A 288,358-nucleotide genomic window follows, 5' to 3' on the forward strand; every position below is an offset into this window, starting at 1 on the left:
GATAATTTGGGTACATTGAGCCATTTCACATTGTTTCCTATGGGAAATCGTGGTCATCGCGGGTAAATTGAGGCATTTAACATTGTTCTCTATGGGGAAATCGCGGGCATCGCGTCTGGCCCATCGCAGCCGATTTTTTTGCGCATGCGATGGCCCCGATTTTACCCCCGATGACCGCGATTATGATCGTTGTGGCCGTGCTAGGAAACAAGTACCATTTATTTATTTATTTAATTTTTTTTTACACCTTGCAGCCTGCACGGATCTGACTGATCCGTGCAGACTGCCTACAAATAATTCGTATTAGCAGCCGTATATACGGCTGCTAATACGAATTCCTACGACATCGGAGGGTTACAAAGCAGTTGTATATGACTGCTTTGTAAATCCCCCTCCGGAACACGACTTTGCATACGACTGAAACAGTCGTATGCAGTCGTAGGGAAAATACTAATACGAAAAACTAGGTTTTTCATATTAGTAAATTTCCCCCGAAATGTATATGTGAATGTAAATCTGTACTGTGCACTTGTTTGGTATGTAGTACAACTAACAATACCCATTCCATATGTAAATCCAGTCCACCACTTAGGCACAAGTAATCAGTGCTAGCATCCAAATCACATGTGAAAGCTCTCCAAATTCAGCCTTGATGCTAGCTACTTTTCATTCCACCTCTCTAGTATGGCCCAGTAGAAGGTAAGTGTACACAGGACAGCATGGCCTAATTTTGGGAAAAGGTCTGGCACTATTTGCTATGTTTCAGCTGCATAGCTTTCACTATAAAAAAGCTGTTTAGTACCTTGTAGAGTTATGTGTAAGTGGCTAGTGATGCAGACTATTTCACCTGTTGCTTATACCCATGTTTGGTGAATGTAATAGATTATATATAATGGGTTACCATCTTATTGTACAGTGTCTGTTTAGGAGATAGTAAGTAATGGCATGGTCTGCCAAACTATGCACAGGTACAGCGATGCAATGGGATAGCCGTCTGTCCTGGCGCATACACGCTGTTACTGACAAAATGAACAATAAAGTTAATACCAAATATCACTCTGATCAACCAATGACAGGACATGATTGTTTGGATTGTGCCATTGCTAAGATGGCGTCCTATGGTAGAGCAGCACCCTTCTCTGCCGCGGAGCTGAGGGCACTGGTCTCCGTTATGGAGACCAGGCTGGGGCGTGCGGGGCCCTTCATAACAAATAGGCAGAAGCGCCTGGCGTATGCGGCTGCCCGCAGGCGCATATTCGCGCGCACGCAGGTGCGCAGGACCATCGCCCAGCTGGAGCGGCGATGGTCTGATCTGAGGTGCCGGGAGCCCGAAAAGCTCCAGCAAATAAGGGCCAGCATTGCACGATGTAAGTGTTTACACATTAAATGGCCAATTGTACATTAATGCTTACATGACCTTTTTTGTCCCAATAAGGTAACCTGGTTCATCATGAGTTAACCATGACATACTCTATCTGTGTGGTACCTCATGTTAGACATGCTGTAATGTTTGTGTAATATGTCATTTTTTGGGATGCAGGATGAATGAACAATTCATGTGACTTATTTAACACTCTGCATTTTGATTTCCCTTACAGCACGTGACCGTGCAAGACGGGCCCGTGAAGAGGCCCAGGAGGAGGAGGCCCCCCCTGAAGAAGTGGCCGAGGAGGAGGCCACAGAAGTGGGAGAGGAGGAGGCCACAGAAGTGGGAGAGGAGGAGGCCGCAGAAGTGGCCGAGGAGGAGGCCACAGAAGTAGGAGAGGAGGAGGCCACAGAAGTGGGAGAGGAGGAGGCCGCAGAAGTGGCCGAGGAGGAGGCCGCAGAAGTGGCCGAGGAGGAGGCCATAGAAATGGCAGAGGCGGAGGCCACAGAAGTGGGCGAGGAGGAGGCCACAGAAGTGCCAGAGGAGGAGGTGGCCGAGGAGTTGGTGGAAGAGGAGGAGCCATGCGAGGTGGTGGAGGAAGAAGTAATTGGTAGGTAAACATAAGGCATCATTAATAATTGGTGGTAGTACTATTTGTTAGGTACCACTGGTGAATCTAGTGTGTTTTACTCTATTATTAATTAATAAACTAAAGTGGGTTACAACAGACACACTTAGGGGTTAGAGGCCCAAGCTGCAAAGGTGGAATCTAGAGCCTCAGGTAGGTGATGCGTTTTGGTTTATGGAGGGCCTTTCTATTTGTTTGGTGTAAGGAAGCGGCTTAGTGCAGCAGCTTCACCTATCTGGCAATGTGACTATGAATCCGGAAGTAAGGGGTAGAGGGACTAGGCTAGCCTTTAAATGTGGTATCCATCCATCCATGTATCCATCCATCCATCCATCCATCCATGTTTCTATCTATCATGCAGTTTAGCTATTAAGCAGTGACATGCAGGTATATATGTATGGCAAAATGTGGCATGTTGTATTGGATGTAGCTTTGTAGTAGATTGGTGAGTGTTAAGGTGAGTGTTAAGGCAGGAGATTTTTCAGTCACATATTCATTAGTGTAAGCCAGTGTGTGTGTGTGTGTGTGTGTGTGTGTGTGTGTGTGTGTGTGTGTGTGTGTGTGCCTATTTTTATTTTTACCAATACAAACAGTATTGGCTATGTAATTGTTTTTATGTATGAATTCTCATGCTGTAGGTACTTAAGATTTACGGTACAAGGTCAACCTGAATAGCATAATTAATGTTGTTCCCCCTTTAACATGCCCACAGATCCACAGAGGCAAGCCGACAGATTAAGAGGGGCCCTACTCAGGCTGCGGCAGCTCCTTATTGTGATGGAGGCTGTGTGTGACCTGCTTGTTTAATTTTTTTTTGTTTTTTACTATGTTGTAAATTTGTAATAAATATTTGTGTTGACAGTTCGAAGTGGTATGTGTGTTATTATTTTATTTTACAGTATAAATATAACTATAAATATATATCTTTAAATAATGGTGTTTAGTTGGGATGCGGTCATTCGTCAGACTGCATTTAGGTCTACAGTCATTAGGTCGACCCCACTAGGTCGACTGGCAGGAAGGTCGACCTGACTTAAGGTCGACATGGGCCAAGGTCGACATGACTTAAGGTCTAATTTGCATAAAGGTTGACATGAGGAAGGTCGACTGGTCATAAGGTCGACATGGGTTTTTCACTGTTTTTTGAGCCGACATGTGCCGACAGGCGGTATTTCATGCCCTACCATCCACTAGGGCGTGGTGGGAGAATAAAATAGTGTGCCGAGCGCAGCGAGGCACCGTGCCCGAAGCATTGCGAGCGAAGCGAGCGATGCGAGGGTCCGATTCTCATTGCCAACTGTGTCCATGTCGACTGTGTCGACATTCGGATCAAAAAACAGTGAAAAACCCATGTCGACCTTATGACCAGTCGACCTTCCTCATGTCGACCTTTGTGCAAATTCGACCTCAAGTCATGTCGACCTTGGCCCATGTCGACCTTAAGTCAGGTCGACCTTCCTGCCAGTCGACCTAGTGGGGTCGACCTAATGACTGTAGACCTAAATGCAGTCTGACGAATGATCCCATTCCGTTTAGTTATATAAGGTGCAAAATGTATATACATATTCATAGATAACACATGGGCGTAAAGGGGCATGAAAAAACGTTGTGCACTTAGCATGATGAAAGGGTTAATGTAAAGTGGTAGTAAAGTGTTTAATGATCAATTAGAGAAATAATAGATGACCATTAAAAACAATCCCTTTTGAATGAGGTTGGCTAATTGCATAAGCGGGTAATGGCACAGATTTGGGTCTTATGAGAATAGTGTTGTTTTGTGCGTAAATACTCCGCATCGGTGCGTACGGGCTGCTTCCCGTACGTTCTGACGCGGTAAGACCGTGCTTACGCGGTAAGGCCGTGCAGAATCTGTACATGTCCTCCGCACACGCAGGGTTTATATGTCGTCCGTACACACGCCCTCTTCTTAAAGAGTGAGTCCGTCCGAATGCGGGGGCTCAATGGGCGTTTCTACGGACGATGTCCGCATAGCGTGGCGTGCGGACCGCTCCGTAAGAAGTCGGGAAAGTACGCACCGATCAGAATAAGGGCCATTGTTAGGCACATAAATGCCACTTACCTCCAATATCATTGCCAGGGGTTCCATGCTTATTGCCAGGGGGATTACATGCTTGTTGCCATGGGGGATTGCATGCTCATTGCCATAGTCAGTTCCATGCTCTTTGCCTAGGGATATTACATGCTTGTTGCTAAGGGGGATTGAATGCCCATTGCAATAGGGGGTTCCATGCTCATTGCCAGGGGTTCCATGCTCATTGCCTGGGTATTACATGCTTGTTGCCAAGGGGGATTACATACTCCTTGCCATAGGGGGTTCCATGTTTGTCTTCAGGGGTTCCATGCTCATTGCCCAGGGGATTACATGCTTGTTGCCATGGGGGAGTTAAATATTTTTATTGCAGGGGGAATTGGTGCCGCGGAGGCGTGTCTTCTCTATGACGGTGGCCATTTTTGAAGGGGCGCAGGGTCTCTCTAATGCTGTCAAAGACTCTGCACCTCTGTGACTCCGCTTGCCACCAACACCGCGCAATCTGCATTAATGGCGCTAATCGTTGTTAAAGTGCTGCCGCATTAACGCAATATTAACGTGTTAATGTGCCCAGCACAATTTTAAACACATTTTGCAATGTGAACATAAAAGTGAACAGAAAGGAAACAATTAACATTTTTCAACCTCCTCATGGGTGTGATGGAAGAACTGCCAAATATTTTTCAAATGTTGACAATTTCATCTAACTCATTGATAACTTAAATACTTGAAGATTTAAACCAAGGCACCGCTGGTTACTTCAGCTAGTATGCAATATCATAAAAGGCTACTGCCTCTCACCTCTATTATGGGAAATCAAGTGTTTTGCATGCCCCAATCAGGAGCCGACTTTCTTGGCCCCTGATTGGCCGCTAGGCGGCCAATAGAAATCATCCTGAGAAGATTCGAAAACAGGGATGGGGTACGGGAGGAGGTCAGTCGCACTGGATCTATACAAAAAAATGTTTTAAATAATGGTGTAGATGGACCCTCAGTACAGTTAGGTGGGTGTTTCCACCTTATTATTTTCAGGAGGGTGTGCTACCACTGGACATGGAGAAGAGCATATTTCAAAAAGAAAGAAGAGAAATGTCTCTGTGTGGTGCACCTCAAATCGCAGAGTTTATTAAAATATAGCCTTTATTGAATATTTTTTAAAAGACAAGGAGGTGAAATATTGACAAACACGTGAAAACATATAACACAGACAGTGTAATGATAAAAAAGGGGAAAAAGGAGGATAAGGATTTATCCTTGCTCAGTGTGGCCCAATTCCCTGGATGTCCCCTATGGATGTCAGTGATTTGTGCTACTGTGGCATTACTGGCAGGAAATTCAAACTTTAAATATCTGAGTGCTCAGCACTTCATTCAATTCCTGTCAGCTATTGATAAGTGTCCAAATGGTTAGACATAGGGCTGTTTCACACAGTACGGTTCCTGCCGCACGGTGAAATCCCGTACGGCCAGGGAGCCGTGCCGCACTCAGCAGTTGTGAATGGACACTATTGTGTCCATTCACACGGGACGGCCACGGCCCGGCCGCACGGCTGCAGCCGGATCCCCCCACTGGAAGGGACGGCTGCCGGGCTGTGGCCATCCCTGCCATTATAAAATTCTGAGTGCGGCGCGGCTCCCTGACCGTACGGGATTTCACCGTGCGGCAGGAACCGTACTGTGTGAAACAGCCCTTAGCCTGCTACTTTTCTAGTATGTTTTAACTTAGCAAAAATTTAATTTAAATAGTGCTGCTGAATTCCCACCGGGTATATGGTAAAACAAAATATAATTTAACTCCTCAACCCTGCTGGGGGAAGCGCAGTACAAATCATGGATAATTGGCAAGGTTTAATACGTATGTATAAAGTAGGACTCTGCTATAATAATACCGTTGCCAATCCTGTTTATTGTACCTGTGGGGCTAAATACCTTCCCAGCGGGTGAGAGCTGACGAGAACTGCCACTCCTTGTCAGTCTCACACCGCTGTGGGGAGGCAAATGTGGTAGCGGCTATCACAGAGCTATGCGGGCGGCGGCGTGTAAGTGACAGCGCCGTCCGTCTCCCGTCTGCTCTGTGCGGCGGTGCAGACGTCACACACCGCGGCTTAGAACAGGCGTGTGATCCCAGTGAAAACTGGCGTACGCTCGTCCTGTCAATTACAGCTAGACACAGATCAATACAAAGTATACATGGGGAGGGGAAAAGGGAGTTAAACACACTGAGCTATTAGGTCAGTGTACACTTCGCCAAACGGAGCTTCATCAGGACCAGCCTGGCAAGCCTCCGGAAGCTCCTTATGTACCTGCTGTCTAATGATTATTCAGAACAGGTGTGTGCAGGTAGGTGTGTCCAGATACCTGTTCCCTGTCATTCACCCTCTGTGTGTGGGCGTGGTAAATCGGACTTAGTGCAAATTCTGGCTTTTCCCAGCCTGATATGTATTTTGTATTCATGTGTATTTCCATCAAAATGGAAATATCGAGATTCAGCATTTTCTAGACACATGTAACCATTTGCGAATAAATGTACCAAAGAGAAAGAAGAGGAAAAAAGAGGAAAAAACAAGGGGAAGAAAAAGGGGGAACAAGGAGAACACGTAACCAGACACAGTTTGTATAAGTGTCTAATCTGACATCGGGTCACATGACCGCCCTGAGGATCATAGGACTGGTGATGTTTATTTATTAATGAACATAGTAACAACATGGTTCTTAAATATATGTTTTGTAGGATATCCTCAGTATGCACACATGCGTCTACTGTAGGAACTGGTGTACAATAAACACCTTGATCGGTCTCTGTTGCGTCCCGTCCTTATTCAATACAGTGTCAATTATCTGAGATGGATGTACTGTCTATCGTGATGTACCCAACCGTGAACTATGTGCACATCTATGGATACTTGTTGCAATAATTATATCTGGGAATATCGCCAGATAGTGTGATGGTGATTATATGGTGCTTGTAAGTAAACCCTGATGTCGGGTTAATAGAGGGGGAGTGAATGGTATTAAAACAAAAGTGAGTGTGAAAAATAAAATAAATAACTAAAATAAAAAATTAGCATAAGTGAAAAAAACATGGTGGTGCCTCAGGTAAGTATTCTTTCGTATGTGAAAGAAGTATTATCAAGTGCTATAGTGCAGATTGCACAAGTTAAGTGAATATTCTGTGACTCCAGAGATACCCCATCCAGGAGAATCCAAGGTGCAGAAAAAGAGAATGCATGTGTATCAATGTGATCATATATTGGCTGTATATGCCCATGTATGAAGTGCCACAAATGCTGTGAGATTCAATGTCAAGAATTTGACAGTTATCAGTCCAAATTTTTTTTTTATTAATCTAGGATGTCACAGTCTGAATAAGGTAAGTAGAAGATGCTGTGAATGTGCCAAGGTTCATGGTCACGGATCTTGTCCTGTGTGGGTGGGTCATATATATGTCACCCCCGGGCTCTTAGGGTGACAGAAAGAAGGGGAGAGAAACAAGGGGGAGTAAAAAGGGGTGGAGTAACGAGGGATAGGAGGAGACCAGTAAAATCGGGAATTGGATGAGGGGATTTCACAGGAGAGTGATTCATAGAAAAACCGTAAAATTGTTCTCTTCATTGAGTCCCCTCGGGGTCATGGTATTCATTAAGAAAATTAATCGGGTTTCTTGTTTCAAAAGCTCTCTATCCCAATCCCCTCTCCTTATCCCCATAGCAATTTTCATCATCCCAAAGGCTTTGAGACCGTTGGGGTTGCTCCCATGATATTTCAAGAAATGCCTGGCAACTGGTGTCAGGGTTTTGAATAGAGATCGATCTCTGGGGGGCATTTCTGATGCTGAGATGGTGCTCTGAGAGTCTTTTCTTCAGTTGACGACGGGTTTTGCCAATATAATGTTTGCCGCAGGGGCACTACAAATTGTAGATGACCCCTGGGGTGTCACACGTAATATATTGACCTATTTTCCATACCTTCCCATATCTGTCAGTATAGGAGTTACATGGAGTCATCAGAGGACATGTCTTGCAGGTACCACATTTGAAAGAACCCTTTTTGGAGATTGTATTTCGTGTTTCTTTCTCAAGGTGGCTGTGGACCAGTATGTCCCTGAGGTTGTTACTGCGTCTCCAGCTGACATCAACCCTATCCCCCAAAACCTTCTCCAAATCTTTATCGGTTTTGAGGATGTGGAGATGTTTGTTTAGGACACCCTGGACTTCTCGCCATTCACGGCAGAATGTCCCAATGAACCTGATCTTCTCTGGTTGGTTATCCTTCTTATTGCCTGGTACAAGGAGTCGTTCTCTGTTGTACCCACAGACTTCTTTCCTGGCCTTACGAATGGCCCTCTTGCTGTAACCTCTGTGGGTAAGTCTGCTGTCCAACTGGTCAGCCCTCTTCTCGTATGTAACTTGCTCCGAGCAGTTGCGCTTAGTTCGCAAAAATTCCCCTTTGGGGAGTCCCTTGATGACAGGGGGAAAATGCGCGCTGCTGCTGTGCAGTAGAGAATTTGTGGCCGTGCTTTTTCGAAAAATGTCAGTTGTTATAGACCCATGAATTCAGTGAAGAGACCAATGTCACCTTCCCACACAATCAACAGATCGTCGATATAACGTAACCACAGTAACACGTGTTCGGTGTAGGTCTCATGGTCCTCAATAAAAACACACTCCCGTTCCCACCACCCCAGGTACAGGTTTGCATACGTGGGGGCACATGTGCTCCCCATAGCAGTCCCCTGTACCTGGAGGTAGAATCTGTCCTCACACACAAAATAATTTTTAGAGAGAACAAACCACAGCAATTTGATAAGAAAGTCATTGATTGGAGTATCTCGATCCATGCTCAAAAAGTACTTAGCAGCCTGTATACCATATGTATGAATAATACTGGTGTACAGGCTTTCTATGTCGCATGTGATCAGCCAGGCATCGGTATTCAGGGTGATTCCCTGTATCTTGTTCAGGACATCCATTGTGTCCTGTACGTAAGAGGGCAGTGTGGTAGCATACTTTCTCAGATGATAATCCACAAATTGTAATGCCTTCTCAGTGAGGCTCCCCATCCCTGACACGATGGGTCTGCCAGGTGGGTTTTTCTCACATTTGTGGATTTTAGGCAGAAGATACAGGGTGGGGATCTTGACATTCTTCACCTGTAGGAATTCATACTGTGTCTTAACCAGTGTTCCTTCTCTGTATGCCTGTTCTATTAGCCTCTGATAGCCTTGCAGGAAATCGTCAGTGGGGTTAAAGGTGAGCTTCTTATAACAAGAGGTGTCTCCCAGTTGGCGTGCCAGTTCTGTGGTGTACTTGTCTCTGGCCCATAACACCACATTGCCCCCTTTATCAGAAGGCTTGACTATCGTATCTTTCCACCCTCTGATCTTCTTTAGTGCCTCTCTTTCGGTGGTGCTGAGGTTGTCCTCAAAATAACGCGAGTGTTTGTGGGTCTCTAGATGGTCGAGATCCCGACTCACCACTTCTAAAAAGACTTTTGGCTGTGGACATATGGAGAAGTCTGGTGTGAATGTGGATCTCTTTTTGAGTGTCTTAATGCCGGTGTCGGTTGGAGATAAGTTAGGGGTATCTGACTCTTCATTCTCATTTAATTCCTCCAGGATTTGTATCATCCTGACATCCTGACTATCAAACACTTGGTCAATAGACGGTTGTAGTGGATCATTGTTCAAAAGGTCATGTACCAGGGTCGCCTGGGAACCGGATAGATTCTCTGTTTTTTTCTGGAAGAATTTTTTAAGAAGTATCTTTCTTATGTAGAGATGAAGGTCTTTTTCATACTCAAAACGGTTCAAGTTCTTGGACGGGGAAAAACTGAGGCCTTTATTAAGAATGGAGATTTGTGCCTCACTGAGAACATGGTCTGTGAGATTGATAATTTTGAGGGAGTCATCAGTTATCTCCTGTACCTCCTCACCTCTCTGGGATCCTCCCTCCACTCCCTGTGTCCTCTCTTTCCTCTTCTTCTTTCCCCGCCTGGTCCTCCTAAATCGCGTCCCAGGTTCTCTCTCAGATCCCTGGGACTGACCCCTAAAAAATCTCGCCTAGTCCTTACGGTCTGAGATAGGTCAGGTTGGTCACTCTCTGAGGAATCCACGTCAGAGGTGGTATATCCCGTGTGATTACTGTCAGTGGGTTTTTTTCGGTTGTTGGGCCCCCATCTGTACACCCTATTCATTTTAAAATCATTTTGATCTCTCAGCATTTTATTATTTTTCCTGCTGACTGTCTCCTTTTCAATATTATCCAATTCCTGTTTAATTCGATGGTACATTTTTTTAAATTTCTCTAGAGATTCAAACTTTTTTAGTTTCTCACTGAGCATGACGATTTCTTGTGTGTGTCTGGTCAACATTATCTCATCATGCTTTATCAGAATATTCATCAGGTGGAGGGAACAGGTTGTAAGTGTTCTCTCCCACTCTGTTTTTAAAGACTCGTCAGCTAGCTCAAATGAAGGAAATACCCTGGGCCTTAGACCTCTAGGGGTAATTTGTTGTTTAATGTAGTTTTCAAATGTCGCTTTATTCCAGAATGTTCTGGTTTGCTTGGCCGGTTGTTGGGCCCCCATCTGTACACCCTATTCATTTTAAAATCATTTTGATCTCTCAGCATTTTATTATTTTTCCTGCTGACTGTCTCCTTTTCAATATTATCCAATTCCTGTTTAATTTGATGGTACATTTTTTTAAATTTCTCTAGAGATTCAAACTTTTTTAGTTTCTCACTGAGCATGACGATTTCTTGTGTGTGTCTGGTCAACATTATCTCATCATGCTTTATCAGAATATTCATCAGGTGGAGGGAACAGGTTGTAAGTGTTCTCTCCCACTCTGTTTTTAAAGACTCGTCAGCTAGCTCAAATGAAGGAAATACCCTGGGCCTTAGACCTCTAGGGGTAATTTGTTGTTTAATGTAGTTTTCAAATGTCGCTTTATTCCAGAATGTTCTGGTTTGCTTGGCCATTGCTGATTTAAGAGTGTGAATGTCGTTTTGCCAGTCTTCCTGTGTGATGCAGAGAAGAAAAGTCCTGCGCACCACCAAATTGACCATATATCGATAATATTATTTATATTATTAATATTCTAAGTCGGCCAGAATTATCTCACAGTTGGGTACTGCTGCTCTATTTGGGATTGCTCATAGTCCCAAAAGGAAAGAGGAAACCATAGAAAAATATATAGAGCTGCGCACCCGACTTATGTGAAAATATAACAATTTATTAAAATTACATACATATAATACAGAATTAAGAATAAAAAGAATTAATAATAAAAATTATAAAATAAAAACACACACAAAATAAGAAAAAATAGGGGGAAATGGATTATATAACCGGTTATATTAACTGTAATCCAGTCCTGGTATTGTTAAGTATAGTCAGGTTAGTACTGTTAAAAATTGCAGTGTTAGTGACAGTCACTATGCATTCCGGGGTTTTGCATATTAATGTTAGATTTTTGTTAGACTGCAGTATGCTAGTAATTAGATGGAGTTTTACTCGCTTAGTATGTCTGGCCAGACAGTATGGGTACCTTACAGGCGACCTGGTGCTGCTTTCTCCTGTTCTCCCAGTTGATGGCGCTGATTAGCCAGAGTTACAACTTTATCCGGAGTCAGATTGGTTTCAGGTAAGCTGGTCACAATGTATTCAATGGTATCCCGTCTCTTAAGTGTATTGCCAGTATCCTTGTGCTCTAACGCGTTTCCCCGCCTTGCCACTTGCAGACTCTCTGAGGAAGCCGCTGAGAATTTAAAGGCGGGGAAACGCGTTAGAGCACAAGGATACTGGCAATACACTTAAGAGACGGGATACCATTGAATACATTGTGACCAGCTTACCTGAAACCAATCTGACTCCGGATAAAGTTGTAACTCTGGCTAATCAGCGCCATCAACTGGGAGAACAGGAGAAAGCAGCACCAGGTCGCCTGTAAGGTACCCATACTGTCTGGCCAGACATACTAAGCGAGTAAAACTCCATCTAATTACTAGCATACTGCAGTCTAACAAAAATCTAACATTAATATGCAAAACCCCGGAATGCATAGTGACTGTCACTAACACTGCAATTTTTAACAGTACTAACCTGACTATACTTAACAATACCAGGACTGGATTACAGTTAATATAACCGGTTATATAATCCATTTCCCCCTATTTTTTCTTATTTTGTGTGTGTTTTTATTTTATAATTTTTATTATTAATTCTTTTTATTCTTAATTCTGTATTATATGTATGTAATTTTAATAAATTGTTATATTTTCACATAAGTCGGGTGCGCAGCTCTATATTTTTCTATGGTTTCCTGTGTGATGTCCTTATCAAACATATTCTCCAGACATTTCTGAAAATCAGTTTGCCTATTGGACAGTTCTTGACTGAGACTGAAAGAAACTGGTGTCGACATGTTAGGTGGGAGGGACATGGTACCTATGTCCGGAGCTAACCGGAGGTGTGCTAGGATTTCTCAAATCGGAAAAAATGATGGGATAAGTCTCTGAATAATATCACAAATGTGCCGTGCTGACTGACCCTAGAAGGTGACAATGTGTCACCAAAAATTTAGATTCGAAAACAGGGATGGGGGTACGGGAGGAGGTCAGTCGCACTGGATCTATACAAAGAATTTTTTTTTTTAAAATAATGGTGTAGATGGACCCTCAGTACAGTTAGGTGGGTGTTTCCACTTTATTATTTTCAGGAGGGTGTGCTACCACTGGACATGGAGAAGAGCATATTTCAAAAAGAAAGAAGAGAAATGTCTCTGTGTGGTGCACCTCAAATCGCAGAGTTTATTAAAATATAGCCTTTATTGAATATTTTTTAAAAGACAAGGAGGCGAAATATTGACAAACACGTGAAAACATATAACACAGACAGTGTAATGATAAAAAAGGGGAAAAAGGAGGATAAGGATTTATCCTTGCTCAGTGTGGCCCAATTCCCTGGATGTCCCCTATGGATGTCAGTGATTGGTGCTACTGTGGCATTACTGGCAGGAAATTCAAACTTTAAATATCTGAGTGCTCAGCACTTCATTCAATTCCTGTCAGCTATTGATAAGTGTCCAAATGGTTAGACTTAGCCTGCTACTTTTCTAGTATGTTTTAACTTAGCAAAAATGGGTACTCTTTACTTAGAAGGGCGCCCACGATTTTGATCGTGGGCATCGTTAGTAAAAAATCTCGGGCATCTCGGGCATTGAATGCACTAAAAAATCGGGTGCGATCAACCGACGAGATGCCCGAGATTTCCCATAGGGAACAATGTTAAATGTCTCAATTGACCCAATTTTCCTGTTCAATGCCTCAATTGACCCGATTTTTCCATAGGAAACAATGTTAAATGGGCCACAGAGGCCAAATAGGCACCCTGAAGTGTATAATGGCCACCCGAATTGTTAACGCCACCCCACGATCAACGTCAACCCGATGCGTGGCGAGCGCAGCGAGCCTGCGAGGGGCGGCGGTACGCGTCCTACGACCTTTTCATACCCCCACTATCCACGTCGGCGTGGAGTTGAGAATAGAAAGTGTGGCGAGCGCAGCGAGCCACCGAGCCCGAAGCGTGGCGAGCGCAGCGAGCTCCGCGAGGGTACGCGGACAGCTGTGAAGCCCGCGAGGGGACGCGGATACCTGTGAAGGTATCCGCGTCCCCTCGCGGGGCACGCTGCGCTCGCCACGCTTCGGGCTCGGTGGCTCGCTGCGCTCGCCACACTTTCTATTCTCAACTCCACGCCGACGTGGATAGTGGGGGTATGAAAAGGTCGTAGGACGCGTACCGCCGCCCCTCGCGGGCTCGCTGCGCTCGCCACGCTTCGGGTTGACGTTGATCGTGGGGTGGCGTTAACAATTCGGGTGGCCATTATTCACTTCAGGGTGCCTATTTGGCCTCTGTGGCCCATTTAACATTGTTTCCTATGGAAAAATTGGGTCAATTGAGGCATTGAACAGGAAAATCGGGTCAATTGAGACATTTAACATTGTTCCCTATGGGAAATCTCGGGCATCTCGTCTGTCGCATCGCACCTGATTTTTTAGTGCATTCAATGCCCAAGATGGCCGAGATGGGCGCCCTTCTAAGTAAAGAGTACCCAAAAATTTTATTTAAATAGTGCTGCTGAATTCCCACCGGGTATATGGTAAAACAAAATATAATTTAACTCCTCAACCCTGCTGGGGGAAGGGCAGTACAAATCACGGATAATTGGCAAGGTTTAATACGTATGTATAAAGTAGGACTCTACTATAATAATACCGTTGCCAATCCTGTTTAATGTACCTGTGGGGCTAAATACCTTCCCAGCGGGTGAGAGCTGACAAGAACTGCCACTCCTTGTCAGTCTCACACCGCTGTGGGGAGGCAAATCTGGTAGCGGCTATGACAGAGCTATGCGGGCGGCGGCGTGTAAGTGACAGCGCCGTCCGTCTCCCGTCTGCTCTGTGAGCAGTAAGCGGCGGTGCAGACATCCTGAGAAGAGGCGCAGAGTATGAAACATCTCTGCGTGTCTTCTCAGTCCGATGCGGAGAGTGCGAGGAGCGCCGGCAGCTTGAAGAATACCTGGACTACGGCAGATCAAGATAAGACATCTTCGCCACAGGACCAGGTGAGTAGGATTTCCTTCCACAGCTCCACCATGGATTACTTCGGACCCGGACACCACCATGGACCTGGAGGATGGCACGGACCGCCGACATGGACATGAAGGACGACACAGGACACCAGACACCAGGACCGAGGACTACCTACGGGCTCAAGAAAGATAAGTATCAGTATGTATGTAATTAATGTATTAAAGTTTTATTTTCATTGTGTCAGTGTGTATTTTTTGTACTATTTGGTACTTGTGTAGTATCACGGCTCCCATCACATGCCATCGCATGCCATATGTTGTGGTATGAGATGGCATGCGATGCGATGCGATTTTTCCCGTTTTTTGATGCATTTTTGAAAAAAATTGCATGCGATCGCATCACATGCAATTTTGATAACAAATGCATCCAAATGCATTTAAATTAGTAGGAAACATGTTAAATGCACCCCAAATGGCATTTTTCACACTGTACCACCCCCACTATCAATGCCAACCCGAAGTGTGGCGAGCACAGCGAGCCCGCGAGTGGCGGCGGTACGCGTCCTACGTCCTTTTCATACCCCCACTGTCCACGTCGGTGTGGAGTTGAGAATAGAAAGTGTGGCGAGCACAGCGAGCCACCGAGCCCGAAACGTGGCGAGCGCAGCGGATACCTTCCCAGGTATTCGTATCCCCTCGCGTGCTTCAAAGGTGTCCGCGTCCCCTCGCGGGGCTCGCTGCGCTCTCCACGCTTTGGGTTCGGTGGCTCGCTGTGCTCGCCACACTTTCTATTCTCGACTCCACGCCAACGTGGATAGTGGGGGTATGAAAAGGTCGTAGGACGCGTACCACCGCCCCACGCGGGCTCGCTGCGCTCGCCACGCTTCAGGCTGGCGTTGATAGTGGGGGTGGTACAGTGTGAAAAATGGCATTTGGGGTGCATTTAACATGTTTCCTACTAAATTAAATGTATTTGGATGCATTTGTGATCAAAATCGCATGTGATCGCATCGCATCGCATGCAATCGCATCGCATGCAATCGCATCGATTTTTTACTATGGGATGCCCATCGTGGGAGCCGTGATACTACACAAGTACCTACTATTTTTATTACTGTGGAACTACAAGTGCCAGCGGGCCCTTTAATGCCCCGCAGGCTGGGACTTGTGGTTCTCCAAGTCCCAGCTTGCGGGGGAGGCTTGCTGGGACTCATAGGGCCTTATTTTGGTTCACTCTTTCTGACAAAATCCTTCTTAGATGGACAAAACCATGTGCACTGCAGGGGAGCATATGCAAAATGTGCAGAGAGAGTTAGATTTGGGTGGGGTTTTACTTCAAAGTGAGATCTATATTGAAGTGTAAAAATAAAGCAGCCAGTATTTTCCCTGCACAGAAACAAAATTACTCACCCAAATCTAATTCTCTCTGCACATGTTACATCTGCCCCCCTGCAGTGCACATGGTTTTGTCCATCTAAGAAGTATTTTGTCAGAAAGAGTGAACCAAAATAAGGCCCATAGTTCCACAGTTTTAAACAATAGTTTTTCATCAATTTTTTTACACTGAAATCAGCCCGGTGGCCACCGCACAGGGCCACCGGGGACAGCACCAGGCTTCAGCCTGGTCAGGTAAGTCCTGGAGGGGGGGACCCCTTTATTGGGGGGGGTCCCCACTCCCCCAGGGACCCTGGCCAGGCTGACTGGTTAGAGGGTTAATGCTTTGGCCGGGGGGACTTGTATAAAAAGTCTCCCCCCGGCTGTGACATTACCCTGCTGGCTGGTTCTTAAAATACGGGGGACCCCTAGTCATTTTGTCCCCCGTATTTTGGGAACCAGCCCCGGACCTGGAGCCTGGGGCTGGTTGTAAAAAATCGGGGAACCCCTATTTGTCGGGTTCCCTGATTTTTTATTACCGGCCCCGGCTCCTTCAGCCTGGTGCTGGTTACAGCTGTGGGGGGGACCCCACACTGATTTTTTATTTATTTATTTTTTCTATTTTTTTTACACCTTGCAGTCTGCACGGATCTGACGGATCCGTGCAGACTGCCTGAAAAATTTGTATTAGCGGCCGTATATACTGTATGGCCAGCTAATACGAATTCCTACGACATCGGAGGGTTACAAAGCAGTCGTATTTGACTGCTTTGTAAATTCCCCTCCGGAACACGACTGTGCATACGGCTGAAACAGTCGTATGCAGTCGTAGGGAAAATACTAATACGAAAAACTAGGTTTTTCATATTAGTAAATTTCCCCCTATTTGACTGCTGAGACCCCTATTGTTACCCGTTCAATTAGTAAAGTATACATTCAGCAGCTACTGTACACAGGCATTCTAAAAGTTGCCATTTATGAACATCACTAATGACTTTCCCATGACTACATTTCAATATAAACACATTTCTGAAACCTGCTCCACATATTATTCAGTAGAAAAGGCGACGTTGCCTGTAGTGACCTATCACATATTTGTTTCAGGGTTGCCTACTTTTAGGCTGTCTTCTCCGCAAGAGGGCAGCAGGGGGCGGGGCCAGTAGAATCAGGGGGCGGGGCCAGTGGGTGTGTTGCAAAAGGAGAGGGGCCAGAGGCGGAGCTCAAAAACTGAGCCTTGTGTGGGGACGTGGCCATTGCGATCACATCATCGTGGCCACACACCCCGCTGTGAAATGCCGGTATAACAGGTATTGCAATGCGGGGGCCCGGGGACCCACTGCTGAGGGGGGATTGGAGGAGGCTGGGGGGATTGCGGGGGGAATTTCCCGCCTTCCCGGGGGCCGGGAGGCGGAACCGATTTTCGGGAGCATCTTGGCCATTTTGAAATTGCACAATAGAAAACACAGTGGGGGAGATTCTCTAAGAATCTCCGCCCCCCATCGCCGCGCATCGCATATTTAATTATCGCATATGCTGTAACATATGTGATAATTAAGGCAAAGGACAGCTCTTGCGTTAAGAGCTGTCCTTTGCGGTGAGAGTTGCCGGGTCCCAGCAGGTCCCGGCGGCTCTCCCCTCCCTCCCACACCCTGCGCTGCTGCTGCTGCTGCGCCGGGCTCTCCTCCTCCCTGCACCCGGAAGAGGATCAGTGCAGGGAGGAGGTCAAAGGTCCGGGCAGCACTGCGCTGTGCTGCCCGGACACAGGTGAGGGGGGAGGGGGCGATGCGGGGCGGCGGGGGGTCGGCGCGGGGCGGCGGAGGGTTGCGATAGAAGCCCATTGGCTTCTATGGGGCATCGCCAGATTTTTCTGGCGATGCCCCCCGCCGCGGTAACCCGGCGGGGGATGCTTACAGCATCCCAAAATGCGGTAAAAACCCCGATAACGGGGTTTTTACCGCATTTTTAGCTTAGAGAATCCCGCCCAGTATCTGATTTGTTGCTGTGTACAACACCTCCTTTTATACACAGTCACACGTGGAACACTTTCCATACACATCACCGGTATCCAGAGTATCTTTTACGTGAAGAATGCAGGTAATGATGTTTTAATGTAATGCATTGGAAATCACACTAATTACTGCACATATGTTAATTTCAATGCCAAATGCCCATCTTTTTCAGCTGAATTATATACCTGTCACACTGCACAAATGTAAATAAAAATGATTCCTTTCCAAGTCACTTTGACATTGAACACTGGGATGATTTTAAATCTTTTAAAAAGAGATCTCAGACCTTTTGTGAGAGGATCTTTTGTTCCATGTTTAAAGCATACAGTAGTTGAAGCACACTGATATGAATAGCCTAGATTGGTCGCCTAGCAACCACTCCCTCTCTACCATATCTATAGTCTCACTATAAAACCTGTATAAGGGTAGAAAGTAAATGTTCCGCTATCTTTTTCATCCTGAAGGGAAAGCATTTGTAGCCTTTGAAATGTGGCACTTATTTGGTGCAGCACGTTTCACAATGACTACTACACAATTTAAAATGAATAGAAAAAAGTCAGGAAAATACATCTAAAATTGATGTTGGTTTTGTTTTCTATTGTAAAATTACATGACTATTTCATTTTCTTTCAATTATACCTGTGTTATGTTTTCTGGTTGCTTACAGGCACAATAAAAAACATGTTTGTAAGCTGAAATAGTGACAGATACAGTATAATGAGTATGTTGTGGGATACTGGCACAAAAAGGAAATGCATACATTTATTTATTTTTTACTTTTATTTTTATAGCACTAGCATTCCTCCCTTCTTATCGCTGGAACGTCCTGTTTTTTTGGGACGTTCCCGCGTCCCTCCTGGGGCCAGCAGTGTCCCTCGTCGGGGGGGGGGGGTTGGGAGTCCCCCTGTCATCCATGAATAGATGCTGTGCGCATGCGGGGCGTGGCCTCGTGGCAGCATCACAAGTACAGGCCACGCCCCCTTTCCCATGCCCTCAAAAATTTGTTGCGCAAAGTCCTTCACACAAATGTTGGGAGGTATGGCACTAGCATGTTCCATAGACATTTACAATTGGGAAACAAAACAGCAATAAAACAAGACTGGGTAATAACAGACACCGAGGTATGTGGGATAAACCTTAGATTAAATTATATAATACAGTATTTAGGGTGCAAAAGTACTAAAATGGGAGTTGCCCATAGCAACCATTCAGATTCTACTTATTTATCTAGCACCTTCTAAAAGATAATAGATCAAATCTGATTGGTTGCTATGGGCAACTTCCCATCTTTACTAGAACTCCCCTCTTAGTAAATTTACCCCTTAGTGTTTTATAGAGATGTGAGCAGTCCCTCTGTGCTTTGGGTTTTTGATCTGGATTTTTGGTCTAGTGATACTGCTGCCTAATTCCAGTTCAGTGATACTGCTGTATACAGGTAAGTCCAGTTGTGTGGTACTGCTGCTAAAGTCCAGTCTAGTGATACTGCTGCTTAATTCCAGTTCAGTGATACTGCTGCATAAGTCCAGTCCAGTGATACTGCTGTATACAGGTAAGTCCAGTTGTGTGGTACTGCTGCTAAAGTCCAGTCTAGTGATACTGCTGCCTAATTCTAGTTCAGTGATACTGCTGCATAAGTCCAGTCAAGTGATACTGCTGTATACAGGTAAGTCCAGTTGTGTGGTACTGCTGCTAAAGTCCAGTCTAGTGATACTGCTGCCTAATTCCAGTTCAGTGATACTGCTGCATACAGTAGGTCCAGTCCAGTGATACACCAGAAAGATAATGGAGAACAAAAATTTGAAAAGATAAAATAGTGAAAGCACAAGAACCACTTACTCCTAGTGCTAAAGCTGCTGCCACTAGTCATGACATACTGTAGACGATGAAATGCCATCAACGTCGTCTGCCAAGGCCGATGCCCAATGTCATCATAGAGGGCATATAAAATCCAAAATGCCAAATTTCAGTAACAAGAAGAAGAAAAATAAATGTAAATCGTTTGAGGAGAAACGTAAGCTTGCCAATATGCCATTTAGTTGCAAGCAATGGCTATGTTCATGACTAGTGGTTCAGCTTCACATGATGATCTAAGCCCTCCTCCTCCCCGCTAGAAATTAAGAGTAAAGCTGTCAAAAGCACAATTATTATGGAATTATTTTTATCTAGAACCAGACAACATTGTCTTGCCATATGTAGGTTATGTAAAGCTCTTTTTTGTATACTTGCTTTTTCTTTGTGGGTATTTTAGCTCTGTGCAGGCAGTCCATGGCACCCGGAGGAGGACATGATGGACTGGGTGCTCTGTATAGGCAGTCTACGGCACTCGGAGGAGGGCGTGATGGGCTCAGTGCAATGTGCAGGCAGTCCACGGCACCTGGAGGAAGACATGATGAAGCCGGAGGCAGAACTGATGGACCGTCAGACTCCGCAGTGACTGGAGCAGTACTGCTGCCAGAGCGGGACTCACCGAGGATGCCCCCTCACTAGCTTGTTCTTTCAGTTTGGCGGCACTCAAAACCAGAAAGCGAAGAATAAAGCCTAGCCTCTCCAGCCGATTTTACTATGCTCTTTTCAGCTTCTATTTGATACTGGATATTATTTTTCCTCTCTTTTCTGTTGTATTTTTAAAGCTTGTATTTTATCTTTTATGCTGTCATTTTATATATTGCATTGTGTATTTTATTTTATGTGATAATCAATTAGATAATCCAAGAAGGAGGATACATTATTCTGTACCTTGACTATTTCGAACATTTTTACATTTCTAAATTTGGGATGGAAGAGTTATGATTCAAGAATAATCTTAAGTGACCAAGTTAGAAATCCATATAAGCCTAAGGGGGTCTTCCCCCGAAGGTCACACAGATATTTCTACACTATTTGGGCGAGGGGTGGATGAAGGAAGCAGGGCCGCCAACAGGGGGTTGCTGTGTTTACAGCTGTCCTGGGCCCCGGCCTTTGGAGGGGCCCGGGCAGCTGCCCACAGCGACACCCCCGCACACCGCCTCCCCCACCGGGCAACCCCCAGCCAGGCACGCACGATACACAGTGCAGCCTGCAGAGTGCCTAGGACACAGAGGGGCTCGGCGCTCTGCAGGCTGCACTGTGCACTGCAGTGTGTGCTCCTGAGGAGACGTGGGATGCCGCAGCCAGGTAAGTAAGTGTGAATAAAGGTGAGTTCCGGGAAAGGGGGGTGCGGGATGGGAGAGGGGTGCGGGTGCAGGGGGGAGGGGGGGCGGACTGAAGGTCAGTCCCGGGCCCCAAAGTTACTAGTGGCGGCCCTGGAAGGAAGCATAAGGCAACATACAAGAAGATACTTGTTAATTTGGATTTACACCATTACTTTATTTTTTACCCTTTTCCTTCACGAAATGTTCCAGAATTGTTGAGGGAGGAAATTGTGGTCGCTTTCTTTCCTGGACATTATTTTTTATAATTTTACATGTATACTTTATGGGAGAGCACCAAGTGTATGCTTACCATCCTTTCTGCTAATTTATAGTCTAAAATAAGATTCCTCATTGTTTGCTTAGTAGGGACACAGACAACCCAAGTTCTTCAATCACAAAAGTGACTTACCCAGTGGCTAAAGTGCCTGCGTTGTTAAACGATGTGCATGTCCTATATAATTTACAGCAAAAGGATTGGTCAATGCCATCAAGAACTGATGTATTTTATATGAACTACATATTATGCAGCTTTTACAGAGAATTTTTAATCATTCACATTAGTCTCTACCTCACCGGATCTTACATCTTACATTACGAGGTACTGAAGCTAAGGTTGGTTTTGCCTTGTAAAGAATTGCTGCTTTAAAAAAAATGAAAAAATGAACAGGCTTGAACAAATGTCCTGCACCTCTGGAACTCTGTGGCTATTACATTTAACCCATAACCTCAAAGTCATGCTCATCTACCCTTCCTCTAGGGGGACACCAGTACCGGGCCTCAAGCTTGTGAGAGGCCCAAAGGTTCTGAGGGGCTGTAAGCATGCTGCAGCAGTGCAGTGCCTAGCAATGGTTTATAAAGGCACCCGCCTGGATTCCTGTAAGGGTACTTGCCTGGAACCCCCCCTCCAGTATTAGTGATTATTAATGATGTTTTGTCACACCAGGGGGCTTAGTCGACAAGACTGAGACCTCTGGTGGGGACCTGGACCGGTACCTGTACCGGGGAGGTTGGAGAGGACCCTTGCGCATGAACTGCGCGACAGTGCACCCAGAGCCAATAAACAGTCAGAGGTAAAAGTACAACCAGATTTATTATGCAGAAGGTTGTAACGGTACAGGCAGTAAAGTATGCAGGAGTAATGACAGTTCATGCAGATTGCAATACTTTACAGATGTAATGAATGGTATCGATGGTGGAACATCGGATCCGGATATCGGATATGGAAGCTGTGGGTCCGGAGTGACGGACGGAAAGCTGGAGCTTGACTGTGGGTCCGGAATGACGGACGGAAGCTGGACTGGAGATCCGGAATATCGGACTAACGATGATGATGTGGGAACATCGATGGTGGATGATGCTGGAGCATCGGAGGACCAGAGTCCCGGAGCTAGGCTTGGTCGCTGGGCTGTAGAGGCAGGATCACAGGCGATGGAATAACCTGGACTTCACAGGAGATGGAATAACCTGGAATACACTGCAACATGGAAGACAACACCAGCAGAGAAATACACTTGCACGGAGACAAGGACAGCTGACCATACACTGGAGACATCTGAAGCACTAGCAATGGTTCTGAGAGCTCCCTGCATACTTATACCCACTGGGTGGCCAGGATTGGCCGGGCAGGTATGACAGGGAGATCAGAACCAACGGGATTGGACAGTACAGACATGTGACTGGGAAGAACATGGCAGCCCCCATGTCTGCTATGGTGGGAAAGTGTGTTTGTGCACGCCATGCTGGATACTGGGAGCAATGGCGGCGGACAGGTGAATTGCCGTGCACTGGGTACTGTCACTGGGAGACAGGAGAGCGGTGCGCCGCGCAGCCGCGGACTCAGCAGCGCTGAGAGGACTGGAGGATGGCAGCGGTGATGGCGCACGGCAGACAGGACGCCGGCAGAGATGACGTCTGGACCGCAAGCTGAACCTGCGGAGGCACTTAGCCGGTAAGAAAGTCTGTCTGACAGCTCGGATCGTGACAGCACCCCCCCCTTTAAGGGTGGCCCCAGGACACCTTTTAGGCTTGCGGGGAAACTTGGAGTGGAACGCCCGGATGAGTCTGGGAGCATGGACATCGATGGCATTGGTCCATGATCGCTCTTCGGGGCCGTAGCCCTTCCAATCGATCAAATATTGCAGACGACCATATCGGATGCGAGAGTCCAAGATCTTACTGACCTCATATTCTGTTCCACGCTGGGTGCAAACCTTAGGAGCCTTGGGGAGCTTGGAATGAAAGCGATTCAGGACCAGCGGCTTGAGCAGCGAAATGTGGAATGTAGCTGGCACTTTCAAATAGGGCGGCAACTTGAGCTTGTAAGCTACTGGATTGACGACTCGCTCAACTGGGAAAGGACCAATATATCGGGGAGCGAACTTCATCGGTTGACAACCAGACACGATCTCCTGGACGGAGGGCTGGCACAGCTCTGCGTTTCCTGTCGGCAAATTTTTTGTACCTGCTTGAAGCCTTCAGAAGTGAAGAACGAATGAGCTTCCAGGATTTGACGAATTGCCGGATGGTCGTGTCGACCGCTGGAACAGAGGACACAGGTTGCAGAGTGAAGTCAGGAACTCGAGGATGAAACCCATAATTGGCAAGGAATGGAGTGACATTTGATGAAGAATGATATTGGTTATTATGGCAGAACTCTGCCCATGGAAGAAGTTGAGCCCAGTCATCTTGGGAAGAAGAGACATATGTGCGGAGGAATGCTTCAAGGTCCTGATTCACCCTCTCCGTTTGGCCATTGGTTTGAGGGTGGTAGGCTGTGGAAAACTTTAGTTTGATTTGAAGCAGGGAGCACAGGCTTCGCCAGAATTTGGCTACGAATTGGACTCCTCTATCGGAGATGATTTCAAGAGGCAGCCCATGAAGCTTAAATATCTCTTTGATGAAGAGCTGGGACAGCTTGGAAGCTGACGGAAGACCGGTGAGGGGAACGAAGTGAGCCATCTTGGTGAACCGGTCAACAATCACCCAGATGGTGGTGAACTTGTCAGACTCTGGAAGATCAGTTACAAAGTCCATAGAGATATGCGTCCAAGGACGATGTGGCACTGACAGTGGCATCAATTGCCCAGGAGGAGACTGACGACTGGTCTTGTGCTGAGCACATTTAGCACAAGAGGAAGCAAAGTCCTGTACATCCTGTTTGAAGGACGGCCACCAGTAGGACCTGGTGATAAACTCGTAAGTTTTCTGAATGCCTGCATGGCCAGCGAATTTTGAAGAATGCGCCCAACAGAGCAACTTCTTTCTTAGAGCTGGCTTTACATATCTTTTCCCTGTAGGGGGCGTGAGATTTGAAACTCTCGTTGCGGAGAATGCCACTGGATCAATAATAAAGTGTTGATGTGTGGACCTGGACTCACTTTCTTGCTCCCATGAGCGGGAAAGGGCATCAGCTTTTCGGTTTTGTGTCCCTGGACAGAACGACAGCTTGAAACGGAACCTGGAAAAGAAAAGTGTCCATCTGGCTTGACGGGGATTTAAACATTGAGCAGACTTGAGATACAGAAGATTCTTGTGGTCTGTGATAATTGTGATCTCATGAACAGCGCCCTCTAGAAGATATCTCCATTCTTCTAATGCCAACTTGATGGCGAGGAGCTCTTGATCGCCGATGGCATAGTTACGCTCTGCAGGCAGGAACTTACGGGAGTAGAACCCACAGGGATGAAGACGACCATCGGGCGCTTTCTGCGAGAGGACTGCCCCGACACCCACGGAGGAGGCATCAACCTCGAGAATAAAGGGCAAGGTGGTATCAGGTTGTCTTAAAACAGGAGCGGAAGTGAACCTCTGTTTCAACAGATGGAAGGCTTCGATGGCTTCTGCCGGCCACTTCGCTGGATTAGACCCCTTTTTAGTCAAGGCAGTGATGGGAGCCACAATAGAAGAGAAGTTACGAATGAATTTTCTGTAATAATTGGCAAAACCCAGGAAACGTTGAATACCTTTCAGCGAAGAGGGAATTGGCCAATCTTGGATGGCCTGCAGTTTTCCTGGATCCATTTGAAGACCGGAACCGGAGACAATGTACCCTAGGAAGGGTATAGACTTCACCTCGAAGACACACTTCTCCAGTTTACAGTAGAGATGATTAGCTCGCAGCCGGGACAGAACCTCTTTGACCCAATAACGATGTTCTGTGATGTTATTGGCGTAGATTAAAATGTCATCGAGATATACAACTACATGACGATACAGAATGTCCCGAAAAATCTCATTGACATAGTGCTGGAACACGGCTGGGGCATTGCTGAGCCCAAAAGGCATGACGAGGTACTCATAGTGGCCGTCTCTGGTATTAAACGCCGTCTTCCACTCGTCGCCCTCTCGTATGCGGATGAGATTGTATGCACCCCTCAGATCGAGTTTCGTAAAGATGGTTGCACCGCTGACACGGTCAAACAGCTCGGTGATGAGGGGTAACGGATATCGGTTCTTTACTGTAATGTCATTGAGGCCGCGATAATCAATGCAGGGACGTAGGCCTCCATCCTTCTTCTTGACGAAGAAGAATCCTGCGCCAGCAGGAGAAGTCGAAGGATGGATGAATCCCTTTGCCAGATTTTCCTTGATGTAATTGGTCATGGCTTGAGTCTCTGGAAGAGAGAGAGGATAGGTTCTACCTCTGGGTGGTTCTTTGCCTGGGATAAGTTCGATAGGGCAATCCCACGGTCTGTGAGGAGGTAGGACATCAGCGCCAGACTTGCTGAATACATCTGAGTACTCTTGGTAGGGAAGAGGCGGAAGGTCTGCTGCATCGGCTGAAGAATGACGAGCTGGGAGTACCTTTTGGAGACAGGTACCGGAGCAGGAAGGATCCCAGGAAAGGATTTCCGATGTCTTCTAATCAAGACGAGGATTGTGAAGACGGAGCCAGGGTAAACCCAGAACCAGAGCATGAGTGGCTCGGGGTAAAACCAGGAAGGACAAAAGTTCAGTGTGCAGGACTCCCACTTTGACTGTAAGTGGCAAAGTTCTGCGGGAGACTGTCGCATCAGGAATCCTACTGCCATCCACAGCAGTAAGGAAGACAGTCTTGGAAAGACTTTCAGTGGGTAACCCCCACTTGCGGACCAGTTCTGCAGTAACGAAGTTGCCAACGGCACCGGAATCAAGAAGTGCGGAGACAGTCTTGAAATGCTGACCAACTTGTAGGGAAACTGGAAGGACACAATCAGTTGCTGATGGAGAGGACTTAATCACTCCTAGCCTACCCTCTCCTTGACGGGCTAGGAGGAGGAGTTTTCCTGACGCTTTGGGCATGCAGAAATTTGATGTGCAGGATCGGCACAATACAGGCAGAGCTGTGCCAACCGTCGACGTCGACATTCTCCTGGAGACAAACGGAAACGGTTTATCTCCATTGGTTCTTCTTTGGAATGGACCGCAGGAGCAGTGGGTAAAGAAGGCGGAGGAGTTGGCACTCTAACTGGAGCGCTCTTGTGACGTTCTACAGCCCTTTCTCTGAAGCGTAGGTCTACTTTGATACACAATGAAATAAGGTCACTTAGACCTGAGGGTAAGTCTCTGGTAGCGAGTTCATCCTTAATACGATCGGATAGGCCATGCCAGAAAGCTGCGTATAAGGCCCCATCACACCAGGAGAGTTCAGACGCCAGAATCTGGAACTGGACCAGATATTGCCCGACGGAGCGGGATCCCTGTCTGAGATGGAGGAGTTCAGTGGAGGCAGATGCTGATCGCCCAGGCTCATCGAAGATACGCCGGAATGTTGACACGAAGTCCTTGTAATTGGACAGGATGGCATCAGATCTTTCCCATAAGGGAGACGCCCATTCTAACGCTGCTCCACACAGGAGGGAGATGATGTAGGCGATCTTGACCCTTTCAGTAGGGAAGTTGCTGGGTTGCAGCTCGAAGTGAATCTCACACTGATTGAGAAAACCTCGACAGGTCTTGGGGTTCCCATCATACTTGGTGGGGACAGACAGATGAAGGCGAGGTGCAGCAGCCATTACAGGAGGATGAACTGGACTTGGAAGTTCTCTGACAGGCTCAGGGCCACTGAGAGTGGTCTGTAGCTTATCCAGCCGGGAAGACAGATCTTGCAGACAATGAATCACTTGGCTCTGCGCAGCCTCTTGCTGATCCAAGCGAACAGCCAGTTGCTGTACAGGGCTGGGTGGAGATGCTTGGTTTGCGGCTGGATCCATTTGGCTAGTGCTTACTGTCACACCAGGGGGCTAAGTCGACAAGACTGAGACCTCTGGTGGGGACCTGGACCGGTACCTGAACCGGGGAGGTTGGAGAGGACCCTTGCGCATGAACTGCGCGACAGTGCACCCAGAGCCAATAAACAGTCAGAGGTAAAAGTACAACCAGATTTATTATGCAGAAGGTTGTAACGGTAAAGGCAGTAAAGTTTGCAGGAGTAATGACAGTTCATGCAGATTGCAATACTTAACAGATGTGATGAATGGTATCGATGGTGGAACATCGGATCCGGATATCGGATATGGAAGCTGTGGGTCCGGAGTGACGGACGGAAAGCTGGAGCTTGACTGTGGGTCCGAAATGATGGACGGAAGCTGGACTGGAGATCCGGAATATCGGACTAACGATGATGATGTGGGAACATCGATGGTGGATGATGCTGGAGCATCGGAGGACCAGAGTCCCGGAGCTAGGCTTGGTCGCTGGGCTGTAGAGGCAGGATCACAGGCGATGGAATAACCTGGACTTCACAGGAGATGGAATAACCTGGAATACACTGCAGCATGGAAGACAACACCAGCAGAGAAATACACTTGCACGGAGACAAGGACAGCTGACCATACACTGGAGACAACTGAAGCACTAGCAATGGTTCTGAGAGCTCCCTGCATACTTATACCCACTGGGTGGCCAGGATTGGCCGGGCAGGTATGACAGGGAGATCAGAACCAACGGGATTGGACAGTACAGACATGTGACTGGGAAGAACATGGCAGCCCCCATGTCTGCTATGGCGGGAAAGTGTGTTTGTGCGCGCCATGCTGGATACTGGGAGCAATGGCGGCGGACAGGTGAATTGCCGTGCACTGGGTACTGTCACTGTAAGACAGGAGAGCGGTGCGCCGCGCAGCCGCGGACTCAGCAGCGCTGAGAGGACTGGAGGATGGCAGCGGTGATGGCGCACGGCAGACAGGACGCCGGCAGAGATGACGTCTGGACCGCAAGCTGAACCTGCGGAGGCACTTAGCCGGTAAGAAAGTCTGTCTGACAGCTCGGATCGTGACATGTTTCTTTTGTAACAATAAATAAACACGTTCCATATGCAGTGTACTAAAAATGTTCTGCTCAATGGGGCGGGGTTAGGGGGGCCCGCCAATAATATCAGTGTACTGGGCCCCAAGATTTCTGTTGCCAGCCCTGCCGGTGACATCACCAGCGCGCCAGCACACCAGCGCAATGCACTCCTGGGACCACTGAAGATGCAGAAGAAGATCCTGAAGGCCATGGACATGGGGGGACTTTGTAAGTATGAAAAAAAGGGTCAGGGGAAAAAAATCCGAAATACTGTAGTCTTAAAAAAACACATGTTTTGGAATATTTCGGATAAGAGATCTCCGGATACAGGAGACTCGACCTGTATTGAGGTCAAGAAAAGGGTATGAGCAGATCCAAAACACAAAACACGGCCGGAGATACAGACCCAAAAGTCAAAACACGGAAAATGCATGGTGACATTCAGACCATGTCAAAAGTATGGTGTCGACATTAAGCATTTCGACATTTTGTACCACACCCTATTCTGTATACTGTAGCTTACTTTTGTAAGGGCAATGTTTGAAATGGTTACGGAGCAATTACCAAGTAAATTAATACTTAAATAAATGCTAAAACTCTATCGTACCAAGGACAACATAGCAGAGTTAGGGGTGCAGCCCAATTTAGGGCATTTTTAAGTTGTAAAGGTGCCCATACACGTACCAATTACATGGTACTTTTTGTGCTAAAATAGCGTTGCATCGCATGCACAATGCATGCACAACGATGCTATTTTAGCACAAAAAGTACCGGGTAATTGGTACGTGTATGGGCACCTTCAGAGATAAATTGCACTGTTTATTTAAAAAAAAAGCCATTTAATACTCACTTTTATTTAGCGGCAGCTCCAACCTTTGTGGATGAGAGGAACTGCAACTAGTCATGCTGCCTGGTCCGAAGGAGACACTAATTCAAGCCACCAACTGGGTCACAGCACCTGCACAATTAATCTGAGAGGCGCCAGGACCAGCACATATGCAAAAGTAATGGCGGGACTACTGCAGGCCATCGAAGCAGGTTAGGGCTGACTATAAGGCAGGAAGTGGCTTCTAACAGGAAGCCAGCACTCTGCTAATCGAATCCCAGTCTGCCAATCTGAGAGGGAGAATACACCTCCCCCTGATGCTGCCTGCAGTGTCTGTAATTGACAGGTAGAATTTTAAATCCCTGATAGTCACAGTGATGCCAGTGTAGTCATAGGGCAGTATTCAATGTAAAATATTGCCGAGTGCAGCGAATCCTGTTTAGGATTCGCTGCACTCTGGCTGTATTCCGGAGGGCTGGCTGCCACTCTCTCTCCCTGTATTCAATGTTGGAGGGGCTAATCTTAACCCCTGCAGTGGACGCTCGTCCGCTGCAGGGAGCCGTTGGATGGTGGCAGGCAGGGAGATGGAAGTCTCCCTGCCTGCCCCAGAACGTATGTGGGGGGGAGGTGGGCTCCCCGGGACCCAGGCAGGGGACCGGGTATATTCACTGCTCCCGATCATGCATATGTAATGATCGGGTGCAGTGAATATATGAATATCTAATGAGCGGCTCGGCTCCCGGCCCCCTGCTGGCTGCTCTGTGTAAAAAAAAAAATATATTTTTAAATTAAATACATATTCATGTGCTATAAGCACATGAATAAAAATAGCATGCCCCTTCACAGAATAAAATTCCTGATATTTTGACACCAAAATGAAAACAAAAAAAACTTTTATTTTAATAGTTCACATTCCACTTCTCCATGAAAAGATGGAGAATTGCTACACGGAGAAACACCGCGAAAATCACTCAGAAAGACGGCGAGAAGTGCACATTGAATAGGGTTGCTCGCTTTTTGAGAGCAAAAGTCTCGTCCAACGCGAGAAAAGCAAAAAATTGGCCATAAAACACGGCAAATTTTTCTCATTGAATACTGCCCATAGACTGCAACTGGCTCACTGGGAGTGGTGGATATTACTGGGGGAACTGCAGTCCTGCAGCCCATAGGTAATATCCGTCACTGGATTATTATATAAATTACAGATATTAAATGCTTCATATTTACTATATATATATATATATATATATATATATATATATATATATATATATATATATATATATATATATATATATATATACTATATATTACCTTTAATGAAATTGATGAGAAGTGAGACCCACAGGATAATTGCAAATAGGAATAAAATCAGAGCTTTTGTCTTACAAATTTCCCATAGTAGTAGTGATATAAATACAAGTGAAGAGAGCAAATGTAAAGTAATAAAAAAAAAAAAATGATTTGTCAGTATTCATAGCAAGGGACATAAATTAGGTTCTAGCTCTAAAATCTATATTGCATTCAAAGACAACATCATTTGGCTTTCAGTATTACAGCAGCTGTTACACCAGCGTGAACGCTTAATAGAAGCTAGAAAACAAACAGTATTGAAGAATGGAAAAGGTCCTTAGTCATCTTATGTTTTGCTTTAAATATCTTTCAAAAATGTAATTTTAGTGCTTAATGCATCATTAAAGAAAATAGATCTAATAGGAAATTAATGCATAGATGACAAACTCTTTAGCAGAACATTCTGTTTTGTTTCTATTATAACTTTTGGATTATTATTCATAAGGCGCCTAGTGAATAATGTTGTTGTTGTTTATCTATACCATACCTTAACTCTTATGCCTAGAAATAACTGACACAAACACCTTATCTGAAATAAGACACGGACACCAACTGCGTAAGGTTAAAAGGTCATAAATATTTATTGAAATGGTATGACCCCTATTTGTATAAGGGATGGCAAAGGAAGCACTTGAGACCAGCACCAGTTCCGGGTGTTGCCATGGTAGCGACCGTAGCGCCCCAATCTAGCAACACCCCTTCACATGGGGTACAGCCTGCGCTGTGACGGACATACCGCCCCCTTCTATTGCATGACGCTGACCTTCCAGGAAGTGTCCGACGCCCCCAGCCGGAGCATGGGGACTCGCCCGCCTTCTTGGCAAAGGGGGGGCAATACCGCACAGAGACCACCTGACACCCCACCTGACTGCTGGTCGAGAGCGCCTTCTCGCCGATTGATTAAACTAAAGCTGTGGCATAATTGCAGAATTTTGGTGAAATGGCGTCAGGCCAGGTAGAACAGAGGAAAAAAGGGGGTAGGGAGGGTGGGAATCCAGACTCAAAGAGGCTTACTTCCTGGCTGCAATCCCTGATATACCCCTCTCCAAGCTGACGCCCCCTTGCACCCTGATTGGCAGGTATACCTGCCACTCTCTGCTATTGCCTACGGCTATGCACTGCTGTTGCTGCTACAATGCTTATGGACAACAAATTCCCAGGCTCTTAAATTCCCTCTGACCTATGCGGCCCTCGCTCTATCTTAACCTCCATAAAACAATGCACTATAAGTACTGTAAGCAATTGATAACTACGTACATCCTCAGAGTAACCTTAGATGTGCGTGTGCCTTCCACATCATTCGATTGTTGGCGACCATCGAATGATGTAAGGAGTGCAAACCATTACAGTAGCAGCAAATAAGTCATACCAGTAGGAGGGGGTGAGTTGATTTTGGGCTAGTGAGCAGGGTTGCTCCAGAAGCAACCTGGGTAGACACTCGCAGGCTTCAGCTCTATAATGGACCATAGTCAATGCAGTCAGCGAGGGGGTTAACCAGCGAGGTTCACAGAAAACAAGCCACCCTCGCTGTTTAACCCCCGCGTTGGCCTCCTATTTAACTTTCCTGTGGAACCCTTGCTGGCGAGGATTACCCCAAATAGCGAGGTTCTGGTCTAATGCAGGGAGCCCGCTGCATATAACCGTGAGCCTCGCTGTTTTGGCAGCTGTACACGCCGTTTCCCCCTCACGGTAAAAACCCAGCGAGGTGGAAACGGCAGGTGCAGAGGGGACAGTTTAATACTCTCTCAAGAAGCTGTGAGGCCAAGCTAATTGAGAGATGTGATATTAATAAGAGAGCGTTTGGGTCAAAATGTTGTTTTCTTTCAAAATCAGAACAATAAAGGCAGCAGATAGAGGGATATCGATTTCAAATGAGGCTGTGATGCATACTGTAGATAGTAATGAAGTGATATTTGAGATTTTACCATTAGGTGAACTTGAGAGGTTGTAGAGTGGAAGGAGAAGAGGGGTGTAGATACTTGCAGAACAGGTCCAGAGGCTCCAGGACAGGAATTGATCAGGGTGTCAATCTTGGGCATTAATGGTAGTCAGAACAATTGGTTTGAAAACAGAATTATATATATATTAAATAGAGTTTAGGGGTTACAAATTTGAGTGGAGATGTTTGTTGGCAGTGTCCAAAATAATTTTGATTAGAGCGGTGGATAGCAATATATTTGATATCATAAGGAATAAGAGATTTTAATGACTTTGTTTACTTTATGCAAATTAATGACATCACATTTCTTTATTGTGCCACGTCTGAGATTTTAAGTCTAAGCGAATGGTATAGTGCAGTGTCAGCCATTTAGCCTCACCTCCATTCAGCGGATGTGTATCTTTGAATTAATCCCAATATTTTGCTGCATGATGTACAAAGCCTTGGGGTGAGATTTAATAGGATTATTTGCAGTGTAAATGATTGCCGCTTTAAAAAAACTTTAGATTTCTTACCACATCTCTCACTTTCTGAATCTCTCATCCTATTAAATATCACCATTGGTGTTACAGAGGGGTTTAGTTACTAAGAGTTCTATTCAAGATGGGATGTTGCAATTGGCATCCAATCTTCGAGAAGGTGCTAAATAAATAATAATTAGGTTCTGATTGGATACCCATAGAAACATCCCGTCTTGAATAGAACTCCCATCTTAGTGAATATACCCCAGAGTGTCTCTATGGGGCCCAGTTACTAACATTATTTTTACTAAAATAATGTGAAATGGGGGTTTTCACATGCAGGAGACGATCCCGGGGGTTGGTTACTATAAGTCAGTGGCAGTGCATGTCCAATACAGCACAGGGGTAATTTTCATGAAAAATATCCCAATGGTGCAGGGACAGAGCTTTATCGCTAACTCTGTCCATGCATCCAATAATTGATACATCCATGCAATGTATTCAATTATCCCATTGTGAGTTTGGCCAATATTATCACATCACATCCGCATCCTCAAATGCAGATAATATATTATCCTTAATAGTTTGATTAAGAGCATAAATGATACTGAATGATAAAGCCACATTGCCTCTTGCTTCTTTCACTGTTTTGATGCTGGATCTGTGGAAGTGGAAGCTTTCAACTATGTTAGGATTTCATCACCTCCACAAATCCTTTCAGCAGTCTCAGGAACAACCTACTGTATTCACCAGTGCTAATGCTCTCTCAGTGCCACAAGGTATTTAAACATGCAAGTGTCTGATCCTAGCACTCTGGGACAGGTGAATGTCATGAGAAATATAACATCTTTCCTTGCTATGTGAAACATTATATAATGCTGCGTACGTCATGGTCGGCGCTGAAATTAATCTTTTAGGAGTACAGATGGAGCCGGTCTTGTTCAGCCGGGGGGCTGGCGATCGAATCGCCAGCAGCCAGCCTCTGCCATCCGCTGGAAGGGGGCACGCGCGCACGAGACGCTCACGCTCCCCGTTCCGACCGAGCTCACCGTCGCCTCCCCGCTGATCCCCGCCGCCTCCCCGCACCCCCCCCCCCAACCCTGCCTGTCTCCCTGAAGTGGAGACGGTACAAGGTTTCCGCTCCCCACCACCAAGTGACTGGGACACGCATCCGGCCATTGCCAGCGGGGGCATTCTCTATTAACCGATTGGTGGATCATTTGGGTGGTTTCTAGAAGGGATTCTAGAAGGGATTGGAGAAGAGAAACAGCTGCCTAATAGTGTATTATTAATAGATACCTTTAGATATTATATAAAAAAAAGGTGTTATGTATACCAAAACAGTGTGGAAATTCCTATTATAGTGCTGCTTATTGGATCTAAAACATTTGGAATATGTGTTTAAAGGATAAAAAATATTTATTGACATATATACGAGCTCAAAAAAAATACATAAAAAAATACATAAAATAGCCAAAAATGTATTAAAAAAAAATAATGAAATTTAAAATGGACACAAAAAAAATTAAAATCTAAGCAGCAGTATGCTGACACTGAGTCTTTAAGTAAAAAGTTCAAACAGTTCAGTCAAATGGGATAGAGCAAAGTCCTTGAACAATGCTGTATAGCCTTCTGGGTGCAATACATGGATAACTAAGATACCATGATTAATACAGTTTTTATGGACCAAGAGGAAGGACAGAACATATACTTTCATGAAGCTTCCTCTGCTTAACTTCAAAAGAAGCCTGTTTACTTTGACACACAGCAGAGCTCATGTGGGCAAGGGTACACAGACCACGTGCCGGATTCAGTACACCGACATCGGAATCCATACGGTTTAAATGCCTGTCTGTCGGGATCCAAACTAACAGGGGATATTCTCCCTTGTGTGGGTCCATGACCACCATAGAGGGAGAATAGAACCTGTGGTGAGCAAACCGAATCACGAGCTCGCAAGGGGCTTCTTTGCGCTCGCACTGGCAGTTCGGATTCCAATGTCGGGATACTGACCGCTGCTATCCCAATCGTCGGACCGCCATACCACACCTACACAGACCTTGGAATGACTTGTCACAAAGGATTTATACATACCAATAGAAAGGGGCAAATCATTTGCATTTACGCCCATTGTGATGTGAGATGGGCTGGATCGATACAAGTGTACAGTATTTGTGTAGGAAATTCTTCCTTTCTCATACTAACTTGATAGTGTAATGCAGGGTGGATTTGCCACAGGTCTTATAGATAAAATTCCTGGTAGGCAGATGCACCTGTGAGTAGGGTGGCCAATCCCGGGATCAGGATTGGCGCGATCCCGGGATTTGGCCTAAAACAACGGGGATTTGAATCCCGGGATTTCGGGATTAGACTGCGCATGCGCAGTCTAATGCCGGGCAGCATCTGAGCGAGTGCTCAGACTCTGCTCGGCTACTCTTGTCCCGGCAGTGCAGCTCTGCGCAGCGTGACAAGGTCACAGGTCACGCTACGCAGGCCGCACAGCATGCTGCCTGCCCTCCCACCCTGATGGCACCCGTCTTCAACGTGCCCGCCCGCCCACTTGCTCCGCCCGCCCACCGGCTCCTGCTTCGCCCGCCCAGCTTCACCGCCCACTCTCCCGGCCGCAACGTAAATTAATATGCGGGGTGGCCACGGAGTGGTTTTCTACTAGGGAAGCCAATCCTGGGATCCCGGGAATCCCGGGATTGGGCATTTTTCAATCCCGATTTCCGGGATTGAAAAAATGCCCTGGGATTGGCTTCCCTACCTGTGAGGCAGCTTTTTAAAAATATGGCCTTGCCCAGAGTAATGGCCCCTTCCCCTCCTGTCTCTCACACAAGCAATCGTTGCTGGTTCAAATACTGCAAATACTCATCTAAGTCAGGGGCCCATCTATATCCGTGACAGGAGTGGTGGTTTGCCACAACAGCTTAAAGGTCTGGGGACCACTAGACTGCCAAGCATATTGAAACCAATGGCTTTCACACAGATGTAGTGATGTACTAACCCTGTCTATTTTGGTGTGGGTTCTGCTAACATTTGATTTGATTCTGCCCAAGTGATGCCACTAGAAATTTTTCCAGGGCCACTATCAGTGTCCAATCCACCACTAGTGTAATTGTTTTATAAATCTAACAAAATGATCAACAAGTATACACTTTGTAGGTGGACACTCTAAGGGCCAGATGTTCTAAGCTTGAAAAGTGATCAAATAGAGAGTACTAAACCACCAGCCAATCCTAAGTTTCATGTTACAGGCTGTGTTTGACAAATGACAGTTACAAGCTTATTGGTTAGTGGTTTATCACTCTCCATTTTATCACTTTTTAAGGCTTTGTGCATCTCCCCGGAGTACTAAACACTGCTAATCATACTAATTGGAATATACTGCTTTACAACATAGAGTAAATTTATGGTGCTTAGCATAATTTTGGACAAAATATGGGTCCGCCAGCTACTACCAATGACCTCCTCTAATGGATCCATAACACTAAAGTTCAAGTCCAGTACATGGGATCTCCCAGGCTAGCACTCTAAAGAGACCTACACACAGGGATATGAGGGGAGATGTGCACTCTAAGTGATGCTAGAATGCTCAGATCGCCCAGCACACAGTGCTGTACAGTGATGTGACGCTAAGTGATCTGTCAGGGCCAGTCTGTCTCTGTGAGAAAACTGTCCCTGACCCCGGCGACCCCAGTCATTAACTAGATTTATCCGTGCTTGATATTAGTCACCGGGGCAATAGCGACACGCTGGGCCGCACATCGCTATCCCTATGCCGCTACACACACACACAGTGATGTAGGGGCATTTTCTAAGCGATCTGTTGAGTTAGCTTACAAAATGCCCTTTTCATATAATAATTACTAGTCTAACTATTCTGCATATTAAGATAAAAATGTTTTGATTGTTTGTTTTTGTTTCTTTCAAAATTTCCAGTTAGTCCCTGATCACGGCAGGTATCAGCACGCCACATTAACACCACCCATTATGGGAGTGTGCTCTGAAAGTGAGTCACTCCTTCTGTAAAGAAGATGTAAACAGAAATGTTTCTCCCATGGCTGTGAGAACTGAGATTGTTGTCAATATATAGTGGCAAAAGTGTGTTGAATAGGGATTAGGGATCAGTATTGAAAATGCTCAATCACGGGATTCCCAGGATCCCGGGACTGGCCTCCCTAATATTAAAAAGGAAGCCACAGAGGGTCCGAGAGCAGCGAGGGGGTCCAGGAATCGGTGGTGCGGGGAGTATAGAGCAGTGGTGCTGGGGCGTGGCAGACGGGCTGCGCAGCATGACATGCAGTGTGACCTCTGACCGGGTCACGCTGAGTAGAGCCGTACAGCAAGGATGGGAGCAGCCGGGCAGCTTCTGACAGAGTGCTTAGATGCTGCCCGGCAATAAACTGTGCATGCGCAATCTAATTCCAAAATCCTGGATTGGAAACTCCAATCCTGGGATTCAAATGCTAGCAATTTTGGGGACAAATCCCACTATCCCAGCAATCACGATCCGGGGATTGGCCACCCTAGTGTTGATCCATTCAATAATTAATATTGACCAGTTTTATCAATACATATATACCACTGCTCTCATTGGTAAATAAATAACAGTTTCCCCAATGGAAAAATAATAGTAATCTATTACTAAATAGATTAGTAAATTAATAAATAAATCAATAAATAACATTGCCCCATTGCTAAAGTAAAAAGTACATGTCTATGTCTGGGTAGAGTAAAAGGGAGCCCTTGATTGGCTGCCTCGCTCTTAAGAAGCATAACTCTTAGTGGACGTGGACCCTCATTCTGGTTGACTCGGAAAGCTGTGAAGCTCAAATTTAACCCCTTCCCGACATTTGACGTACATTTACGTCATGGTCGGGATGTACTTCCCGACACATGGCATAAATGTACGTCATGTTTTTAAACTGTCACCGCGTCTATAGACGCGGTGACAGAGGGACGATGTCTGCTGTCCCTGACAGCAGACATCTTCCCTCATTGCCCAGGGGGGGCAGCGATGCCCCCCGCCATCGGCGATCGCTGCGATTGGCTGTTCAAACGTGAACAGCCAAAAGCAGCGTTTACTGTGTTATGTGTAAAATTTTGACTCTGCTGCCCCCTAGTGTCCAAAAAAATTAAAGGAGGTTGAAATAATGATGTAATAATAAAGTATACATATGGTCTATGTTAGTTATTAACTATTTTGAGTGGTATGATTATTTGTCTCACAAGCAGAAAATTGAACATTTTGCAAATTGCAAAATGTTCAATTTTTTTACGACATTTTGGTATTTTTCACAAAAAAAAAAAAAACTGTATCGACCAAAATTTACCACTAACTTAAAGTACAATGTGTCACGAGAAAACAATCTCAAAATCACTGGGATAAGTAAAAGCAATAAAAAGTTATCCCCACATAAAGTGATACATGTCAGATTTGAAAAAAAAAGGGCTCTGTCAGGAAGGCAAAAACAGGCTGCGTCGGTAAGGGGTTAACGAGTCCCAGTGAGCAACCATACAAGGGAATGTATTATGAAGACCCATCTCCTCACATGTCCCAGAGCAGGAGAAATCCTTCTGTGGTCACCGACCATCTAATGATTTCTCCTGGACTCGCAAATATAAGTCAGCGGAGACTAATTTATATTTCCGTGTGCCTGGACAAAGACAGAGCAGGCGGCTGACATCATGTGATGTCAGCCACTCATCCCTGCGTCACGGCTGCATTTACATGGGAATGTCCATGAAACGTTGGGCATTCCCGTGGCCCACCATCACTACCGGCCCCGCCTGCCCCATCACACACACATCCCCGTGCGAGTGCCACGCCGATTGTGCAGGTCGGTGAAGGCTCCCGCACAGAATCCCTGCACATGCACATATGAGAATAGGAGAATATGCGAATGCGCAGGAAAGAACCATCGGCGGACATGCCAGGGACCGAATGGATCAGAATCTGCCCCTTGATTTAGGGCCACCTGCAATGCAAACCTAAATGTAGTTGAGAGATTTATTGTTATTGCACATTCGCAAATAGCAAAAGCTCTTACAGCCCATGAGTTACAGTATTATACACATACAGTTAATGTGCTGTCGTGAAGGAGATATGCGGTATTAGAAGCTGTCTTGGTAAAGTGCAGGTTGTTCCTGGGCAGTGACTGGAATAAAGTATTATTATTTATTTATAAGTGTTGTACTCCTTATACAGTAGTGCACAATTCTTTGGCATACAAGCGCAAGTATGCATTTGAGCCAATGTGTACGCTGGCACTTGAGCGGTGGTGGGAGCGGACGTGCGGGTGGGTGGTGGCACCAGATGGTGCACCACTGGAGGCACCACTGGTACACACCTGGATTTCAGTGGCATGCATGGAAATTTTCTGGAGGAGCCTGTTCTGGCAGCGCATCTCGGCTCAGAAAATATCCAGACAGGTACCACTGAAGAGGTCAAGGAAAATGTTCTTACAGTATATGTCATCCATGAGGTCAGTTACTTTGTGGTGTAGCGTGAATAAGGAGCAATGTTTTATACTGGATTCTGACCCGATGTGCGATCCAGTGTGCACCAGACCGGAGATTGTCATGGCTGCCACAAGGGTTTGGCAGATTCCGCAGCCATAACTGGGCTTGCATATGATACATGGTATGCAGTATGATTTATCATATGCGATCCAGCGCCAAGGAGCTCCTGGCTGGTACTTGGCTAGGTCTCGCAAGCGAAGCTGCGTGCGATACCTCGCACAAGTGGATGGGGGCCTTTAAGACAAAAACAAATAGTGCTAATGATGTGTTAGTGCAGAATATAATTTATACTAAACAATACAAGAAATAAAAATTAATATATTACTTGACCAAACTTCAAAGTGAAACATAAATTTGCCATAAACTAAATAGAGGACAATAATCATTTCTGTTTATGAGACTTTCCGTATAATCGGTTGCTAGATAAAATAACCTGCGATCAAGTCCTGCAACTTTTTTTGTTCGCTGGCCAAAAGCAAGGTGATTGACTTGCAGTGGGCGTGATATCAATAGAGTGGGGTGGCAGCTTAACTGAACACTGGCCTCTGTGAATTTGCGTCCGTGCGAACAGTCCTGAATTGGGCCCATAGTTTCACCAAATTTTTCCGGCATGTACTGTAGGCATTCAGTACACAATGTTCTATTGATACTGTAGTTTCCCAAAAGAAACATCAGTATAATTAGTATCATGCAAGCACATGACTTTTGTAAATACTGTATATTGCCACAATCCATACATTTTCACTTGACATAAATCTATATTTTCAGCTGTCCTTAGTATGCTTTTTGTGTATAGGACCAGACTGTATGCACTGTATGTCAGCCACACATTATTGGAGACTACAGTTTTGGAACCAGCACATTAATACTGACAGATATTGTGTAGTTACAGTATGCTCACAAAGATCAAAGCATCTTAATAACTACCATTACACAAGCATTGTAGTGAATCATAAGGAGATCCTGTAAGTTTTGCCTGGTGTTTATCCTCCGTGCACCTTAGATGTAATCCCTAGATAAGAGAGCTACTGAGTGAGATGCATAGTCTGGGCAAGAGGTGGGGAGGAATAGGAGGGGGAGTAAGCAGGAGGAGGCTGCCATCAGATCACTCCTGCAAAGACAGAACATTTGCAAATTATCCATTTTATGGGTAACGGGAACAAGAACATCCTTACTACCATCCACTGTTATCGTCACACTGAAAAAAACACTAGGGTAAGATTGCTTAAACCTATTTTTCACCATGTGATGTCAGTTTAAATGCCTGAAGAACAGTATTTTGTTTCACCGATCCTGAGATCTCTAAGATCATGAAACCAGCAAAGATAATCTATAAACATAAACACATCTTGTAGCATGAGGCATGGAGGCATAGAGATGCACAGGTTGTAAAGGACGTCATCTAGTATTTTATACGGAAAGCAATGCACAACATGACATCGGTTTTGTTCTGTAAACTTGTGCCTGTCATTTACACAACATCGTAGACAGAGATTTAGTACCACATTTTCTGTTTGGAAACCTCCTGGCGTAGTAACATAGGTAAACACAAAATAGATCAAATATAAAGGCATACAGAAGTAGGTGATAAACAAAAGAAAAAACTAGTAGCACAATCAAACAAGTCACTAGATTTCATTCATCGGTATATAGACAAAATTGACTTTATATCGGATTGTTATAGAAATAAATGCAAGGTGTAGACTAACATTTCGGAGAATATTTTGGCACCCTGCTCTGAGTATATCTATCTTTGGCAGGTTGAGAAAGAATCATGACAGCTGAAAAGACAATCCCTGTAATTAATGGCAAACCTGAGGATGCTCTGGATGCTGAAGCCTCAAGTTCCAACCTGGTACACATCAATGACAAGAAAGTAAAGGAAAGAGGACACTGGAACAACAAGGTGGAATTTGTGCTGTCTGTGGCTGGGGAAATTATTGGTCTTGGGAATGTGTGGAGATTTCCTTATCTTTGCTACAAGAATGGTGGAGGTAAGAAGGAATCATTATTGTCAAGGTTTTAATTGCACCAAAGTACTGGACGGTTCCTCTGTTATATGCCATGCTACAAGCTACACCTGCTAAAAAAAAATTTGAAGATAATTTTACAAATGTATTTCCTTATCTACGCAATACACATTTTAAATTGAAGATTTCCAATTCTATTATTTCATAAAGTATCACTGTTTGATCTAATGATACAAAGCTCTGATGTTGGAATCCAACGGCAGTCAGGGCTGCAGGAGTTACTGTATTTGAAGCACTGAAAGGGGTTTTTACAGTAACAGCTGTGGGATTCTTTACCATGGAAGTAAAATTTTGATGGATATATATTGACAAAAATAAAAATAAATAGAAATACACTTGTGGTTGGTGAATAGGGGAACATTTTAACAAAAAATGTTTGGCACGACTCATTAGCAGAATATGGATAATTTACTCCACTGTAAGCAAGTTGCTTTGGGGACAAGGATATTTGGTAAAGACAATCAAGCTTTCTACTATTCTAACATTATTTTGCCCTGCCTGCTCCTAAATTTGCAGGAATTCTGGTCTACTTGTAAATGTATATCATGGAAAGCGTAAAATTGTAACTGCAATGTTCTAGCCTACTGTCACTTCTGGATCCCTCCCACCCCTTTAACTATTAGGACTGTAGCTCAAGTTTTCTCATAGTATATTGATCAATCAAGTCTTTAACCATTATGAGGACATAATGGGGACAGAAGAAGTTTTCTGTGTAACTTTTAGGTGTTTTAATATTTGGAGTTATTTGTAGACTTATAAAGGTGTGCACAATCATTAAACCCACCTGATTAAAAAAGCAATCAATTCCAATGAACTCATGAAGCGACTCCAGGACTTCCTGAGCTCCCCCAAAACAAATTTGGGGAAGAGAGAGGTTCATTGACACCGTAGAAATGGAGAGCCTCCAAATAAACCTGTCCTCCACTAATTTGATTTGTCTGTTAAATATTTTGTCTTGCACAACTAAACCTCAAGTTTGTGTGTTGGAGCATTTTAAGGCACATATCAAATGCACCAATCTACCCAGGATTAACATTCTGAAAAACAATTTCACCCTGACATGACAACATGAAAATAGCAGCATTTTTGCAACAAGTAGTCCATGACAATCACAGAATGTGTCAAAGGAAAGATTTTTTTTTTACATTTCCAACAATTATCTTTTCAATTGCATCAGAGACCAATAACAACAAAAACGCACTAGCAAAAAAGTGACACTTGTCATATGGAGAAACACATAAAGGGATATTCAATCCGGGATTCTTACTGTCGGAACGTACCGACAGATGGAAACCCGGGACGTTTTCATTTCTCTCAACTGTAACTCGACAGCCGGAAATCAATGTTCCAGCTGTCGAGTGTCAGCGGATTGTCGAAAACGGTCATGGATTGTTGAAAAACGTTAGTGAATTTGACAATCCAACAAAACAGATTCAACTTTTTAAAAAGTCGGATCTGACACCCTTCAATGCTGTCGTTAATGGCAGGATTGAAAAGGCGAGTGCCGATATTTCCCCTGTTGGGTAATATTGGCTCAGATTGAATACCCCCATTGTATTAAAAAATAAAAACACTTTAATAACTGTTTTCTAAGAAGACCTTAGAAGCATCGATAAACACTTCATATGAATTTCTTTTGGTTGCCAGAATGATTTACTTGGATGGGAAACAATATCTTCATACACTTGGCATACAAGCCATCTCTCAGGGTGCTGTAGAGGATTGAGTAGTAACAGTACCCCCGACATATGTGCTGCCACTGGCACTAACCATTTTGATGCATACAATATGTGAGTTACATTGGGAAGAGTAACAGAAGCACCCCAATATGCTTTACAAGGCAGCTCCTATGATCTATATAGTAAAAAAATCTATTTATACAGCATTACTGTAGAAGACAGTTAATTCGGCTATACAGGAAACAGCATTCAGATGTAGCCACAGTCATTGTTGCCCTGACAATCACCACATGAGACATAGGTAGCAATTGGCATGGTCCCACTGACACGCAGGTGCGTATAATACGCTCCCATGGTTCATTGAGTGGTGATGGCATGTCATAGCGATTCCGCACTGTGGTTGTGACATTGGCAGTCCAAACAGTCATGAGCAGCAACGATGAGTGCGACTTTATTTGTATACAGCACATTTTAGGATTGTCAAACATATACTGTAGTGCAGCATGTTTCCTTTTGCCACATTAACAGATTAATAAATATTTAACTGTGATTCAGTGATAATGCATCTGATATTGATCTCAGCTTATCAAATTCCTAACTGTTCTTCATAATGCCTTGTGTTAGCTACTGTAAATTGTGTACTATTATACAGTATGTTTGGCAATAGCTGATAGTGTGTATCTGTGTATGTGTACAGTATCTTTAAAGCTGGATTCCATGGTTGTAGTCAGGCTCTATGAAAATGATGTCTTTAATCTTAGAATAGAACACATAAAATATAGTTATTTATTTATATTCAGCTGAATATTAAATGTTGTTATTTTTGGGACCAAGTAATTATGTAATTGCCAAGGAAGGTATTAAAAAAGTAATTAAAATATAACTAAAATAAGTTATTTCTTGCTTTTCACTAAAAACTTTGAAAATAAGGTGAATTATCTTAATTTTATTTATTTTATATTTTTATTTAAATCTCCCATTTGGTCATCAAAAGAGCTGTGATAACACTTGTATATTATATACCACTATTTAAACTGAATATTTTCGAAACATGGAGCATGATGTAGCCATATTCTTGACCAACTTTCATCCAACTAGTTCGTTGGTTGGACTGAAAATCTGGTACTGGACGGTAGCATACGACAATCAGCAATTTGCTCAGAAACCCAGGAAAATGGATAAAAACATTCAGTCAGATTGTTTAAATCAAACAAATTCAACTACAGTATATTGTCTGACTGACCGTTTTTTTCAGACTCCAAATAGTGGGACCAAATTTCGGATTTAGAAATTTAATTTCCTCCCATTCCGTACCAAATTATTATTTCATCCAACCAACTAGTTGGATGAAAGCTGATCTGATATATGGTCAACAGGAAAGCCTTAGACAATGATGAACCACTTTCATTGGAAAACACCTTTATGTTGTACCCAATTTAAAAAAAAATATTTATTTGCACTTACTTTCACTTTTATTTCAACAAAGTGTGTTACCCACCAGGCCATAACACCAAGCTTGGTTGTCTGTCACATCCATAGCCTGTATGACAAAATGATTACAAAGGATATTACACTAGGGCCAATTAAAAATGGCTATTTTGAGCTATAAAGTCTAACACCTTTACAAAGAAAGTTCCAGCCTGACAAATAGTCATTACCTTGGTTTATACAATGTAATAGCAGTGCAACGCTTTCAAGTTTAGTGGAGGATTACAGTGGCAAGCACAGGATTTTTAGAGGGGGGTTTCCAAATGTAATCCAAAATCTCCCACTCTGCATTGGAGTAAGTACGAGAGTCTGGAGGAATGGTAAAAGCTCTAAATATTGGTCTTTTTTAAACAAGATACTGTATGGAATACAGTATTAATATTTAACAGTACAGATGGTATAGTATAGGCTGCCTTAAACATTTAAATAAAATAAGTGGTCAGGAAAAGGTTAAACATATCATAATACATAAATACACAAACATTATAGAACCAGTACTGCTGTTTCAAAGCTCACAATCTCCCACTTCATGGTAAGGCTCCTGTCTTTTCCTCCTGGCAGCTGCTCTCCATTGCAATGTTTGAGGGCTTAGATCCACACATCTAGTAAATGTGGTAGAAAAAGCTGGTACATTGGGCATGTGCAGCAACTCTGCTCTGTCCCTTAAACTGCATGATGTGGTGATAGCTATAGTGATCATATTATATACCAGTGCTATTGTTGTCATATTTTAAGGCACTTGCCAAGAGGAGGGGGGTTTCTCGGCAACCAGAACTCCCCCCCACCTGTGTTTGCCTATGGATTATGGGTCCATATGGAAACGACAGTAACTGTGATTCAGAGCACTAGGGGGAGCCTATGATGCCATAATAATAATCACCTTAGGGTGTCAGATCCAACTTTTTTCAAGTCAGATCTGTATTGATAGTAACGGCCGCCAATTGTCAAATTCACAACCTTTTTTTGTCAATCTGTGCCCGTTTTTGCCTATCCACGGACTTTCTGACACTCCACAGCCAGAACATTGAATTCCAGCTGTCGAGTTACGGTCAGATCAGATGAAAACGCTCCAAGGATTCCAACTGTTGGGATGTTCTGTCAGAATTCAAGATTGAATAACCCCCTAAGTGTGATACTTATCTACTGTTGGGAGTGCCATTCCAAAGGTAATACCCCAAATCAATGTACAGATGGGTCTGTTCCCATCTTTGCAGGGGATGGCGCTGGCGTCGCCAGCCGCCATCCCCCGCCAGCGCCATGGCGATCGTGAGAAGGGGACGTCGCTTCCAAACGTTTCCCCGGGTCCCCGCCGGCTTGCCGGCGGTAACCCGGGGTCCCCGCCGCCTGCCCGCATCCCCCCTAACCCCCCCCTAACCCCGTCCGTCTCCCTGAGGCGGAGACGGACAGGGTTTCCGCCACGCTAGCGACGGAGACTGAGACGCGCGTGCGCGTGAGACGCACGCGCGTCTCAGTCTCCTCGCTGGCGAGGCTGCTGGCGGGTCGCCAGCGCGTACGTTCTGGCGACCCGCCAGCAAGGATGTGCATAGGCACATACTGTAGTTCTTGTTCTCATGGGACTGCAAAGGAAACATTTACTAAGATGGGAGTTTTATTGAAAATGGGATATTGCCTGTAACAACCAATCAGATTCTACTTCTTATTTATTATTTATTAAGCACCTTCTAGAAGATAATAGATAGAATCAGAATGTTTGCTATGCGATACAATCCATTTTCGATAGAACTCCTTCTTTTTCAAGAAGGAAATGCTCCTTCCAGGTTTATATAAACCATATTTGCCTACCTGACCCTCTCCATGCGGGAGAAAATGCTCTGTTCCTGGACTTCCCTGTATGATTGCCATCACCTGTGGTGAAACATTGTTCTTATCAATGAACTATCACCACAGGAAAAGAGCATTTTCTCCCTGAAGGAGAGGGTCAGGTAGGCAACCCTGATTTAAACCCTTATGGTTCAGGTCTGAGAGATACTGTAGCTATACTTGAGCACATGTGACTTATTAGTACCTAAGATATTTTGATGTAACAATCTGAGCTCAAACATAAATATCACTAAACCGGGACTTTAAAGGGGCATATTTACTAAAGTGCAGGTTAATAGATGTAGAGATGTCGCCAATAGTAATACTAATACCAATCATATGTTAGCTATTATTTTCTTAAAAGTTCTAAAGTAAAATCTGATTGGTTGCTATGGTAAACAGCTAAACTTCTATAAAACCACACATCAATAAATATACCCCATAGTGTGCCTTGAGGACAGAGGTTGGGAATCACTGGTCTAGACAGAACAGTAACTATCCATTAACACTGACAGTCTATATTTGTGTCACCAGTGTAATCTATGATTTGGTTTTAGTTGATTTGGTGTGGATTGGAAAATGTCTCATTACAATATATGTACATAGTATGATACTATTCATTTCAGATACATATCTTCAGGGCAGGTCTATTTCAGGTGCAGGCTTCAGTATGAACTGTGACAAATTCAGTACACTGCCACCTATTGGCCTGGTGCCTTTTAAAACATGTCATCATCTGGTACTGTATGTATTTGTAGTGGGAGGAAACTGGAGGACCCAGAGAAAACCCATATAAACTCCACCACACAGATGGGCCATGACCAGGGTCAGACTGACCCACAGGAGTAAAGGGGAAACCCCCGGTGGGCTCCACTGCCAGGGGGCCCATCTCCTCTTGGGACTATGCTATATTGTATTTCCTGAAGTGCATTGCTGTTATTAATCTGGTACATTATCATGCATGCACTAGCAGTATTTACTATATATACTTATCAAGGGGCCCAGCCCATATGCTCTCTAATGGTTAGCTAAACCTTTGCAAAAGATGGCCACACCCATTCTGGAGACTGGCCACACCCCTCAAAAAGGTCTCTTATATCTGCTTTCCCATTGTGACTTTCATGCCCCAGGTCGACTCTAGCCATGACTGTTAATTGAACTCATGACCTAAGTTCTTTGCGGCCACACTGCTAAAAAAGAGATGTGTGCAGATACCTGTGTTTTGGTTTTTGTCCTCATTTGGTTTTGGTTCAGATTCATTCTCGTGCTTTGTGTTTAGCAAAACCACCCTCAAGTGTTTTGGTTCGGATTTCGTTTTTTGGTTTTATTAAAACTCTATAAAAAAAATCAAATACCAATAATAAAAATCAATAAAATACAAAACCTAATATGATGGATTTTTTGCAATACAAAACTTTTTTTAAATAAAAACTCAGATTTAAAATTTGAACCTCAAAATATCAATATCTGGACTGGGTTTTGGTTTGGAACCACGGGATTCGGGTGGATTAGGACATCTGGAGAACCAAACCACACATTTCTTATGTAAGCCAATACATCATATGTTTAATATATTTAATATTTTAACTGCTATTATATAGTTCTTATATTTACTTATAAGACACTTTATAGCACCTCAACAGTTGTGAACCTCAAATATTTATCACATTTTTCAACTATTGTCTGCACCATTTAGAAACATTGGCCCTTATTCTGGTTGACTCCCTCTTGCACGAATTTGCTAGGGGGACCGATGTTTCTGCGCATGTGCAAAATCTGTTTGCCGAGTGCACGCTCCCTGCCTTTTGAGGGGCGTGGGGTACCTGTTATCATATGTTATCATTATCATATGTGAACACCCAGCGTTTTTTAGAAGTTCCCATGAAAATGCTCGGCGCACACATGCTAATGCGTCCCGCCCAATTCCCTGGATTTCTACACGCATATGTACGAGTGGTCTGGACCACCCTTACATATGCGTGCACCTCTAAACAGAATTTGATCGTTGGCGACCATCGAAAGATGAGGGAGGTTCCCAATGGTATGCGAATGGATTTATTTGCATGCCAGGCGAACGAACCCGACTTGCGAAGGGGGGGGGCGGGCGTACCACCATTCGCAGGGCGGATTCTGGTTGACTCGCAAGGGTGCGAATTCGCACTCGAGCAAGACAGCTAGAATAAGAGCCATTATACAGGGTTAGCAACAAATAAATTACCCACTTCAGATGGCTCTGGAGTGCATTCTACAGCTAAAAATGAGACAAAACTAAACTACAGATAATGCAAATAATGCGTTAGTCATTTGTTAAATGCTAGAGGGGGGCCCAGGGGCACTGACCCCTTGCGCCTCCATTATAATCCGGCCCTATGTTGCACATCATGCTGGGAACTGGAGTTACCCAACACCTGGAGCCACATAACTACCACACCACTAATGTCGGATATCTCATTGGATGTACTGTTATGTCAATTATTCAAGGGGTGAGGCATGGCCACATTCCAAAAAACCACCAAGGGGAGCCTTGTTCCTGGAGAAGGACAGGACACACCTCATGGTCGCCCTGCAGTGATATGTTGCAACTAATGTTGATGTTGGATACACATATGTGGTTGTTGTGATTGTTTATGTGTAGAAATGTGTAGGTCAACATTAGACACATTATTTACTTACGGCTACTTGAGCCATCCTGGTTGCCGCTGGTTGGCTGTGCAGTGGTTGGGGGGGTCAGGAGCAAGGGGGATGGTCCTGGAGTTTGGACCGAGGTAGTGGGTGTGAGTGGGGAGTGGAAAGGTTTGGGGGTGGGTGGTGGAGAGGTGTAGGGGGGTAGGAAATGGGGTGGGGAGGGGGGGGGGGGGGGTTGGGGAGGGGGGGGGGGGGTTGTGGAGGGGGTGGGGGTTGTGGAGGGGGTGGGGGTTGTGGAGGTGGTGGGGGTTGTGGAGGGGGAAGGGGATGGGGAAATTGTGTGGGTCCAAGCTGCACCCAGTGTCTCCAGTGTTGGGGAGGGGGAGGGGGTGTGGGTTGGGGAGGGGGTTGTGGAGGGGGAAGGGGATGGGGAAATTGTGTGGGTCCAAACTGCACCCAGTGTCTCCTCTTCTTCCTCCTCCTCTTCTTCCTCCTCCTCCTCTTCTTCCTCCTCCTCCTCTTCCTCCTCCTCTTTCTTCTCCTCCTCCTCCTCCTCTTCCTCCTCCTCTTCTTCCTCCTCCTCTTCTTCCTCCTCCTCCTCTTCCTCCTCCTCTTTCTTCTCCTCCTCCTCCTCCTCTTCCTCCTCCTCTTCTTCCTCCTTCTCCTCTTCCTCCTCCTCTTCTTCCTCCTCCTCCTCTTCCTCCTCCAGGGCTGCCTGGTCCCGGGCTGCCTGGTCCCGGGCTGCCTGCTCCCGGGCTTCCATGCGTGCCCTTGCCCGTGCTGAAATGTTCATGTTGATGGCATAGAAATCGAAGATTGGGTTTCATAAAAAAGGGGGAAAGAAAAATTCACATTAGTCATGCTCATAACCTTCAAAATTATCATTGCTGTGATATTTCAGACATTTATCATGCAAACTATTTGATATCCTACACCCAAAAACTGATCAACTACTTAAACGCCCCCCTATACACCCCCTATACACCCATATACACCCATATACCCCCCATATACACCCATATACACCCCCATATACACCCATATACACCCATATACACCCCCATATACACCCATATACCCCCCATATACACCCCCATATACCCCCCCATATACACCCATATACACCCATATACCCCCCATATACACCCATATACCCCCCATATACACCCCCATATACCCCCCCCATATACACCCATATACCCCCCATATACACCCATATACACCCATATACCCCCCATATACACCCATATACCCCCCCATATACACCCATATACACCCATATACCCCCCATATACACCCATATACACCCATATACCCCCCATATACACCCATATACACCCCCATATACACCCATATACACCCATATACACCCCCATATACACCCATATACACCCCCATACTCAGGAACATATTTATAAAAAATACACAAAACATTGCTAAAAAACGCTGACATACTAGTAATCAAAACTTACATCGGGCAATATGGCGGCGAAGGCTGCTGAGGAACACTGGCTGCCGCCTGCGCAGGTTTGACCAGCGCCGCTCAACCTGCCCCAGGCTTCTGCGGACGCCGGTCGTCGAGAAGATCAGGCGGCGGGCAGCAGTATACGCCCGCCGCTTGTCCGCATTACTGACATATGGGCCCCTGGGCCCCAGGTGACGGTCCATAACTTCGACCAGGGCCAAAAGCTCTGAGGTGGAAAAGGGCCTAGCTCGAGGACAAGTCATAGTGGCAATGGCGCAGTTATTAATTGCAGGTACATATATCACTTTTGGTGCTTGCTGATTGGTCGAAAAAATTGTTTGTTTGGTATTAACTTTATTAATCCCTCTTACATTAACAAACTGGATGCGAATAGAAACTTACGCGGACCGTTCCGATATACACACACCACAACCAACAGCATGCATTCAATGAAGAGAGAAGTACTGTATTTACAGTGTGCGGAAAATAATACACGTAACCCTCTACTTATAACTACGCTGCTTAAAGGGGGCACGATACACCGATATCCATAGAGAGAAGTACTGTATTTACAGTGTGCGGAAAATAATACACGCAACCCTCTAGTCATAACTACGCTGCTTAAAGGGCCACAATGCGACATGTTGCTGTATGACAATTTCCTATACATTACATATGTAAGGAAAGCATTGTAACGTGATGTTTTGAAATGTGACTCACAAGGCATACACGAACTCCAACAGATACCAGCTGACAACACTCATCATTGGAATGACAGGTGCACACATTTCACGATGTAGCCCACAATACTCCACAACCTGTGTATGTGCATATACAGGTGATTGATCAGGTGCGTTGAGACCTGCGTAATTTAAGCGGGAATTATCGGCGGGAAATATCGGCGTAAATTTGCATCTACATTGCGGGAAAAAATATACGCCCCCTTGTTCATGGCGGGAGATTAACATATAAATATTCAGTCAGATGCAGCCCACAATTGCTGCAAACATGTCTGACTCAGACGATTCTGCAGCTGAGGACGCTCTGCAGAGAGCTACAGCACAATCCCTGCTTGATGCACTGAACAAGAGGGAACAGGAGCGGAGAAGGAGGGCCCAAGAGAGGAGTCGCCTGCAAGATCAAGCGGGCCCCTCAGTAACAGGCCCTGGTGAACCTCCACCAGCTCCACAAGGGCCAAGCAACCAGCCAGAACAAGAGGTTGCATCTCTCCAAACAGGTGTGACCCAGCAGGTGCATGGTGAGAGAACTGGGGCCACCAGAAAACGTGCTGCAACATCTAGGGTGATGACTGAGCAGGATACCACCACCAGAAAGAGAAATCCTGCATTTGTAGAGGCCGAAATGCGAATTCTAGTGCCCAGGGCACGCAAATGGATTGAATTGGCAACCAGGAAGCCGGGTGCCAGTGCAAGGAGAAACCTTTGGGACAAGATCACAGAGGAAGTGAACCAGGTGGCACCAGTGGTCAGAACTTGGGACGCGGTGAAGAAAAGGTTAGTGTGTTTGTCAGGGCAATGTAACATATGTACACACATATGACATCAGGGGGACAAAGATCAGGGCAATTTTTCAGCAGTCTCCAGCAGGAACTGAGGCCCTTATTCTAGTTCACTCTTTCTGCCCAAATATTTCTTTGATGGACAAAACCATGTGCACTGCAGGTGAGGCAGGTGTTACTTGTGCAGAGATAATCAGATTTGGGTGGGGTTTTACACCTGCCTCACCTGCAGTGCACATGGTTTTGTCCATCAAAGAAATATTTGGGCAGAAAGAGTGAACTAGAATAAGGGCCTCAGTTCCTGCTGGAGACTGCTGAAAAATTGCCCTGGTCTTTGTCCCCCTGATGTCATATGTGTGTACATATGTTACATGTATGTTTTGAGACTAATAGAAAGGTGTGTTTGTAGATAGTGCTACACTTCAATGTCACATGTGAACACAACCATGTCTAATAACCCACATTGATATATGAAACATGCACCATTGGTGTGATGTGAGGTTATGGGCACAGTTCTGCTCATGTGAAGTATGTGATGGGACAAGAGAAAGTGTGTTTTTGAAAGAGTTGTTGTAACATGTTCCATATGATGCTACTGAAACAAGATTTAGCAAACTGTGCACATGTAGCTGGTGAGAAACTACACATCCCAGTATGCCATTCCATAGTTAAATTACTCCATAATAACCACATTGTCAAGCTATGGTGGAATGTGTAGTTTCACACCAGGTGGAGGTGCCTAATTTGGCCATGGATGATGTCATTTCTGCATAGTGATGTATGTATGTGCATTTAGTGGCCTAATGAATGAGATGAGACACTGAAATGCCTCCTAATTGAGACATGAATGTGTGTGTGGGACACATATGGCAAAAAAACATAAGATCACCCACACTAGGAAATGTCACGTAGCTAGGGGTACCACATAGTCCCTTTAATTCCGGACACATATTAATTACACAGGTTCTGTGGCTGGCTGACTTCAAGACTCCACTTCACCTAATTTTAAACTGCCACAGAACCTGTGTAAGTAACATGTGTCCGGAATTAAAGGGACTAGGTGGTAACCCTACACGTAGCACAGTGGTGCACATATCTCATGGTGATATTTGTATTTTTAAACTTGTAGGTGGACTGACTTCAAAAGTACACTGAAGAGGAAGATGACTGACCGGTACAACCACAGCATGTCCACCGGGAGAGGTCCTATGCCGGACCATTTGGAGTATACCCCCCTGGAGCTGGACTCCTGTGACGTGATTGATGTGGGGGAGATCAGGGGGATCTCCAATATGGACAGTGAGCTCCCGGCGGAGGTCTTTGCTGCTGCTTTTGATGGTAAGTCACAGTAATGCATTGTATTTAGAAAGATATTTTTTATTGCGTATGTGATGGTGACATTGTTTTCAATTCTTATCCTAGCAGAAGCAGAAAGCCAGGATGTACCGGCAGCATCTTCCTCTGCAGAGCCACAGGTGGAGCAAGTGGTCCAGCCTCCACCAAGACGTCGCCCCCAGCCCCAGCCACAGGAGACATGGAATGAGAGCCTGTTGGTGACGCTGGACAGGATCGAGCAGCAAGGGGTGGATGCTGCGATCCGTCAGCAGCAGGTGGCGGATTTTCTGGCGGAGTGGAAGGCCACAAACCAGCTGCAGGTTGAGGCCTTGAACCGCATTAATGAAACTCTGGCGGCTGGCATAGTAAGCATTGGCCAACACCTCAGCCGCCAGAATGAACTTCTTGCGGAGCAGCTGTCCACCGCCAGGTCCCTAAGGGACAATCCCCCATCTGCTGCCCCACCCCAAGCTGCTCCCCAACCTTCCACCTCGGCTGACCCTCCTGTGTCGACTAGGGGAAGACGCCGAAAGCCAGCTGAGCCAAAGGCCCCTGTCCCCAAGGCCCCATCTAAAAGGGGCAAAAAAGGGCCCAAATGAGACCTGGTTCACTTCCTCTGTGGTTGGAGGCCAAAGGTTTAAATTGCACTGGACATCCGCTTCCTGAGTTGGCCATCGATCCATTTGCGTGCCATGGGCATGAAAGTTCGTATTTTGACCTCTACAAATGCAGGATATTTTTTTTTGGTGGTGTGTATCTTGCTTAGTATTCACCCTGGTTGTTGCAGTACGTATTCTGGTGTCCCCATTTCTTTCACCATTGCATTTGCAGGGTAACACATGTTTGGAGATATGCAACCTCTTGTTCTGGCTGTTTTATTATTTGTGTGTCTATTTTATTTGTTTATTTGATTTCTCACATTAAAGTGTCAAGCTGTGATGCTGAACAGCAAATAAATTTATTTTACAAATTAAATCTAAATTGTGGTATGTGTCATTTCTTGTGTGAAACAAATACTAGATTTATGTGTACTTACTGACCAGGGTATTTTTGAACATTTGTTGAAGTGTGGTCGAAGTTTCCCATGTGTAACCCTCTCCATGGCCATTCCCATGTTCCTATCCAACTTTTCCCTGCTAATTAGTTTGTGTCAGCACATGTGCAGAGCAACTTAATAGGTGAGAAAGCAGTTTGTGTGCAGGTGAGGTAGCTCCTACAGTAGTAGGTAAAAGCAGGTCCAGAACAATGCTTTCCTCATGGAGTGGGTGAGGCAGACAAACAAGGGTGAAAAGGTACATTTGTGTAGGAATGCATATGTGTCCTCCCTAAAAAAAGATGTGTGAATGGGCCAAACATGATAAATTAGCTTGTGAACAAACATGCATAACTTTTTAAATATATATGATTTGACAGTGTCATAAGCAGATGTAGGAATCCTTTGTTAGAGAGATGAGAGTGCAATAATGTGATTGGTGGCATCTTACATCCAGAGTGTAGTCAAATCCAAATCATAGCAGATGAGATAGTGGTACAGGTCATTATTTTGGGTACTATACAAAGATTGTGTGGAAAATAGTGGTCATGGGCTTCAAACATTGCTGAAACATCCTTTGTAGGTGTTAGATGTGGTTTATGTTATTGTATCCTAAATACAAAACCTATGTTAGTATTAGAGTGAACACGTTGACACATGTCGACTTGTGTAGATTGAGTGTGCTACTGCGTAAAGTCTATGAAAGCACGTAGTGAATGTGTCTAACTGTTTAGCAAATACCTACCTTAGCGTATAAAAAGATTCTTACCTTAAATTAAACAAACCTTTAAATGTGGAGAAGTATAGAAACATAAGCTTCCAATGTGTTTGCGTGCTGTATGTGTGGCTTGCAGGCAGTGAAATCATGGTTTGGACTTAATAGACTGCAGCATTGCTTATTACATTCAGGTGTATGTGTTTGAGTAGTAATCAGCGTTAATTAGCCAACTCAGGCGCACGCTGGCATGCGGTATCTGTAGGGGTGGTTTGAGCTGGCGGTTGGCGGCCGCCTGTTTGGTGTCCGAAATGAACGGTGCCTTAGTCGATCGTGCGGTAGTAGCACCGCTCATTTTTGGTGCACACCCCCGTGTACGCCCATATTTACGCCCATTTTCCCTCATTATTTCGGCCGCTCCCATCAACACGCCCCTATGCCGCCCCATTACCCGTACACTCGCGTACAGGTTTTTTCGCACGTTGAGAGCCCGGCCGTAAGCGTTGTGGAGTGTTCGCGCCGGCGCATTAGCGTATCTGCACATGCGCAGATCATGAAAAACCCCGGGACGTACGCGTACGGCCCGGCCGCTCCAACCAGAATAAGGCCCTATATCTTATCCTAGGTATCAATAATCAATGTTGATATTATATAACTAATATTTAGATTTTTTTGTGGATATTTTTATATTATTTAGTGATTTTTATTTTTATAATTCTTACATTTATAAAAATAAAGGGGAAATACCAGGACACATTTGCACACATACTGAAAGAACACCTAGATAATCAAATTACAGTCATAAATATAGCCCGGAACTATACAAACTCATGTGTGTTTCTCTGCAAAACATGTTATGTAGCAACCAAATGGCCTATTGACTGTCTAGAGCACATGCTATATATCACTGCTGAATCAAAAATAAAAAAATAAAAAAATAAGTATCATGAAAAATTAAATACAGTACAATTGAAAAATGTTTTGTAAAAATATGAAAAAATTAAGAAAAATCTTTTTTTTGAAAAAAAAAAATCTTTTCAGATTCGCCATTCAGGTATAGGACTTTACAGTTCACAAAAGTCAGAGCCATAGAATAATGCAAAAAAGGGAAGAAATATCAGCACACTGGCTCTCAGAGATCCTGTGCTACAATACATGGTTTCCCACTGAGAAAGCTTTTTTATGATACTGTAGGAAAGATTCATAGTCTACCATCGTCTCCCTGAGTATTCTATAATCGTTTGTTAAATAGGTGGTCCAACTACGACCTTTATTATTGCACTAATAATTGCTGCAAAGGACATACCATCTTCACTTGATCACTATAAAGGACATATCATCTCCTCTTGTTCTAGAGCAGGCATGTTGGCCCTCCAGATGTTTTGAAACTACACATCCCAGCATGCTTTGCAATAGTTTTAGCATTCTCTAATAGCAAAACTGTGACAAAGCATGCTGGGATGTGTAGTTTCACAACATCTGGAGGGCCAACGTTGGACATGCCTGTTCTAGAGGATGTACTACCTCTAGAAATTCATTCATTTGCCCCCGATGAAGTCCTGAGGGACGAAACGCTTTGGACTGCGAATTGATCTTATATGTGACACCTTGAAAATGTGGTTGACGTTACAATTGCTGGAAAACCCTTAATAAATGTTCATTTGTTTTTATCAATTATAGTTTTTTATTGAATATATTGAATATGAGCGTCACTTGTTTGGGTATAGGTGATATAGCGCACCTCTTTTCAGTTATTCCAATTCAAACAATCACAAATTAGGCATGTTTACGACAATGTTTCATTACCATTTATTAGCGTGGCAATTTCATCAGGTCAACATAATGGATCAGCACCCACAGCCTACTAAAATCATCAGCATGGGTGCTCCTTTAAGGTAACAGTTCATGTTCCAAATTTATAAAGCTATAGGGCCTAAACAGGTCCAGCAAGGGCACTCACCAATAAACGATAACTTAGCACCAATTACGATAATCATGCAAATGCATTTATCTAGCACATCGGTAAGATTAAGAGACAGACTAAAAATAGAAGTTAATTTTTAACCATTTGAGTGCCAACATCTCTGTGAGAGATGTGCAAAATATCCGCTAAAATTGCCAGCTGTCACTCACATTTGTTATATAAATTAAAATAAAAATGTGTAAAAAAAGATTATATTTCCTATGTAAGGTAAACATTACAGGTCATTATGATGAATAAAAATGTTTGCTTGGTGATTTTCACACCTACTGTATATTGAAAAATTCGCTTGGCACTCAATTTCTGTGAATGCCATCTTAATCGGTGCTAATTTATCCGGTATTGAGACAGATACTGTATATATCATAAAAGCATGAGTCACCTTTGAAAGTTGCAAGCAGATGCAGCGAAACACTTTAGTTATTTATCTCCCCCCACATACAGGGTCTCACAAGTGCCTGGACCGGTATCTGGACTTTTGTTTATGAAGCTCCAATATGGATTGTTCGTGGCCCGTGGCAACTGCAAATCGCTGGGACCCAGGACACTGTTGAGTTTATTTCTAAGATGTGAGTCCTGTTAAATACGGGATGTTGCTATAGGCAACCAATCAGATTCTTTCTTTTATCTTCTAGGAGGTGCTTGATAAATAAGAAGTACAGTAGATTCTGATTGGTTGCCCATATAAACATTCCCTCTTTAATATAACTCCCATCTTAGTAAATAAACCTCTGTGTATCTAGTGAAGACTCTCTGCTACAGAATTCTGCAGGACTTTTCCTCCATCGGTGATTATTGTCCTTACTACCATACATGATGAACTTTGCCTATTCAGTTTAGGCCTCCACTATCAGCATTACCATTTGGGACTTGGTCCATTTACAATAATAGGAATAAGCACTGTCTATCCACTGGATGTATGAAGGTGCCCATACATGGTGCGTTTTTGTGGGTGCGGTGCATGCTCCTGCACACATCCCATCGCACAGTTCAAAAATAATATGCGGCACATACTTTTTAAACTAGATTTTGATTGCATCACATGCAAATGGCCTGCAAATTGCATGCAATGCGATGCAATCGTGTTCAAAACGCATGCAATGATCACACCATTGTGTATGGGCACCTTAACATTATGTTTGTATGACTTTTGTGGGTTCAATTATTTGAATGCTTTTATTAATAGTGATATATTTATCTTGCTAAACACATGAATTTTCACTTAGAGTGTTCTGCATAAAAAAGGTTATTAATTTGCACATTAAGGACCTTATTCTGGTCCGTTCGCATGGGAGACTGATGTTGTGCATATGCATTTATGCGCATGTGCAGAGTGTTTGCTGGGTGCAAGCACCCAAGACTGCTGGCGGGGCGCTTGGGGCGGTGGGCCGAGGGAATCGGCCATGGGAACGCCCAGCCGACCAATGAATTATGTCTCCCCGGCTGCAAATGGATGATTATGCAAATCATCCTTTCACAGCCGTGCAGGGATTCGCAGGGGATCATGGCATGCAAGGTGGGGTGGCCTGCACTGCGGGTGGCGTGCGGCGTCTGGTGGACTTGTAAGGCTGCAAAATTCGTAGTAAGTCTATGCTTACTTTTCAGATGGCCACTATCCGCAAGATTGGGTGCGGGCACTGATGTCATGTGACGTCTTCCCCTGAGGTTGCATGGGCATGCCTGCATTTGCAGGATTACACCCAGCGTGTCTATGGGCACACCCACCATTTTTGTTGGCACCCCCATAAAACGCTTGGTCGACCCCAGTGACCTCCCCCTGCCCTCCCATCAGTGACCTTTTGCCCCACGAGTGTGAAACTCACCGTAGGCGTTTGCACCAGGGGTTTGCCCATGCACATATTCGCGCACCCACAAACCCCCTCCATCAGGACTATTCCGGACCTGATTAATTAGGTCTGAATCGGCCCCTATGGTATGTGTATTTATGATAATCAAATTTTCTACGTCCAGTCAGGGGGCCAGATGCACTAAGCTTCAAAAGTAATAAAATGGAGAGTGATAAACAACCAACCAATCAGCTCCTGCCTGACATTCTTCAAACACAGTCTGTGACATGACAACTAGCAGCTGATTGGCTGGCTGTTTATCACTCTCCATTTTATCACTTTTGAAGCTTAGTGCATCAGGCACATGGTGGAATGCATGTTTTCCTTGTATTATTTACATCTTTATATTCTTACATACCTTGTTTTCTTTCTTGCTCTATTCTTGTATTTTCTTTGCACCGTCTCACAGTGTTTTCTTTATCTGATACATGACAATTGTGAAAACAAATTATGCTGTCAGCCTCAGGAATATAACCAGTGATTGTGTTCGGTGGCACTGATAGGCTTATTGCTGCTAACATAGTGGTTTAACATGATACGAGAACAGAGAATTTGAAAAGGAGGAGGAGGAGGTGGGCTGTGAATTACAGACAATGATTGCTAACCGCCCAGTGATGGACACTTACTCTATTGTAACCTGCTGCTATTAAATAAAAGGATCTAAAAATAACTTAGACTGTACACTTTGAAATAGAGAGTTTACAGACACAGTATTTCTAATGCAAGACAGTTTTAAAACTATGTTACAGTTTCACTTTCCTCCTAGGGGCACCCGAGTAATCTTTTTTATGTTACTTTAATTGTTTGGGTAATTGCTATATGTTTTGCCGACATTTGGTCTTTTTTTGGATATGAGTTGATCATAGAGATGTGATGGTCATTAATGGACACAGACAGGATGGAAGCAATGTGTGAAATCATTATGTATTAGGAGGGTCATCTGATGCCCACCTTATTGTGCATGTTTGTCAAATACACATCTTATGCTACCCATACACTTATGCGATCGGATTCGATGCGACCATAGAAGTGCGATGTCCATCGAATCTGATCGCATTTTGTGGTGCAAGAAGTGCCCCCTTTCACCACCCGATGTCAACGCCATGTTGAGGTGGTGCTGGAAGAGGATGGCAGAGGGCAGTAGCATAGCGCTAAAAGTATCGCTAGTGGGCAGTGGAGGTCAGCGTGGTGGCAGAATTGTTTAAAACACTGGGCAGCCCTCTGATTGGCTGAGAGAGCTCAGCCAATCAGAGGGCTGTCCAGTGTTTTAAACCATTCTTCCGCCACTGCTGAACTCCACTGTCCATTAGCACTACTGTGGTGGCATAATTGTTTAAACACTGGGAAGCCCTCTGATTGGCTGAGCTCTTCTCATGGGAATGCCCATGTAATCATCTTCTCATGGGAATGTCCATTAAACGCTGGGCGTTCCCATATGGGCATCACAGATGGTGTAATGGTTAATATTACTGCCTCACAGCGCTGAGGTCATGGGTTTGATTCTCACCATGGTCCTAACCGTGCGGAGTTTGTATATTCTCCCCGTGTTTGCGTGGGATTACTCAGGGTACTCCAGTTTCCTCCCACAATCCAAAAATATACTGGTAGGTCAATTGGCTTCCAACAAAATTAAACCTAGAATGTCTGTGTGTGGGAATATAGATTGTAAGCTCCACTGGGGCAGGGACTGATGTGAATGTTCAACTATACTCTGTACAGCGCTGTGGAATCTGTATGCGCTATATGAGAAACTGTTAATAAATAAATAAATATGCTAATGGACCGCCCCCTGCCCCCCGGCCTCCGTTCACAAGGATCAGTTTGATCGATGTGGGCGTACACACCCAATGCATGCAAAAACAATGGCCCCTGTGCGAACGCACACAGGCCTGCGAACGTACCTGAATAAGGTCCTAAAAAGCAGTATATCATATATCCCACACAATTTTCCATGGTAAAAATACATCAGTTATGAAGTACTAGTAAGCCCGCTCAAAGCAAATGCTTTGAAAGCTAGTCTGCTACCTTGTGATTGCCTCTGTGTTTGTGCATGTGTGGGAGATGTCATTTCACTCGCTGCCCACAGATGGCAGTATTTCGGAGACACACAAATGGACACTAGACATATATATAAATGATAATGTTCCTGCTTCATTGACAAGTTGACCCTGTGTGGTCTGATGTGGAAAGTCCCATAGTTTGGTACCTTGCACATGTTCAGGACCCATTCCCCATGTGCACAAATGGATCCTGTGACACAAGATGCAGGGACTGCATCAAACTGTCAGTGATTGTCTAATTCCATGTGGGAAGGGGCAGCTACAGCCTCTGTTTATAAAAATGGAAGCACTTTCCTCAATTTAGGTGGAGGGAAAAAGCCAGGGTTCTCCACTGTTGCATTGAGATTTCCAGGCCTCTGTTTTGGACGACTTGTGCATCCCCATTGGTTCCACAAGCCGCCCAATTGTGCGTCTTAGGACACAGGTCAGATCACTACAATAGAAGGAGGCATCTACCTGTAATAGACACCTCCTATACTTTACCTGTCTACAGAGCTATCATAGTTGCTCTCAAGGAAGCAGCAGCGTTAGTAACTCTGTCCACATCTGAAAGACCCTCACTATTTTCTGGTAGCTGAGCAATAGACTTGGCTAGATTTAGTTTAGCTATACTGTATTTCTGCCTGACCTTCTGTTACTGACATAGCTTCTTCTTGACCTCAGCTGTTTGCTTGTTCTCCTGCAGCCATCTCCATCCTTGGCCTGTATACATACAGCGTTCCCTGTCTCACCCTCTTATACCGTCACTGCCTGATGAGAGTATTTCTTGGGCCAGCGATCTTGGTTTTCCAGTTCACTATTTCTTTACATGTGTCCCTGCTGAAAACCAAGCTTCCTATTAAGACTCATCGCCTCAGATCTAGCCAGCAGCAATCACTAGCAGAACTGTGGGTTCACATATAGGACAATTATACTGTACTTTTCTTAGGCTATGTACTCCACTGATATTTCACTACAGGCAACAAATCTGTGTATTCTAACGTAAGTGAGTGAGGAGTGAAAAAGAAAAACAAACTGGCCTTAATAATACATTTCTTGTAAAGCTTTTCTAGTTGTATGGATGAGGACAAAGAACATATTTACTTTACACGGAGTACACATTTATATCTAATTGCTGTTATTGTGAGCAGTGGCGTAAGTTTGACCAAGGCACCCGGAGGCAAGATTTTTATTTGTGCCCCCCATCACCACCACCACTTTATTAAATATGATGTACAGAGCCGGCCCTAAGCAATTTGTTGCCCTACACTCACAGATATACCCCCCTGCAATAACATCACAGCCCACTACATAATAAAAAAAAAGAAAAAAGGAATCATGCCAGACAGACAGCTTGCCTGGCTCCTTGCTCTCTGCTGCCTTAGCGGCAGGGGGATAACTGGGACTTTGTGGGCCCCATACAAAATTTTGAAAGGCCCCTACCCCATCCTTTGTCAGTACAATTCCCCTTAGAAGAATTGGACACAGATGGGAGTTAGAGACAAAGAGGGTTTCATGGAAAAAAAAGGTAAGGAAGGGAAAGAGAGGGGGGTTTGGGGGAGAAAAGCTGCAAATGGGAGTGAGAGAGTGGCAGGGAGGATAGGACAGAGAAAGAGGAGAGAAAGAGGAAGAGACGGTTTTAGTGATATGAGAGAGAGAGTATAAAGGAAGAGAAGGTTTCAGGGGCAAAGGTGGATGGGGGTAAGGGGGGATGGGTGGAGATAAAGGGGGCACAGGTGGAGAGGAAGGAGGTGGACGGGTGGAAGGGAAGGGGGCACAGGCAGACGGTTGGAGCGGAAGGGGGCACAGATGGATGGGTTGAGGGGAAGAGGCACAGGTGGACAGGTGGAGGGGAAGGGGGCACAGACGGATAGGGGGAGGAGTAGGGAGCACAGGTGGATGGGTGGAGGAGAAGGGAGCACAGGCAAACAGGTGGAGGAGTAGGGGGCACAGGCGGATGGGAGGAGGAGTAGGGAGCACAGGCGGATGGGTGGAGGAGAAGGGAGCACTGGCAGACAGGTGGAGGAGTAGGGGGCACAAGTGGAAGGGTGGAGAAGTGGGGAGCACAGGCGGACGTGTGGAGGAGAAGGGAGCACACACAGATAGGTAAAGGAGTAGGGGGCACAGGCAGATGGGAGGAGGAGTAGAGAGCACAGGCGGATGGGTGGAGGCTTCCAACAAACTAACCCTAAAATGTCTGTGTGTGAGTGTACAATGTGGTATGGAATATAGATTGTAAGATCCACTGGGGCAAGGACTGATGTGAATGTTCAAATATTCTCTTTAAAGCGCTGCGGAATATGTGTGCGCTATATAAAAAACTAATAATAAATAATAACTATATTCCCTCTATATCACCTATAGAAATGCTGTTTATTGTTATTATTCTAAGTTATTTATACATATTATATATGTACATGAGACCACATCTTGCGGTTGTGTCACCAACTTCTCTACCAAGGCAGGATTGCATACTTTATCCAACCCTGAACCCAAGGCTATGTCAGAAGAAATTATAGAACTCACAGACAAACGTTGCAGCTGAAAATCTATCTTGCCATTGCAGGCACCAACTTTGTTAGAAAATGAGACCCTAAGGCCTTGCACTGACTTTCAAGGCCTTATCAAAGTCATTATACAATAAAAATCTATCCTTATTAATATCTGAGCTTTTTCATAGTATTTTCAGTGTTTGAAAAAATAAAATACACGGGGTGCTTATAAATCATCGAAAGGAAGGCAATAAGAGGAAATCAGATTCCAGTAGATGAGTTGGGCCCTATGAACACTCTGCTGGCTGTCTTTTTACCTATTTGGCCCCATCTCCTCTGTCTACTCTTGTGACCCCTCCCACCCCACACAAACACATCCACTACCTACAGTACAGATGTCTTCCAAGGTTCTGCTCTTGGACCTCTCCTTTGTCCTCTTTAGGTGAGCTCAATTACTCTTTAAACTTCCAATATAATCTCTATATTGATGATACTCAAATATACCTTTCTTCCCCTGACCGTTCTCCTCACTTTCCCAGCACTTTATTAAACTTACTGTAGCTTGTTTAAAATTGTAATATGTCCACCTCTCCCTTCTTACAAGCCCCTCTTACAAGCCATTCTCCTTCTGAACCCAATGCAAGCTTCTCACACTCACATACAAAGGATTGACCCATTGCTCTCCCAACTGATTATATGTCCTAATCTACCTTCACACTGGCCTTCTTCACTTCACAAATACATGTCACCTCTCTTGCCAACTAGTTACTTCCTCCCACTCCTGCCTCCAAGATTTTGACCATTGTACTTCCTATCTCTGGATTTCTCTACCTCTCCCTATCAGACTCTCCACCTCTCTAAAAAAAATATTTAAAGGGCTATCAAAAACCACTTCTTCATCATACAGTACATGTACCTAGCAAACTCTCATACTAACCCACTGTTACATGCTCACTTCTAGCCTATATGTGTCACTACTTTAGGTCTGTCCCTCCCGTTGAGATTGTAAGCTCTCACGCATACTCTCCCCTCATGTGTTTTTCCATCTCAGACTATTTTCTACTCCATACTTCCTTCTATGGCATCTAACCCTCAGTTTACGGCCACCCATATGATGAGTTCGGTGTCTTGTCCCCTGATGCATATACCATGTGCATTTCCTAAATTTTATTGTACTGTATGTTGTTGCTTTCTTGTTTTCCCCATTTGTTTTTGTATTTTGTTAGGCAATGCAGAACCCTTGTGACGCAATATAAATAAACAATGATAATAATAATAGGTACTTATGTAGTAGACGGGCGCCCAATTTGCATACGTACGGTAACCTAAGAAAATCGCATGGGCCATTTTAAGGGCCATGCAATGCAATTTTCCTATGTAATATATTCACTGCTCTCTTAGCCCCGGGGGATCGCATTGCGCCTCCCGCACGATCGCATAGGGAGTAAGATGCCATTACATTAGCTATACAATGATATCATTGTATGACATACAACGACGTTTTAGACACCCCCCCCCCCACCCGAAGTGTGGCAAGCGCAGTGAGCAGCGGAATGCGTCCTCCGACCTTTTCATCCCCCACTATCCACATCGGCGTGGAGTTAATTTTATATAGTGTGGTGAGCGCAGCGGGCCCAGCGAGGGGACGCAGATTACTTTACATGTATTCCACCACCCCTGCGGGGCTCACTGCGCTCGCCACGCTTCAGGGTGGCAAGGATAATGGGGGGGGGGTGTAATGCCATCGTACAATCGCATGCGATTTTGCGGGAGATGCGATGCGATCCCCCGGGGCTAAGAGAACAGTGAATAAATTACATAGGAAAATCGCATCGCATCGCACGGCCCTTAAAATGACCAATGCGATGCGATTTTCCTACGCAGAATAGCCCACTAAGCAAATTGCTTAGTGAGCGCCTGTCTATTACATAAGTACCTAATAATATTAATACTTATAACATCATCATGGAAAGATCCATTTTTCCAAGATATACTTTTATGCTACTTCTGAAAACAATAAGGGGCATATTTCTGCTACCGGTACTTGTTTCCTAGCACGGCCACAACGATATACATCTGGTCCATCTTTATCATCGCGTCGTATCATGCGCATTTTGATATGCTAACGATGGTCCCGATGGTCCCGACACTTGGGATACTGCCGGTGACATTTTTTCGGTCTCCAAATTTAATCGGCATCTCGTTAATCGCGTCGGGTACCTGTAAATAGCTGTACGCGATGGACCCGATGTGCCCGATGGTTACGTTGTTATGTCAAAATTGCCTCAATCGCGTCGGTCGCGTCGTATGTTACCTCTAATGCAACCGATGGTCGCGATGGACGCGATTTTAATCAGGCCCATGCCCCCTATGTTTTTCCCGCTTTGTAGGCCCATCTCTAATAGGCCCAATTAACCCTTGTAGTCCTGCCTCTTATCAATTCTTCCTAGAAACATATGTTTTAATGTGTGTTTCTATGTAAACATGAAATCTGCCCTATGTAATCTGCACAGTTACAGCATGATATCATCTCATCACTGTCAATATTTACTATCATAAGCGGCCCCTTCCAAATCCGGCCCCTTCTGACAGTTTGTCCCTGAGCTTCTTGTGGGTTTTGTCTTGGTTGGAGTAAGACGTGTGTTTAGTTGCTGGTGATAATTTTGGCTGATTGATCCTTTGCTGGTGAAATCTTCCGAATTGATCCCGTGCTTTAAATACTATTTCTGCTGATCCTGTGCTTTGTGCTGTGGATTGCTACTGTTCCTGAATCCTGTGCTGTGGATTGCTGTGCTGATCCTGATACCCTGCTTATCCTGAGTCCTGTGCTGTGGATTGCTGTGGATTGCTGTGGTGTGGATTGCTGTCTGGTGGAATTGCTGTCCTCCGATATGGCTGAGGCGAATTTCTTCACCCTGCCTGCAACTGAGGAGGAGGCTGTGGCATTTCTCCAGCGCCACCATCTGCTGCCAGCGGAGGCTACGTGTGGGAATGGCCATCCCATGCGGCTGAACCTCAAGGAGACCATGTGGTGCTGCAATGTCAGGGACTGCCGCCTGAAGAGGAGTCTCCGAGCGGCGATGTTCTTTCCTGGCTGCCGCTTGCCGTTTGTGACCCTGGTCCGGTTTATCTTTTCCTGGGTCGAGGAAATGACCAGTGTGGATTACTGTGGGAGGCACCTGGGCTTGTCCAAGAAAACGGCCGTACTATATAATAAGTACATGCTGGAGGCCTGCCTGCTCGACCTCGTGGCGCAGCCGCAGCGCCAGATTGGAGGTCCCGGCAAGATCGTCGAGGTCGATGAGACTCTATTTGAAAAAGTGGCAGGCTAATGTGGGCCGGGTGTTACCCCAGCAATGGGTGTTTGGCGGTATTTGTTGCAAAACAGGACAGTGTTTCGCAAAGAAAGTGGACACTCGGGACGCCAACACCCTTATGGGGGCTATTGTACAGTTTGTTGAGCCTGGGTCTACTGTTTATACAGACTGTTGGAGGGCCTATAGTACGGCCCAGCTACAAGCAGCAGGATATGACCATGCCCGGGTCAATCATAGGTACAACTTTGTTGACCCTAAAACAGGGGTTCATACCCAAAATATAGAGCGCATGTGGGGGGCGTGCAAGTGGCGAAACAAACGCCACCGGGGGACTGCCAGACATATGCTGCAGAGCTATTTGGAGGAGTTTATGTGGCGGAAGAGCCTTGCACGCGATGACCCCTTTGGACGTGTATTACATGCGTTGACTTTATTGCCAAAAGACTGAATATTGAACAATTCCCCCATCATATTTAAAATTGCCCCATTATTCTTATTGTTATTTGTTTATTTTTAAATGAAATGCCTTTATTCTTGATTTTTTTAATTTTTCAGTAAAATTTTAAAACTGATTTCAAAAACTTGTCTTTACTGTCTCTGCAGAATGATTTTGGATGGATGAATGGATTGTAGTCGCACACCGCCACTATCCACGCCATTATTGAGGCGTGGCAAGGGGCGATGTTCATGTTGGCATGGATTTGATAATATGTAGTGTGCTGATTACAGCAAACCCGCCGAGCCCAAAGGGTTTGGGGGGCAATGATATATATATATATATATATATATATATGGCTAGTTTTTAGTATGTGCAGGGGCCCTGTTATGCAGGGTGCTGTACAAGTATTAATGTTGAGGGAGGGGGGGGGTGGGGGGGCACAGGGGGGAGTGGGGAGAACAAGTACATATGTGGGGATTGTGATTATGTATAGAAGTGATGAAATGCAGGGTGTGGTATAGGTACTAAAGTGTGTGGATCATGTCTATTTTCAGGGGTATAGATCCAGACAGTGATCATGTGAAGGGGGTGATGTGGTGCAGGATTTAGGGTGATATGAATAATGCACATGGGTGTAAAAAGTGTTGATGTATAGAGAGGATCATATGCATGGAAATTATGTACTATGTGTTGTAATACATGCAGAATAGCCTGTCATTTGTGATGATAATACAGGCTGAATACACTGTAAAGTTATCTTGGTACAGATATATAGATATAGCTGTTTGAGGTGTCATGTGTCATGTGGTTGTTATTGCAATGGTGCTGCAGGCAGCATGATGTATCCTGTTAGTATTAATGTGCAAGCTGTTTTTTTTTGGAAAGCAAAAAAGTTGGAGTAGACTTTGTGTAACTTGTGTCCTATTACAGCGCCCATTGCATGTGAACCCGAAGCGTGGCAAGTGCAGCGAGCCCCGCGAGGGGCGGCAGTACGCGTCCTATGACCTTTTCATACCCCCACTATCCACGTCGGCGCGGAGTTGAGAATTTAAAGTGTGGCGAGCGCAGCGAGCCACCGCACCTGAAGCGTGGCGAGCGCAGCGCGCCCCGCGAGGGGACGCGGATACCTTCACAGGTATCCGCGTACCCTCGCGGGCTTCACAGGTATCCGCGTGCGCTCGCGACGCTTCGGGCTCGGTGGCTTGCTGCGCTCGCCACACTTTATATTCTCAACTCCACGCTGACGTGGATAGTAGGGGTATGAAAAGGTCGTAGGACGCGTACCGCCGCCCCTCGCGGGGCGCGCTGCGCTTGCCACGCTTCGGGATGGCGTGGATAGTGGGTGACACATATATATCCGTGCTTGTGTTAGCATGTATTGAAATGTGGTGCATATTGCACTTATTATGTAATATGAAAGTAGCGTGTAAGATTTATGCCTTGCTTTTTTTCCGTATTCTATTTCAGTTGTTGACACAGTCTGGGAAATATTCGAACTCGTTAATACATTTCTTAACCCAATCTCTGAGGTAAATATTAGTGAACTTGGGTTGCACAATAATGAATTACACTACAGTGCATTGTGTTTAGCAGGAAATTCTTCATTTTTTTATTTATTTTTTCAGAATGAAGCGCAGTGTCGATAGACATCTGATGAGGAAGTTGATTGATCTCTACAAGGAGAATAGATGCCTGTGGAAGAAGGACCATATCGACTTTCACAATCAGGCGAAGCGGAATGAGGCATTTGGGAAGATCTCGGCCTACGCCAGGAGACGTGTCCCTAATGCAGATGTCACATGGGTCCGGAAGAAGTTCACTAATATGCGGACAGTGCTGGTGAAGGAGCATAATCGGTTCCGGGAGTCGCAAGCTTCGGGAACCGATCCTGCCAACGTTTACCAGCCGAAGTTGTGGTATTATGACCGGATTCTGTTCATTGTGGAGGAACAGGGAAGGACAGGAACAGAGGGAACTCCTACGGATGAAGGCTCTTCATCCAGTGCACAGGAGAGTACGGACGTAGTAAGTATTGTGTTGAAATATGATTGGCATGTAACTGAAAGTGAAATGTAATGTTTTAACATATTTTTTCCGTTTCTTTTTATTCTAGGTAATTCCCTCTGAGTCAACACAGCAGGCTGAGTCGGTGTCGGAGGTGGCGGCTCCTGCGGTGGCGAGCACCTCATCAGCTCCCCCCAGGAGGCGCAGGAGGAGACAGCTGCTGCTACTGGCCAAGAGCATTGCTGCCACTATAAGGAGGAAGCACTGACAAATCCCCCCGATGAATACCAAATGTTAGCGAACCATGTTTGCACAGAAATGCGGAAGTGGAACCGAACCACATACCACCACTTTAAGCGTTTGCTATATGACAGTATGTTGCGTGCATCAGAGGATCACTTGTGTGGTGAGTGCAAGCTACCGTCATGTAGCACACACGCAGTGCAACTAGGGCCACCACCCCAGCACCCACATCACCCCCCAATGTTCAGTGCGCCGGTTGCTCCTCCGCCTGCCCCTTATTACGCGCCGGGACCCCCTATGCCACCTGCCACTGATCCCTTGTCTTTGTCTGGGACTCTGTTATCTGCTTTGAGAACTGTGCAGACCCCCACCCCAGATGAAGAGCGTTATTTTCATTATTAGTTTTAATTTGGCTGATTTGATGTTTAATTTATTATTTGGCAGCAATGTTCTTGTTTCTGTTCCTTTCTGTTTGCTCCATAATGAACTGTATCGGTCATGTACTGCAATTTCGGTTTGTGAACGTTGCAGTGCGGTCTTCCTGAAGTTTGCGATAACCGTACTTGTTTTGCTCCTTCACTAACCACTGTTCCGCATATTTGTGTTTTCTTCCGTACTCATGTGATTGTTTGCATTAGTGGGCACGGTATTCTAGCGTGCCGTTATCTTCCCATGCCTCATTTCAATTTGCCTGGTTGTGATAGTCAGGCATCTATTCTTCTTGTATTGATTGATCAACTTCCTCTGAAAGTGATGATCCACTGTTCGAATCCCCCGGCCCCATCCGTGCTGTATATTTTATTAAAAAAATGTAAAAAAAAAAAAGTTTGGGCAATAAATTGCCATAAAAAAGATGATCCTTTGTTTGGGTCTCCCCGTCCCCGTCCCCGTCCCCGTCCCCCCTGCCTCTGTTGCTATTTATTGTATTTAAAAAAAAAAAAAAAAGTTGAAAAAACACCTAAAAAAATAAGAAATGGCCTGAGAAGGGCTAAGAACATTGATGATCCTTTGTTTGGGTCTCCCCCGTCCCCCCTCCCTCTGTTGCTATTTATTGTATTTAAAAAAAAAAAGATTTTTTTTTTTTTTTAAGTTGAAAAAACACCTAAAAAAATAAGAAATGGCCTGAGAAGGGCTAAGAACATTGATGATCCTTTGTTTGGGTCTCCCCCGTCCCCCCTCCCTCTGTTGCTATTTATTTTATTTAAAAAACAAAACAATTTTTCTTTTTTTAAAGTTGAAAAAAGGGATGCAGTTACAATCCCGGCGGTCGGGATCCCGGCGTTCAGAATCCCGACGCCGGAATCCCGACCGCCGAAATGCCGACACTTTCTCCCTCCTGGGGTGTCCACGACACCCCTGGAGGGAGAATAAATTAGTGTGCCGAGCGTAGCGAGGCACCGGGCCCGCTGCGTGGCGAGCGCAGCGAGCCCGCAAGGGGGGGGGCGATCCACGTCCCCCCCTTGTCGGCATTTCGGCTGTCGGGATTCCGGCGTCGGGATTCTGAACGCCGGGATCCCGACCGCCGGGATTCAATACTGAATCCTGAAAAAACACCTAAAAAAATAGGAAATGGCCTGAGAAGGGCTAAGAACATTGATGATCCTTTGTTTGGGTCTCCCCCGTCCCCCCTCCCTCTGTTGCTATTTATTTTATTTTAAAAAATAAAAATAAAAAAAAGTTGAAAAAACACCTAAAAAAATAAGAAATGGCCTGAGAAGGGCTAAAAATCATCGTATTTTCAATAAAAACCATTAAATTTATTTACATGTGTCGTCTGATTTATTGTTATGTAGTACAGTAATTAATTATGTGTAATGTATACAGTTTAAAATTGTAGAATTTTTAGAATGTGCAGTTCGTTAGGAGTTCGTTAGGAACAGTGGTACGGGCAACGTAGGGGTGCAAAGTGTGGGTGTCATATTATTGATATGGGGGTATTTCATTGTAAGCACCCATCTCACATCATGAAATGGGTTCTTGAACAATGAAACAACAGTAGAATTTTTAGAATGTGTCATTCATTAAGATAAGTGGTTTGTGGAAAGTGTGAGTGCAAAGTGTGGGTGTCAAACAACGTTATAGGGGTATCTCATTGTAAGCACCCATGTCACATCATGAAATGGGTGCTTGTTCAATGAAGAAATCGCGTCGATCGCGTCGGGGGGATTGAATACAGTTAAACAGTGCACCCGATGGGACCGATTGCTTCTAATGCCACCAATTTCGTTCAATACTTCAATTATCGCGTCGGTTGCGTCGCAGTAATTGAAGCTCGGTACACAATGCCTGCGATTAATGAATTCAAGAGCATCGCGTCCGTCGGTGTTAATCGCGGCCCTTATAGTGCACTAAATAAGGTCCGCGACTGATCCCGATTGTGGCCGTGCTAGGAAACAAGTACCCTGCTACCTTTTGTATGTTTTGCTTCAGGTACAGTGTGTTTATGCATTTATTGTCCTATGCTGGTGATAGGGGTAGGAAGTTGTGCAGTTGAGATGGATTCAGTATTGAATCCCGGCGGTTGGGATCCCGGCGTTCAGAATCCCGTCGCCGGAATCCCGACAGCCGAAATGCCGACAAGGGGGGGACGTGGATCGCACCCCCTTGCGGGCTCGCTGCGCTCGCCACGCAGCGGGCCCGGTGCCTCGCTACGCTCGGCACACTAATTTATTCTCCCTCCAGGGGTGTCGTGGACACCCCAGGAGGGAGAATGTGTCGGCATTTCGGCGGTCGGGATTCCGGCGTCGGGATTCTGAACGCCGGGATCCCGACCGCCGGGATTTTAACTGCATCCCGTTGAGATGTTTGCCCAAGCTTCCAGTGTCATGTGTGCTTGGCTCTTCTCAACTGAAACACGGCTAACAAATATGATTGCATACACCATAGAAGAACATGATCCCCTAAAACACAGATACATAATACATTTCTGTATTTGAATTTTAAAAACACACCTGTATACAAGTGGAGGACAGTGAATTCCCTTGTATTCTGTGAGTTTGAGATGTGGTTTATCATTGGCAGACATCAATGCTCTGCCTCACTTGTTAGAAAATCTGGACTTTAAAAAAAACCCAAGCTTAGTATTTCCACTTCCAATACTAATGGCGCTAATCTAATCCGTATGCCTCACAGATGTGCGAAAATCACTATCAGACAATTTTCACTACTGTGCACGTGCAGCACCCACAGTGCGCATGTTGAATGGCAATTGAATTGCAAGCACATTGCTGAAAGGCGCTTTGCTTGCTGAGTGGCCTGGTCCTGTGCTGAGAGGCCCCCAAGCATTGTGAATGACTGCAGTGGCAGTTTTCTATTGTAGTAAAGTTCAGGGTGGGGGGGGGGGGGCTGCCCTGCTGCTTGGGGAGCGCTGCCCCCCCTCCCCAAATGATGACACATTACTAAAAAATGCCCCTCCATCTTTGGCCATGACCACTTCTTCAGTATGTCCAGATTCCCCGTTGGTCAAAGTTTGTAGGTAGGATGAAGGTTTGAAATGATTACCGATTATGGTTCGTTTTTTTTTTTGCTAAATGTTGATTTTTTGTTATTATTGTTATTCTTTCATCTATTTCAAATGGATTAAAATCGATCTCAGTTCCAGGGGCTGAAACACACATGTACTAACAAATTATTTATCTATATTATTATTTTTTTTTAAGTTAATAAATGTGTGATTTAGCCCTGGAAATGCAACAATAATTTCTGTACCTGCAGGAAGTGGGAGGACATTGCTAGTGAGAGCTACTGTATGCTACAGAATAAATTCTGTAGTCAAGGCTACTGAGACTGATGATCTGGGTGCTGTAAGGTGTGTGGCCACATAGTTATATAGTAGTTAAGGCTGAATAAAGACTTGCAACCAAAAGACATGCACCTCTTCAGGCAAACCTATCATATTTAAGTTCCATACGCATAACCCTCTGAGGCACTTATGTATTATATAGCTTCCCTTCTGGACCTACAAGCTATGCTATTACTGGTGCCTGTCCTTGTGTTTCCCTCCTATATCCCTATAGATTGTAAGCTTGCAGCAGGGCCCTCTTACCTCCAAGTCTGTCTGTTATTATCCAGTTTGTTTTATCTCTGTTTACAATTGTAAAGCGCAATGGAATCTGCTGCCCTATATAAGAAACTGTAAATAAATAAGTTGGGCTTTGCTAATTCCAACTGGTCAAAATGCTAAAAATTAAATATCGCTCAGTGTGTATGCACAATCTCGCTCATTCATCATCATCCATCATCTGTACATGCAGGAAGATGGAGGACATTGCTAGTGAGAGCTATGCTACAGAATGCATTCTGTAGCCAAGGCCAGAGACTCCTGGTGGCCCGGGTGCTGTGGGGCATGTGGCCACATAGTAGTTAAGGCTGGATAAAAGCGTGCATCCAATTGAGTGCAACCTTTGGTAAGAGTGAATGATCTATTTGCTACATCCCTTTATATAAACTGTGTAACCTGATTTAATTATAGAAAGGTTATTATTGTTATTTGTACCCCTGAATGTTTTTACCCAATAGATGTTTGTCCAACCTTTTTTTTAATGTATTTATTGTGTCTGCCGACACCACCTCTCCAGGAAGAGAGATCCACAATTTAACTCCCCCGATCATAAAAGTTTTTTCTTATAAGGGTACAAAATCTTCTCTCCTCTAGTCTAAAGGCAAGCCTTAAAGCAAAAAGGTTGCCTCACAGTTCCTTATATTGGCCCCTGATATTTTTGTTCATGTTTAACATACAGATGGAGCCGGGCTCTTCTTTGCAGGGGATCCGCCATCCCCGCCACCCCCCGCCATCTGTATTTGCGAAAGGGGACGCGCACGAGATGCGCACACGTCCCCTTCCGACGGCTTCCCCCGGGTCCCCGCCTGCTTGTCGGTGGTCACCCGGGGTCCCCACCGCCTCCCCGCACCCCCCCCCCTAACCCTGTCCATCTCCCTGAAGCGGAGACGGACAGGGTCCCGTCGCCCCGGTGCATGGACACTAAGACGCACGTGCGCGTGAGACGCACGTGCGTCTCAGTCAGATAGCAAGCCGGGCTGCTGGCGGATCACCAGCAGTGACGTTCTGGCGATTCGCCAGCAAAGAAGAGCCTGGCCCCATCTGTATTTCCCCTTAAACATCTCTTTTCTAGAGTAAACAGTTCCAATTTGTCTAATCTTTCTTCATAGCTTAATTTCTCCAACCCCTTTATTAGCTTTGTTGCTCCTCTTTGGACTTTTTCCAGTTCTACAATGTCTTTTTTTATACTGTAGTTTGGGGCCCAGACTTGTACTCCATATTCTAGATGCTGTCTAAACAATGCTTTGTAAAGAGGCATAATAACATTTGAGTCTCTAGTCTCCATACCCCTTCTTATACATGCTAGTATCGTGTTGGCCTATTTGTTGCTATTTGACACTGAGCACTACACTCCAGTTTGTTGTCATTTTGGACTTCTAGATCCTTTTCCAGTTCTGGTTTACCCAATAGCACCTTGTTTAGGTTATACCTAGCATACTGGTTATGTCCCCAAGATGCATAGCCTTGCATTTATCCATAATTTTCCACTTTTTTGTCTACTCTTCTAATTTATTTAGATTGCTTTGTGACAGGATCTGGGGTTCTGTGTGTTCCCGGCTGTGACCGTGGTGGTCCAGTGGAGGGCGTTGGAGGCAGGAACTTGGGTAACTAGGATATACAGTATCAGCCTGGAAGCCAATGGTTTGTAAAAGCTTGAAAGGAAGCAGCAGGATAAGGTACAATGTAGCAAGTACCCAGGAGCCTTGGAATCAGTCTCTGTGAAACTCTTAGGAAAGGACAAGCTGTTCAAGGCCCTGAGCTATTCTAAAGTGAATCCTTATATCCCTCAAGGTAGCTGGGGATTGGCTACTGGTCGCAGCAGCAATTAGGTCACAACCAGGAAGTGGAACTACTATAGGTGAATAATCAGCCAGGAATGCAGAGCAGCAGCATGGACACAAACAAGCCTGGAAACACTTAAAAACTAAAGGCCCCATACACTGAGCTGATTTGGTCCAATTTTGGCTGATTCTGAAGGATCGGGCCAAGAAATCGGACCAAATCGGCTGTGTGTGACATGCCAATAGGTCCGATGCGCGGTCCCGTGCACAGCAGATCCTGTGGTCACACCAGCGGGACAACAGATGTCTTGCAATCGGAACCATCAGTGGCACATTGCGGATGCTTTTTAGCACCCGCGATGGTTTGTGGGGTGGGCAGCTGGTAGTAGCGGGCAGCGAGGTCCGTCGGAGCAGAGGTGGTGGCTGGGAGCTTGTAGCAGTATTTTGCCGGGCAGCAGGGCGGGATGCGGCTGCTGAATATTTTGAAAAGACTGGCTGGACATTGATTTCCACTCAATTTTCTTTAAAGATTCCCTGAATAATTTAAAGTTCACTTTCCTAAAATTTTGTAGTTTAGACAGTCCTGAATGTTGTTGTTTACAAAAATTGATTTCCAGTGAGACCATGTTGTGGTCACTGTTTCCCAGAGGTTCTATTACTTATTTGGTATATTTGGTACTAAATCTATATTATTTGTTAATGCTAGATCCAATAATGCCCTAGTGTTTCAACAGATTGTGTAATAAACTGATCTTTATGCCTTTGAGTGAATTTGATCAAATAGGTATGAAAATTGTCAAGAAAAATGTTTTATTCATCATAATGACCTTTAATGTTTACCTTTTTATATTGGAAATATATATATTGTTTAACACATTATTTATTTTAATTTGTATAACAAATGTGAGCCATGCTGGCAACTTTGCCAGATAAGTTGAACATCTCACTGAGATGTTGGCAGTCATAGGGTAAAATAAGTTTAGGAAACTGCTGCTTTTAGCTGACATACTGGTCTCATTTGTCCAGTCAATTTCTGAAAAGTTAAAATCCCCCCTAATTAATACCTGACCCTTATCTGCTGATTTTTTTTTATTTGGTATAAAAGCAGTGCCTCATCTTCTTCATTAATGTTAGGTGGTCTGTAACATACCCCTATTAAAAGTTTTTTTGATTATTTGTTAAGTTCCGTTTTCTTTACTCACACAGCCTGGGTATAGTCTTCCGCTATCCTCGAGTTCATTTCCTTCCAACGTTGTTTCAAATTTGTTTTTGCATAACAAGCATGCCAACGCCCCATTATTTTTTTCCTGTCTTTTCAGAAAAGGGTATATTCTTCCATGTTTATAGCCCAATCATGTGACTCCTTGCACCATGTTTTTGTTTTCCCAATTATATCATAATCACTTTTCCCCCTTTTAAGGTTTGTTTAGGATCTTGTTGTGCTACTGCATACTTGCCTACTTTTGAAAACTAGTTTCAGGGAGATTATAGTTGGTAGTAGAATTTAGCAGCGTGCCCCCGTTGAGGGTGTGTGTCATGCTCCACCCATAGGCCGTGTCTAGTTTCATATATCGAGAGATTGTGAAAAGATATTGTGAACGTGGCACCTAGAAGCGTGGGGGTGTACTGCCATCACTGAGAGGATCTTGTAAAATGACTTATATCCAAATGTAGATGAGCCCAAAGCAGTTAGTAAGAGCTACTATACTTGGTAAAGTGCTGGGAAATGGTGCTGATGATTCAATGTAACTGTATCTGTCTCTCATCCCTTTTTTTCCCAAAAATGTAACAGTGTAATGTGGGCTAGGTGAAATGAGGGAGATTGCTGAGGGATAATGAGGGAGAGAGGGAGATTGCTGCTTTTTCAGGGAGTCCCCTGCAGAATGCAGGAGGGTAGGCAACTATGTGCTACTGCTTTCTTACTATATCTAGTTTTTCTCTCCGATCTCCGTTCTCCACCCTCGATTCTGTTGCTTACCTATTTCGCACTATTCTAATCCATAGTTTGTTTCGGTATCCCCCCCATGTCTAGTTTTAAAACTTCTGCAACCTTCTAAACATCCTACCTCCCAGCACTGCCATGCCCTGTCATTCAGGTGTAATCTGTTGGTGCTGTACAGAAAGGGACATGGCTTAACCCTCACCCTACACACCCTACACACTTTTATCTCACTTACATATACATAGAAGCGGCATGAGCCAAGGAGGGGGGGGGGATGACTACAGCATTGTGGGAGTGTGGCCATTTCAGCAATGTATTGGCACCATATGGTGAATGCGTGCATGTCTGTATCTCAGGCCCCTACAGAGATGCAGACCTGGGTAATCACTGTAGTGCTTTTATCAAGGATCCAGATGTACCTGTCATTTTTTCAAACCCAGCCTGCAGGGACGTGCGGTGAGGTAAATAGCTAAGGAGTCCCTGACAAGTGCCAGATCCAGATTTGCACACAGTATATGAGCCATGGGGTACATGCCGGCATTATACACATGTGCAGCAGTATACACTGCTGGAGATTCGATGAGTTTTGATAAGAGATGTGCAGAAAAGGTAGCCAGGTGAGGCACTGCCTCACCTGCCATAGACTTTTTACTCCAGAGTTTTGACTATAAAAATGATTAGAATAATAAAAATAAGATTTTTTTAATATATATTCTTTGTATTTTTTACATACTTTAGGAATTCAAAATGCCAGCATATACTTTAGTATGACAGGAAAGGCTCTGCCTCACCTGCCTCACCCCACGCATGCCACTGCCAGCCTGTAACATAACGGTTAGGAGCTGATTGGCTGGCTGTTTATCTCTCCATTTTATCACTTTTGAAGCTTGATACATCTGTCCCTAAGTCTTGATAGAAGCCTGAAGCTAATGTGTGAATCACATTGTAACAAGTTAGTGAGCAACAAGTACTCAGCCGTTTAGAAAAAATTAGCAGAACAGTACATGCCACAGTAATTCCAGAATTTCATATCTGTAGGCAGGTTTGTAAGTATGTGTATTTTTCTATGCCTTTATTGCAATAATTATCATATGTTTTTTGTCTAATTGGTTTTATATGACTTAACATGCCCTATTACTACTGTACGTAGAAGGGGAGAAATTGATCTGTGGTGCTATACAACAAAGAAATGTGTTAAATGTTAAAAATATCCACTAAATATGCCAGCATCACTCACATTTGTTATATAAATTCAAATAAAATGTTGTGTAAAGAAAGATTATATTCCCTATGTACAATAATTCAAATATTACAGGTCATTATGATGAATTAAAAGGTTTGCTTGCCAATTTTCTAGACACAGCGTGTAATTGGAATGGCTTTGTAAATTGGTTGTTACGTATGAATTGAATGGTGTGTATGTGAAAACGAGATTCGCATATTCGAGGAGATATCGGGGAGGATTTAGTGAGAAAATGATAGGTTAGTTTTGAGAATTGGGGCAGATTTCTTGGTGATAGCTGTATGGGGGAAATATTTAGAAGTTCGATAATGTTTGTAAGATAGCTAATGAGCACATAAGACTAAATTGCAAGTATGGAAAAGGTTATGTATATAAAAAAGTTTTTTAAAAAGGGTAATGAAGGATGATTGTGTGGTATATATACACACTTGAGAGTATATTGTAATATGGTAATGAAGGAAAATTGCATGGTACAGTATGTGCACACACAGAGTTTATTTTAAGGATGGATGTATCTATGCATACATTGTGAAAATGATGTATATAATTAATGTTGTCTATCATCAATGTGTTAATAAAACACTAAACCAGTCTGACAAGATAATGGAAGGTTTTGGCCATTATTGACCGGATTGCATTATAAGACAGGATAATGCTGAAAGAATCATTTGTGACAGGGAGTTAAAGATAGGGGGGACTGAGTGGAGTGGGTATAATAATATATTAATGTAAGATTAGTACGTTTTGTAAAATAAACATGAGGCGAGAAAATGGCGTTAATAGGTAATGTGTGGTAATAGGATTAGTGATGAGGAGATATAGTGAGGTTTGTGGAAATTACAAGTTTGGAAGGTGAAAATATAGAGTTGGTTAACAATATATGGTGAACGGGGGAGTCTGATGTGGTGGTGAATGGTACCATTCAGTTGAATGTCTGGAAGTGAAGGAAAAGGGAGAAAATTATAAAAAATTATTAACAATAAACTCAGTTTGTGTAGGAGTGAAAATAGGTCATGCTGGAACGTGTGAAAAATATAAAATATGAAAGAGGTTAGTTATGTAGAGAACACAATGAGGCACTAAGTAGTGGAAGTAAATAGAATGGAATGAGTAGGTTAGTTCATTTTAAGCATTGAAGAACTAATATAAAAGAGAAAAGAAGATTTTCTGCACAGAAGTGTTTAATGCGTGAAAGAGGGATTAGATGCTAATCTAATTTACAAAAAGGAGTTATAGTTAGTATATTCATTTAGGCCATTGGGGACCACTGTGTTTAGCTCAAAGATCCATTTGCTTTCTTTCTTTAAGAGTTCTTGCTTGAGATTGCCTCCTCTGATGCCTAAATGAACTTGTTCCAGTCCAAAGGCTCTGAGATCTTTTGGGTTTCCGTCATGGGTGGTGAGGGCCACTGAGGTTAATTTCTTGAATTTAGTGAGATCAGCTTTGGCAGTTCTTATATGTCCTGCGTGTTCCAGTAGTCTGTTCTTAAGAGCCCTGGTTGTCATGCCCACATATCTAAGTTCACATGGACATGTTAGGCAGTAAATTACACCAACTGTATTGCAGCTGATGAAATGTTGAATGGTGTACGTTTTCCCATACCTGTTGGTAATCCTCTCAGTTTTTTATATAAGTGAACATGCCTTGCAGTTCCTGCATGTATATGTACCTCTAAGCTGGGTCTTGTTCCTGGAAGTTCCTATGTAGTGGCTTTGGACCAAGGTGTCTCCTAAGTTCTTAGATCTTCTCCAGCTAAATGCTGGTTTCTCCGGTAGTAGCCTCTGAAGATCTATGTCATTCTTTAAGATATGCCAGTGATTGCTGATGATGTTTTGAAGTTCTTTCCACTCCTTGCAGAACTCTGTAACATACCTCAATGCTGGTGTATCAGTAGTGGATCTTTTTTTAGGAAAAATTAGGTCTTCTCTGTTCGGTTTGAAGTGCTTGGGATCTGGCCCTTTTGACTGCTCTCCTGCTGTATCCCCTCTCACACAGACGTGTCATGAGTTCATTGCTTTTGATATTGAATGTGTCTCTGTTGGAGCAGTTCCCCCTCAGTCTTAGAAATTCCCCCTTGGGGAGATTCTTGATTGTTGAGGGGAAGTGCAAACTTTTTCTGTGGAGGAGGCTGTTTCTGTGGATGTAGGTCTAAGAAGGTTGCCTCATCCTGGCTGATGTTGAATGTAAGTTTCAGGTTGAGATCATTCTTTTTGAGTAATGAGATGAATTTTAAGAGATCCGTTTTAGGTCCGTGCCAAATCATAAGGATATCATCGATATACCTAAGCCAAGTGGTTATTTGACTGGTATACCCTTCGTTGGCCTCCGTGAAGATAGACTCTCTCTTCCACCATCCGAGGAACAGGTTGGCATATGTGGGCCCACACGTCGTGCCCATCGCTGTCCCTCGGATCTGGAGATAAAATCTTTCATTGAAAGTGAAATGATTTTTCTTCAAAATGAATTTCAAGAGTGTTAGTAGGAGTTCATTGAATTCACTTTTCCCTTCTGACTCCAAGAAGTATTTAATTGCTGCCAAACCTTGGTCATGATAGATGATGGTATATAGTGATTCAACATCCAGGGTCACTAGATATTGTTTTTTGCCTAGCATCACATCGTTTAGACATCTGAGAATGTCACTGTTGTCCTGTACATATGATGTTAACGATAGTATATGGTGTCTCAGATGATGGTCACAAAAAATGCTGGCTTGTTCAGAGAGGCCCCCTATCAATATGTCTTCCAGGGTTTTTTTTCCAGGTTCTTGTGAACCTTGGGTAGCATATAGAAGCTAGGCACTTTAGGATGTTCCACTGTAAGAAAGGTATATTCACTCTTGGTTATTGTACCAGATTTGAATGCCTGATCTATAGTTCTGTTGTATATGATACTATAGTTATCAGTGGGGTTAAACAGAAGTTGTTGGTAACATGTTTTGTCCAAAAGTTGTCGGAGGGCCTCCCTTAGGTAAAGGTCCTTGAGCCAGAGCACAATGTTTCCACCTTTATCTGCCTGTTTAATAATCACATCATCCCAGTCCCTTATGTCCGCTAGGGCTTTTCTTTCCTCTGGGGTGAGGTTAGTGCTGTTACCCTGCATGGGTCTGGTGAGGAAGAGTTGGTCCATCTCTCTTGATACAATTTCAGTGAAGATTTTAACATCTGGACAGATGTTCATTGAGGGAGAGAAGGTGATTCTCTTTTTGAGTATCTTTCTTGGATTCATATGGGAGGTATATCCAGTTTCTGATTCCGCTTCCAGTTCTTCCAATATCTGTAGTGCCTGTTCCTTGTCTATTGTGAGGGATGTTGGTGAACTAGTGGTAGTCTCTAAGTTCACTGTGTGGGCAGAGTTGGATATTTTTTCTGAGTTCGCAAATAATTTTTTAAGAAGAATTTTGTGGCCAAATAGCTGCAGGTTTTTTTCCCAATGGAATATATTAAAAGAGGTCTCAGGAGAGAAAGATAGACATTTACCAAGTATCTTTTCTTGTGTCGTTGCTAGTACTCGTGAAGAAAGGTTGATCACTTTCAAGTTAGAGTTATCAGCATTGGATGTCAATATTTCATTTGGAAACGAGGAGATTGTCTTTGTGGTAGTGGGGTACAGCTCTTTCTGTCATTATACGGGACGGAGAGCCGCCAGAAGGAGGGTGAAGCCCCTGGAGTGACACATTCTTACTATGCTATATTGGAGTATGCTGTGACCCCCATGTGAGCACCCGGGCAAATATACTTGTGCCATCACCTGTTGGCACTGGAGTGCCAGACCTTCCTTGTACCTATATATATATATATATATCCAAAAGACCGGCACTCCAGCTATGTAGCAGCGGTGCAGGTGCCTTTCCAAAGTAGAAATGTATAAGTCCAAAAGGCGGATGGCACTCTGCTTCCAATAATGAATAGGCGACACAAGGTGTGTAGTCAACGTTTCAGTGATCTTATCACTTTTATCAAGACATAAAGCAGTGTAATACAAACAGAACATATATAGACATACTCACAAACTAGTGCACCTCTCACCAACCACGCACGGTCCCGGAGTCTGGTGACGTCATTACTGCGCATCAGCGCTGACGGCCCGGCATCATGGGGGGGCGTGTTCTCACCGGCGTCTGTGGTTGCCATGGGGAAGTGGGCGTATCTGTGCCCGTCAACCCGAATGTTGCTTTGGCCGTCAGCAGATCGCAAAGACGGCTAGACTTCTCGCAGACTGGCTATTGAATTGGGTGGCAACCAACACACTGTGGAATAAGTGAAATAACAATATATGAATAACAATAAAAACATTCGGCCAGATTCTCTTATAAGGCAAACTGTGCTGTGTCAGACAGGGTTATACTCAAACGAAAACGTATTGCAGTATAAAGGAACCAGACTTCATCCGTGCACAGAGAGAGCGCCCATCAATTAAACGACAATGGAACTAATTAATTAATTAATTACTGTGAATAATTCTATAATGATGTCGAATGAGGTGTCGGAAACAATCTGTCAGACAATTACTAGGGTGTGTGCACAGTTCAATGAGCTAATGACAAGGAGATCAGGCTAACAGTCTAAAGAAATGGAGAAAATGAAAGCATTTCGTTGAGTCCAGCCGGGTAGATAGTTTGTAGTTTGTGAATCCAAAAGGCTTCACGCTGTAGCAAGATTCTTCCTCTGTCACCTCCCCTACGGCTGGGGGGTACCCAATCGATCATTTTACATTTGATGTTCGTAATGGAATGGTGGAAGTCTTTGTAATGTCTGGCCACTGGCTGGTCAATGGATTTTCCTTCTAGTGCCGCACGTATATGCGATCGATGTAGTGCTAGGCGTTCTTTTAATTGTCTGGTGGTTTTACCGATGTAGAGTAAACCACAGGGACATCGGATTTGGTAAACAACATATCGGCTAGAACATGTGAGGGGGTATTTAATTTTGAAGATTTTTCCTGATGCAGGATGTCTAAAAGTATCTCCAATCTCCATGGTGCTGCAGGTGGTACAGCCAGTGCAGCGATAATTACCCGGTTTTCTAGTCAGAAAATGACTTGGTCTGACAATATCCATTCCTGTGACATCATTGTGGACAAGGGCATCTTTGGGGTTTTTGCCTCTACGATATGAGGGTAGGATGGTTGAGTTGTTCAAGCTTTTCAGCGCAGGATCGGCCGATACAATTGGCCAAGCAGCTTTTGCCGTTTTCATCAGAATTTTGCTGGTTGTACTGTAGTCTTGGGGCCATACAATTCTGTTGGATTTATCCTCTTCTTTTTTAGGTGTGAGTGCCTCTTGTCTGGAGATGGCAAGGGCTTTGTGTTTGGCTTTCATCAGTGTCTTATGATGATAGCCTCGTTTCAGGAATTTCCGTAGCATGGCATCTATTTGCGTCTCAGTGTCACCGCGATCACTGCAGATGCGAATAATTCTCAAGAATTGGGAAAAAGGCAGAGCATTTTTTAAAGGTAAGGGGTGATGACTTTCACCTTGTAATATGGTGTTTCTGTCAGTTTTTTTATAGTACATACTTGTGTGGAGCTCTCCTAACTCTGTTTGAGTTATCTGCACATCCAGATAATGTACAGTTTCGTAGCTGCATTCAAAAGTCAATTTGATCGTGCAATTGAGATCGTTGATGTGCTTGATGGCTGTTTCAAATGCTGATTGTGTGCCCGACCACAGAAGAAAAATATCATCTATATATCTGGTATACCCCAAGATATTAGATGAAATCATAGTATCCGTGAAGAAGAAATCCTCCTCTGTTTCAAACATACAAATGTTCGCAAAACTGGGCGCTACGCAGGATCCCATCGCACACCCTGTGCGTTGGATGTACAGTGCACCATTAAAAAGGAAATAGTTCCTTGATAGAGTGAGTTCCAAGAGCTGTACAAATAAATCCAGGTCTGGCCCAGTATATTTCAGATTGTTGGTGAGAAATCTTTTAACTGCCTGTACACCAGCTGTTTGAGGGATGCTGGTGTACAGACTGGCAACATCGATGGTGCATAGCAAACATTTCGATGGGAGTGGAGACCAGGCATTTAACTTCAAAAGGAACGTAGTGGTATCTTTCAGGAATCTCGGGTGCTCCTGAATTAGGGGTTGTAGGTAATGATCGAGATATTTTGATTTTTGCCGCAGGTGGGCGGCAGTATTAAATCGGTGTTCCTTTGACCTGATCCTTCTTGTCATAGAGGAAGCCCGCAGAGAGCTGACCCTCACAACAGAAAATATAATAGCATTTGAGAAGACAAACCTATCTAAAATCAAAGCTGACACGACCCAGGATTGGGTATCCAATTTGGCGATACAAATTGAGAAATATAAAACTGACTTGATTGCCTTTAAAAAATCTAAATTTGAGAGAGTCAACAGAGACTATAAGGAACAAAAAGTCTACAGCTGGGCCTACAACAGAGGGCCTCAGCGTGAGAGAAATCAAAGATTCCGCAAACAGAGAAAGTTCCCTCTTGAAACCGACCAATCCAGTGGTGCCGCATCTTCTAGTGAAGCAGAATGTGCCCCACAAAAAAATCAACGTCGTCCCCCTTTAGGGGTTGCTACCAGGGCCACTCTAGACCTGCGGAACGAGCCTGCACCAGGCGCGGAGGTCAGTGGGCAAGGCAGGCGAGGAAGGAAATACAATCAGAGGACATAGTATTTAATCTGTCGTCCAGAATAGTGACGCCTGCAGAAACCAAGGTACTGAACCTAGGTTTATCCTTTGTGCCAACCCATAAGACCAATGATTTCCAAGATAAAGTCGACTTGTTCAAATTTAACCGCAGAATCAAGCTGAAAGAATTCTACAACAACACAGAAAACGTACCTTCTACAAGCCAACCAGCTATAAAGAAAAAGTCCACCTTTAATCCAAATTCTCAAAGCATGACCATCAAATGCTTTACAGACCATATGGACAGAACTATCGACACACTTAGTCGACAACCATACAATCTACACAGCAATCTCAGCTCCGCAGAACGCCAAGCACTTAAAGATTTAAGCGGATATAATGACATAACCATACGCCCGGCAGATAAAGGCGGCGGTATAGTCGTTCAGGACCTCGGAGCATACATTGCTGAGATCAATGCACAACTTGCGGACACCTCGGTATATGCCAAATTGGATCAAGACCCTACCATCCAATTTAAAAAAGAACTGGACGACATACTTGACACAGCAGTACAGCAACAACTCATCTCTGCGAACATCAAAGAAGCACTAGTCAAAGAATGGCCCCGCATTCCAGCTCTATATACGATACCAAAGCTGCACAAAAACGCCACGAATCCTCCTGGGCGACCGATTATAGCAGCTAGAGATTCCATCTACTACGATGTTTCAAAATATCTCGATAATTACCTACAACCCCTAATTCAGGAGCACCCGAGATTCCTGAAAGATACCACTACGTTCCTTTTGAAGTTAAATGCCTGGTCTCCACTCCCATCGAAATGTTTGCTATGCACCATCGATGTTGCCAGTCTGTACACCAGCATCCCTCAAACAGCTGGTGTACAGGCAGTTAAAAGATTTCTCACCAACAATCTGAAATATACTGGGCCAGACCTGGATTTATTTGTACAGCTCTTGGAACTCACTCTATCAAGGAACTATTTCCTTTTTAATGGTGCACTGTACATCCAACGCACAGGGTGTGCGATGGGATCCTGCGTAGCGCCCAGTTTTGCGAACATTTTTATGTTTGAAACAGAGGAGGATTTCTTCTTCACGGATACTATGATTTCATCTAATATCTTGGGGTATACCAGATATATAGATGATATTTTTCTTCTGTGGTCGGGCACACAATCAGCATTTGAAACAGCCATCAAGCACATCAACGATCTCAATTGCACGATCAAATTGACTTTTGAATGCAGCTACGAAACTGTACATTATCTGGATGTGCAGATAACTCAAACAGAGTTAGGAGAGCTCCACACAAGTATGTACTATAAAAAAACTGACAGAAACACCATATTACAAGGTGAAAGTCATCACCCCTTACCTTTAAAAAATGCTCTGCCTTTTTCCCAATTCTTGAGAATTATTCGCATCTGCAGTGATCGCGGTGACACTGAGACGCAAATAGATGCCATGCTACGGAAATTCCTGAAACGAGGCTATAATCATAAGACACTGATGAAAGCCAAACACAAAGCCCTTGCCATCTCCAGACAAGAGGCACTCACACCTAAAAAAGAAGAGGATAAATCCAACAGAATTGTATGGCCCCAAGACTACAGTACAACCAGCAAAATTCTGATGAAAACGGCAAAAGCTGCTTGGCCAATTGTATCGGCCGATCCTGCGCTGAAAAGCTTGAACAACTCAACCATCCTACCCTCATATCGTAGAGGCAAAAACCTCAAAGATGCCCTTGTCCACAATGATGTCACAGGAATGGATATTGTCAGACCAAGTCATTTTCTGACTAGAAAACCGAGTAATTATCGCTGCACTGGCTGTACCACCTGCAGCACCATGGAGATTGGAGATACTTTTAGACATCCTGCATCAGGAAAAATCTTCAAAATTAAATACCCCCTCACATGTTCTAGCCGATATGTTGTTTACCAAATCCGATGTCCCTGTGGTTTACTCTACATCGGTAAAACCACCAGACAATTAAAAGAACGCCTAGCACTACATCGATCGCATATACGTGCGGCACTAGAAGGAAAATCCATTGACCAGCCAGTGGCCAGACATTACAAAGACTTCCACCATTCCATTACGAACATCAAATGTAAAATGATCGATTGGGTACCCCCCAGCCGTAGGGGAGGTGACAGAGGAAGAATCTTGCTACAGCGTGAAGCCTTTTGGATTCACAAACTACAAACTATCTACCCGGCTGGACTCAACGAAATGCTTTCATTTTCTCCATTTCTTTAGACTGTTAGCCTGATCTCCTTGCCATTAGCTCATTGAACTGTGCACACACCCTAGTAATTGTCTGACAGATTGTTTCCGACACCTCATTCGACATCATTATAGAATTATTCACAGTAATTAATTAATTAGTTCCATTGTCGTTTAATTGATGGGCGCTCTCTCTGTGCACGGATGAAGTCTGGTTCCTTTATACTGCAATACGTTTTCGTTTGAGTATAACCCTGTCTGACACAGCACAGTTTGCCTTATAAGATAATCTGGCCGAATGTTTTTATTGTTATTCATATATTGTTATTTCACTTATTCCACAGTGTGTTGGTTGCCACCCAATTCAATAGCCAGTCTGCGAGAAGTCTAGCCGTCTTTGCGATCTGCTGACGGCCAAAGCAACATTCGGGTTGACGGGCACAGATACGCCCACTTCCCCATGGCAACCACAGACGCCGGTGAGAACACGCCCCCCCATGATGCCGGGCCGTCAGCGCTGATGCGCAGTAATGACGTCACCAGACTCCGGGACCGTGCGTGGTTGGTGAGAGGTGCACTAGTTTGTGAGTATGTCTATATATGTTCTGTTTGTATTACACTGCTTTATGTCTTGATAAAAGTGATAAGATCACTGAAACGTTGACTACACACCTTGTGTCGCCTATTCATTATTGGAAGCAGAGTGCCATCCGCCTTTTGGACTTATATGTATATATATATATATATATAGAAAAGAACAGACTGTTGTTTGCGCTCAATTGGTCAGCTGCACTTTACAAAACCTCCCTGTTAGCGGAGGATAAGAGATGGGAAAGAGATGATAGGAAAATGTAAAGTGCGCTATTTTCACCTTAATATACAATTGTTTTTATACAAATACAACTGTTGATAAAAAAATATTTTTTATTTAAAATAATTCCAAATTCAGTATCTCAGACATGGTGATTTTCAATCCTTTTCATAAAAACATAGGAACAGACCCAAAGCGTTTCGTCACCTGGGTGACTTCATCAGGGGTAATGGTTCCAACACCTTTAAATCTCACGGCGTGGGTTTGGACCTTTATTGGCGCCTCAGTGTTCAAACAATGTCACATGAAGAGAATTTTTATACAAACGTCAAAGTTGTATGATGTTGTATTGTATCGTGTCTAATAACACCTCTATGGAATAAGCTCCTCAGTCTCCAGTGTCTGAATATATATATCTATATATATATATATATATATATATATATATATATAGATATATACAATACTCACGCTGCTTAAGAAAACAGCTACAGCAGCACCCGGGATTCAGTAGAGGCAGACAGCAGGGTAAACAGCAACGTTTCGATTTTATTTATAAAATCGTTCACAGGCATGAACATACAAGATAACATCTTACCTTATATCCCCAAATCCTGAGTGAGCGTACACTTGCGTTTCCCGCGTCTGGAGACGCTCACCGTGCAGCGTGCGTCATGACCACGTCATCAACCCCCGCACAGCAGACGCCAGGCATTCCATCCGTCGTCACGGTAACCGGCACTCGGAGATGACATGTTTCCCACGTGCGGCCAGGCACCCAATGGATGTCGGTCCACAGCATGAGTGTCAACACCGAGGCCGTCACCATGACCACCAGAGAGACGCCCGCGGCCGCTGATAGCGAGAACAACGATCATAGGCAGAACAGCACGATGCCGGGCGTACCTGAAATCCCAAGCGGGTAGCAAGTGAAGGCGACACAAGAATTAAAAATGGCTGAAGTGGCGGGGGATATAAATTAACAATATACATTAACAATATACATATCATATGTTATGGATATTAATATAACACCAATCATCAAGAGCACAAAGATACCCAATATGTGACAAATAGTATATGTCAAAAAACATATAACAATGTATAGAAAATAATAAACAACAATACAAAGTATTAAAGGCAAAATAATAAAGCAGATATTACATAAAACATATAAAGCCTTCATAAAAATGCATGTAGTCCCAAATGGTCATTAAGACCATGGGGGGACATAGTCCTCAATCTATGTATCCACCTTGATTCACATCTAAGCAAGGCCAATGACCTGTCACCTCCACGAAGTTTTAATGGGATATGATCTATTATAATGTACTGTAGGTTAGCCATGCTGTGGCCAGCCTGTGCAAAATGTCTTGCAACAGGCTGGTCACTGGACCCAGATAGCAAGGCTGCCCGAATGGCAGCACGATGTCCTGCCATCCTGTCCCGTAGATTCCGGTCAGTCTTTCCTACATAATGAAGCCCACAAGGGCAATAAATTAAATACACAATGTATTTGGTGGTACATGTCAACCTATAACGGATGCTATATCTTTTACCACTAAAAGGATGTACAAAGCTTTCTCCTGGGGTCATGTTCCTACAGGTGGTGCAGTTGAGGCATCTGTAACATCCATTACGACGTCCCAAGAATCCCGAAGAAGAGGGCTTACTAGGTGAGGGCATAATGTCAGTCCTGACTACCCAATCACGTATATTCTTGCCGCGTGTGTAACACGGCATGATGGTAGTGTTAGATAATCCCAGGTCTTTATCAGTGCTCAACAGGGGCCAGTGTTTCTTGGCCACTTGGCGGATAACACCACTACAAGTATTGTAGTGGTTAACCCAAGGCATCTTTTTATTAACAGGTTGATCCTGTTTAGCCTTGGGGGTGAGCAACGTTGATCTGGGAGTAGCTAATGCTTTGATTTTAGCCTTTAGCAGTAGGTCAAGGTCATACCCCCTGACCAAAAACTTATTGATCATAAGATCAATTTGATTGGAGGCTTCAACATGATCGCTACAGATCCTGCATGCCCGCAGGAATTGGGAAAATGGCAGCCCAAACTTCAGTGGTTTGGGGTGAAAGCTATCCGAATGCAAAATGGTGTTCCGGTCAGTCTTCTTACAAAATAAAGATGTGGAAATACATCCATCATCTAGACCCACTGCCACATCTAGAAAGTTCACAAGATTAGCATCGATATTAAATGTGAATTTCAAAGGGCAAGATGTACCATTGTGTGTCAAAATAAAATCCTCAAACTCACTTTTGGTGCCCGTCCAAATGAGGAATATATCGTCAATGTATCTGGTGTAGAAGTGTATCCTCCCAGATACATGAGGATTATCAAAAAAGATCTCTTGTTCCGCACCAAACATGTAGGCGTTCGCGTACGATGGGGCCACATTAGATCCCATCGCACAGCCTGAACGCTGCAGAAAAAAATGTCCATAATGTACAAAGTAATTATGGGTGAGGAGGAGACTGAGCACATTACACACAAAATCCACATCAGGACCCACGTACAAAGGATTATCAACAATAAGATCACGTACAGCCTGCACACCGGCATCATTGGGTATGACGGTGTACAGGCTGGACACATCCACACTACAGAGCAGACTATCAGGCGGAATGTTCTGCACCGCTAGGAGCTTGTTAATAAATGACGTAGTGTCTAATAAATATCTAGTATGTTGTACGATGCAGGGTTGTAACAGGGCATCAAGGTACACTGCACTGTTCTGGAACAGAGAGTCATTGGCAGCTATAATAGGCCTCCCTGGTGGCAAAGTGGCATGCTTATGTATTTTGGGGAGGGTGTATATTACAGGTGAAACGGGGAATTTGGGGACCAAGGCCCTACCCAACTCTTCCCCTATAACACCTCCCTGTACAGCATCCTTCACCATGGCACCAAGTAGAGACATATATTGTGCAGTTGGATCAAAAGCAAGAGGTTCATAAATACTAGAGTCAGACAATTGGCGGTCAATTTCACACTTATAGTCCGACAAATCCTGTATCACCACCGCCCCGCCTTTATTAGCAGGGCGGATGATGATACTGGTATTGTCAGACAAACCCTTCAAAGCATTAAATTCATTACGAGGCAGATTACCATGATTGCTGTGATCATCATATAATTTAATAGCCTTATCAACATCATGGTTCAACATCCTAGAGTAAGACTTAATAGAATTATTGTTACTCAAGGGTTCAAAGCGAGATTTGGGGAGCAGTTTGCGTAATTGTCCCGGAATCTCCTGCTGTTCATGCTGTTCAAAAGCAGCCACAGCTGGAGTTATACTCTTAAAGAAATGTTCATGCAGGCGTAATTGCCTATTAAGGCAATATTTTTCTATCTGCCAATCAAAGTTATTGAAAGATGTAGTTGGTACATAGGACAGTCCTCGACTTAATACCTTAGTTTCAGATGGTGTCAACTCATGGGACGATAAATTGAAGATTATCGTACTCTCCTGTTCAGAGGCGGCCTGCCGGGCTTTCTTTTTTCTTGATTTAGCACCTCCCCGCCGCGTTCGGTGTCGTTTTGTAGTTGTATCCGTGTACGAACCCCTAAAGGGGCCTGGCGGCTTGAAGAGGTGGAGTCTTGTGAGTGGTCACAATTGAAGTCAGAGTCACTGGTATTATAGTTGTCATCTGATCTGCCAGATCGAGGATAATTTTGGCGAGTACCTCGTCTCCTTGTACGGCCACGCCCCCTGATCCCAGTGAGTATTGTATATCAGCCCTCTCCAGGGCTTACAGCTGGCACCGGGCAAGTTATCTGCAGTATTCGGTTGTGCTGAGCCATCTGGACAATTTATATATATATATATATATATATATATATATATATATATATATATATATATATATATATAGATAGATATATATATATATATAATTTCTGATATGTTAGCAAATTTATATTATTTCTGTAAAATTCAAAATGTGAAGCAACCAAAACAAGAATCAGTATGTTTTTTTTGCCAAAGCCAATATCAAAAGACAATGAAGATATATGTAAACAAAGCTAAAAACAAAAGCTTGGGGCTAATTGCACTTAAAATTTAGTAAATAATTTCATATACAGTACTTAAAAGATACATGACTTCACCGTTCAGACTCATCTGAGTGGTGTTAGAAGCTTAGTTAGAGAAAAATTTAGGTTGGGTTGACAACTTTTCAGTGTATTACAATGAACTACGAATGCTGTTGCTCAGTTTCAAATTTACCAACTTTCCTTTTAGAAATTAGAACAAAGTAGGACCCTCTCTCAATCCACCCATCATACATTTCAGGAAGACCATGTTCTTTTAGCCACTGTAAATTCTATCCTAGCAAATTCAAGATTGTTGACGATTATGCAAGAGGAAGGTTGTTCTTGTACAGTATGCCTATTTACCTGTCACAAGGGTCTATCTTTTCTGATGAAGAATTAAATGTCAACGTAGTCTGGAGTTGGTACAGTATTAAAGAACTATCACTGTTTTGGTCAATAAATGACCCACCCAAAAAGTGCATGGTTGGGGTATCAGTGGTTATGCCAAGCTTGTTTGTAAAGATAGGACTACTGTAATTACCTTGGAAAAAATATGATTGCAAATAACTCTGGATACCAACATTTCTAACCTTGAGCATACCAGCATTGGGCAAGCACCATAAAAAATTTTGAATGGAGGCCACGCGAGTCTTTTCTATCCCTTAGATTAAGTCCAGACTTGCTTCTATAAGCATGCATAGCAGTTCATATTCTACTGTATGTCAGCATACAGTACACAATTTATATGTACTGTATATAAATCTAATGAATATTGTATCTTTAACCAAGTTACTTACTGTTGTTTTTCAGGAGCTTTCCTCATTCCATATGTGATCTTCTTTGTATTCTGTGGCATACCGGTATTTTTTCTGGAGACAGCGCTGGGACAGTTTACTAGTGAAGGAGGGATAACATGCTGGAGAAAAGTCTGTCCTTTGTTTGAAGGTACTGTATAAATAAACTTCTTCCTATATTCACAAAGACGAATGCTTACATCGGGCACACCGGGAGAATGCAGTGGTAGGGGCCCGAGCTTAAAATATATCTAGATAGATCGATAGATAGTATAATGCTAGAACACGCATAGTAATGCACCGGATTATTAGCAGCAATGCACTGTAGTGAATGTACCATAGACCTGCACAGTATAATGTAACATGTGTATATTATATAATTCAAGTGCACAGTATAAAATCAGATCCCTGGAGCATGTGGTGGCCCTACAGACAGTTGGGAAAACCTGGGGCATCAGCCTGACCCTGCATGCATGTTATATATTAACTACATGGTAATGGAGGCAAATATTATAAACAAATATGCCTTAAGCTGTGTGTACGCGGTTCGATTCAGTGTCATTTTCAATTTGATTTGGACTTTATAGTTCAAATCATATTGAAAATGACGCTGAATTGAACAGTGTTAGCTGCATTCAATGCAGATTCGATCCTGATGCGCGGCCCCACGGCATCGGGATCTAAAGCAGAAATGGACTTGGCTGGCAAGTCTATTTCTGCTTCAATCTGCTAGGTCGAAGGCAGTGCAATGCTGCTCAATGCAGCATGCCCCCTCCCTCCCCCCCACGCACTGTCCTCACCCATTCTCCCGCCGCCCCAGCACCCGTGGGTTCCGGCGGCTGTCAATTTTGAATCTGTGTATACACGGCATTAGAATAGAGTTTGAGAGACTTCAAGGGAAGGTGGCACTGAAAAAAATGACTTGGAGGTCCACATCCCATCCATCCCGTGGGCAATTAGTATTTTTCTATTTCACACCAAAAATCCCTAATTTTATCTCTGTAACTGATCATATTATGCACAGTATTATACAACAGTATCACCATATTCATATATAAACAATTTAAATACTGTTTCCTTCAGTAATTTGCAACTATTACAAATACATTAATATATCATTAATAGGGTTTAACAGCCAATGTATGTGTATAAAGTGTACAGTATCTTAGGAGAACATAAATTAGTATAAACAGAAAATTGTAAAAGGTTGTCCCAACTTCTGGGCGCACGTTTCAACAGCTTTGTTGAGGGAGAAACAAAGACCTTGGAACGGAGAACTGTCCACCAGTATTAAGTATGGGCAAGGGGGTCTTCAGAGAGCACCAATGGAGCATGTAGGGGGAGGGGTAGAGACCAGGGGACAGCGAGGGGGGGGGGGGGGTGATAGCCCCATCATATGACATGCATTACTTAAACCTTGTTCTTAAATTAATTATTGAATTATTTTCCGTAAATATTTAATATCTCATTTTTCTTTTAGGTATTGGCTATGCCACCCAGGTGATTGAGGCACATTTAAATGTCTACTACATCATTATATTAGCTTGGGCAATTTTCTATTTATTCAATTGCTTCTCTGCAGAGCTGCCCTGGGCCACATGTGGACATAAATGGAACACAGGTAAAATGATTCATTGCCATATTAAGAACATGATTAAGCTTGATTAGATAAATTATTTAAATACCGTAATTTAAGTATTTATCATTTTAAGATATGTTCATCTAGACTAATATGGTACATTGAAAGTAACAGGGAAAACACAGGGGTAAATTTACTAAGATGGGTGTTCTATTGTAGGTGGGTTGTGGCCCATAGCAACCAATAAGATTCTATCTATCTTCTAGAAGGTACTAAATAAATAAGACGTATAATGTGATTGGTTTCTATGGGCATCATCTCATTTACAATAGTAAATTTACCCCTCAGAGTCTGTTAGATGCACAGAGGCAATCAGAGTTTCTTTATCCAGTATACTGTACGTTATGGTCATACTTTCTGTTTTAAGCCTGGCAGTAACAATGCAAGACCACAGAACTGCCCTGTCTTGTCAGAGTGTGACTGGCATGTATCTGAATCCCCTGCTATTTAAAATCATACAAATGTTGCAGGGAAGCCTGCGGCTGGCCGATCTTTTGCACCTAGCATGGAACTTGTAAAAGTGCCAATACTTAAGATGTCAGTGGTGGTTACACCGGTTGGTTTCAATTATTCGGCTGTGACTGGGGCATCTGACCTTTTTAAATTATATTCAGATTAGTGGGCCTATTTATTAATAGGAAATAAAGTAAAGTAGGGTACACACCAAAACGATTTGGCCCAAAACAACTCGATTTAGAGACAATCTCGACCGATTGTATGTAAATTGGGCATGTTTTGAGACATTTCATATCTGATTCCGATTCTAATGCGCAGCCCCATGTGTCATTTAGTCGTTTTTCAGATCGTTTTTCAGTTCCTACCTGCAGTAGGTAGGATCTGAAAACGACCATTTAACTGGGTACAGGTCACGATCGGATCAGAGTCAGATCATATGCAGATCGTGAGCGGGTCGCGAGCTCTCCAGATCGTGAGCGGGTCGTACGATCATCTTATGACCCGCTCACGATCTGCATCGTTCTGGTGTGTAGCCAGCATTACAGTATCTCTGATGAAAAATGGTGTTCTCCCTAGAGAAACCCAGCAAAAAAAAAGAAAAACTTTGGGAAGCCTATGTAAGATCATGTACTGTCTTCTAAGCTTGGTGATAAGATAACTGGGGCAGCCTGAAAAAAAGTTTATTTAAGAAAATAATTATTTGTACCAGAAATAAAAGATTGAAAAATAGAAATTTTTATTTGCCACTATTTATGCGATCAATTGCAGTAAACGCATCCAAATTGCATGGCTTTGACAGCAGGTCCGATTGGATGTGTGGTCCCATGCGCATCGCACCGGAGCCTGAGAGTTGAATCAGCTGCAGAAGCAATGGATTGCAGCTAAGCCAGGAAGGCTTGGCTGGGTTCAAAGGCAATATATTGTATGCAAAGGTTTCTGGTAGCTTAAGAGGGAATCACGGGAGACTTCTCCGAGGGTAGTCACTCTAGTGTATGGCCAGCTTTAGTTACTTATTGTTATAAAATCAGCTGTATCACCACAGATCATATATATATATATATATATATATATATATATATATATATGTCTAGTGTATGTGTGTCTCCGAAACACTGCTATCTATTGGCAGTGAGTGAAATTACATCTCTTTCTTTCTCACACATGCACAAACACAGAGGCAATAAAAAGGTAGCAGACTAACATTCGAAGCATTTGCTTTGAGCGGGCTTACTAGTTGATAAATATGTACCTCCGGTCTAAAAAGTTACATTGCACGTTATTAAAAATGAAGAGACTTGTGTTACTTTATGTTTTTATTTGACAATTTACACTTACATGTGATAGCACATAGGGTGAGATGAAGATGTCTACATTGTTCTGCGTTATCCCTCTGCCTTCTGGCTTTTCAGTTTAATAAAATCATATAAAAATAAAAATGTCAAAAATAACCTTCACAAACATTTATATTTGTTATAGTTCAAGGAGTACAAAATGTAGTAGAAATGTCACATTTACAGCCCGGATATGATAAAATGACCTAGTTAGTCTACACAACATACTTAAAAAAAGAAAAAAAAAAAGAAAAAGCCAAACATGATTTTATTTTAACATTATTAAAAATGAAAAGCTCCAGTTTCTTCCAGTGCAGCGATCATCTTCTTTGTGGTCCAATGCATGTAGAGTTCCATTTCCACATTATAAAATGCATTATAGCGAGTTGAAAGTTTTTGAGATTCCACTATAAATGTTATATTCAGTTATTGTGTAACCAGCCATACCTACAATCTCAATTCTAAACATAAAAATGTAATAATATTTTTCTATGTAATGGAATGTTACACATAAATGTACTGTACATTGTAGCAAATGTAATTGGTTTTATTCTAAAGCTGGGTATACGCTAGAGCAACGGGGAGTCATTCCAACATCCCTGGCAGCCCAGATCACCGTACACACTGGAGTAATGTTAATAAAGGATGAAACTAAGGCCCTTATTCAGATCTGATCGCAGTACAAATTTGTTCTCAAAATGGGCAAAACAATGTGCACTGCAGCTGGGGCAGATGTAACATGTGCAGAGAGAGTTAAATTTGGGTGGGGTGGGTTGAAACTTAACTCTTGTTTAAAAATAATGCAGCCAGTATTTACCCTGCACAGAAACAAAATAACAAACAAATCTAACTCTCTCTATACATGTGCACATGGTTTTGCCCATTTTGAGACCAAATTTGTACTGCTATAAGATCTGAATAAGATCCTATCACTGTTCCAACCTTCATTAACATGCATGGTGTTGCTAACAATTCTGCTAGGTGGGATTTGCATCACATGAAACCTAGCATTGTCACAAGGATCTGTGGGAACGCGATATGCGAGATATACCTGTCCGACCTGTTTGACCAGACAGCATATCGCCATGGGCGTAAAATTGGCACTGAAACCTAAGTGGTGGCTTGGGGGAGCCGACGCTGTGGGGTCGCATGGTCTGTGCAGTTTTAAATGGGTCTGGTCATTGTATGGAATCTGATGAAAATGTCCCTCAAAAAATGGCCGCCACAGATGATAGTGATCCTACTGGACAGATGGATAGATGCTAGAGGTGATACTGGCTAGCTACCTCAAAGTTACAGTTTTGCTAAATTTTGCAAAACTGCAACCAGCTTTGAATCATGCCCCAGCATATTTACTATTTTTGCATGCAAGGTAAAAGCTACTTCTGCATATAGCCAACCGATACTGAGGAGCTGTATTGTTATACAACAATTTGTTTGGACATGTTCCTCTCATCTATAAATATCTCTGCACATTTTAAATCAGCCCCACCTGCATGGCAGCATGGTGTTACTAAGGTGCAGAATTTCTTGCTCTTTTTTTTCTTACTCCCAGCTCAGATTTCCACCCTAAGTGTACCATTTCATTGGCATACATTGGCAATTATGTAACACCAGTGGGTAACGACCCTAATGACGTGTCTTCCATCTGATCTTCACCACCTTGGTGGGAATTCAAGTGTCTTTTGTGCTGGAGGCCAATAGTTGGCGTCCAACGTAGAAAGTCAAGCATTGCTCTGTTCAGGCGCGCACAACTGACTTACTTTTACTGTATGTTGTTCTGCCATTTTGATGGGGTGGTAACTGGTATACAGCATATTAACTCACTAAAATGTTACTGCTGGCAGCCATCACAAGTGTTATATGTATAAATGCAATATTTAAATCATAATGTTTTTATGTTATATCAGATGATTAAGAAACTTTGCCAATGATATGGGGAATTAATATTTCCTCAGAATCTTAAAATTACTTAAATAAAAGAAAGCAGCGCTTGAACAATATAACAATATTTAATAATATCAATTGACAATGTTAAAAACAGTAGTAATGACAATAAAAGACCATATGGTGTTTAGTGATAATTGAATGGACCCAATTATATAGTCACCAATTTCAAGGATGTTGTAACCTGCTCTGATCCTGGAGAGAGTTGTAAGGAAGTCCTTATTAGCCAATGGGTGGTATCCTGAAGTTGGTAAGGAGGACTTCAACCGATGGCACAGATGGAATTAGCCTATCAGGAGTCCCACTGCTTGAAGTGGTCAGGTATCCAGCGATTGTATGGCATGAGACTTCCAAAGATGTAAACGTCCGGTCAGAAGAAATTAGCAGGAAGTGCAGTCCTTTGGTGTGTATGGTCATAATCCTTGATGCAATTGGGATTCAAACAAGAATGCACCAACGCCCACTATGAGAGGGCGATTACCCGGAAGTAATTTACCCTTATTGTTTACAAATCCATTTTTTTTCATATATAATGAGGTTGAATTATGTTGCCCCAAAAGCAGCTGCTTTTTTTGATAAAACAACTCCTGGTAAGCGCTCTATACTAGCCTCGGCTAGTTTTTCCTCTCTTTCCCCAAAAGCAGCTGCTTTTTTTGATAAAACAACTCCTGGTAAGCGCTCTATACTAGCCTCGGCTAGTTTTTCTGAATCTTAAAATTACCCCTAGTTATCTTCTACAGTACATAATCCTGTAGTACTCAGGGGTTATTCAGGAGTTAAATGTACTGCGCACGTTCCTTCTTATAGAATCACTGCCCATCTCAACCCTCCCTGTTTTCTGTACCCCTGGATCATTCAAAAATTTTAAAACCAGATGAAAATACTCTTAAATAAAAAACATTCAAATTCCTGATATTGATAATAATGAAATTATATCTCTGTTTGCAGATAAGTGCGTGGAATTCCAAAAACTTAACATGAGTAATGGAAGTCAGTTATCATATGCAAATGCCACATCCCCAGTGATGGAGTTTTGGGAGTAAGTACAATGAAAAACTTATTTACTGTAAACAGTTATGCCCAACAGTAGCACAGGTACAGTAGTTTAATATCAATGTGATCAAGATCTTTAAGTTGCCTTATATGCTTTGGTTCCAGCGAGCACTGTTCTACTGAGGTCAAGTACTACCCAGTCTGGCTTTAGTTACATGATAATATTATGTTATTGCTGATTTTTTATATTTTCAGACTAATTATTGAAACAAGATAAAGGTTGGGAGAAAGTGTATTTTAAGGGTGTTACCAGTTTTTCCACTAAGAAAACAGAACTTAAGGCCCCCATACACTGGGTTGATTTTGGCCGATTTTGGCCGATTCCGACAAATTGGGCTGTCAAATCAGCCCAAATTGGTTCAATGTTTCCTCAGGTCTGATGCGTGGTCCCATGCACATCGGACCTAAATTGACAGTTGGACCTGCTGACCTTCCAACCACAGGACTTCGGACCTCCCTCCCGAGGGTTAGCCGGGCAGGGAGTAGGGTCACATGCGATCCATCACAACAAATTGTTATGCGTCCCTGCCATCCACGAAGGTCCCGGGTGGCTCGCAGGGTATCGGCTGGCAATATACTGCTGTGAGACATCGAAGCAGTGTATGGCTACCTTTACATTTTCAGCTGGAGGTTTCTTAATCTCATATTATGCTTATCTTATCTTATATCAGTTATGAGTCTTCTTGTTTTACTTCCAATTATGTGCATGATTATATGACGGCAAAAATGAGGTTATACCTAAAAGTAATATAGGAACAGCCAAAAAGACAAAAATTTAGGATAGAGTTGAAACTGAAGTAGCCGAAGGTACTGTAGAACTGGCTAATTGAACAAGCCTGATATCAGACACACGTGATTCATCCCACTCTGGCCTTGATTTAGATTTATATACAAACCCCATGGCTTATATACAAATCCAATGCAGGGGGAGGTGCATATGGACCCATTCTGCACATGTGCAGAACAGATCTTGTGTGAACATTGCCAAAACACCCTTAGCAGGACATGTTGCTGCATTTGAGGTGGACGGGGTGACAGGACTGTTCAGCAAAATGGGGGAATGTTTTCCCCCATTCTGTAGGCATGCCAAGGTCTGCAATGCATCGAACGTACACTTCCTTTACTTGGCTGAGGGGTTCCAATGCCAACCTAATTGGAATCAGGCCCCATGTCCAAACTTGTACGGTCACTGTTGAAGAAATTTGAAACGTTTACTTAAATATGTTCCATTACCCTAGAATTATGCTTTTCTCATCTGTTTGAAAAGTGTAACATTCTTATTATTTTATTCTGCACCTTGGTGAATATAATTAAGATGCGCTACATCAGAAATAATAAAAATGTGTTATTAATATTATGCAGTGTGGTGAGTTTATAGATAATAACCATGTGTTACTAAGTCATGCAGGAACTTTTATAAAAACTTGTGGAAAAAGCTTCTCACAACACTGGTGCTAGCTGGAGCATCATACATACACAACAGGGTATACAAAAATATTTTATATACTGTATCTTCTTATATTACATGTGCCTTTGGGCAAAAAATGTAATTGTTGATTAGATGATTAGATTGAATGATTGATTGATTGATTGATTAGATGAAAAAATGGAGTTGTCAGCAACATTTATGACAGATAAACAGTGTCTATTTATAAAAGTCTAGGGTGCAAATTTACTAAAGCTTCTAAAAATGTAAAGAGGTGATACCCATAGCAACCAATCAGATTCTATCACCTTTTTTTTATTTTTTATTAAGCTTTGGTAAATTTACCACTAGTAGTGCAAATAAGTCACTTGCCTCAAGCAGGTGAAATAAAATCCCAGATAAGTGTCGGCTCCTGGGGGCTGCAGTGCTAAAAACATATAGGTTTCACTGTTTTTGTTACAGGATATCTAATTGATATATAAAAATATATCAATGACCTATCGGGAAAAAAAATCATAATAAACTCCCGTTTTCCACTTCCGATATAACTAATTGGATACACTATAGAACAAAAAAATGTTGGTCACACTAAATGATGCCACATAACAAAGTGAGAAGAAAAATCTGAGAATTTTTCTTGCATGAAGATTCTGTATATACTGTAAGGAGTATTTCTGCCTTCATAAGATCAATCTAGAAAATAACTCAAAAAAGAGAACCATATTGCAGATGGTAAATACCCCCCACAGTATGTTACACTAAAGATATAAACATTTATCAAATATCATTTATTTTGGATTAATAGATATCTTTTTTTTGTACCACTTATACTGTACTAGTAGGAAAAATAGTACTTGTTTAGTTTCACGGCGGCCGATATATCGGATGCGATATTGGACAATATATTGGCCGGTCCGATACATTTTTATACCTGTTCATATCCCCACTATCCACTACGCACGGAGTTGATTTTATATAGTGTTGCGAGCACAGCCAGCCACTGAGCCCGAAGCGTGGCGAGCGGACACGGATTACTGCGCTCGCCACACTATATAAAGTAAAAAAACAAGTACCGTAAAAACTTTTCCACCCACTCTTATTGAAAGAACAGTAGAAATATGAGATAGTCAAAGATGGGAGAATTTTTTACATTGAGCCCACAGGCTCTTTGAATTTTAGTTAATAGGCTTGGCATGCCAGACTTGGCCCAGATTTGAATGAAATATATAAATCCATGGTTCATATTATGACTCACATTTATTTTTTAATGATAATGTAATTCCCTAATGTAGTAATTTGTATTAACGCTTGTCTGAATTATTGATGTTACTGATAAACATAGTTTCCATAATTTAATGATCTACTTTCAACCATAATTTTATAATTTTTTTTTTGTTTTTGTTTTTTTACTAAATAACAGTTTCAACAGGATTCCACAAGATTATCGATGACTTAATGTTGTCAGTTTAGTAATAATGCAATATGCCTCTAAATTGTTTTAAATAATGCTTATTGATGACTTGCAAGGTTGTATGAAGCCCCACAAGATCTGTTTTCTGTGGGGTGGATGCCTTTTGGCTAAAAAAAAATTTTTTAAATCACAAATCACTTTGGTTTGTTCTGATCCAGCAGATATTTTTTTTTTGTTTTTAAATATTGGTTAAATATTTGTGTCAAATATGATTTTAGGCAGATTGCTCTATGATGTGCCCACTGTACATTCTCCCTTTATATAATACTTTCAACTATCACAGTTGTTTGGGATTTTCCTTAGGAAGTAGTACAATTATTATCTAAAGGTGTTTGCGGTCCATGTTTTGTCCACATTGTGTTTTGCCTTTGTTTTGGTAAAATAAGAGGGTTGTTTTTTTTGGGTTCTGTTAAAGAAATCGATTCTAAATCATTGATATAAAGCGATAAAAACAATAAAATGGTTTGGTAAATCATTTATAAAAAAATAAATAAATTGATAATCATTGATAAAAAAAATACAGTTAACGTTTTCCAGGTCTCCTCACAGAATCACAAGTGAAGTATTTAGCTCCACCTGTGGATCTTTTAAAATGTGTTAGTCAATAATACGTGCACCTGTGCACCTGTGGGGTGAGCTGGAAACCGTGAACTGTTGGTAGCTCTCGAGGACTGGAGTTGGCTACCCCTAACTTAGTATATGGGTGAAATTATGACTTTGACCCTTATTGGATTTATTAATATAGCAGAATAGTTTTTAGATCTGTAAAGACTTAATTATACAGAGCCATAATAGCTACTGAATGCCAGATGATTACATCCAAGGTGTGCTACTGATGCTTTGGGATTCATTGCAAGATCACTTATTTGTTTGTGCAACACTCCAGAACTGTATGTAAATGCCGCCGCCGCAGCATCCACATTCCCCCCACCCATGTGCATGGCTGCAAATGCGGAAAATGCTGCATTTTTTGCCCACAAATGCCTGCAGGATGTCAATTTGGTCCAAAAATATAGGTCTACCAACCTCGGGTGTGGTATAGGGGTCCGACAGTCGGGATCCCGACAGTCATTTTTCCGACATCGGGATCCTGACTGACCGCACCCAGACAGCATGGCGAGCGCAACAAAGCCCCTTCCTGCTGTCAGTGTTTTGACAGTCAGGATCCCGACAGGCATTCACCCGACGTCGGGACCCCGTCCGGCACCCCAACATCAACCAGGTGACCTCATCTAGTGGATCCCTAACACTAAAGTACAAGTCCAAGGCAAGAAACCCCCAATCCAGCACATGCCAACTACGCCAAGGCATCACATTAGTCATATGTTTAAATGTTAAAAGTGTTACATTAGGAATAGGTCACGGAGTGTTAACTATGCAACACTTGCAACACATAGTTGCTGCTGCTTCCTAATGTAACACACACATATGCAACACTATCAATCAGTTGGTGGGCCCATATTTTTGGCCAAAATTATACCAAGCACTTCAAATTTACTATAGGTCATATTGCAATATAGTTAATCATACAAGCAGTGTTTAGTCTTGAGAGTGCACTTGAATTTTCTCTTTTCTCGGCATGGGAATACAAGTCTCAGTATGGCAGCCCTCTAATTATGTTTAGAATTAGGGTGTGCAGCCCAACCTCCCCCCCCCTTTAAGAGTGGGGGGTTGCACATAACTTTTTCTTACTTCCCATCTTTTATCACCATAACAAAATAAGTGTGATAAAAAACATTCCAAGTATCATACTATTTTGTGCGCCAATCAAGGATTTAATCATTTCTCTTTCTGCTCCTTTAAAGAACAACTCCTGCAGGCAGAGTTTCCAGTTAGTAAGTTCATTTAAAGGGCCTTTTGTTTCCTTTTGTATTTAATGTCCTAAAGCACAGAAACAAATTAAAAAGATGTTCCGTGACACATTACCATTCAAATGAGATGTTCTGAATAGGGAATGAAACAGTATTATTATTTTTGTCTTGGTATTGTCTTTTAGGGCCTTATTCTAATTCACTCTCTGACAAAATCCTTCTTAGATGGACAAAACCATGTGCACTGCAGGGGGGCAGATGTAAAATGTGCATCCTGGGCAAATGTAATAGGGTGTGAGAATCAGAAAGTGAGAGATTATCCATTTTTTTAAAGTGGCAATCAATTACATGGCAAAATCAACCTGATTTTCCAGTGTATATGATTGCCGCTTTAAAAGGAATGGGAAAACTCTCCCAAAATCTCTCACTTTCTGATTCTCTCACCCTATTATATTTGGCCCCCTGTGTCAACTATTTCTATGTCAACCTCCAGTTGATTAATAATGGGAGTCACTTAAGGGCAGAGAGATGCCCTACATTACCCAAAACAAAAGCTTGTCTCCACCATTTTGGGGGAGTACTGAGGCTAGGCTCTCTGTCTTTTGATGCCTCCATCTCCATCCTAGGATGCAGCACTGGATCACGCATGTAGGAGGCGTCAACTTACACCGGTCCACCGCCGTACCATCACAGCAATACACACTCCGACCACACCTGAATCAGGCCCAGTGTGTCCCAAACAGTAAAGTGACTTAAGGTGGCCATACACTTTTCTCGGTTTGCCTTATTTCATCCTATTTTGATGCATTGGGTTGATAAATAATGGATGAAAAGTGGCAAATTGCATGTGTTTTACCTCCGATCCGATGCGATGTGTGGTCCCCATGCGTATCGCATAAGAGTCCCTAGATTGTAAGGGCTGCACTATAGATTTATCAGCTTAATAAGAATTACACAATAGTAGGAATCATGCTGGTAAGTGATCATCTGATAACCAAGATCTACAAATCAATTTATTCACACAATAACATGTTACAGCAGTATACAGAATATAGAGAAATATTAAGAAAAAGTGCACATTAAGTAGAATTAATCTCATAAATTCAAAAATAATTGTGATTCTTATAAATAATGCCTAGCTGATTTCACTTGCCAAAACATTATACATTCCCTTATAGTCACTGTATGAAGAAAATATCTTACCGGAATGGAAACATAGGGTGAAATGTAATAGGATTAGAGATTCAGAAAGTGAGAGATTTGGTAAGAAATTTTTCTTTAAAGCAGCAATCATTTACACTGCAAAATCCCACTGGTTTTGAAGTGTAAATGATTGCCGCTTTAAAAAATATTTCTTACCAAATCTCTCACTTTTGAGTATTAGTTTAATACTCAAAATGTTCCACTTCAATGTGAGATTCAGAGATGTATGGAAACCCGGCAATTTACATATTTGTGGGGCACCTGCACTTGAAAAGAACCTCATTTGTGCATGTGCCGAACAGATTTAGCATGATCGCATGCATGTGTGCTGGTCCCAGGAGCATTATCAGCCTGGTCATCCTGTATAACTAGATGGCCAAAATTCAGGCAAATGATTGGATGCTCATGCTGCATCTTCAGACTTAGTAGTGGGACACACAAAGATGCAGGATGCATCTATTTACTCAAGACACCTCTTCTGCTCTGCTCCAGAGGAGGGGCTGCAGCACATTTCAGCATTTAAAGGGGAACCACACAAACTGCCAGTATGTCAATTTTGAATGACAGTTATTGGCAGTTGGTGTGGTTCCCTTATTTGAATTTGAACTGTTCCAGCCCCCCCCCCCCCCCCAAGTTTCCTAAGAATGTGAAATGACTAAGGGCCTGATTAAGTTCAATCGATCCCTAGCTAATTTGCTCCGATGACCGATTGTGTGTCTCTGCGCATGCGCATATTTGTGAATGTACAGGGCTGCTGTACCAACACCTTCAGTGACTATCACAGTTGTCGAGGCGTTCGTTCGGGAAAGGGAACGTCACAGGACATCAGCGCTCCCCCCCCCTGGGCGGACACCAAAGAAAATAATAGTTAGTTTAGACTGCCTTTTATGTCAAAGGGGAGAGAAATAATTTCATGGTCCGCGATCATCGAATGATTTCTCTCCCCTATGGCCGCTTGCAAGGGGTAGTGTTCATGTACATCCCCTCGCATATTAACGAGGGGATTCAGTGTTTGGCCAGAACTTTCTGGGTTATGCTCCAGTGCTCAGTCTGGCAAACCAGGAAAATTCTCGAGTGTGCCACTATCTGCGCTCCATCCTGCCGGGCAGTACCGCTGAGGGCTGAGATCAGCACTGCACTCAGCTTCAGCAGCTGCCCAGCACCTTCTGTCCGGCCCTGCCTCCTTCCCCCGGCTGTGTGCGGCGAGACCTTGCTATGGTCACGCTGCACACAGCCGGGTTGCCAGGGTCAGAGCCAGGCAGTTGCTGACGGAGTGCTCAGCGGCGCTGCCTGGCCGGGGAAAAGCAGTGGGGGGTTTTAGGTGTCCCAAAAAAAAAAAACATGCCCAGTGGGTAGCGCACCTTCAAAAAAAAACATTTTATCCCCTAAATATATATATTTTCCTGAAATATTTTATTTTCTACAATAATTAATATGTGCCTTCTAAATGATGGTGTGTATTCTTCTTTGGTGTTGAGTATTTTTGCTGTATAGATGTTAAGGGAATATATTTTCTAAAGTAATCTAAACATGGCAATGAACTGTTCATTTGCCCAGTCTCGACTTCCCTCAGTATTCTTTGAATTTGTTTCATGAGGGTAAACATTGCATGCAAATAATGTGTGAAAGAAGAAATTGATAGAATCCCCAGGACATGTTCTGCATCATTCTGCATTGCAATGTTTCTCAGGTTGTACAGGAGAGAACATGGTCTTGAGGAACATGTTTTTTTAGCAACAAATGAAAAACCCAGTTAGAAAAGCGTTTTTCCCAAGAGAAATCTAAGCTCTTCAAGCTACTGAGAACAACATTCTAGAGACATTTTGAGAACAGCACTCACTGAAATTGAAATAACAAGACCACACAGCTTTCAAAACCTATCTCATCTTGGCAATTTGCTCCACTACACTATTCAACTTAAAAGTGTATAGAAGATTTGTAATAAATAAAATAGAAGGTCTTCAGAACTCTATAAAAAGAATCAAGATACGTTTTTTTTTAATTAAGAAGATAGTACCTCGGAAATGACAAATTATCAGTACTAATTATAGAATGGCAGCTATGTCACCTTTAACATTTGAACAGTCCTTTATGTTAAAGCAGTGTTTACCAAACTTTTTTGAATCACCTAATACCCCTTTCACACCAGTCTAAATTCCTGGGTTGGGCCCGGGAACAACCCGCAACTAGCATTGGGGTTTAAGGATTTGCTGGGATTTCAACCCTGCTTTTGAGCAGGGTTATTCCCGGGTACAACCTGGGGTTCTGGCCGGTGTGAAAGGAGCAGGGGTACTACCCCCCCGTTTGCCGGTCCTCAGTGCATACGGTCAGGCTGGGGATCCACACAGGCGGCGTGCGCACATGACAGGGCAGGCGGCGGATGAAGATGACACAGCTCTACAATGCCCTCACTACAGCCGGTGAGCTGCATCATCTGCGCCCGTCACCCGTCATCTGACCTGTCACCTTTGCCCGCCACCTGTGTGGATCTCTGGCCTGCACCAAGGACCATCAACCCGGGGTGAGTACTCTCCGCCAACAACCCACCTCCTGCCTGCCTCCGCCATCATCCCGCCACCTGCCCGCCTCCTCTCCACCTCCTCCCCACACCAGAAAATACAGGGACTTTTCTGTTGTGAAAGGGGCTAACCCGGCATGATCCCTGGGCCTTATTCCCAGGTGGGTCCCTGTATTTTCTGGTGTGAAAGGTGTATTAGTGTTTCAGATTTTTTTCATGGCACCTTTAGGCCAATAGAAATTTTAGTACCATTTTTAAATGAAGTAGATTGTGTTTATATGTCATCCTTAGGGTCAGTTATGTGGTGATGGACAGGATTGTACTTCTGTTTGTAGACATATTATATGATTGGCAGCCACCAGCATTGGATTGAATTAATCCTGGACCACAAAACCCCCAGGGGGTCTAGGCACTTCGTTTGGGTACTACTGAATTAAAGTTTGGAGAGCACTTATGTGCTTTCTCCATGATAATACCTACAGTAAGTAAAACAGCTTTGCCTAACCAAGATGAGCAATGTTTGGTCTTCCACACGTGCACAGTGCCACCTTGTTACTGTTTATGAACCACAGTTGCACTCCGTAAAGTTCCACTTACTGTAGATTGGGTGACCTTCTAATATCCTGCAATTATTCGGCTGAAGTCATGTGCATACCACTTTCTTACTGCACCGCTTTTAGTGTCATTAGCCGGCGTGACAGGTAAGCCCACACCCTGGTGTCATCTTCAAAAGGGATGACAGCAAAGTGCTGGCTGTGCTGTAAGGACAGAAGCTGATTGCTGCATTCTGCGGCACTCTGATCCTGTCTCAGATAAATTGCGGGCCCCCCATCTCTGGGGACAGTCAGCACCTCCTGGGATGCTGGGAACACCCCCAGAGTGATGGAAACAGAATCCATGTGAGACAACCCCCTCTTACAATTAGGCCACACCTCTTTTTCAGACAGAGGGGGTAATATTAATTCAGAGCTTGCACTAGGTGTCACTGCACCTGGTGATGCCTCCAAACACCGCTACCCACATTCATGGCTGGCTGCTTTCTGTATGCTCCATTCAAGCTTTACTCCATTAAGACTACCTAAAGTGTGTAACTGTGAGTACGGCTGTACTCTAGTAAAGTATAAAGTATAAAGTAAAGGGATGTTTTATTTACACCTCTGGTGTTGCTATTGCAGTCTGCATCTCGTCACCAATCACACAAATAGCAATACTGTAGTTTATGGGCCCAGTCACACAAACACTGAGCATCTGGACAAGCCGGCTTACCATTCTGGGGGAAACATTAAGAGTGGATGCCAGGTGGATTGTCTTGATGAAAGATACCTTTATAGGCGTCGATCACCTGCATTTGCAGTGAGTACGGTACGCCACCATTTGGACCACCCTTACTGTATGGCTGGTGTCCTATGTTGATGAGCTTTAAAAGATACCTTTATATACTTCATTTCCATATTGCACGAGTGAGTTTGGTACGCATGTAAAAGTCATTGTTCCTGTCACAGTGGGTGTACCCCTAATATAAAGAAACCTTTATACACTTCAAGCACACCTTTTCAGTGTGAGTTTCGGAACGGAATTAGTTACTGGGACTCCGTAAACCCCACTAACCTTGTTACAATATTGTGTCACTTATACACGTTTTTTGTTTATTGTTTCACATATCGAGTTCACTGCATCTTTTGGATATACAAGTCAAGCGCCATCAATCCCCCATCTTTTCTGGATACGTCTTGCAAGTGAGGATTATTGAGTGGTCCTCTTTTCGGGATTGAGGCTGCAGGGACTTCATAGCGCCTTGGGACTTTTCTTATTTGTTTATTGTTAAATTAGGGACTGCATGACTGTCTCGACTGCACAGCATACACACAGGGGCTGCATAGATTATGGTTTCTATTAAGCCAAAAGGTTCTGAGAATTTCACCACATGGAAATTTGCAATGGAGATGCAATTGAAGCATGATTTGTGTAAAAATCCAAACCCAGATGAAACAGCATGTTTATTCTATTATACCAGGCATGTCCAAACGATAGCCCTCCAGCTCCCATCATGCCTTGTCACAGTCTTGCTATTAGGGAATGCTAAAACTATGGCAAGGCATGCTGGGATGTGTAGATTCACATGCTGGGGGTGAGGGTTTGAGAACCGCACAAGGTTATGCCCACCTCATGTGAAAATGGGTCAAGTGAGACCTATTTCACCCTATCGGTGGGTTTCGGCCTGAGTAGCCTGGTACCAACTGTGGTAGATGCTTGTGAACCCCAAAAGCGGGGAAGATGTCTATAAGTGTTGGTGGTGCTCCCCTGATTTTTGATTGCACAGTGTAAATTCTCTGACGGTGACTGCACAGCGGCAATTCTCTGACAGTGATAATTGGTGCAACCTATTGTCCATGTGGACCACACAGAGCTAATAGACACTATATCTTATCTGACAGTAGGTAATTGCTGTAAAGTATCATCCGTGCTGACTGCACAGCGTTAATTGAGACTACTTATTGTCCGGTTTTGACTGCACAGCATTAACTGGTACAACCACTGTTAACTGGGACAATAGCTCTGAACTGCTACCTCAGCAACTTTCTAAATACTTGAATGTTCTATGTATATTGGTGCAACACTGAATATTTCTGAACTATTAGCAGAACAAATCTCTAAGACACATCATTATAGAGCACCATTTATCTGTATTTATCTTATCTGACATTGGTATTTGTTGTAACCCATTACCCTGGCTGATTATACAGCGTTAATTGAGGCTACAAACTGTCCGTTTTTGACTGCACAGTATTTACCGGTGCAACCACTTGTCCAATAGCTCAGAACTGCTACCTGAGCAATTTTTCTAAATACTTGAATGTTTTATATGTACTGGTGTCACATTATTATAGAACACCATTTATCTGTGTTTAGCTATAAGAATTGTACTACTGGCTGCACTAGATATCAAATTGGTACAATCTCTCAGTGTATAGCGCAAATTGATTCAACCTATTGCATAGACCAATCAGTCAGAAAATCACTGTTAACCGGCCCATTGGTGCAACTTATTGCCAGCATTAACTATGAATCTTTTTCCCTGTACACAAACATTGCTTGAGTGTACCGCATAAGTATACCTGTCCAAGTGCCTTTTACATATAACAGTCTAATTAAGGGAATATTACCCTTGAATCATACCATTTCCCTTCAAACGATTCCTAGTCAAGGTAGCCACTGGCTCAACTAGGCACATCTTTATAATATTGTTCCCTAGTGTATGAACTCATATTGTCTATTAAATTGAATAGCATACAATTACTCTACTACACAGGAACTTTCTACCGCATTGCATAGCATATGAATTTGAAGCTCTCTGCAATCGCCAACTGTTTTTTGTCTATTTTGTTTGTATGTTGGGCACACACTAGTGTATAAGTCCTAGAAACCTTATTTTATTTGAATAAAATCTAATAAAAGCTAAGTTTTAAATAATTTTCATATTTCGAAGAGTGCCCCACAACAAGAGTCCACTTTCCCTCTCCTTCCATTTTTGCATGTGTAGACAGCTTGAGGGCCACAGTTTGGCCGTGTCTGTATTATATTGTACTTTACAACATTTTAGCAAAAGACATGTGGGAAGCCCTGCAGGCAGCACTCAAGAAGCAGTATGAGGATAAGGATCTGATGACAAAAATGATTCTGAAGTGACTACATTGATAAATGGATATGCTTTTCCTGGCAGTTAATGTACTGTATGAAGAAGTCCATGTTGATAACCAGGAGATTTATATGCCAATGCTACAGAACTTAATGCCTGCACTTGATTTCCTTGTAGTAGCATTAGAAGCTAGCATATCAAAGCTAGCTAAAGAAATCATAAGGAAAAAATTGGTACAGTTCCTAAAATGTGGCACAGTTGAGTTAACTGCGGAGCATGCTGCATTACACACTACAAGTACAAAACACAGAAAATGCAATTAGAAGTATTATGTACTGTACAGTATGTCATAAAATAGGACACAAACCATTTGAATTCAAACTGGGGAATCCGGATGCTGTACAAAGCAAAATGTGCAGCAGAAATGATTAGTGAAAAAAAAAAAATTGCTGGTATATTGATCCAGGTTAAACCATTTCAGTTTCAATAAACAGTGGTTCCCTATCATGGACACATGCTATCCTACAACAATCAAAGAAATAGGAAATTAACTGCTAATAGCTACAAATTTTGAGACAGTTAATAGCCATTCAAAAATTGGGACTAAAACAAAAATTAAAAATATCCGTTGTGTACCAAACACATGTGGAAAACCTGTATGTATCCATAAGTATCCTAGAGCAAAGAACCTATAGATTGTTGTTCACAAAAGAAAAGTTCATTGTGTGAACCAGAAGTGATACTATAATAGCAACAGGTACCTTCTGCTGTGTACATTATGTTCTTCATACAGAACAGTGCTAAGCTTCGGACTTCGGAAAACCCAATATATGCAATTGAAACCAAACACATATCCTGTCCTAAACATACATTATTTGGTGGAAGCAGTGTCCAAGATAAAGAAATGCACTCCCAGAGTTGCCTTGAAAGACATGAACCCAATAGAAGCATGGTCAGGAAGAAAGCCAAGTATCAACATTTTTGGGTGTAATGCTTACAGTATGTACTGTATGTATCCCAAAAGAAAGAAGACGTAAGGCCAGATGTATCAAGCTTAAAATAAGTGATAAAGTGGAGAGTGATAACATCCAGCCAATCAGCCCATACCTGTCATTTTCCAAACTCAGCCTGTAAAATGGCAGTTAGGAGCTGATTGGCTGGCTGTATATCACTCTCCATTTTATAACTTTTTGAAGTTTGATACATCTGGCCCATAAGCTGGATCCCAAATCTATTAAATGCATCCTACAGTACTTGGATATTGCTAATAGGGTAAAGGTTGACATCTCTGCAAACCAAATACCCAAAAGCTTGTAAAGTCTAGAGATGCTATATTACAAGAGACAGGGCCGAAACTAGGGTTTCATAGGGTCAGGGCAAGATATACATTAAGTGCCCCCCCCCCAAAAATTTTTTAGATATATATATATATATATATATATATATATATATTTTTTTTTTTTTTCAGAAGCAGGCACACATTTGGCATTTGGAAAGAAAGAAAAACATTAATCAGAAGCCATTTATGTGCTTACAGACAACAGAAGGGTGACATTAAACAGGGACAGTGCGCGCCAAAATTTAGGGCATTTTTTTTGGGGGGGGGGGAGTGGTGTGGTCACATAGTAGTATCAATTCACATTATAGAACACACTGTAATGCCCAGTACACATTCCAGCACACACTGTAATGCTCAGAGCACATTAAACCACAAACCATAATGCCCAGAGCAAATTACACCACAAACCGTAATGCCCGGTACACATTATAGCACACACCATAATGCCCAGTACACATTATAGCACACACTGTGATGCCCATTATACATAATGACACACACCATAATGCTCATTACATATGCCACACACGCTAATGCCCATTATGCATAATTTTACACACTGCAATGCCCCTTACACATAATATTACATGCTGTAATGCCCATTACACATAATGCCGCCACTGACCATAATGCCCACTACACATAATATCACATGCCATAATGCCCATTACAATTTATACCACACCGTAATGCCCATTACACATTTTTATTTGGGTAAAAGGTGTCACACACACACACATAAGGGGAAGAGACACCAGGGAAATTGGGGCAGATAGGGTCACAGACACAGAGGAAGGGGGTAACAGGGGACAAGGTGTCACACATGGGGGAAGGGAGCAATCTCCCAATAGGGGCAGAATACAGGCCTGAATAGTTCCCCTTAGTTAGGCAAGGTGGAATGGGGCTCCACAGTGGCGGCAGGTACTCTAATGGCCCTCCAGGTCCTGGGCCTGTTCCCCTCTGGTCCCTCAGGTGGGGTATTAGCTGGCGTGCGGCCCAAGTGGGAGACACTCCGGGTGGGATGGTAGGTGTGGGATGGGTTCCTTGGAGGAAGCGTTAGGGCACTTTACTGGGGTATGGGGTGCAGCCTGGCTGTGTGTGGGGTGGCTGGTGCAGTCAATACCTGATGGCAGGATCACGTCGCAGGCTCCTGCCCGTCACGTCTCTTTCCACACAATCACTGGTCGGCTGTTCCTCCACACCGTCTGGAGCTCCATCCCTCGATCAGCAGGGTTCCCTCCGTCTTCGGCCAGAGGGCGTACTAGTGTAGGTGCCGCAGCGTTGCCGAACTCAGTCACCCCCCCCTGGCTGCTGGATGCCAGGCTGGACGCGTCTCCCTCTCTCTGTGCGGCGGGGCTAGAAGTTCCGGTCTCCTCCACGCCACCGTCTCCTCCACGCCATCTTCTTCTTACCTTCTCCCCTCGTCAGGTCTCCGCGCCGTCCTCCTTCTTCTCCCTCCTCCTCACATGTGCGGAGTCACGCCGTCCCCCTCGTGCTGAACTCCGACCTCCTCCTCACACACCGCGCGCCTCACTTCCTGCCGCCTCCCATTCGTCCCCCAGTGCTGTCAATCAGCCTGGGGACGCCTCCTTGTGCCCTGCAAAGGTCTGGGGTGCCACATATGTCTGCGGCGCTAGCTCCCCGCTGCTGCCGCTGCTCACCCTAGCGCCCCCTGCCTCCAGCGCCCGGTGCGCGTGACCCCCTAGCCCCCCCTAGTTACAGCCATGCTTAAAGAAACACTGGAATTGGATATGCAGAATAAGTATGTGAAATGGGATATGCCAGCAGCTGAAGACATACCTGACCCAGATGCCATTGAATACCATGTCACCACTGTTTAAGGAGAGGTAAAAGAGAAAGGATCTCCACCATTGAATGAAGATTTCCTGGCCTCCTGCCTGCATGCCCTCCTGGTACACAAGTCGGATCACTACTTCTAATATACTCCTCCTGTTGCATTTACATCCAGAGCCAAGGAAGCAGCAGTGATAGCCACTCCAGCCACATTAGAATTAGCCCCAATGAGATCAGGCATCACTTTATTTGTGAGCTTATGGAGAAATAATCTTAACAAGCAAGAAGAATCCTGCTGGCAAAGGGATCACATCATAATTCTCCATATTTCTGGAGAGAAGTAGACTGGAATGCCTTTAACTTGGGCTGTTTAGTGTATCACAGGCAAAGGAGAAGGTTTGGCTACGCCTTTGTAATAAAAATACTTTGTGTGGGTGTGAAGCAGCCGAATGCACCATGCAGGAGGAGGCAGTGTCGTATCCGGTGGTTGGCAGGATGCCGTTGATCATACACCTGTGCAGGGAGAGAGAGGACAGGCTGCTGCTGCCTCTCTACTTAGCTTAGCACACAGCACTGAGCAGCTCGTGCTGGGCTGGGAAGAGTGGCTGCTGCAGTAACAGCTTTCTCTCTCTCTCTCTGTGCCATGCTCTCTACAACGGGGGTAGCGAACTCCAGGCCTCCATCAATGGGGATACATTAAATTTGCATCTTGATAGGGACATGCTACATGTATATGTACACATCCTTCCTGTACTCATATTACCACTCTGGTTCCCTCTCTCTAAGCACACAGTATATCTTTATTTTTATGAAGATTGTGACAATCAGCAATAATTAGAAAACATTACAAATTAAATAAAATAATAATAAAAGTGAGTCAAACATATGTCTTATATACACACTCATCTATATTTGTATGCATTTTGGTGGCTTTTTAAGTATGGAAATGCATATATTTATATTGTAAAACTATACTTATTTCAAATGCTAAATCAGGGCCATAGTGGGCAAAGGCGAATAAAAAAACATAACTCAAAGCTTATGTATATTGAACTTCATACCTATGTCAAGCCCCTGGTTCCACCATGAAATTACATTTCCATTACTCTTTCCACAGCTTAATATTATGCGAGAATCAGAAACTGAGAGATTTGGTAAGAAATCTCCAGTTTTTTTAAAGCGGCAATCATTTACACTTCAAACTCAAACTGGTTTTGCAAGTTTAAATTATTGTAAATTATTGCTGCTTTAAGAAAACTGGAGATTTCTTACCAAATCTCTCACTTTCTGATTCTCTCATTCTATTAAATTTCACCCCATATGTCTAGTATAGTGTAGATTATACCCTTACGGTGGCTTAGTTAGGATTCTGTATAAGGTTCAATAATATTAATGTGGCTTAGGATTCTGTATAAGGTTCAATAATATTAAAACTGTATAAACATACGAGGAGACTAGAAAGCCCGCTCCAAACAAATGCTTCAAAAGTCTGCTACCTTGTGATTGCCTCTGTTTTTGTGCATGTGTGAGAGAGAAAGAGATGTAGGGTGAGATTTAATAGAATGAGAGATTCAGAAAGTGAGAGATTTGGGAAGAAATCTCCAGTTTTTTTAAAGCGGCAATCATTTACACTGCAAATTCAAACTGCTTTTGCAGTGTAAATGATTGGCGCTTTAAAAAACCTGGAGATTTCTTCCCAAATCTCTCACTTTCTGAATCTCTCACCCTAATAAATCTCACCCATGGGGTTATTTATAATACGGTAGATGGCAATTTTAAATTGCTACTGTACCTCTTGACAGGTTTGACTATTTAAAGTGGCAATCATATCAGTGACAAACCCTGGTATGTTCTGCACTTAATACAGGTTGAGTATCCCGTATCCAAAATGCTCGGGACCAGGAGAATTTTGGATAACGGATTATTCCGTATTTCGGAATATTTTAATATTTCAATTATGTATTTTGAAGTATCTTGCATGTATGCTGTATAAACACATAAAATACACACAAATATATTTTATTACCACATAAAATACACACAAATATATTTTATTTGTTCAAAAAACAAGGTTTCAAAGCATGAAACAAAATTTGTGTACTATCTCAGATATTGAATTTGAATGCCAAGCAATCATTTTCTTGCACACATATAGTGTCAGTTACATATCATGTCACCAGTAGTGCTGTTACAAATGTCCCCAGTGAGTTTTTAGCAAAAAAAATATTTTTTTTTCACTTTCTGGAATGTATGGTTTTCGGAATAATTCGGATAACGGATACTCGGATACAGGATACTCAACCTGTAGTAGTGCCACTTAAATTTTTTTGGTCGAACCCAATGAAAAGCATGCACTGCCTTATAAACAGAACCCAAAATCTCTTCATCTCTGTCAATAGGGCAGATTTACTACATAGCATAAACCTTTTTTCATTGCACAGCTTTTTAAGTGTGATTACAAGGTGCCTGACTGCATTTCTGATGACTTGTAGCTGTCTGTTCTGCAGTAGAACACCTGTTCATTGCCTCATGTGATTAACTATTCACTCAAATCTACTTTCAAGCTTTCAAGCTATTCTCTCCATTTACTCAATATCACTTCTGTTCAAGTTACTGTACTTGCTGAGAAGCCAGTATGCCGCGCACAGGTAGCTACACCCAATATTTATCACTAATTCAGGTTGGCTCACTAGGCAGAGGTAATTTCCTGCCTAGTGAGTCCAGAAACGCAGCCCACCACCTGGCTGAACGGAGTGACTTTTCTGTTTTTTTTTAAAGCAGCTGCCCAGTGCAGAATCTACATATCTAGTGCCATAACTCACCTGGCCACTAGGTCTTTCTTTTGCTATGCAATCTCCAGAAGCTTTGGATCATGAACTTGCACAACTCTAATAGCATCCTATTATTTATATGTTTGACAGACATGGTGGGGTGGCGGTATTCAATGTTGGCTGCTATTTCTGACAGGGGAAATAGTGGCGGCAGCCTATTCAATGCTGCTCTTTCCGATAGCATTGAAGGTGGATTTCGACAAAACAGTTTTGATTTTAAAATGAGTCGCATATGTTTTGTTGGAAATGGCCATGTATTGTCACATTGCCATGGATTGGTGGCCGGTGCCATTTTTCACTCCAGCTTAGGAGAGGGGAGAGGAAGGGTGTGCTGTGGTATGGTGTGGTGTCCTACTGAGTCCAGTCCAGTGATACTGCTGCCATTAAAGTCCAGTCCAATGATACTGTTGCATAAGACCAGTCCAGTGATCCTGTTGTATAAGTCCAGTCCAGAAATACTGCCTTCAAAGTCCAGTGATACTGCTGCAGTTCCCATCCAGTGATAGTGCTGTATAAGTCCAGTCCAGTGATACTGCTGCAGTTCCCGTTCAGTGATAGTGCTGTATAAGTACAGTCCAGTGGTACTGCCATTAAAGTCCAGTGATACTGCCATTAAAATCCAGTGATACTGCTGCAGTTCCAATCCAGTGATAGTGCTATATAAGTCCAGTCCAGTGATACTGCTGCATAAGTCCAGTCCAGAAAGATAATGGAGAACCAAAATTCAGAGTATAAAATAGTGAAAGAACAAGAACCACTTCCTCCTAGTGCTGAAGCTGCTGCCACTAGTCATGACATAGAACATGAAATGCCAATGTCTGCCAAGGCCAAAGCCCCATTTCATTGTAGAGGGCATGTAAAATCCCAAATGCTAAAATTCATTAACACATAGGAAAAACAATCCAGATCCAGTTATACTGCTGTTAAAGTACAGTGATACTGCTGCAGTTCCAGTCCAGTGATAGTGCTGTATAAGTCCAGTCCAATGGTTCTGCCATTACAGGCCAGTCCAGTGAAACTGCTGCATAAGTCCATTCCAGTGCAGTGGTACTACTGTTAAAGTCCAGTGATGCAGCAGATAAAGTCCAGTGATACTGATGTTAAAGTCCATTGGTACTGCCATTAAAGTCCAGTGGTACTGAAGTTAATGTCCAGTGATACTACCATTAAAGTCCCATGGTGCTGCCATTAAAGTCCAGTGGTACTGCCGTAAAGTCCATTGGTACTGCCATAAAATCCAGTGATGCTGTTGTTAAAGTCCAGTGATACTGCTGCATAAGTCCAGTCAAGTGGTACTGAAGTTAAAGTCCAGTGGTACTGCCATTAAAGTCCAGTGGTACTGCTGTTAAAGTCCAGTGGTACTGCCATTAAAGTCCAGTGATACTACTGCAGTTCCAATCTAGTGATAGTGCTATATAGGTCCAGTCCATTCGGTACTGCCATTAAAGTCCAGTGGTACTGCTGTTAAAGTCCAGTGGTACTGCCGTTAAAGTCCAGTGATACTGCCATCAAAGTATAGTGATACTGCCATTGAAGTCCAGTGATACTGCCATTGAAGTCCAGTGATACTGCTGCAGTTCCAGTCCAGTGATAGTGCTATATAAATCCAATCCAGTGATACTGCTGCATAAGTCCAGTCCAGTGGTACTGCCATTAAAGTCCAGTGATACTGCCATTAAAATCCAGTGATACTGCTGCAGTTCCAATCCAGTGATAGTGCTATATAAGTCCAGTCCAGTGATACTGCTGCATAAGTCCAGTCCAGAAAGATAATGGAGAACCAAAATTCAGAGTATAAAATAGTGAAAGAACAAGAACCACTTCCTCCTAGTGCTGAAGCTGCTGCCACTAGTCATGACATAGAACATGAAATGCCAATGTCTGCCAAGGCCAAAGCCCCATTTCATTGTAGAGGGCATGTAAAATCCCAAATGCTAAAATTCATTAACACATAGGAAAAACAATCCAGATCCAAAACACGAAAAACACAAAACACGAAAAGGGTGGTGTTTTGGAACAGATCCAGATCACGACCGGAGCTACAGACCCAAAACATGAAAGATCAAAAGTGCCCAGTGCACAACCCTAATTTAAATATGGAAACCACCTAGATAGGATCCAGGCCATGATGCCTGTACAACAAAATCGTCAAGGCCAAAGGACAGGGCTGCAGTATCCTAGGGTAACAGAACCCAATTGTAATTTGGCACAGGCAGGAAACTCTAGCTCCTGGTCACAACCAGGGACTTTTGATAACTTTAAAAAAAAAAAACACTTATCTGGAAGCTGAATACAAATAAGAATAGATGTATCTACTTACAGGTCTCTGGTAGAAACAGAGGTGGGTTTAGACTTCATGGGGCCCTAAGAAAGACACCGATTTGGACTCACAGCTTGTATAATGCTGCGTGAATGCAGAACAATCACACACGTAACTTGTGGTGTATACTATTGGGGTGCAGTATACAGCAAAAAAATAAAGAACAGCAAAATGTATTTTTAGCCTGTATTTTTTTTTTATGGACAGGCCTTGGATAACATTGCATGGACCGTACATGCAATAAAAGCTGAATGACAGCCTGCCTGTGTTCTACTGTACCCCACTAAACTGATTGACAGCCTGCCTAACACACGGCCAGCACAAATACTACAATATAATTAAGTATATTATATATTAATATATAACCCAGCACACAAACCCCTCTGCAGTCTGCACAGCACAAACCCCTCTGCACTGCAAGCCCCCACAGCGGCAAAATGGGGGGTATGCGAGTATAGGCAACGCACCCTTTTCTGCAAGCCGTGCCCCCTAATTTCAGGAGGCACGCGTCTGTGTCCCACTTCAAAGACCCTAGAAGTTGGGAGGTAAGTTATTTTACTATTGCTTCTACAGTACCTTTTTCCTTCTGTCATCAACCAGTTCTCTACCCGTGTTCATAATACTGATGTATCTGATGTAATCTGATGTACTATACGGTTATTTGGGACAGTATTTAAGTCTCCAAATATCTCACATATGCAAATGAAACATCCAATATTAAAACTTACTGCCTCCTAAAAGTAATTATATTGCCTAGGCATGATCTTCATTAAACCATGCTAGTTACAATATAATATAAAATAATTTATCAAATTATTCTATACGAGCAGCTGCAGCAGGCGTTGCCTGGTTGTATTATAATTACCTGTGCTTGTTGTTTGGCCCCCACCTGCTTTTGTCTTATTTGTTCATCTCGCTGGTACTCTTCTTGCACACATCCCAGTCTCAGTGGCAGACAAGCTGATTTCTGGTGTATATCATTGCGTCATTGGTGGACGTGCACACTACATGTTACCACTGCATACCATTGTTATGTATATGCGTCCCATAACAGCAATATTTATGTAGGCAACAGATTTCAGAATCACTAAACAACTTCAAATAATTAGCCCATGACAGAAGTGAGACTCACCGGTCTATCATTTCCTGCTTCCAGGGTGTTCCCCTGTTAGAGATTTGTACCATGTTTGCTTATTGCATCTCCAGTGGCTCTGACTTGTTTATGAGGGACTTCATAAATATAAAAAACAGAAATCTATCAATCAGAGGCGGAACCACCATTGGCGCAGTAGCCACTGTACGTGCATTGGGGCTCCTGTCACCCTATTCCTGTCACCCACTGTGGTTCCATGTCACATTCTGCCTCTTCCTGTCACCCTCTGCTGCTCCCTGTCACCCACTGCAGTGTTCTATATTGTGAACTTGTGTTGGTGGTGGAGGAGAGGGGCCCAAATTATATTTTTGTACCAAGGCCCACAACCCACAAGTTCCGCCACTGCTATCAATAGTCCATTTTGCACACATATGTGCATACCGTCTAACTCAGATGCTCTCTAAGAGTAGCTTTATGTTTGCATGTTTTGCCGGAGACGCCTCTGCTAATATTATTTTGTGTACTTTCTTTGTGTACATCCTTGCACCTGAATGTCCAATGTGTGCATCACTGGACATTCAGGTCCAGGACATTCAGAGGTGCACTCTGTGCATCATTAGAAGTAATAGCACTTATTTGTACACGCAGCACCTAAAATGATGACAGATACAATTGATGACATGTTAATTGGCCATATTATTGATAACAAATGAATAAAAAATGGTAATGGACAAAGTGTGGTCTGACAGGGAGACTATAAGCAATATATAACAATGTAGCTAAAGGGGCATTCTGCAAATACCCAACCACAACTATCAAATGTTTTGGGTGGACATGTTAAAGGAAAGCGGGCATGGGGAGTCTAACAGCCGTCCCTAACCAAATCCATCTATCATATTCATTGGAGGAAAGACAATATCAAAGTAATGATACTCGTCTCCCGCCAAAGGATACAACTACTGCAACTATGTTTCCAACCCCCCTTCATCTCAATCTAGCTTATACTGTAACACCACACTAGATCATGTGGATAATCCTCCCGGATGGGTATTATTGGTTTATTGGCCATTATAGGTGGCACTCAAAGGGATTTGTGAGACAGAAAGAAGCTGAGACTGCAACCAGCAATAACCAACAGAGTACTCTGACGAAGGAAATACATTTCCAAAACTGTTGGTTATTGCTGGTAAATAGATAAATATATATATATATTTATGGCTAACTACACCTCACTTCTGCGATAGCGACCAGTAGCATCCAATCAATGTACCAAATAACACCTTTGTGTGCTAAAATATGCCATAACTGAAAATTAAAGCAATTTTGCTGGGACACTGATCTGTTTCAAACTTGCTGCATATATAGAGAGGGTGCTGTGAAGACAGAGATTGGAGGGATTCGGTATGGAATCCCGACGGTCGGAATCCCGGCTTTCAAAATCCCGACGCTGAAATCCCGACCGCCGAAATCCAGACAAGGGGGGACGTGGAGCGCCCCCCCTTGCGGGCTCGCTGCGCTCGCCACACAGCGGGTCCGGTGCCTCGCTATGCTCGGCACGCTAATTTATTCTCCCTCTATGGGTGTTGTGGACACCCACGGAGGGAGAACGTTTCGGGATTTCGGCAGTCAGGATTCCGGCGTCGGGATTCTGAACGCCTGGATTCCGACCGCCGGGAAATTGACTGCATCTCGATTGGAGGTAGGAAGAGATATGGACTTGGGGTGGGGTGGACAGTTAGTGGGCTAAAATGTGGCACAACTCAATGTGAAAGTACATTGCAGAGGCCATTGTTTTGACAGCCTTTTAACTAGTCCCAACAATAATAGCAATGGGAGAGAGGGGTACTGTAAATGAAGAAATGCTTTCAACATTATATATATATATATATATAGAGAAGTGACAAGCGGCACCCGGAGGCTGTTCACCCGGGTGCCGCTTGTCACTTCTCTATCATTGGATACTGCGGTATCATCTAGCTTGGCACCGGAGCACTTGCATTTGTGTTTGGAAGTGCTGCCCCATCTGTACCTTATATATATATATATATATATATATATATATATATATATATATATATATATATATTTATATATATATATATATATATATATATATATATATATATATTTCTTACAATTATTTACTGTAAATTCCCATTAGTGAATAAAATTAATTGTATACTTAAGGGCTTCATACTGTAAGCTTTGTTATTTTTCAACTTTTTCGAGTAAATTAACTCTTTGAGTGCCAACGTCTCTGTGAGAGATGTGCAAAATATCCTCTAAAAATGCCAGCGTCACTCACATCTGTTATATAAATCTACTGAAAAAAAATAGATTATATTTCCTATATAAGGTAACATTACAGGTCATTATGATGAATGAAAATGTTTGCTGGGCAATTTTCACTTATTTTGACAAATTCACTTGGCACTCAAATGGTTAAGATGGACACAGGCTCTGTCTTTGATGGTAATTTATCTTTGATGCATGAAACATACACAGATAAGGCTAAGAATATGTGAACAAAAGCTCCCAAATTAGGAAATACAGTATTCTCCACGACAGACATTTCCAACCAGTTCAACTTCCTCTCTGTTCCAGATTCCTTTAAATGGTCTTTCTCCTACAGAGTTTTTCTAAGATGATGGCACTCTCCGTAAACCTCCAAGAAATCAGGAAATGCGTTTCTTATAAGCAAAAAAAAAAAAGATTTACATTTATTTATTGTACAAAAAATATGTACAATGCTAAAAACCCAGTATCCCCAATAGAAATAATAGGCCTTAGATAAGACATAAAGTATAAATCACAGTTAAAGGGTTAATCCTGGTTGCAGCACCTCTCAGCATATCAATGTCAGCAGTCAGTGTTTTTACAAAGGTGAAAAACTGAGTTTGGTATGCAGGCCTGATTTTGGGGGTAATTCAGTCCTGATTGAACGGCAGTGATTTCGCAGGCTGGGAGGTAATCGATAGACTGCACATGCATACAGCTGGCTCATAGCACCCATGCGCAAGGCCTTCCTGTGATAAAATCCTGCTACTTATTTAATCACTGATGGTACCCATGTTTAAACACAAAATGAATTTATGTTATATAAACACATCAAACACATGAAATACACACAAATATATTTAATTTGTGCATAAAACAAAGTTTGTGTACTATCTCAGGCACTGAATTTAAATGCTGAGCAATCATTTTCTTGCACATATTTTGTGGCAGTTACATATCATGTCCCCAGTAGTGACAGTTACATATCATGTCCCCAGTAGGGCCAGTTAAATATCATGTCTCCAGTAGTGCCAGTTCCAGATGTCCCCAGTAGTGCCAGTTCCAGATGTCCCCAGTAGTGCCAGTTACATATCATTCCCTAAAGATTTTTAAGCTTGCAGCAGCACCCTCTTACCTCCAAGTCTGTCTGTTGTTACCCAGGTTGTTTTATCACTGTCTACAATTGTAAAGCCAACGGAATCTGCTGCGCTATATAAGAAACTGTAAATAAATACAATTTAGATGTCCCCAGTAGTGCCAGTTAAGGGCCCCATACATCAGCAATTAATTGTGACAATTTTCAGATATGGAGATGATTGCCACAATTAATTTTACATGTGTGGGCTCCCCCTTTTGGCAATCCCAATCAAAATCGCCAATCGATTGCTTAATCAGGTTTTTAAACATGTTTAATAATCTGGTATTATCTGCAGATCTTTTTTATATGTGTGGGCATTCCCAATTCGTCTTCTTCATCTATTTACATTATGAACAGCAATCAATTGGGCAATTTCCAGATATGAAGATGCAATCTTTAGATGGAAAAATCTGCCGATCACTAAAATAAATCTGTAATGTGTGGGCAAAGTCAGATAGATTGTAAAATCCATTTATCTGGCCAAAAAATCCCTGGATCTGGAAATCCATTAATTGTGATTGCTGATGTATGGGGACCATTACATATCATGTCCCCAGAAGTGCCAGTTACAGATGTCCCCAGTAGTGCCAGTTACAGATGTCCCCAGTAGTGCAAGTGACAGATGTCCTCTGTAGCGCCAGTTACATATCATGTCTCCAGTAGTTCCAGTTATAGATGTCCCCAGTAGTGCAAGTTACAGATCTACCCAGTAGTGCTTATTACAGATGTCCCCAGTAGTGTCAGTTACAGATGTCCCCAGTAGTGCTGGTTACAGATGTCCCTAGTAGTGCCAGTTACATATCATGCCTCCAGTAGTGTTGGTACAGATGTCCCCAGTAGTGCTAGTTACAGATGTCCCCAGTAGTGCCAGTTATAGATGTCCCCGGTAGTGCAAGTTACAGATGTCCCCAGTAGTGCAAGTTACAGATGTCCCCAGTAGAGTCAGTTACAGATCTCCCCAGTAGTGTTCATTACAGATATCCCCAGTAGTGTCAGTTACAGATGTCCCCAGTAGTGCCAATTATAGATGTCCCCGGTAGTGCAAGTTACAGATGTTCCCAGTAGTGCAAGTTACAGATGTCCCCAGTAGTGCAAGTTACAGATCTCCCCAGTAGTGTCAGTTACAGATCTCCCCAGTAGGGTTCATTACAGATGTCCACAGTAGTGCTAGTTACAGATGTCCCCAGTAGTGCTAGTTACAGATGTCCCCAGTAGTGCAAGTTACAGATGTCCCCAATAGTGCTAGTTACAGATGTCCCCAGTAGTGCTAGTTACAGATGTCCCCAGTAGTGCTAGTTACAGATGTCCCCAGTAGTGCTAGTTACAGATGTCCCCAGTAGTGCAAGTTACAGATGTCCCCAGTAGTGTCAGTTACAGATCTCCCCAGTAGGGTTCATTACAGATGTCCCCAGTAGTGCTAGTTACAGATGTCCCCAGTAGTGCTAGTTACAGATGTCCCCAGTAGTATCAGTTACAGATGTCCCCAGTAGTGCTAGTTACAGATGTCCCCAGTAGTGCTAGTTACAGATGTCCCCAGTAGTGCTAGTTACAGATGTCCCCAGTAGTGCTAGTTACAGATGTCCCCAGTAGTGCTTTTAGCAAATAAAAAAAAGTAGAATTCAGAAACCATGGTTTTGGGATCATTTGGATTACAGATACCATGATAAGGGATACTTAACCTGTAACCCTCATTTTTATGAGCTGCAAGAAGGTACTCTTGTCTGTTTGTGAATATCCACAGATGGTTTAAACTAAACTGGGCACACACCCAAGACAAGGCGCACACAACATGCACTGCCCGTACCCCTTTGTGCAATAATTATAGTATCGTTTTATGGACGGTGAATGGTGCATTTGATGCACAGAATGACAGGAGATCAATCACACTGTTCAGCTAAAAGAAACATGTATTCTGCGCGTCTACATAAAAGGCAGCGTCGTTTCTTTGTTTTGTAAATATGCTCAAAACTTCAGTTTAAATAGAATCATTGTTACAAAATAGTTTTTTCATTTAATCTTTTACAGACGCAGAGTATTAGCCATCTCAGATGGGATTGAACACATCGGAGATCTCCGCTGGGAATTAGCACTGTGCCTTCTCGCGGCATGGACTGTCTGCTATTTTTGTATTTGGAAAGGGACAAAATCCACAGGGAAGGTAAGATTTCAAATGACTTTCTATATGCACTATGTATTCAGTTAAAAGCTTTCGCTTGCAGGTGACAAAAATGGTTACAAACTTTGTACAAGACATACATTACAGTACAGTACATATTATCATACCTCCCAACTGTCACAATTACAGCGGGACAGTCCCGATTTTCGGGTCCTGTCCCGCTGTCCCACCCGCGGCAGGCATTGTCCCGCTGCGGGGGGTGGCAGTTGGGAGACCCCCCAATCTAATAGAATAGATGCTGTGCACATGCGCACAGCGTCTATTCTCGTATGAAAATGAGGTTGCGGCTAATTAGCATAAGATGCGCCTCATTTGCATACGCCCCGCCCCCTTTTCGGCGTATGTCCCTATTTCCCCAACACAGAAGTTGGGAGGTATGTATTATTAATTAGCATCCATTGCCATTTATGCCAGTGACAATCCTGCCCGATATTATGCTACAGTACAGTACATATATCTGGGGGTTTGCTATTTCACCGTGCAGTCATTGATTGAATAAATCCTTGCAGAAAGTATATATTTTTTTTAAATTTGACAGGAATGTACTGTAATACTGTTTGAGGTGTATTTAACAGCAGGGCTGCTATCAGCAAAATGCAGAGGGCTTTACAGTTTACACACAAACTAGCCACTAACTAAACTGCACCAGATGACTGGGAGCTGGCATAGTCACACCGTTTGTGGTTTAAACCATTCTACTATGGCTCTTAATCTCTGAGTGCCAACATCTCTAAAAATTCCAGCGTCGCTCACATGTGTTATATTAATGCAAATAAAAATTGTTGTGTAAACAAAGATTATATTTCCTATGTAAGGTAAACATTTAACGTCATTATGATGAATACAAATGTTTGCTTGACAATTTTGGCTTGGCATTTAAAGGTTAAAGGTCACAAATAACACTCTACACAGATTGCAATAGTTATTTAAATTTTTTTAGTGTAAATATTCATATCTCCCAATTTGGGAGGCTCATGGAACGAGAAGAAGTGACTGCAAAGGGGGTAGAGGGGCCGGGCTTCCCTCAGGCTCTCCCTATTCTACCATTGCTTGCATTTTTTGTAGTCACTTTAAAGTAATGTCTTAAAACATTCCATATTGAACATAAGGAAAAATGAGTCTCTGTCCTGATTGGTCAGTACTAAAGGCACTTCCTCTGAAAGTCACAGACCCCTTTTCACCTCTGAAAATATGGGACTGTTGAGGGTTTATTTACTAAAGGTATTTTTTTATTATCAATATATGTAGATGAAAGTCAATGTCAAACTATTTTGGGTTTAATTAACTTGTAAATGTTAGTACTGTAAATGTGTGTTTTAGCTTGGCAAGCACATTTTTTAAAATTTATTTTCATCTACTTGAGAGATATCAAATCAATGAAAATCAATCATTAATAAATATATCCCCTGAAATGTAAACTGTATGCTCTTAAATATAGGGGAGTATTCAATTATTTCTTTCTCCACGTGCAGCGAATCCTGTTTAGGATTCGCTGCACATTCGCAGGGTAACGGAGGTCTGCAGCATTCGCTGCCCGCCTTCCCTGTCACCCTATTCAATGCAGCAGGGGCTAGCTGCCCCTGCTGGCGAATTTTAACTCCTGCAGAGAATGCCGCAGGGAGCCGGGGGATGGAGGCAGGCAGGGAGATGTAAGCCTCAAGATGTAAGCCTCTTCGGGCTAGCCCCGAAATGCCGTAGACAACAGAAAAGCATGTTTTTTGCACTTGTACAAGACCCGGAGTGACATCTTTATTTTGAGTGTCTTTATGGTGGGGTATGTCCCGATTGATGAGCACCTGGGCAAAGTGTATTGATTTAACTATGGGGAGTGCCGGACCCTGCACAGTACTATATATATATATATATATATATATATATATATATATATATATATATTGCGCACTCTACAGGAATGGAGCAGCACCTCTGAAAGGCCCCCTGTTAGACGGGACCAAGGGTTTAGAAATGCAGAAGAGTATTCAGTGGGCGCTCCCCAATAAGACAACAATTTTTGTTAAAAACACAAATTTAATAATAATTCAGATAATCCATTGGATCAATATAATAATGCTTTGTTCACAGTTGTAAGATGTCGAAAACACATGTGGGCTGGGCCACATGTGTTTTCGACATCTTACAACTGTGAACAAAGCATTATTATATTGATCCAATGGATTATCTGAATTATTATTAAATTTGTGTTTTTAACAAAAATTGTTGTCTTATTGGGGAGCGCCCACTGAATATGGTACTTGTTTCCTAGCACGGCCACAGCGATCATGATCTCGGGCATCGCAGGTAAAAAAAATTGCGTCGGTCGCATCGCATACAGGCTAAAAAACCCGAAGCGTGGCGAGCACAGCGAGCCCGTGAGGGGCGGCGGTACGCGTCCTCCGACCTTTTCATACCCCCACTATCCACGTCGGCGTGGAGTTGAGAATAGATAGTGTGGCGAGCGCAGCGAGCCACCGAGCCCAAAGCATGGCGAGCGCAGCGAGCCCCGTGAGGGGACGTGAATACCTTCACAGGTAAACGCGTCCCTTCGCGGGCTTCACAGGTATCCGCGTCCCCTCGCGGGGCACGCTGCGCTCGCCACGCTTTGGGCTCGGTGGCTCGCTGCGCTCGCCACACTATCTATTCTCAACTCCACGCCGACGTGGATAGTGGGGGTATGAAAAGGTCGGAGGACGCGTACCGCCGCCCCTCACGGGCTCGCTGTGCTCGCCACGCTTCGGGTTAACGTTCATCCAGGGGTGGCGTTAACTAATTTTAGGGGGCCATTTCACTGTTCAGGGGTGTTTTTTGGGGTTTCTGGCCCATTTAACATTGTTCCCTATGTTGATTTGGGTAAATTGAGGCATTTACATTGTTCCTTACGGGAAATCGCAGGCATCGCGTCGGTACCATTACATGCTTTTTTTGGCCGCATGCGATGCGACCGACGCGATTTTGACTTTTTCAATGCATTTCAATGGGAAATCGCGGGCATCGCGTCGGTCGCATCGCAGACCATTAAAAATTACCCGCGATGCCCGCGATTGTGGCCGTGCTAGGAAACAAGTACCCTGAATACTCTTCTGCATATATATATATATATATATATATATATATATATATATATATATATATAAAGTATGTATACAAAAGGCTGAATACTCACCATGCTTCAGGCACGGTGCCTTGCAGCTCTCGGCACACTGTTCTATTCTCCCTCCATGCCCTAATGGATGTTAGTTTTTGAGACAAGGTGGCACACAGTTTGGATGGTGTTCGCTGGTTTGCGGTGCAGGGTTCATATGAGAATTAATAGAAACAGTTATCCTTCTTGCAGTTAAGAGAGAAAAGAACCAGAACACGCATTTGAAAAAAAACGTAAGTGTATTCAAAGGTACATTACAGTTAGTAGACGGTGTACAGCGGCTGACCCGACAGCCGTTTCAACTGGCAGCCAGCCAGTTTTCCTCAGGGGTACCCCTGAGGAAAACTGGCTGGCTGCCAGTTGAAACGGCTGTCGGGTCAGCCGCTGTACACCGTCTACTAACTGACCCCTGAGGAAAACTGGCTGGCTGCCAGTTGAAACGGCTGTCGGGTCAGCCGCTGTACACCGTCTACTAACTGTAATGTACCTTTGAATACACTTACGTTTTTTTTTCAAATGCGTGTGCTGGTTCTTTTCTCTCTTAACTGCAAGAAGGATAACTGTTTCTAATGGATGTTAGGGCATGAAATACCGCCTGTCGGCACATGTCGGCTCAAAAAAAGGGAAAAACTCATGTTGAGCTTTTAACTGTGAACCTTGCCATTGTTGACCTAATGCTTGTGTCAACCTTCCAACCCTATTGACCTTAGCCTTGTCAACCTATATCAGCTGTCGACCTTCAGTGGCTGGGCAGCCCCCTGGCAAAGGGGTGCCAAATACAGTATGCCCTGTGTCCCCACCTATGGTTGCATTGCAGACATTATCACATTTGCAGACAGATGCACTTTCCTGGCTTGAGAACAATGTAGCCTGAGAGAGATGAGAAAATCATATATATATATATATATATATATAGAGGGATGTTCAGCCTGGCACTCCACTGGTCTGGCAATTGCCTCGGGTACCTCCTGGTAGGTAAGTATAAGAAGAAGTCCAGGCAAGCAGCGGCACTCCGTGGTCTTTTAACAAAAGTGTTTATTAAAGGTGACCAACGTTTCGGGGACTGGATACCCCTTTATCGTACACCTTGATATCCAGGGGTTTTTACTGGTGAAGAAAGGAAGCCTGTAATTTACCTTTGCATATTACAGAGTCCTCTGCTCCTCTATGGTGCAGGAAGGGCAGCAGTGTTGACATATAGTTAGTACCAGTGTAGAACAGAACTATTCTGATTGACAAAGAGGTATGAAAAATGAGGTACGCAGTTAATGGATATTTGGAATATGCACTCATAATGCCTAGGGCACGTTCATATCTCAATACAGCCCTATTACAGTACTCTGCTAATAATCTAAGTTTCACATTTGCTGTTCAGTAAATTGTCAAAATGATGGATTTCTATTTGAATGTAATAGATTTCTACTTAATCAACATATTATTATGAATAATACATAATATGAGAACTAAATGTACACTCTCAGCAGTATTTCACAAGTAAGTGACAGAAGATATGTTGACAATTGGGAATTGCATTACTTTAAAATCTACAGTTAAAAAAGCAACAAGATTTGATGACTTAAAAATGTATAAACAAAATTATCGACATGGTTGTGCATTAAGTGAAACACCTCCCACTTTTACAATCCAATATGGGTCCACCATTACTTACCTGTACTGTTCCTGATATCCAGTAGAAACCCCCATTAACTAACCGGCACCTACAATCAAATAAACACCCCCATTACTAGAGATGTGCACCGAACCGTTTTTGCTGGATTTGGCTCAGATTTTTTGTCTGGCTTTGGTTTTGCCAAACTGCTGTGATAAGTTACTAAGTTAAATTACTAAGCAACAGAGCAGCAGCACAAACACACGGCAGTATATAGCACATCTATGAAACATTGCCACAGTGTACTGGGATACAGTGCACAAAACAGTGTAGACAATAGATAGTAGTGGCCAAAATTGTGGAACCTCTTCGAAAAGGTGTATTTTTGAGGGTTGAGGGATCATAACACCACTTTTTTTTAAGTAATATCATAAAATAATATATCAATGGAAAGATAATTTAATCAAGAATGTAATGCAATAACCTTTATGAATGATTTTGTATTAGAACAGCTGTTATCAAGAAGAACATGGAAACAAAGGAAACATTAGATAGACAAATGTTATCAACATGTCAAATAATACTTAGTTGTGTAACCCTTACTCTTAATTACAGCCTTACAAAGCCTTCTCAAAGAGGTGCAGATTTATTAAGCACGTTGAAGTGATAAACTGTCTGGTTTTTATCACCGGCCAATCAGCTCCTACCTGTCATTTTTCAAACCAATCCTGTAGCTTCACAGGTAGGAGCTGATTGGACGGTGATAAAAAACAGACAATTTATCACTTCACCGAGCTTAATAAATCTACCCCAGAGTCTTTTAGTTCCATAGTTGTTATGATGTGGAACCAAAATTGAATTATTGCTTCTATTAATTGGATTTTATTGCTGGGCTGCTTCTGCGTAACAAATTTCTTTAGTTGGCTCCATAGATCGGGTTAATGTCTGGGCTATTACCAGGGCATTCCAGCGCTGAAATATGATTATCATGAACCCACTTTTTGAACACTGTAGCAACATGACATGGAGCTGAATCTTGTTGAAATATAAATGCTTCATTATCTTGAAAAAGATCAAGGACCAGATGCACGAAGCTTCAAAAAGTGATAAAATAGAGAGTGATGAACAGCCAGCCAATCAGCTCCTAACTGTCACATCACAAACTGTGTTTGAAAAAATGTCAGGCAAGAGCTGATTGGTTTGTTGTTTATCACTCTTCATTTTATAACTTTTTGAAGCTTAGTGCATCTGACCCCATGCTGGGAAGACTTCAGTTTGGGCTGAAGTATTTAATTTATGTATTTTTGGGCATTCATATTCTCATTAATCTGGCCACAACTTTTGAGGTCATACAACCCTATATCATGACGTGGGTGTTTCACGGAACGTGTTCTGCAATCAGGATCCAAATCTTTTCTGACACTTACATATTTTATGCCATCACTACCAAAGAGAAAGTTGTGGTCTCCTCAGACCAAATTGTTCCGCTGCCCAGTTAACATAAAATTTAGACCAACCCTCACAGGCGTGGCCTGTGATACCCGTACCTTGCCTGACCTGGTGTCCCGCCCGGCGTGTGATTCCCCCGACGAGTGGTTTGGATTCCCGGTAGCGCAATCCAGGGTACTTGTTTCCTAGCACGGCCACCACGATTTCTATCGTGGTGGTCGTGTCGGAAAAAATTGTGTCGGTCGCGTCGGGTGCATACCAAAACGCACACGACGCGACCGACGCGATGTACCCGATTTCTCCATAGGCTTCAATGTTAAAATAATTTAACATTGAAGCCTATGGAGAAATCGGGTACATAGTGTCCATAGGGTTCAATGTTAAATTATTTTAACATTGAAGCATATGGAGAAATCGGGTCCATCGTGTCCATAGGCTTCAATGTTAAATTATTTTAACATTGAAACTGAGTCCATTTAACATAGGAAAAAATGGGAAAAGGCCGAATAAGGGCCATTTCTCATTGGGTATGGCCCCGTCATGTGTGTAAAAAATAATGGCCCCCCATTGTGGCTGCCACCCCCACGATTGACGCGAACCCGAAGCGTGGCGAGCGCAGCAAGCCCGCGAGGGGCGGCGGTGCGCGTCCTCCGACCTTTTCATTCCCCTACTATCCACGTCGGCGTGGAGTTGAGAATAGATTAGTGTGGCGAGCGCAGCGAGCCACCAAGCCCGAAGCGTGGCGAGCGCAGCGAGGCCCGCGAGGGGACGCTGATACCTTCACAGATCCATGCGTCCCCTCGCGGGCTTCACAGGTATCAGCGTCCCCGCACGGGCCTCGCTGCGCTCGCCACGCTTCGGGCTTGGTGGCTCGCTGCGCTCGCCACACTAATCTATTCTCAACTCCACGCCGACGTGGATAGTAGGGGAATGAAAAGGTCGGAGGACGCGCACCGCTTCGGGTTCGCGTCAATCGTGGGGGTGGCGGCCACAATGGGGGGCCATTATTTTTTACACACATGACGGGGCCATACCCAATGAGAAATGGCCCTTATTCGGCCTTTTCCCATTTTTTCCTATGTTAAATGGACTCAGTTTCAATGTTAAAATAATTTAACATTGAAGCCTATGGACAAATCGGGTCCATCGCATAGGCTTCAATGTTAAATATTTTAACATTGAAGCCTATGGAGAAATCGGGGGCATCGCGTCGGGTGCGCATAGGCTTCAATGTTAAAATATTTTAACATTGAAGCCTATGGGGAAATCGTGGGCATCGCGTCGCCTTCTTAAGGCACACGACCGAAGCGATGTACCCGAGTACTGCTTTTTTCAAAGGAAATCGCGGGCATCGCGGGCATCGTGTGCCTTAAAGTTAAGGCACACGATGCCCGCGATTGTGGCCGTGCTAGGAAACAAGTACCCAATCTAGCGTATGTGGCCTTCCTTCCATCGATGGTTGTGGATATCTCATCGGCAGCGGTGTGCCCCAGGTATTTATACTAACACCATGTGGTAACCAGCCCACTGCAGTTTTTTTATTGGTACGAGCAATTGCTTTTATCGGTTTGGAGTGTGTTCTCCTCATTAAATGTCGTTTTCATGCACCATGGAGCTCCCCTTTGTTCTCTGTGTTTTCTAGATATATATGTATATATATATATATATATATATATATATATATATATAAAAAATAAATAGTGTCCGTGAGTCTTCGGAACAGTGCCATCTGCTGGCAGAGAGTGAAACTACATCTCTTACTTACATATACACAAACACAGAAGGTAGCAGACTAGCTTTCAAAGCTTTTGCTTCGAGCGGGCTTACTAGTAGCTTATATGATCAGAACATCTAGATGGTTGCAGCCACCTAATGAATTTAAAATTATCTTTAAATTAATATAAGAAAGTAGCTGATAAATGCAAGGTGAGCACAAAAGTGTTTTCCTATTTGTTTACTTTTGTAAATGTTTTTTAGAAGCAGAGAAGAAATGACTCACATCAACAGTGCGTCATAGAAGCATGACAATGAGAGGAAGAGATGAATTAAGCTGGAACACATACTGTATGGAGCCAAATATATAGATTCCATGCATGACAGTATTTGCATGAACAGTATTTGGTTGATTTTGCATTTAGCCCCCATATGCTGTATAGCTCTTATTTTATTACACACGATTCAGATGTGAGTTGGAACATGCCCCTCCTAAATCTAGATCTGTCCGTACAGTATGTATGTTTCCCACCTGCAGTGCAACATGGTTTCTCCAAAGCGCTCTCTTTTCCTTAACTGCCGTAAGGCTGGGAAGCGACAGCGGGGTAGGGATGGGCAGAGCGAGGGCCATGTTGCAGCTGCAGCATTCCTTAAGACCTTAACCGTCTGTACATTCAGAAAGAGAGAGGGGGTTGTTAACGATGTGTGGGTTAACGATATTGATTGTAAACACTAGAAGATATACAGTAGTTAAAGATATCGCTCAGAAAGGGCTTTTATCTTTTACTATATCCTAGTGTAATGTAGTACTGTATATGGATAGTGGTGGGGGAGGGGTTGGATTTGAATTGATTGATCGTTTGGCTGGTCCAATATGATTTAGAGCAGTGGTTCTCAAACTCAGTCCTCAGAGCAGTGGTTTGCAAACTATTATTATTGACTGAAATTTTTTAAAACTAATTACTGGAACTAATTACTTCACTTGCGAATCTGTGAGGAGACCTGCAAAACATGCACTGTGTGGGGGGTCCTGAGGACCAAGTATGAGAACCTCTGATTTAGATTATGTGGATGCTGAGTGGTATGTGCGTGGTGTGTGTGTGTGAGGGGGAACCTGCAGCCAGCACATCTTTGCTAACCGGCTCCCCACCCTGCACTATTTAGTCGGGCTGCAGCCACCACTGTATTTTCAGAATTATAGCAGTGGAGCTGTTGTCTATAGATTCTACTAAGCCCCGTAAGCACGGGGGGATATATTGCCAAACGATATATCGCTCGCGATGAGCGATATATCGCTCAGTGTCCCAAAAAGAAATTGCCGGGGGAGCCCGGCAGTGGAAATCAGCTGGTCGCAGGAGCATGTTCCTGCAACCAGCGATCACTACAGGGGAGAAAACGGGAGCGCACATACAACGATATATCGCCGGTGCACACTCCCATCGCGGGCAATATAGTCGCTCAGCGACCATATTTCCTGTGATATTAGACAAAATCGCCCCCGTGTGTACACAGCCTTATCATTTATGCAGCATCTTCTAGACGATAATAGCTAGAATTTGAATAAACCCACACTTTAGTAAATATACAGTACCCCTAAGCGATCAAAACATCAAAATTGTGAACAATAGCAAACAAAACATTTACAAGTGCAGCTTTTGTTGGGAAAACTTTGACATACAGCTGTATCCATTACCATTGGTGTTGTACAGTATACAGCAGCATGTCTCTGAAGCAAGAACAATGAAATTAAAATGTAATTGATATTTTGGTTGCACTTTGAAATTTCATATATTTCAGTTACATTTAATTTGGAGTGTTAGCAGGGCTAGGTTAATAGAGGAGATGGCCCGTGATTGGTATGTGGTCATTAAGTCGGCAATGTCTAGGTCGATCGCTATTGGTCGACACGTGCATCAGGTCGCCATGATCAAAGGGTCGACATTGATCAAGGCTGGCGTGAGTTTTCTGTGATTATTTGTTTTTAAACCATACTTGAGTCTCTTCATGAGGTAGAAAATGTTCTGTTCCTGGACTTCCCAGGTAATGTAGGATTGCCAAATTCAAAGTGGGTAAAGAGGAGGAATATAATAACTTGCCGAGGGACCGTGAGGGGACACTGTACACTAATATGGTGTCCATTTTGACCTATGTCAACATAGACACACAAAAAATGAAAAGTTGTCAACCTTTTCCAGGTCGACATTTTCCTTGTGTAGCGTTTTGACCATGTCGATCTTTTTCATGTGATCATCTGCTTATGGACCATTAACCCCTTCATTGGTGGGTTTTTTTTTAGGGAGCGCTCCCCACTGGGCGAGTATTTTATGGGGAGCGCTCCCTATAAAAAAAAAAACCACCACTCTCTCCTCGGGTCCGGCCAGCTCCGCTGAACTGTCAATCAGCCGCTGCCCGGCCCTGCGCCCCGCCGCCCTGTCCCTACTCCCAGCAGCCGGCTTGTCATAAGCCGGCGCCGGAGACTTCAATTGAAAACCGGGGAGGGGGGAGGAGGAGGCGCGGCAGAGGGGAGGGAGCCAGGCAGCGCCAAAGCTGCCTGAGTTCAGCAATTGAACTCAGCAGCGCTGCCCGGCTCTAAACAGTGGCAATCCCGAGAATTTTCCGGGCTTGCCAGACTGGGCACTGAGGCACAGCCCGGAAAATTCTCGGGATTGCCACTGAAGGGGTTAATGGTCGACCTATTGACATAGACCTAACGATCCCCACCCGTGCAGGCACTGTGCAGGCCCACTGTCCATGTACAATTCTTCCAGAACATGGAAACGTTGACCTCTATTGCGCATGCTGACATCATCGGGAAAAGGATAGGGATGTGCAGATCCAGATTTACCCAGATCTCAAAATGGGATCTTATTGGCTATCAGCTGTTACATGTTTTGGCTCCAATACATGACAGCCGGATAGCCAATAAGAGCCCGTTTGAGATCCGGGTAAATCCGGATCTGCACATCCCTAGAAAATGGCCACCGTGCCATTTGTCCTGTGATTTCTGTGGTGAAGGGCAAATGGCCAATGTGAAACTCCAGAGAGAGCAGAGTGAGTATAATTATATATGGGTGCAGGTGTGGCCCCCCAAATTCAGGGTCCCAAGTGCCCCACACACCATGCTCCCATTATAGCTACACCATTACGTGTTTAATGGAGCAAAAACTATTCACAAAGAATGTAAAATCGTCTGGGAAAAATAAGTTCTAATTAGTATGAATACTGCATAAAAAAAATTGTGTACTGATGTTCGAATGTGACAAGTGCAAATGTCAAAAATATGGTCACGTCCCGGAGCTGAGAGGTTAAAATTTTGTGGGCTGATAGGAATTACTTACTGGTGTTTTTTTTTATTGTTTTTTTATAGCCTATTCATTTATACAGAACAAGAGACAAAATGCACATACAAATATATTGTTTTATAAGCAGTACCCACTAGATAAAATTAGAATTGATTAACATAATAAGATACTAATGTAATCAGTTTGCAGCTGAATAAGTTATTTCTGAAAGATTAATGAGCAGATGATTGGCAAAGTATTTTACAATACAGGTTGAGTATCCCGTATCCAAAATGCTCGGGACCAGGAGAATTTTGGATAACGGATTATTCCGTATTTCGGAATATTTTAATATTTCAATGATGTATTTTGAAGTATCTTGCATTTATGCTGTATAAACACATAATATACACACAAATATATTTTATTACCACATAAAATACACACAAACATATTTTAATTGTTCAAAAAACAAGGTTTCAAAACGTGAAACAAAATTTGTGAACTATCTCAGCACTGAATTTGAATGCCAAGCAATCATTGTCTTGCACATATATAATGGCAGTTACATATCATGTCCCCAGTGATGCTGTTACATATGTCCCCAGTGAGTTTTTAGCAAAAAAAAAAAAAATTTTTCACTTTCTGGAATGTCCGTATTTCGGAATAATTCGGATAACGGATATTCGGATACGGGATACTCGACCTGTATTACAGTCAAAAGACATCTTTAGGAGCACAGTCTAGAATGTTGGTGCAGCTTTGTGTCACTTGCCCTTACTAAAGATCACTTTCCCAAAAAATGAAATACTCCATTGTGCCAATAGCCTTATTTTTAACAAAACATACTGTATGCTTGGGAAAACCAATTTTTCAGTGAAACATTCTTTTTTACATAAGTTTGCTTATAGTATATCCATGGCATGACAATATAAAACTATGTGGGTAATTTATCAAAGGCCAAATAACCTATTGTGTAATCATTTCTAGCAATTCAATAGATTTGCTAAAGATAAATTCTAGAAAACAGGTCATACAGTAGCAGCTGCTTTCAATGGGACTGGAGGCCTGTAGCTGCTTTTCCATTCTCAAATGGCCAGTATGTAAGTGTGTCTTTTCTCAATGATTTTTATAGTACTGTAATTGTGATCTTTTTTCTCCCATTGAAATGAATTGGCTGTTCACATGAATGAGAAAAATCAGCATCTGCGAGCGCTGGAGAAATCATTCGCTGGTCGGTGGCCATTGAATGATTTTGTTCCCCGAATCCAAGGCTGCAAAATGATGTTTATGCTTAACAAGATGTTTATGCTAAACATCCATCCGCAGCCATGCAGGGAACTCTTTGAGGGAAGGGCGGGCTGACAGCGAGCTGGCTGCATCCGGCGGCATTACATCCATTGCGGCGTTACATCTATGCGCAATGCTACGAATTTCGTTATCAGGTCGTAACTGACCTTAGTTATCAAAAAAGGCACTGGATTTTTTTGCAAAATGGCCTTGCGCATGCGTGCTACAACCCGTACGCATATGCAGTCGATGGATAATTGGCCAGCCTGCAAATTTGCAGCCCAGCGATCAGGTCTGAATAACCCCATAAGCACAGTACATTGTAAACATCAAAAACATTAGCAAAATGTATAATCTCCTTCCTAAGAAATAACTTTTTCGTATATTGATAAATCTATCCATGATGTTAATTACAAGAGTAGCTTTTTAAACAAACAACAGTCCTGCACCAAATAGCATTATGAGCAGCGAGTTCAAGCCCAGCGGTGTTAAGTAGTGAGCAGGGAAAGTAGCAAGAAAGGAACAGTTGCTATGGAAACCCAGCGACCCTTAGTTCTCGTTTGTCTTTGTCCATTGTACTCTACTGGATAACTTTAAAATCCGCTCCCTCCAAAGGACAAAACTCTTCTAAATTGTTCTCAGAGAGGTGTATGTTACTTACAGTATTTAAATAGGGGCTCAACTGCATTTTTTTTTTTTTTTGCTTTTACTGTTGTGACCCTCTTTATATTCGCTTAATAAGAGAATACATAATTGTTAGAATTTATTTCATTTGGACATTATATCTACAGTAGATTTCATAATATTCTGCATTTTGAGACTCTTTGGCTAAACCTTTTCAACTGCCAATAACCAAATAGCTACTTGCAAGATATAATAAAAGACAATAATAACAATACTAAGATTAAGAAGGCCATAACAAGACAGTTACATTGAATTCTATACTGTATGGTACATTTTAAACTACTCTGTATTATCTTCCTTCAATCAACCTACAGATACTGTATGAATAGTAATTTATGTAACCAGCATTTGAGATAGAACATACAAATCCAAAGTGTTCAAGGGTGACAAAGGGCTTGATTCATACCTGTTCGCTAGGCTGCGCATATTCACAGCCTAGCAAGCAGGTAAACACCACCTCACTGAACGCCCGAGCCCCCGCCGCCCGAATCCGCATATGAGACAAATCATTGGGTGCCGGATGACTGCCTGACAATCGCGATTCCGACAGTCAGTATACCGACATCGGACTCCCGACTGCTCCGACAGGGGGATCACGACTGACAGGGGCTATTCTCCCTTGTGGGGGTCTACGACCCCCATAGAGGAGGAATAGAACCTGTGGCAGGCAAAGCGAGCCACCGAGCCCCCAGTGCGAGCACAGCGAGGGGCTTCTTTTGTGCTCGCCCCCCGAACTGAGCACCGGATTCCGATATTGGTATACTGAGTGTCAGGATCTCGATTGTCGGGCAGCCATACCACACCCGAAACATTTGGTGGTCGCTCACCATCTAATTATTTTTTCCCCTCCGCAGATAAAAGTCAGTCTAGATTGACTTTTATCCTGGAAGGAGAGGGCCGAATTGGGGGGGGGGGCACTGACATCATGTGACATCAGCTGGCCGCCAAAAGTAGGCATCGTCATGATTGCGAAGCTATTCTATTGAACACCCATAAAACGCTGGCCTTCCCCTACTTTCACCCTTGGCTGCCCCCAGCCCTCCCATCCTGGAGCTCCGGGGGTTTGCAGATTACATGCGCATGGGCAAACCCCTAACATCTGCAAATTCATCCCACAACGAGGGGGTCTGGATCACCCTGAAAGTGAGCTTTGCTTCTCTGTGGCAGCCTTTCATTCAGATGTTACATCTTAATATCAACACAGGCTCCGTCCTTAGTTTTTTCTTCTTCAAATGCATTTTTAACTAGCGACACCGAGCCTAATGCGTTCAATGAGGCGTACGGACTTAGTAAACGACAAATAAACAAAATAAAGAGGTGTAAAGAAAGTCCTTGTGAAAGTGCTGAAAAGGGAACCAGTGATTATGTTTTGAGAAGTCGTCTTTGTTTCAATCTGAAATGATGGTAAATAATAGTCTTTTAAGGCAAGACTTTCACAATCAACGCAAGATTGATCTCTGTATTCAGTGGGAAAATCTGGAGCATCCCTGAGCTGAATACAGAGTTCTCCCTCTTCCACTTGCAGGGAGAGGCTGTAAAACAGAAAGAAAGAGATCTTCTCTCTCTGGGGTTGTTTGAGCTCTGTGATTAATTCATCCCGGTGAACTGGGACCTCCGTTATTTTGATGCTTTGGGGGAGATCGATAAATGCAAACAATGCATCAAAGGAAACCTTATTTGATTTGATTTAGAAAAATAGGTTCTTCTACAAAATATGTTTGAAGACTAAAGCAGAAAAAACGGTACTTGTGTACTTTCACGGCTCCCATCGCATGCCATCGCATCGCGGCGGTACGCGTCCTACAACCTTTTCATACCCCCACTATCCACGTCGGTGTGGAGAATAGAAAGCGTGGCGAGCGCAGCGAGCCACCGAGCCCGAAGCATGGCGAGCGCAGCGTGCCCCGCGAGGGGACGCGGATACCTTCACAGGTATCCGTGTCCCCTCGCGGGCTTCACAGGTATCCGTGTCCCCTCGCGGGGCTTGCTGCGCTCGCCACGCTTCGGGCTCGGTGGCTCGCTGCGCTCGCCACACTTTCTATTCTCAACTCCACGCCGACGTGGATAGTGGGGGTATGAAAAGGTCGTAGGACGCATACCGCCGCCCCTCGCTGCGCTCGCCACGCTTCGGGTTGGCGTTGATAGTGGGGGTGGTACAGTCTGAAAAATGACATTTGGGGTGCATTTTACATGATGTCAACTCATGTCCATACTTTCAGTGCAAAATTACATTGCATCGCATCAGATCGCATGCGATCTCATGCGATCGCATGCGATGCGATGCGATTTTTCCCTGTACGATGCACATCGTGGGAGCCGTGAAAGTACACAAGTACCTAAAAAACTTTATTTCACTTAAGGAGAAACAAAATAATTCATAATTATTTATTCATTGCAGTAAGTCCTTCTCTATTGCTTGCGGCATCACATGTAAAAGGAGTTGACGGATTCAGCAGACGTTATAGCAGTATAAAAGGAAGTTGTCGCTTCCACATTATTGTATTATTGTGGAAGTCTAAAGTACAAAGTCTTTGAGTAAAAGGATCACCAAAAACTCAAATGACATATTGCATTGATGAAAATACATTTCTGTTACTGTAATATACAGTAACTCTCTCTTACTGTTCAGAAATGCACTGTATAGTTGGTTCACTCAATGGCCCTTATTCAAATCTGATCGCAGTACAAATTTGTTCTCAAAATGGGCAAAACCATGTGCACTGCAGGTGGGGCAGATGTAATGTGCAGAGAGAGTTAGATTTGGCTGCGGTGTGTTGAAACTAAAATCTTAGTTGCAGTGTAAAAATAATGCAGCCAGTATTTACCCTGCACAGAAACAAAATAACTCACACAAATCTAACTCTCTCTGCACATGTTACATCTGCCCCACCTGCAGTGCACATGGTTTTGCCCATTTTGAGAACAAATTTGTGCTGCGATCAGATCTGAACAAGGGCCAATGGCCCTTATTCACATTGGCGCGTACGCATGCGAATTCGCACGTTTCACCCTGCAACCCCCATTGCGCATGTGCAGCAAGCACACTGCGCATGTGCAATGTCATTAAAACATACTCGCAAGCAAACTTTCGTGGAGATTTATACGTGCGAACGAGTGCATCGGTAGTAGGCGTGCAGTGGGCGCGACCATTATAATGAGCAAAAGTGGGCGTACACATGGGCGTACACATGGGCGTTCACTATGAGTGGTGGGAGTGCTTTCGCATGAGTGCAAGAGGGATTGTTCCCCTCCAACGCAAAACTTTTCGCCAGCTCAAAGCAGGTTTTTAGTTTCGCACACCTTGCTCCTTGTAATGTGCTCATTCGTACGGAGCAAACACACGCACGAAATGGCTAAATCAATGGGTAAATCAATGGCACCTGCACACTATTGACACCAATACATGGTAGATTTCATGAGACAATTACCTCAGCACAACTTCTGATTGCATACCACCAGCAATCAAGTGTTAGCAGATACAAACTTCTTCTGTTGCTAAAGTTATGTTGACCAAACCAATGCGCTAAACCAAACAAATCCCACCCTTATAAATTTGCCTTATGTAACATACCACCACTATTGTCATTTCTACTCTGCTATATTTAGCATGTTGCCCCTGTCAACATTAGTCGACATGTTTGCTAACATTTGGGGAGTAGAGCATGTTCGTTAGCAGCTTGAGGTGAGTGTGCGTGTGCAAATGTGTGGGTCCGTGCGACCAGTTACACGTAAGCACAGTGATAGACCACCCCCCTTCTTTGTATGGTTGCGTGCGAATGATTTCGCAAGCACTGTAGGCGTGCCTTCGCCCGATGCGTGCGTGTGTTTTTTTCCGTAAGAGTGCTTGCGAATGTGCATGCGAGCGCATGAACCTGAATGAGGGCCATTGAGTGAACCAACTATACAGTGCATTTCTGAACAGTAATACATATTTAAATATGTCATGCCCTAGAAGCACCTATTTCCTAACATGGCAGTTCGTTTTCATACCCTTTACGCATTATTTACTGTATGTATAACCTGTCCTGAATGGTTGACCATTGGAGGAGAACTTGCAAAATTCTCATCTAAGCCCTTAAAATCCCATGTTTTTTTAGTAATCATATTTGTAATTGTAGCCACCTATTAACATAGTGTTTGATCCATAGCACCATCCTTTCCACCCATACTGGTGTCAGGGACCTTACAGCAAACACAGCCATTATCCTAACATTCCGGGGCAAGTACCAGCCAATCAGCGTCTAACTGCCAGGTTATATGCTGTATTTGAAAATTGACAGGAGCTGACTAGTTGGTAGTTTATCAGTATATCTCTCTCTACTTTATCACTCTACAAGGCATCTGCATCTTACACTGATCATAAGTAAATATTCAGCAGGATTTACATGTATAATACTAAGATGTTTTTTGAACTGTCTATCATCCACATTGATGTTCCCTGTTTAGAGTATGTGTCATGCTCTCTGCAGTATATGGCTTTTGTTGGATGCTCTCTTCATTGCACTACAGTTGTTAGGATGTTCTTTGTATAGTATGGACGTCCCTTGTTCTCCATACAGAATGATGATAACTAGCATGCTCTCTGTATTGTATGATGGTCACTATAATGCTTTCTACATTGAATAACTATTACTAGGATGCCCTCTGTATTGTATATCTGTCACTGAGATGCTCTTTTGTATAGACTTCATTAGGATGCTCACTCTCCTATCTCACTTTGGGACAGATGTATCATGCTTCAAAAAGTGCTAAAGTGGAGGGTGATAAACAGCCAGCCAATCAGCTCCTAGTTGTCATGTTACAGGGTGGTTTTGAAAAATGACAGGTAGGAGCTGATTGGCTGGTTATTTATCACTCTCCACTTAATGACTTTTTGAAGCTTGATACATCTGGGCATTGATCTCAGACAGAGGAAAAGCTATTGTTGCCCTAGAGAACTCCAGATTGTTCTTCTTGTCTAAAAAAAATGGTCTCCACCTATATAAATATATTTATGAATTACATTAATATTAAAACAGCTTTCTAGCAAATGAGCACTACTCCATAAGGATATTATGGAGAAACGTGTTCTAAAATATTATTTGATTTGTCAGTTTCCCTTTTTTGATCAAACAAGTGTATTCCCATGTCACTGAGAGTCTTTCTCAAGTAATTACTTCCACTATATACGAGAAGAACTGGCCACCAGGGCACTGTTTAATGCAATCGTTTAATACAGCCTTATGTTCTCATTTATATGGCCAATTTGTTATAATGTCTGAATTATTTCATTATAGGTGCAGGGAGTGCAAAAAGGAAAAAAGAGGAAAGTAGCGCTCACCAATGAGGAATTCAAGTAAAAAACATTTAATGTACATACACATCACAATAAAAAAATTACATAGACGTATAGGGGGAAATTTACCAAAGGAAATTTGTAAAAAATAGGTGTATTTGTATCCAGAAATACACTTATTTTTGACATTTACTATCCCAAAAATACGGCAATTCATATTCTTATTGAAAGCACATCAATACGACTACGAATTGCCGTATTTTTCACCATTGGGTTGTACATAGGGGCCCCTTTGCCTTGAAAGCGAACAGTGAATGCCGGCCAGTTCTCCGTTTCATGCTCGCTGCAATTCGCTGGTGTATTTCAATGGGGTTTTCACTGGGATTCGCCGAGAGGGGTGCCGGACGGCTCCCCAGGAGTCGGGATTCCAATAGTCAGTAGTCCGACGTCGGAATCCCCACTGCTCCCTGGTGGGGGTCCACGACCCCCAAAGAGGGAGAATAAAATAGGTGGCGAGCACAGCGAGCCCGCAAGTGGCTTCATTGCGCTCCCCATGCTGTGCAGTAGGGATTCCGACGTCTGACTAATGACTGTCGGAATCCCGACTGTCGGAGTATTATACCACACACCGCCGAGAGTGTATTCAATGCTCAAATGGAGAACTGCTTTCTCCATTGATTTTCGCCATGATTCTCCATTTTACATTCGTCATTATTTTTAGGTGAACTGTAATGTGATCTTTTAAAAGAAAAGCAGTATAAAATAATGTTTAAAAATTTATAAAATTAGTAATAAAGGCTGAGCTTCTCCACAATGCCCGGATTCCCATCCTGCTGATCCCTTCTCTGGGGACTAACTCCTCCACTTACCACTTGAAGAGGCTTGGTACACCCCCCAGTGTGAGTACTGACAGGGTTGCCCGTGAGTGCGGAACGTGTTTCGGCTCTGCTGGAACGAAGTGCGGGGCTGGTACAGGCTCCGCCACGTGTCCCGACGCCTTTCTCCTCCTGCTCTATGTGTGTGCATGGCGGATGCCCTGATCTTCTATGAGACTGCCACTGGTTCCCTGATGATATTTGCCAAACTACTGGGGCCCCCTCCCTGCTCTCCATCCTGCTGTGTGTGGGTGCACCTCCGCAGTTTCCTGTTACGATGCCATCTTCCCTTTAGAGAGACCAACCAAGTTTATCCTAATTTGAACATGTGTCTCGTTATGATTGTTCCTGAATGTCATGCAGTTTCATATTTTTGTTCCAACTACGTCCACACATGTAAGGGGTATTTTTTTCTTGTATGATTTGGTTTATTGTACAAAATCTCAATAAAAATGACTGAATTTAAAAAAAAAATTAGTAATAATAATATCATCTGTCAGCAATGTCATCTATATAATAATTTCTATCTGATCTATCTGATCTTCTCAATGTGCACACAGTGAAAGTTGGACTGTCCACAAAGAAAGGGCTAAGTTTGGCAAAGGGAGGGATACGTTTTGGATGGAATGCCGGAGGTGAAGTCAATACGTAGCAGCGTGAATAAAGCAATGATGGAGAAGGGGAGGCAGAACAGCTGAGAGACAGGGGGAATTCAATTTAATGTGAAGGTACTTCAGGGCCAGTAATATCACAAATTTTCCCATTTACCCCATAAAGTTGCAGAAGAAATGATGCATGGCTTTATTTTTATACATATACCAGTGGTTCCCAAACTGTGTGCCGTGGCACACTGGGGTGCCTTGAGGGACTTGCAGGGGTGTCCTGGGTTGATGGTCCAGGACCAATTCAAGTTATTTATGTCCAATATAATAGTCAAATTATGGACAAACAGAAGTAAATTGTGTCCATTACCACTGATCCTAAGGATGAGATAGAAACACAATGTACTTAACTTAATATTTGTTCTGAATTTCTCAATGAGAAACCTTTAGCCTAGGGGTGCCACGAAAAAAAAAAATTCTGATGCTTCGGGGGTGCCGTGATTCAAAAAAGTTTGGGAACCCCTGAAATATACAGTAATGTGCCCATCAAAACATGCAGTAGGGAGAGTGGTCTCACTGTGACTCCCCTGCCCAGAGTCAGGTGCTGAAGTGTAATATTACTCACAGCACTTGGTGCCAGTCACAGTTCCGGGGCCAACAGTGTCTGTGGGGCAGGGGGCAGCACTTCTAGGCCCTCAGAGTAATAAAAATAGGGGACAAGCTCTGGGGCCATGCCCCTTCCTGCTGGACTATGCCCCCTTTTGATGACCCACACCTTTGGTGGGTGCTAACTTGCTAAAGTGCTTGTTCTGCATCACAGAATATAGTGATGCCTTTGAATAGGGGTTGCATATTGTCAGGGCCGGTGCCACCACTAGGCAGCCTTAGGCATTTGCCTAGGGCGCCGGCCGCTGGAGGGTGGCAGTTTGGAGCTGGTCCCCCATGCCACATCACCCAGCAAGCCGCCCCTCCCTGGGGAGCGTTGCGTTGCTGCGACCCGCATCATTCTCCCGCCAGCACAGACACCCCCTCCCACGGCGCCAGACACCCCCTCCCCTCCCTGGGGAGAGTCGCAGTGGCCAGCGCCACATAGCTCGGCAACACCCCCCTCCTGGAACGTCACAGGCTGGACACCCCACCTCCCCTCCCCTCCCTGGGGAGAGTCCCGGCGGCCAGCACCGCATCGCACGGCAAGCCCCCCGGAACGTCCCAGCACTGTGCGAGGCATCACTGGACCCGGAAGGCAGCCCCCCTGGAGCGGGTAAGTAATTGAGTGCCGGGGTGCCCCCCCCCCCCCGCCTGGGGCGCTCTGGTGCCTAGCACCGGCCCTGCATATTGTACTGATTTACCGCTTCAGGTTTCAAACAGAAACATTAATACATATCATGCACATGTTAATAAATGAATGGTTTATTTTTTTTGCTTGTCTGGATTTTTTAGGGGCAGTGTTAGGCTCCTGAATATGGCCACTAAATAACAATACCTGTTAAACCCTTGTACTTTGTACTTGCTTTCTACAGAACATTCAAAGTGCTTCTCTGTTACAGAGAATATTTTTACAAGTAGCCATTGCCCCAATATTCTATCCTACTTTACCAACATTTAGCGGTTTCACCGAGAACTACAACAGGTATCTACAAAGTCAAATTTAGGATACATATCGCATCGGTATTGCAGCACCGCCGATGCCAATACATTTTGCAGACATATAGGTACATTTGGTTGTGTGTATGGCAAGCAGATACAGTATTAAATACAATGTCATATAGTGGGCAGGCATATGCAAATGATTGTGCTGCTAGCCTTTTTCATTTGCGTATACACCTTGCTAACTGTTACATTGTTCAGTTAGGTGGTGTGTACCCAGATGAACCTTTTCCCTAGCTGTATGTTCAGTTCTGGCTGTGTGATGCCGATAGCATTAGAGCGTCAGTCATACTTGTCTACTTTTGAAAACTAGTTTCAGGGAGATTATAGTTGGTAATATAATTTTGCAAGGCGTCCCATTGAGGGGGCGTGTCATGCTCCACCCAGAGGGCGTGTCTAGTTCCATATTTGGAGAGATGGTGAAAAGAGATTGGGGACGTGGCACCTAGAAGCGTGGGTGTGTACTGCTACATCTGAGAGGAATCTTTTAAAATGACTAATATCCAAATGTAGATGAGCCCCAGAGCAGTTAGTAAGAGCTATAGTACTATACTTGGTAAAGTGCTGGGAAATGGTGCTGATGATTCAATGTAAATGTATCTCTTATTCTTTTTTCCTCAAAAAAGTAACAGTGTAATGCGGGCTAGGTGAAATGAGGGAGATCGCTAGACTAATCAGGGAGAGAGGGAGATTGCTCTTATTTCAGGGAGTCTCCTGCAGAATGCAGGAGGGTAGGCAACTATGGCGTCAGTACACGACCATTAGCACTTCCTGAACTGCAACTGCTGAGGTGGGCCACCTTGATATTGTGCCCCCTAGAGGCCACCAGTGAAGTATTGCTGCTGAATTTGGTGCAAATCAGAATGACTCTGTAAATCACAAAGATTATTTATTAGATTATTTATTAGTACAACAATAAAACTATAACACATCAGTCCATTCCCCAGTGGAGTTTATAATTCATAGAACCTAATTTCACTACCGCCGAAAAATATTCTATGTTCTGTTACATTGAGCTTAGTTTCCCCAAGTTGGACAGCCCTTAATGTTGTTTCACCACTTCGCTAAGCAAATGTATTTAAGCTCTTTTTGGCTACGGTTTAAAGCTATATTATTATATTTAAATTATTTTCCATTTGGGTTTGTTTCCTAACTTGAAGTAGAACGTACTTTACTCTCTGTAGGCGTGTTGGCCACAGTGCAGAAACTGTGGGGAATACAGTATATTGCCAGCAAAGCTTTTATATATACTTCAAAGAATAACATTCAGATGAACCAAGCAAATTAAATAGTAAACAACTTTATTTTACTAATTATGTTTTTGTGAGCAGTACAATCCCTCTTATTAACTGCGTAATGACTAATGTGCTCCTCAAAATGTAGATATTATTAATAGCTCTGGTGTGCTATATAATGTTCATTGATCTGTAATAAATTCATAAACAGATAATTTAGTTATTAATAATAAGCATAATATTTCCAACCCTTTATTGTGTAGTGTCGGGGGGATGTCACTAGGAGAGGGTAGAGATACAAACTAATAGTTATAGGAGGACTCTCGGTTCGATATTGCCTTGCTACTCAATCCCGAATCGGGATCTAATCGCACGGCGAGCAAGTCGCATTCGATTTGGATTATAGAGTACAGTACAGATCTGTTCGATATAGTCTTGCCTGCACTCTCTATTTTTTTATTCGATTTGGATGCCACAGGGTCGCACATTGAGATAGAATTGGCATAGAATGCGGCTGAGAACCGTTCGATGTCTATTCAATTTCGATTCGACTTTGACTATATAGGTCAAGGCATTTCTTCCAATCTATTGGCAGTGGCCAGCCCCACACTGGACATGGTTGGAATGCTTGCTGGCACTCCTAGGTTTTGGGTCTACCTGAAATCATAAAAGGGGTAAAACCCGTTGGGACCCTGAAGTATTTATATTGCAGGTTCCAGTACAATGAGATCAGGTCACTCAGACTTTCCCCTATTTACCTAATATATAATGAGTAATTAATTTAATAAAATACTCATTTATTTATTTATTTGGTTAAAGACTCTCCAAAGAACCTCATACCATCACTGTGATGTATTTTATTGATATTCATAATGTCGATTGACTGTACCTGACATGTCAACATTTCTTACTTTGATATTCATAATATCAACACAGTAAATATTCAAACTCTAAAAGCTATCCTTACTGTTCAGATATTTACAGTAACTTACAAATACTATAGAACAGTAAGCTAATGGAGCCCACACACGCACCGTTCCCGGCGTGCGTTGTGGGCTTAACTAGCACACATAGCATCGCATCTTATGCCTTGTGCATACGATGTGCATGCGATGCGATGCTATGCTAGAAAAAGCTAGTACAAAAAGTATGTGCAGCACATACTTTTTGTACTGTACGATGAGGTGCCGCGGGAGCGCGCACCCCATCGTACAGCATCGCACCGCCGGCAATGGTGCGTGTGTGGGCACCTTAAGATTGAACAAGCAACATTGTGTAGTTTATTTTAAAGTTTATAAGAACAGTGAATGAAAACTGGATGTAAATTGCAAACTTTGAAAAACAATTTGAACCAGATGCAAGTCACAATAATAACATGAAAAAGTTTTGAGTTTTTGAATTGATTGAAGGCTCCTACCACTTACGCTCTCACCGTCACTGTTATAACTGACCCTAGAATTCAAAATCCATAACATTTGGTCAGGGCAGATTATGCTGCTATTTCTATCTATGTCAATCAGAATATCAAAATTAATTAGCTTTAGACTCAATGGGATTCATTTACTAAGAAGGGAGTTCTATTGTAGATAGGCTGTTGCTCATGGCAATCAATCAGAATTGACTTCTTATTTATTAAGAACTATCTAGAAGATAATAGATTGGAAGATAATAGATTAGAATATGATTGGTTTCCCATAGAGACATCCCATTTTCAATAGTACTCCCATCTTAGTAAATAAACCCCAATGAGTCTCTTTACAAGGGACCTTTAATTGTATCCAAGTTGGTTTAACATTAACATCTTATTTTAAATGTAATAAATGCACCACAACAATTGTAGATACAATTGTAATATAGTTCTACTTTATATTTTATAGTCAAGACAGGTTGTGTCAAAATGTGCTATGGGAAAACTCTTAAAATTATTTGATTTTATGAAATATGAATTATAAGTGAGATATAAATTTATTAGGGGAAGAAAAGAAATTGGCTAAAAAAATAATTGGCACTTAAATATTAGTAACATGGCATATATTGTGGGTTACATTACTGAAATGGGGTATCACAACTTTAGTCCTTTGTTATATATTATTCGGTTAAACATAAAATCATGGCTTATCTGTTATTGCTCAAAATTCAAAAGGTATATAATAAGCCCTGTTGTAGCCAGATATGGTATTTAAAGCCATAATTGTACTAACTGCTATAAAGACACCCAATTACTTTGTTTATTGATCACTTAGGTTAAATGCAAGCAGTTATCAGATATACTCTTTCATGGTATGCTGTCCCTGGGTCGACAATATCTAGGTTGACCATTTATGGTCAACAGTGACTAGGTCGACACCTGGAAATGGCCAAAATACATTCCTAGTGGTCATAGTACCCATCAGTGTAATATAATGCAAGCAAAGCAGTAACGGTCAGATATAATGCTACTACTGTAGTTTCCAGCCGGTTAAAATTACGGAACAGCATAACCGGCGGCTGTGCAAACCTGAATAGAGCACTTGAATACTCTGATGAGCGCCATCTAGTGGACAGATGCGTAAAACACTTGAACACTCATAGAGGGAAGGATCAGTGTTAGCGTTTTATTATCGAGGAATGGAGGCTGACTACCATAGAAAGATGTACTGTAAATGTTTTTTTTTAAATTTACATTAAATGTGAATATATTCTTATCCCTGTATACTGTACATGCCTGATATATTTTATCTTGCAGGTGGTCTATGTCACCGCTACCTTCCCCTATGTTATGCTACTGATCCTCCTGGTCCGTGGTGTTACTTTACCTGGAGCATCTCAAGGGATAAAATTCTACCTGTATCCTGATTTATCACGTCTCTCAGATCCACAGGTATGAAAATAGTTCTCTTGCTGCTTGTAAATCATGTAGCTGTTATAATTCTGTAGAAGAGTTTTAGGGAATAGTTTTATGATTTTCTGATGTTTATGTAACATACTGCTTGATTTATTGAAAATGGGACTCTGAAATAATGAACAGTTATGGCTAAATGTAACAGCTTCAAAATTCCGGTATGTAATGTTTGTGCGGGTCTTCCCGTCGCCTTAAAGCAGCAATCATTTACAAGAAGGGTAGCCAATCCCGGGGCATTTATTTTCAATCCCCGGACTGAAAAATGCTTAATCCCGGGATTCCCTTCCTTCCGCCCTGGCCACCCCACATATTTACTTGCATGTGCAGATGCGGCTCTATTGAAGATGGGATGTTGCACATATCAACCAATCAAATGCTTCTTCTTATTTATTTAGTACCTTCTAGAATCTGATTTGGTGCTATGGGCAACCTCTTATCTTATCTTTACCCCATGTCTTTGCAAGCTTTAATGCATATTATATGCCTCTCTATGGGGTAGTTTGATTTCATATTTCACCCCAGTCATTCTCCCCGCATTTGCTAATATTCACAGGTAGTGTACCATGATTTATGTGATCACTGTGTGCAGGCATACTAAACAGTTTTTGGAGAGTTTGTGGGCTAAAAACTGTCACAGCTCAAAGTGAAAGTAAAATGGTCACAGCTCAAAGTGAAAGTAAATTGCCGGAACTGTTATTTTGATGGCCTTTTTATTAGTATGTCATATACCCAATAGTGATCTGGCGCCTATGACAACTGGTTTACAACATAAACTTCAAAGGGATTGTCCGTAATCTCCAACACGATAAGAAGAGGCGTTGTTCATCCACAAGATGTATTTAATAAAAATTCTTCAAATGTCAACAATACAAAGAAACCCAACGCGTTACGTCAACAATGACTTCATCAGGGGATGTGAACAAATCTTTCAATACAGATGGATTTAATTCCTATTTTTACAGGGTATCCGATAACTGGGGAGGTATTCCCCTATATGTGATTCAGGACCTTAAATCATGTAGGATAAGAAATTATTTTATATGGTATGGGCCTATACAATTAGGTTATGGTTATACTCCATATTTGGTTAATTAAATTTGGAGTCACCAGATGAGTCTGAAATATTTAATATTTTTCCAAATCTTATAAAATCACCAATCAATGATATACTGACGCACCTCCACATTAGGGCTGCAAATAAATAAGCCTTTAGACTGGAGCTCTATCCTATGCACTGCTGCCAATCTGAATATCAAGGTATGGGGTAGGTAACTGGGACGATCCCAGTTACCTACCCCATACAATGATACCTTATGCACCTGTTGTCTCCTGTTGCTGCCTTGAGAAAGGTCCTAAGAGACCGAAACGTGGGCAGGCTTTACTGTGTACCATTAAACTTGGACATTTACCTGGATGACATCATTTAATACAAGTCTGGTGAGTGCTGTTTTCCCCAAGGGGAGTAGTCTGTATCTATATAGTACTGTCTTTGCACTACTATCTATACGGCACCCCAGCGGCTATCTAATGTGAGGGTGAGAGTGCATGTCCTCTGTGTATATATATATATATATATATATATATATATATATATATAGTCCAGCGGTGATTGGCACTCTGGATGATGCAGACAATAGACCGATAGATAGATAGATAGATAGATAGATAGATAGATAGATAGATAAGAGCATTTACCCCACTTCATTTTGAGTGAGGATGAAACCGGCACACGGACTTGTAAGTGAATAAAAGTAGGTTTATTGTACATACATCGTTTGCAGACAGCTGTATCCTGACAGCTGTTTCAACTACTTCATAGTAGTTTTCATCAGAATGTATATATATATATATAGATATATATAGATATATATATATATATATATATATATATATCTATATATATATATATATATATATATATATTTATATATATATATATTCATTAGTTTTAATTTTCTGTTCAGTAAGTTAGAGCAGCCCTTCATACAGTACTGTAATCCATAGTTTTATTTGAAGAATATGATCAAATACTGTATAAATGGTCTGTAAAAGAAAACATTCTAAAAACACTATGCATTATTGTATGCATTTTTATTATTGCGATTTGTAGTTCCCTTTATAGCACTTGTTGTGACAGCTTTATCTTCCCCAAAAAGGGGTTAATAATGATAGTTATACATTGCCACTTGTTATGTATTACCGCTTTTTAATTAATATAAATGAATGTCTTGTGTAAATGATATTTTATTGAGGAACAGGCACATTCATAATGATTCAGCTGACATTTACTGTGTTTCTCTTGAGTAGAACAACATACAGTATTGCAATACTGTATATAATGTGAGAACAGTCTCATCAATCACTGTGACAGTTTCACTATAACTGTAGATATGATGTACTGCTTAGATTTTATAATGCATTGTTATAATCATCATAAGATTCTGCTCAAATCTGTTAAATTGAGAAGAGTTATTTTCAGTGGTGGCTGCATTCAAATAAGGGAGCTGCCTCAGTGTCGTAACCAGAGGCGTAGCTAGGGTGGAGCCGGTGGAGCACAAGCTCCGGGCGCAGACATGTCACCTCGCGCCAGAGCCGTGCACTCTGCCGCCAGCTCCCCCGCCCTGCTTGCCTGCTCCACCGCCCAGACACACCTAGCATCCACCGGCAACCCGGAGTCTGCCGCTATTTTCAATTAAAGTTCACCCAATCAGAAGCAGCATTGGCTGCTGGACTGCGAGCGCCTATTGGCTAGCGGTCCAGGCAGCAGGAGACTTGAGCTCTGGGGTGGTGCGGCTCAGCTGCACACAGAGGTGAGCAGATCCAGCTTGATCAAGTCGGTGGAAGATCCAGCTTGATCAATTCGCACAAACCCCTCACACACACAGCGTGGATCATGTGAGTGTTTATTTAAATCTGAATGTTACTGGTACAGGTCCGGGAAGGGTTATGCAGAGAGGGACAAGGTGTGGGTTGTTTGCCCAGAGGGGAGAGTTCAATTGGGGGCTGTTATGCATTGGGAGGGGAAGGGTATTTATATGCCTAGAGGAGGGTATGTTTACCCAGAGGGGTGGCCATTTTTTAAGGGTCATTTTCATTATCAAGCCTGCCAGGAGGAGAGCCGAGACCGCAGACAACTGACAAGTAGATCTGCGGTCCTGGCGGGAAACAGAGGGATAAGTAGCAGGGTTGGAGGCGGGAGGCAGGCTTTATTTTAAGGGGGTGGCCGAAATTTCTGGCGAGGGGGGCGCCCAAATAATAGTTACGCCACTGATCTGCCTGCACCAACTGCCAGTGAGTCAGTTTGAAATGGCAGTTAGTTCCAGTTGGTATGGCTCCCCTATTTATATTTAGCCTGTGTACCCATGTGCCCAGTGTTTTCATGGGGATGCCTATGAAACACTGGGGGTTTCCATGACCCAGCGCCGCCCTCATCCCTCCCTCCCCACTGCAAACTGCTCGGCGAGTGAGCAACTTGCCGCGGCCTTTCGCAGTTGGGGTGTGTAAATAAATGTGCATTTGAATGCACAAACCCTGACCATCGGGGCAGGGGCCTAATTCAGATCACTTCAGTGAACCAGAATCGGTCCCTGTATGCATATGTTTAGCTGATAATTGTGTGCATATTCTTAATAAGAGAAAACCAAAAAAAATTATTCACATGAAGAATGTTTTAGGAAAAGTATGTTAAACTTATACAGTAGTATGGTTCTGTTTTCCCGAAATCGGAACACACAAAGGTCTCAGCTTGGAATAAAGGTCTCAGCTTGGAATAACTTTGGGATTTCTGAGTGGAACCGAGTCCTGGATCAGGACATTTGTCAATTTGGAAAACAAATTTCAGTTTTGTCTTGTGGATTGGATATAAGCATGTCCAAATTACATGTTTTTATCTGTTTTTATTGTTTTGTTTTTTTAAGCAATGCCTATCAATTTTTATTTATTTCAAGGGAATCCAAAACCGAACCAAAACTCTCTAGAGTGATTTTGCCAAAACCAGAATGTGATGATGACTTAGGACCAAAATCTCTCATTCAAATACAGTTTACAAAGAAATAAAATTGTTGTTTGTAATTTTTTATCTATTTTTGAATGGACATCTGAGACAGCATCCAGTGCAGACAGCACACCAACTGGCCTTATGATGCAGTAAGCCTCTGCTCATTAATGGATGGATGCATCTCTCACATACTGTTAGTAAAGCTGTGTACACAAGCTGCGATTTTGCTTGTAATTCGATACCAATTTGATTGGGATCGAAATGAACAGCAAGCAAAATGCATTTGATTTGGACTATATATTACAGATCTTCTGTACAGATTTTTTTATTCGATTTAAACTAAACGGGAGTGTGCATTGGGATTGAATAGGCATCGATTGAGGCTGGAAACCGTTCGATGTCCAATTGATTTCGATTTGATTTTGATTAAATTTTGATTATATAGTCAAAATTGAACACAACATTTCACCATTTGTACACAGCTTCACTTACCTGCCTCTAATTACTACTGTAGATAAATATTGCTGGAAAGCTGCCCTGGATTTTTCTTGAGTTAAAAAGATGCAAAAATATTTTTTATTGCTGCGATGATGGGTGAAATAAAATTAGTGTTTTTGTGCATCTATGTTAAATAAGCCTCTTAAATGATATCATGTGCTAATGCACAATAGACTCTACCTTTCTGTTGGCTGAACCCATGTTAATGAGAATGCTGTCTAAGGGGGAAAGTGATAAGGTGATGTCATGGCTCACTGGGGACAACATGTCAGTGTCACAATTGAGCATGCTTGTCCTGACTCCCAACCACATAGGGGTGCTTGAAATGTCCCCAGGGGCGGGCTGGGCCGGGGGTCAGGGTGCCATGTGCCCCCCGGGCCGCTGAATCGTTTGGTGTGCGGGCCGCCATTGTTCTGAGGCTGCTGCTGCAGCCAGGGAGGCTGACCAGTTTCCGACTGGTCTCCATAAACATGGCCGTCGGCCTCCTGCACTGAGGACATGTCTAGTGCAGGAGGCCACTATAGAGAATCTCTGTGTGTTTCACCTACTTCCTGCCTGTGCTGCAGCCTGCCTTACTACACACTGAGTGTCTGGCATCAAGGAGGTAACTAAGAGGGAGTGGGACTGTAAAGGCTGAGCAGCCTGTATGGTTTAGTTATACAGGGGGAGCAGCCTGTGGGGGTCTAGTTATTATACAGGGGGGAGCAGCCTGTGGGGGTACTATTATTATACAGAGGAGCGGCCTGTGTTGTCCTGTTATTATTATAAGACGGGGAGTAGCCTGTGGTGTCCTGATATTATACAGGGGGAGCAGCCTGTGTTGTCCTGTTATTATTATAAGACGGGGAGTAGCCTGTGGTGTCCTGATATTATACATGGGAGCAGCCTGTGGTGTCCTATTATTGTTTTTATTTATTAATACATATTTTTAAACCGCAAAACCTAAATTTAACGATGCGCTGTTACTTATGGGCCAGTGCTCTGGACTTGCCCCCCAGGCTAAAAGTTGCCAGCCAGCCCCTGAATGTCCCCAAGTGTGGAGTTATCAACCCAGCAAAAAGCAACTCAAAACTGTTAGAACTGGGCCAAAGCATGGGTATAATGGACCTAAAGTTGATTTCTTGTCCTCCAATAAAATACCACTTTTCAGCTCCTACCCAGTGGTGGGTCCAGAGGTGAAGCCACCACTGCTACCCCAACCACTGCTAGAAATTGCTGGCTGGGCTTCCCTGCCAGTCGATGTGGCTCCTCTATTCTCTGTGCTGGAGCCGACACTAGTCCTACCTGTAATCAGCATTGCAAATCCCAATATTTTTTTGGAGGCAGAAGTAAGCCCATCACAGATCAACACACAGCAGTGTCCTGCAGCAAAGGCTCCCTCGCCCAGGGCGTGTACTGAATCTTACACAATGCTACTGAACAGATTGCAGATATGCACATTACATGGCAGCTATCATGGGCAGCACATGTCATAATATTTGTGATCACAAAACCTGGAGTGTGTGAGGCAATTAGCTTTCGTTCATTTGCACATTGTGTTTCTTGTCTATTTGGCACGCTATAAAAGTGGAAATGAAAAGGAGAAATGATTTATCCTAAAATGATTATGTCAAGATACTGCATTTCCCTGTATATGGAATCTGAAATGTCAGAGGTCACAGAATAAACCGACGGGCACGTTTGCGAGGCTATACTAATTATGTATAGGTAACAAATGGTGGCATCATCAGTCATTTGTATTTTTTGGGAGCATTTCTGTTCCTATTCCTTATATTCCAGATATCAAAATAAACAGGATTACATACCTCCCGACTGTCCCGCTTTTCGCTGGTACGTCACATGGCAGGGGGACAGTTGGGAGTCCCCCCTGTCACCCATGAATAGATGCAGTGCGCATGCGCACAGCATCTATTCCTGCAGCCAGAGGGGCTGGGGGCATATACAGCAACTCACGGAGCCTGCCCCCACAGCAGTGAAAATGGGGCAGCGGCTTGCGAGTATAGGCCATGCCTCTTCCTGCTAGGCCACACCCCTAAAATTCCTCTAAGCACCTGTGGCATGCACACTGTCCCTCCTTGGTAGCATCAAATGTTGGGAGGTATGCAATTACTTTATTTGCAATATTTAATATTTATATTACGATGGTTTGTGTATTGTCTGGTCTTCGTAGTAATAATTTTAAAAATATGTTATATTTTGATGGACATTGTTCCTTTTTATTGAACGTATTTCCTGTACATTGAGAAATGTTTATAATTTATTGTCTACTTTTCAACTGACTTCAACTGTCTCAATTAAAAAATGTATATGGAATTTTTTTTTATAGAAAGCATCTACAAGAAAACATGATACAGTTGTGCGCTGACCCCCGTTGTTCTGGCTTTGGATCTGTATTCATTTTTTGTTTTGGTTCTAAATTGACAAAATTACCCTCATGTGTTTTGGTTTTGGATCTGTATTTTTTAAATTGATTTAAAGAGCTAAACTCGTGTAAAGTGCGCCTCTTTTTCTTGCTACAACCCCAATAATATTTATTTCTAGTCTTTTCCAGTTCATTTTGGCACCTGGCAGCTTACTTATTTTAATACAGTTTAGAACAAAAGGTTGCATCAAGCTAGCTGGCTGAGATAAGCAACAGCAGTGTGCAGCATAAACACATGGCAGTTCCCCTTTAAACATGGCACATCTAGGAGTGGCACTGAAGTGTCAGGCAGGATGGCAGCTCAATAAACTATATATAAACGACAAAACGATTGATTCATAGATTAATTTCATAATTTGATTCCAAACATCGGGGTACAGAAGAATTATTTTATTCTTTTATGGCCTTTTCTATCCTCAGTTGCTGGAAATGAAGGATTGACTAGTTGTTCAATTTAATTGTTTGACTATGAAAATTTATAAGGGAGGAAAAGGATAGTATGACCAGCAGTGCTATAGAGCTATTGGCCACCTAGCAGCCAATCAGGAGCCGAGTTGGCTGCTTTAGTGCTATTTGGGGGAGGAGCTGCAGAATGTAAACAAACACATTCTGGGCTTCTTCCAGTTCGTGCAGACATCGCAGACGGACGGTTTGTTATGTTGCCAAGTACATGGATGCCTACAGAAAAACCAAGAGGACGCGATCTTCGCCGGAGGATCTGGGAAGTATCAGCATGTATCAGTATCAGCATGTAATAAAGTTATACTGTACTGGTGTGTCAGTGTGTATTTACTTGGCTATTGGTTCTGCTGTGGAACTAAGAGTCCCAGCAATGGGCTTGTGGTTCTCAAAGTCCAGTGGCATATGTGGCAGACCCTGCAGTGGCTTGGGGGAGCAGCACCAGCAGGGTCTGTGGTGGGCGCCGCTGGCTGAACTGACAGGTGACCCAGGCAGCAGTGAGCCCTGTGCTGGTCCCGCCCTGTCTAATGAGCGGGGACCAAGTGCAGTGCATATTGAATGAGTGGGTCCCTGCCCGTTGCATATGAAACTACGGTGCCCGTAGTCCATCGCCTCACCCCTTCTTGGGGGGGGGCCGGGATTCTTTTTGGCAGGGGGGAGAAAAATTTCTAGCTATGCCACTGTCAAAGTCCCAGTATGTAGCCCAGGCTTGCTGGGACTTATAGTTCCACAGCAGAACCCAATAGTTTATTCTAACTTTTGCACTGCTATCAGCCCAGTGTCCACCACCCAAGGGGCACAGGGGTCTTCCTCGGGCTTCAGCCTAGGTAGGGTTAATCCTGGAGGGGAGATCCCTTTATTTAGGTGGTCCCCACTCTCCCAGGGTCCAGGCCCGGGCTGACCAGTTATGTTTTAGTCAGGGTCTGCCCCGGGCTTCAGCCTAGGTAGAGTTAATCCTAGAGGGGGGATCCCTTTATTGGGGTGGTCCCCCCTCCAGGATTAACCCTGGAGGAGGGGGGTCCCTTTATTAGGGTGGTCCCCACTCCCCCAGGGTCCAGGCCTGGGCTCACGAGTTAATGTTTTGGTCAGGGGGGACTTGTATAACAAGTCTCCCCCCCCCCGACTGTGGCATTAGACCGCTGGCTGTTTGGGCCCAGTGCTTGTTCTCAAACTATGGGGGACACCTACTCATTTTGTCCCCCATGTTTTGAGAACCAGGACAATCCCATGAGCCTGGTGCTGGTTTTAGAAATCCAGGGGAACCACACATGTCTTGCCCCTGAAATAACCAGGACTTGTTCTTTGAGCTTGGACAGGTTATAGCCATGGGGGTGGGGGTGGGGGGGGGGGGAGGGGGTGCAACAATGACCCTACACCAGGCTGCTGACCCGTATTTATATTTAGCGGCCGCTAAATACGACACCCCTGTTTATTATGCTCCGTAATATGAATGTGTCGATGAGATAAGCCACGATAACAGTCATATTCAAAAATATGAATATAACACAAGTCTATTCATATTCTTAGTAAATTTTGCTCATAGTATGACAGGGGACAACAGTGGGTGACAGGGAGAGGCATGGGGAGGCATAGTGTGACAGGGAAAGTGGGTGAAAGGAAGAGGGTGACAGGGGCAGCGGCCTTTGTACCCAGTATGCACCTAACCACAGATAGGTGCACAACTCTGTAAAGCGCTGCGGAACATGTGTGCGCTACATAAGAAACTGATAATAAAAAAAAAAGGTATACTGGTCAAACTTAAGATAACATTACTGTAACAGATCACGGGGTGTGTGTATCTCCTCTTCAGCAGCATCAGCCATGCTACCTCATTCACTGCCAAGATCTGTATCACCAGTTTTACTAAGAGGCATACATGTGTCACCCTGTTAGAAAGACTCAGGGATGTCATTGCTAGGACTCTCCTGAGGATTTATCAATTTTGATAATGTATGTAACACTGTGGGAGCATTACAACTGGGTGAATTAGAACATGTCCCATGTTTTGCCCACACAATAAACTTGGTGGGTCAAACATTTTCTATAAAATGTCAGGGGCGTGCAGACAATGCTGCATTATTTCTGGATATTTGTAGCATACATGTTAGATATTGTAGCGGCTGCATGAACAGTTCCATTTGCTGTGCCAATAAATGAAGCAAGAGGTAGTGACAAGGTGGAACTGCACCTATTATTTGTTTCAGTTAATGGAGGAATTGCAAAAAGCCATCAAAACCTACACAAGAAACTTGGGGCCTTATTCTGGTCTGTGCGGCCGGAGCCGAATATGCGGCCAGGACCGTGCGTCCTAAACCCCGCCTTCCGTACGGATCGCTCACTCCGTCCGAATGCGGTAAGCCACTGACCGCACGGAGCACGAGTGGATTTCTCATGTATACACCTCCTCCATCTCTGGGAACCTCCCCCATCATTCGATGGTTGCAGACCATCGAATGCAGGACCGAGCGGTCAGGCAGCTCCCGCGAGCTCAGACCACTCGGGCATTTCTCCGTGCAAAAGCAGGGATCTGGGCGGGCAGCTGACATCCGGCAATGTCATATGTCCGCCCCCTACACGTGCGTCACGGCCGCATTACCATACGTACGCCCAGCGTTTTCATGGGAACGCCCATGAAACGCGGGGCGTATGCATATGTTAATGAGGCCAAACAGCCCTTCACGCCCCTCTCCTCCACCTGTTCGTAGTGTAAACAATTCATGAGGAATTTGGACGTATGTCCCTTTCGCACATGCGCAGATATGCCTCTGCACATGCGCAAACACAAAACATCGGCGGAATGAATGCACGCGGACATATCCGCACCAACCAGAATAAGGGCCATGGAGAAGAGAATGCTCTCTGTTTTATGCAAGTTACTGAAACCATTTGAAGGACAGTACCAAGTAATGAAATATGGAAAAAGACTCATGTTCATAAAAATGGACTACAAATTTGCCATCTAATGCAGCAAAGTAATGGGACTTCTGTAATGGAGAATTCCAGCATTGCCAATTTTATATTTTTCACCAGTAAACTATTACTTTACTACTAAAGGTGATGTTTTTTTCTTTAGAATAATAAATAATTGGTTTAAAATACAGTGCCCTTACTTAAGCCCGCTATGCCCTTGAGTATTGGCTGTAGTTGATGTTGAAGTGATAGTTGTATATTAATATAATGATTGCCATAAGCCACTAGCACTTGGTTACTGCTCCTGCTCTTCTATCAACTGATAATGATCCATATTGACTCAGTACTTATATTTGTTAATGCAGTAGCATGGCATCAAACTTTTATTTAGGAATGTATTCATTGTATTTGCAGACTGCATATTGGGAAAGACACCTACTAACATTATGTCTCACCCATGTAACACATTTAACAACTAGGTTATGCTTCTTACACTTACTGTACTAACACTTTAACCTCTCACTTGTATGGTGCCTTGGGGCATTTGGCCTATGTTAACTTGGGTGTCTTATGCCCTGGACTTGAACCTAAGTGTTAGGGGCCCACGTGTTGATGAGATTACCAGTATGTGGTGGGTGGGCCCATATATTTTTGGCCAAGAATTATGCCAGGCACCTACTGTAGTTTTTGCTGTATATTAAATTTAAAAGTTAGTACCTTTAATTGCATTTGGAAAAAGGGTGTGCAATTTAGCCCCTCTCACATAGGAAGGAGACCTCTAATCCAGTTTTATTTTGTGCACACCTAAGATACAAACATTTTATTACTTATCTAAACTGCAACAGACTTTGCCTATGCTGAAAAGTCCAGGGACAATATTATGTATTATGTCATCTGAGCTATCTCTGTTTGCACAGGAGCTATAGTGTCGATCACTATACTGTATGTACTGTACTATATTGTCTTCCAGGCTTATTGCCCTTTAAGCAGGACAGGGAAGTGTAGGTTAACAGTATGATATGTTGAGAGTCATAATATCCACATTCATCATGTGGGAATAATGTCATAATGTTCATGTGAACCATTTCAACCCTCAATCATGTAGACAGTGATGAAATGTTAACATGTTAGAATGTCAATTTATCATCCCTAGTATCTCCAAGTGACTTAAAGAGGGTGGTTATCTTTGCTGCCTTGCGCCGCAGTAACCCATCTCAACATGACGTTTGCTGCGAATGGGGCTTGCAAGCGTCTCACGCACACGCATGTTCCAATCTCATTAATGGCACACTGAGATGGGATGCTGTAGTACGAAGGCAGCAAACCATAACCGCGGCTCCTTCTGTACCTGCTTATGACTGCTGCAGCGGCTCCAGCTGTGTACTCCGGTACAGCAGACATGAACACAGATCATCTGGCATTCTGGAAGTATTTGTCCCATATCATATAACCCTATCACTACCCTTCTGTCAGTGCAGGGGTATCCTGGCTGTGACTTTGGTGGGCCAGTGGAGGGTGCTGGAAAATGGAATCTCAGGGCTTTGATGCAACAAGAGGATATAGACCAGGGAGAGGGGTGATGGCACAGAAAGGACTGGGGTTTGATTAATACCAGGAACAGGGCATGGGGACTAACTGGTGGTGTTCACCAGGGAGTCCCGAAAGGGACTTTAGGCTTTGCAGAGCCCAACAAGCAGGTCATGGCCCCCTCCCCTGGTCTTTGTATGATGTCTATGATACTGGTAGGTGAATACTGGAGGTCTTGGATGCACTGATGAATGATGGCTTGCTATCGGCCTGGGATCTGATGGTAAGAGGTAGCTTAGGAGCTGGTGGTACCACTGTTGGTCTGAGAACCGAGAAGAATGACTTAGGCATGGGAGCAAGGCAAGATATATTGGCCTGGGAGCCAAGGGAGACAACTATTGGTTAGGGAAATTATGGTAGTAACTATAGGTCTGTGAACCGATGGCGAAGTTCTTTGGCCTGGGAGTCGGTGATGCTGTTAGTGGTCTGTAAACTGATGGCAAGGTTCTTTGGCTTGGGAGCCGGTGATGATGTTAGCGGTCTGGGAACCGATGGAAATATTATAGGTCTGGGAACCGATGGTGCACGTACCATGATTCCTGACACCTTCTCTCTGGTGCCTAAGCTCAATCTCACCTCATAGCCTAATGCTAACCCTCCCACCTGCAGCCTAGCCCTAATGTCAACATTCTGACATTGTAGACATTTCACTAGTTGACATTAATGTCAACAAGTTTCCTGTTGACATTTGAACAATGTCAACGTCATAGCTGTTGATATTGTGGTGTCAATATTATGAATGTTACCATTGTCATCATCAAACATTTGAATGCATCCTTACATTTGAATTGCAGTTGCGATGTAGTATTCAATTGAACATGGCTACAGTGGGCATCTCTTGCTTCACTTGTGGGCTGCTTCTACTCTTGCATTGCTTTGTAGTTCCACCACTTTAGTGGCATTTGAAATGAAGAAAAGCAAAGTCATAGGGCAGTATTCAATTAGGCCAATTCGCCATGTTTTATGGCAAATTTGTGCTACAGTATTTTCGCGTTGGAAGGTGATTTTTTTGTGTCAGAAAGTGAATCACCCTATTCAACGTGCACTTTTCGCCGTCTTGCTAAATGATTTTCGCCGTGTGTCACCGTGTAGCAAATCGCCATCTTTTCATGGAGAAGTGGAAAGTGAACTTTTCAAATAAAGTTGTTTTTTATTTTAAATTTGGTGTCAAAAAATCAGGAATTTTATTCTGTGAATGGGCATGCTATTTTATACATGATTATATATTTAATTTTTTTTTTTTTTTTTACACATAACAGCCAGCAGGGGGCCGGGAGCCAAGAGCCGCTCATTAGATATTCATATATTCACTGCTCCCGATCATTACATATGCACGATCAGGAGCAGTGAATACCCGGTCCCCTGCTGGCTCTCCCAGCTTGTGCTGCCTGGATCCTGGGGAGCCCTCCTCCCCTCCACATACATTCTGAGGCAGGCAGGAAGACTTCCATCTCCCTGCCTGCTGCCATCCCCCGGCTCCCTGCAGGACGCCGCAGGAGTTAAGATTCGCCGTCAGGGGCAACGAGCCCCTGCGACATTGAATACGGGGACAGCAGGGGGACAGCGAGGTTCCGGAACACAGCGACTGTAAAGCGAATCCTAAACAGGATTCGCTGCACATCGCCATAAAACTCATTGAATACTGCCCATACTGTAGAATTGTTATTGGTGTGGAAGCAACAGGACTGAGAGATGGGGAGAGAAGAGAGCAGAATAGAGGATGACAAAGGCAGTGGATATGGGGCAGTGGCAATAGAGAAGGTGATGAATGAAGAGGTGAGGGTGGAGTGATCCCAGAAAGGAGTAAACCATGTCTTCACCACGTTAGTTTTAGCAAGAGCTAAGGCATGCAGGGTGAGATAGAAAAGAGGAAGATGATTATTCCAGAGGTCAAATGGTCAGATTCAGAGAGGAATGCAATGCTGATGTTTACTGAGATGAACCATTTTTCGCAACATAAATGGCTTGAATATTTATCCCTGAGTGCAGCCATATATATGTATATAATAGCTGAAGTCACCCAAATTTAAGTCTTCATTACTAAGGGCCTGATTCAGACCTGTTCGCTTGGCTGCATATACTCGGCCACCGGGATGAAAAATCATACGATGTTCGCTGACAATCTATTGATTCATTTCTCCCTACGTGGATAAAAGTAAGTCTATACTTACTTTTATCCTGGACAGAGATGGACAAAAAGGGGGTAAGTGCTGATGTCATGTGACGTCAGCCGCCTGCCCCACACAGGCGCATTGATTTTATGTAGACGCTCTTAAAATATAAAATGCTGGGAGGCCCCCTGCCCACCCCCCGGACCTCCCTGTACAGAGCGCATGGCTTGGTGAGTGTGAGAGCAGTTCACTACCGAGGTTTGCGCATGTGCCTAATCACGCATGCACAGACCCCAACATCAGTGAGCTGGATCTGTCATGGGTTAAAATAATTACCAGCAGCTCTTCCAACACACCCACGAGGTGTGTTTTTTTGTTTGTAGGGGGAATCTTATCCCTAATCCCTAGCTTTACTTTCTGTTCAGGTTTATAACCACTTTTACACTGCAAGATGGGTTAAAAAAAAAGAAAAAGAGAAAAACACTGTAATGGTGTAACCATTATTGTAGAAGGGTGTAACCATTATTGTAGACTGGTGTAACCATTATTGTATGGTAGGGATCACGAACATGTCTTTTTCATTCTTGTTCGCATCATGTCTTTTCTGTTTTAAAATTAAAATGATGAAAAAGAAAAACCCCACGGGGTGACTTACTCCCAGCTGGGTGATCTATCTCGCTGCGCATTGTGGTAACTTATGAGATCTGTTGCCTCCTCTAATTGAAGGAGGATTATGGTCAATCATCCTGTGTAATGCATTTCCAAAGTCCAATAGATTCAAAACAGAGCAGTCACCAGGCTTCATTCACACAGACAGGGCCACCATCAGGGGGGTGCTGTGGGAACAACTGTCCCAGCCCTGGCCGCTTTAATAGGGCCCGCAGTACTCTGTCCCCACAGCTCACACAGCCGCCAGTCCCTCAGCAGGTTATCAGGCCGCGGCCATCCATCAACCCCCACAACAGTGGCAAGCTGCAGGTTGTTTGCAGCCCTCCGCACAGTCATAGTAATTCAGCACCTGCTGCCCGCTGCCCAGGGACGTTTAAACAGACAGTGCAGTGGGCAGCAGGCCAGGTGACATTCAAATGATGTGGGTGTCAACCCATAGGCTGCCAATAGATGTTTGGAAGCCATACAAGCAAAATAGCCCTGCGAAGGGGGCGGCAGCATTTGCATGCGACGGGCGGGCGCGCTAAAAATGACACTCAACACTGCAAAATTTGCAGCTCTGCATGTCAACCAGAATAACCCCCCTAATGTATTGTTTTAGTGTGTTACTGAGAGTGTGTTAATTAAAGGAAAGAGGGCCTCACATGCATCCCTTGGACAGTTCAGGTTTCCTACACTTGTATAAATCATAATATACTGAGAAGAAAAAAAAACAGGATTTGTGCCACTGCTATGTTATTAGTTCCTGGTGTACTAGTAAGTTCTCAGCTGCATTGGTTCTGCTCTGCGTAGTTTCCCCCAGTGTGGAGGTAATAAGTTCAAATAATATTTGCAGGAAACAAAAAGCTTCATAGCACCCCCTAGTGGCACACCACTGTCACAATTACAGATACAGTGACAGTACAGTACTTTTATTCTATTTCCAGAGTCTTTGCTTTTTCAAAACCTTAGGAGGAGGCTTCATTTTCACTTGACCTATGATTTCTCCTGGCTTCTGCTTCCATTAGAAATCATGTCTGTCAAAAGACGTTCTGTTTTCCAGAAGTGGTGAATCTCCGAGATGTAATCAGCTGTGCCTTATCCGGCATGACAGCGCTCGAACCATTTAAGTCACTGATGCAAACTAAATTGCTGTCTTAATCCTCTTTTGAAATGGAAAACCACGTATAATATAAAAGAAAGAAAAGATGTTATCAATAAAACAACGTGTCTCTGTAGTCACAGTATTAAGCAAATATAGTTGAATGGAAAGAGCCTGTGGACATTTTTGCTTCTTGTTTATCTGTATTGTGTGACAAAAGACTGATTAGGCTTAGGAAGTTATTTTGATTGGTCATTTAAATGCCAACCGCCAAATGCACAAACGCCCGCCTGCAGATTTTGAACGGATGTTTTGTATAAACATCCACATAACTCCCAACTTTGAGGAATCCGGAGGAGGGACACTCACACGCGTGCCGAAAATTTTGGGGCCTAGCTAAAGGGGGCATGGCCTACACGTGCAATGCTTCCGTGAGGCCACACCTCCCAGTTTTCGCCACTGTGGGGCATGAATAGACGCGTATAGCTCCCATGGCGTACTCCCAACTGCCCACCCGCCGCGGGGTCACTACTGGCCTGGGCGGGACGCGGGTACGTCCCCAGAAACCAGGACGTTCCCATGGAAAATGGGACAGTTGGGAGGCATGCCTCTATTTGCAGCTTGCCTGTGGGGCAGAAATCATTTGATGGTTGCCGAATATCGAATGATTTCTCACATGTTTACAGATCTAAGTCAGTTTCTGCTGACTAAGATCTGTGGCGCCTCTGTACAGGACGAGGGCGGGCAGTTGACATCAGGTGACGTCACCGGCGTCACTGGTGAATTTCCATGGGAACGCCTAGTGTTTTCATGGGAACGCCAATGAAACACTGGTTGTTCCCTTGGGCGCAACCCATGTCCACCGCCGTATGCCCCCGTCCACACGGCTGAGTGTGAATAATTGGGCCGGTGAATAATCGATTGACATACACATGAAAATTACTAGATTTGTTACTGAATAATTTTATTCAATGTAAGCGACAGCAGCATTTTTAGCATATATTTTTCACATCTCTCACAGAGATGTTGGCACTCAAAGGGTTAAGGTGGCCATTAGCTAGAACAATTTACATGTGATTTAGACAGTCTCTGCCCCAGTGGAGCTTACAATCTATATTCCCTACCACATGTACACACAGACATTCTAGGGTTAATTTGTTAGGAGCCAATTAGCCTACCAGTATATTTTTGGATTGTGGGAGGTAACCGGAGTACCCAGAGGAAACCCACGCAAGTACGGGGAGATATACAAACTCCGCACAGTTAGGGCCATGGTGGGGATGGAACCCATGACCTCAGTGCTGTGAGGCAGTAATGCTAACCATCCGTACTGCCCCATATTCACATTACACCACATGTAGTGCCCCTAATTCATATTACACCACATAGTAGTGCCCCTTATTTATGTTGTGACACACAGTAGTGCCACTTATTCACATAACGTCACTCAGTAGGGCCTTTATTCATGATTCGCTACATAATAGTACTCCTTATACTGTACATGTATGCAACACAGTAGTCTTGCTTACACATAGGATCCTATGTTTACTCGCAGGAGAGCGATTTTTCGCGACTGCGCATGTGCATAGTTATGTGCAGCCATTTTGTGCGAGCGGCCATGGCAAATAGATTATTCACAGGGTGCTCGCACAAAACGGCCGGGGGATTTGCCCATTTGAACTACAGCATTTCATGGGCGTTCCCATGAAAATGCTGGGCATTCTCATGTTAATTCCCTGGTGACAAGGGTGGGGGTGCACGCAGATCTGAGACACCACCGCATAGAATGATTTCTCCCCTCACCCAAGTCTGCGAATGGATGTTTATGCTAAACATCCATTCACAGCCGTGCCAGGGAGTGCGAAGGGGGGGGGGGGTGGATGACCGTGCGTGCGTGCAGCATCTGATGGATTCACAGCCTTGCGAGTCAACCAGAATAACCTCCATAATGCCCACATTAGTATTGCTTATTCAAATTGCCTATTCACAGTGACAGCATGACATCACATACCGTATGCCGACAAAGAAGCCACTGGGACAGGTTTTTCTGTTGGCATTAGTGTGCAGGGCTGTGGTGGAGGAGGAACTGAGTTCCCCCTACTATTACAGGTGGTGACGGAGAAGGGAGCAATTGTGGTGGTGGAGGGGGATGAGGTTGGTGCTGCCCTTCAGTCAAGAGTAAGTGAAGGGGCAGAGACATGATAATGATGGCCTAAGCTGTTGTGCCTAAGGGTAGCTTGACCCCTAAATTCAACTCTGCCTATAGTAAGAAATTAATTTAAAGGTTGATCACTGCATGTTGCTGAATTTAAAGGAAAGTCCATTTTACATTGAAGCCACTGGCTTATTAATAAACTAACTGTCCTTGCATCGCTATGTATGTTTATGTTAATTATGTTTATTTTTTCATGAGTTAATTTACAAAAACCTCTTGAAACAGGGTTCATGTGAATCATATGGACCAATTGACTCTATTCTGTTAGTAGTTTAGATGTTCATTTGGTACTTGTTTCCTAGCACGGCCACAACGATCATGATCGTGGGCATCGTAATGGAAAATCGGGGGCATCGCGGCCATCGCATGCACTAAAAAAATCGGGTGCGATGGTCGCGACGCGATGCCCGCGATTTCCCCATAGGGAACAATGTTAAATGCCTCAATTTAGCCGCGATGCCCCCGATTTCCCATAGGACACAATGGTAAATGGGCCAGAAACCCCCAAAAACACCCCTGAACAGTGAAATGTCCCCCCAAAAGTATTTTACACCACCCCACGATCAACGCGAACCCGAAGCGTGGCGAGCGCAGCGAGCCCGCGAGGGGCGGCGGTACGCATCCTCCGATCTTTTCATACCCCCACTATCCACGTCGGCGTGGAGTTGAGAATAGAATAGTGTGGCGAGCGCAGCGAGCCACCGAGCCCGAAGCGTGGCGAGCGGACGCGGATACCTGTGAAGCCCGCGAAGGGACGCGTTTACCTGTGAAGGTATCCGCGTCCCCTCGCGGGGCTCGCTACGCTCGCCACGCTTCGGGCTCGGTGGCTCGCTGCGCTCGCCACACTATTCTATTCTCAACTCCACGCCGACGTGGGTAGTGGGGGTATGAAAAGGTCGCTCGCCACGCTTCGGGTTCGCGTTGATCGTGGGGTGGCGTAAACTACTTTTGGGGGGACATTTCACTGTTCAGGGTTTTTTTTGGGCCTTTCTGGCCCATTTACCATTGGTCCCTATGATGATTTGGTGAAATTGAGGCATTTAACATTGTTCCCTATGGGAAATCGGGGGCATCGCGGGTACATTGAGCCATTTAACATTGTTTCCTATGGGGAAATCGTGGCCATCGCGTCTACACCATTTAAGCCTTTTTTAGCCGCATACGATGCGACCGACGCGATTTTGACTGTTTTCAATGCATTTCAATGGGAAAATCGGGGGCATCGCGTCGGTCGCGATTGTGGCCGTGCTAGGAAACAAGTACCATTCATTTTTTTAAACTTAAAATATATAAAAAAAAATATTTAAAAATCTCTCCACCCATAAAGTATACTAATAATGCAGAAAGCCTTGCTATTGTTATCATGCATTATGGTCAATTTAAATACAAACCAAGTTAGTCGATGTGTAAAGTTCTAGTATAGGACTCCTTGGCTTATCATTATCCATGTTGTCTTCAGTACATACTACAAATTAACTAGTTTCTTCTTTGGATTTTCTATATGTCGGCAATGATGGAAGATCCTCCAACCCTATTAGAGAGTGGTTTACATTGTCCAGCAGTGGAGCTTACAATCTATATTCCCTACTACATGCAAGCACAGACATTCTAGGGTTAATTTGGAAGCCAATTAACCTAGCAAGATATTTTTTGGTTTATGTGATGAAACCGGAGTACCTGGAGGAAAGCCACGCAAGCACAGGGAGAATATACAAACTCCACGTGAACCCATGACCTCAGTGCAGTAAGGCATTACACCGTACTTGCTGCCCATAAGATCAGAAAGAAAACCGAAGGCTGTTTAAGCAAGAGGTGACATAAACCACCGAAGGGATCTGAGATGCTGTCACTTGGATTAGAAAGTTTCTAGGGTGTTCTGACAAGGATAGGAATAGCCAATTAGGGATCAGGGGAGGAGTCTTAGGAGTAGGCAGGAAGTCAGGTGATCTTCCTCTTTGGAACAAAATTCCCCACACTCCCATCCCTGTTTTTCTATTTCTTGGCGGCGGTAAAGAACGGTGCTTGTTTACATGGAAATCTTATGTAGATAGTGGGGTGTGCTCTCCCGACATCGATATATCGTTAGCCCATTGACCCTGGACAGGGGATGGGCTGCTCCATCCGCACGGGTAGGTTGCGATGGGAGAGTTGAACACCAACGATGTCTCAATGGTGTGTGTTAATCTTTCCCCCTCTTTTCTATGACTTTTAGTGCCGCCAGCCTTTATAGTCAGATATAGCTGTCAATTAATAAATTTGACATTCTATTTGAAACGCCAGCACTTGTGTCTGTCTCGTTATTTTAGTGTTACGTTTATGGTTAAAGGTTTAGATACGTTGTTTAAGTGTATGCATAAAGGTTACCGATGGTGAGTTTATTACTTTTTTTAGGTAAAAAATACAGGACAAAGTTTTATAAAGTGTACTAATGTGTGAGTTTACTTGATTCTGCATTTATTTAATTATGGAATTTGTGTTTGTGTCCCGCTACTGTGTTTATCTTGTCAATTGGTTCAAATGTTTTCCATAAAACTTTTTAAAAAATGAATACTTAAAAAAAAAAATTGTGTTTGCATTGAATTTATGCAGCACATCAGATCTATATTAATAATGCTTTCTAGGTGCACACAACAATGTAACCTTAGTGACATGTTCTGTATTCAGCTACAAATATATTATTGTTTATGCAAAGTGAAAAATCAGTTCTTCAGGTCCAACTAGATTCTCATTGTTCCCTATGTAGGTCAAAATGTACTTTGCTTTTATGTTGTCAAATTTTCATTACAAAGATCTAAACCGCTTTATTTTAGCCTAGTTGAGCTTGTTAACTTACTTTTGTGCTTTTCATATTTGTCTATATAATTGTAACATTTTCCATCCATTTTATCAGACTTTTTTCTAATTGTTATTTTATCCTGTACTTTTTGCTTACAGGTTTGGGTAGATGCAGGAACACAAATCTTCTTCTCCTACGCCATCTGCCTGGGATGTTTGACAGCTTTGGGAAGTTACAATAACTACAATAATAATTGCTACAGGTACAGTACCATCCATTGCAGATACATTAGAGACAGGGACATCTTAACAGCATTGTAGGCCCTGTGAACAGCAATTAACTGGTGCTGCTACACACATTCATGGGAACCAATAAAAATATAATCACATCTGCACATGTTACATGTTACATCTGCCCCACCTGCAGTGCACATGGGGCCTTATTCTGGTCTGTGCGGCCGGAGCCGAATATGCGGCCAGGACCGTGCGTCCTAAACCCCGCCTTCCGTACGGATCGCTCACTCCGTCCGAATGCGGTAAGCCGCTGACCGCACGGAGCACGAGTGGATTTCTCATGTATACACCTCCTCCATCTCTGGGAACCTCCCCCATCATTCGATGGTCGCATACCATCGAATGCAGGACCGAGTGGTCAGGCAGCTCCCGCGAGCTCAGACCACTCGGGCATTTCTCCATGCAAAAGCAGGGATCTGGGCGGGCAGCTGACATCCGGCAATGTCATATGTCCGCCCCCTACACGTGCGTCACGGCCGCATTATCATACGTACGCCCAGCGTTTGCATGGGAACGCCCATGAAAGGCGGGGTGTACACATATGTTAATGAGGCCAAACAGCCCTTCACGCCCCTCTCCTCCCCCTGTTCGTAGTGTAAACAATTCATGCGGAATTTGGTCGTATGTCCCTTTCGCACATGCGCAGATATGCCTCTGCACATGCGCAAACACAAAACATCGGCGGAACGAATGCACGCGGACATATCCGCACCAACCAGAATAAGGGCCATGGTTTTGTCCATTAGAGAGTGATTGTGCCTTTGCGAGTGAACCACAATAACCCCCAGTATCTGTTAAACTGTTCAAGGGCAATACTATTTATGCATAGGTCAGAACAATTACTGCAAAGTATTTATACACTCAATACAACAGTATTTATACACTCCTATTAACTCAGTAACTTACTGTTGTTTCCCAAATACAGTAAGCAAATATAAAGCCAGGCTGAATGATTCCATGGAGGGATATATTTTCTTCTTGGTCATTACAGCTGTTGCATAGGTGGCTATGTCTAAATTAGCCTCATTGTGTGATTCAGTAATTAGTTCTAGATCACAATGTCATTTATAGAGGCCAGAAGAAATTATGCTAATGGACAGATGTATCAAGCTTCAAAAGTGATAAAACGGAGAGTGATAAACAGCCAGCCAATCAGCTCCTACTTGCCATGTCACAGGCTGGGTTTGAAAAAATAACATTAGGAGCTGATTGGCTGGCTGTTTATCACTCTCCAGTGTATCACTTTTTGAAGCTTGATACATCTGGCCCTAAATATGACAATCTCATTAAAAAACATGAGTCTTAAATATATTTTGTTGGCTACTTGCTCGGACATCCTCCCTTGTAGGCAAAAGTTATATTCACTCGGCGGCACTCAGAAGACTTGTAAGTGGTTAGACAATCAACATTTCAAAGAGCGTATGTGTCCAGATGATGAGCATACGCCATCAAACAATGAGTGAATAAACCAATTACAAGTGTATATATATATATTTATAATCGTTTTTTACACAACATTTTTTATTTGAATTTATATAACAAATTTTTCCATGTCTCACATTGATGTTGGCACTCAAAGGTTTAAAAGTATATATACACTGTATTGTCATGGTGTCAGATATTTTTAATATACCTTTTTGGGCTACGATTGCCTCTAACAGGTTAATATTTTATATGGTGTAGTTGATTTGTGCTCTTTTTAGTTGGGGGAAAAAAATGTTACTACTCTGCTATTGTGGGAAATAATTGTAACATTTAGCTTTAAATATATACTTTTGTCCTGCTTTATGTAACATGCCAATTTGTACTGCGGGTGTACATACGGTGCAATGTACTTTCTATTCAATCCCGATTTGCTCAAATCGCACGCTGATATAGTCTTGCCTGCACAGTCTATTTTTCTATTATTGTATAAAAGGAGGAATTTAAGGGGTTCTAGCTAACTCCTTTTCAATATAACCAGTTATTTATATAGCGCACACATATTTTGCATCACTTTTATAGAACATTTCACTGGTCACATCAGTCTCTGACCCAGTGGAGCTTACAATCTATATTCCCTACCACATATACACACAGATACATTCATACTAGGGTTAACTTCTGGTGGGAGCCAATTGACCCAGAGGAAACCCACACAAGCACAGGAAAAATATACAAACTCCACACAGTTAAGGTTGTTGTGGGTATTGAACTTATGACCTCAGTACTGTGAGGCGGTTATACTAACCCAGGAGCGTAACTAGATATTCGTTGGCCCTATAGCAAAAGTTTGTGAGGGCCCCTTATTTAGCAACTGATGGTGATAAATGTATGTAAAATATATTACTTAGACAGTAAAGATGTGCCCCCTTTAGCTCCGGGTCCCATAGCAGTTGCACCCCTTGCACCTATGGTAGTTACGCACACCCTTGTACTAACCATTGAAAGTCCATATACAAAGGACTAGTGAAAAAAGCAGCAAGTCTCACTTGTTGATAATACATATGCAGGACATAATAGTTATTATTAATTAGGGGGCATTCAGTCGGAAGCTAATTCACCTACCAGAAAACATGTGATAGGTATCAACTGTGTATTATTGTATCAACTGTGTATTATTGTATCTAAATAAGACAAGATAACACTGCACTGCGCTCATATCTTCATAGGGTGGTCACAGCTGTTCATTTTCACGCTCAATTGTCAGCAGTCACTACAATTCATTAGCTGAATGTTAGATGCTAAATTACATTTGGAGCAATGATATTGCTTATAAAGCTGATTGGGCAATGTCTGCTTTACTCCACAGAGACTGCATCTTGCTTTGCTGTTTAAATAGCGGTACCAGCTTTGTGGCTGGATTTGCCATATTTTCTGTCCTTGGGTTCATGGCTTATGAGCAAGGGGTTCCAATTGCGGAGGTTGCAGAATCAGGTATGTGTCAATACTGTAAGATGTACAGCCAAATCCTTTGCACAACTAGTAAATTATATTTAGTATAATATACCTTGCACTGAACATGATAAAGGTAATGAAATCTGCTGAAGCTGTCTATGACCAGATAACTGACACATGTTACCATTCTGTACAATGACTTTAGAAGTGATTGCACAGTGCACTGAGGGCCTAATGCATGTACGCAATGCAGATGCAATGGCGCGATTATCTGAAGACATCTCATGTGCCACAGACATGTGCACGTGGCAAGCTATCTTTTGTAACCACCAAAAAAAAAACATAAAAACTACACCAAGAAGTATATTAAACATACATCTATTATACAATTTAATGCAAATCACTGGCCAGTGAAAAAATTCAAAATTCATATTAAGGGGCAGATGTATCAATCTGCCTATAACGTTTTTTTAAATAACGAGTCCCGCTTGTCCAGCATAACGTGGAGAAGCGGGCAAACGTTATAGGCAGATGTATTAGCAGGGGCGGATTGGGATGAAAAACCAGCCCGGGAAACTACTAAAAGCAGCCCTACAAAAGGGGTGGAGTCAATGAAAGAGGTGGAGTCATTTAATGAGGGGAATGCAGGGGAACCCCTTATCAAAAGCAAGAGCCCCCTGCCGCCTTGTACAACACACTACAGGACTGAACTGGGGGAGAGGTGAAAGGTGAAGAAACAGGGAGAAATGTGAAAGTGAGAGGAAGAGCAGTGGGAGACGTGAGAGGAGTGAACAGTGGGAGACATGTGAGGAGAGAAACAGGGGGAGATGTAAGAGGAGGAGAGAAACGGGGAGACGTGAGAGGAGGAGAGGAACAGGGGGAGACGTGAGAGGAGGAGAGGAACGGGGGAGACATAAGAGGAGAGGAACAAAGGAATAGGGGGAGATGTGGCAGGAGCAAAGGAATAGGGGGACACGTGACAGGAGCCAAAATTATGCCACATACAATAAGTCAAAAATCACACGGAATGAGTCAAAATTCACGTTATGGCATCCAGATTGAGTAAAAATTCACATTATGGCACACCGAATAATGCAAAATTCTGTTATGTGGTGGGAGGGGGTCTCTTCAAGTGTAAAGGCCCCCCTCCACTAGTGCACTTTGGAATGTTTTCATCTGATGCAGAGCAATCAAATTAAACTGTAAAATGGAGGTAGAATCTACCTCCATTTTACATCCCCTCTCCCCCAGGATCCAGATAGCAGCATCTCCTACCATACATACTACACACACTGCCGCTGTCATACATATATACTACACACACTGCCGCTGTCATACATATATACTACACACACTGCTGCCCTCATTCATACATACTACACACACTGCCGCTGTCATACATACATACTACACACACTGCCGCTCTCATTCATGCATACTACACACACTGCTGCCCTCATTCATACATACTACACACACTGACGCTCTCATTCATACTACACACACACTGCTGCCTTCATTCATACATACTACACACACTGCCGCTGTCATACATACTACACACTGCCGCTGTCATACATATATACTACACACACTGCCGCTGTCATACATATATACTACACACACTGCCGCTGTCATACATACATACTACACACACTGCCGCTGTCATACATATATACTACACACACTGCCGCCCTCATTCATACATACTACACACACTGCCGCCCTCATTCATACATACTACACACACTGCCGCTCTCATTCATACATACTACACACACTGCCGCCCTCATTCATGCATACTACACACACTGACGCTCTCATTCATACTACACACACACTGCTGCCTTCATTCATACATACTACACACACTGCCGCTGTCATACATACTACACACTGCCGCTGTCATACATATATACTACACACACTGCCGCTGTCATACATATATACTACACACACTGCCGCTGTCATACATACATACTACACACACTGCCACTGTCATACATATATACTACACACACTGCCGCTGTCATACATATATACTACACACACTGCCGCTGTCATACATACATACTACACACACTGCCGCCCTCATTCATACATACTACACACACTGCCGCCCTCATTCATACATACTACACACACTGCCGCCCTCATTCATACATACTACACACACTGCCGCCCTCATTCATACATACTACACACACTGCCGCTCTCATTCATACATACTACACCCACTGCCGCCCTCATTCATGCATACTACACACACTGCTGCCTTCATTCATACATACTACACACACTGCTGCCTTCATTCATACATACTACACACACTGCCGCTGTCATACATATATACTACACACACTGCCGCTGTCATACATATATACTACACACACTGCCGCTGTCATACATACATACTACACACACTGCCGCCCTCATTCATACATACTACACACACTGCCGCTCTCATTCATACATACTACACCCACTGCCGCCCTCATTCATGCATACTACACACACTGCTGCCTTCATTCATACATACTACACACACTGCCGCTGTCATACATACATACTACACACACTGCCACTGTCATACATATATACTACACACACTGCCGCTGTCATACATATATACTACACACACTGCCGCTGTCATACATACATACTACACACACTGCCGCCCTCATTCATACATACTACCCACACTGCCGCCCTCATTCATACATACTACACACACTGCTGCCTTCATTCATACATACTACACACACTGCCGCTGTCATACATATATACTACACACACTGCCGCTGTCATACATATATACTACACACACTGCCGCTGTCATACATACATACTACACACACTGCCGCCCTCATTCATACATACTACACACACTGCCGCTCTCATTCATACATACTACACCCACTGCCGCCCTCATTCATGCATACTACACACACTGCTGCCTTCATTCATACATACTACACACACTGCCGCTGTCATACATACATACTACACACACTGCCACTGTCATACATATATACTACACACACTGCCGCTGTCATACATATATACTACACACACTGCCGCTGTCATACATACATACTACACACACTGCCGCCCTCATTCATACATACTATACACACTGCCGCCCTCATTCATACATACTACACACACTGCCGCTCTCATTCATACATACTACACCCACTGCCGCTGTCATACATACATACTACACACACTGCCGCTGTCATACATACATACTACACACACTGCCGCTGTCATACATACATACTACACACACTGCCGCTGCCATACATACATACTACACACTGACGCTCTCATACATACTACACACACTGATACTCTCACTCAAACATATATACATCCCACCACACCACATGTCAAGGCACTTTGAGATCACTACCTGATATCCTCTGGCTCCTGGAGCTGCAGGCCGGGCTGCTGCTGATGTCTCCTGGCTCCTGCTTAGACAATTTGAGCAGTCTCCCGAGTCCCACTCCCAGTGTCTGGCCAGTCGCATCCTGGTGGCCATGCTCTGGGGACCGCAGGTGGCTGCTGATGGCTGGGGGGCGCTGGATGAGCAGGCAGCACCTCTTCGCCTCCCTCCACACCCAGCAGCAGCGCAGTAATACGGCCCGCCCCCACTGTCACCGCCTCTGCCTATCATTGTTATAGGCAGGCACCCGGTCCCTGCGGTGGATGTGAGGTCCGCAGCGGGGTCCCCTGTGGCGGATGGGACCCTGCCTGTGACCTCACATCCGCCAAAGTAATCACAGCAGGGAGAGAGCATCTTCAGTACTGCTCCTCCCTGCTTTGCAGAGGCCACTGGCTCCCCCCTAAGCTGCCAAATGTCACTGTCAGTGCCGAGGCAGAGCCAGAGGTAGGCACACTTGAATGTCCTTAGGCCGGCTCTGCTGCTGGGGATCAGAAGGACAAGAGCACACATACGAAAATACCGCGGGAGGAGCTGCGTGCGTCCGCACACGCACAGCAGCTCTCCCGTGGCCATTTTTAATCAGGGCAAAACGCTGCACCGCTGAGGTCGCGGTGGTGCTGTCCGCGGTGGCCCAGCCAGGGGGGGAGAGTGGCCGGTTCTGGGGTATTTTGAACCGTCCCACCGGGAAATAGCCCGGTTTCCCGCCAGCGCCAATCCGCCCCTGCTGGGCGACATTAAATGTGAACCCCTCCTTTGGCTGAAACAATGTGGCTGAGGTGCCTTAAGATGCACCTTAAGGTGCCGCTTATACACACACAGAATATCCCCTGGGTTGCAGCTTTTACACACACACACAATCCTCCTGAGGTGCCGCTTGCACACACAATGCTCCCTGAGGACACGAAGGATGTGCCCTGAGGTATTACTTTAATGCAGAATGCGCCCTGAAGTACCACTTACAAGCAGAATGCCCGAGGTGCCAGACACACACAGAATGCCCCCTAAGATGCCGCTTACACACACTTATTTGCAGAATGCCCACTGAGTTGCTGCTTACATACAGAATGATCCCTGTGGTGCCCCTGACACATAATGTAACCCAATAGTGGTGCTGACACAGAATAACACACCCCCACCCCCACCCCACCTCACCCCACCTCATAGTGCTGCTTACACAGAATGTCCCCAGTAAGACTCACCGCCCCGGTACTCGGCCACTGCTTCCTCCTCAACTGATGCTGTTATCAATGCTGACCTTCACTGAGGAGAGCAGACAGGCCGTGGCTGAGCTTGTCCCTGAACTCTATGCCACCGGCGCCGCCCACGCCGTTGATAATCTTCAGCCGCGCGAGCCGAGCAGTGCTGCGCTGCCTAAGGAGCTCAGCTGAGGGGCAGGCGGAGAAGTTAGATGTCACTCACCAGGGCCATGGGAGGAGCTGTGTGCGGCCGTGCATGCGCACCAGCCCTCCCATAGCCATTTTAACTTTGGGCACAGGCACAGCCGAGGCTGGCCGCGGCCATAATCAATTAGGGCATATTGCTGCGGCCGCGGCCGCTAACCGCACAGATGGCAGTTCGGCGGGCCGTGGCCCAGCCGGGGAGAGTGGCGGCCACTTATTCTCTAAAATGTGCCGGCCCACCGGGAAACAGCCCGGTTTCCCGGTGGGCCAATCCGCCCCTGTGTATTAGCCCCCCAAAGCCGATAAGGAGAGCTGTTATGCCCAGCATGAACGGCTCTCTTTATCGGCTCCCCCAGCGCCCCGTGCATGCACACTCGCGGCTTCCCTTCCCCCGCCAGCTTTCTGGGCATGCGCGAGATCTCGCTAAAACCGCGAGATCTCCAGCACAGCCCAAGCCAGAAGCAGGTCTAGCGTTGTCCCCACAGTTGGGGGATAGGACAATGCTAGCCAGCCACTAAACACTGGGGGGGATTGCAGGGGACAGCCCCACCGCTGCCACTAGCGCACGTTAGGTGTGCTTGTAATACATTAGGGAAATCGTAATCCCCCCCAGTTAACCAGCGTTAAGTGCATTTCTGCACTTAACGCTGGTTCATTCATCTGCCCCTAAAATAGATAACACATACATAACATAAATACTCTCCATAAAACTCCCACTGCTGGCCAACATCTTATTTTTGTTAATAATATTATTGACACTTTATTGGGGATTATTAGGGATATTGGGGGTTATTCTGGCCGCCACCCATTTGCAGCGTGTGTTCGCACATAAACATCCGTTCGCAGCCTGCGGGGTCACCCCACATCATCCGATGGCCGCCGACCACTGAATGGTGTGGAACGCGCACACATATGTAAGGTTGCTCAGAGCAACATTAGATGTGTGTGAACATTCTGAAGGAAGTGGTCGGGCAGCTGACATCCGGTTATGTCAGCTGCCTGCCCCGGTGCCCACGTCACCGGGCGACTGCCATGGAAAAGCCAAGCATTTTCATGGGAACACCCATGAAACACTGGGTGCCGGGAGATGCTCGCCGGGGATTGAATATCCTTCTTATTCTGAAGAAGCCACTGACAGCTACTGCAGGCGGAATGTTGCTACTGCTGCGACCAGTCTGCACAGTGATATATCAACACTAGGGGCCAAATGTAATAGTGTGTGAAAATCAGAAAGTGAGAGATTTTGCCATTGTTTAAAGCGTTCTCAAAAGTGGAATAAGACCCACTTTTTAAAAGATAACCGGCATTGGTTTTGTTTGATAGTGAATTATTTTATTATTGCTTCTTTAGACGCAAAAGTTGAAAGTGCTGGCATGTGCGCGTCACCTATTAGCATGTCGACCTTTTGAACCTTTTGGTCTTCTGTATTGTCTACCATTGACTTGTTGATGTCGTGACCCTGTTGCCAGGGCCGGTGCAAGGCACTGGAGTGCCCCAGGCGAGGGGGAGTGGGGCGCCCCGGTGCCTACGGGGGGGGGGGGTACCTGCGGCACTGTGTGATCTGGTGGCGGGGTCCCTGCAGTGATGCGCGCTATCCGGCAGCCAGGCGGCGGCGCGGGAAGCGCTGATGGGTTTGAAAACTCGCCGCATGCTGATTGGCTGAATCGCAGCCAATCAGCATGCAGAATGTTTTCAAACCCAGCAGCACTTCCCGAGCCGCAGCCTGGCTGCCGGATAGCGCGCATCACTGCAGGGACCCCGCCGCCAGATCACACAGTGCCGCAGGTACCCGGCACGGACACCCCTGCAGCCTCCATGCGAGAGGCGAGGGGCGAAGTGCCGCCCTCCAGTGGCTGGCACCATAGGCAAATGCCTAGATTTGCCAAGTGGTGGCGCCGGCCCTGCCTGTTGCGCATTGACTGTCTTTTACTGTAGCTATAGAAACTGGATACCTTACACAGTACAAAGAGATTGTGGTGGCGTTCACATTACTGATATTTCAGTACTGTTGGTGTAACAGATAGGGGCCTAAGTCAGCGTTTATTGCAAAATGGGAAAAACCATGTGCACTGTAGGTGAGGCACAGAGAGTTAGATTTGGGAAGTCATGTTGTTTCTGTGCAAGGTATACACTGGCTACTTTATTTTTACACTGCAATTTAGATTTCAGTTTGGACACCCCCCACCCAAATCTAACTCTCTCTGCACAAACTATATTTTCCCCACCTGCAGTGCACATGGATTTGCCCATTTTGAGAACAAAGTTGCCTTGAGATCAAGTCTAAATTAGGCTCATAAACTGTACACATCTGTACACATATAAACTGTAGCAGATGTATTTTTACTGATTATAACTTTACCATAACTTATCCTGGAATTTAATTTGCAAAAAGTGAAAATAAAAGTACAGAAGTACAAAGCAAAATCAAAGTGTGTGTTGAATAGATTTGGAACTACAGAGACTAAACAGAAGATGACTTTTACTGTATACTCCACCAACTGATAATCTATTAGTGGTATATTTTAAATCCCACCTCTATTTATAGACTTTCTACTAAGAATCCAACAGGGTGCACATATTAAACATGATGTGGAAGAAAGTAGAATACAGGCACTGTATAAATAAACTCTTGTTTGTCCCGGTTTCTTCCACTGAGGGGGTCATCTGTTGTTTTCTGTGACCTGAAAAGCAGAACATACAATTAGTCTGTAACTCGCGCTATACAATTATTCAATGTTTCCCACTTTATAAATCTATTTAATGCACTCTCCATTCTCATTTTGTTAAAGATTATTCTCTGGAATATTTGTACTCTGAGTCTTGATCATAGCAAAAACATATAGGTGGTTATTCTAGTTCACTCTTTCTGACAAAATCCTTCTTAGATGGACAAAACCATGTGCACTGCAGGGGGGCAGATGTAAAATGTGCAGAGAGAATTAGATTTGGGTGAGTTATTTTGTTTCTGTGCAGGGTAAATACTGACTGCTTTATTTGTACACTGCAATATAGATCTCACTTTAAAGTAAAACCCCACCCAAATCTAATTCTCTCTGCACAAGTTACATCTGCCTCCCTGCAGTGTACATGGTTTTGTCCATCTAAGAAGGATTTTGTCAGAAAGAGTGAACTAGAATAACCCCCATAGCCACATATAGTAACAGCATTCAGGGCTGCCATCAGAAATTGTTGGACCAGGGACTGACAAAGTAGGCAGGGCCCCCCTACCGTTTCTCGAACACCCAGCATGCCTGGTGAGACCTGTGTCGGCAGAACTGGCCTCGCTACTCAATCTTTACATTGCTTCAAGGGAAATGTGAAGGGAAATGTGAACTTTGTTAATGAAATTATACTTTATAAACTCCAGTACTGGTTGAAAATCACTGCTCTAGAAAAATGAGTCATGTCATTGCTCTGTCCTTATACACAATAACAATAACTCCTGCAGCCCAAAGTGCTGTTAGATACTGTATGCCCCAGATCTCCACTAGAGGGCACTGTTTTATAGTACAAAGGGATTGATGTACAATACAGAAAGCCCATACAGCACATGTGTTACCCTAGTGTACAATAAAACCTGCTAAGATGTGAGTTATATTAAAGATGGGTTGTTGCCCATAGCAACCAATCAGAATCTACTTATTTATTTAGCACCATCTAAAAGATAATAGATATAATCTGGTTGCCCATAGCAACATTCTGTCTTCAATGGAACTTTATTCTTAGTAAGTTTACCCTTTAGTATCAGAATTCCAGAAGGAAAGTAAAGAGCATTCCTGGGCAGTGACTGGGCGTGTGGGTGGTGAGGCTCCATGTCAGCAAACAAAACAGGCCTCAGACATACATCGACCAATCAAGAATATTACCCGTGAGCCCTATGCCAATCTGCCCCTGAATGTGCCGAAAAGCAGGGTTGGTTTTATACACATGGGATTACTGTTTATGATTTCAATCAGGCAGCAAAGGTAGTAAAGTAGTAGAGCAACAGTATAGCTCCATATTCTGCCCAAGATTAGGGCTTTCTTTATAGTCATGCACAGATGCCAGGCAAGGATGTGCGACCTAGACTCCTGCAGTTCCCCATCAATGGACTACAGTCCCCTATCTGGACACAGATTACTCTCCTGGGCTGCACCATCTCCTACACGTACCTCATGGGGAAAAGACAGCTTCATATGGATCCACCTCATCCCTTTAATTCCTGACACATACTGTATTAATTACATAGGTTCTGTGGCTGGCTGACTTCAAGACTCCATTTCAACTGTTTTTTTTAATCAGCCACAGAACCTGTGAAATTAATATGTGTCCGGAATTAAAGGGATGAGTTGGTAACCCTAATCCAGCATGACTAATGGGAAACTGCTCTCTGCAGGCCAGTGGCGTAACTAAGTTTTGGGCGCCCCCCCGCGCCGCCGCCCCGCCAAGCACCCCCAATCCCCCGCCGCCCATGCAAACCCCCCCGCCCAATCCCCTGCAGCCTTACCTATCGCGCTGGTCCCGGCGGCTCCGTTCTTCTTCTGCTGAGGACCACCACAAAATGGCCGCCCCCATACAGCAGACAGTTTCAGAGAACTGTGTGCTATATGGGGGCGGCCATTTTGTGGTGGTCCTCAGCAGAAGAACGGAGCCGCCGGGACCAGCAAGATAGGTAAGTCTGCGGGGGTTTGGGGGGGGGGGGTGTAACTATAGCACCGCAGCCCCCGGCGCCCCCACATGCACAGCGTCCCCCCCGCGCGGTGGCGGGGGCTGCGGTGCTATAGTTACGCCGCTGCTGCAGGCCGAGCAATGTCACACCAGCCGAGATATGGAGAACAAATGCTTAATGTAGCGTTTGAGGCTTTCTATGGGAAGCATGGAGGTGCATACTGTACGTTGTGCCTGATTCAGACCTGTACGCTAAGCAGCATATACTTACAGTCTAGGAAACAAGTAAGCACTTCCTGCCCCCCTTCTGTACACCCCCCCTCCCTCTGCTTGAATCTCCTCACTAGCATGCGAGGGGATGTGTACGCCAGCACATACTCGTGCATGCGGCTGCCCAGACGAAAAACCATTCAATGGATTTCACGAATGGGTCTGAATCGGGCCCCATTGTGCTCACGACTATGACTCTCATAAGTTCCAGTTGCCCCAAGTAAGTACTGTCATGGATACTAAAGACCATTATTCTAATACAGTGATTCTCAAACTCGGTCCTCAGGACCCCACACAGTTTATGTTTTAAAGGTCACCTAACAGGTGCGCAGGTGCATTCATTACTCATTGACACATTTTAAAAGATCCACAGGTGGAGCTAATTATTTCACTTGTGATTCTGTGAGGAGACCTGCAATACATGCCCTGTTTGGGGTCCTGGGGACTGAGTTTGAGAACCTGTGCTATAATTTAAATCACAGACTTAAGTTCCATTTTTTAGCTCTGAAAATGTGCAACTTTACTTATATACAGATGGAGCGCTTGTCAGAAAGGCTGGCGGACAGGAGCGCATATACTTGCACGTCCCCTTCAGCAAGGCGGCGGGGAGACAGGCAGGGTGGGTGGCGGCTGTTGGGGAGCTGCGGGGAGGTGCAGGGGACCGGAGGTGGGGCGGTGGCGGGCTCCAACAGAATGGGACACGCACACGTCTCATGCACGCACGACCGCTTACATCGGCTGGAGCAAGGTGGCGAATGGTGATTCTATCGTCAGGCGCCGCTCCATTGAGAGCTGCTCCATCTGTAAATGTTCTGCAAATCAAATAACTTGCAAATTAGCAAGATTAATAATCTGTTTAAACAGATTGTAAAAGACTATAATAGCAACTATAGGAACAAATTTACGTTTTTTAGAGAAATGATCCTGAGACATAGGGGGAAATCTACTAAAATGGGAGTTCTATGTCAGATGGGATGTTGCTATGGTCAACCAATCAGAATGTACTTCTCATTAATTTAGCACCTTCTAGAAGATAACAGATAGAATCTGACTCATTGCCCATAGCAACATCCCATCTGAAATAGAACCCCATTTCCCCAATAGGGAGAGAGAGGCACTGACAGCTGTTGCCAGGTTACTAGGCTGAAGTTCACCATTATCTGACAGTAAACTTTCTTCAGATTAATTAAAACCATGATTCTCAAATTGTTCCTCAAGGCCAAATTCACTCCCATTTTCCTGGTCACTCTGCAGGAGGTACACAGGTGCAGTCATTATTCGCTGACACACTTTATTATATCCACAAGTGTAGCTACTTTTAGTGTGATTCTGTGAGAAGGGGTGTGGCTCGTATTGTCGAAAACAGTGAAAAAACCCATGTCGACCTCGCGACCTGTCAACCTAACCCATGTCGACCTAACGCATTTGTCGACCTAAAACCATGTCAACATTGTCCCATGTCGATCTAGACACCTGTCGACCTTCATCCATGTCAACCTAGAACCCTGTTGACCCAACGGTGTCGACCTAATGACTGTCGGGGCGACAATACGACCGTATCCCGTGAGAAGACCTGGACTGAGGACCACATTTGTGAGCCAATGAATTACACTGGAAATATTTGTGATACATCATAGTGTATTTTAGGGCTTTGGTGTCAGTAAAACATTTTGTAAAGGCAGAGCTGAGAAAGGCTTTGTAAGGCTTAATAAATTACTATAAAAGAATGCAGGGATTTCTTGTGTCTCGTGCTTAATAACTCTCCTAGGCACCATTAAACACTTATCGTAGGCAACATACATCATTTATGGTGTTCTCTTACTTAAATACTTGTCTGACCCGCTCTTGTACCCTGCCACTAGTCGCTGATCATCATCGTTTATCACAGGAATGGTTATATATACAGAACTGACAGCACTGAGATAAATGGCAATGTGCAGCAATTAGTGGTGGCTGTAATCTCTAGCCATCAGCTGGAAACAATCTGAGGAACAACAGTTACTAATAGAAGTGTCCTGCAAAAGGAGAGAGTCTTGTACTATCTGCAACGTGTACGCTGTCCAGCTGCTGAAGCTGTCATTCAACTGATGACAACTCACAGATACAGTGTACTGGATTTACAATAATATGTGACAGTTTGATGGGGAAAGCGGCTGGCCGTGTGATGATTTCTTCTCTCCTGAGAGATATCCCCAAAATTCATGAGTCCTCTAATGGACTTTCCAGGACAGCTTTTATTCGTGCATGCATCCGTGGCAGCTGTAAATATCAGATGTTTTGGGAACTCATAATTCTATTTTTGACACTTTTTAATTAATATCTCTGAACAGCTTTAAAATGAAAGGCTTCTGTCATTTCTCTTCTACCATTAACACCTCATTGCCCGCAAATTAATATAACTTACTAAAAGGTAACACTATGGTCCCCAGAGCCAGCTCTAGGCATAGGCGAACTAGGCAATTGTCTAGGGCGTCTGCAATGCCTAGGGTCGGCTCATGTTTACATTGGTAGTTTGTGGGGCACCCGCTGGCGCTGCCTGAGCTGAGATCAGTGGGCAGCCAGCAGCGCAGCGCACAAAGCTCACACAGATGTGCACCTTTCCTCCCGCGATCTCTGAGCAGTCAGCTCTGGCCCATTTCCGGCGACCACCCTGCTCTGACCAAAATGATTATTACTGGCAGTGAGTGGAGCCTTTGCACTAACATCTCCAGGAGCTACTGCCAAGGCTCCACTTGCTGCAGTAATAAACATGTTGCTCTGAGCGGGCCGACCGCTGGTAGTATACGCTCCTGGACCCAGCAGGAGGCTCTCGGGGAGCAGGATATGCCTGGCGGCAGGACAGCAAGAACCGCCCTTGGAGCAGCAGAACCCTAGTGGCCTGGGGGCGCAGGAGCAGCCCAAAAATCAGCAGACACTCGCCAGCCAGGGAGTAGGAGGCAGGCATCAGCCAGGGAGCAGCAGTATGGTTATAGCTTTATATTAGAGATGTGCACCGGCCACTTTTCGGGTTTTGGGTTCTGATTACCTTGAGGTTTTGGGTTCTAATGGGTTTTGCCAAAACACCTCCTAAGTGTTTTGTGTTTGGATTTCTTGGGTTTTGGGTTCTGATTTTTTTGTTAAAAAAGCTTAAAAACTGCTAAAATCGCAGAATTTTTTTTTTTTTTTTGCTCCTACGCTATATTAACCTCAATAACATTCATTTCCACTCATATACAGTCTATTCTGAACAGCTCACACCTTACAATATTGTTTTTAGGGCAAAAGGTTGCACCGAGGTAGCTGGATAACTATGATAAGCCACAAGTGTGCGGCACAAACACTAGACTGATATGGCACACTTAGCATACCCTCTAGGCTGATACTGCACACCTAGAATTACCCCTGGACTGATATGGCACAGGTAGCATCACCCCTGGACTGATACGGCACATTTAGCATCACCCCTGGACTGATATGGCACACTTAGCATCCCCCCTAGTCTGATACGGCACACCTAGCATCACACCTGGACTGATATGGCACTGGTAGCATCACCCCTGGACTGATACGGCACATTTAGCATCACCCCTGGACTGATATGGCACACTTAGCATCCCCCCTAGTCTGATACGGCACACCTAGCATCACCCCTGGACTGATATGGCACGCTTAGCATCACCCCTGGACCAGGGGCGTAGCTTGTGTAAGGCAGCCCCCGCCACTGCTTGGGGGAGCGGGGGCTGCGTGGGCGCCGGCTCCCGCACGGAGAGGCAGGATCTCATTCCGGTGTGTACTCCCTCCCTGCTGCATCTGTAATACTGGAGGGAGGGACTGTGGCGTAACTATAGCACTATTGTTACGCCCCCAGCTCCCCCCTCCTTTTGGGTGCAGCGGGGTGCGGGCAGCAGGGTGCAGGCAGGGGGGGCCGTGCCGGTGTACTTGCGGCGCTGTCTAAGTGTCAAGAACTGCGGTGAAAAGATTCCCTTCGTCGCTGTGTACGGAGTTGGCGCCGTGTGACCGGGTCCCTGCAGTGTCTTGGAAATAAGAAGCCTGCCGGGCTGCGGCGCGGGAAGCGCTTCTGATTTCGAAAACACTGGCCGCACGCTGACTGGCTGAGATTCAGCCAATCAGCGTGCGGACATTGGTTTCAAAGTCAGAAGCCCTTCCCGCGCCGCCGCCCGGCAGACTTCTTATTTCCAAGACACTGCAGGGACCCGGTCACACGGCGCCAACTCCGTACACAGCGACGAAGGGAATCTTTTCACCGCAGCTTCTTGACAGCGCTGCAGGTACATCTACGCCGCACGGGTCCCCCTGCCCGCTCCCTAGGGGGGTGTTTTAACTGGGGGGGGGGAGTAAAGGGGGCGCTAAATTTTTCCCGGCGGGGGGGCGCAATATTTATTGTTACGCCACTGCCCTGGACTAATACAGCACACTTGGCAGCACCCCATGAATTATACGGCAGACTTGGTTTACCCCAGGAATTATACGGCACAGATGGTGGCACCCCTGACCTGATACAGCACACATGGAATTATACGGCACAGATGGCAGCACCCCTGGACAGTTACGGCACACATGGCGGCAGGCATGGAATTATACGGCAGACAAATTCCTGCAGTAAAAATAAAAATGTGTATTCTTTTAATTATAAAAAAGAGCAGCACACCTTACTTAGCAACACCCCATGAATTATACAGCACTCTTGGCTCACCCCTGGACTACAGCGCATTTAACAGCCCTTGCAGTAAAATAAAAAAACACCTTAATTTTATTTTCATTAAAAAAAAGGGCAGCTCCCCTGGTCTGATATGGGACACATGGGGCACACCTGGAATTATACGGCACACATGCGGGCACCCCAGGACTGATACAGGACACATGAGGGCACCCCTGGACAAATACAGCACACATGTGGGCACCCCTGGATGGATACAGCACACATGTGGGCACCCCTGGACTGATAGTACTGGTAGCCAGTGGAAAAAGCAGATTGGAATTATATACTGCAATAAATACTGGTAGCCAGTGGCAACAGACTGGAATTATATACTGCGATAAATACTGGTAGCCAGTGGAAACAGCAGACTGGATTTATATACTGTGATAAATAATACTGGTAGCCAGCGGGAACAGCAGACTGGAATTATATACTGCGATAAATACTGGTAGCCAGTGGCAACAGCAGACTAGAATTATATACTGCAATAAATAAAATACTGGTAGCCACTGCCAGTGGCAACAGCAAACTGGAATTATATACAGTGATAGGTACTGGTAGCCAGGGGCAACAGCACACTGGAATTATATACTGCAATAGGTACTGGTAGGCACTAGCCAGTGGCAACAGCAGAGAGTAGACTGCAGCAGACACTAGGCAGTGCAGGGCAGGCAGTGGCACTAGCAGCACCAGTGGACTATCACACTGTGACTGACTATACAGGAGCAGACTCAGCAGAGGCAGGCCCCAGCACAAAGGAGAGACAGAACACAGCACCAGTCATCCTTGCAATGGTGATGTCTTGATCACTGAGCAGAGACACAACAAGAAAAAACAACAACATACAAATGAATGGGAAGCCAGCTTGCAGGGTCGCTCGGCCGCTGCCTTTACTAGTAGAAATCTGCAGTAGAATTCAGCAGTAGAAATCATTCCATGGTGGCCAACTTTCGAATGATTTGTCCTGCTAGCGGATGCATGCGAGAGGATCTGTTATACCCCTTTCACATCGCACTTTTAAAACGGTATATTGCCGTTTTTTTCCCTTTTTAAAACGTTTAAGCCTGCACTGTGAATGCACCACAGCCAATTTACCGTTTCAAGTTAACTGGCATTTCGAACCGTGTAAAAAGCAGAGTCCTACACGGTTCCTTGCCGTTTTTTGTGCAATGTGAATGTGTACAGTTTGTCTGAAACGGTATTTCAGGCAAACAACACAAGCACAAGCACAATTTGTGGCATATATATACATACATGTACAGAGACATACAAATATATGTATAATATATATTTATATAAAGAAGGCTGCTCTTGCCCGGCATCCCCTCACCTCTCATTAAAGTGCGGGGATTCGCTCCGGGTGCTGGCCGGCTGGTGCGGGATTCGCTCCGGGTGCTGGCCGGCTGATCCTGGGCAGCTGGTGCGGGGATTCGCTCCGGGTGCTGGCAGGCTGATCCTGGGCACTGTGGGATGAAGGCGAGCAGGCGGACAGGTAAATGGATGCAGGGCAGCGGACGGCTGGATGGAGGGTAGCATGCGGGCAAATGGAGGGCGGCAGGCTACTGTTTTTTCTGTGTGGCTACTGTAGTGACAGCTGACCGCCCCTCAGGTTCCTGCCTAGTACATTCTCCGGGGGGCGGGGGGGGGGGCGCATCAGTGTGTGTGATCTCTGGCGCAGACCGGTGCTGCTATCGGTATCGCAGGTGAGAGGGAAGACCCGGCCGACACTGCCACCCTCAATGCAGCAAGGTGAGCGGTGCGGGACCTGCAGTGGCGGCTGTGTAGAGAGCAGGGCTCCCGGCAAAGGACCATTGTCTAAGTGCATCACTTACCACCATTGAGCTGAGCACCGGGTTGCAGGACGCTGCACTACAACATCGACAGCCGGAGACGAGGCTGCAGGTCCTCTCTGCTCTCCGACAATCAAACCCAGAGGAGCTCACTTCAGTCTCGGGGACCACGGAGTAAGTAACTTCGGAGACACGGCGCAGTAGTGACAGGCAATCGTCACACACTGCCTTGAAACGTGTTCTGGATGAAACGTTTCAAGTGCTATGTGAATGACACTTAACCGGTATTTAAAACGGTAATCTGGGTCACTGTTAAGGCTCTGACCCGTTTTAATTACCGTTTTAAAATACCGGTTTTTAAAACGTGTCTGCGATGTGAAAGGGGTATTAGTAAGTAGTGGTGTTGAATCACCAACCATATTTGTCAACAGCAAAAGGCTATTATTGATAAAATGTCAACACAAGCAGAAGGTTGACCTGGACAAGGTTGACATGAGCTTTTCACATTTTATTGTGTCAACCTGTCCCTCAATAGTGAATCCCCTCGCTCTGTAACCACTGCACCGTCACACTTCTCAGTTTCAAATCGGGGTCCAGAACGGTGTTATGAAAAGTAAAAAATCTGAAAAATCATGAAAAAGTTATGTCAACATCATCTATTCTTTATGTGTTGACAATTGCAATGTCGACCTTTTGCTTGTCTCAACCTTTTGTCAATGTTGACATTGTCGAACTATGATTGCACATACTGTACGCAACTTACATTGTTAGATCGCCCCTCATGTTGTTACTATGCATTTCCCATAACTCACTGCCATGCTCGCCTCTGATTACCAGGACCTGGGCTCGCTTTCATCGCCTACCCGAAAGCTGTCACCATGATGCCTTTGGCCCCTCTGTGGGCAGCCCTGTTTTTCATGATGCTCATATTCCTCGGACTTGATAGCCAGGTAAGACTCATATTCCACTAAAAGTTATTTTTATAAAGGTGCCCATACACCTCCCGACACTGCCGTACTTTTTGTGCTAATATAGCATCGCATCGCATTGCATGCGTTGTGCATGCGATGTGCATGCGATGCGATAAAAAGCACATACTTTTTGTACTATGCAATGAGTTGCCGCGGGAGCGCGCATCTCAAAACACACATCGCATCGGCAGCATCGGAACGTGTATGGGCACCTTAAGTCGTAAAATTAGGCATCATATTGAATTGTAAATATTTGAGGTAAATGTATTTATGAGAAATATTTCCACTTACAGTACTTGTAAATGTTGAAAACTGCTGTGCTCACCTTGGGGTTTATTCTAGTTCATTCTTTCTGACAAAATCCTTCTTAGATGGACAAAACCATGTGCACCGCAGGGGATCAGATGTAACATGTGCAGATAGAATTAGATTTGGGTGAGTTATTTTGTTTCTGTGCAGGGAAAATACTGACTGCTTTATTTTACACTGCAATATAGATCTCACTTTGAAGAAAAACCCCACCCAAATCTAATTTTCTCTGCACAAGTTACATCTGCCCCACCCGCAGTGCACATGGTTTTGTCCATCTAAGAAGGAATTTGTCAGAAAGAATGAACTAGAATAACCCCCCTTAGGACTACTGCATTATACTGTGGTTTGACAGGTGTTCCACCTCATTCAAACTCTCCACCTGCCACTGTCCCCAGTGTGGGGTATTGGAGCTCTCCATAGAACATTTGCATCTGTACTGTAATTATACAATAAGAAGTTAAATTAAATATGGTCATTTCAAGTGACACCCAGTGCAGACTTTGTATCCCCTTTATGCACCTCTGGCATGTGCATTCAGAAAAGGGCAGTGGCCTAAGATAAAGAGGCTCTAATTAGCTGGGTCCTACAATGTGACAGTCTCCTCTATGATTGCTATAGGAGTCACGTGTAGCATCCAGCTCCTGTCACTGTGGAGAAGCCGGCATCTTGGTGTCACCCCATCCGATGCCACTAGGTACTATGCCAATTCATCATCCAGTGTTCAATATGGTTCTGTACATTGTATTTCTGATGGTTCAATGACCAAACTCATCCAGGTTTCAGCAACTTAAATGATCAAATAATGCAAAAAATATGTATATCTTGTTTCAAGGAATCACCTAACTGGATATTGATGAAGTCTGGGTCTTTATTTTGTAGAAGTTAAACAGCATTTCAGGTTAGCGGCTCTGCAAACAAGGTTACAGCATCGCAGGGTTTTCCTCAAATTTTACAATCAGGGTACACTCCAAAGCACCTAATGTAATATTACATTGCCGGCGTATCACCCAGCTGCTTTTCAGCATTGGGAGCAATGACCTCCTGCCCTGGACACACATATAACAGAAAGCAACAGGTGCTGCTAATCAGCCAAACCTTGATCACATCCGTTTAGGAAACCTGGACTGGATCTAATTTCCTGCTGCTGCTCCAAAAACCTGGACTAGATCTTCCACATTACCCTCGTGTGGAAATATGTTGTCCCTGAAAATATACACAACTTTTAAAATAAGTAATATATTTTAGATGGTAGGCCCTATATACAAATATACAGAATATGAGTATCAATGTTGTGCTACAGCATTTCAAAGCTGTTGTAAATGAGTACAATATTATTAATATCTATTTGTTTATGGTTGCAGTTTGTATGCGTAGAAAGCTTGGTGACTGCAGTAGTGGACATGTATCCAAAGGTTTTCCGTAGAGGTTACCGGAGAGAATTATTAATCTTAGCACTTTCCATTGTATCCTTTCTTCTTGGGCTCATCATGTTAACGGAGGTAAGGTTATCCGCACTTGTTATTGTTGTTATTATTATTATCATTATGCAAGCATAAGTGTGATTTGAAAAGGCGGATAATAAAGGTGCTATGCAGTGAGTTGCCCCACCAAGCAGCTGTTACTATAAAAAGGGGGTGTCACTCCTCACTAAATACAAAACAGAAATAAACAGGTGAGTAACGGCGCTATACTAAACCAGGTGTAACTACAATAAGTAAATATTTTATAAAGCACATAAATTAAAACACACTATAGGAGAAATTGATATTGTAGCGCAATTAGCAATATACAGTAGTTACCCAACGTGTACTCCGATTATGTATCACCAGTGTCCATTCCTATAATGTTCCGGATTTGTTAGTCCTGTTTTGTAATCCTCAGAATATATTTGTAAGGATCTCCTCTGTGAAGTGTGGCAATTCGGATTGGAGGTAGCGCTCCCTTCCTCCTTGGGGCTGGCATTGTAATTAGGGTGTACATTTTTTAGCACCTTGCTATTAAGGCATATTGGCAATATGGGCTGGTGTGCCCTCCTCCTCAAAGTCTGTTGATGCAGTTCAGAGGATTGTCCTCATACAGGTATCTGTGTATCAGGGAGAAAAACCAGGACTGGTCTGGACATCAGTTGGACAATAATAGGTGGTTCAGAGGCTGGTGGCAGCAGCTTACGCATTTCACTTAATATGTCTAGCGGCCAATCAGGAACCAAGTTTCAGATAACTCGGCTCCTGATTGGCTGCTGGGCTGCCAGTAGCGCACTTCGATGGGAGAAGTACAGAATGTAAACATTACATTCTCCGCTCCTCCCATTCCATCCTGGCTACAGGTACTAGCGATTTTTTATGTGGATGCCTACATGGAATGAAGAGGATGCGAACCACACCACCGTGGATACTACTGGACAAGGGGACCGATTCCTATGTGTCAAGGTAGGTGAGTATAGTGAGAATATATGTGTGGGTTACGTATGTAATAAAGTTTTATTTTTCTGGTGTGTCAGTGTTTTTTGGGGGGCTATTGGTTCTGCTGTGGAATTAAGAGTCCCACATGCTTGTGGTTCTCAAAGTCCCAGTATGCGGGGGAGGCTTGCTGGGACTCATAGTTCCACAGCAGTACCCAATAGTTAATTATTTTTTTTGACACTAGAATCAGCCCAGTGCCTACTGCCCTGGGGCACGGGGAACAGCCCCTGGCTTCAGCGCGGGGAGGGTTAATCCTCGAGCGGGGACCCCATTCATTGGGGTAGTCCCCACTCCCCCAGGGTCCCTGCCCAGGCTGATGGGTCAGGGGGTTATTCCTTTGGCCAGGAGAACTTATATACATAGTATTATATTTACGTTATACCAATGGGGAAATATGAAACTGTAAATACAGCAGATTAGTAAATCTGCCCTATTTACAAATTTTATTTTCCTGAAAATACAGCCGTTCCCGGTGGTATGGATTCGTACCCGGCATTAGCCCTATTTTAAATTCTCAGTGCATTTTCTCCGGTGTCTCATAAGATACACGGGAGTGCACATCTTACGACACATCGTGTGTACACAATATACAATATTGTACTGAAATAAATTGTAACAAATGTGTACAATATGGCATAATGTGTATGGGCCATTTTATAATAGAGGATAGGAAAGTCATATTAAAAATAAGATACAATTAAATAGAAAGGCAAAAACATTCAAATGAAATCGTATTGAATTGAGTGATACTTGACATGATAATGGGAATGTTTTACTATTACACCAGAGTGAACCGATTCCAAATTCTCTTTGTAATTATTTCCTTAAATTTTTAAGGAAAATTGACATATTTCCAAATAAATTAACGGTACTCTTTACCTAGAAGGGTGCCCATCGCGGGCATCGCATGTACATCGCATGCCATTATAATGGCATGCGATTACATAGAAATACATGTTAAAATGAAAATTGCGCCTGTCGCATCGCATGCGACCAAAAAATCGCATGCGATGCGACCGGCGCGATTACCGCGATTTCACATAGGGAACAATGTTAAATGGCCCAATTGTCCTGATTTTACATAGGGAACAATGTTAAATGGCCCTCAGAGGCCAAATAGGCAACCGCAGTGTGAAATGGCCCCCCCAATTGTTAACGCCACCCCACGATCAATGTCAACCTGAAGCGTGGCGAGCGCAGCGGTACGCGTTCTAAGACCTTTTCATACCCCCACTATCCACGTTGGCGTGGAGTTGAGAATAGAAAGTGTGGCGAGCGCAGCGAGCCACCGAGCCCGAAGCGTGGCGAGCGAACGCGGATACCTTCACAGGTATCCGCGTCCCCTCGCGGGCTTCACAGGTGTCCGCGTCCCCTCTCGGGGCTCGCCACGCTTCGGGCTCGGTGGCTCGCTGCGCTCGCCACACTTTCTATTCTCAACTCCACGCCGACGTGGATAGTGGGGGTATGAAAAGGTCATAGGACGCGTACCGTGACGTTGATCGTGGGGTGGCGTTAACAATTGGGGGGGCCATTTCACACTTGAGGGTGCCTATTTGGCCTCTGTGGGCCATTTAAAATTGTTCCCTATGTAAAACCGGGTCAATTGGGCCATTTACCATTGTTCCCTATGTGAAATCGCGGTAATCGCGTCGGTCGAATCGCATGCGATTTTTTGGACGCATGCGATGCGACCGACGTGATTTTTTACCTTGCAATGCCCAAGATCAAAATCGTGGGGGCCGTTCTAGGTAAAGAGTACCAAATTAACTAAAAACAACTATTCCTATAATAGGTGATTTTCTGTTATCCAAATCTAAACTAACGTGTCAACGTATAAAAAAAAGTTTAAAGAACTATTGTATGATTGAATACATTTGCACATAATCAGATATACAAAAGGTCATTTTAATCAGCAACTTAAGTAGACATTAATATGCACAATTTGATAACTTTGGTAATTGCTTGTTGCCTTCAGTCCTAAGAATACAGGTCGAGTATCCCGTATCCGAATATCCGTTATCCGAATTATTCCGAAATACGGACATTCCAGAAAGTGAATTTTTTTTTTTTTTTTTGCTAAAAACTCACTGGGGACATTTGTAACAGCACTACTGGTGACATGATATGTAACTGGCACTATATATGTGCAAGACAATGATTGCTTGGCATTCGAATTCAGTGCTGAGATAGTACACACATTTTGTTTCACGTTTTGAAACCTTGTTTTTTGAACAATTAAAATATATTTGTGTGTATTTTATGTGGTAAGAAAATATATTTGTGTGTATATTATGTGTTTATACAGCATAAATGCAAGATACTTCAAAATACATAATTGAAATATTAAAATATTCCGAAATACGGAATAATCCGTTATCCAAAATTCTCCTGGTCCCGAGCATTTTGGATAAGGGATACTCAACCTGTATCATATTAACAAACAACTGCAATTTTCTTTTGTGTTTTGTATGTAACTATTTTATTCTATTGCTGCGTACTACATCTTTATACCATTGTTTGTCGTTTTAGGGTGGAATGTATGTCTTTCAACTTTTTGACTCGTATGCGGCTAGTGGAATGTGTCTTCTATTCGTCGCCGTGTTTGAATGTATCTGCATAGGTTGGGTTTATGGTGAGTGTTTATAGTATAAATTTAACATTTCTATTATAGGATTTTGTTACCTTTTTAACTGGTATTTTGTTACCTCTTTAACTGGAGGTAACTAATGCAAATGCATTAATGTAATGTGATGCTGTCATTTCAGAAGAAAAGTATACGTTATTTTAACCTTTTAACTAAAATCTAGAAATTAGGGAAAAAAGTAGTTAAAGGCAAATCAATATTGCATACTTTTCTACTGCAAGACACTGCGGTTGATGGGGCTGGGGTGTCTCATCGCTAAGCCCCTCTGCACTTGCGACAAATTGCTGTGATTTGTAGGGCCGCAGGGAGAGGGTGGAGCTAATTAACACACATTTTCATATTTTAGCCCCACCACCTTTCTATGGAATCCAAGGTACTGCACAGTATAATCTCCTTTTATTGCCCACTTCAGTATGGTGGGAGATTAGGTCACTCTTCCATGAGGGAATGCTAGAAAAATCATGATTATAGGCAAGTATTCCAGACTAGGAGTCAACATAAATGACATAGGATTATATGGGGTCTATTTACTTTGGAGTGGAGTGTGATAAAGTGGCTAAAGATAAGGTGCCACCCAATCAGCTCCTAACTGTCACATCACCGGCTTTGTTTGGTTAATGACAGTTAGGGGCTGATTGACTTGTATTTTATCTCCATCCACTTTGTCTTTTTTCAAGGCTGTAATCAGGTTTATTAAGGTTACTTTGGCTATAATAACTTCAATCGATGATTATATTTATATATATATATATATATATATATATATATATAAATATATAAGACTGGTTGGCGGCGGCACTCGTAATAGTAAAACAAATAATCACCAGGAGACTGGATGCATTTCCAACGTTTCGAGGCCGTTTGCCTCTTTATCAAGATGCAGATAGAGAGATAAAGAGGCAAACGGCCTCGAAACGTTGGAAATGCATCCAGTCTCCTGGTGATTATTTGTTTTACTATTACGAGTGCCGCCGCCAACCAGTCTTACATACCCCGAGGTCCTCTTGGGCTCTTTTCACGGAAGGCACCGTGTCATTGTCTTCAGACGTACAGCAGGAACCGTTGGAGTGCCGCCACACTATATCTTTATATATATATATATATATATATATATATATATATATATATATATATATAGAGAGAGAGAGAGAGCGTGGTGGGTGCGGCGGCACTCAAATAAACTGACACAAAACGACCTGGATAACCCAACGTTTCAAGACCTGGTGGTCTCTTTATCAAGGAGTGAAGACAGTGCATATACAAAAACAATTTACCTTTATGCAGGTCTGAGCCGTCCACGCGCCTCCCCGGCGTCCCTCCGGCGCAGCATCATGACGTCACCGCCCCCTCAGGCGCCGTTGAAGCCGTGGAGTGCGTCCAGAACTGCCCATACCCTGAAGTGAAAACACATAATGAAAACATGTTAAAATACATTAAAAATAGTGATGAAGAGGCACATTGTGCCATATAAGATGACTAACATAGTCAAACATTTAAAATACATAAAATGGTGATAGTAATAATAGTGCAAAGAACGCATGAACACAGCAGGGATTCTAACAATGCTGTACCTATGACAGCTCATTGGTCTCACGTATAGTACATAATATTTAACTGCACTACGTAAGTTAAAATATTATGTACTATACGTGAGACCAATGAGCTGTCATAGGTACAGCATTGTTAGAATCCCTGCTGTGTTCATGCGTTCTTTGCACTATTATCACTATCACCATTTTATGTATTTTAAATGTTTGACTATGTTAGTCATCTTATATGGCACAATGTGCCTCTTCATCACTATTTTTAATGTATTTTAACATGTTTTCATTATGTGTTTTCACTTCAGGGTATGGGCAGTTCTGGACGCACTCCACGGCTTCAACGGCGCCTGAGGGGGCGGTGACGTCATGATGCTGCGCCGGAGGGATGCCGGGGAGGCGCGTGGACGGCTCAGACCTGCATAAAGGTAAATTGTTTTTGTATATGCACTGTCTTCACTCCTTGATAAAGAGACCACCAGGTCTTGAAACGTTGGGTTATCCAGGTCGTTTTGTGTCAGTTTATTTGAGTGCCGCCGCACCCACCACGCTCTCTATCGATACCCCCAGGGGATCTCCAGCGGGGGGCACCAGCTATATACGCATAGACCCAGGAGGAGTGCCGCAGCCATCCAATTGTTATATATATATATATATATATATATATATATATAAATATAATAGAGGGCCGGCACTCACTGGCAATCTGTGGTGGGGTACAGCAACTTGCCTGGGTGCCTTCTTCTGTATACCGAAGTATACCCAATGTAGAGACTCGCAGGGATGAGCGTCACTCCAGGGCTTGTGCAAAATATTTTGCACAAGCCCTGGAGTGACGCTCATCCCTGCGAGTCTCTCTCTCTCTCTCTCTCTCTCTCTCTCTCTCTCTCTCTCTCTCTCTCTCTCTCTATATATATATATATATATATATATACTGTATATATTTTAATTATTTAAAAAAAGTTGATTATGTAATTTCAAGCTTATATCTACATAGTGTAACAGGGAAACCCAAGTATGTGATTTTATCTTTAAAACCAGCTTATAGGCTACTCAGCACGGATCTGATGTTGCCATGGGGCAGTACCAAGAAATGGACATGCCCCTTTGAACACTGAAAACCAATAGGGCTCTTCAAAGAAAATGCTGGAAATATGTTAGTGAAGGACAAAGGATCATTTTCTGCCCTTCATTTGAATACTACAGGGCACTAATGATATCGTCAGGTTTCTTGTGCAGCACATAAAGGTTTCTTGTGCAGCACTAGTGACCACCGACACCCACATATCAGAGATATAATCTGTGTGTTGAGGTGAGTGATACTGTATGTTGGTCCACCAGATGGGATGGCAAATCGCTCGGTGTGTACCCTGCTTTAGTTTATTTTTTTTTAAATGGATGCAAACCAAGAGGGTAGGCAAAATTTATAAAAAAAAAATAGACAACCCCTAAAATACAACGGACTGAAAATGCATTTGTATAAGTTGTTTAATGGATCCAATGTAAGTTTTTGTGCCTTTGATTGGAGTTTTTCTTTCTTTTTCTAGGAAGCAATCGGTTCTATGACAATATTGAAGATATGATTGGACACCGTCCATTTTTTTTAATTAAATGGTGCTGGATGGTTTTTACGCCTGGAATCTGCGCAGTAAGTTTATTACAGAGTTTGTGTATGAGTTCTCATAGTTAACAAAATTTTCAAAATAAATGGACCACAGTTTAGTCTGGCCTGCTTAAGGGCCTAATTCATTCTGGATCGCAGAATTTTTTTCCCAAAATAGGCCCATGCATGTTCATAGCCAGCCCAGTTATAACTGGTTTGAAACGTGGGAGCTTAGTAAATTTTACTGATCCATGCATGCTTCTCCAAACATGCCAGCCAAAAGGCTGTCTATTTGAAAAGTGCATTTTGAGCCAATCTTAACGGCAGTGTTTGCAGAAATGGATGCTGGTAAATTTCCATATTATATTGGTGTCTATGCAAAGTCCTGCTGAGTTTGTCTGCTGGTCTCTTGATTTGTACATATCTGTTCTACAATGATTTTTATTCGCATTTTAGCATGCTCTGCCATTAAAGTGAATGGGATTACTGTTCACATTCACACCTCTCATTCACTTCAATGAGTTCCGGTAGCATATTGCACTCGCATCATGGCCCTGCTGCAGTAAACTGCTATAAGCAGCTACAATGTAGCAGGACATATCTGTAGTTTGTTTTATCTGTTAGCACTGGGATGGATTCAGATGCGGTCACAACTTCGATGGTGTCGCAACTGATCTATTATCGGTAGACTGTCCATGAATTGCTGCTACAGTGTGTATTATTATTATATTATTATAATTTTATTTATAAGGCGCCACAAGTGTTTCGCAGCGCCGTACAAAGGAACAATACAGGGAAACAAAACTTGGCATAACATTGAATAAATAACAAAAATACAGTACAAATAAAGAGCGCCACAGATCAATACACATTACAGCTTATATATAAGTAGTGAGGACTCAATCAACATACAACTAGAGGCCAATGATGGAGAGGAGTATGCAGACGAAGATGGTCACTGAGTGTTGGAGTAAAGGAGAGCTGTGAGTGAAATGTGAAGAGAAGTGGGCTTTGACAACAGGAGGGAAGAGGGCCCTACTCGGAGGAGCTTACAATCTAGTAGGAAGGGGAGACAGACAGATTACAAGAGGTGCAAGCGAGGGGGTGGTGGTTAGATAGCAGGATGTAAACAGGAAACAGGCAAGGGGTCGGAGAACCAGCTGGTTTATGCAGTGGAAGGGTACGCTTTGATGAATAGGTGAGTTTTCAGTGCCCGTTTGAAGCTTTGCAAGGTCGGGGAGAGTCTATTGGAGCGAGGGAGTGCGTTCCACTGAAGGGGTGCAGCACGGGCAAAGTCCTGTACTCTAGCATGGGAAGCAGTGATCAGGGTGGAGGAGAGACGACAGTCGTCAGCTGACCGTAGAGGGCGGGAGGGTGTATGAATGGAGATGAGGTTAGAGATATATGGAGCAATGGAATTAGAGATGGCCCTGTATGTGAGTGTGAGGTGTTTAAAGAGGATTCTGTAGGGGAATGGAAGCCAGTGCAGATTTTGTTGAAGGGGAGTAGCAGAATTAGAGCGGCGGGAGAGGAAGATAAGCCTGGCTGCAGCATTGAGGACAGATTGGAGAGGAGCTAGTTGGGATTGAGCAAGGCCGGTGAGAAGAGCATTACAGTAGTCAAGCCGTGAGATGACCAATGAGTGGATGATCAGCTTAGTTGCACTCTGCGAGAGAAAGGGCCTGATGCGAGCAATGTTGCGTAACTGGAACCGGCAAGAATGGGCCAGCGTTTGGATGTGGGGTGCAAAGGAGAGGGAGGAGTCAAGAGTGACACCCAGGCAGCGAAGTTGGGGAACAGGGGAGATGATGGTGTTGTTAACAGTGATAGAGATATTAGTAGGGGGCATAGCTCTGGGTGGGGGAAAGATAATAAGTTCGGTTTTGTCCATATTCAGCTTCAGAAATCGCTCAGACATCCAGGTAGAGATGGCAGCGAGGCAGTTGGAAACTTGAGAGAAAACAGTGGGGGACAGATCAGGAGAGGAGAGGTAGATTTGGGTGTCATCTGCATAGAGGTGATATTGGAAGCCAAAGGAGTTAATGAGTGCACCCAGAGAGGAGGTGTACAGAGAGAACAGAATGGGGCCAAGGACGGAACCCTGAGGGACCCCGACAGGAAGGATAGAAGGTGGTGAGGTAGAGCCAGAGGCAGAGACTGAGAAGGAACGGTTGAAGAGGTAAGAGGAAAAACAGTTGAAGACTGTGCCAGAGAGGCCAATGTTTTGGAGTGTGTGGAGGAGGAGAGGGTGATCCACAGTGTCAAAGGCAGCAGATAGGTCCAAAAGGATAAGCAGGGAGAAGTGACCCTTGGATTTGGCTGACAGCAGGTCATTGGTGACTTTCACTAGGGCAGTCTCAGTGGAATGAAGTGGGCGAAAGCCAGATTGAAGGGGATCTAGGATGGAGTGGTCAGACAGGTAGCTGGTGAGACGCCTGTAAACCAGCCGTTCTAGTATTTTAGAGGCAAATAGGAGAAGAGAGATAGGGCGGTAGCTTGTGGGAGATAAAGGGTCCAGGTTAGGTTTTTTAAGAATAGGCGAGACCAGAGCGTGTTTGAAGGGTGAGGGAAAGATGCCAGTAGAAAGAGATCGGTTAAAGAGGTGAGCAAGGTGGGAGCAGCCAGTGGGGGAGAGGGAACTGAGGAGATGGGAGGTGAGAGGGTCCAAGGGACAGGTAGAGGGGGGAGAGGATGAGATGAGGGAGTGGACTTCCTCAGCTGTAGTAGGGCAGTAGGATGACAGAGTGGGGTAGTTGGTAGGGGAGGATGATTGGGTATGTGCCAAGGTACTTTTGTAATGCCGCTTGCAGTGAGGAATCAGTCCCAGATCAATTGGCAGAAAGAGTCAGTTTGGGGGAGAAAAACAGGGACTGTGTGTAAATACGAAGGCATGTTGTGCCAATTTTCGGCACATGTCTTACTGTACACTACATCTGCGATCCTGTCACACCTTCCACGGGCATTCTGCGTGGATGTGGAGGCACTCAGGTAGTAAATGTTTATTGCGTTGCGGTTGCGATGAAGTATGCAGTTGCGATGTTATGATGACTTTGGTGGACATCTTTGTTCACTTGTGAGCTGCTGCTTTACTTGCATTGCCTTACAGCCCCATCACTAAGAAAAGGATCGCTGCTACTTTGTCATTGCCACAGCATCTGAAACAGAACCACTGTCTGCGTTCCATAGCCGAGTGGGTGTATATATAGTCATGCAAACACAGAGATCCATCATAATCCAGAGACGTAATAAGTTCATTGGTGTCCTAGCTATCTGATTACTGGACCAAAATTGATTCTATTAATTCAGAGGGTATATTGGATACAGATCTAATGAAAATATTTTATATTTTTCATAATTTTTTTCATACAATTGTAAAGCGCAACGGAATCTGCTGCGCTATATAAGAAACTGTAAATAAATGAATAAATGGTATTAATGTATAACCCACTTTCTGGAGACATGTACATAACATAATGTATATTTTCCTTTTATTCCAGAGCATATTCATTTTTTTCTTGATCAAGTACAAGCCTCTAAAGTACAATAATGTATATACATACCCACCATGGGGCTATGGCATAGGGTGGATGATGGCCCTATCGTCCATGGTTTGTATTCCTTTGTTCATTATAATAAAGCTGTGGAGGACTGAAGGAACCTTATCTGAGGTAATAATAATCATGGAAACGAATAACATAAACATTTCTCCGTGTATTGCATAATTGTGGTATATTCATTTTTGGATAGATTCAAGTAATAGAAATATTAGTTTAGTGTGTATTTTCTTTGTACATTTGAACGCCCAAAAGTCATCTCTACTCCTAATAAGCGGACTATTAAGTTTGTCTTACTTCAGGAAGAAATGGTACTTGTGGAATCTAACATTTATTATTTTTCTCCCTGTTTAATTGCCCGACTTTTCACTTTTATTCAGGAGAAAATAAAATGGTGGTACTTGTGTAGTTTCACGGCGCCGCAGCGCGCACAGTCTGTTTGAAACTTGGCACCCTGCCAGAGGCTCTGTTTAACTGTGCGCGTGCCGCTCTAGCTCTGTCTGACTGTGCGCGTGCCGCTCTAGCTGTAAGCTACGTATGGTCAGCTTACGTTATCAGCGTAGCGCCGGGCAGCAGCAGCAGCGCGCTGGCCAGGCGCTGACGGGTCACTGTGGGACTTGTAGTTCCACAGTGAAATAGGCAGCCCTGCGCACCACTGACAACTGGGCCTGTAAATGTGGACACCCCGGGCACACCGCTATCAAAGGGGGAGTCCCCCATGCAGACGCTAAATTTAGACGCAAAAGCATCTGAAAACCGGACTATCTGCTAGCCGCTAACAAGGGGGAGTCAGGATTCAGACGATAAAGCGTCTGAAACCCGACTACCTGCTAGCCGCTACGAAGGGGTCGTGTCCCCCATGCAGACGCTAAAACTTAGACGCTTTATCATCTGAAACCCGATTACCGGCTAGACGCTAAGAAGCCGGGGTTTCTGGACTTAGATGCTAAAGCATCTAAATTTAGTTGGGTCTAGGGGTACACTATTGAAACCTGTCCACAGCGGCACTAGTCGACGCAACAGCTGTCAACCTTGTAAATTCCACTATCCACGCCAATACATCCTAAATTCCACTATCCACGCGTCCCATGACCTTTTCATACTATCCACGTCGGCGTGGAGTTGATTTTATAAAGTGTGGCGAGCGCAGCGAGCCCCGCGAGGGGACATGGATACCTGTGAAGCCCGCGAGGGGACGCGGATACCTGTGAAGGTATCCGCGTCCGCTCACCACGCTTCGGGCTCGGTGTCTCGCTGCGCTTGCCACACTTTATAAAATCAACTCCACGCCGATGTGGATAGTGGGGGTATGAAAAGGTCGTAGGACGCGTACCACCGCCCCTCGCGGGGGCTCGCTGCGCTCACCACGCTTCGGTTTGGCGTGGATAGTGGAATTTACAAGGTCGACAGCTGTTGCATCGACTAGTGCCATTGTGAACAGGTTTAAGAGTGTTTTGCACAGTGCATATGGATTCAGACGCTAAAGCATCTAAATTGTAGCGTCTGCATTTCGGACACCCCCTTTGATAGCGGTGTGCTGAGTTTAGACGGAATTAGACGCTACGCTACGCTGATAACGTAGCGCTGCGCTGAGAACAGCTAGAGCGGCACGCACACACGCTACGCTGGTAACGTAGCTCTGAGAACAGCTAGAGCGGCACGCGCCCAGAGTCTGGCAAGCTGCCAAGTTTCAAACAGACTGTGCGCGCAGTGGCGCCGTGAAACTACACAAATACCAAAATGGTTAAAATGTTGACTGCTTATTTGCCTATATTCAGAGAATGGACAAAATGTCAACATATAACATGTGGACTGTGAAAATGTTGACATTGGTGTTAGCGTTCATTGTTAATGTTAGGGTTTAGTGTCAGGGGTTAAGGTGACAACACATGGGGCTATTTTAAGTTGCGATGAGATGTACAGTACTCGCCCGCGTACATCATATCACATCTAGTTCAAAACGCACGCTGCTTTAGCATATCACATGCTTTTTGAGCTAGATGCTATCCGATCTAGTCCAAGATGCACTGTGCACATCGCATCGTGTATGGGCAGCATTATTGTTAGGGGTTAGTGTTAGGATTTGTGTTACTGTATTGTAAGAGTTAGGGCTAGGCATTCCTTCAAACCAGGGGCAGATTAGCCATAGACCTTATAGGGAAAATTCCCGGTAGACCGACGCACCTATGAGGCCACCTGTCTAGTTTGGCCTCCTTCCTGTCTGCCACACAACCAACCCTTGCCTATTCACAGTGCAGATTACCAAATGCTTCAAATACTCATCTAAGTCTGTCACCAATCTATATCCATTGTGATATCTGTCAAAGGGACAGGAGTGGGTGCTATCTGGGGGAGTATCAATAACTGGGGTGTTTCTGGGCTCCACAGGGGGAGAGGTGAGGAAATTTGTGATATTTGGGGAATATGGTAATGAGTTGTTTGTCTGCTTGATAGAGGTTTGGAGTCTGTGGCCAGTGTTCATGAGGAGGAGGGGGGGTATTATGTGAAATGTGGGGGTCTGTGGTATATCACAGCAGCTTAAAGGTCTGGAGGCCACCAGACTGCCAAGTGTATTGAAACCAACAGCTTCCACACAGTTATAGTGATGGATTATTCTCACCTACAGTATTTTGGTGTTGGTCCAGCCTACATTTAATTTGGTGCCGCCCACGTGAGGCCAGAAATTTTCAAAGGCCACTAATAGTTCCTAATCCGCCCCTGCTGCTAACTGTATTGTCAACATATAGTAGTGACCATGTCAACATTTCCTCACTATAAATATACAGTACTGAGTGTTGACACTGTCTTCTGTCGACAGATGACCATGTAGACATTCTGATGTTAACATTATTAATATTGACATGATCACTGTCAACCTACTATACCAAGCCCAAAGAATCATAGAATAGTATGAGAAATGTTTTGGCATTCTCTGTATCAGCACAATGCCTGGACGGATGTCATGTGGGAAAAAGCTACAGATCACTAACATTTAGGTTGTTGCACCGAATAATTGTACTGGGCATGGATCATAGGGTTGACAGCACTGAGGTCAACAGCATAGATGGTCAACATGGGTCAAGGGCGACACCTGTAAATGTCGACATGGGCTTAGGTCAACAGGGTCATCAGGTCGACACAAGCATTGGGTCGACATGGGGAAGGTGGAAGGTCAAACGGTCGACATGGGGATATTCACCCTTTTTTGTCCTGAATGTCGACATGGACACCGTATTGGTGCACCGTGTCCACTCGCATGGCTCGCTGAGCTTGCCTTGCTTCGGGCACGGTGCCTAGCTACTCTGGGCAAACTATTTTATTCTCCCACCATGCCCTCGTGGATAGTAGAGTATGAAATACCAACTGTCGGCGCATGTCAGCTCAAAAAAAAGGGAAAAACCACATGTTACCTTCCCCATGTTGACCTAATGCGTGTGTCGACCTAATGACTCTTTCGAGCTATACCCATGTTGACCTTTTCAGGTGTTGACCTAGGCCCATCTCGACTTTCAGTGGTTGACCCAATGCATGTCGACCTTAGTGCTGTTAACCTAACCACCTTATACCTATGTACCACTAGTTACTGTACTGCCCCTTTCACACTGCCGTCAATATCCCAGGTTATTTCATGTGAACACACAGCAACTGGTAGTGAGCAGGGTTGAACACGTAATTAGTGTGATCAGGTAAGATGGATCGATGCAACACCCCCTTATTCACATTATGCTACACAGTAGTACCCTTTATACATGTTACGCCACACAGCAATGTCCCTTATACACATGCCCACAGTAGTGCGCTTTAATTCTCCCAGGAGTATTGTCCTTTTTTCTATACAGTCACCATCTACAAATAATACCACACAGACACAGTCAGGGCAGGCGACAGGGGGGGGTCAAGGGGGTCAAGTGTGATGGGCCCCAGCAATCTGAAGGGCCCCAGGGCTTCCATGCTCTGGCACGGCAGCTGCCTGTACTAGCAGGCCTGTCAGTGACCCTCGCGGCTCGGCCGTCTACTGTGCACCATCTGTGTGTGGCTGAGTCTGACTGATCTGTGTGCCACTGCCGTCTACGCAGCGCTCAGAGCCGTCTACTCTTTGTATGCGCACGGCCTGCGGCCTGGGGCTGCAGTCTCTGTATCTTATACTTTTACTGCGCATACGCGGGTCGTCTGTTCTGCACTCTGCAAACGACCTGCCCTGCCTGCTCGTAGTGCTCGGCTCTCTTTTGTGAAAGTGACAGGCCAGTAAGATTTCTGTTGCCGGCCCTGGACACAGTACTGTACTTACCTGAAGCACACTCCTGTGCCCGCTGCTGTCTGACAGCTCCTCATGCCTAGCAATATGGTGGCAATGTCATGACGTCTCTCCCTACACACACTGCAGGAGCCGGATAGTGGAGCTCAGGCATGAGTTCTAGCCTCCGGCTGTAGGGAAGGAACCACCAGTTATCCGCAGTTAACAAAGCCTCAGTGGGTAAGCGTAAAATAGTGAAGGCGGCAGTGCTCTTTAACCTGGCTTTTCCCTGTATTGCAGAGCCTGCTTTCAATCATGCTTTCTATATTGTTGTATATACAAGTTACCAGACAGTAACATCAGGGCTGACAGCTCTGTACGGCCGATTGGAGCAACACCTGACTTACTCCATTGGGGCGCCATCTAGTGGCTCACCACATGTCCACAACTTTGTTTCAACTTGTTAGTAAATTGGTACTTTCTTTATTTTCGTTGCAGAAAGTGAAGCGTTTGATAGTACCCAGCCCAGATTTAAAAATGAGGGGGAAGCTTGGAGCTGCCGCCTGTACGAATGCTATAAACGACTGTGATGCGAACCTTAAAGGTGATGGTACCATATCGGCCATTACAGAAAAAGAAACGCACTTCTAAGGGGATATTTTATTTTACAGCTGTCTCTTTGTAAAAAAAAAGAATATGGAAAAATATTATTTCACAGAATTAATAGAGGCTCACCTGTATCGCACAGATTTTAACATGATAATTTCAAAGTGCACATTGTATACTGTTTCAAAGTGATTTTTTTATTATTATATAAGTGACTGATTACAAAACAATATTGTATGGTCTTTTAGTGCCAAGTTTATGTAATATTGTGATACTGGTCAATGTTTTATAGAGCTGTAGACACATGTATAGTGTGTTGTCAATTTTTTATACTTGGATTTTATGAAGCATGGTGTTTATATAGGATTTTCTTGTAATCTAATGTACACATTATTGACCATTCCAGCTTATTATGTATTCCTATAGACAAGCTTCTTTTCGGTTACTGCTATATACATATGCCCATTTCCATTTTCTTATTTAAACCTTTATATTATAGTGTTATCCCAGGAGCATCTACAAAAAAAGCCCCAACAGATTCCTAACGTGTGGATCTCATGTCTGTGTCAGTATGTACAGTACTAATGAAATAGGCTTTCCCACTTGTGCAACCAGAGGCAGAACTCTGGGAGGCAATGGAGTCATCTGCCGCCGGGCTCCTGCTCCCAAGGGGGCACCTCTCCTCCACTGTGAGTTTGAATCAGTTAATTGAAAGCCATTTATATCACTTCTGTGGCTATCTCCTCCTCCTAACAGGTCCATAGAAGCCACACTCTCTTTATTTTAAACATAATATCCATAACATACATACATGCATACATTTATTTATATAAGGTGGTGTGTATGTGTGTGTTGGGGGGGGGGGGCACCAATATTTATCTTGCCTCCGGGCAACTGGGATGAACTTACGCCACTGTGTGCAACAGAACTTATGTGAATGTGCTCCAGTGAGGTCAGTACAAGGGTGTGGGCCACACCCAGGCTTGACCTGGGTGTTTGATATAAAAATGCTAGCAGGAGGCAGAAGGGTGCTACACTGTAATATTATGTGCAGATCCGTCATTTGCAGCTGCAGCACTCCCCGGGGGCAGCATGCACAACTGGGATGTGGCGAGGCCTAATGATGCCTTTCTATTGTAATCACATAATATCAGCTCCACCCCCTATTCAAATTGGTGTGCATTGCAGCATTTTTGTAGTGAGGGGCAGGACTTGAAGATGCAACTGGAACCACCCCCATCACTTACCACTTGCTTCTCCTTTTCAGGCTTCTTCCAAAGAGGAAACAAGTGTTATAAGTACAGTATATTCACTCTCCTCAATCAATGCCTCATATAAAGGTTGCTTCAGATTGATAAAAAAATAGCTTAAGGCTTCTTTGAAAAACAGAAATAACAGCAGCTGTCCATTCGAAACTTTCTCAAACCCTGCTGTAGTTTCATTTATAATTTTCCTTGACTGTTAGCCAAGAAAAAATCAGTAGTTACAGTGATAACAGCCTAGGGACATGTATAAGTATAACTACAAGGCTACTGGCTATAGCACTGCTGCAGTGAATTGCTCACAGGTGGTTTATTTGTATTATTCTTTTTATATTTATTATTTGGGTTCTACATATACTTCCTTAAACATCTAAAGCTGCCACAGAGCATATGTTAATAATTGTGTTCTTGTGCAATGTTTTGTTATTATTTTTTAATATTTGATTAGATGAGTATGTGTGATAAGTATAAATTGTGTTAATGTGTTTTTAAGCAATATATCTAGGAATAATTGATGAACCAATAACCCTGCTGCCGTGTCCAGGAAATTAAATATCGCCATAAACTTTATTTATATCCATATCCTAAACCACAAATAACAGGCAATGATACCTTGCCACTCAATTACCAACATGTATTTTCCAACTTTAAGCAATTTCATCACAATCACCAGCTGAAGATCTATACACTGTATCAATGTTATAAAATGTTGTTATTTTAGTGTTTAGATGTTCTTATCAAAAAGTGACCACAGTGTTACTATATTATTAATACAAGTTTTTCTAACATTATTGAAGTTCTAAAATTATGCCTTTGTACATTTCAATGTAATGGGGACATTATAAACTATATGTGCAAATATTAACTTGTTTTTGTTATAGTAAGACAAATGTGTTCTAAGCTAATGTTTATATCCTCTAAAGACAATACTAATAGTGTATTATATAGTTCTGTGTGTGCTTACAAAATTAATAGCAATACAATTCTTTTTCAGAATTTTATATGATACTGTAAAGTGATCAAGGTATATACAGTATACAGTATGTTTAAGGAGGACCTATCAAATCTGTCATATGTTCTTCATAGTTTATTAGTGGTAGTCTAATGTCTACACCACTTTACTTCCACACAACATACAGTAGTTCATCGGGTAGATGGACAGATAGAAAAAGAGATTTGTTTCCTAGGGGTACATTTACTAAAGTGTGAATGTGTAAAGCCCATATATACCAAACATATTCTAGCTATTATGCTCTAGTAGGTGTGAGGTTTTGAATTAACGGATCAACCGGGTTCAGATTGACAATATCACGGTTGACGGCTTGTTAGTATTATGACTACTAGTGGTCAACCATGGTATTGTCAACTGAAAACCCATCGATCTGCCGCCCGGATAGATTAATGATAAGTAGAATCTGATTGTATAATCTCTCACTTCTCAAAACTCGCAATTTAGTGAACGTACCCCTTAATACAGGCATGTCCAAACTATGGCCCTCCAGCTGTTGTGAAACTACAAGTCCCATCATGCCTTGCCACAGTTTTGCTATTAGGGAATGCTAAAACTATAGCAAGGCATGCTGGGAGGTATAGTTTCACAACAGCTGGAGGGCCATAGTTTGGACATGCCTGCCCTAATATCATACAGTCCTTTGAAGTACAGTTTTGATGCTGAGCAGGTGGAAAACATTATCTTTCATGGTAATCACCATAGCCGGAAAGCCTCTTTCGGGTGAGCAGGATGGGTTGGTGATTTTAGGGTGTGGCATGCCAAAGGCTTTTCAGACCTTAACAAAATATTGTTACACAGTTGTTACTTTGTCTAGTCTGAAACCTTATTATGTTCTATATGCTGTTTTCTACTGCGAGAATGTGTCCAAATATAATGTACATTTATTTTCACAAGTTTAATATATTCAGTAAAAGCTGAAAGAACATTTAGAGATATAGAAAAATCATAGAAAGTATGTTTTATTACACCAAAATATATATAATATACTATGATATATTGTAAATAAATATAATTATGGACAATGTTATCAGCACCATTGTATTTTTAAACATTACATTTGTATTTTCAGAATTAGAGTTTAATAGAAAACATGGACTACTTCTCTGTGAAACAGATTATGATTCTCTTGTGCTGTTACTGGTAACTCATTAGATACTGTCTTTTTTTTATCATAAACACAATACAGAATGCAATTGTTCCATACCTACAAGTGGAACAGCTTTTTCCTGGCAACTCATTTTAAGAAAGATAATGTTTTTTTCTGTATGAGCACTGTATTTTTGTATCATAATAAATACAATACAGAATACCATTGTTCAATCTATTCCTGCAAGTGAAACAGGCCTTTTCCTGGTAACTAATTTTAAGATAGATACAGTATTTTTCTGTATGAACACTACAGGTGAGATGTAATAGGGTGAGATTTTTAAGGACGTGGGATTTTTTGGTCAAAAATGGCCAAAATCACACATTTACCGAAAATTGCACAGTAGAAGTGTGCGAATTGCGGTAAAAGTTTTGTTTTGCCGTGATCAAAATCACAAAAGTGCTGTCCAGGGCTGACCAGCCAGGGTGATAATATTTCGGCCATTGTGCAAAAAGTGTCCCGCTGGATGTTGGAGTGTGTAAAAAGTGTCCCTCGGCTGTGGCATTAAACCGCTAGATATTGGAGCCCGGTGCTGGTTTCAAAATATGGGTGACCCCTATTTTTGTCCCCCATATTTTTGGAACCAGGACCAATGCAAGAGACGGTGCTAGTTTCTAAAATACAGGGAACCTCATCATTTTTTTCTCCCGTATTTGGGAACCCAGGACCACCTCAAAGAGCGTGGGGCTGCTTATGCTCAATGGGGTTGGAGGGGTTGACCCCACTCCATTTTTTTTTATTTCCACCAAAAAATGCACACACCCTACAAAAAATCACATCTTTACTAAAAAACAATGCACATTCCCATTACTAAAAATCACAAATTACTAAACTAAAAGAAATCCCACATTCCTGTTACTAAAAAATTGCAAGCACCGATAATTACTGACTTGTTCTAAGAAATCACACCCTATTACATGTGAAATTTTCAGGCTAAAATCGCACATGTGATATGTGCGATTTGGTGCGATTTTTTTTAGCTGGTCCTCGCATCCTATTACATCTTGGCCTGCATTTTTTTTAAATCAGAAACACAATACAGAATACAATTGTTCATTACCTACAAGTGAAACCAGCTTTTTACCAGATTAAAAAGAAAAAAGTTCTGGTATAGTTGTTCCCCTACAAAGATCATTTTAGTGATCTCTTACGTGGGAAAGTTATCTAAAGATTCCATAATGTGTCCCTTGATTTCTTATTTTTTGACATACAGTATACAATAGTTACGATATACTGTAGCAAATGTTCATTTTCTTCAAGTCTCCCATTTCCTTCTGATTTATGTGGCACTTTGAAATACTGTACATATGCTCTAAATAATTACTGTGAACAGGGCAGCCGAGAGGAATACCGGGCTCCGGTAATATTTTGGGGGCGTGGCCTAAGTGTGGGGGACCAAAATGTTTAGAGGAGGTTTAAAGAAAACTCTAAAAACTGTAATCTCAGCAGCAGCAGCACACACCTACAGCTTGTGCTGTGCTGACAGCAGGCTCAGCATGACCTCTCACACTGTCAGTGAGACACTCATGCTCAGCACAGCACATGCTGTAGAAGTGTGTGCTGCTGCTGCTACCCGAGAGGGACAGAGGGGGAAGGGACAGGTCGGACCAGGGGCCCCTCCAGCAAGCCTGGGCTCGGGTAATTAGTACCCCCCCCCCCCTCAGCCCCTCAGCTGCCCTGACTGTGAACCTTAACATTAAAACAAAATCAGTATTCATCTCCAAACACACAAAAAATTATTTCTACATTGTGATGTGTAGGGCAGATGTAATCTATTAAAGAATGATTTGTAACATCAGTATATAAATTTTGAAAACTAAAATGGTTTAAACCTGATTTGGAAACCAATGAGTTTTGGAAGATTTCTTATTCATTTCAATGCTATGTGACTCACGTTACACTTTGTGTTAATATTTAGAAGCTTAAAGGCACCTCACATAGAAATGAAGCAGCAATTCAACATTAGGACAATAATATATGGTGTAGGTAGTAGTCGTAATTAATTGTTAGAAGCAGAAAAAATGTACAGTACATGCTTAGCAGTTACATTTTATTGTTTATATATGCAGGACTGATTTTACAACAGAATGGACATAGGAACTGAGGGGACTTATATATTTATTTAAATCTGCTTTCCTCATTGTATTTACAATATGAATGCTATACTACACAATATACTATACACCACAGGTCTTCAACCTGTGGCCCTCCAGATGTTGTGGAACTACATGTCCCAGCACGCTCTGACAGTTTTGGCATGCTGTTATAGGAAAAAATGTGGCAATGCATGTTGGAACATGTAGTTTCACAACATCTGGAGGGCCATAGGTTGAAGACCCATGCATACACTTATAAGACCCTAACTTATCAATGACACACAAACAAAAAAAATTATGGTAACCAAACTTAAAATTAATTTTGAAATGAGACTCCTGATACATGTTTGTTCCCAAGCAAATACTGTAGCTCTGATACAAATGACTCGAACCTACAGATTCCATGTGAACTATTCCTTTTAGGCCTATTTTTCTTCCTTATAACTGTGATGATGTATAAATACTGTATCTGAAAAAGTAGTAAATTGCAAAGACGCAATTCAAGTCAAAATTACTTTAGTGCCACACAAAGTAATTTTGACTTAAATTGTGTCTTTGAAATTTACTACTTTTTCAGTTATTATTTCTGAATTTTGGGAGCACCACTGCACTTGGTAATAAGTATTCACGTTGGTACATTATTGAATTTTTGAGTACGTCACTAACGTCTGTGTTAATCCATATTGCCCTATGGATTTACAAAATATATTAGGTTAAAAATGCATTTGTTTTACTGAGATGCCAGTGAAAAAGAAGGGTGTGTGTTGGGGAATAAAATGTGGTGTAGCTACATCCCAATTTATTTCACCCCCACCCTTCTTGCATCTAAGTGAAACAGTTGCAGTGATTTTTTTGCCTGTTTCATTTTTCCTATATACTTCCAATTGCCTCCAGTACTAATAACATCTGTAAGCTATACACCATCACACATTTTACAAAAAATAAAAACATGCCTGGTCTAAAGGGTTTGGGACACCTTTTATGCCAGTGCCAGGGCCAGGCTGATTGACAAAGCTGAGCGCAGTGTACTCTCTCATTATACATAGTTGCCTACCCTCCTGCATTCTGCAGGAGACTCCCTGAAATAGCAGCAATCTCCCTCTCTCCCTCATTAGTCTAGCAATCTCCCTCATGTCATCTAGCCCACATTACACTGTTACATTTTTGGAGGAAAACGGAATGAGAGACAGATACATTTACATTGAATCATCAGCACCATTTCCCAGCAATGTAGCAAGTACTAACTGCTTGGGGCTCATCTACATTTGGATCTAAGTCATTTTAAAAGATTCCTCTCAGATGTAGCAGAACACACTCACGCTTCTAGGTGCCACGTTCACAATCTCTTTTCATTTATGGAACTAGACACGCCCTTTGGGTGGGGTATGACACGCCCGCTCAATGGGGCGCTGTACAAAATTCTACTAGCAACTATAATCTCCCTGAAATCAGTTTTCAAATGTAGGCAAGTATGTCATTATATAAACTCTAAAGAATAATGACATACTGTATATTTGGCAAAAAAACTAATAGACACAAAATAAAATACAGTATTAGATTAGAGAAAGAGTCTGATAGAATGTCAATACAGGATTAAACTATTTGTATAACAAGTAATGTAACACTAAAGCTGAGTACACTTTTGACAACACAAATTACAAAATGTTTTCAACGATTTCCCTTGAACTGCCTGGATATCAATGATATAATTCAGTGGCCACATCCAAGAGCATACTGTCATTGAAAATACAGACAGGATTTTGCTGCGTGTATAGACAACAGAGAGGGTCACTAATGATGAGCGTGCATCATTAACGATATAGTGCATACACATTGGACGATATGTATGAAAATATCATTAATGATGGTCGATATATTGCATATCAGCTATTTTAACATCTAATGTGTACACACCCTAACAAAACAATTGAAATATGTATGTTTCATGACAATACATCACTACTTTCACTTTTTACTACATATGATTATTGATACTCTTTTCTACACTGGCTAAACTGACAGGTCTCAGGTAGATAAATAACTGTTGCTGTAAAGATAATTTGTAAATAACATAGACTACAACTTTTTTTTTTTTTTTACAGTTTTTCACGTACACTTTATATTTTGAAAATGAGCTATATTGTATAATATATGAATACATAAGTACTGTAGATGTTACTCTAAATTAGCACATATTATCCAATAATTAATATCAATAGTATTAAATAAGCCAAGCAGATAAACACTATGTTTGGTGGCAGCCCATTATATATATATATATATATATATATATATATATATATATATATATATATATATATATATATATATATATATCGATTCCAACAACCTGCACCCACGGACTTGCTTCAGCAAAAAAGACTCATACCAAACAGGCTCTTATGGACAATCTTTTGGGCTTTATTGCCCTTCGTCAGGTCAGCAGCATACAAATTACAATTGCTGACCTGACAAAGGGCAATAAAGCCCGAAAGCTTGTCCATAAGAGCCTGTTTGGTATGAGTCTTTTTTGCTGAAGCAAGTCCGTGGGTGCAGGTTGTTGGAATCGATATTAAATACTGTTTCCTAGCACCGCGGCAGATACTACCGAAGGAGGGTGCCAGTCTGCTGGATTGTATATATATATATATATATATATATATATATATATATATATATATATATATATATATATATATAGTGAAATAGCCGGCACTCCTCTGTTTTGTGATATATTGGCGCCCGGTGCCTTCCCAAGCACTAGCCCGACTGGGTTGGCAAATATAACTGGAAGATTGGCGGCACTCGGACGACTTGAAATAACTGGAGACCACACAGGTTCAAGATCTTTCGAGATTTAATCTCGTCATCAGGATCCTGATCTCGAAAGATCTTGAACCTGTGTGGTCTCCAGTTATTTCAAGTCGTCCGAGTGCCGCCAATCTTCCAGTTATATATATATATATATATATATATATATATATATATATATATATATATATATATACAGTATGTATATCAGCGTAACAAACTCATGTTTTTTATTTACCATGGTGCCTTGATTATCTCTCACAGGCCCAGATGAACTAAGCTTCAAAAGTTATATAATGGTGAGTAATAAACAGCCAGCCAATCAGCTCCTACCTGCCATGTCACAGACTGTGTTTGAAAAATGTCAGACAGGAGCTGATTGGTTGGTTGTTTATCACTCTCCATTTTATCACTCTTGAAGCTTAGTATGCACTGGCCCATAGAGGATTTCTGTGGCTAAACTGTATTGTGTAAAGGGAATGATCTGAATTACAGGTAACCGATGAGAAGACATGTTTTTTATGGGTAGTATCAAGCTTCCAATTTAACTGCAAACAATATGTCAGTAAAAATTAACTGTGACAATGATTGGATGATGCCACCACACTGCGTTACCTATAGCAATCCGCTGACAGTTGCTGACAGTGATTTCGACTAGCAAACAAAACACTGCTGGAAATTGCAGCTCTTGAAATGAATGGTATCTGAGAATTCTGGCACACACAGACTCTTCACGTCTGTGGTTGTTTCTTTCTCTGTATTTCAAATCTCAAAATTGACAAATCTGCCCATTGGTAAATGGCCGCAAAAGTATCAACTGAAGAGCTTGGCTTCTAGGGTTATGTATTTTTCTGGGCAGCAGGAGAGCCCCATGGTGATTACCTGCACACTCTATATACTGGCATCCAAAGCAGCAGCCAGGGGTGCCAAAAAGGGGTCCGGGCCAGTTGCTGTGAGGTACTAATGCCCCCCTATGGTGGTGTGGTACTGCACATACTATGTTTGGGGGGAGGATCAGAGGGGAGTACCCTCACCTCCTAGAATTGACCATGCCCCCTCCAGTGCCCAGGCCATGTCAAATATTTTATACATGTTATGAGTACAGTATAATCAGTACTAGATAAAATATATATAAGAGCAACAAATGTGTTATGAACAAGAATAGAATGAACTGTAAATATATAAATATATCTTACTCACATATTACAATTCCTAAAATGAATAATAAACATATAGCCCCCATATGCTTCCTTTCACAAAGATAATGCAATATTCTATTTTATTGTGTTATCAGGGCCTACTTAGATGCACTGAGCAAGATATCCCTAATGATCTCCTTATGTGTCTAATTATCACCTGAATGTCCCATCCCCCCATTAAAGAATTGCCGCATTCCGCTGAAGATCACAACAAGCACACTTGGGGATACTACTACCCAAGGTTAGGAGCCACTGACCACTCAACAGACCAAAATACTCCTTTATGTGCTAAAAGAGATCATAAAAGAAAGTGAAAGCAATTTTTGCAGGGACACTGCTCTGTTTCAAACTTGCTTGATATGGAGAGAGGGAGCTGTGAAGACTGAGATTGAAGGGAGGAGCAGATAGGGACTGGGGGTGGGGGGGGGGGGAGAGTTTGTGGGCTTAAACCTGTCGCAGCTCAAAGTGAAAGTAAAAATGGTCACAGCTTAAAGTAAAGGTATACTGCAGAAGCTGTCATTTAGATGGGCTTTTAAATTGTTTATTTAATAACCCAAGTCAGTGATTTAGGATGTTTAACAAAAATGTCAGTGTAGAATAAGCAAAATGTGACTAGTTTACCCAGTAAATTATACAAAAATCAGGATTCTATGTCACATGATGAAGAAAATATTGGTTTAGCTCCACTTTAAGCATAATCTTGCTATCCACTATTGACCCTTAATATTCAATGGCAATATGACATTTAGCAGAAATATTTTCTTATATAATTTTGATAAACATATTTCATTTTGAACTCATCGTATAATGATACATTTCCATTTTCACAAAACAATAACCAGATAAATGAACAGGATAAAATTAGATAATTTATCTGCTATTAAATGACATTGTTTACTTCTGTGAAGATGTTAGCGAACACTTCTCTTCTCATGGCAGTGAACGGATTCAGGAGCCAGGTGAAGCGGGCGTTTGGCTGGGCAGGGTTAAGATGCTCGCTAAGCAGCGAACGACCGCTGCTTAGCGAGCTACCCTGAATTAGGCCTATAGCCACAGAAAACATGCAGTGTTTTCAAATTCTGAAATGTTTTAATAATAACACTGTATCATTGTACCCTATATCCCAGAAGTGTAATGTTCAGATAGGCACCTACTCTCCAACAGCTATGTGCCAGAGTCTACTGCACATGAGAAGGGCTTCGGCAACATGGTGTTTTCACCTTGTTTATGGGGACATCTCTAATGTGCATGCACAAATCACCAGGAAAATAGCTGCCGAAACATTTTCCCAGTGATTTCTGTCTGCAGTGTCAACGGCTACTGCGGAACTCCAGGAGGGTAAGTGTAATTATATATTTGTAGGGCATGCAGTGTTGGCACATCTGGATGCAGAGGCCTGTGTATCCTGCACCCATAAGAGATACACCAATGCTTTGGAGCTATTTTCTTATAACATTTATTACATCATGGTTTCCATTTTTTTTTTTTTTTACAAATAAATTACCATCATTCATTTAAAACCCTCTGAATCTCACCATGCTTCAACTACCCTACAACAAATCATTACCAATATATTCTGCAGAACATCTTACACTGACAATACAGAGATCTTCCTAGTACTGGATATATTTGGAAAGCCTTCTGTATAACTGCACTTCTTAAGGAAAGTCTAGGGCCGATTCAGACCTGTTTGCACAGGTCCGAATTTGGGCCTGTACCCGATGGTAGTGGTCTGCGCTTGCGCATACGCGATTATGTGCATGTGCAACCACCGCAGTGAGAGCCTTTGCCAAATTTTGCATTTGCCGGGGCGCACGCTGCCTGAGTGAAAGGCAGTAGACTTTCTGATGGGTTCGCCCAGTGTTTCATGGGCGTGACCACAAAAATGATGGGCACTCCCATAGAAACGCTGGTTCGTCAGGATGCAGACATGCCCCTGCCATGACATCAGCGCCCACCCCTAATTCGGTAGAAAGGATTCACCTGAAATGCAAGTCATGGTGAGCGGCCATCAAATTATTTCTCCTCTGTGCGAGCGCAACTGAGCGGATGTGTAAACGTACTCATACGTTCGCATCGGAGTGTGGAGATTCAGGCAGGGGGGGAGGAGTTTACCTGCTTGCTAGGCAGCAAATATATGCAGCCTAGCTGCAGGTCTGAATTACCCCAATCTGCGTATAGAACTAGTTTCTTACTAGAACCAATAGTCTATACTCAATGTTTTTCTACCTTTATCTGATGGCAATGACATCCCCGAAGTCTATTCTCCAAAATCTTCTCCATCATTTCTATAAACTTAATTTACCATACATGAGGTTTACTACGGTCTAAGTATTATACATACTAATTGTGAACTGTGCTGTTCTTGTACATGTGGACATTTTATGACTTACTTGTTTAACACTTTACTGATTTTTTAAAGAAAGTTTTTTTTCTTTCAAAATTCCTACTAGAAATTCTTTTTTTATGCAAAATGTGAAAATATCTTTGTCATTGTGAGGACTTTTTGATATGTGGTAGAGAACACAACATGCCCTTTTATGATGTATTTGAAGAAAAAATAAAAAATTAAAAAGATTGTATCTTGTGAATGTTCATTTTTTTATGATTTATGCAAAGGTTGTATTCCGCTTTGTGAAACAAAATAAAATATGGATATAAATGATGCCAGATCTTAAAGTGGATGTCTTCTGAATATAAGTACCAGAAATGGATGCAGGATAGAAGATTGCGTACCCTAGAGCTGCTACTGGTACACAGTAAAGAAAAGGTCACCCTAAACTTCTGAAACAATATATATATATAAAAGGAATGTTATTTACTGTTACAAACCGCGCTCAAAAAATACTTAGTATTAAAATAGTCCATGTTATTCCTGTCTCTGAAATGAAGTTCACATTTAATTCTTTTTTTTTTTCCTTTTCTTCTTTCTTCTTTTCTCTTTTTTCTTACCTGTAGTAGTCAGAGGTTCATATGAAAAAAAGAGAAATAAACATATATGGCGTAGTGTGTCTTGAAACAAAGGAATACAGTATGTGTTTAGATCTCTTAGAAACAGCAGGAAGCCCTCTATATTTATGCCCAAGTGGAGCTACTGTACTTCCACACATACTGTAAAGGTATCTTTAGGGTGTGCCTACAGTCAGGGGCTGGCAACTTTCAGCCTGGGGGGCAACACAAGCAAGTGGCCCATCACCATCGACATCGTTTCACCACCCTACCCTCTCCCCTCTAGTATGCAGCAAGGATTAAACAATCCTTCCCAACCACACACATAAACCGGAAATGGGAACAGTGCGCTCCTAAGGCGCGCTGCAAAAATTTACACTATAATGCCACACACAGTAATGCCCATTACACATAAAGCCATCACTGTAATGCCCAAACATAATGCCAACACCGTAATGCCCATTACACATAATGCCACACACCGTAATACCAATAAATATAATGTCACACACTGTAATGACCATTACACATAATGCCAACATCGTAATGCCCATTAAACAATGCCACACACCGTAATGCCCATTAAACATAATGCCATGACACAAATTATTATACAGGGGGAGCAGCATGTGGCCTGTGGCGTCATGGCATTACTATTATTATATTATACTGGGGGAGCAGCCTGTGGTGTCATGGCATTACTTTTATATTATACAGGGGGAGCAGCCTGTGGTGTCATGACATTATTATTATACAGGGGGAGCAGCCTGAGGTGTCATGGCATTCTGCCCCCCTGTATAATAATAATGCCATGACACCACAGGCTGCTCCCCATTATGTTATGGGACACCTGATGAGTGAGACTGGGCTTTAATGTGTCATCAAAACACCTTTTTACAGCACAATCCCTACACACACCACAGCAGAGGATTTCTGTTCACACGGTCCCACAGGAGAAGGGTGGAAGCCACATAGGACACTAAATACATTCTACCTTATGTTAATATTGCCATCATGCATCTTTCGTTATATATCCCTTGTTATAGTTATGTTTCAGCGGTCACTCAATCGGACACTGACCTACACATTATCTGCATAACAGACCAATACAGGCAGATTATAACGGTGCAGTCTTTTACATCTATTAAAAAAATTGAAGTATTGAGAATGAATTTATTATGTTAATGTTATATCATTATTCCAATGATCCAGTGAAGTGTGCTAATTGTGTCCCTTTGCGCTTTTGTATACTGATATGCCACAAAATGCCACACAAGTGGCATAGTTAGCATTCTCTTCCCACCAAGAACCAGGTGTGATCTGTGTTTTCAACACAATCTAGATAAAGATATAGTGAGCACTGCCTTCCCCAGTGAGCTGAGAGGTATGTGCAACATTTATTGTTGTGCCTTTCAGAACCGACCTGCTGTGGCTGCGTCCTCCCGACTCGTCCAGCCTGCCGTGCCTGCTCCTACTTTCTTCCCTTCTTCCTTCCTCTGCAGACGCGTGGTTGGGAGACGTCATCGTCATGACGTCCACACCCAGTGTCTGCACTGCCGGGGATCCGAGGGAACAGGCGGCCGGGCCCTCCTCCACATAGCCGTGGAGGCCGGCGGCCATGTTCCTGTGGCCGCAGACTCAGACATCTTTTAAAAGACTTCAGAAACATGGCCGCCGGCAGTGCAAAAATGGTAAGGCGGCCGCGGCCCGCAGCACACCTGCCAGAGCGGCCTGGGGGGCATATGGCCCTGCCCCCCGGCCCAGCCCGCCCCAGACTCACACTGCTACCAATTAGAATCCTCATATAAAGGTTTCTTTTTCCAGTGAGATTCCTGTAGTAACCAAAAACACCCAGCGGTGATGGAATTCCAAAAACCCAGCTTACAACTTAACAATCTGCAGGACGCGTATAGCGGTTTCTTTGAGGATCTCCAGACCCTTGGATTCCAGATAATTCCAATGGGGCATAGGAACCAGAAAGATAAATGGTAATTTTAACATTTCTTTTTTAATATAACAAGTTAAAACACAAAAGGAAAACCAGTGAAAAATTATCTACTGTATCTACTGTATATTTTAAAAAATTACTAAAGCAGGATATCCTGTAACCTTAAAGTGGTCTATACTATATTATGTAATAAAATGTTGAAATTGTGATTTCCTGTACAAGATTTTGGAGTTCTTTGATGTCACTGGCTATCCCTTCTTTCCATCTACATGGACTGAAAGTTTTTCCTCCCTGGCTGAGGTTCTGAGTGCTTGATTGCTGTGCACTTCCACAGTTGTTTTGTACGTACTTACAGTGCTTTCCCACAGACAGTTCCACCTGTCCCGCTTTACACTACCGCTGCCCCCTGCACTCGCACAGTCTGACACCATCTTTGTGTTAACGCCGGCACCTGCTTGTGCTACCAGCTAAAACGGCAAGTATTCTTTCTGACCAAAGGACAATTGATGAGTCCCCAATAACATCATCTCGTGGAGCATTATTTCTGGAATCTGTGGAGTATAAGTTGCACAATTGATTGACACCTCAGAATAAAACAACATCTATTCTGCCCTCATATATGGGAGGTTATGCATAGCACTCCAAGTGGGATCAGTGGCATATTGGACTAAGTGCACCAATAGTCCCACATATTTCAACTCTCCTTGATGATAGACTGTTTAAAAGCCAAGTGTTTGATTTTTCCACCCTTGTGACATGTGGTTAGTATTGTTTTAATATTGCATTTTTCTGTGTATTATACAATGGGCCTTATTCTGATCGGTGCGGCCGGATCCGAATATGCGGCCAGGACCGTGCGTGCGAAACCCCGCCTTCCATACGGATCGCCAACTCCTTCCGTACACGGTAAGAAGCTGGCCGAACGGACCGCACGTGTATTTTTCATGGAATACGCCTCCTCCATCTCAGGGAACCTCCCCCATCATTCGATGGTCACAGACCATCGAATGCAGGACCGAGTGCTCCACCAGCTCCCGCAACCTCAGACCACACGGACATTTTTCCGTGCAAAAGCAGGGATCTGGGCGGGCAGCTGACATCCGGCGATGTCATATGTCCGCCCCCTACACGTGCGTCACGACTGCATTACCATACGTACGCCCAGCGTTTGCATGGGAACGCCCATGAAACGCGGGGCGTATGCATATGGTAATGAGCCCAAATAGCCCTTCACGCCCCTCTCCACCCCCTGTTCGGAGTGTTCACATTTCATGCGGGATTTGGCCATACGCCCCGCTCGCACATGCGCAGAGACGCCTCTGCACATGCGCAGACACAAAACATCGGCGGACCGACCGCACGCGGACATTGTCACATTGCATGTCCTTATATTAAGGAGTAGCGGACAGGAATCGTGCCCTACCCTGTCTGGCCGCTGGTTGTGTATTGTCTCCAGGGTTCCCACTAACACCTGTAGGATTAATGCCGCTGCTTCTTCCACCTGTGTCAGTGCAGGGCAGATGATCGCTGATGTTTGAGGGCAGCATGGGTAGCTCCCATTGGATTGCTGGTCAGGGAAAAGCACAATGAGACGCTGATGATGCTGAAGACACAACATGGTTCTTCTCCGTAGCAATGGGTCTTCTTCTGCCATCAAAATACTTTTTTTCATCTTCCGCCATTACCAATATTATTTTCAAGTACCCCCAACTGGTCTGCAGAGTACCCCCAGGGGTGCTAGTACCCCAGGTTGGGAACCACTGGTCTATATTATATAAGAAAATGGCCAACACCGGATATCCTGTAACCTGAAAATAGTCTATATTATATAAGAATATGGCCAAACAGGATATCCTATAACCTTAAAATACTGTAGTCCTTATCTTATATTACTCAATTTAAAATAATTTATGTACAAAAACAAACATACTGTACAGTAAAGAGGTACTTGCTACAACAATCACTTGCAAAATACAAGTATGTGTGAACATATACAGTAGTACATCTATTTTGACGATTATATAATGCATTTATTTTTTGACAGTTTTACTCTCAGTGGGTCTTATTCTAGTTCACTCTTTCTGACAAAATCCTTCTTAGATGGATAAAACCATGTGCACTGCAGGGGGGCAGATGTAACATGTGCAGAGAGAATTAGATTTGGGTGGGGTTTTACTTCAAAGTGCGATCTATATTGCAGTGTAAAAATAAAGCAGCCAGTATTTACCCTGCACAGAAACAAAATAACTCACCCAAAACTAATTGTATCTGCACATTTTACATCTGCCCCCCTGCAGTGCACATGTTTTTGTCCATCTAAGAAGGAATTTGTCAGAAAGAGTGAACTAGAATAAGGCCCGGTACCATCTTCTGTTATGGGCAATATATGTCCACACAAAAATTATATAACAAAAAGCACAGCTAAAAAAAGAGAATACAGAACAAGGCATAAAGAAAGATCATGGAGTGCACCTTGTGTGCATGAAATGACATAAGTTTTATGACCCATGCATAAAATGTATTCCAGAAGCCCTCGGCAACAAGTGATGGGGTGTTTTTGTTTTTCTGAAGGTCGGATTGGATGTTACACAGCAGGCTGTTATTGGCTAGGAATTGTTATGGGCGTGTTTTAGGTTAGGATTATGGGAGATTCTAGAATATTCTGCCTCTTTGATTTCAAACGTTGGACTGATAAGTACTGTGTTGAATTCAGAGACCATATATCACTGTTTCTCACTATCTTTAGCTATATCTATTCTTTATTTCTTTTATTCTTATTTACATCTGGTAATTTACCTCACTTTCTTCACCTTTCTGTCATCTCCTAAATACCTTTTCTATCTTTTCCTTGTCTCTTACTTTCCCTGTGAAAATGTCTACCAGGCCAAGGAGGGATGCTGGTGTCCCTGCTCGCTTCCTTCAGGGAGCAGGGCTGCCATCTACCTCAGGGGCGAGAGGGAGGGCAAGGGCTAGGGAGCAAGCAGGGCCTGGTCCTGCTTCTGTCCCTTCCCGAGTGCGCACCCGCCCGCCTGGTAGAGATGCGGTGAGAGGCCTGTCAGGCTCTCCTGCACCGCTTGCTAGGCTGCGTTCACCCGCGGCTGATGCTCAGTCAGCGCGCGGGTGGCGGGAGGCTGGCCCCGAAGCAGACTTTATGTCTGCTGACGGGTATGGAGTAATGGCGCCCACGGTTGCGGCGCGATCAACTCGCGGGCGCCGTGGGAGGAGGGAGTCGCCCGCGGCTGATGCCCAGTCAGCTCGCGGGTGTCGCTCAGTTACACGGCAGCCCGCGGCTGCTACAGCTCGCGGGCGGCTGGTGGGTGATGGAGCGCCGGCTGCTGGAAGAGGCCGCGCGCAGGCGGCGGAGGGATCTCGGCACCGTCAGCCCGGCGCTATACGTTCGCGTCGGGCTGGCGGGGGTCAGCGGCGGTGACTGGCACTGGGCAGCAGCAGCGAGGGACTCGCGCTGCTAGGGGGGTAAACCCTAATATTGCAGAGGACAGCGCAGGGCGTCAGGGACAGCCCAGGCGCCCTGTTTCAGCCAGGGGGTGTAGGCCTGCGCGTGGCAGAGGCCGGGCAGGGCTGCCCCCTGGCGGTGGTTCTATATATGCTGGGGAGATGGATATAACTCCCCAGCATTATGAGGAGGTTTTAGATTATGCTCCGGTTGGGACCAATGCCAGAGCAAGGAGGAGGAACAGGAGGGCACTGCAATTTGATGTGCCTGCTGAGGGATCAGGGGATGGAGGTTCGTCCACTGGTTCTTTGGAGGAGCAAAATGTTGTGGCATTGGTTCCAACCGGAGGCAGGGGTAATCGTTCTGGGTCCCACCGCACTTATGCCGAGGTGGTGCGGGGGGAGGGTGCCCCCTCTGGAAACATGGCTTCGGTATCCGCGATCTGTGCAGCAGTGGTATCCGCCATAGTGCCCCTGTTAACCACCGGGCCAGGTGGGCAGGGTGCTGATGGTCAGCGTCCAATAGACGCTGCAGCACTGACACAGGCCATGGTGCCGGCCCTTTCCTCTGCCCTGGGTGCCACCAGCAATATGTCGGCAGGGCCTGCTGTTACACATGACTTGAATGATGAGACAAATGTCCCTTTTGTGCCCGCAGTAGCAGGCACTTCGGGAGTCTTGGATCAAGCAGCAAGGGGACGCCGACGAGGTGATGGCAGCAGGTCTGGAGGATCGTCGCATTCTGGTGGTGAGCTGCCTTCTGACCCTGATTGGGTTAACTCAGGCGGGTCAGGGACGGGTAATTCTGACAATGAGGGAACTAGCTCATCAGGAGGGGGGAGGCACAAAAAGGGTAAGCGTGGCAGGCGGTCAGGTAGGAAGCGCGGACACAGACACTCGGACAGTTCGCTGGCCTCCACTTCTTCGGAGTCACCCTCCTCGTCGGATGACGGGGTGAGGAGATCCAAGAAGAAGAGGAGACGTACGAGGCGATCTCCAAGTGAGGATTCAATAGTCACAGTTGAATCCGATTCTGTCCAGTGCGCAAACACCGCAGTAATGCGGGGGTTGCGTCCGAGGATGCGGGATAGGATTAGGAAGGGCAAATATGTTAACATATTTGCCCTTACTAGCAAAAGCCAGAAGGCGCTGATTGCTGCGAGAAAGAAGGGCACTGACAGTGAGGAGGCGCTTATGACTTATAATAACTGGGTGCGAGGAATGCTGGTCTTCGCGGCCTGTTACATGGAGTCTAGGCCGGATGAGTATATGAGTTTGATACGGTATCAGTATCTGATTCATAACTTATATACATCATACCGCGGCTATGGATGGCGCACGTATGATGAAGAATTTCGGCGTAAGCAGCATGGGAAAGATATTTGTGATTTCGGCAGGAAGGACATTGAACTTTATGTTGAGGTCACAAATTCGGCCGTGCCAATGGGTGAGGCTTCCTCAAAACCTTGGAATAGGAAGCAAGGGGGCCAAGTGGCAGGGGGCAGTGCAAAAAGGGTAGGTCATGGGAAATGCTTCGCCTACAATAACAACACTTGTAACCTGGGTCAGAAGTGCCGTTTTCGGCACTCCTGTATCAGGTGTGGAGGCGGTCATCCCATTAAAGACTGTAGCAAACCAGCGCAGGGACAGGGTGGAGCTTCCGGCAGCAGGCAAATCCGCGGTCCAGCGGAGCCAAATCATGCTTAGAGCTCCATCTCCTGTCCGGCTGCAGGCCATGTTGCCGTGGTTGGAGAGGTACCCCTTTAGAGAGGAGGCAGAATTCGTTAAAAATGGATTCTCGGAGGGGTTCGCCTTGCCAATCTCGGGTAACATTAATCAAGGGTCTGTGAAGAATTTGCGTTCGGCATATCAGTTTCCTTTAATTATTAAGGAAAAAGTTAATGCCGAGGTGAATTTAGGCCGGATGGTTGGTCCTTTTGAAGAGCCTCCTATTCAGGGCATGATCCTTTCCCCGGTAGGAATAGTCCCCAAAAAGGCGGAGGGTAAATTTAGGCTGATTCATCATCTATCCAGCCCAAGGGGTGCATCAGTTAATGATGCCATCCCTGAGGAATTATGTAGGGTGGTGTATCAATCTTTTGATGAGGCCATTGCATTAGTGAGGTCATTCGAAAAAGGGGCTTTGCTTTGCAAGATAGATGTTGAATCAGCTTTCAGGTTATTGCCTCTGCACCCATCAGCTTTTAAATTCATGGGTTTTAAATTAGATGACGGGTATTATTTTGATAGATGCCTCCCCATGGGGTGTTCCATTTCCTGCGCTTATTTCGAACGATTCAGCACCTTTTTGCAATGGTGTTTGCATGAGGTTTCTGGAGAGTCTGCAATAGCGCATTACCTAGATGATTTTTTGCTAGTTGGTCCACCAAACTCTGATAGATGTTTGGCCCTATTACAGTGTACTCAGACACTTTTTAAGTCGTTTGGGGTACCAATAGCGGAAGATAAAACCGAGGGCCCAACTACAGTATTAACCTTTTTAGGGATCGAAGTGGACACAGTTCAGGGACAATGTAGGCTCCCAAGAGACAAGATTAACCGATTACACAAGGAAATCTTGTTTGGCCTCGCAGCAGGTAAACTGACACTTAAACAGGCTCAATCATTATTGGGTGTGTTTAACTTCGCGTGCCGGGTAATACCCATGGGTAGGATTTTCATGGGAAAATTAGAAAGGGCTACCGTGGGGATAAGGAGGCCTCATCATTTCATTAGGCTTACAAGCGAAATACGGCGTGACCTGGTCATTTGGGATGCCTTTTTGTCTCAATTTAATGGAGTTTGCATATGGCAGGAGGCGCCCATTTCTAATTCTATTCTGGAGCTATATACCGACGCAGCGGGCGCCACTGGTTTTGGTGCTTTCTTCGCCGGTAGGTGGTGTTCAGAATCCTGGCCTGTTAGCTGGGTAGAGAAAGGATTCACAAGGAACATGCTTCTATTAGAAGTGTTTCCCATAATGGTCGCCCTTGAGCTGTGGCATGATGTCTTAAAAAATAAGGAAGTGGTTTTTTGGTGTGACAACCTAGGGGTTGTTTACGCTATCAACAGACAAAAATCTACTTACTTAGAGGTTCTCAGGGTTATTGGTCAGATTGTGCTGACGTGTCTGGTCAACAACATAACGTTGAGAGCCAGACATGTCCCCGGGATACATAATGAAATAGCCGATGCCCTTTCGCGTTTTGAATGGCAGCGTTTTAGACGTCTGGCACCAAATGCACGTTTAACGGGTGACATTTGCCCTTTTTATGTATGGCAGGTAATACACCCGGAATGGAGGGGCTAGCACATAGCTCTTTGGCGCCGGCTACGTTTGCCGCATATTTGTCGGCTTGGCAGACTTGGAGCCAATTCCTATTGGAAAGGGGCAACAGAGGTAAGACTTTAAAATCATTAATTCTTGCCTTTGCGTGGCGTTTCTATGTAGCCGGGAAGTCTCGTGGCGCAGTGAGTAAGGCCTTAGCAGGCATCTCTTACTTTCTGCGTTTGAAAGGAAAAAGGGACATTACGAAGTCCTTTTTCCTGCTGAGAATGCTCAAGGGCTGGGCAAGATTACAACCACCCATTCCCGACAGGCGGCGGCCAATTGACGGCCGTCTGTTGGGAAGGCTGGTTCGCGCCCTGAAAACAGTTTGCTCCTCTCCGTATGAGGCCAAACTGTTCACCATGGCTTTCGTCATGGCCTTCCATGGGGCGTTCAGAGTAGGTGAGCTGGTGGCACCATCTCGCTCATCGGCTTCACCTATGCTGACAAACCATGTCGTCGTTGCCCCCGACGGGTTATGGTGCAGGGTACAACGGTCCAAGACCGACGTAGTTGGCAGGGGGCGTTGGGTTCGAATGGGTTCCTGCCCGGATCGGTGGATCTGTCCGTTGGCCGTGGCAGGGGCTTATTCGTCCTTGCGTCCTGACGTGCCTGGGGGTTGGCTCATTCACCAGGATTGGTCTCCCCTGACTCGCTATCAGTTCAATGCGGTTTTGAAACGGGGTATTCTGCACCTGGGTCTTTCACCGGAGATGTATGGGACACACTCTTTTCGCATCGGCGCCGCTTCGGCTGCCGCTGCGGCGGGTTGGTCTGATAGATCTATTCGGGCACTGGGTAGATGGAGGTCTGGTGCGTTTCGGCGTTACATCAGGCCTTGATCTGGCAGTGCGCCCCCTTTGAGGATTAGCCGCTCGCTCAAACACGCTTTAGTGTTTGGGGGGCCTTGAGGAATTTTTTATTGCCACCAGTTTTAATTACGGCTTCTGCCGGCTGGTGGGTGTGTTTTTTGCCTCAAGTCAAATTGGGGCGACCCAAATTCCCCCCCCCCCCTTAAACCCAATCAATGTTAGGGATCGAGCACAGCCCAATGTCAGGATTTACCTATTTAATTTAAGTTAATTCAAAACCATACTAATTCTTTTAAACATTCTTTTTTCAGGCATGAGGATTGACCCGCAATGTATCTGGTTGTTGGGTCATTCCTTCGTTTACTGGTTATCAGTTTCCCCAAATGTTCTGGATTACTCTCAGTATCCAGAACTGAATCTGTTCAGATGGCTAGGGCATCGGGGGTTGCGGTTTTCGCAATTTAGGCAGACATTCGAAGAGGCAGTGGAGAGGTTTGGTTTTCCATTGTTTTTAATTGTGCATTTAGGGGGGAATGATTTAACGTCCAGAACCTGTCTGGAGGTTAGATTTGAAATTAAGAACGAGTTATTAGATATTTTGCAGCGTTTCCCCTTTTGCAGAGTATTTTGGTCCAATATTATACCTAGGCAGAATTGGAGGGGTGCTCTTAATCCTGGTGCAATTGACCTGGTTAGACGGAGGGTGAACTCAGTAGTGGGTCGAGCGGTCTTTCAGCATGGCGGATACTCGATTCCGCATGCGGGTATCACCTTCCGCGATCAGAGGTTGTACAGGAGTGACGGAGTACACCTTTCAGAAGAGGGTATGGCCTTGTTCCTTAGGGATATTTTAGAGAGTTTGAGAGGTATGTAGTTTAGTCTATGGTGGCGGTGCCGGATCAGGAGATCTCGGCAGGTGGCCGGTCTCAAAACGGTGGCTAGGTTAATTTGTGTATTAACACCTTTTGAGATTCATTTCCCTTGAGGGGCAACTCCTTTGGAGAAAGTGACTTTAGCATGGCAACAGTTTTCCTTCAGGGGCATCACCGATCCAGGTGGGCCCTTTATGTCGCTTTAGTTGAGTTGTGACCTGATGGGGAAGATTTAGATCGTTCAGGCAGGTGGCCTGAACTTTATTTTAAAATTTTATTGTAAGGACAGGGATGTGGCAGGAGGCCAGTTCTTGTTCTTTTGGGCAGTCGGCCCAAGAAATCTTTATTTAAAGCTGTTCTGACCTCGCCACCATAGATAGTTAAATTTAAATATTATAATTAGATTAAATAGGCCGCCCTCTTTCAGAAAAATAAAAAGACGACCCCATTCACCACATTTCAGTTGTCCGAGTCGTTATTTTAGATAAGATGTTTTGAATGGTGCATGAATGCAGTGGGTCATGAAAGACTTAAGATCATGGAGTGCACCTTGTGTGCATGAAATGACATAAGTTTTATGACCCATGCATAAAATGTATTCCAGAAGCCCTCGGCAACAAGTGATGGGGTGTTTTTGTTTTTCTGAAGGTCGGATTGGATGTTACACAGCAGGCTGTTATTGGCTAGGAATTGTTATGGGCGTGTTTTAGGTTAGGATTATGGGAGATTCTAGAATATTCTGCCTCTTTGATTTCAAACGTTGCCCGCCCGCCCGCCCTAGAGGGAGGTATTAATTTAGTTCTCAGTTATAGTTGTCGTCTTTTGTGAAGAGGCCGGTCTCAGAACGGTGGCTAGGTTAATTTGTGTATTAACACCTTTTGAGATTCATTTCCCTTGAGGGGCAACTCCTTTGGAGAAAGTGACTTTAGCATGGCAACAGTTTTCCTTCAGGGGCATCACCAATCCAGGTGGGCCCTTTATGTCGCTTTAGTTGAGTTGTGACCTGATGGGGAAGATTTAGATCGTTCAGGCAGGTGGCCTGAACTTTATTTTAAAATTTTATTGTAAGGACAGGGATGTGGCAGGAGGCCAGTTCTTGTTCTTTTGGGCAGTCGGCCCAAGAAATCTTTATTTAAAGCTGTTCTGACCTCGCCACCATAGATAGTTAAATTTAAATATTATAATTAGATTAAATAGGCCGCCCTCTTTCAGAAAAATAAAAAGACGACCCCATTCACCACATTTCAGTTGTCCGAGTCGTTATTTTAGATAAGATGTTTTGAATGGTGCATGAATGCAGTGGGTCATGAAAGACTTATGACAATAATTACATGAAAAATATATACTGTATACAGTATCTAAACAAAAACTGACACTGTATACCACAAAAAGTCACTTCACAATCAACAAACATCTGTCTAACCCTACATTATCTCCATATAGACCTAAAGTAGTAACCATTTTATAAGAGAAATATACTGTACCAGTCTTTGGTGTGCGATCGTGCTCTGATATGTTATTATTATTATTATTTACAGTTTCTTATATAGCGCAGCAGATTCCTTTGCGATTTACAATTGTAGACAAGGTGTGTGTGTGTATATGGTTGATACTCAAATGGTTGATGCTTCTTTTTTTTAATTTTCACATCATTTGGTGGATTTACTATACCTGTGGATATCTATTGCAAATATTAATCTGTCTGAAGCATGGAAAGTAAAACGAGCCTGCGGTGGTCTACATGTGTACCGATGATGATCGCAAAACATTAAAAATACAAGCTTTGGCCCCAAAACACCTGGGGACCATTTTGTGTCGACCTTTTGACCATCAACTATTTGTCAATGTTGACCTTAACTTCTGTCAACCTTAGGCTTTTCCAACTTTTTTGTACCTGTCAACCCTTTGTACCTGGCCACTAAGGCATGTCGACCTATTACTTGTCTTCCTGATTGATTATAGCTTCTAAACATGAAAAGTGATGTTGTTACCCATATAAACCAATCAGAATCTGTTTTTCTGTGAGAGCAAGAATTTAATTGGTTGCTATGGGCAACAGCACCACTTTTTATTATTTGAAGCTTTAGTAAATCTACTCCACGGTTCAGATGATAGTGTACTGTATACAGGGGCACAGAGAGGTTGGCTGGGCCCCCGTAAAATGGAGGGGGCATGGCCACTGGCAGGGCTTCTGGGAGGGGCATGGATGGCTATGCTCCAGTGGGAAAAAAGAGAGAGAGGACAGGCTGCCGCTGCAGTTGTGTCTCTCCCCAGCACAGCACATGACACTGAGCAGCGTGTGCTGAGCTGGGGAGTGAGGCTGTGCTGCAGTGGCAGCCTGTCATCTCCCTCTCCACTGCCCAGCTCTGTGACCCAGCAAGACCCGGGCCCAGGTAAAAAAGTACCCGCCCCCTCTCGATATCACTGATTGTATGTAGCTCCAGGGTTGGACTGGCCCACAGGGGTAAGGGCGGGTAGCAAAAAAATACCTGATATCAGTGTGTCTAATGAGCTTTTTGAGAAACTTGTTTGAAATTACAGTATAGGCCAGAATTAACTTATGATGTCTAAGGCACTTAAATAAAAAAAATGAACAAGTCAATCTCAAGCCGGATCTGAGGTTCTTGGGCAATTCCAGCCAAAACAAACCAAAGTAAGTATATGTATTTTTTTTTTAAAGGAGTCGAGCAGAACCATTACAGTTGTCCGACTGTATGGTTGCCTGTTTTTTGTGTATTTTCTATTTTCTGTTTGTTTGTCTATATGTGTACATGCTTAATGAAGTGGTTATTATTTAAATTAATGTAATATTAGTTTTCTGACTCAGGGAGCACCATCAACCACCATATAATAAAGTGAATGTGTTTGTCACAACCAGATATTTGATGTGCAGTTGGTTATAACAATGATTCTCATCCCAAAACCCACCATTTAAGGTGCTATAAGGGTGATCAGCCCAGTGTGGACCCAAAAAACCTCCACTTCCATGGTCAATTATAAACAAGTCGGTTTGAAAAAAAAAATCTGAAACCCTCATGCAGACCTTTTCCATGTCAATAGTGGTTGTCTTATTGACTGTCTACCTAGTCACTGTCGACCTAAGGACGCATACCTGTTCATCGAAGAATAACCTAGTACCAAGGCTGCTCTCCATGCCTGCCTCATTTCATGAGCCTAGCCATCCCAGCTATGGTCACTTCCTCCCTTCAGGCCTTTCTGCCTGCACCTAATGTCTGTGCCTTCCTCCCCTTATACCAGTGTTTTTCAACCACTGGAGCAGGGCTCTCTTCCCTCCTGTTCTCACAGACCTCTGCTCTTGCACTTCAATTACAGCTCTATCTGACTCAGCAACTGTCTATACCCGCATATCTTCTTATTTGTAATCGGTCATTTCTACCAGCTCCTGACAACAAGGACAGCTCCTTTGCTTCCCTATATCTCAGCTCTATTGTATACTGAGAATTAGGGTGATCATTTTTTACCTGTGCTCTGTTTTAGTTTTCTAGTTACTGTAATGTTTAGGTATGTGTGCCATGTATTGTTCTAATGTGTGTCATATTTACGGCGCTGCAAACCACTTCTGGTTAGGGTCTTTTGTCTCATACATTACTTCCGCTGTGAGTCTACTCTGTAACTTCTTGTCTGTATTCAGTTTTGTTTGCAATTTAAAATGTGAAATGCCTCAATTTATATAAGGAAGAAATATAGACAGGTTGGAAAACAAGTGCATTTGTCTGAAACAGAGATCTGCTGTCCATCATTTGCCAGTCAGCAATGAATAATTGATGAGAGTCACTGATCGCAGTGCATATGATAAAACATCTGCTGTCAGTGCAAGATTTAAGATGATGGGAGTACAGAGATGTGAATGAATAGATTGACATTATTTAGATCACAGTCATTAGGTTGGTCAAAATACATTAGGTCGACAGGTGTAAAATGCTGACAAATGAAAAGTCGGTACTTGTGGAGTATCACGGCTCCCACAACCTTGATCGTATGCTGATCGTATGCTAAAAAATCGCATCGCATGCGATGCGATGCGATCGCACCCGATTTTGCACTGAAATGCATCAAAATGCATTGAAATGTGTAGTAAACTTGTGAAATGCCCCCAAATGCCATTTTTCATAGTGTACCACCCTCACTATCAACGTCAACCCGAAGCGTGGCGAGCGCAGCGAGCCCACGAGGGGCGGAGGTACGCGTCCTACGACCTTTTCATACCCCCACTATCCACGTCGGCGTGGAGTTGAGAATAGAAAGTGTGGCGAGCGCAGCGAGCCACCGAGCCCGAAGCGTGGCGAGCGAGGGGATGCGGATACCTTCACAGCTATACGCGTCCCCTCGTGGGCTTCACAGGTATCCGTGTCCCCTCGCAGGGCTCGCTGCGATCGCCACGCTTCGGGCTCGGTGGCTCACTGCGCTCGCCACACTTCCTTTTCTCAACTCCACGCCGACGTGGATAGTGGGGGTATGAAAAGGTCGTAGGACGCGTACCGCCGTCCCTCGTGGGCTCGCTGCGCTCGCCACGCTTCGGGTTGACATTGATAGTGGGGGTGGTACACTATGAAAAATGGCATTTGGGGGCATTTCACAAGTTTACTACACATTTCAATTCATTTTGATGCATTTCAGTGCAAAATCGGGTGCGATCGCATCGCATCGTATGCCATCGTATGGCATCGTATGGCATCCGATGCAATCGCATACGATTTTTGACCAGAAATGCTCAAAAATCGGTAAAAATCGCATCGCATCGTATACCATCGTATGCCATCGTATGCCACTACATATGGCATAGGATGCCATACGATGGGAGCCGTGATACTCCACAAGTACCGAAAAGTCTACAGTTGTTAAAGTCAACTAAACTATCAACACACAAATTGTCATCACTTACTTTTTGGGTTATTGCCAAATCTTGCAGTACCAGTGGGGGGCTGTAGTGGTCCTCACTAGTAGACGGCTAGTATCCAAGGTGAAAGGTACTTCAAATGGGAAAAGGCAGCGTGAGTCCAGAGGAATGAACAGGTAAGTGTCCAAATGGTTTATAAGTAGGTCCCAAAGTCTCACCAATGCATTTCTTTACCGCCAGGGGTAACTTTATCGAGGTCCATCCAAATGGACTCCAACCGTTGGGAACCAGACTTACCGATCCATTGCAGGTCATTTTCTTCCCATTTATCTCCACTTAGGTCCCAAGCATTGATTTTATATTTTATATGTTATCCCCATTTTAAGATTATACGTGTGCGCTATTAAATGGGTTACATATATTCATTCACTTGTCATCTAATAGTTTTTTTCTGTTTTGTGAATTTAACCACTTCTGACCTTTTACCTGTCAAGCTTTTGAACCTGTTGACCATATGATGTTGACCTGTTGACTGTCAACATACTGTATACATTTAGATCTCTCATCGGAATACCACAATAGTGGTAAGGATAGTAAATATAGAGATTGTGTGTGTTGCTAATCATTGTATTTACAGTAAATAATACAGAATAATAATAAGCATGTTGGATTTTTTTTATATTTCAATGAGGTATCTAGAGTACAGGATGCATGTGTGAATACAAAATGCATTTATGTTGTATAAACACCTCAAACACATGAAACACACACAAATATATTTTATTTGTACATGAAGCAAGGTTTGTGTAATATCTCAGGCACTGAATTTGAATGCCAAGCAATAATTTTCTTGCATATGTTTAGTGTCAGTTACATATTATGTCCCCAGTAGTGCCAGTTACATATAATGTCCCCAGTAGTGCCAATTACAGATGTCCCTAGTAGTACTAGATACAGATGTCCACAATAGTGCCAGATACAGATTTCTCCAGCAGTGCCAGTTACAGATGTTCCCTGGATTGTCAGTTAAATATCATGTCCTTAGCAGTGCCAGTTCCAGATTTCTTCAGTAGTGCCAGTTCCAGATGTCTCCAGTAGTGCCAGTTGCAGATGTCCCCAGGAGTGCCAGTTAAATATGTCCCTACACTTTTCAAAATATGAGGGGTATAAAATGTCACTTTTTCATGGAAATATTCAATGTTTTTCAGATTTTTGGAAACAATATGAAAATCGGAAAAGATACGTATCTGCGAATCCAGGTCTTTTTCCACAGAAACGGTGGCTAATTCAAAACTTTAGCAGCTGTTACCTCAAATGCAGATTCAGACTTTCAAAGAGCCAGATCTGCAAATGCTAATTGAATAGTGCATCACCATATTCATGAAGTTGTCACTGGGAAGATGGTGCTGCAGCAGAGGAGAGACCTTCCTCCATGATCAAGATAAGTACAGTACACTCAGGAAGTGTAGGCAGACCTGGGCCACCTACGGTCCCTTTCAGCAAGGCTGGGATTATTAGCACCTGCCCCAACTCTCTTCCCCAGTGTAATAACATTATCCAATTTTTGGGCCAATCAGCCTGATCACTGGATAGTGGGTACCGCCTAATGTGCATTTTTTAATCCCACTTTTTAAGATTTAGAAGGTCTATTTTTAATCCAATTAACTGCATCATACAAAAGTGGAAGGTTTTTCCTATACTATCATTTTAATTTTGAAGAATAGGCATACAGTACTACTGTATAATACTACAGAATAGCATTTATGTTTCTACTCACATGTGACTTAAAGGAGGTCATTGCAGGTGTAAGCACTCTTCTCTGCAAGAAACATTTTGCTTGTTAAGAAAATGTGTTTTTAATTTATAGCTGTAAGAACAATCTTTATGTTCTCTACAGTCATTCTACAAATCCCATTATCTTTCTTATACATGATGTAAAATTAATTCCTGTACCAAAGTATCTTGCTGTTCCATCCAGCGGTGAGTGAGATTTTTCAGCATCACGTGGCATGTACAAATAACTTAATAATAGCTCTTGACGTTTCATGTTATGTTATGCAAAGTGGCTCTGATAAGATTTCTGTGTTTAAACATTTGCATAATAAACACAAATGTATTTGCATATGGCTATGCTTTTACATATTTAAAATACGAAAAATGTGAAAAATTCCTACAGGCAGCACAGCTGTTATTATTACTAAAGGTGCATTAAACAACAAAAATGTGATTTGCACCAATTTGGGTGGGAAAAAATTGTGAATTGTGACAAATACTATACCAGTCACTAGCTAGTTTTGTCTTGACCGCTTTGTACAATCCAAGAGTTTTTGTAGAGCAGAGCTGTGTGTCTTCCAAAACAATAAAACGTGTGCTCTAGTCTAAACCATGTTCTATGATTATATTATTTTGCTCTGCATTGTATAAGCTCAGGAATATTTATTCACATCAGCTCTTATGGTCTGAAGTCCTTCTCCTATTGGCTGGTGCACAATCCACCATTTTGCACCCCAAAATCCATGCACTTTTATAAATAGACTCACAAAAGCAAATGTAGTGTATGAGTGGAAGGTAAACCAAGGTGTATAACATGAGGACTTTGCACTACATCTTCACAGTTGTGTGTGTGTGTGTTGTCCAAGTCGCAAGGGTTCTGGTGCAAAATTAAACATTTAGGGTGGATTTCATTTTTTTGGGGCACCACTATAATTAATAGGCATCTGATGGAGCAATCCTTCTAAAGCAAGCCTCCTAAAATTCTGGTTAGAGTGCCCAAACCATAGGAATTTTTGTACAATTCTTGTGTTGCTTGTTGGACATCATCTAGTGGCAGCTGTGGGAAAAACTGTGTAGCCCCGTTAGAATCAAAATTTGTATAAGCAGTATACAGTCGTGCTCATAAGTTTACATACCCTAGCAGAATTTGTGATTTAAAAAGAGTAAACACAGTTGTTTCACAATAAATGGCTTCACCTAACCACTAACCATGAATAAAAAAAGTTTATGAGTTATCAGTCGGGTATAGTATAGAGGTCCGACAGTTGGGATCCCGACAGTCATTAGCCCGACGTCGGGATCCCAACTAGCCGGACTCAGACAGCATGGTGAGCGCAACAAAGCCCCTTGCGGGCTAGCTGCTCTTGTCATGCTGCGGGCACAGTGGCTCGCTCCGCTCGCCACCTATTCTATTCTCCCTCTATGGGGGTCGTGGACCCCCACAAGGGAAAATAGCAGGTGCCAGTCGGGAACCCAGCTGTCGGTGTTTTGACAGTCGGGATCCCGACGTCGGGTAAATGCCTGTCAGGATCCCAACTGTCGGGACCCCGTCCGGCACCCTTATCATTCATATTCTCTAACAAATGGCCAGAAAATCACAAATTCTGCTAGGGTATGTAATCTTATGATCACAACTGTATCTGTCTAGTTAAACATTACTGGTGGGCATGAATTTAATAGTTGATTGATTTCCAAATTGTTGTAATACAGATAACACAGTAGATAGAACATGGGCACATCATTTTTTTCGGTCAATACTGCAGTAGATTATACTCAGGCTTCGTCACTGTTGGGTAATAATAACGCATGCTTCTACGGAGGCTTAGGTGCATATGGGTGGTGTTCATTTTGGGTGCGGTTTATCTTACAGAAGAGGTATAGATGTACAGACACCAATTTACTCTTGTAAAACATGATGAATGTAGATTCTGGAATGTCGCCATCTACTAAATTACTCAATCATGTAAAGAAACTGGTGTTGCTCCCCTATTTCAATTGTGGACTGTGCTGCAGCCCCTCCTCTGGAGCCACTACTGGGTATGTGTTACTGAATGAGTGTTCTAAGCTGAGATTTCAAGTAAAGGTGCTGAAATGTAGAAATTAAAACATGCGGTTTCATAGTTTGAGGTAGAAATGAAGCAAACAGGTCTTAGTCTCCCTCGCTAGGGCCATTACATTAAAGTGGATCCCTAGAACAAGGCTGGTGTTTACCCCACTGTCACCAATATGCTTGGAACAAACATGTAGATCCATCAACAACCTGGCTGGTAAATGGGTCTACAGCAAAAATCTTGACCCCATGACCTTCACCCAAATCCCTTCTTTTATGCTCCTGCATTTATGAAACAGGGCAGTGAAACAAAACTTCACCAGGTGGCATTGTTACTTTAGCTGTGGCCACACGGTTCGATTTTCACTAGTGATTTTGATTTTAAATCGCATAGCACATAGTGCAAATTGCAACGTGCTATGCAGCACCCATTCATTCCTAACTCGATCCCGATGTGCGGCCTCGCGGCATCAGCATGGAATATAGAAATAGACTGTGCTGCACAGTCTATTTCTACTAACTCGCCACGGTGTCCTTCCCTCCCTGCCAGCCGATGCCGGCACCCCACTGGATCGGCCCATGTAGAGCTTTTATTTGTAGTCTCTCTACTACCATTTTTTTTTTTTTTAGAAATCTGTTTTATTAAATCATTGCAAAAAATGCAATAAGTAAACAAACAGAGATAATTGACAGGTAACTCAAGTAACAAATATAGCCAAGTAACAGAAGAAAGGGGGATACATCTGCATATCAATAAAATAATCTGTAAATGTCCAGAATGTATACAGCAACACATACCTCCCAACTGTCCCGCTTATCGCGGGAACATCCCAGTGTTTTGGGACGTTCCAAGGTAGTGTCCTGCGGCAGGGGGCGGCAGTTGGGAGTCCCCCCTGTCATCAATGAATGCATATGCACAGCGTCTATTCTTGCAGGCAGAGGGGCTGGGGGCATAGCCAGCAGCTCACGGAGCTGCTGGGCATCCCCCCACAGCGGTGAAAACAGGGCAAAATATTTGGTGCGACTCCGGCGCACTTCTTAGTGTCCCTCCTCCGTCTGTATAGAAGTTGGGAAGTATGAGCAACAGATCAGGTATTCATACTGTATATTTGTATAAACAGAATGTAGGGTGGTGAGAGGTTAAGACAAATTGTATACGAGATGTTAGCAAACAAGCATTTACCCAGATCCAGAGTATGGCAGGATAATAGCAATAAGTAAAGTGATACAGTATGTGATAACAGGGAAAGTCAGGGACAGGCACATGAGGTAAGACAACAAGAAAGTGTCTGAGAGGGATAGAAGAATAAGGGTAGGGCGATAGAATATACTGTTAAAAGTTGGGCTAAAATAAAATTCCATAAATTAATCAACTATATAGTTAGCATAAAAGCAACAATAAAAAAAACAAAAGGGGTAGAAGAGTAGAATAATAATAAGTGGAGGACACAGCAGGCATTAGTAGCAGAGTTTGTCTGAGAAGCCATTTACGTTGTAAATGTGGACTCAAAAATGTTAAAGATACATTTCTGCTTCAATATACAAACCCTATTTCCGTTAAAACTATTCTGCGTCATTCTCTATTTCCGGGAGGGTGGTCCTCATGTCTAAATAGAGCAATTGGAATGCTCCCATTTTTTAAGCAGTGTGCTATTTATTTACATATAACTTATAATGCATGGCCTAAGGGTAATATTTACTAAGGGCACTATCACAGAAGGTTCCAGTACAGAAATGAATAAAAGGTGAGATATCTGCTGCAGCATCCAGGCAGAAAACTCTACTGCAGTGCTTAAGGCCTATACACACTTGACGATTTTCAGCTGAAAATCGCCTAGTGTGTATGGGCCAGAGATCCCCGACTAGTGATGATGCACGCTCCCGCATTATCGCCAGCGAGGTGTGCAGACTGCTGGTCACCCCGCTCCCTGCCTGCAGCCTCATACTCACTGCTGCTCATGGCGCCATCCCGCTGTCAGTGCCTGTCACTCACCGCCGGCTCGTCCATCCTGCTTCCCTTCCCGGCCACACAGGCTGCTCACTCTGCCCCTCCCGGCCTGCTCGCTCCGCCCCCCTGCCTGCTGATCACAGAGGGGAGCGTACACTGGCCACCAATGGTTTATTTTTAAGCCAGTAATATATACATTGTTGGCACAGGACAGCAATGTATATATTATTGGTACCACTGGGCACCAATGATATTGTATTATCCAGTAATACTGTATATACATTGCTGGCACAATTGGGCGCCAATGATAATGTTTTAGCCAGTAATATATACATTGCTGGCACAGGCCAGCAATGTATATATTATTGGTACCACTGCACACCAATTATTATTTATTTATTAGCCAGTAATATATATATTGCTGGTACAAGCCATCAATGTATATATTATTGGCACCACTGCCCACCAGGGGTTAAAGGGAGCTGGAATGGGGTGGAACTGCGTTCAATCCACTCACTTTGCCCCGCTGTCTGTCCCTGCCTACATCGCTAAAGGAGACAGCTGGGAAGAGCGGTGGGAAAACCGGATATCTCCACGGTCCATCCATCCGTAGAGTGAATTTTTCTAATGGTGCGCCAGTTTGTGATTCATGAGCCAATCGGAGCTTGGTTCTCGGCAGCCAATCAACAGCCACTGATGCCTGATAGGCTGCCGGGCAGCGAGTTTTGATGGGCTCACGAGATGCGAGACAGAGCGTCATTGAAATAGCCACACCATGGACGGATTGACCTGCTATTAGACAGCTGGGTTTCCCACCTCTGTCCGGCTGTCTCCTTTACCACACAGTGCAGGGCACACAGTAACTTCTCCCTGGCACCAGGCCAGATTAACAATGGGCCTGAAGGTGCTGTAGCTCCAGGCCCACTCTACAAACCATACCGCTGGGCAAATCTGGAACGTTTTCCCCATATGATAACATGGGACCCGCTAATTTTGACCCCAACCCAGTTCTGATGGCCTGCCAGTTCCCCTCCTCACAGAAGCTTGAGGTTGATCTCATTCAAACCCAAATCGCTGGTCCTTCAATCTGATAACAGGCTGGGTTAATTGGTTCCAGAGATATTTCGGGGAAACCGACTTTTTTATTTCTGTTCATGTTCTTTGAGGGCAGATTTCTCTGGAACCAAATGGCCCAGTTTCATGGGAACAAAATCATTTGAATCCCACTTAAAAGTTCTTCAATATGATATAATATGATACTTCAATATGATAATATGAATCTCATTTAAATGGGTCAGTTGGTTCTGAAGATATAGCTGGTTATACGATATAGCTGGTTAAAGGGGGGGGGTGGTTTTCCTTTAAATTTTGCTTAAATCTGTGTGGCATAACATGAATTTTGACTCAATCCGTATGCAATAGTGTGATTTTTGGCTCATTCCATTAGGCAAGTACAGTATATGGGGGTTACTATTATGTTGCATGATTTGTATAAGGGGTATATGGTTTGGTAATCTTAGTTGTCCACATAAAAGGTGCTGAAATGTTGTCTACCAAGTTTTGGCTTATAGTATTTTTTTATGACTGAAATGCCGCCTCACCCCGCATGTATCTTAGGACACCGGCGTCCTGCGGGTGCACCTTTGGAGGGCACCCAGCAATATTATATATATATATATATATATATATATATATATATATATATATATATATATATATAAAAACCATGAGACTTGTACTGCACACACTAACAACGTTTAAAAACGGAGTGCTATGGCTAATATATGTATATAATGCATGCAAGCATTTAGAGAGCCAGCAACATCCTTGCCAAAAAATATAAATCTTTAATATTGAAAAAATGGCATAAGTGCAATCAGTGAAAAAAGGTCATTACATACAATTTAAAAGGAAGGAACGAGTACTTAGCATAGTCCAAATATGCAGCACAGGCATGATGCTAAAGAAAGCAGAGTCCCCTCCGGGCAGAGCATCTGAACGCCGACAGCTGTTTTGGTGCGCTTATCGCACCTTCGTCAAGGGCAAATGACTGCCCAGCACCCTAGATCTTATATAGCCCCTAAGACACAATTACATGGAATGTCTCTCACCTGCAACGCTGTGTATCCGTGAAAGAAGCACGCTGACATCGTTCCAGAAACAGCGCTAGCACTGAAGCCGGACATGACACGCTCACGTCCTGTACAGCGCGGCGGCTGTAGCGGGTAACCATAGTAACGGCTAAACAAAAAATCGCCGCTACAGCTAGATTCAGTAGCACAGTGCTAAAATAAAAACAAGGTATCAGCAAGAAGTGCTGTTTACTTACCCTGCCGCACTTCTATAGGTACCCCTTCATATTATGGTATAATACAAAGCAGGTATTTCAAATTAATAGACAAACTATGACTCTGTACATCACTAGAGTAAGTACCCCATGTTTTTAAAGATAACAATGTAGTGATTGATACTCATTTAAACCATTGGGAGTTGTACATTGAAAACGGTCTATCCACAGACATTCACGCTGCAGCAGAAGCTTATTGCGGTCTCCCCCACGTCTTAAAGGTAGAATTTGATCAATGGGGGTGAAACAGAAGTCCCGTATAGTATGTTTGGCCATTGCAAAATGACGAGCTACAGGCGGCGTATTACAGTCCATCGTAGTATAGGCTTTTTTAATCGATGAGCGATGTTGGGCTATACGCTCCTTTAGATGCCTAATAGTTTTGCCTATATAAACATATTTGCATGGGCAAATGATTGCATAAATTACGTAACGACTGTCACATGTCAAGTGATGGCAAATCTCGTATTTCCTTCCATTATGGGGATCAACAAACTCTGCTCCAGTCTTCATAAATTGGCAATTGACGCAATTCTGACATTTGAAGGTGCCATTTCTTGATTGCAACCAGGTTTTATTTTTGATAGGACCTATGTCGGAGGGAGCCAGTAAGTCCTTTAAATTTCTTGACCTTTTATAGCAAAAAAGGGGTGCTTGTTCACAAAATTGCCCCATAGTAGCATCTGATTGCACTATATGCCAATGTCGCAGTATGATCTTGCGAATGTGAGAAGATGCGATAGAGAAGGTCGATGAAAAAATGAGTCTTTTGTCATCCAATGCTCTATCTTTTTTAGAGAAGGTTTCTTCACGGGAAATTTGGAGACATTGCGTGATTGCCTCTTCTATTTCATTAGTATTGTATCCCCTTTGGGCAAAACGTACTCCCATTTCTTCCAAAGCTTGAGGGAGAGTGTCAATATCCGATGTTATTCTTACAACTCTCAGTAGTTGTGACATGGGTAGACCTCGCTTCAAAGGTAAGGGATGGAAAGAATCCGCTGCCAGCAATGAATTTTTATCCGTGGGTTTACGGTAAATAGACGTATTGTATTTGTTGTTAGTACAGGTTACACATACATCAAGATAGCTGATGGTACTCTCACTATATGACAGGGTAAATCTAATAGTGGTGTCCAGTGCATTGAGGATGTCAATGAAATCTGTGAGTGCCTCCACCCCCCCAGTCCACACCAAAAACAAATCATCTATGTAACGAACATAAAAATGAATAAATTTGGAAAAAATAGGGTGTGACATAATATGTTGATGTTCGTACATACTCATGAATACATTAGCATAAGAGGGCGCCATGTTAGAGCCCATGGCGGTCCCTCTTAACTGTAAATAAAAAGAATTTTGAAACAAAAAATAATTCTTCTTAAGTACAAAATCCATGAGCAAAAGTAAATAATCAATAGGTGGACCGGTGTAGTGTGGACTGGAGGTTAGGAGAGCACGCACAGATTCCATCCCATCCTCATGCGAAATGTTGGTGTATAAGCTGGTTATATCAAGTGTAACCAGCAGGCTAGACTCTGGGGGGGCACCAAGTAGTTCGAGTTTCTTAATAAAGTCAGACGAATCCTGTAAAAAGTAATCAATGTTTTGCACAACGGGCAGCAACCAAAAATCAACATATTGAGAAATGGGTTGGAACAGTGACCCACAGGAAGATATGATGGGTCTCCCTGGGGGTTTGACTAAGGTCTTGTGCACCTTAGGTAAAACGTAAATCAAAGGTGTCCTAGGATGCGTTTGTGTAAGGAATTCTGAGGTGCTTTTATCAATCCACCTGTTAGTTAGACCCAGATTGATGATCCCATCAATCTCTTTTTTGTAGACATATGTGGGATCGTAACTAAGAAGTTTGTAGCACTCCACATCTGCAAGTTGTCTCTCTATTTTGAGAATATAATAAGATTTGTCCAACAAAACGATGCCGCCCCCTTTATCTGAACGTCGTATGACAATGGACGCATTGTTTTTCAGGGAATCTATAGCTAAATTCTCATCTTTAGGTAAATTAGAATATGAAACTTTCTGATTTTTGATGAAGGACAAAGAGTCTCTTCTTACCAATCTAATAAAAGTTTCAATAGAAGGGTTAGTTCCAAGGGGCTCAAATGTGCTAACAGGTTTGAATTTACTGCCAGTGGTAGTAGTAGGCACTTGTTTGGAGAAGAAATCCTTAAGCTTCAGCAAACGATGGAATTTGAATAACTCGATGTCAAAGTTAAAGGCAGATTGTCTAAACGTCCTCACAAAGGATAAACCTCTTGAAAGGACGGACATTTCTGCTGCTGACGGTGTATAGCTAGATAGATTAAATACTATCACTTCGGAATTAGTCTCCTTGGATTTCTTCTGACGCTGTTTGGCTCCTCCCCTTCTTTTTGTTTGTATTTTTCCCTAAAAAAGGCTTAGATTGGGATTGGTCTGAATCGCTTGCAGATGTGTGTGTGTCAACCTCTGAGAATTCCCTATTACTGCGGATTCGTCTGGTTCTATTGGCACCCCTCCAAGGCTGCCTACTGTCACTCCCTTGAAGCCAGCTATAAACACGTAGATCTTTGTAGTCTTCTTTAACAATTTTGTATTTACTCTTTTTAAAGGCTAGTAATTCAGAATGATATGAGGCTAGGTTATTCTCAATTCTGGACACCCAATCCGTGCCTGTATCAGACTTGAGTATATCCCGGCCTGTAAGTTCGCAAGTGTCTATCTCCTTCTCCAACTGTACCAAATCACTATTAACTTGTTCTATCACTAAGATCATAAGTTGGAAAGAACAGTCATTTAATATCTGACACCACTGTTTACAGAAATTAGGATCTGTTCTCCCGATGGTTGGTTGATTTCGGATACGAAAGCCTCTCGGCACTAATTTCTCTTTGAAGACAAGTATTGCGACAAAGTGAGGCCATGCAACTGTAACTCCACCAGTCGTCTCTTTAATTTAATTAGGTCAGCAAAGATTTCTGTTGGACTGTCCACATCAAATGCTAATGCTGATGTATCCTCAAAAAGAATGCGGGAGATATCTGTGGCATTAAAGCGTTTGGTCTCAGTTAGATCTATGTGCACACTGGCCTGATCCTCCATAGATATATCCTGTGTCACAATCCACCAATCAAACAGAAAGTTTGAAAAAAATGAAGCAAATGAAAAAATAGAAAAATAAAAAATCATGAAAAACTGGTGGTGCAGGTTAGCATACAAAAGTATACAGAAACCATGAGACTTGTACTGCACACACTAACAACATTTAAAAACGGAGTGCTATGGCTAATATATGTATATAATGCATGCAAGCATTTAGAGAGCCAGCAACATCCTTGCCAAAAAATATAAATCTTTAATATTGAAAAAATGGCATAAGTGCAATCAGTGAAAAAAGGTCATTACATACAATTTAAAAGGAAGGAACGAGTACTTAGCATAGTCCAAATATGCAGCACAGGCATGATGCTAAAGAAAGTAGAGTCCCCTCCGGGCAGAGCATCTGAACGCCGACAGCTGTTTCGGTGCACTCTTTGGCTGGAAAGAGTGTGCATATATATCATCCAATGCTCTCAGTGTTGGCAATACATGGTCAGCACTGCAGCCCAAAGTCTGCAGCCGCAGTTTAAATTATTTACACAAATAGAGACACACCCATGAGCAGACCACCCAACCAGAACACTGGTCACGCCCCCCCACATTATTAGGTGCTGGCCACTACCCCTATTATTGCGCATAACAGGCCCTTCATAATTTTCAGCTCCAGGCCCATTTTGACCTTAATCTGGCACTGCCTGGCACTGTGCATGTTACCCATGGCACGGAGCATGTTACCCCTGGCACAATGCCTTTACGGTGTGTGGCATATTGTGTAATGGGCGCTACGGTATGTGGTATAATGTGTAATGTGCATTATGGTGTGCATAGTCCCCTGTCCCACAAAGCCATGCAGACATTTTTACAGTGTATAAGTTACCACCGCCACTGTCCCCCCAATGTATATTTTGTTATGGCATAACGTATACATTGCTGGCGCAAGTGAATGGATTTCTCCCTACGTGCACAGCTGCAAATGAAATGCGCGGGTTTACCTGATTGCTGGGCTCCGAATATACACAGCCCAGCAATTGGCTCTGAATCATGCACCAAGAACAGGACTGCACTGAATAAATCGACCCCTGTTCCCACCCATGGAATTCAAACCCCGCCCATTATGTAAATAGCCTTATAATGAAAGATTTTCAGCAAAGTTATCACCTCCTGAAAAACTCTTGCTCTTTGAGGAAAATAGCTCAGTGTGTACGCACTACTTTGGTGAAAGATATATCTATCAGAGATTTTGGCAGTCTTTTGAAATGAAAATCTTCTAGTGTGTATGGGCCTTAAGTATACAGTATGTGAGTTATTGGACCTAGCCTTTTGCAGAAAACCTGGCTTCTTATCGTGCTGACATTTAATTTAAGTATGAAGTACTGTACTATTAGATTTTTTATGTAATACAGCAGTTATTGACTGTGACACATCTTCCTAATAGGACACCATAATTTAATGTGGAAAACAACTTGTGATACTTACAAAACAATATGCTAATCGGTAAACATAATGGGCCAAATGCAGTGGGGTGTGAGAATCAGAATGTGAGAGATTTGGGGAATTTTCCCATTTTTTTAATGCGGCAATCATTTACATTGAAAAACCTGGTTGCCATGTAATTGATTGCCACTTTGATTGCCACTTTAAATAAATGGGAAACTCTCCCACAATCTCTCACTTTCTGATTTTCCCACCATGTTACATTTGGCCCAATAATGTTTTAATTTACAGATAGTTTATTTTATTACAATTCTACCACTGAGTGGAGCTGTGACCTAGGAATTCGGTGGTCCCTTGGAAAAGAGAAATCATTCTAAAATCTAAAAGTGAAGATGTGCCAGAAATATCTTATTCATTTACTGCTACAGTTCACTCTACTCCCAATAATAAAATTACTGTGTCATCAGCAATTCTTGTTCCACATGAGGCAGTGGATCACCATTATATCACTGTATAAGACATACAAACTGTCCCCCTTACCTCCCACTGGTAATGACTCTTGCAGGAAAAAAAGCATCCACTTATTCTGCATCACACTATGATGAAATAATAAATAATAAAAACCCCTCTGCTTATTGTGTTCCCCACTTACTCACTATAACTACCTTATACATGATGTTTTTTTTTTTTTTTTTACTGTACTCTACGAGAAACGTTATTGTTATTGAAGCAAGATTGTTGTAGTGAAGAAGGAACTTATTTACTAAGATCAGAGTTCTATTGAAGATGAGATGTTGCCCTTAGCAACCAATCACAATTCTATTTCTTATTTATTTAGCACCTCCCAGAAGATAATAGATAGGACCTGATTGACCATAGCAACAATGATCTTCAATAGAACTCCCATCTTAGTAAATAAAACCCTCATCCTCTTCAAAGCATAATTCTCCCTCATGGCAGATAAAGAGCATTCATCTTCCAATTGGTCAGCAGTAGAACTGACTTAAGTCAGTGGTAGCCAACCCTTGCCCTCGAGAGCTACCAACAGTTCACATTTTCCAGACAACCTAGCTGCTGCACAGCTGCACTCATTAATCACTGACACATTTTAAAAAATACACAGATGGAGCTAATTAGCTCACTTGTGATTCTGTGAGGAGACCTGCAAAACATGCACTGTTGGTAGCTCTCGAGGGCTAGGGTTGGCTACCACTGACTTAAGTAATGCCCTTATTAATCAAATTATCACTTACATGCAGTAATCCAATTTGATGCCCTAGGCAAGATTTTTGTTGGCGCCCCCTAGCAGATGATTACCCCACCAAATATTCAACGGATCCCCCCGCACTCGCCGTTTCCAACTCGAGGTGGAAACGGCGAGTGGGGCTGTGAAAACGGTGAGGCTCGCCACTATATGCAGTGGGCTCGCTGCATTTTCGACGAGCCTCGCGGTTCTGGGGAATCCTCGCCGCACCTCTGACAGGTGAAAGTTACAGCAGTGGCTGTAGTGCCAGGGCCCCAGGCATAGGCAAATCTAGAAATATGGTAATGGCTGGTCACCGATCCAAATACTCAAGCAGGTTGGACCCTTGCGTGGCAAAAAGGTGTGTGGTCTTACACATTAGACCACACACCGTAATGCTCATTACACATAATATCACACATTATAAAAAACACTGTGATGCCCATTATCCATAATGACACACACCATAATGCTTATTACATATTATGCACACGCTGTAATGCCCATTACAAATAATGCCACACACCGTAATGCCCATTAAACAGAATATCACACGCTGTAATGCCCATTACACATAATGCCACACACCGTAATGCCCATTGCACATAATGCCACAAACCGTAATGCCCATTACACATACTGTAATATCACACACCGTAATGCCTATTACACCTAATATCACATGCCTTAATGCCCATTACAAATTATGCCACACACCGTAATATTCATTACACATTATACTACACACCGTTATGCCTATTACACCTAATATCAGATGCCGTAATGCCCATTACAAATTATTCCACTTACCATAATGCCCATTACAAGTTATACCACACACACGGTAATGCCCATTTCACATTTTTATTTGGGTACAAGGTGTTAAGCATAAGGGTAAGAGGGGATCAGACATCAGGGAAATTGGGGTATATGGGGTCACAGACACAGAGGAAAGGGGTAGCAGGGGACAAGGTTTCACACACAGGTGAACCGCTCACTTGAGGATCCAGACGTAGACTAGCACGTGAGACTCAACACTGCCGCCATCTACTGAAAAAGAAGATGCTACCAGCAGAGCAGGAGCCCAGTAGGTCCTGGTAGCAGTAGGAAGCAGAGGAACATATAAACACAAACCCCATACCCTACCCAGCTGCACAACCAAATGGGCTAAATGGTAACACAAGCCCTAAAAATAATTGTGTGGGAAACAGTTTTTGAGGGGATAAATGCTGAGGAAATGTGGAATACTCTAAAAAATATACTCAAATCATTAACTATTAAATACATTCCTAAAGTAACTAAGGGTAAATTCAATAAAAAAAAGCCATCATGGTTGGACAAAAAAGTTAGGTCAACAATCAAGTTAATCAACAATAAAACAAGAGCATTTAAATTCTATAAAAATAACTGAAATGAGGAGGCGTTCACCAAATACAAGGAATCAAACAAAATTTGCAAAGGGGCAATCAAGTAGCTAAAAGGGATTATAAAGAGGGCATAGCCACTGAAAGTAAAACTAACCCCAAGAAGTTTTTCAAATACATAAATAGTAAACGTATAATTAAGGACAACATAGGCCCACTAACCGATATCAATGGAAAAAGTTTTACAGAGGACAAGGGAAAAGCAGAACTGTTAAATGAGCTCTTCTCATCAGTGTTTACTAAGGGAGAGCAGACTGTGGAACGCACACATACCACAAATGGGATGAACAAGCCGGACCTCAATATTGAATTCTCTACCGAGGAAATAATATTGAGGCTCAGCAAAATCAAAACAAATAAATCACCTGGGCCCGATGGGATTCATCCTAGGGTACTAATGAAATTAAGGGAGGAATTAGCTTCCCCTCTACATTATATCTTTGATAATTCACTATCATCAGGAAAGGTACCAAAAGACTGGAGAATAGCAGAGGTAGTGCCATTATTCAAAAAAGGAAAAAAGGAGGATCCCGTTAATTACAGTCCTGTTTGTTTAACATCAATAGTGGGTAAACTATTTGAAGGATTTTTAATAGATGGTATCCAAGAATATTTAGACCTTCATAGTTTACTGAGTAATAACCAGCATGGGTTCGTGAAAAATCGTGCATGCCAAACTAATCTGCTTGGTTTCTATGAAGAGGTTAGCAAAAACCTTGATAATGGAAACGTTGTAGATGTGATTTTCCTAGATTTTGCTAAAGCCTTTGACACAGTACCACACAAGAGGTTGATAAATAAAATGGAGGACATGGGATTAGGGGCAAATATCTGCAGATGGGTAGGTAACTGGCTGTGCAATAGAGAACAAAGAGTGGTCGTGAACAGTGCCGTATCAAATATAGCAGTACTAAGTGGAGTGCCACAGGGTTCGGTTCTTGGGCCCATTTTGTTTAACATTTTTATTAATGATATTGGGATGGGGTTACTCAGCAATGTATCCATCTTTGCGGATGATACAAAACTGAGCAGAGTTATTAAATCATCAGAAGATGTCACCACGCTTCAAAATGATCTTGACAATCTAGATGTGTGGGCAAAAAAGTGGAAAATGAGGTTCAATGTGAACAAATGCAAGGTCTTGCACCTTGGGAGACATAACCAGTGTGGATGAATTGGGTAAATCAGTACTCGAATAGGATCTAGGAGTCCAAATAGACAACATATTGGGGTGTAGTGCTCAATGTAATATAGCAACAAAAAAGTCCAACAAAATTCTAGCATGTATTAAAAGGGGCATGGAAACTAGAGACTCAAAAGTAATTATGCCTCTGTACAAATCATTTGTTAGACCGCACCTCAAATACGCAGTGCAGTTCTGGGCCCCGCACTATAAAAAGGACATCATAGAGTTAGAAAAAATCCAAAGAAGAGCAGCAAAACTTATTAGGGGAATGGAGAATTTAAGCTATGAGGAAAGATTAAACCATTTGGGACTATTTACACTAGAGAAAAGACGTTTAAGGGGGGATATGCTCAACATGTATAAATATATTAGGGGCCAATATAAGGAACTGTCAAACACCCTTTTTTCTACTAGAAAGGAATCTAGGACACGAGGGCACGAGTTTAGATTAGAAGAAAAAAAGATTTTGTTCATCTAGAAGAAAACATTTCTTTACAGTCAGAGCAGTCAAACTTTGGAACTCTCTTCCTGGAGAAGTGGTGCCGGCAGACACTATAAATACGTTTAAAATAAGGTTGGATAAACATTTATTGGTTAAAAACATCCATGGGTACGAATAAGTAACATAATCTGTCTTTAAAATATCAAAACATACTATACAACAAGGGATAAGCTACTATAAACATAGGTTGAACTAGATGGACGCAAGTCTTTATTCAGCCTCACCTACTATGTACAGATGGAGCGGGCCTTGCTCTTGCAGGGGATGGCGGAAGAATCGCCAGCCGCCATCCCCCTCCAGCCGCCATCTGATCTGCGAAAGAGGACACGCGCGCACGAGATGCGCGCGCGTCTCCTTCCGACGGCTCTTCCCCCGGGTCCCCGCTGGCTTGCCGGCGGTCACCCGGGGTCCCCACCGCCTCCCCGCTCTCCCACCTAACCCTGTCCGTCTCCCTGAAGCGGAGATGGACAGGGTTCCCGTCGCCCCGCCGCCTGGAAACTGAGACGCGCGTGCGTGTGAGACACACGCGCGTCTCAGTCAGATGGAGCGCCTCGCCGCTGCCGGATCGCCAGCGGAGACAATCTGGCGATTCGCCAGCAAGAGGGAGGCTGGCTCCATCTGTAACTATGTAACATTGGGGGTTATTCTGATCGTAGCGGCCAAACGTGCGTACGTTCGCTATTAATGTACGCTATCCGTACGCGGCCGTTGGGGTTAAGTCCACCCACAACTCAGCCGCATACGTACGGCCAGAAACAACGTCAAAGGGGAGTGGCGTACAATTGAGCGTACGCCAACGTACACGGACGGGCCAGCCCTTACACTCCGACAACTGGCGTACAACTGAGCGTACGCCACCGTTTACGGACGTCTCTCGTCCGTCTTCCCGCCGACTTCTTGCGGAAATCTGAGCGTACGCCAGCTTGCACGGACGGGTCCCTATTGTTTTCAATAGAAAACTCCGCTTATGTCACCGCTCATGAGAGTGAGCGTACGTCCGTGTACGCTGGCATACCCTTCACATATATGGACCTGCAAATCTTGCCTTTCAACTATAATTATGAAAATTAATTAATTGATTGAATTAATTAATGTGCAAAATAGTGGCCATGGGCTTAAAACATTGCTGAAACATCCTTTGTAGGTGTTAGATGTGGTTTATGTTACTGTATCATAAATACAAAACCTATGTTTGTATTAGAGTGAACACGTTGACACATGTCGACTTGTGTAGATTGAGTGTGCTACTGTGTAAAGTCTATGAAAGCACGTAGTGAATGTGTCTAACTGTTTAACAAATACCTACCTTAGCATATATAAGCAGGTCTTAAAAAGATTCTTACCTTAAATTAAACAAACCTTTAAATGTAGAGAAGTATAGAAAGATAAGCTTCCAATGTGTTTGAGTGCTGTGTGTGGCTTGCAGGTAGTGAAATCATGGTTTGGACTTAATAGACTGCAGCATTGGTTATTACATTCAGGTGTATGTGTTTGGTAGTAAGCAGCGTAAATTAGCAAACCCAGGCGCACGCTGGCATGCGGTATCTGTAGGGGTGGTTTGAGATGGCGGTTGGCGGCCGCCTGTTTTGTGTCCGAAATGAACGGTGCTTCAGTCGATCGTGCGGTAGTAGCACCGCTCATTTTTAGTGCACACCCCGTGTACGCCCATATTTACGCCCATTTTCCCTCATTATTTCGGCCGCTCCCCTCATCACGCCCCTATGCCGCCCCCAATGCCCGTACACTCGCGTATAGGTTTTTTCGCACGTAGAGACCCGTCTGTAAGCGTTGTGGAGTGTTCGCGCCTGCGCATTAGCGAATGTACGCATGCGCAGATCATAAAAAATCCCGGGACGTACGCGTACGGCCCGGCCGCACCAACCAGAATAAGTCCCAATGTCACTAAGTAACACATAATCCGTGCTTCAGTGAGAGAGAATACAGCATGCCATCAGCATCGGCAGATACCTAGAGCTGTCATCAAGCTGGCCAAGGTACCCACCACTGAGACAAGCCTCCCAGAAACACCCCCTAAATATAAGGTGGGCGGCCAGGCAAATTTGACATTTTCAAATAACAAGCAAAGCTTTTGAAATAATACTATTGTGTCAATTTTGATTCGATTTCGATTCAAATTTACTTAAATAAGCAAAATCGAATTAACAAAAGATGAAATTGAACGGTGTTTACGCCTTATGTCACTAGATGCCACCTACATATTGTCATTTATTAAGTATCTATTCAGGGGCTGATTGGCCCACCGGGAAGCCGGGCCATTTCCCGCTGGGCCGCTCCAGATTTCCATCTGGCTGGGCCGCCGACCGTGCTACCAGGGCCGGTGGTATGAGCCCTGCGGTGCCATATTTGTTATGGGCTATCCTGCCCTTCTTTATGACAGGCTGCGGCCGCCGTCGTGACCCGCTAGCCGACTTCAGCCTGGCTGTGCGGCGGGTGACTGGTAAGTAACATCCCTCCCCCCAGGCAGTAGCAAGCACCCGACCGCCGCCCCCCCCACTCCCCATGCAGTAGCGTGCGCCCCCCCCCCCGGGCAGTAGCGTACGCACCCCCCCCCCCCCCGGGCTGCTTTGCGACTGTTCCCGGGCCAGATTTCGCTGCCAATCCGCCCCTGTATCTATTCATTGTACACTGCCCTACACACCAGGAGTGTACTCTTTGTAGCGTGTAGGGATTACTCATGACATTTGTTGTACAACAAGAATGGCTACAAACCATAGAGTTATAAGAGTATTATTTAGCACTATGTGGAGAGTGTAAAAAATATTCTGAAGAGTTTACTTTAAAGACCGTGTTATAGAAGTATTCCATTAAAATGTTCATTGGCTTAAGAGTCAGGAGGTTGCTAAGGTTAATTAGAACTCATACAGAGAATATTTTAAGTGTGTAATCTAATTGTGACTGGTATTTAAGGATAAACAAACTTTTTAATAAGCTTTTGCAACTGTAGAGATAAGCAATAACAAGAGCAATAACTGATAATTGAAAATCTTTGTGAACGTTGTGACCTATACAGTTCATGTTGATAGTCTTTTTTCCCTTTGGTAAACTATTTGTTTCCTTTGTACATTTTTATTATGTGATGCTGAACTAAGGAAAATGCATAGGCGGAGATTTATCAAACCTTCTAAATTGGGCAAGTTGTAAGCCAATAAGATCGACTGCTGGTACGCAAGCTCTGATTGGCTCACCGGCTGGTGCCGCATTTTAATTGGCCTGCTGGCATCCGGAGGTGAAAAAGCCAGCGCTCCGTCAGCAGTGCTTCATTCAGCACACTGAGCGCAGGCAGGACAGTGGAGGCAGTTGGGGAGGGGGTAGCTGGGAAGAATGTGTGGCTGGGTCCTTTCCTCTCTGTCAGAGAGGCCAGGCCCGGGACATCTGTACCCACAGTACCCCCTGATGGCGGCCCTGCCCATTAGGGAATTTTTTGTTATTATCTTGCAGATTTACAAGGGAAATGTTTTCACTCTGTCTGGGCTGTGGCTAACCACTTTCAGTCATCTCCGAATTTGCAGTTAAGGGATGAGGTCTGAATTACAGTAGGAGCCCATCTCATCTATCTTCCTTAGGCCATGGCTCACCGTGGCTCACCATGGCTATCCTATTGTTCTCAGATGCAATACAATACATAGAACAATAGAGTAGGAGATTATCAGAGTAATCCCATTACTCACTTAATCCTATTATAGAGATAGATGGCAATGGCTCCATCCTGCAATACAATACATAGAACAATAGAGTAGGGGATTAGCAGAGTAATCCAATTACTCACTTAATCCTATTATAGAGATAGATGACAGTGGCTCCATCTGTAGGCCCTATATACAATAAAGTAATGATTTCAGCCTACCCACTAGGAAAACAATATATTATACATGCAGTGGGATTCTGTGAAAACATCACATATAGATGGAGCCTTCTTCAGCTAGCCTTCTCTGGAGAGCCATGGTGAGGCTCGCCAAGCCTTATTATTGTCTACTGTATTGTTCTATGCAATTCAATACATAGAACAATACAGTAGGGGATTAGCAGAGGATTAAGTCTGACAGCTCTGGCTCACGTAATCCTATTAAAGGGCTAGATGAGGATGACACTATCTGTACATATAATGATAATACTTTATATACAGTACCTGTATTTCTATGGTCAGCAAAACTCATATCTGCTTCCAGGACTAGATTAATAAGCACAGCCAATGCTATCCGCGGGGAGCATTTAGCTTTTGTGAATTTGCATCAAGTCTCTGATAAATCCTACAATTTAAAATTAATCCTGTACTTTTAATGAGCGTTCACAGTAGGTGATATTATATGTACAAATATAAATATTTTAAAATAGATTAAACTATTACACAGATCTAATCTCATTGTGGAATGACAGAGCTGACCTGCACAAGTACAAATAATATAACGATAAATAAAACACAAAAACAATTTAAAAAAATCTCTCAGTCCTCTACACATGCAAAAAATCTCTCAGTCTCTCTACACGTGTGTGTGTGTGCACGTGCGCGCATGTGTATTGTAACATTTTTTCGGTGGCAAAAAAAAAATTACTTCAGCTCTTTTTAGGAAGCAATTGGCTCATCAATCAAATACAACAGTAAGGTTGCTTGAGGGAATTTTTTTTAACAACATACTGTATGTAGGGGTTATTTGCCCTTTTGCCCTCTTTCTTAGAATGTGAAAGAAATCTGTTCAATGATGATGATGATTTTTATTGTTAATAATAATAATCATAATCATAAATATATTTTTATTGTACCACAAACAGTGCATTGCAATCAAAAAAAGAAAAAAAAAAATTAAAAAAGACTTTGCATAATATAACATTCAAGCTAGATAACCATTGATATATTTTCATAATATGCACAAAGCATTGTCATCTGATCTCAAGGGTCAGTGCTACTGTTTACAATGTGAAGGAAATAACAGTTTAACCCCTTCCCGACAGAGCCTGTTTTTGCCTTCCTGACAGAGCCCTTTTTTTCAATTCTGACATGTCTCACTTAAGTGGGGATAACTTTTTTTTGCTTTTACTTATCCCAGTGATTTTGAGATTGTTTTTTCGTGACACATTGTACTTCAAGTTAGTGGTAAATTTTCGTCGATACAGTCTGTGTTTTTTTGTGAAAAATACCAAAATATCGTGAAAAAATGGAAAATTTTGCGATTTGCAAAATGTTAAATTTTCTGCTTGTGAGACAAATAATCTTACCACTCAAAATAGTGAATAACTAACATAGACCATATGTCTACTTTATGTTGCCATCATTATTTCAACCTCATTTTCATTTTTTTGGACACTAGGAGGCTTAAAATATGAATAGCAAATTCTCAAATTTTCAAGAAAATTTCAAACACTGATTTTTTTAGGGACCAGGTCAGTTATGATGTGACTTTGAGGGACTTGTATGTGAGACACCCCCATAAATGATGCCATTTCAAAAACTGCACCCCTCACAGTATTCAAAACAGCATTTTGGAAGTTTTTTAACCCTTTAGGTGTTTCACAGGAATTAAAACAAAGTGTAGGTGAAATTTCAAAATTTCATTTTTTTTTCGGATTTTCAATTTTAATACATTTTTCTAAGGAACACAGTAGATTTTACTAGAGAAATGTGACTAAAAATTGATTCCCCCAATTCTTTGGTTTTCATAAATATCCTATATGTGGCCCTAGTATGCACGGTGACCAAACCACAGGCTTCATAATAGAAGGAGCACCTACTTGATTTTGGAGCCTCCTTTTTATGAGATTATTTTTTAGGCACCATGTAGGTTTCTAGGCACCATAAAATGCTAAAAGTTAGGTACCCCCCCACAAGTGACCCCATTTTGCAAACTACACCCTTCAGGGAATTCATCAAGGGGTATAGTGTACATTTCAAACCCCCAGGGGTTTCACCAATTGTGGTACAACTGGGCAGTGAAAATGAAAAAAAAAATTTTTTCATTTTCACAGCTCAGTTGTATCAAAATTGGTGAAACCCCGGGGGGTTTGAAATGTACACTATACCCCTTGATGAATTCCCTGAAGGGTGTAGTTTGCAAAATGGGGTCACTTGTGGGGGGGTTCCACTGTATGGGTGTTTCGGGGGTCATTCAACCAGAATCTGTGCTGCAAAATCCAAAAATCACTCCTTCCCTTCTGAGTCCTGCCATGCACCCAACTGGTATTTTTTGGTCACATGTGAGGCATTGCCGTACTCGGGAGAAATTGGGGCACAGATTTTGGGGTGCTTTTTCTCCTTCATACCTTGTAAAAATTAAAAATTTTGAGCCAGAACTGCATTTTTCTGTAAAAAAATGTAATTTTTTACAGAAAAATGCAGTTCTGGCTCAAAATTTTTAATTTTCACAAGGAATGAAGGAGACAAAGCACCCCAAAATCTGTGCCCCAATTTCTCCCGAGTACGGCAATGCCTCACATGTGACCAAAAAATGCCAGTTGGGTGCATGGCAGGACTCAGAAGGGAAGGAGTGATTTTTGGTGGTGGAATGAATGGTGGGTGCTATGTCGCATTAGCAAGACCCCCGAAGCACCAATACAGTGGAACCCCCCCACAAGTGACCCCATTTTGGTCACCAGCTTTGGGATGGGGGCTGGCGCTGCGGCTGGCGGGGGGGTGGGAGCGGTGCTGGCGCTGCGGCAGCCGGGTGGGTGGGAGGGAGGGGGGCTGCCGGGTGGGAGGGGGGGGGGGGGCTGGCGATCGGTGGTGATCGGTGCTGTACAGCACCGATCACTGTGTTACCGAGCGGCTTAGCCGCCGGTAACACAGAAAACGCTGCAATTGGCTGTTCACATTTGAACAGCCAATCGCAGCGATCGCCGCGAGGGGGGATGTCTGCTGTCAGGGACAGCAGACATCTCCAAACTGTCACCGCGTCTATAGACGCGGTGACAGTAAAACCATGACGTATATATACGTCTTCGGTCGGGAAGTACCTCCCGACCATGACGTATATATACGTCATATGTCGGGAATATCTATGTATATATATGTGTGTGTGTGTGTGTGTGTATGTATATGTATATATGTGTATATATGTGTGTGTATATATATATGTATATATATATATATATATATATATATATATATATATATATACACACATATATATATATATATATATATATATGTGTGTGTATATATATATATATATATATATATATATATATATATATATATATATATATGTATACACACATATATATACACACACACATATACACATGTGTATATATATATATATATATATATATATATATATATATATATATATAATTCAGCTGATTTAATTTTATTTTATTTTTAGCAGCTCATGCTGCTGCTGCTGCTGCTGTGGGTACGGGGGTGGGAGGGGGGAGCGCACGCTGCGTGCGCTCCGGGTGCTGCTGCCGGGTGCTGACGGTGAGCTGCCGGGTGCTGCTGCCGGGTGCTGACGGTGAGCTGCCGGGGGGGTGGGAGGGGGTGTCTGCGGATCGGTGGTGATCGGTGCTGCACCGATCACCACCGATTTCTGTGTTACCGAGCGGCGTAGCCGCCGGTAACACGGAAATAGCTGTGATTGGCTGTTCACATTTGAACAGCCAATCACAGCGATCGCCGACCGGGGGGGGCACCCCTGCCCCCCCTGGGCGACGAGGGGGGATGTCTGCTGTCAGGGACAGCAGACATCACCTAACTGTCACTGCGTCTCTAGACGCAGTGACAGTTTAAACACATGACGTACATTTATGCCATGTGTCGGGAAGTACTTCCCGACCATGACGTAAATGTACGTCCAATGTCGGGAAGGGGTTAAGGGGGAGATTCTCTAAACTAAAAATGCGGTAAAAACCCAGTTATCAGGGTTTTTACCGCATATTGGGATGCTCTAAACATCCCCCGCCGGGTTACCGTGATGGGGGGCATTGCCAGAAAAATCTGGCGATGCCCCATAGGGCCTATGGGCTTCTACCGCGACCCAGCGCTGGCCCGCACTGACCCCCACACTCACCTGTGTCCAGGCAGCACAGTGCTGTGCTGCCCGGACCTGTGACCTCCTCCTCCCTGCACTGTGATCCTCTTCCGGGTGCAGGGAGGAGGAGAGCCAGGCACAGCAGCAGCGCCAGGTAAGGGAGGGAGGGGGGAGTCGCTGGGACCTGCTGGGACCTGCCGGGACCCGCTGACTCTCACCGCAGATGACAGCTCTTAACACAAGAGCTGTCCTTTGCCATAATTATCGCATATGTTAGAGCATATGCGATAATTATGTAGGAGATGGGCGGCAAAGGGGGCGGAGCTGGGCTGCGGATGTTAGAACATCCCGCCCTAAGAGGGGGAAGGGAAATCGCATGAACAAAGAGGGTCCTGCTTGTGAGATTTTGCAATTAGAGTCAAAATCAGGGTGGGGCATTGCACACAGCACACTATGCCCTGGAATGGCAACAGCAACCACCTCAATTTAATTTTTGGGTCCATTGTGATGTATTTTGCGCAAGCAGTGTGCCCAGCTACTCCTCTCCACACTCTGGACACTTGCCCGCACTGACATATACCAGCCGACTGCACAGCATCTATTCATAAGAGACTTATAGGTAGATGTATGAAGCAGTGATAATGGAGGAGAAGTGCCTGGTACTTTATCACCGGCCAATCAGCTAATAACTGGTAAGTTACAGGCTGGGTTTGAAAAGAGACATTTTGGAGATGATTGGCCGGTGATAAAGATTGGCCAAAAGTAATAGCCTCCGAGTTTGGTGGAAGTGCGTGATGCCGGCCGAACTCTGTGGTGTTTTTAAAGGGGCAATCATTTATGAGGCAATACAATGCCTTGTAAATGATTTCCTTTTTAAAAAAAACTCCCAGTTCTGCCGGCATTCCACACATCCGCCAAACTTGGAGGCTATTTTATTTGGCCACTTTGGTCTAGTGCCCAATGCAGCAGCAAACAAAGTGCCAGCCCCAGATCCTTACACCCACGCAATGTTCAGGCAGCAGAGACAACTAGAGGAGCAGCAGTTTCGCTTATCCAGGAGCTACACTGATAGAGGTAACATCCCTTAAACATAACAATGCAGATGGCAGGGCAGAAGAACAAGACAGAAAATAGGGTGGAGGGAACAATACAAAATATAGAGGGTAGTAAAGGGTCAATATACTGTAAGACATATGTGGATAGAGTACAAGCCGTAATTTACATATGTGAGAGGGGAGCACAACATGCCAGACATATACACCCAGTGTAATGTATAGATGGCTTGGCCAGCACAATAGTGACATACAGACATGTAGAATGAAAGACAGCACAATGCAGGATATACAGATGGGTAGAGGAATAACTGTCCAATGTGTGTACTACTGTGTGGCGTAATTTGTATAACAGATTTACGGTATGACATAGCGTGAATAAGGGGCACTATTGTGCAGGGTAATGTGAATAAGGTTGCACTACTGTGCTCTTTCTGGTACATGGAACCAATATGTCTATCTACCGCTCTGCTTACAATTTGGAAGGACAGACAGAAAGGGATGACAAAAAGAGATAGTTAACCAGGATCATAGAAGGGTTAGGATGAGAGCTAGAAGACTTTAAACAAATCTTGTGGCCAAATGATGTAATAGACTCTAAGTTCTGAAGCTGTGCGGGGTGCCAGGCGAATTATAAAATCTTTTAAAGGGGTAATCAATTACAAGACTTGGTTTAAAAAAAAAAAAGTTTTTCTGGCATCCCGCACAGCCACCAAACCCGGAGGCTATTACATTTGGGCGCTGGGATTTGAAGCTTTGGAAACAGTTGGGGAGTCAGGTAGTGGGGGAAGGTGGTTCCATTGGTGGGGAGCAGCACCAGAGCTGGCCCTAAATATAGGCAAGCTAGGCAAATGCCTAGGGTAATTGACATGACTTGGGGCATGCTTGCCAAGCCTATTGCCAACTCAGCTTGACAGGGGCAGTGGCAGTTTTCCAGGGCACCTGATTGATCTGCCCTAGTGCAAGTCCTGTGTCTCCTCCCACGGGAAGGTGCCTGCTGCATGGAAAGGGTTGGTAAGTGAATATTTGTGTGTACAGTATGTTTTTGTGAGTGTCTCAGTGTGAGTGCCAGCATGTGTATAGATTCATAGTATATAGTATAGATTCATAGTATATAGTAACTTACTTGGCTGCTGCAAAAATGGCGAAAATGGCGGATTAGGGTTACGCTGGAGATGGCAGAACTAGCAGTGGTGCTAGGGTGCACCAGCCAGAATTTTGGTTAGGGAGGGCTCTGGTTTTGGTGCAAGACAAGCAAAGGGTGGAAGCAGAGCAGAGTGCTGGGAGCACAGTCTGGACACCTCTTCGCATCAGTAAAACACTATTTACATAAGGTCCCCCCGGCTAAACCTTGAGCACCGTGGCTAGTCAGCCTTGAACGGGGTACCTGGGGGAGTGGGGACCCTCCAATAAAGGAGTCCCCCCCAGACTTCACCCATCCAGGGCTGAACCCCGGGGCTGTCACTGGCGTCCCAGGGCTTTGGACGCCGGCCTGATAGGGTTAAAACACTCATTCATAACATTGCTTTATAGAGGTGAACTACAAGTGCCAGCAGGCCTCCCACGCATGCTAGGACTTGGTGAACCACAAGTCCCAGCATGCAGGGCATTAATGGGCCTCTGAGACTTGTAGTCCACCTGTAAAAAGAATGCTGACATAAAAGACACACACACAGAAAAGTAGAACTTTATTACACAAACACACACCTCACTTTTACACCAATATACTTACCAACCCTGGGTCCAGCACTGGTCTCCCTTCTCCAGAGCCAGCTCACCCTGCATCTCATTAAATATGTGAATATCATTTTCGTATCTCATGAAATGTCACCCAATACATGAGCAAGCCCCGACACATATCAGTGTCTTTTCTTCATCAAGTAGAGTAGATCTTACTAACTGCTTTGGGGCTCATCTACAGTTGGATATATGACGCACCTCTCAGATGTAGAATTACATGTCTGTGCTTGTAGGAGCCACATTCATAATCTCTCTGAAATGCATTCTAGATAGAAGTCAAGTATGGATTTTTGGGTTGCATGAGCTATGTTGGACAGGTTGTAGGCTATTAGAAAGCTCCATGTCTCCTCCTGGCTCCTGCTAATGCAATCTGATGATGATGTTAGCTATGTAATGCTATTTCCTGCAAAATATTTGCGATTTTGAAGTAATGGGGGAGATTTTTTGTGTGAAAATTCCTCTAAAAAGGTTTAATTCTGGAGTTACTCAATTTATATGAAGTCTTAAACCAGACCTGATTATAGCAGGACATCTATTCACCGGGGAGAGAGGGAGAGAGGGACATCACTGTGGGTGATATGTACTAAGCCTTGAAAAGTGATAAAATGGAGAGTGATAAACCACCGACCAATCAGCTCCTAGCTTTCATTTTTCAAACACAGCCTTTGACATGGTAGTTCGCAGCCAATTGGCTAGTGGTTTATCACTCTCTATTTTATCACTTTTCAAACTTAGTACATCTGGTCCTCTGTGAGCTGTTGGCCATACCCACAACGTGATGTAAACAGTAGGCATGGCTCATAGTTGCGCAGCAGCAGCCTGTCCTCTCCCTCTTGTTTATTTTTTTCATAGGAACATGGCCACGCCCCCTCCCATAGGCACCACCACCACCTGGTGGCAATCCACACTCCATTTTACTGGGGCCGGCAGACCTGTTGGTGCCCCAGGGAGCCGCTGCTTATCACATATGTTGTTTTCCTATGCTTTTCTAACTGATAATAATAGCACAGCCTGGTGGGGATCATTGAACTCTGTATGGGCAAACTTCTCTACTCTCCTGGAAGTTGTGGGAAATTAGACAAGTTTTCCCATAGAATATTATTATTATTATTATTATTATTATTATTATTATTATTATTATTATTATTATTTATATGGCACCACAAAGAGTTTGCAGTGCCTTGCAAAGTACATAAACATAAAAATCATAAGAAAACAAGTAAAAAGTGACTTTCAGTACAAAACATAGTAGGATATGGATAAGATTTAGAAACTGTGCTGCATCAGCAATTGTAGTGCTTATATAAGCAGCCGAGGGGCAAGGGATATGTGTCATTGTAGGCATTGAGGAAGAAATTGATGGAATAAGCAAGGAAAGTAAAAGCATGAGGAAAGAGAGTCCTGCTTGTGATAGCACACATACTGTATATAGGGGAGAAGAAGATACACATTGGTGACACAGAGTGGGGAGACAGTGCTAAAGGAGCTAGGAGGCATAAATAAAGAAGTGGAGCTCATTTGAAGTTTTGTAGTAAGATGAAGAGTCTACAATGGAGAGAGTTCCAATAGTAGGGAGCAGCATGGGCAAAACTTGGAGGCAGGAATGGGAGGAAGTAATCAATCACCCCAATCCAATTACCCCAATCCAAATGGATTAACACTTGGGGGTACAGAATTACAGATCTCTGATCATGTCCAGAATCTTGGCATTGTGCTGGATAGTGGCCTGACACTTATACATCAGATATCAGCCACAGTCAAATCCTCATTTTATCATCTGAGGAACATAGCCAGAAAAAAACATTTAATAACCTGGGAAGATCTGCCAAAAAGTCATACATGCATTTTCATCATCTCGATTGGATTACTGCAATGCCCTCTACCTTGGTCTCCCAGCAAAAGAATTGCACCGATTACAGCTGGTACAAAACACAACTGCCAGGCTGTTAACCAACCAGCCCCATTCTAGCCACATAACTCCCATTCTCTACTCCCTTCACTGGCTGCCTATAAGAGGGTGAATCATCTTCAAGATTAACATACTGAGTTTCAAAGCCCTACAAGGCCCAAGGTACCTGAAGCAGCTTCTGATTCCATACTGTCCCAGCCGAGTACTGCGATCTGTAGATGAAGGACTTTTAGCAGTACCTAGAATCTCCCATAATTCATCTGTCATCCATCTTTTAGCCATGTGACTTTAACTCTATAGAACTCACTTCCCTGTACAGTTCGAGAGGCCATCACTCTAGAATCCTTTAAAAACAGACTCAAGACTTTCCTGTTTCCTCAAGCATTTCTGTAATTCCCTTAAGTATTCTTTACGAAAAGCTTTTCTGTACTTCATTGTTCCTATATTGTATTACATTCAATCTGTTAAGCACCTTGAGCTCTATTGAAGAAAGAGCGCTATATAAATCAAATTATTATTATTATAATTGTGAGGAGATGTGGCTTTTCATATGTGGATCAAAATAGGTTGGTGGAAGTGTGAAGGGAGATAAGGTCACAGATATACTGTAAATAGGAGAGTAATGGGTCAGAGTATTGTGAATGTTACATGTTTGAATTGGGTTCCTAAGGGGAATGGGAGCCAGATGTATCAAGCTTCACAAAGTGATAAAATGGAGAGTGATAAACAGCCAACCAATCAGCTCCTACCTGTCATTTTTCAAACTCTGCCTGTAGCATGACAGGTAGGAACTGATTGGCTGGCTGTTTATCACTCTCCATTTTATCACTTTGTGAAGCTTGATACATCTGGCCCATGGTATATTTGGAAGATGAGCTGTACGATTGGAGTGGGAAAAGGTGCTAGACAGGTAGGCCAGATAAGAGTAGAGTACAGTAGAAAAGTCTGGGGAAAACCAATGGTTGGATGATGGTTATTGCTGAGAACTGGCTGATTCTGGAGATATTTTTGAGATGTAAATGCAAAAGGTATTGAAAGTTTGGTTTGAAGGTGATGGAGGAGACAGAAATAACCCCAAGACAGTGCACTTGGGAGTACAGGTGATGGTTTTGCTATCAATACATAATAGAATTGTAGAAAGGTGAGGTTATGTGAGGGGGTGGGAAGATTATCAGCTCAGTTTTAAACGTGTTATGTTTTAGAAAGTACTAGAACATCCAGAAGAATACACTGTAGCAAAGAGACAACTGGAGATACTGTATCAGTAGGTAAAGTTCAGGAGAGGACAGGTCGATCTGGGTTTCATCAGCAGATGATCATAGATATGATATTGGAGTCTAAAAGAGCTGAATAGCTCATCGAAATTATAGAGGGAGAAAAGAAGAGATACAAAAACAGAACATTGGGGACACCTACTAGTAGAGGAAGTGGACAGAAATGGAGTCATGAGAGGAGACAAAGAATAGTCATAGCAGTAGCAGAAAAGTGGGCAGTATCATGGAGGCCAAGAGAATAAAGGATTTGCAGCAGAGTGTGGTCCACAGTGTCAGAAGCAGCAGAGAGGCAGCAGAGAGGTCAAGAAGATTGATCAGAGAGTAGTGTCCCTTGGATTTGTCAGGAAGGAGGTTGTTGCTGACTTTAATGAGGGCAGATTTTGTGGAATTAGAGTATGTCAAGCAGGAAGTGGGAGGAAAGAAAGGCAGGTGGCTTGAGAAAATCTGCTGAAGCCATTTAAAGGCACAGGGAAGGAGAAAGAAGTGGCAGTAATGAGTGTAAGGATAAAGAATGGATTCTTTAAGAATGGGTAGGCATTCTGATCTGCTCACTGGACTGCGAATATTCAGAGCTCAGCGAGCAGATAAACGCCAACCCGCAGAGCTCTCTCCCCATGCCCCTGTGCATGGCTGCAGGTAGGGTGACCAACTCATCCCTTTAATCCGGGACACATATTAATTACACAGGTTCTGTGGCAGTTTAAAACCAGCTGAAATGGAGTCTTGAGGTGTGGCAGTTTAAAACCAGGTGAAAGCCAGCCACATAACCTGTGTAATTAATATGTGTCCCGGATTAAAGGGATGAGTTGGTCACCCTAGCTGCAGGGCTACAGTACCATCAGAAATTGTGGGGCCCGGGACTGACAAAATAGTCAGAGCCACCCTTCCCTTTCTTGAACACCTGGAATGACTGGTGAGACCTTTGTCTGCAATCCTGGTCGCACTCAACCTCTACATTGCTTTAAGGGAAAAAAGAAATTTAAAGTGAAAGTATAGTTTGTAAACTCATCCTGGGCCCTCTTTCTGTCTGGGCCCAGGACTGGAGTCCCGCAGTCCCCACCTAATGGCGGCCCTGCACAGCTGCAAGTGCGTTTGCAAACATGCACACAGGGGAAGATCACTCACCATTTAATGATTTTCTCCCTGCTCGCAGCGCCAAGTGATTCTAGACAGTCTTGTGAAGGATAATAATAATAATAATAATGATATTTATATAGCACTTTTCTCCCAATAGGACTCAAAGTGCTTCACACATTGTCTTTACAGCTCGAAATACAAAACAAACTTAACAGTAGATGTCAGTGAAATGCTTGAGTAAATAGGAACGTCTTTAGTCTATTTTTAAAGGATTCTATAGTGGGCGCTTCTCGCACTGTGCGAGGAAGAGAGTTCCACAGAGTTGGAGCAGCAAAGTTGAAAGCTCGACCCCCAGATGAATTCAGGGAGATTCTGGGTACTGTTAGTAGTCCTTCTTCAGTGGATCGTAGTAATCGAGTAGGACAGTAAGGGATCAGCAGCTGTTGCAGGTACCTTGGGCCCTGGTCATGTAGGGCCTTGAAAGTGAGTAAGCCAATCTTGAAAACGATTCGCCATTTTACAGGTAGCCAGTGAAGGGCGTAGAGAATGGGAGTTATATGGCAGGAGCGGGGCTGGTTAGTTAATAGTCTGGCGGCTGCATTTTGTACCAGCTGCAAGCGGTGCAATTCTTTTGCTGGAAGACCCAGGTAGAGAGCATTGCAGTAGTCTAGTCGTGATGATATAAATGCATGTATGACTTTAGGAAGATAGCCAGTGAAGGGTATCCTTCACAAGGTCCATGTGCAAGGGGACCCAACGCATGCGCACAATGTACCGCATGCAAGCACGGTCTTTCAATAGTCTGCTGGGCTGAAAATCGCAGTCCTGCCAATGGGCCTGATTCGGACCCTTGGACCAGTGAATCATTTGTAAACCATAATACCAACCAGCTAACAGGTCTACTGTACATGTCTGATTTTAGACATAGCATTTTTGCTATTATTTTTTTAATTGTTTAATATGTCTTTTTTTATTTTAAAGGGAAAATAAAATATGTTTCAAAGTACTATGATCATGGCTGTATATTATTATTGACTGACCTGCGAAAATTTCTCATCATTTCAAATTGACTCTTTCCTGCATTCTACCCACCCCTAATGATTTGTATATTAATTATTCCCATATCCATCAATGATACTCTGTGAAATATTAACAGGCATGATGGAATTAATGTCTTTTCGGCAGCGCCTGTGACATTACGATAATGGCAAATCAATATTTCTCTCGGCATTGTAAAGGGTTATTGTTCTGCGTGACTTTTTCAGAGCTGGCACCGTGAAAAGGCCAGAAACGAATTCTGCAATTGCTGCACTGGTTGCCGAGCAACTGATGCTCGGAGCATAATTGATTGAAGCAGCTTGATTGCGGTACAGAAATAAGTTGTGCTATACATAAAATTTCCTGCCATTAGAGCATTTTGGTGAGACTGTAAAAAAAAAAAAAAGATCTACGGTTATGCTTTACTAGTGTGTTTTAGGGTTATTCTATAGGAAAAATCAATGTTAAAACAGGGGCACTTTTAAACAGCATTGATGTGTAACATTAAGCAGCTTAAGATTTACACGGACCACTAACAGTACTAAATTAACCTTACTGCTATTGACACTAGGGTTTTCTTCAGTGGAAAGAAACAGTAACAACCGATCATGGTGCCGATTCAGACCAGTCCGAATTCGGCCCCGTCCTCGGTGGTGGGTAGTGTTCATTCTAGCACTCGCCATCTTTGAAAAACCAAGCAGTTTCTCTTCCCTGCCTGGGGTGTCACTGTCTGCTGTAGTGCTTCTAGCACAGGTCTAGTTTGCATATCAGGGCAGATATACAGACAAGGCTGTGCTAGAAGCACTACAGCAGACAGCGACACCCCAGGCAGGGAAGAGGAACTGCATGGGTTTTCAAAGATGGCGAGTGCTAGAATGAACACTAGGTGGGGGACTGCTAATGTGCATGTGCAGTCCTCTGTAGGGAGCATCTTTTTTATATTTTCGGTGGGGATTGGTGCCTAATTGAGAGGCAGGGGGCATTCTGGGGTTGACATCCGGTGTTGCATGGTTGTGTCCCTAAAAAATGGTGGGCGTGCCCATAGAAATGATGGGCGGACAAGGCAGCCCTGCTCCTGCCTGCTCAGGGCAGGCGGATGACATCAGCTCCTGACTTTGAAGACCATCCATCTGAAAAGTAAGTTCTGGAATACTTTCAGAAGCGAACAGAGGAAAAATCATTTGATGGATGTGTAAGCGACGGGAGGCGGCGGTGGGCTCCGACGGAACTGGGGCGATAGAATCACCAGGACCCTCAACAGTGAGAGCAGCTCCATCTGCAGACAGAGATAAAGTATAATCCAATCAGTTTCTATCATTCTGCAAGTTATGCTTGAAAAAATGGCAGACAGGTTATACACTGTATACACATGGAGATCGATGTGTATACAGTGTGTATGCAAGATTCATTCCCTGTGCAGTGTAATGAAGGGCAGAATGAGGTATGTGTACTGCAACCCCAGCTAAAGATGTATCCTCATACATCTTGCCTCAATATGCCATACAGAAGTAGATGCCTGGCATGAGTTAGCTGATAGGACCCATGCAATACCATTATTGTTGGGCATCGCATTGCGATCAGTAAGATGCACAAGCAGCTAATGCTGATTAAAATGACAGTAACCGTATTGGTGTATGATAGTTGGAGATCATTTATGAGTAAGTAAAATTCCTCATGCATTATATTTAATTTTCCACAATGCATTGATGATTATTGTCCAAGCTCTATTCATTGGGCAGTATTCAATGACAAATATTCTCCGTGCATGGCGAGAGATTTTTTCTCTCGCCATGCACTCGCCCTGTTCCGGAGGGCTCGCTGCCTCTCCTGCTCCCTCTATTCAATGTGGTTAAGACTCGCCGCCACTCGCGGCGAGTCTTAACCCCTGCAGCGGACGAGCGTCCGCGGCAGGGAGCTGGCAGGGAGCCGTGGGACGGTGGCAGCCAGAGAGATTAGAGTCTCCCTGGCTGCCCCAGAACATATGTGGAGGGGAGGGGGCTCCCCGGGACCCAGGCAGCACAAGCTGCCCCCCCTATAGCCAGCAGGGGACCCAGTATTCACTGCACCCGATCGTGCATATGTAATGATCGGATGCAGTGAATATATGAATATCTAATGAGCGGCTCAAGCGCTCCGGCCCCCTGCTGGCTGCTCTGTGTAAAAAAAAAAAAAAAAATTAAAAAATATCTTTTTTTTTAAAATTAAATATATATTCATGTGCTATAAGCACATGAATAAAAATAACATGCCCCTTCACAGAAAAAAAAAAAAAAACTGATTTTTTGACACCAAAATTTAAAAAAAACCCTTTTAGTTTAAAAGTTCACATTACAGCTCTCCATGAAAAGATGGAGAATTGCTACACGGAGAGAGACTGCGAAAATCACTTAAAAAGACGGCGAATATTTCACATTGAATAGGGTTGCTCGCTTTTGGAGAGCAAAAGTCTCCATCCAAGGAGAGAAACTCGCCATAAAACACGGCAAATTTTCTCATTGAATACTGCCCATAGACTATGCAATCCAGGAATGACTAATTTAATGATGAATGAAAAAGGCGATCTGAAAGAGTATATCCCCGGAACTTTATGTTTCAGTAAAATGAACTGCCCTGGTGTAAAACACAATTCTCCATAAATTAAGTTATGCTTTTTCATATGTCAAGATCAGTTTATGTTCTTAAGGCATTATAGAACTCTTGAAGACTGGCCAAAGCAACTATATTTTTGTCAGACCATAAGATGCTCTTCTAAGACCCGAAATCAATCAGTGGTCAGGGCAGTCGCTGCTTTTCACAGCAGTAGATAAAGTAACAAGCTGTTTAAGCTTTTTATCAGATTGCCTTATGCTTTCCCCTGGTGTTTTTCATTATCTATAGGAATTCATGGTTTGCTCAATGATAGCAAACTGCCCAAGTTTTAAAGCAGCAAATCTTTTTCAAATCATAATGTGCTTGTATCCATGCCATACATTTGGTTCTATTGTTAAAAGTAGTCTATGGCTTGAAATACAGGTCAGGGACAAATATATCTACAGTACCTTTAAAACCATTGTTTAGAACACATTGTTCAAGTCTTGATGAACATACAAGAAATTTTATAGGCTTATGGTCATAAAGCCCATTTGAAGCAAATGCTTCGAAAGCTAGCCCGCTACCTTGTGATTGTGCATGTGTGAGAGAGAAAGAGGTGTAGGGGGAAATTTTATAGGACGAGAGATTAAGAAAGTGAGAGATTTGATAAGACTGGAGGTAGTTTTTTTAAAGCGGCAATCATTTACATTTCAAAACTAGTTTGATTTTGCAGTGTAAATGAATGCCGTTTTAAAAAAAAGGAGATTTCTTACCAAATCTCTCACTTTCTGAAACTATCAAAACATTTACTTTTTAAACCATCCCAAACATACTGTATCTAGGCCCTTATTCTGATCGGTGCGGATTTTACCGCATGCGGACGTCCCGCCGATGTTGATCGTCTGCGCATGTGCAGAGGTCACTCTGCGCATGTGCAGGCGATTTCGCCTCACGTATTCTTTATACACCGCACAGGGGGCATAGAGGGGCGTGAGGGGCTACTTAGCCTCATTACCCTATGCATACGCCCCGCGTTTCATGGGCGTTCCCATGCAAACGCGGGGCGTATGCATGGTAATGAGGCCGTGACGTGTGTGTAGGGGGCGGGCATCTGACATCGCCGGATGTCAGCTGCCCGCCCCCATACATGATTTCACACGGACAAGTGTCCGTGTGGTCTTGTGTGGCGGGACCTGGTGGAGCGTGCGGCCCTGCATTCGATGTTCGGCGACCATCGAATGCAGGGGCTGCTCCCAAGACGGAGGAGGCGTATCCCCGTCCAATTTCATGCGGATCGCCACATATCCGCGTACGGACGGAGGTGGCGATCCGTATGGAAGGCGGGGATTCGCCTGCACGGACATGACCGCATATTTCTGATCGGGCCGCACCGATCAGAATAAGGCCTCTAGTGAGGATCTCTACTAAGCTTAGTATGTTGTGTGTCTAATCATGAAATCACAGACCAAATTATACTGAGTTAGATTTTTTTTATCGTTTTTTTTCTTGATAAAGCTACTCTCTAATGTATATTTGCATCTGATTTGGTAATGTCCCTTAATGGGACTCTAACATTAATTAGTATGTCATCTTTAGTGTCATTGGTGCACTTGCCTAAAAATATACTTAACGGACCATGCCAAATAAATTGATGGAACCACGTAATTCAAAATCTGTGCAAGCACCTAAATGACGGTGCAACCATTCATGCCGCTTGGCCGTAGATTCTAACCGCTGCACCGCCCAATGCTTCATGTACCAATATCACGTCATCTGTGGAATCATCCCATTCTACGTGCAGAATGGCAGAATTTGGTGAATTTGAGGGTACACACAGTAACTATACCATAGTCCTTGCAGTCCATTGTGGATCGCAACATCGTCCAATTTATCGTATTGTTTATATCCAGTTGATAAATCTACAGTGGTTCCGGTTGATAAATCTACAGTGTCTAGATAGACAGTCAATAGGTCTACCCCAAAAGGTAGACATGCAATAGGTTGACAGGGTCAAAAGATCAACAGGGTCAAAAGATCAACAGGGTCAAAAGGTCAATGTGCAATAGGTCGACATGCAATAGGTCAATGGGTCAAAATGTAGACAGGGTCAAAAAAGGTAGACACATGACAAGATCGACTTGAGTTTTAATTTTTTTTTTAAACTGCCTTGTTCTTACTTTACCGTCTGCATAGAGGGAGAATATAACAATGTGCCCAGCGTAGCCAGACACCAAGCCCCAAGCATGGCAAGTGTACGCGTCACACGAATTGGGGGCCCAAGTCGACAGTTGTCGACATTGACATCCAAGGAAAGAAAAACAGGGGGTTTGAGAAGCGCTAAATAAAAAATGGTAAACTGTGGAGTGTTGGTAAAAAATTAATGAAAAGATTGGTTAGATCTAGTACAATTATTTATTAATTCTAAAAAAAGGGAAGTAAACATGTAGCCAGAATACATGGATATTTTTAAAAGCGGTTTAAAATAAATGTTCGTACAGTATCTCACCAAACCAAACCATGGAATGAGTATGACCAGGAGAGTCCCACAAGTCCGAACGGAACTCTAATAGTGTCCCCAATATGGCAATAGGGAGGGAGGACCAGATGTACTGTCCAGGAGCGGCCCAAGATGGCACGAATCACCGACTCCCTCCGCTAGATGGAATGTAGCGGGATGGTGTCCTCGTCCTCTACCTTATTGCAAGATAGGCAGCTTTGTCCTTTGACAAAGAATTTTAGAATTAATAAATAATTGTACTAGATCTAACCAATCTTTTCATTCATTTTTTACCAACACTCCACAGTTTACCATTTTTTATTTAGCGCTGCTCAAACCCCCTGTTTTTCTTTCCTTGTATATCCAGTACAGGACTAACTACCCTGTCACTGAGCAGCAGCTGGGAATCACAACTCAGGTCAGGCGCACCTGACCCAGAGTCACCCAGTGTGATTTGGGTCACCCCTGTTCTTCGACATTGACATCCAACCTTTTTCATGTTGACATTTTGACCTTGTCAACATTTCCCATGTCAACCTTTCCAATGTCATCCTTTTGACTTTTGACATTTTGGAGTAGACCTGTTTACTGTCTATCTAAACACTGTCTATTTAATAATCTGCACCCACAAAGCTCTATTAAATATTAAACATCTTGAATTTCCTTAGCTCACATTAGAATAGCACCATAATGTTTCAGGGTAAGAGAAAAAAAAAAGAGTACAAATTAAAAGAGGTATTGATTTGACCAAGGAGGCCATGATGAATCAGATGTTTGACAGCTAATTCAAAACTTACTTAAACAGAACATCATCTGCAGAAATGTATTTATTATAGCTGTATAAAGAGGATAATTCAGACCAGCTCGCTAGGCTGCATACTGTATATTCACTGCCTAGTGAGCAGCTAACACTGCCCCGGCGAATGCACGTCCCCTGCCACCCATATTGGATGTTGATGAGACCTTATAATGATAACCCTATTAAAGAGAACTAGTTTAGAATACTACCATGAAATGCAGTCAAAAGGTTGACAATAACAATGTGGGCATTCATTGGGGAAATGTACTAATATGAGAGTTCTATTTCGATTGGATGTTGCTATGGGCAATCAATCAGATTATATCTATTATCTTCTAGAAGGTGCTAAATAAATAAGTAGATTCTGATTCATTGCCCATAGCAACATCTCATCTCAAAAGAACAAGCATCTTACAAAACTTGATGTCGACATTAAATAAATGGAATGGAACATGAACAGTTGGGGTGATCTAGTGGAAAGAAGTATTTATGTATTGTGACAAAGATCACAAACAAGGGGACTCAGATATAGAATTACTGTAGTTGTTTATTTTGAACAGCAGGTCAAGCATAACAGGTTAATCCATATGCAATCGTTATTAGAGGCAGTAGCATACAGGCATTCTCAGCATCACAGACTTTTGCAAAAGCTCCAATGGTACCTACAATAGTTCATACACCCCTGGCTATCGTTTGGGCAACTAATCCACCATCAAGAGCAAGGTGACTCTGTCCTGGAAACCCTTATATCAGGAAAACCCAGATGTTGCTAATTAGACACCTGAGTTTATTACTGCTCCAAAACCTGGTCCGGATCCTCGACATTACTGTGGGGGGATGCTGACTCTGCCACCCCCCCCCCCCCCCCCTAGCTTTAACCGCCCTGGTGAAGCAATACAATTTTTAGAAGAGCTCTCAGCCTTGCCCGCCCCTACTTGTGTCATCCGCCCGGGTACACAGCCTCCACCACATTCCAGAGGTCACCCACCGCACCTCTTTCCTCCTCCACTAGCTTCAACATAGGGTATCTTGGAGGATGAGGACCTATAAACCTCCTGGATAAGAGCATCGACGTTGAGGTCCTGTTTCCTCGGATGATGCCTCATCTCAAACTTAAATGGCTGAAAGGCCAAAAACCAAAAAATCACACGAGCATTCACCTCTTTGTTTGTATGCATCCATACTTTGTTTGTGTGCATGGTTTGTGACCAACAAAAATGCCCCAATAAATAATACCTTAATGACTCAACTTCCCACTTAATGGGCAAGCACTTCTGCTCTACAGTTAAGTACTTGCGCTCTCTGGGCAATAATTTATGGCTAAGGTAGAGGATGGGCTTTTCCTCTCCTACCTCTTGGGAAAAGACCCCTCCTCATCCTGTCCCAGAGGCATCCATCTGTAAAACAAATTGTGAGCTTGAAAGACAGGCTCATTACACAAAGCTCACCTTAAATCTTGCCAAGCAGTTTCCACAGCTCTAGACCATGTTATCTTGTCTAGGGACTGTTTTTTAGGACATTAAGTTAGTGGAGCAGCTCTAGCTATGAAATCTCAACCTTTAACCTTTGATAACCTTTGATAATATACTACCAGACCGAGAAATGTCCTAAGTTGTGACTTACAGGGTTTAGACAAGGTGAGGATAGCTTCTACACTACTAGGCTGAGGTTTAACCTGTCCTCTGCCTACAATGTAGCTCAAATACTTGTCTTCTACCATACCAATGGCACATTTCTCAGGGTTGTCGGTAAACCCATGTGCTTGTAGAAACTTTAAAACGGCCTCTTCTTACTTTGGTAAGTGTGACTCTCAGACAGAGCTGAAAATAACAATGCCATCTAAATATGCAGCTGCATATTCCCTTTGGTACCGCAACAACTTATACATAGCTTTCTGGAAAGTTCGCAAAACAATTGGTTCAACAGGTAGGTGATTGCGCCCGAGATTGCTGCTGTGTGTAAATTCTGTGGGTCACTACACTCCCACTACACAAATACACCAAAAGCAAATGAAAATACACTTCAGCGCTATCCCAATAAACTCAAGCTACAGCACATAAAACTTGCTTGTAGATCCCTGGACCGACTGGTGTCCAAGTATAGTCTGCACAGAATTTAAGGACTCCTAATGACCTCCATAGGGGTACCTATATGCACATAAAGGTATCTTTATGTTTTTTCAAACGACAATATCTCTTCTAATCTTGCTGTCACCATGTATACGTTACTAACCTGTATATAAGGCCCTATTTGCACATAAAGGTATCTTTAAACCAGGATTCAATATCACACGACACCCCGTATTCATCAATCATAAAACATCGGATGTCAGATGGACCAACAATCACCTCAAAAAGAGACCCTATTTTCACAGAGCAGTTTCTTTGGTCTTTTTTCCAGAGAAGGAGAATCTCCACACCCAGGATACTCCGTAAAAAAGTGTTTATTCCAAATGATATACAAGTAAAACAGACGATAAAAAAAGATTAAAAAGCACATTCACACATCGATGTGTGGGACCAAATTACACTCACTCCCTGCATACGGAACAGGGTGTGAGGAATTGCTAGATGGAACAAAGCAGTGGTCTCACCATCAGATGTGTCCCCTCCTCCTCACCAATGCGTTTCAGGCTCACACTTCAGCCCTTTTTCAAGGTGTGAAAGGTTGCTGGGGCACCATGTGAGACAAATGGGAGCACTTTATACTGAAATAAGCCTTTTGGAGTAGAAAAGGCTTTTTTTGTGAAGTGAGATACTGACTATTGGCTAAAGTTTCTACCAATTATTAAACCCGGGGCATAGGGTAAGAATCAAACCGGGACACTTGATTTCGTTTACGGAAGTCATTGCAGAAACTTAAAGCTCCTGAAGGCTTAGGTACTAAGTGTCACAAACCGCGGTGCGCAGTCCCGTTTGAGACCGCGTCCCTTACCTTCACGCTCGTCCGCTCTGCGCTGCAGGGATAGTACTTGTGTCACCTCAGGCTGTGGATCATAGTGCGATGTCCCTTGCACCCCCATGGGCATTTGGCAATGCCCCTCGCCAGTTACACGCTGGGCCCATGCTGCATGGGCGCTGCCATGACACCTGTGGCCAGCTAACAGTATGGGCCAATCGCACTGTCTGCTGGTCTGAACTCTGACCTGTACACCTTGATCTGAATCAAGGTGTATGCTGACACTTCCTGGTTCTGATTGCTGCTGCGGCTTGCAGCCAATCACAGGCAGGCAAGGGGGATATGAGTCAGGGTTTTGGCCCAACCTCCCTGCCTTAAACAATTGCTCTAATCTGTTCCCTGAGTTCTACTCCTGTGCCAAAGAAGTTCCCAAGGTTTCAGGCTATCCAGTGTTACCAGTGATACCATCTCCAAGTGTCCTGCTGCTGCTAACCTGTTACCTTCCATCTACCAGAGACTCCTGCTTATTTCCATCCCTGAGGTTGAGTGAGCAAGCTATCCCCAGAGGACACCGCTGGCCCTGTCTAGCTATTCTTCGCTAGCTTCCAGGCTAGACACCCATTGGCTTCTAGGCCAAACTGGTACTACCATCAGTGACTTTATCCATCTCAGTCCTAATCCATCGACAGTCACCGTTAACATCCACGTCGACTCTCAGCTACTGCGTTCTCCAAGCGACTGCTACAATCTGTGTCCTGCATGTCGACATTCTGGGTCAACCATCAGTTGCTGTGCTACCTAAGACCTATCGCACTATATATCCTCTGTCGACATCCCAGGTCGACTATTCGCTGACTTGCTTACCAGAGACTTTTCCATCAGTGTCCTGGCCATCGGCACTCCTAATGACTCCCAGGTCGTCATCTGATATCTCCAGCTTCCAGTCTGTCAACAACTCCAAGCAGCTTCCAGGCCGTCGACTGTCATCCTCGGCTCTTAGGTCGTTTCAAGACAACCCCTCAGTCTCCTATCCAGTATCCTCGGTACCAACCAGCTACTACCAGAGGATCAGGGCAGGGGGCCGCGACCTGCTTGCCAGATGCAGCCAAGTCCAAAGCTCCTTGCGGGGCTCCCTGGTGAATACCGATGGAAAGATAGACTCTGCGCCCCTGTTTTTGGTCTCCGCCAACCCTCTGGTCTCGCTGTGCCCTGGTTACCCAGCGCATGTCATCACCTTACATTAAATCTCCTGCTTTCTGCTTCCCAGCACCCTCCACTGGTCCACAACGGTCACAGCTGGGAACACACGAAACCCCAGTGTTGACACTAAGACAATTAATTGGATTATTCCACTCACTCTTGGATTCCTCTATAACCCCTTGGCGTAACATCTCTTCCACCTCCTGCCTTACCGCTCCCCGCTTTGCTTCGGGTATGCAATATGGCCTTTGTTTGAATACCACTTTGGAGTCACAACATCATGTTGGATGATCTGTGTCTTTCCTGGAATGGCAGAAAACACATCTTGGTATGCTTCACCAAGTTCACCACTTACTGTTTCTGTCCATGAGTATGTGTGACTTCGATGGGTACCTGGCATTCTGGAACCTTTTTAGCTACCAAAAAGGGCTGACTGGCACTTTCCTTGCAAGGTTTTAACAGGTTTACATGGTAGATTTGTACCTTTCTCCTGTTTGACCTTGTAATTGACCGGTCACACCACCTCTATGATCTTATAAGGGCCCTGCCATTGTGCATACATCTAGCTTTCTGTGGTGGGTACCAGCACTAACACTTTGTCTCCTGGGTTAAAGGACCGGTTGACTGAGGTAACCTCATACCTTTGTTTCTGATGCTGTTGGGCCCTTTCCATGTGTTCGTTCAGGAGTGGCACAATCTGCCTTAGACGGCCACATAACTGGGCTACAAACTGATGTTGGGGTCCTGGCATGATTGTGCTTCCCACTCTTAATTCAAGAGATCAGGCTGTCTCCCATAAATTCAAAGGGACTAAACCCTGTAGAGGATTAGGGTACCTCTCTGAATGCAAACATCAAGTAAGCTATGAGCAGATTCCAATCTAATTTTTCTTGTGACCCTGCCCTCTTTATCATTTGCTTAAGGGTTTGACTAAACCTTTCTACCAGGCCGTCTGTTTGCGGGTGGTACACTGAAGTGGTAATCATGTCTGATTTTAACAAAACCTTATAAATCCTTCATGTGTTTAGTAACAAAAGGTGAACCTTGCTCTGTTAAGACCTCTTTCTGTATTCCTACATGGTTAGTAGCTCTCTGGCAATGGTGCCAGATTTCATATTATGCAGGGGTATAGCCTCCGGGTACCTGGTGTCATAATCAACTACCACCTCGAGCAGATTTTTCTACTGGCCCTATCAGATCCATACCAATCCACTCAAAAGGCACAAACTTGATAAGGAGGGGTACCAGTGGAGACCCCTCCTCTGGAGTACTTTCTCCTTCCTCAGGTGGCCACCCCACAAATGCGTATGTGCAGCTTCTTATACTAATCCCTCCAGTTTTCAGGGGAACTAAGAGCTGATCTACCCTTTTCCCTTGTAAAGCAGTTACACGATATAGCAAATCATTTTCAAAACAAAATATGGTAAACCCTCTGAAGATAAAGCATCATTTACCCTGCCATTAACCACTGTAACAGTCTCAAAGGTGTGTAACAAATTGCTGCCATCGTGTTGATCTCAGCCAAAGTCCTGCAGTGATATCATTTCACTAATTGGGTTCCATTTGGCTTCAGATTTAGTTTCTTGGGGTGGTTTTGAACCAGAAGCAGCTCACCTGGATGCCAAACTTTGGTAGTCTCTGGTCAATGGCTCCTGAGTTGCTTCAGTGGCTGATGGTTTGTTGGAGTAATGCCAGGTAACCAGCTCCTGCAGCAATGGAAGGTCACAGCTCAGGACTAACCGATAAGGTGGTGTGGAGGTCACTGCCGCTACCACCTTTAATGGCAGGTCTTGAGTGGTATGGGGTAAGTAGACACGTTCGCATTCCTCAACATTGCCATAGATGCACAACACCCTGCCAGAGGCAGGACCTTGTCTGCTCCTGGAGGAACCACATTGGCAGCGACAATGGTGAGCTCACTGTCGGTATCCACCAGTGCCCAGATCTCCTGGCCTCCAGCTCCTGGAACAGGGAGGACTCTGCTTGGGATACACCCTCAGCCACCATGCTGACCAACGGCCAAGCCATTTTTCCTGTACTGCCATCCATTGACTCTCCTTGATTCAAACAGTCCTGCTGCAAGGGAGGCATATCTTTTGGTTTAACCACTGAGACCTGAATTCTAGGCTTCGGTACTGTCATGTATCCTCACCTGGCTTTATTCAGCTTTTCCAGCATAAGGTGCTGCTCAATCACTACTGCCAACTCCTCAAATGTCTGGGAGTCAGCCTAAAGAGCCCATTGCTGCACCAAATGCTCTAACACCTGCATAGCCTGGTCCAGTCCTATCTCCACAATCCTCACTGTGGAGTTTTTATCCGGCTGCACCCAGGCCCAGCTGGGCTAGTTTAGTCAGCTGAATCCTGGGAGGATCAGAGCCCTCCAGCCACCAGTCATAGAACTCCTGTCAAGGGTGACTTTGCAGCAGCTCTATAGCCTGCAAGGTGCAATTACAGGCACCTTGTCCCTAATGGTGAGCAGCAGGATCAGTATACTCACAGCCATCAGATGACTGTGAGTATACTGATCTCGCTGCACACCACTATTGCGCACATGGCGCAGACATGAATTCTGATGGCAGACCCCCTGCTTTTTGGGACAAGATACTACACTTACACCTATTCTCAACCGATTTTACAGACTTAAACAAAGAATCCTTTGTAATGCGAAATACCAGAGACTTTTGGACTGTGTGTTTATGTTTTGGGTCCCACCCCTCCCCCCTCGACCTTGTGCGTGTATACCAGTATTAACCTTATAATCACCACACCTGATTTATACATTTTATTGCTCATTTTATCCTTTGTATTAATTTATCAATAAACACCTTATTATTCATTATTTACCATTGAGGCACAAAATTATTTTACTTCCCAAACTCTAAGGTATCAGGAGGAGGGTGGGGGACAACTGCAGGGACTACAGTAGGAGCCCAGACAAAAAGGGGGCCCAGAAAAGGAGTCTATCAGGTATAATTTGTTATAATTTCACTTGATGCAATATAGAAATTGAGTAGTGCGGCCAGTGCTGTAAACATTGGAAGTCTCACCACGGATTCAACAAGGGGGATGGGGGGGGGGGGGGTGCCTATTTTGTCAATCCCAGACCCCACAATTGTTGATGGCAGCTCTGCCCACCTGTATAGTCTACAGTGCAGCCCCCACCAATCTGCTTCATTATTCACATAGTGGGCATCCCAGTCCTCCTGCATACAGATGCACACCAGTAAAGCAGTGGAAGAGCTAATAGCAGCATTAGTGTAATGAATCACCCCCAAATATTTCTACACCATTAGCACAATAATTGTATTAGAACTTTATATAAATTCTGCACATTTACTTGTACATTTATGCTTTCATATTGTAAGCAATGCTTCTTCTAAAATACTATTGCTAAGAGGTTAAAAAGAAATATTGGCACTATAACAGTTATGATTATCTATAGTTTATGAAAAGAGAAGTAAAAGCTGAATAACGGACATATTGTATTGTGCTCACTGTCCTCCTCTGACCCTCATCTCTCTGTGTAAGTAAATGAACCTACAGCATGGAGCAATGCCTGTCTTCGCAGTGAGGGATATGTATGCTCCTGGCTGCATTCTGTGCATGGTGGCATTAGCAGCGAGGCAGCGATACCACTCCTCCCAATCTGACAGTTTAGCCTCTGGGTTAGATTTGTCTGAGTATAGCCTATAAATCATATGAAAGGCTTCTGAGAGAATAATTGTTCTTGCAGAAAATTGGAACACAGGGTTACAAGTAACCCTGTGTACAAGTATAAGAACATATATGGACTGTACATGTTTTGGAATACAGAAAAGTGTTTTACAATTTTTGTGATGCCATTCAATAAATATTTAGTTTGTGCTTTAATTGTATGCAGAAGTGATTAGCAATTATCCCGGGGGTGTATATATATATTTATATATATATATATATATATATATATATATATATATATATATATATATATGTGTCCAAGAGACCGGCACAGTCCACAGCAGCTATGCAGAGGAAATTGGCTGGGTGCCTGCACAGAGGGATAGCATACTTGGTGGGGATGGGGCTGAAGAAAATGTCCAAATAAAGGACGTTGAAACGTCGCTTTATCTAACAATGTGTACCTGTTTTTCTTCCTGCTGAGAGTGCCGCTCCATCCCCACCAAGTATATATATATATATATATATATATATTATTAATTTCTATGTCAGATGATGGCACAGACGTGAATTCACTTTGCCCTGCTGAATGTGCTAGCTGTGCGAATAGAAGTATATGGCTGCACATCCGTTTGCACCGGTGCGAATATATTCAAACTCTATCGGAAGCCGCTCATCATTAAATGTTTTTTTTACATTGGGAACCAGTCATCATAGCTGCCGTGTAACCCAGGACTTACTCGGCGGCTGTCATGAATACAGGCACATTAAGGCTACTACAGACGTCCAGGGCCGCTACAAGGTTTTTTGGCATCCTAGGCAAAACTTTAGCTTACTGCTCTCATGACCACCCACACACCCATACCGACTTTCCAGACTCAGGTGACAGTGTGGAGGTGGCGTTTTAGAAGTTCAACACCTGATGTTTGCATTAAGCTCAACAAGGATCCCTCTCTCAGTCATCCTTCATTTTGTGATAAGCACACCATATTCTGGAGCTCCTAGGTAGCTGCCTAATGTTGCCTTATGGTAAAACCGGTCCTACTGATGTCAAACACCCTCCCCTTTGGTACGCCTGCAACTACCCTGAAACTCCCAGCGCCTTTTGCGGCATGCCCTGCATTTTTCTTTCTACTACCATGAAACGATCGGTTTCCACCCCCACATGCCTACGGCTTGTCAATCATGGTGCATATGATCTGCAAACAGATTTGATCACAGCCGGGCATCATGCAAGTGCCGTACATCTATAATCGTCCGCTGTGCGAATTTGTGCGTCCCAGTATAGGACGGCACCCTGAAGTGGAGACGGGCAGGGATAGGAGGGATAGCGGGGGGAGAGGGGCACCGGGGGAGGCGGCAGGGACCCGTAGCCAGCTTCATAGTCACGGGGTGCACAAGCATCTCGCACGCGCACCCCTGGCGAGAGCTGGCCGCTGGCGGGGGCTGGCGATAGTATCTGCAAAAATGAGGCCGGCTCTATCTGTAAAGCGATCTGTGATCCATTTCTAAGCGGTGTAGTCAGATTGCTTAGAAATGGGGCTGAAATAACCCTGTGTGTACTGTATGTCCCTTAAGAACAGATTATCCTCTACAGCTGAATTTGAGGTGACTGTTTCACCAGGCCTGCTTTAGGCAGTGTCTAAAAACTTTAAATTTAACAAAGTTAGTTTTAACCTTGGAAATATTTTTTTGTTTCTGTTTCTGTGTTCTTCTGGGAGAGCATGTCACTTTATATTATGTGTCCCTTTCATGCATACATTATTATTTTTTATTTTTTTACTTTGTACTGTACAATAACACAATGAATACTTATGATATAATAATGTACAAAGCGAGTGCAACTTTCTGTGCACCAAGTTCATTCACCGTGTTTTTATTAAACATACGTGAACAATAGTATTAATCATACAGTTTGAGAAAGCCCATCTGGATGTGTTGCATTGCATGCGGACTCGGCCAGTTCAGGGCTGTCTTTTCATATGGGCTTAATGGGCACTTGCCCATGGGCCCCAGGTGTATAGGGGCCCTATACTGATAGCTGAGGATCCCCTTTTTCCAGGGATACCAGAATTTTGCCCTGGGGAACTGGAGATATCCAACTTCAAAGCAGCAGTTTACATCCGACCTGTTAATTGCATTTCCCAGTCATATATATCAGGTTCTCTCTGACTTATGAGAGTATATTCCAAAAGCTGTGACTCTCCCCTTTCTGTCAACACTAGTGGCTTGTCTCTATCATGCCCAAAACCAGAGATATCAGCCTTCCAGCAGCCGGTCCCTGCTCCAGCTCCAAACGTCTGGTGTACAGTTTTATATTTTTGTCAATGGATTGCTCTGGCTCCTGATCTCTGATCCCCAAGTTCCAAGCACCTCCTGAAAGTTGGGACTCTAGTTTTTTATACTATTGAAGGCTAAGAATTTCCAGATAATAGCGATATCTGCAATCAAACAAGCTGCACTTCCACCGGAAAATGACGAATGTTAAGCCCACTCCATTATCCAACCCTCCCCTGCATATAAAACACCCCTTACCTCCCTGGAAGTCATTTCCAAGGGACCCTTCACTCAGCTCAGTGCCCCCTTCTACATGTTAGTGTTCTCCCTTCCACCACCTGTGCAGTAAAAGAGTAATTAGCAGAAGTTACTTCTCCAGGTCCTACATATTGAATGGAAGATAGAGCACCCCTGCCACCCGTGGGACATCAAAGCTGCTGCTGATAGCACCCCCCACCCCTAGGAGGGGAGAATGGGTAAGGGCCCCAGTGCATTGCTTTGCCCAGGGGCCCACACTGCTGTTAAGATGGCCCTGGGCCAGTTGAGTGTGTACATCATCAAAGTTACATTACATAACTTGCCACAATCTGCATGGATTAGTTAACTTTTTCTTGTGCACTAATGTAGCATAAAAGATCCCCTTTGAATTTTGTAGGGGAAAACCACAAAAATTCTGGGTAACCCTTTGAGTGCCAAGAGCATTTGTCAAAATACTGTGGGTGCGAAAATTGCCAAGGTAATCATTTTAATATATCATAATGACCTGTAATGTTTACCCTATATAGGAAATATAATCTTTTTTTTACACAGCATTTTTTTATTTGAATTTATATCACAAATGTGAGAGAAGTGACCCAAGTGGAACCCTGAGGTACACCACTTAAAACTTTAACCCAATTTAAAAATGAACTGTTTACCACAACTCGCTGTTCTCTATCATTCAGCCAATTCTTGAGTGATGTTACCTAGACCAAGTTCACCCATTTTGTGGATCAACACCTATTGTGAGGCACAGCATCAAAAGCCTTTGCAAAATTTAAGTAGACCACATCTACTGCATTAACCTGGTTCACACTAATTTCCTTATAGAAACTGATTAAGTTAGTTTGATATGACATATCTATTACAAATACATGCTGATTCCCACTAATAATCTCATTGCACATAAAATAATCCTGAATGAAGTCCCTTCACCCTACGAGTGCCAAGTGAATTTGTCAAAATAGGTCTAA

At 43.6% G+C, this 288,358-nt stretch overlaps 2 protein-coding genes across 2 annotated transcripts; both read left to right on the forward strand.

The window, feature by feature from the left end:
• The first annotated feature begins 40,616 nt into the window (after window positions 1-40,616).
• On the forward strand, window positions 40,617-216,865 carry LOC146026016 (sodium- and chloride-dependent GABA transporter 3). The gene is made up of 15 exons (XM_083156324.1): window positions 40,617-40,772; window positions 41,318-41,551; window positions 93,201-93,335; window positions 94,665-94,805; window positions 99,506-99,596; window positions 126,494-126,626; window positions 152,169-152,303; window positions 173,208-173,311; window positions 176,134-176,258; window positions 193,311-193,423; window positions 195,118-195,255; window positions 198,748-198,850; window positions 201,951-202,051; window positions 205,504-205,674; window positions 210,293-216,865. Exons 2-15 carry the CDS (start codon window positions 41,332-41,334, stop codon window positions 210,443-210,445), a joined length of 1,863 nt encoding a protein of 620 aa, XP_083012450.1. The 5' UTR covers window positions 40,617-40,772; window positions 41,318-41,331; the 3' UTR covers window positions 210,446-216,865.
• On the forward strand, window positions 66,518-70,315 carry LOC146026889 (uncharacterized). The gene is made up of 4 exons (XM_083157941.1): window positions 66,518-66,946; window positions 68,850-68,911; window positions 69,008-69,407; window positions 69,496-70,315. Exons 1-4 carry the CDS (start codon window positions 66,518-66,520, stop codon window positions 69,652-69,654), a joined length of 1,050 nt encoding a protein of 349 aa, XP_083014067.1. The 3' UTR covers window positions 69,655-70,315.
• Window positions 216,866-288,358: the final 71,493 nt, after the last annotated feature.

The sequence above is a fragment of the Crinia signifera genome, chromosome 8, assembly GCF_055691185.1.
Source record: "Crinia signifera chromosome 8, ASM5569118v1, whole genome shotgun sequence".
Classification (NCBI taxonomy): Eukaryota; Metazoa; Chordata; class Amphibia; order Anura; family Myobatrachidae; genus Crinia; species Crinia signifera.

Coding starts and splice junctions, on each gene's coding strand:
- LOC146026889 (XM_083157941.1), top strand. CDS start 66,518: ATGGCTGAGGCGAATTTCTTCACCCTGCCTGCAACTGAGGAGGAGGCT. Junction 68,912..69,007: donor TTCTTAACCCAATCTCTGAG/GTAAATATTAGT, acceptor TTATTTTTTCAG/AATGAAGCGCAGTGTCGATA. Junction 69,408..69,495: donor CACAGGAGAGTACGGACGTA/GTAAGTATTGTG, acceptor TTTTTATTCTAG/GTAATTCCCTCTGAGTCAAC.
- LOC146026016 (XM_083156324.1), top strand. CDS start 41,332: ATGACAGCTGAAAAGACAATCCCTGTAATTAATGGCAAACCTGAGGAT. Junction 176,259..193,310: donor TGCGGAGGTTGCAGAATCAG/GTATGTGTCAAT, acceptor TCTGATTACCAG/GACCTGGGCTCGCTTTCATC. Junction 195,256..198,747: donor GGCTCATCATGTTAACGGAG/GTAAGGTTATCC, acceptor TTGTCGTTTTAG/GGTGGAATGTATGTCTTTCA.